The sequence below is a fragment of the Pan paniscus genome, chromosome 11, assembly GCF_029289425.2.
Source record: "Pan paniscus chromosome 11, NHGRI_mPanPan1-v2.0_pri, whole genome shotgun sequence".
In the NCBI taxonomy this organism is placed as follows: domain Eukaryota; kingdom Metazoa; phylum Chordata; class Mammalia; order Primates; family Hominidae; genus Pan; species Pan paniscus.
Genome location: NC_073260.2, coordinates 25,318,699 through 25,607,056, shown reverse-complemented (window position 1 = coordinate 25,607,056; position 288,358 = coordinate 25,318,699). Strand labels below are relative to the sequence as shown.

Sequence of the window (288,358 nt, the reverse complement as noted above, 5' to 3'; positions counted from 1 at the left end):
GATAAAAATGCAACAGAGGAGAAAGTGACAGAGGAGCTTGATTTATCACAGTTTTGTGATTATGAAGAAAGAATTTCATCCTACAAACATCCCTTTTCTGGCCATTTACATTATCAATTTGGATTCTATGGCTTTTCAGAAGACGAGGAAATATGTAATGGGATGAAAATGTGAAATACTAGTATAATCATTTATCATTTTCATTGAAGAGAGGTATTGATTCTCTGGAATGCTCATGAACCTAGGGCTGCTTCCAGAATGTAATGATTGCTCCCCCTGGACATATCCCCTCTCTACTCAGCAGGGTCATCTCAAGCCCCAGATGCTCTTCTTGGCACTAATATGAGTGATCTCTGGGGACCAGAAAAGATCCCCCACCCCCCACCCAGAAGGAGCTCTCCCTCCTCCATCTCCAAATCTAACCAATGCTTCGAGGTCCCTTCTCAAGTAACAACCCCCCTTAAGCCAGCACCAATGGCTTTTGTTTCTGAACCTACTTCTGCACACAATGTAGAACCTCATGATGTCATACACTGCCATTTTCTCTCAGTGATCTGAACCTGCAACAGGAGGTATTGATTGATTGATTGATTGAGACAGGGTCTCGCTCTGTTGCCCAGGCTGGTGTGCAGTGGTGCAATCTCGGCTTACGGCAACCTCTGCCTCCCGGGTTCAAGCAATTCTCCTGCCTCAGCCTCCCGAGTAGCTGGGACTACAGGTGTACCACCACACCTGGCTAATTTTTTTTGTATTTTTAATAGAGACGGGGCTTCATCGTGTTGGCCAGGCTAATCTCGAACTCCTGACCTTATGTGATCCACCCACCTTGGCTTTCCAAAGTGCTGGGATTACAGGCATGAGCCACCGTGGCTGGCCCAAGAGGTCTGTATTTATTTACTGTTGCTGCTACAACAAATCACCACAAACTTTGTGGTGTAAAAGAATCCCCCCCTTTTTTTTTTAATCTCACAGCTCCTTGGGTCAGAATCTGGGGGCACGATACCCAGCTGGGCCTCTCTGTCTGAGGTCTTGTATGGTGTTAGCTGGGCTAAGTGTTTATCTGGAAGCTCTGGGGCAGGTTCTGCTTATAAGCCCATCCAGGTTGTTGGCAGAATTCAGTTCCTCTTGATTGTAGGACTAAGGCCTCTCTTCCCTTGCTGGCTATCAGCCAGGGCCCTGTCTTTTGCTGCCAGAGGCTGCGTGCATTCATTTTTGCTGTTTTCCACATGGTGCCCTCCAGCAATGGTGGGTCAAGTCTGTCTCATGCTTGTGATATCTCTTTTTCTGCTGCATCATTCGAACTCCAGCTGGAGAAAGTTCTCTGCTTTTAAGAGCTCACGCGGATCGACTGGGCTACCTGAACAATTCAGGATAATCTCACTATTTTAAGGTTTGCAACCTTAATTACATTCTCAAAATCCCTTTTGCCTTGTAGTCTAACATTATTACATAGCCCAGGGACTAGGGTGTGGACATCCGGGAGGGTAGAGTAAGGAGGTGATGGCGGGAATTCAGGGCTTCCTCACTGCTGGCTCTCCTGCGAGCTCTGGGATGGGCCCAGCGTTTCACCCATCTAGCTTCACCTTTCCTCATTTTGTGGAGCTCTCCCTGAGGTCTCTGGTTCCAGTCACAGTTTAGTAGGAAATTGGCTTCTGTGCAAGTAATGCCAGTTGTCTCTTCTTTTTGTATAGCACTTTGCAATTCCTAAAGCAAGGCAGGTGAGAAAACAACCTCAAAGCGGGCAAGCTACTTGGGGAATGACAGCATTGATAGGGCATGAGGTCGCCAGTGTGGGCGAGAAGTTGGTTGCAAGTCTTCAGACTGTCAGGCCATCGCTCTTTCCAAATCTGGAAAATTCTCTATGACCAGAAGCCAAGCAGCTAAGGAACATATTTTCCAGGTTTCTAAGAGAACCTCAAGAGGGAAGCTGGCAAGACAGAGGAAGACTGGCAGGCTATTGCTGGACCCCAGCTGCTGGGAATTTGCCCTGGCTGACCTCCCCCATAGTGCATGTCACATGGTCACTGGCACGACCTAAATGGAGAGACCATCTTGGGCAGAGCTTCCCTGCATTGTGCAAGCTGACACATGGCTCTGACTTGGCCATGGTTCATCTCAGGGTGGCAGTTTGTAAGAGAGGACAGAAAGTAGAGACCCCCAGAACAGTAGAGCTGGGAAGCAATTTAGAGATCATCTAGTCCCAACCCCTTCCCCTGATTTTCAACAAGGGAAACTGAGTCCCACAGGTGTGGAGAGATTGCCTAGGTAAGTCACGACTAAGACGCAGCCATTCTCCCTTCCAGAGCAGAGTCTAGTCTTCAACCCTTCCTATGTCTCGGCCCTTCCTATTCAGTCATCCTGTGAGCCTATGCTTACAAAGCACGGCATTATGGCTTGCATGCCTGTGTGTACACAAGTGTGCTTGTCTGTGTACACCCAGACACATACATGTGCCAGCAATCTTGGTAGAGTATAATGATTGAGAGCCTGGACTCTGGAGTCAACTATCTGGGTTCAAATCCCTATAATGCTAATCTTGGGCAAGTCACTTAACCTCTCTGTGCCTCAGTTTCCTCATTTATAAAAAATATAGTAGTACCTACTTCATAGTTTTGAACCTTTTCTAAATGACTATACGTAAAGGGCTTCAAACACTATCTGATAGAGTGCCAGTGCTAGGAAATCACTTGGTCCTGTTATCTCCAGAAAGCTCACTGTCATGCCTGCCTATTGTTCTCTTGGTTGGGAAATAATGTTCTAATAAAAATAATCCCATACAACAATACTCATAAACTGAAATGCCTAGAGGGGTTGGGTAGAAGTGAGCAGGGCGTAAGAAGAATTGTGTGACTCCCTCAACTCTTATTTGATTTTCCATTTTGAAAGAGAAACACAGGGAAATATTTCTCCACTCTAGGAAAAACAACAGTGCACACCCAGTGATAGATGGTGACTGTACCTTGGCCTCAGTGTTAGGACAATAGAGAGTGGTGGGGACTGTGGTACACGGGAGAGCCCAGGCCCTGTCTGAAGGTGTGGTTGCCACTCAGTTTAACTGGTGATTGCCATGTGAAAACTCAGATCTGGGGTTGTCAGCTCTCCTGATTTTCTCAAGAAAGGCCAGAAATCTGCATTTTAAAAATGTAAAATGTCCCAATTATTAAATGTTGGCTCAATTCTTTGAAAACATTGGCTGAGCCAAACAAAACATCTGTGGACCAGACTCAGCCACAGCTGCCAGTACTCAATTTCTGCCTGATATTTATGTACTGTAGTCATCATTTTTACTTAATCCAGTGGTGGCCATGTGAGTAACACTGAGTTCTTATCAACGCCCCCATCTAAGGATGAGATTAAAAAACCAGCTCAGAGGGTGGCAGCTCACTGCAGGTAACTGGTTAAAGAGAAAAATCTGAGATTATAAACTGGATTCTCCAAAGAAGGCTATACCCCTGTTTCTGAGATAGGTCCTTTGTTCCACTCTGGGCTTCAGTTTCCCCATTAGCAAAACAGGTTAAAAACACAGAAACACCTTGTGTACAACTTTGGGCTATTGTGAAGATTATGAAATTATGAATGGGAAGTACCTCACAAACTTGAAGTTTGATGTAGGCCCACGCGAAGGGCTCTTATCACCATGTAATCATAATAATAGTAAACAGTACATGCTTCTTTGAATCCTTTTCTGCCGAAGGAGAATTGGCACATTTTAGACTAGTTTTTAACTTATAGGCCAGGCAATAAACCCGAAGCATTGTTTGCAATAGCAAGAAATTGGAAATGACTTAAATACCCATTGATAAAGGAATGGATAAACAGAGTATGTAATCCTCAGTTGAAATATTATGTGACATTTAAAAAGAATTAACTGTGAGTGTGTAAAAATACAACATGATCTGGAAAGCAATACTGAATGACAAAATAAATTGGCAGAATAAGCATAGCATAATGACATTTAAGTAAATTTTTAAAACTCACCCCAAACTCTCTGCATTGTTCACGGATACCTACTTATATATTAAAGCATATAGATATGCATCCTGGCTAACACGGTGAAACCCCGTCTCCACTAAAAATATAAAACATTAGCCAAGCCTGGTGGCGGGCAACTGTAGTAGTCCCAGCTACTCGGGAGGCTGAGATGAGAATGGCGTGAACCCAGGAGGCGGAGCTTGCGGTGAGCGGAGATCACGCCACTGCACTCCAGCTTGGGCGACAAAGCGAGACTCCGTCTCAAAAAAAAAAAAAAAAAAAAAAGTATATAGATATGAGAGGGCGAAGATGCACCCTCAATTTATGATAAAGATTGCTTCTGGGTAGGAAGGGAGGGGGACAGGCTCAGGTGGAGTACAAAGAAGCTTCAACTTTATCTGCAATGTACAGTTTCTTTTTTAAAAAAATCTGAAGCAAATGCAACAAAATGTTAACATCTGTTAATTTTAGATAGTGAGTACATGGGTTTTAAAAAATTGTTTTCTATTTTTTTTTTGCTTTTTAAAAATAATTTAAAGGAAGGAAGAGAGGGAGGGAAGAGGGAGGGAGAGAGGAAAAGAGAGAGAGAAAGAAAAAGAAACAAAGAAAAAGAGGAAGGAAGGAAAAGAGAGAGAGAAAGAAAAAGAAACAAAGAAAAAAAGGAAGGAAGGAAAAGAGAGAGAGAAAGAAAAACAAAGAAAAAGAGGCAGGAAGAAAGAAAACCACAACACTCAAAGTCATATTTAGAGCTGGGTCCAAAACTTTGGTCGAATTTTAGAACACTTTGAGAATAAAAGAATAATGGACCACAAAGAATTACTGCTGTGACTGGGACCCCACTACTTGCATCCATACCCATTTCTGTGAAGACCTTCATCAGGTTGAATTATTAAGAATTCTCTTTGGCAGGGCGTGGTGGCTCACACCTGTAATCCCAGCCCTTTGGGAGGCCGAGGCAAGGGGATCACAAGGTCAGGAGTTCGAGACCAGCCTGGCCAGCATGGTGAAACCCCATCTCTACTAAAAAAACACAAAAAATTAGCTGAGCATGGTGGCGCATGCCTGTAGTCCCAACTACTCTGGAGGCTGAGGCAGAATTGGTTGAACCCAGCAGGTGGAGGTTGCAGTGAGCCAAGATCATGCCATTGCACTCCAGTCTGGGTTACAGAGTGAGACTCCATCTCAAAACAAAAGAAAACAAAACAAAAAAACTGTTCATTTCTGGGGGTCTGTACATGGTTAGGATCTTAGGCCAGTGGGTGGGTGGCTCTGATGATAAACATGGAGTGTTATTTCTCTAGTGGCTATTGGCTCAAGCAAGGGGAAGAAAGGAAACCCAACTTCACTCCCAAATAACCCTCTTGATACATTTATCACTAAGTGACTTAGACATACAGACAGCGTCCACTCTGAGGTTTGATAGGATTGCAGGCACCATTAAAGCTCTTGAAATTCACCCCAAGTTAGAAGAAAGGCAGCTCACAGTTCTTACATCAGCCAAGAAGAGTGTTTCCTGGCTTTGAGAATGAGCCTGGTTTTCTTGCTGGGCATGGCATTGGAGTCAAGAGTAACAATGAAGGTGGCATATGATGGGGTGGACTGTTTTTCCCAGGGTTTATGGAGTACCATCATTACTTAAGCTATCCCTTATTGCACACTTACTACCCTTATCGCAGCACTAGGCTCAGTGCCTTTCATGGTGGGACATCTGCTGTCTTTGGTTTCTTTGTTTCCCTCCTATTGAGGAATACTTCTCCTCTCCATGTGTTTCTGGTGGAGCCATTTATCATAGTACACAGCAAACCTCAGCCATTGGCCACATGACCCGAGCCTGGCCAATCACAGTTCCCCATCTTCCTGGCAACAAGAATGAATTAGTTCAAGAGGTGGGCAGGTGACCTTTGCAGAGGATAGAGGGAATTTATCTGGGATTGCCAAGCAGATGCTGAGATAAAGAAGCATTTTCTTGGCATTGCTAAGCTGGGGCTGCTGTGGCCATGTCCCCAACATGGGGAAGGCCTCTCTGCAGTAGGAGGGAAAGAAACCAGCATGCAGAAAGGCAGAGACAAGATAAATGCAGAGAAAGAGTCAGTATTTAGTGGCTCAGTATTTGGCCCTCAGTTCCAGATGTGAAGCCCTTGTCCCTGCAGTTATTCCTCAGTTTCAGTGGGCTACCTTATTATCCACCGAACCATAGGAACCAATTGATCCCTTGTTATCCCTTCAGCAAGTTGGGTTTCTGTTGCTTACAACCAAAAAATTCAGAAACTTAGAGAATGACCTCAGAATCTAAGATTCACTGAAATCTAACAGTGCAAGAGCAGGCCATATCAGTGCTGTTCACCATTGTATGTCTAGTGCTAGGAACAGACCCTGTTCCATAATCGTTTTTCAGGAAATACTTGTTAAATGAATAAATAGTACTTAAGTGTTACATCACAGAATTAGTGTACAACCCTGATAAGGAGGTGTTACTATCAGAAGTTCCCAATGCTCAAATAAGGGCTCAAGTTCACCCAGCTGGAAAGTGGCAGAGGTTAGTTTCTGACAAGATTCTTAAGCCTGATGCTGTATCACCTCCCAGTCTGACAGCTCCTTTCCAACTGCTCTCCTTAACTGTACTCATGTGGAGAACCAGGGTGATCGCAAAAGCACAGACCTAATTCAATCACCTCCTGCTTTAGTCCTTTACTAGTTGCTATTGGTCTGCTGCAGTCAGTTGCAGAGGCTGGATCGCATCGTGGGGGCATTCCCATATCGTTCACCTTTCCTACTGCCTCCTACTGCCTTGGCCTCACCCTTCAGCCAAGTCCAGCTTCCAGATGGCATTTTCTTGCCCAGTGATTTTTTTCCCCAAAAGTCTAGGAATCTGTTCCAAGTTTCTGGAAGTTATTGGATCCTTAGTTTTAAATCTTTTTCATATGCAAGCAGTTTATTCTCATTAACAGAAATCCTATCTTCTGCTTGTTTAACTCTGTCAGTTAAATCCGTTAAGTTTATTTGTGTTTGCCCAGTGGTAATTTTTATTGAGGGAACATCTGAAACCATCTGCAGGGAGGAAGTTGAAGAAGCTCTTGGAGTGCCCCAGCTCTGTTACTGATTTTCCTGACATCTTTACCACCCAGAACGGCTCCTTCCATCCACGGGAGGCTGACCACAGGGTTGCTCATCTCTGAGTCCTTTTGAGTTTTGAATTTGGAATAATAGGAACGGCCTTAACTTTTGAGATTTCATAATGTGTGCTTTTTTTGTTGCAAGGGGTTTCAGAGAGAGAGAGAGCCCTAAAGAGCTAGGATAAATGATTTCCAGTGCAACATTACTAGGGAGCACAGGCAGAAGGGACAGAGTCCCTGTTTCCTGCTTTCAGATGAAGGGAAAGGATGCATAATTCATCCTTCTGGGAGTAATCAGTCCGTCCTCTGAGTTCGTATTGCATTTTGTATCTTTACCAGACCCCTGGCACTTCCTCCCTCAGGTCACGTTCATCTGCCTTATTCCCCTACTGGACTCTGAAAGCCTTGAGTGAAGACTTTGTATCATTCATTGTGATACTGTATCATTCATTGTGATGTGTATCATTCATTGTAATATTGGACGCCCTCGTTTATCCAATAGAGTGTTTTGAGTATAGAAACTCTTTTTAGTGTTTGGTGAATGGTGAATGAATGAATGAGTGGGTGAATTCATGAATACCATTCCCCGAATATAGCCACTGACTTCCCAGAATGGGTACTGTCATGGCATAACTGAGACAACCACATGTGAATAGCCCTGGGGTTCCAGGGAAATGATTATTGTTGCATTATCATTGCTTCTGTTTTATAAGACTTTTAAACATTTATTTGCTTAACTTCATTTTCTTTAAGGAAAAAAAAAAGATACTCACCTAGCTAATCAAAGTCTTGCGGCTGGGCGCAGTGGCTCACGCCTGTAATCCCAGCACTTCGGGAGGCCAAGGTGGGTGGATCACCCAAGGTCAGGAGTTCGAGACCAGCCTGGCCAACAGGGTGACGCCCCTTCTCTACTAAAAATACAAAAAAATTAGCTGGGTGTAGTGGTGTGTGCCTGTAATCCCAGGTACGTGGGAGGCTGAGGCAGGAGAATCACTTGAATCCAGGAGGTAGAGGTTGCAGTGAGCCGAGATCGCGCCACTGCACTCCAGCCTGGGTGACAGCAAGACTCCGTCTCAAAAAAAAAAAAAAAAAAAAAGTTTCTTGCATTGGTTCTTTCAGTATAAATAGCAATTTCCAAATGATGTAGAACAAAGATAACCACGATCACAAAACCAGGCATCTCAAAAAGACAAACTTTATATTTCAGGGCAAAAAAAAAAAAAAAAAAAAACTCAAACAAAACTTTGCCTGTCAACTCCCCTGATTCCCATCCAGACTTTTTAGAATCTCATTTTGACTTAAAAGAAGTTTTTAATAGATTGAGCTTTCAACTGTGAAGTAGGATATCAAGATAGGTGGTAATCTGTCCATTCCTGGAGGTAGGCAAGTAGAAGTTGGATGACTACCAAAGAGGAAAATAGAACAGGAAGTAATGACTAGAATACAGTGAAAAGTCCAGCAACATGATCTAGGAACAGAGAAATGACAAATTCAACTCCACAACTGGTAAATAGAATGAGTAGTGGAAAATAGCAGAAGATTTAGGCTTAGACAGTCCTGAGACTGAATCTTGGCTCTAGTATTGGATAGCTGTGTGACTTTGAGGAAGTTACGTAACTTCTTTGATTACATGAGATATACATCATAAAGAATGTAGCACAGTGCCTGACAGAGAGTATGTTAAACCATGTTAGCCTCTTTTATTTGTGCTTATAAGAGGAGGAAGAGTATGGTAGATTGCAAAATTGACCCCAAATTCCTCCCATCCCTAAAATCATATGCATTTGCAACATGACATGAACTCGCCTCTCATCTAGAGGTAGAGTCTCTCCCCTGGGGGCTTTGGGTGCAGTCATTTGAATTGGTCACTGAGGCCTTGGCAAATGTGGCACAAGCAGAGGCTTAGAAAGGACGCTTGGGAACCCTGAAACTGACCATGTGAGCGAGTCTGATCTAGCCTCCTCGATATGGGGAGAGCCAAATGACAGATTCTCCCACTCACTCTAGGCAATATGTGAGTGAGGCCATCCCAGACCTCTCAGCCCCCAGCTGACCCACTACCTGACTGTAGAACTACCTGGTTGACCCAGAGACTCTGGAACAATAACAAAATAATTCTTGTTTTCAGTCACTGGTTTTGGGGTGGTTTGTTATGCAGCAAAAGCTAACTATTACAAGTAGAGTCAAAAAAGTATCTAATTAGAAATAATTGAGATCAACGAGTAAATGGAATTTGCTTTTCAGAAACTCATTGGTTAGGTGACTTTGCCATAATGTAGATATATCTCTTGAAACAAGGGCCATCTGTGTGAGTAGAAATGTCTGAAACATAGTTGAATTGTCTGTCAGGCTTTTAGCCAATTTAATCTACAGAAATGCATGTTATGTCCAGAACAATGAATTTTAATGCTTAGGCTGCTAAATGCAAAAAGAAATGTAAGCCATATTTACACAAGTGCTGTGTTCCCTGAAGATCCTGCAGGTCCTCCTGGAGCGGAGGCTGGCTGGGGACATCACTGGTGTTCTTTCTCTAGGAAAGGTGACTGTGATCCCTGGGAAAAGCAAAGAAATATTCAAGCCTTATTTAGAGCCCACTTTAATATTACCTAAAAAGCACGATTCACAGGCTTTGATGTCTTGGCTGAGTAGAAATAACACTTCCCTCATCAAAAAAGTTGTTTGATCCTTGAATTCTGTTTTTTTTTCTTTTTAGATATTAACTCAGAGTATTTCAGTCTCCCCTGGGTATGAAGTGATGAAAGGGGGCAGTTGATTTAGGGAATAAAGTTATTTAACTTCATTATTTTTGCAGCCCTAAAAGGGGGGGACTGTCCCTTTTCTGTTGGCAATTGCAGGGAATTGCCTGCCACCATCCCCACACAGCCCCTGGACAGTTGTCACATGATCTCACACATGGTAACAGTTCTTCTGTCCTCCAGGACCCTGAGTATTCACATGATGACCAGAGTGATCTTTTAAAATGCTGAACCATGTAATTCCCCTGCTCCAAAATCTGCAATAGCTCCCTATTGCCTAGGCCACAGAGACCCATCTCCTTTCCCTGTTGTCTTTGTTTCTTGCTACAGCAAAATCCCGCAATCTGGGTGGCTTAAACAACAGATAATTCAAGGTCTCACATTCTGGAGTCTGAAACCAGGGTGTCAGCAGAGCTGGATCCAGCTCTGAGGCTGGGAGGATCAATTCTCCATCTCTCTTCTAGTCCTTAGGCATTCCTTGGCTTATAGATGGCAGTCTCCCTATGTTGTCACTTCAGCTTTGTCTATCTCTGTGTCCTTCTCATCAGGACTCAGTCATATCGGATTAGGGCCTGCCCTAATAACCGCATGTTTTTTTTTTTGTTTTTAAGAGACTGGGTCTCACTCTGCAATGGCACGATCATAGCTCACTGCAGCCTTGAACTCCTGGGCTCAAGTGATCCTCCCGCCTCAGTCTCCCAACTAGCTGGGACTACAAGTGTGTATCACAATGCTCAGCTAATTTTAAAAATTTTTTGTAAAGTCAAGGTCTTGCTAAGTTGCCCAGGCTGAAGTACAGTGGCCCGATCATAGCTCACTCGAACTCTGAGGCTCAAGCAATCTTCCTGCCTCAGCCTCCCTGCTAATTTTTTTTTTAATTTATTTTTTGTAAAGATGAAGTCTCCCTATGTTGCCCAGGCTGGTCTCAAATTCCTGGGCTCAAGCAGTCCTCCCACCTCAGCCTCCCAAAGCATGAGATTACAGGCATGAGCCACCACAGCCAGTCTAATGTTATTTTAACTTGATAATCTTCAAAGACCCTATTTCCAAATAAGGTCACATTCACAGGTACTGGGGGTGGGGCACAGAACTTCAACATCTTTTGCGGAGGACACAGTTGTGCCCATAGCAACAGTGTCTTAAGGCCCTTCGTAGGCTGAGCCCGCACTCTCCACCCTGGAACAATCCCTGTGCCTTCACAATTCTGGCTCCAACATCATCAGGCATCGTTATTTATGTTGGAGTTCAAATTTCTCTTCTGCAACCTATTAGGTCACTTAACCACTTTGTGCCTCAATTTCTTCATCTTTAAAATGGGAATAAAAATAATACCCACCCCAGGGCAATTGTTTGGAGGGTTAAACGAATTTATGCAAACAAAGCCCTCTGAATAGTATCTGGCTCAAAATTGTTCAGTGAAGATTCGTTACTATTATTTTTATGTTTTTTGAAGTTCTCCTTCTTTTCTTCCCCTCCAATGAGGCTCACTCTTTTGCTGTCCCCAGATAGGAGGCTGGGGCATCCCAAGGTCACACCGCAAGTCCACAGCATTAAACCCCAGACCTCTTCCCTGAATCCAGCACTGGTTCCACTGCCCTCCACCACCCGCCCTGCCCCAGGCCTCCCCTGAACATTCCACACGCTGCCCACACTCTTTTTCTTTGGCTCCTTTCTGCATTCCCAAATGGTTCCAAGGTTGAGCCATGAAAACCTTCCTGTACTTAAAAACCTAGCTTCCAATCTGAGCTAAATGTGCCCTAAGTGTTAGCAGCCGTCGTTCTGTTACGTGTTAATTTGTCACTGGGGATACGGAAGGGATGGGAAAAGCGTGGAGCACTAGAAAATGGTTTGCCTCGGTCTTCATCAGCATCCTAATTATTCCACACCTTTTAAATAGAGGAAGTATTAGCATTCCTAAACTGCGTAGGGGTCTGATTGAAATAATGTCTCCTGAATTACTTTTCCATAAACTGAAAAAATAAATAAATAACAGGGAAGCGCCCCAGACACAGCCTCCTCCCGGGCTTGTGCCTGGCTGGGTCTTAGGGGAGGTGCATGAGAGGAGAGTGGCCGGGCTGTGGCTGCATTTGACCCACTGAGGTCAGGAGATGTTATCTGTTCTCTCCGTTCCTACTCCTCCCATCCTTCCACATTATGCTCTTTCCTCTGGGCCCAGCTCATGTGAACCCTCCTCCTTCAGGAAGCCTTCCTTGACAGCATCCCTTCCTGGTTTCCACCAGTCTTGGCTTTTGGTTCTCTTGAGTGAAACTCCTGTTGCTCTATGCAGGTGGCCCTTCCAACTTGGGTGCTAATAGCTCAAGGACAAAGCCTCTTTGGAACTTTGTCTTGTCCTCTGTGTCACCGCCGGCACAAGCCCTGGCCCCCAGGAAGGTCCTGCTATACAGCTATTTACCTATGTTGGCCAAACGGTAGACAGCCTGAAGTCTCAGTGTGTCACAGCCCCTCCTACTCTCTTCCATTCCCGCCACCTCTCCAGATGACTACTCCAGAGGACTCAGCTAGCATCGGTGAAATGGAGAGTGGAGCTTCAGATACAAGGAACATTTTCCCAATAGCCGGTGGTCTCATCACAGAATGAGCTGCCTTATAAGATACAAGGTTCACCGCCCCTAGGAGCTTCAGAGCAGCAGATGGGAGGCCCTCTGTGTCTCCAACGTCCCATGGCTCCAGGTCCCGTGACACTAGAGTTCCATTCTGTATTTCATGTCATTCTTTGCAAAGGAAACACCAGTCCCTTTTATTCGCTCCCAGGCCATGCATTAAGAAGGAAATCTGTAGCCACTTTGTTAAAGTTGGTACAAACAGAACATCTCACATTTCAGAGCTGTCACTCCACTGAGAGTCATTCACATAAACAACGAGGTCCTCGTGGGTTTGATGGCAACACAAACACCACTTGTGACTCAATTAAGGAAGCAGTAATTAAAAAGGGGGAACAGCATGCAGTCTCTCCAATCGTATTTTCCCACTGAGGCCTGGGCCGCTGACGGGCAGAATCTAGGGGACTTATGGGGGATCTTTGCTGGGGCCTGTGCCCCTGCTCTGGCCAGAGCTTGCCCAGGGTGAAGTGGGGAGAGAGAGAAGACATGGACACATGGGCCTTGACCTCAGCTAGTGACCCATCTCTCACACCAGCAAGCGGTGTAAGTTAATAAAATTTTTTTTTCTAAATTAACCAAGTGCACCTAAGGAGAAAAACATTAACCCCAGAGATTAGTCACAGTGTCTTGGTTCTCAAATAACCACAGCCAATATCTTATTTTTACTATGTTCCAGGCATTAAGTCATAACAACCCCATGACACAGCTACCATTATTAGCTCTATTTTTCCAGATGAGGAAACTGAGGCACAAGCACGAGGTCTTTCAGCTAAGAAGAGGCAGAGCCGGGATTTAAACACTGACAGACTGGCTCTAAAGCCCACCCTTAAGCACCATAATTAATTTGCCTCTTACTTTCTGAAATGCTCTTTCCTGGCCCTGGCCCTCCTAATAGTCAGCTTTACCATTTTTTAAACACTCACTGTGTTCCAGAAACTGTGCTGTGTACTTCCTGTGGAGGATCTCATCTTATGAAGTATGTTCTGTAATTATCTCCATTTTACAGGTGGGGAAACTGAGGCTTTTGGAGATTAAGTGCCATTCCTCACCTAGCTAAGTGACAGGGCCTGGAATCAAATCCAAATATTCCATCCTGAATTTCTTACTCCCACCTGTGAGTATTGGAAAGCCAAATAGTGGACTAACAGGTATTTTCCATTTGTTTGTTGGTAGGATATCGGTGTGGGAAGAGAGGACACAGTAAGATGCTCCTGTCCTTGAGGGTTGCTATAGACTGATTTATGTTCCCCCACCCCCCACCAAATTCATACTTTGAAGCCCTAATCCCCAATGTGACTGAATTTAGAAATAGGAATTTTAGGAGGTAATTAAGGTCATAAGGGTAGGGCTCTAATGCAGTAGGATTAGTGGCCCTATAAGAAGAGAGAGAGAGAGAGATCTTCATCTCTCTCTTTCTGTCTCCATGTACACCCACCAAAGAAAGACCATGTGAGCACGCAGCCAGAAGGTAGACATGTGCAAGCTAGAAAGAAAGCCCTCATCAGAACCATTCTGGTACCCTGATCTTGATCTTGAACTTCCAGCCTCCAGAAATGTAAGAAAACACATTTCTGTTGTTTAGCAACCCAGTCTATGGTATGCTGTTATGGCAGCGGAGCTGACTAATCCAGGGGTATTTTTGAAGCATTAAGGCCAATGTATGGTGGCAAGCAAGGAATATGGCTGAGCCATCATCCATTCTATGGTTGGATAGATGGATGCATGAATGGGTGGATGGATGGGTGGATGGATTGATTGGATGGATGAGAGATGGCTGGTTGTTTGAGTGGGTGGATGGATAGGTAGATGAGTAGATGGGTAAACAGATAAATAGATGAATAGGGAGATGGATGGATAGATGAATAGATGGATGATGGATGATTGGTTGAGTGAGTGGATGGATGGACAGGTAGATGGGCAGACGGATGAACAGATAAACAGATGGACAGATGAATGGGTGGATAGATGTGGATGGATGGATGGATGGACGGAAAGACAGATGGAAAGCTGGGTATACTTGTTATTCACCCAGAGTTAGGGGCAATGCCCCTGGATCAACACTGCTCTGGGGACTATTCCAAATCCATCTTGGTAGCTTTTACCACCATTGCCTCTCAATTTTCATGGATGACTGAGAGCATGGAGAAGAGTCCTCATGGGTGTCAAAGAATCTGGATGTTTCTCCATGAGCTGTTGCTCAGATTGCATGATCAGTGGATTAACATCAGTCCCATCCCCACCAGGCAGCTCTGACTAACACAAATACGCAGAACAGCCGCATCCTGAAATTACTCCAATGTATGCTTTCAATTCTACAAATCACATCCCCCGAGTTCAGAGCAGGATGTTGTTTGGGAAGATTAACAGCTGTGGGAATCATGCTGGGGGTTCTGGATCCAGGCTTACCTGAGGGCTTGGCAAATATTCTGTACACCTATTGTGCACTGGTTCTGAGAGGGGTACTGGGGACAGAGGTGAACAGGACCCCATATCACACTGGAGGAGTGCTAAGTCTGGGAGTGATTTATGAAGCCTCCTCCCTCAATCCTCAGAGGCTCAGTAGGCTCATAAATGTCCCTGTTGACCCTCACCTCCCACCCCCACCTCACCTAAGCAAACTGCAGGAAGACAATTCCCTCCTTGCACAGGGAACAGAGCACCAAACAAAGGGGAAGGGAAGGCAGTGTCCAGGAGGACAGCAGACTTCAAAACAAAGAATGCTCAAGGGCCATGTCCAAAGGGCTGAGTAAGAGGAAGAGAAGGAGCAACACTGGATCAGGAAGCTAGAGTAACTTTTAGTTTCTGGGGAGGAGTAGTGTGGGGCAAGGTATTGGTTGGGTAGAGACAAGAAGCTTAAACAGAAGGCAGGGCCCAAAGAGGCAAGCAGGCAGAGGGAGTGAGCCACTCTTCAGAGCACCAGAGACGTGGGGCAGGCAGGGAGGACCATTGAGACAGAGAGTGGTAACCACGGCGATTTGCTGATCACCATGCACCCGGCCACTGTGGCACGCCACACATGTAAGATCAAGTCCAAAAATGCTGGTAAATCGTTTAGCCCAGTGCCAGGCCCAGGGAAAGAACAATCCTATGAAATGGGCTGTATCTTTCCTCTTTTTTCATTTAAAATAATATATTAAAGGTCAGAGAACTAGAGTTTCAAGCCCTTGGTCCTGCCACAAATGGGCCAGAGCCACAATTCCTGCCTAGGTCTGTATGATCCAAGGGCTGTGCCCTTCACCCCTAGTTTTGCTACCTTCCAATTAGAGCTCTGAAACTGACAACATCCACCAGCCTCTCTGGGTCGACATCAATTTCCTTGTCTGAAAAATGGGTTGTCTAGGGATTCAGGGTTGAAGGAATCAGTGTGACGAAGAAGTATTTGTCAAGTGGGGTGCATTATGCAAGTTTGTGGGGTGTGGCTGCTAGTTAGAGGCAGCGAAGGGAGGAAACAAGGGCAGGAAACATTGGTATAGCTCTTAGTATATGCCAGGCACTGCTCTGAGTACTGTTCATGATATGAACCCATTCAATCCTCACCTCATCCCTAAGAGTGGGGGAACTATGATCATCTTCATTTTACAGGGAACCAGAGGCACAGGGCATTAGGTAACCTTCCCAGTGTCCCACGCCTGCACCCGCAGAACCAGCTCCCACACTTGGCCATCTGCCTCAAGGCCCAAGCTCTTCCCCACTCCAGGCTGCATGGCACAGCAGAAACGCAGGCCTGGTGCCAGATAGGCGGTGAGAAGCCTGGCTCGGCCTAATAGTTCTGTGCCTTTTGCAACTCACTGAAACTCTCTGGGACTATTTATCTCTAAAATGGAGATTTAAATGCAAGCACCCAGCTCACTGGGCCTATCAGGAGGATTTGGGGACGTGATGTAGGCAAAACACTCAGCTCCATGCCTGGCACATGTAAGGGCTAAATGAATGGCAGCAGCTATGATGGTGAGGAGGAGGAGGAAAAAAAAGGAGAAGGAAGAGGAGGAAGAAAAGGAGGAGGTGGAGTAAAAGGAAGAGGGAGAAGAAAAGGAAGCAGAGAAAGAAGAGAAAGAGGAGGAGGGGAACGTGGACACCCACTGCCTACTCAGACTTGTTATTTCTGGCCTCTCCCTTGGCTTAGATGAGCCAATCTGCCATGGCAGCCAAAGGCAAGAAGGGCCCAGTCACCCACAGTTCCCATGCAGGGGGCTTCTCTCCCGCATTTCCCCCTGACAGCCCCTTCCTTGATCCCAACAGCTTCCAAAGCCCCAAGTATAAGAAGCCCCATAAACAAATCCATTGAAGGCAAGGTCACCCTTTGGGCCTGTAAATCAATAGGCTTTCCATGGCCATTTGCAGAATCAAAGGCATAGTCAGCTCCAGATAATACATCATGCTAGAGAGGCCAGGGGGCGGGAGCTGTCATCTCCACTCCACGAGCAGGAAAATCTATGTCTTCTCCTGGGCCCTGGTGCTAGTGTCACTGAGGGCTGCCCACTTGGTCTCTTGCATGAGCCAGGGTGGGGCAAGTGGCTATAGCTGCTGTAAGCGTGTGTGTGTAGAGAAGAAAGATTTGTTGTGTCGGGTTTTTTGTTTGTTTGTTTGTGTTTTTTTTCCTAAGAGGCCATCAGCATTCTGGCAGCGTCCTGAGAAATTCATCAAATTATTTAACCTTTGCTGGAATAAATAATACATGTGCTTTCTCAGGATTTATTCTGATTAAGCCGTTCTGGAGTGGTGCCAGGCCTGAGCCCGCCCCAGGAAAGGCAGGAAAGAGGCTGGTGGCACAGGATGGGAAATCAGAGGCCAGCTGAGGGCTGGATGGGAGGGGGCCGATGAGGCTGGAGGGCCCTTGTGGTGGAGATGGACCCCTGTGAGCCCCTCCAGGTTGGTGGGTCGTTGAGGAAGAAGATGAGCTCCATCAGCCTCTGTCTCTCCACCTGTAGGCTTTCTGCCTTCCTCTGGACATAAAAAGGGAGGTACAGTGGAGAGAGGGCTGAATTGGGGTTTGAAAATGTGGCTTAGAACTGCGAAGCGACCACCCGCATGTCCAGGAGTCTGAGAACCAAGCGGACCTGGGTTTGAATCCCTGCTCCACTCTGCCATCTGCTTCCATATGCACTTGCCCAGAGGGTGCTTGGGAAGCACAGGATCTGCCCACGGTGAGTGCTCACCTTGATACTAGGTTGCTAGTATTGAGGTGATACTAGGTTTCAAGTGCTCACCTCGATACTAGGTTGCTAGTATCGAGATGCTCCTAGGTGATACTAGGTTTCGAGTGTTCACCTCCATACTACATTGGAACATATTAAACTGATAGGTGACCAGCTTTAACCTACAAAAGGACCATTTCATATGACTCAACCTATGCAGGCATTGAGTGATGATAATTAGAAGCACTAACATCGAGAGCTTTCTAGATGCTCTAATCTATATGCTTCCAACAAATAACCTTCTTTAAACTTCAGTCCTACAAGGTCTATACCATTATTTTCATCCTCATTTTATAGGTAGGGAAACTGAGGCCCAGAGAGGTCAGGAGCCTGCTGAAGGTCATCTAATTGACAGAGGGCTGAGCTGGGATATGAACACAGTCTAGCCTAAGAACTTCTGTCAATGATATACCATGATGTCACTTCTGCTTCACCTTCCCTGGGAGGACATTGTCACTGGAAAAGGCTAGAAAAGGCTCTAGATTTCCAGAGTGGATGGCCTACGTGGAGGGTAAATGATATACAAAGGAGATAAACTGCAAAATCTGAGCCCATCAGTGACATGAAATTTGCAAGAACTTGATTTCAGTGAGAATCTAGATAATTTACAGAGACTTCAAAAGTGGGGAATCAGAGTGTCTGGAACTTTTGCATAGGCAGAGGTGTTGGAGGCTCCCAGAAATGTTCTAGAGAGATCTAGAAGCCAGCCACAGCAATCACATCTCTAGAAAAGGCTCTGGATTTTAGGAAAAGATGCCTCTTTGGCTTGCTGAGCACCAGATATGGAAGCCTGCAAGTCTTAGAGGTCAGTACACAGGACCTAGGACACAGCTGGTCTAAACGCAGAGGTGAGAGGTGGGGCCCAGGAAGCCGGCCTCACTTTCCTTCCTGGGGCCTCAGTTTCCTCTGCTGCTGAGTTGGTGGGTGGCCTCTCTCCACAGTCCCTCTGAGCTGTACCATCCTGTAATCACCATCCTGCAATCTCCATGCATCTGCACAGCCAAGGAGAGCAGGCAGGGGCTCTGGGGCAAGTCAGCTTGGATCCTAATCCGCTCCACCACTGAGCAGCTGTGTGACCTTGGGCAGGTGACCTGACTCCTCGGCACTCATTTCTTTATCTGCCCCAACAGGGGAGCAGTAATTCCTACCTCTAGGCTAGTAGGTTTGGTTAAACAAGAGGATTCTGTAGAGTGCCTAGCTACGAGAGGGGATGACAGAAGTAGCAGCTGCCGTCTGGATGGCCAGGTAGGCCTGGGCAAGGACAGGGGGAAGAGAGGAGAACAGGAACACCAGAACCCCGGGGAGTGTCCCAGGAGAGGAGACAATGGGGTGCTGGCTAGGACCCCAACTCCCTCCTTCCCCAGGGATTCAAATTTCAAAGCTTCACAGGACAGAAAACCACAGCATTCCTACAAGTGCCAGTGGGCTCTGGGCCCTTGCTCAGGAGCAGAAACCTGGGTTTGGAAAAGATTCTCAATTGCCCAGCGATAACCCCAAATAATCTTTCTTGAAACCACGTATCATTTTCCTCTTAAAGAAACGCAATCTCTAATTAGAGTTTCCTCTGAACGTTTTCTCTTTGAAAAAAATTAAAAATGTATAAACCCTCCTGTATCGTGTATGTATATTTCATTGCTGCATAATTGGGATCTTTGTCAGTAACTGGGGTAGCAAGCGACAGCCTTTTAATCGGCTACAGATGCTAATGTAGAGAGAGACATTTTCCTCCTCTTTGCTCAACTGTTCCAGCCAGAGACTAGAGTCCTCCCTAATAAGTATTTATGTCAAAATCTTTTTTGGGGAGTGGGGGGAGAGAGAGCAGCTGTAGCATAGTTGAAAGACGTGGCTCTGATTACAGTCGCCAGCCAAAGGGGGGGGATCACTTTTAGAGTGAAACAGTGTTAATCAAGTTAATCACAAAACCCGTGCTATAATTGCTTCTGCTCTCAGACAAAATTTTACTTTTATCTAAATTACTAAAGTGAGGAGAGAGCAATCCACTCTAATTTAGCTTTTGAGCTAAGGAGAAAGCGTGTGTGGAAGGCTGGAGAGGTTTTTAAACATCAGGAGAACTCATGCCATGGAATTCAGCTCTCCTCCTCCTTCCCTCCCTCCCTCACTACCTCCTCCCACCCTCCCTTCCTTCCTTCGAGACAGCTTAGTCCAATGGTTGAAAGCTTGGACTCCTGGGTCTGCCACTTAAGGCTGCGTTAACAAGTTCCTTGGTCTCTCAGTGTCCTCAGTTTCTTCATCAGTGAAATGGGGATGATCTGCCTCAAGATTGTGAGGCAGATTAAACAAATTGACGAGGATGACGTACTTGGCGTGTGCTTGGCGTGTGCATGTGCAACACATGCATACACACCCCAATACTCAAGAAGTGTTAGTTGGTATTGTTAGCCCTCCATTTTTCCTTCCTCTCTTCCTTCCTTTGCCTCTCTGCCTCCTCTCCTTCCTCCAACCCCTCTCCCTTTCCCTTCTTTCCCTCCTCTCCTCTCTCTCCTCCTCCTCTCTCTTCCCCTCCTCCTTCTCCTTCTCTCTCCCCTCCTGTCTTCTGACTCCTACCTCCTGTTACTAAGCACTCACTCTGTATGAGGCATCACCTGTCTTCAGAGACTCACAGTCTGGTTCTCAATCAGTTCAAATACAAGCAGGGAATGAGTAAGGCCTCAGGATAACACAAAAAGAGCTATGGGCTTGGACCAGAGAGGACCCCTTCTTCCAGAGGCGACATCCAGAAGGGCTGCATGGAAAATGTGGTTTTGTAGCTGGGCGTTGAATGACACAGCTACAGTGACATAACATAGAGTTATGAGGGTGGGGGGAACTGGGACCAGATAGAAGGACCAGCATGAGCAAAGGTCTGGAGCGGGGAGCAGACAGTTTAGGGATGCTGTGGCAGTGCTGGGTGCCATTGGCTGGGACTCAGTCCTGATGACAGGCCCAAGCTATCATTCCTGCCCTATGCAGCCCTCAAGTCTCATCCAAGTCAGCTCTGAACATGGGCAGAAGAGAAGTCTTACTTTCCTCAACCTCCAGGAGACCCCGGGTTGGATCTCGCAATGGCCACTCGTTGTGTATGGACACAATCGTGTCATCATCGGCTGTCATACCCCACCTCCCCTCCTCCAGCCTCACTTTCTCCTGCAGCAGAGCCTCTTGAGGTCTTCCAAATTCATGCTTAGTCCAACGAGGAGCGGATGCCATCCAACTTGCCTGGAAACACAGATTAGAGAAAACACACACAGTCAATTTAACTGGCAATTAAACAGGCTCCCCTATGTAATTAGCGTCAAGACAACTCACAATTACTACAGGGCGTACATTCGCAGCCGACGCTCCACATTTATATAGAGCGACAATTACTGGGCGCTAATATCTTAACAGGAAGAGAGGAAATTTGTGAAACCATTTCAAGGAGGCAGCCCATCTTGTCCCTTTGCACTGTAAATAACTCCTTTGTAAATGCAACTGTAAAATTAAAGAGGGAAGGCTTGAAATGATGCAGATGAGAAATATTTACTCTGTTGAAAGTAAGTGATTGCTATTTTGAGATGACTGATTTCAGGAGACTAACTAGTTGTGCCATATTAGTAATAACAAACACACATGCTGAAGGCTTCCCTTGTGCCAGGCCCATTATGGACTTTCTTGCATCTGGGTTTCACGATGACTGTCTCACAGAGATGGGGAACTGAGGTCAGGGAGGTGAAGAAGCTTCCCAAGGTCACACAGCTCACAAGGCAGGCAGCAGGATATAAACCCAGGTCTGACCCCAAAACCGTCGTGCAAAATCCACCTTGCACATTGCTTCTGTCTGTGCCACCTGAAAGAGCTCTCACGTCCACTCCCAAAGACTAGCAAATGGGGGAGGCAAAGGCTCAGAGAGGAAGGGGTTTGCCCCAGGTCGTGCAGCAAGTTCATGGCAGAGTGTGGCCAGGATCCCAGGTTGCTCATCATTGGCCCTCTCCTCTGTGCCCTAGAGTATGTACAGAAAATGATGCCTGTGGAAAGCTACCAATGAAGGTCCCTTCTGGTAAGACCATCTGCCCTAGATCTGCCTTGTAGGTCTGAGGTCCTTGTTCCCAGGAAGAGAGAGGCCTGGGGTGGCTTCAGGGTCAATAGATGCCACACAACATAAACAAGCAAGAGAACATGTGAAACCAGCAAACATTGCACTGGTCACACAGTGAACATTTTCCTTTCTCTCCCCTTCTTTTAACCTTTAGAAATGCCCGCTGCAAGGAATAGCAATCATCCCGTAAATTAGGAACCCAGCAATTAGGAATACTTGGCCAGATATAATGTACAAGCTTAGCTCATCAAAGGACTTTAGCAGTAAAATCTACCCACCCCAAAGCCTATGTCAAGTTGGTGAATATATCAGTTAGCTACTGCTGTGTAACAAACCTCCTAAAAACTCAGGAGCTTAAAAACAACGATGTATTATCCCTTCCCCATCTACTGGTCAGCTGGGGCTTAATCTGGGCTGAGCTTTGCTGGGTGCCCCTTCTTCTTGCTGCAGGTCTGTGACTCAGCAGACAGCTCTGCTCCACGTGTCTCTCAGTCTTCTTGGACCAGCAGGTTGGCTGGGGCACAGTCCTTTCATGGATCTGGTAGAGGCTTAAGAGTGTAAGCAAGGCCGGGCACCGTGGCTCGCCTGAAATCACAGCACTCTGGGAGGCTGTGGTGGGCAGATCACTGGAGGTTATGAGTTCAAGACTGGCCCAGCCAACATGGTGAAACCCCGTCTCTACTAAAAATACAAAAACTAGCCAGGTGTGGTGGTGTACCCCTGTAATCCCAGCTACTTGGGAGGCTGAGGCAGGAGAATCACTTGAACCTGGGCAGCAGAGGTTGTAGTGAGCTGAGATCACGCCACTGCACTTCAGCCTGGGCAATGGAGCGAGACTCTGTCTCAAAAAAAAAAAAAGTATAAGCAGAAACATGCAAAAAAGGCCTGGGCTTGGGTCTGTCACTTCTGTCCACATGCCATTTGCCAAGTCACATGGCCAAGCCCAAGTCATATGGCAAGTGTGTGTATGCAGGGAGGGTTAAGAATTGGGAGACAAGGGCATTCAATTTACCGCAGTGGAATAAAACAGCAATGAAGTCATTTTCTTGTTTGAAAAAATCAGTATTTGATGGAGAAGGAGCTAGCAGCTGGGAAGATATGACTTAAAGTTTTAATGTATTACTCTGTAAAATGCAGATAATCACAAATAGCTCACAGGGCTGTTGTGAGATTTAAATGAAATAATCCATCTAATTTACCCAGCACCAACCATGCCTGACAAGTCACAGGCACTCAATGACCACCCATCCCTAAGGCGACCGACTTGTGCCAGTTTACCCAGGACTGTCCATCCTGGGAACCCCCTCAGTCCCAGGCAAACCAAGACAGTTGGTCACCCTAACTATCCTCATCACTAAAATAATACATGTGAGCTAATCTTTATTTGCCAGGCATACTGCCACGTATGTGGGGAAGATTCTCTCATTTACCCCTTACAACCACCGTACTCAGCAAGGGGCCACAATTTTGATGCTACTGCCTACAGAACTCAGGGAGCACCAGAGAACATGGAGGTCAAAGATAGAGTTTTTCATGGATTCTTCCCTCAAGGGGCTGACAATCTAGGAAGAAAGAAACAGATGAATAGTAACAAGCATCACACAAGGGAGAAAGTGATTCTGGCAAATCCATCTTCCTCAAGGATAGTAAGGCGGGGATTTTAAAAAATTAACATTCACGTTCCTTTATAACGCCTTTTTTTTTTTTTTTTTTTTTTTGAGACAGGGTCTCACTCTGTCACCCAAGCTGGAGTGCAGTGGCATGATCGCGGCTCATTGCAGCCTCAACCTCCTGGGCTCAAGTGATCCGCCCACTTCAGCCTCCCAAGTAGCTGGGAGCACAGACGTGCACCACCATGGGCCCAGCCTGTAGCTACTTGCCTTGATAGCCAAGGTTGAGTTTGGCTGTGGAAATTTAGGGTAAATTATATCTGACAATGATTTCCTTGACAAAATGAATTTGACTTAGTTCTCCCATTGGGGAGTCTTGTTCTAAATCTATTTGTTTACAAATTGGAAAACCTTTAAGTCACCTGAGGGCTGGTGGAGGCTGTTCAGCCCCTTTGCTCCCGGCAGCCCCGGGGATGAAGAGGAATCTGTTCTTGGGGTGCTCTGGGTGATGTCAGCATTCCCCCACTTGCTAAGAAAGGAATACGAAATCAAACTTATCAGTCCCACTCATCACCTCTCTCCTTGTGGCTGGGCCCTTCACTTTTACGTTTTCATTGTTTTAAAAAGTCATAGACAAAGCATTATATTACCAGGAACACAACACACGCATGCAGCGTTACCCGGTGAAGCCAATTTTGTACTCAGCCCTGATGTGTTCTGGAAGGGCCAAGCCCACAAAGGGCATTGAGGCACCTTGGGTGGACTGTGGTTTCTGAGAAGATCCAAAGGTGAACTTGGGCACTTCATGCCTCATGACCTTCAGCTGCGGAAACCAGAGGGCTCATCTGGCCAGCTTTCTACTCACCTTCCCTTCATTTCAGTTCGCTAGTGAGTGTTCACTTTCTGGTCTTACTGGCCCAACTCAGGCTCATTCTCAGAGCCTGCGAGTTCATTCGTCATTCACCCAGGTTTCATGGAGGGCTTTTGGGACCAGGAGGCCTACACTCAGCTGCACGGATAAACAGGTCAGTGTTGGAGACACACAGCCCGACACGTGTATAAACAGCGAGGCAATGTCAGCCTTGAGAGGTCCGAAGAGCGGGCTGCAAAATGTGTGATGAGGGCAGGAAGGAAGGGGGCAGGGACTCAAGGGAGGCTTCTCAGAGGCGGCAGTATTGGGGCTGAGCCCAGCACATCTGCAGTCCCTCCTCCGTGAAAAGAAAATTAGGTTTTCAATCCCTGGCCTGCTTCTTATGGTCGGGGGCTTTAAGCAAGTCGTCTAAGCTTTCTGGACTCAGTTTCTACATCTGCAGAATGGAGAATGATGATTGTACCTAACTCGTGAAGGCGTCGTGAGAATTAAATAAGACAACGTGTATCATGCACTCAGAACATGCAGTCGTTTATTTAACAAGTACTTACTAAACACTGATTTGATGCCAGGCAGTGTTCTGGGCAACGCAGAACACAGAGGCAGACCCAGGCCCCACAATGACTTCACAGGACCCGGAACATGGGTATGGGACGATTAAAGGGGAGTTGTCATCATTATCATCACACCTGCCTTAACCCAATGGGTCAAAACAGGGCCCAGAAGCAACACCACGCAGGTAGCCCCAGATCCCCAAACTCCCTCTGCCCTCAACTAGGAGGCACTGAATTAAAACTTTAACCAACACGTGCATAACAGTAGCGAGGCAATATCAGCCTTGAGAGGTCTCATCTTCAAAACAAGAATGAGGGAATTAAGCTTTCTGAAAGCAGGAAGTTAGCCCAGCTTTTAGACAGCAAAAAGCAAATGTCAGGCTCCAGTTTGGAGAGAAGTCTTGGGACTGGAGGACCCTATCATTCACCCCAGTTTCCACCTTCACGGTAAATATGTCGCCACCAACCTTGTAATGTTGGTAGTGATGGCCACTGGCAGCTGAATGTTCACAGCGTACCAGGTGCTTACCTGGTCTGGCTTTAGCCCTCTACAACCTGTGAAGTGCCCCCAGGGAGGTACTTTATATCAAGGCTCTCAAACGTTGGCAGGCATCAGACTCACCAGGAAGGTTTGGGAAACACCCCTAAGGTGTTTCAGTAGATCTGAGGTGGGGTCTGAGAATCTGCATTTCCAACAAGTTCCCAGGCAATACTGATGTTGCTGGTTCAGGGACCACTGGCTTAGAACTTTAACCCCATTTTACAGGTGAGGAAACTGAGGCTCCGCGAGGTAAAGTGACTAGTGCATTCACACAGCTAGAAAGGAGCAGGGCCTGTGGTGTGATCGACTGACCTGGTTTGCTTGGGATGGAGGGATTTCTGGGGACATGGGACTTTCAGTGCTAAAACCAGGACAGTCCCAGATAAACCAGGGCAGTTGGTCACCCTATTTTCAACCCAGGCCTGAGTGACTCCATTGCCGTGTCTAGAGGCACTTCAGAGTTTACAAAGGGCCTTTATATCCATTAATACTGTTGCTATTATTATTCATAGCCACTATTTATTAAAAGTGAATTATATATTCTAAGTGCTTTACATCCAAGATCACTCTGCATTCTCATAACACCCCTAAGAACTAGGAGTTACGTTTTCCATGTTGCAGTGGTAAACTGGGGCATAGAACAGGGTGATTTTTCCAGGTCACATGGCTACTAAGTGGCAGAGATGAGATTGAATGCTAGGCTCTGCCTTGTCTCTGCACGGGGCCTCCCAGTAGAAAGGTGAGCCTGAGGGACTGGGTGTAGAATGGAGTGTGATGGTTCCCAGCCTTGGTTCTAGAACCAGAGTGTTCAAATCCCAGCTCTGATGCTTGCTGGTGGTACAATCGTGGGTAAGTCACTCCAGAGGTTCAGTGTCCCCTACTTTAAAATGGAGATCATAATAACAGTGGCCTTGTTATTGTTGGAGTGAACGTGTACTATGGGCCAGAGTATCGTTGAAGGGTTAAGTGGGTTAATGCCAGAGTGAGTGCACAGAACAGGGCTTAGCACTGAAGGCTCAATAAGTGTCTCCAGTCTGCCAGCCCACCCTGCAGACTTGGGACTTGCCAGCCTCCACAATTGATTAAAATCTCTCTTTCTCTCTGTCTCTGTCTATATGTGCTGTATCTTTATCTATCTATTTATCTATCTATCTATCTATTTTTCTATCTATCTAGTCTGTCTATCATCTATCATCTATCTAATCTATCATCTATCCACCTATCTAGTCTGTCTGTCTAATCTATCCTCTATCTATTTATCATCTATCTAGTCTGTCTGTCTAATCTATCTATCTAGTCGTCTGTCTAATCTAACATCTACCTATCTAGTCTGTCTAATCTATCGTCTATCTACCTAGTCATCTGTCTAATCTATCATCAATCTATCATCTATCTATTATCTATCTAGTCTGTCTGTTATCTGTTATTGTCTGTTATAGATTATTATCATAATCTATCATCAATCTATCATCTAATTTATCATCTATCCACCTATCTAGTCTGTCTAATCTATCATCTCTCTATTTATCATCTATCTATCTAGTCTGTCTGTCTAATTTATCTGTTATCTATCTAGTCATCTGTCTAATCTACCATCAATCTATCATCTATCTAATCTATCATCTATCTAGTCTGTCTGTCTAATCTTATCTATCTCTCTATCTATCTATCTTTCATCTCTCTCTCTCTCTCTCTCCTGTTGGTTCAGTTTCTCTAGAGAGCCCTGACTGATACACCCACCACCTCTCAGCAGCTCCCAGTCCTTATCTGAAAGATGAGGATGACTGCAGGATAGACCCCTATCCTGGTTTCTTCCAAAAACCTGTGGATGTATGTGAAACTTGGGCCAGAATTAGAAAGCCAAAGTCAGTCTGGGACATCCTTGGGTTTCAGGAGCTCCATGAACTGTCTGAAATTTTATGTAACACTCTCATTTATTCATTCAAGAAATCATTATTGCTTGTCTCCTTGGGACCAGGCATTGTGCCAGATGCTGGGGATGCAGAGGGGAATGATTCAGAATGGGATGGTCAAGAAACAAGACAATCAGCAAGTGGCAACCAACAAATAGACAGTGACCCCTCGTGCCAAGCGTGGGTGGGAAGAGGACGGGAGCCAACAGGAAGGCCCTCAGCTCTAGACAGACTTCTGAGCTGGGGCCTGACAAAGGAGGGGGCACCAGCCAGCCCAGGAGGGAATGGGGCGGTGTGGAGGGAACAGCAGCATGTGCAAGGGCACTGCGTCAGGAAGGAGTTCAGAGAGACAGAGAAAAGACAGTCCAGGGTGGTGGGAAGGGAAGTGTGAGGCAGGGAGGAGACCGGAGAGCTAGGCTGGACTTGATCACAGGACTTGGGATTTTATCCCCAGGCCAATGGGAGCCATTGAAGGGTTTTGAGCAGGGGTGACGTGGTCCATTTGAGAGTTGCTCTTTGACTCCAGTGTGCCTGGATGTCCCTGGTGGGGGAGCGGGGTCGATGGAGAATGGTTCCTGGGTGCCTGCCTTCCTTTCAGCCAACTCTCCCAGGTATTCTGGGGTGGGAGAGACAGGTATCCCCTAGTGGACGAAGGAGGTGCCGCTGGAGAGTGTTCAGGTAGGTTGAGAGTTTTGGGGAAACTGGGGCCCCCAGTTCCTCCCCTGCTTCCCACCGCATCCCATTGTCGTTTGACCGGGCTCAGGAATTCAATTGTGGCATCAGGTGAGGCATAGTGAATGATTGTAATGAAAGGTTTGTCAATGTTTCCACTGGAAAGGCAATTTTCCCACATCGTCTGTTTTGTATTTTTTTCCCCCTCTTTCTTTCCTGGGTATAAAGGAGCCTGGTCAGGACTACTGATTGTGCATGCGAGACAGGTCTTGAGGTCGTTATGCGAGTGTTAATGTTCCGTTACAATATACAGTAATGAATTGGGACTTTCGGAGTAATAGCAGTCTGTGCTATTGGCAAAAATGAGTGTATTCATCTTAATTTTTAACATCTATTGCCTTGGAGAAGCTTTTATAATTAAATGTTTGGTTGCACCAGCAAATAAGAGGAAGGAAGTTTCCTTCCATGGAAAGGAAAAGCCTTCCTATATTCATCCAGCGACAATTGTGGCCCTGAAAACACAGGCAGTTACTATTGCTTTACCCACAGATGTAGTGAGAGTCAGATTTCAGTCCATTACAAAGAGGAACAGAGGCGTTTTAGGATGATTACAATAATCTGGCAATAGACCAAACTCCTTTTTGAGGTAGTGAGTTCCCCATTGCTGGTGGCATTCAAGCGTAGCCTATGAACTGATAAGCTGTAGAGGAGATTCTTGCGTTAGAGAAGGGTTTTGTTTTTGTTTTGTTTTGTTTTGTTTTGTTTTTTGAGATAGAATCTTGCTCTGTTGCCCAGGCTGGAGTACAGTGGCACGATCTCGGCTGACTGCAATCTCTGCCTTCCGGGTTCAAGCGATTCTCATTCCTGATATATCCTCCCAAGTAGCTGAGACCACAGGCATGCACCACCACGTCTGGCTAAGTTTTTGTCTTTTAGTAGAGATGGGGTTTTGTTATGGTGATTAGGCTGGTCTTGAACTCCTGGCCTCAAGTGATCCGCCTGCCTCTGCCTCTCAAAGTGTGGGAATTACAGGTGCGAGCCATGACGCTCGGCCTCGAGAAGGGTTTCTTATTGTCAGGGTTTGGGGTTTGGTGGATGAGACCCACAGAAACATCTTTTAGCATGAGCTGCAAGGAAGGTTCTATAGGGAATTTTTCACCAATTTACAGGACTTTAGTGGCACCTGCCTGGTGACAATAATGTGCTCCTCTTAGGTGACTCATTCATTCTGTTCTTTTCCAGTTGTTAATTCCTGCAGGCCTGGCAATATGATGTTTTCTGAGTCATTGTATATATTTCAGGGTAATAAAGCTAAATCTTCTTTAACCTAATTCTAAACTTCAGGCTTGTTGCTCTTCTGATCGGCCTTCTCAAGCTCCGTGAGGTTTGGCAGCAATTTTCCTGTGTTTCAAAGAAGAGCCTCCAGAGACAGGGCAAAGGGGCATGGACCAGAGAGTTAAGAAGGACTCAGTGCAGGATGTTCCCTCTTCGTTTACTGCACAGGGACCTCAGCTCTGGAGTGGCATCTCCACCTCCTTCTCTATGTCAGCAGCCAACTTCGAGCCAATGTTGGATTGTTTTAGAACTACTGCAGGGATTTCTGGAATTCTTCATGCAAACTTCAGGACTATCAGTCACTCCCTGGCTGCATGAATGAACTGCAGAAAAAAGCAGGTTTCAGTTTTTAGAAAAGCCCCAAGCTAGGCCAGGCATGGTGGCTCACGTCTGTAATCCCAGCACTTTGGGAGGCAGAGGCAGAGGATCACTTGAGCCCAGGAGTTCAAGACCAGCCTGGGCAACATAGGGAGACCCCATCTCTATTTTTTTTAAGTGATCTAGACATAATGGCCTGCACCTATAATCCCAGCTACTCAGGAGGCTAAGGTAGGAAGATGGCTTGAGCTGGGGAGGTCAAGGCTGCAGTGAGCTGTGATTGTCCCACCAAACTCGAGCTTGGCTGACAGAGCAAGATCCTGTCTCATTTGAAAAAGAAAAAAAGAAAAGCAAAGCCCCGTGCTGACCTTTGTGCAAGGGGTCCCAGTGCCATCCTAGGCTTAGAGGGCCTTCATCCAACATATGCCCACAGAGGGCCACAGCTGGGAGAGCCCAAGCTGGTGAACAAGGAAGATGCAGGCCCTGTCCTTGTGGTGAGTCTATTTGCTTCCCTATCTTTCTCCTGCTAGAGTGTGGCTTCTCTCTTCCACTCTTCATGCCCTATGCTGCCCAGCTCAGTGCCTGGCACTCAGAAGCATCAGTGAAATGTTTGTGAAATGAATGAATGAATGAATGACAACCACTCCCCTTTGCCTCCTGAAATCAGCGAAAACAGAGCCTTTAATCCCTTTCTTCTCTTCTCCCTCCCTCGTTTAAGAGCATCTAGCTGGGCATGGTGGCTCACGCCTGTAATCCCAGCACTTTGGGAGGCCGAGGTGGGTGGATCACGAGGTCAGGAGTTCAAGACCAGCCTGACCAACATGGTGAAACCCCTTCTCTTCTAAAAATACAAAACTTAGGTGGGTGTGGTGGTGCACACCTGTAGTCCCAGCTACTCAGGAGGCTGAGGCAGAAGAATCGCTTGAGCCTGGGAGGCAGAGCCTGCAGCAAGCCGAGATCGTGCCACTGCTCTCTAGCCTGGGCTACAGAGCAAGACTCTGTCTCAGACAAAAAAAAAAAAAAAAAAGCATCTAATTGCACTGAACCATAATTATCTGGTGTGCTTGCCACACTTTCCAGCTGATAAGGCCCTTTTTTCATCATCTCATCTGACCTGTCCATTGCAAGGTTTAGGAAACACAGAGTCTCTGGAGCAGTAGGTAATAGAGAGAGGACCCCAATTCTGGTCTTTCAATCCCCAGACAGAGCCACTGGCAACTATGCATTTCCAAGTCCTGCCACTTCTAAGACCCTGTCCTCAGAAAACAGCAGCTACAGAGGGGCCCACTCCTCACTTCCGTCTCACACAGACCACCCACGCTTTGGCCCCTGCCTTCCCCTTCTGATGTCCTCGTAACTGCCCCAAGACTTGTTCTGTAAGGGGCTTTTCCTTGGCAGGCAATTACCTGAGTTCATATGGTTAATTGAAATATTCCTTTTCCTACAGTTTTAATTCATCCAGCGTAGTTTCAGGAGCCACAGATAATAAGACCTAATTTATAATTAGGGCTTATCAAGAATCAGCTAATTTCTAGACCCCTGATTCCCAAGGAGGGAGTGTAGAGGGGGGCCTCTCTTCCCTTTCCAGGGAGTTGCTACCCACAAAGCTCAAAGAGGCACCAGGGAGGAAAGAGAACTAATTGGTAGCTAGCCCTCCATTTTGGACAATTTATTAATTGGATTATGGGAAGTCTCAGGCCCCAGGCAAATCCCAAAGAGGCACTGCTGCCTCCCCTGGTTTACTATGAGAATATTAGACACAAAGACATGAGACCTGGGTTCCACGCAATCTTTCAGGAGCTAGGGATCTTTAAATAAGTCACTGAACACTGCCTTGCCTCAGTTTCCCCAACTATACAATGACCAGGATCATCCCTGCCCTGCTGGGCTCTCAGAGATCTCCTGGGAATTACACAGATGACTGGGCAAGTACATTTCAGGAGCTGTCATGATTATTTTAGGGCCTGTGTGCCTGGAATGGGCCCAAAACACAGCCAGAAAAAGGTGTCCCAACCCAGGAAACAAGGTCTCAGAGAGAGACTGAGACTGGCCAAGACCCATAGGCAGTAAGAGTTAGGGGTCCGCCTTTGACCTCAGTTGGCCTTGTGCCCAGTTTCCTGATCTTTCCTTACATCTGCAGATCTTTGGGGTCTTAGACCCAGTCTCCCTGTTGCTTACCTGCTGCAAGCTTCACTTATGCCCTGAAGCCTCTCAAACATCCACCCAGCCAGTGTGAGTACAAGAAAGGGGTCATGCAGGGACTGTGGAGTGAGGACAACTTTGGAATCACATAGGCCTGATTTCAAACTCATACTCTGCCCTTTACTAGCTGTATACATCAGGATTCTTTGGATTTCATGGGACAGAAACCCAGTTCTAATAACCTTAAGCTAAAAAGAAATATTAGCTAATGTATCCGGAAACTCTAGAGTTACTAGCTTTAGGTAGGGCTGGATTCAGGTGCTCAATGATGGTGACAGACCCCTCTTTCTCGCTTCAGCTCTTATTGTGATTTTTTCTATGTTTACTTCATTCTTTTTTTTTTTTTTGAGATGGAGTCTCACTCTGTTGCCCAGGCTGGAGTGCAGTGGTGCCGTCTTGGCTCACTGCAACCTCCACCTCCCATGTTCAAGTGATTCTTCTGCCTCAGCCTCCCATGTAGCTGGGATTACAGGCGCCCACCAACACACCCAGCTAATTTTTTGTACTTTTAGTAGAGATGGGGTTTCACCATGTTGGCCAGGCTGGTATCAAACTCCTGACCTCAGGTGACCTGCCCACCTTGGCCTCCCAAAGTGCTGGGATTACAGGCGTGAGCCACCGCGCCCAGCCGACTTCTTTCTATAGCAGGATTTCACCAGTGGTGGGAAAAGATGGTGGTACCTCATCCCTGGGGTGAGGGAGAGGAGGTGGAATAAGCTCACTACATAGACTGAGCAGGATTCCCTTGCAGCTGAAAAGAGTGGTTCTGCAAAGAAAGGGAGATTGGCAGGACAAAAAGCCAGGTCATCCCAAGCTAATCATGCACCCTGTGTGATCCTCTGTCTTCCTATCTTTACAATAGGATCGAAAACCATGTTGCAGAATAAAAGAGTAATATATCAAAGTCTATTGTATTTCCATACACTAGCAATAAACAATCTGAGAACAAATTAAGAAAAACAATTCAATGTATAATAGCTTCAAAAGGAATAAAATACTTAGAAATAAATTTAACAAAAGAAGTGCAACACTTGCACACAAAAGCTACAAAACATTGTTGAAACAAATTAAAGACCTAAATAAATATAAAGACAACCTGTGTTCATGGAAGATTTCACATTGTTAAGAAGGCAGGACTCATCAGATTGCTCTACATATTCAGTGCCATCCATGCAAAATTCCAAGTTATTTTCTTCAGAAATGGATAAGCTGATCCTAAAATTCACATGGAAGTACAAGGGACCAAGAATAGCCAAAACAATCTTGAAAAACAAAATTGGAGAACTCACACTTTCTGATTTCAAAACTTTCTCAAAACTACAGTGATCAAGACAGTGTGATACTGGCCTAGGATAGACATAGGGTCAATGGCACTGAATTGAGAGTACAGAACTAAACCCAAATATCTATGGTCAACTGATTTTCAACAAGGATGCTGAGACAATTAAATAGGGAAAGAATAGTTTTTTGAATATATGGCACTGCAACAATTGGCCATCCACATGTGAAAGAAGGAAGTTGGACCCTTACCTCACAAATTAGTTAAAAAATAACTGAAAAAGGATCGTAGATCTTCTAGTGAAAACTATAAAACTCTTAAAAGGGGCTGGGTGCAGTGGCTCATGCTTGTAGTCCCAGCAATTTGGGAGGCCAAGGCGGGTGGATCACGAGGTCAGGAGATGGAGATCATCCTGGCCAACACGGTGAAACCCTGTCTCTACTAAAAATACAAAAAAAAATTAGCTGGGTGTGGTGGTGCACACCTGTAGTCCCAGCTACTCGGGAGGCAGAGGCAGGAGAATCACTTGAACCCAGAAGGCGGAGGTTGGACTAGGCAATGGGTTTCTTAGATATGGCACCAAAACATAAGTGACCAAAAAGTGGGTAAATTGAACTTCATCAAACATTAAAAACATTTAGTTTTTTGAAACTTCTAATTTTTACTTAAAAGGGCACTATCAAGAAAGTAATAAAGAGAATGGGAGAAAATATTTACAAATCATATATCTGATAAGAGACTTTTATACAGAATATATAAAGAAATATTACAATTCAATCAAAAAACAAATAATTAAAAATTGGATTTGTAATCAAATATCAAAAGATTTAAATGTGCATTTCTCCATGGAAGATACACAAATGACTGATAAGTACGTGAAAATACATCCATCATTAATCACTCAAGAAATGCAAATCAAAACCACAAGGAGATAGCACTTCATGTCCACTAGGGTGGCCATAGTCCAGAAGATGGTCATTAACAGGCATTGGCAAAGATGTGAAGAAATTTGAAGCTTCATTGGTTGCCGGTAGGTACAATGTTGCAGTCACTTTGGAAAACGGTATCACAGTTCTTCAAAAGGCTATGCATAGAGTTACTATATAACACAGCAATTCCACTCCCCATTTCAAAAGAATTTAAACCATATGTGTACACAAAAACATCTCCATAAATGTTCATAACAGCACTGTTCCTAATAGACAAAAAAAAAAACAAAAAACGGAAAACCTCAAATGTCCATCGACTGATCATTGGATAAAGCAAGACGTATTTTATCCACATGATTGAATACTATTCAGCCATAAAATGCAATAAAGTACTGATCACATGCCACGACACGGATACACCTTGAAAACATCATGTTATATGAAAGAAACCAGTCACAAAAGGCCACATATTATACGATTCCATTTATATGCAATGTCTAGATTTGAAATCTCTATATAGACAGAAAGTGGATTAGCGGTAGCCAGGGGTTGGAGGAATGGGGAATTGGGAGTGACTGTTCAGGTATGTAAAGTTTCTTCATGGGTGATGAAAATATCCTGAAATTAGATAATGGTATGATTGCACAACTTGGTGAATATACAGGCCAGGCACTGCGGCTCGTGTCTGCAGTCCCAATTCTTTGGGAGGGCAAGGCAGGAGGATGACTTGAGGCCAGGAGTTCAAGACCAGCATGGGCAACATAGCAAGACTCCATCTCTACAAAAAAATACAAAAAAAAAAAAAAAAGCCGGGTGTGGTGGCACATACCTATAGTCCTAGCTACTCAGGAGGCTGAGGCAGGAGGATCACTTGACCCCAGGAGTTTGAGGTTACAGTGAGCTATGATTGTGCCACCGCACTCCAGCCTGGGTGACAGAGCAACACCCGTCTCTAAAAAAAAAAACAAAAACAAAACTTAGTGAATATGAGACAGGAATGGCACCAGATAGTCACAGGAGTGAAAACCCAGACAACAGCTAAAACAGGAACTAGGCAAAGAAACCACAGGATAACAGAAAACCCAAAATAAAGGAGAGAAAATGGGCATAACTCTTCTGGGCAAACCCAAATAAGGGAGAAATGGAGAGGAAAACGGGGTTCCTGACATTCCCTTGTTTTCTAGAATACCTAATAATTATTCCATCCTCTAATTAAAGAAACACCCATAAAATTAAAAACCCCAACGCCATTGCTCATGACTTGTTCTCACACGTCCACCCGCACTTCTCTCTTAAGTGTGTACTTTCCCTTTGCAATAAAAGCTTCTTGCCTTTCGATTCATTCTGACTTATCCCTAAATTTTTTCTCGACACTAGCGGAGGCTGGGGTCTCACTGGCATTCAGGGACCCTCCTGAGCCCTCCGGAAACAAATATACTAAAACCACTGACTTGTACACTTTAAAAAGGTGAATTGATGGTATGTGCATTATATCTCAATAAGGCTCTTATTTTTTATTTATTTATTTTTTTTTGAGAAGGAGTTTTGCTCTTGTTGCCCAGGCTGGAGTGCAATGGCGCAATCTCGGCTCACTGCAACCTCCGCCTCCTGGGTTCAAGTGATTCTTCTGCCTCAGCCTCCCGAGTAGCTGGGATTACAGGCATGCGCCACCACGCCCGGTTGATTATTTTTAGTAGAAGTGGGGTTTCTCCATGTTGGTCAGGCTGGTCTCGAACTCCCAACCTCAGGTGATCCGCCTGCCTCAGCCTCCCAAAGTGCTGGGATTACAGGCGTGAGCCACTGCGCCTGGCAAGGCTCTTATTTTTTAAAGTAGTGTCAAACACCTACCACACAGAGTCATTGTGGGGCTGATGTGAATTACTTCATCTAAAGCCCCTGGCACAGTTTGAGGCACACAGTAAGTACTGAGTAAGTCTTAGTTTTCTTTCCTTTCCAAATAAATACTCCCTAACTCCCCTGCCTCTCCTCCACCATCACCAACCCTTTTTCAGCAATTCCACCCTGGTTTCTAAGGCAGAACTTTGAGGCATTCCATAAAGAAGGCTGTGCTGCACTTGGCTACCCACAGAGCAGCCAGGGTCATTCTTAAGATGGCTAGTCTGGTCTTCCTAATATTAATAAGATATTCATTTCCCTAAGAATGCATCAACCTCTGTAGCCATCCTGGAAACATGGGAGGGGGTGATGCAGCTCTATTAATCCAAGCAGGCCTCACATCCACTTTGATTCAAAGGCTTCATTCTGATCAGTTTCCACAAAAGGGATGGTTTATTAGTCAGTGATGACAGGTGACGTGAACTCAGGTACTGAGTGTTTGGCTAAGGATGACAACGAGGCTATTTTAAGTCATTGAAGTTCAAGGGTATCTGCCTCAGCGCCTTTGTTTAAATTGATTTGTAGTCCTGATCGCTTGACCTTGCTGCATAAAATAGTTTCTAAGGGGAAAAATATAAGAGCGCAATTCTAACCAAGGGAACAGATGTGTCCCAGCTTGCCCACCCTGCCTCACACCAGCCAAACCTACCCACCCCGCTGACCTTGAATGTGGGTGCGGATGGTGACATGGTCATCCTGCAGCAGGAACAGGAGCAGAGAATGGCCCAGCAGAATGCTCCAGCCATCTGAGTGGGGAAGGCCCAGAAAAGGGGAGGATTGCCCAAGGTTGGGAAATGAATCAGTGACAAAATTAGGATTTTAATCCAGGTCGGTGCAACTCAGACTTCTCCTCTCAATTCCTATTTAAAAAAAGTTTAATATTTATTAAGTGCTTACCACGTTCCAGGCACTCTCTAATGCTTTATGTATATTAGCCCATTTAATTTATACAACAGCCAACAAGAAACAATTATGGATGTTTTTGTTTTACAGATGAAGAAACAGAGAATCCCCATTTTATAGGCAGCTTATTGGGATGTCCAACCGTTTGGCTTTCCTGGGCCACACTGGAAGAAGAATTGTCTTGGGCCACAGATAAAATACACTAACCCTAACGATAACTGATGAGCTGAAAAAAAATCACAAAAATATCTCATAATGTTTTAAGAAAGTTTATGAATTTGTGTTGGGCTGCATTCAGAGCCGTCCTGGGCCATGTGCAGCCTGTGGGCCGGGGGTTGGACAAGCTTGGCTTAAGTAATTTGCCCAAGGTCACAGGGTGAGTAAGATGGCAGAGATGGAATATGAACCCCTTGGAGTAGGACACTACAACCAGCCTCTCAGCCACCACCCATTCCATCGCTACTTGTTTATTGCTTGTGAAAGAAAACAGGTCTAAGCAAGGGTCTTGCCAGATCTAAGCAAGACAGTTTGGCTGTCTACATGGACCAAGTTAGCCTGGTTATTGTCACATCCCCCAAGCAGTTCATAATGGTCATATAATATTTACTTATTTTTTTTTAGATGGAGTTTCACTCTTTTTGCCCAGGCTGGAGTGCAGTGGCATGATCTTGGCTCACTGCAACCTCCACCTCCTGAGTAGTTGTGATTACAGGGATGTGCCACCACACTCAGCTAATTTTGTATTTTTAGTAGAGATGGGATTTCACTATGTTGGTCAGGCTGGTCTCGAACTCCTGACTTCAGGTGATCCGCCGGCCTCAGCCTCCCAAAGTGCTGGGATTACAGGCTTGAGCCACTGCTCCTAGCCACATCATTTCTTGAAATCAGTCCTCTACCTAGGTCTTCTGGAGTGCCCGAAGTAGCACTGATTAACCAGTAAGAAACGTGCTGCACCTGACAGTATTTCTTGGTGACATCCAAACAAGCTACCCCACCCCACTTCCCTCTGACCAGTCTAAGATGTGCATCTCCAATCCACTCTTTCAGCCTTTAGCCTGCTGGAGGTAAAGCCTGCGGCTAAATCCAGCCTGCTGGGGATTGTTACTTGTAATGGGCAGAAGGAGCACTGGATTGGGAACCTGGGCATCCATGTGAAAATCCTGTGTGTCCTTGAGTGAGTGGCTTAACCTCTCTGGCCCTCAATTTTCTCATATGTAAGCTGGATTTAAGAATACTTGCTTTTCTCTCACGGTTGTTCTGAGGATTAAGAGAACTTGCCTGTCATGGGTGGATTTTGAACCATGGAAAAGACCATGCATTTAGGAGATACTCCGAAAACAGAGCCCTCTTCCAAGTGACGAGGTGTAATGAGAGAGAGTGACCAGTAGGTGGCAGTGCTTCAAAGCAGCCTGTGGGATCCCAGAAGGAACTTCCTATTAACCCTTCCTCATTAGGCGGATAGAACCTTAGCCCCCAACCCCCAGCACACCCCGGTAAAGGTCATCGTGAAGCTCAGATTGCAGAAGTGCCACTTCCAAGGTTCCACGACGACACAGTGGCAGAGGCAGGATCAGACTCAGGTTGGGGTGGTCTCTGCTTGTCTCCCTTCATTCAACCCCTATTTATTAGGTTCCTAGGCGGCGCAGAGACTCACGTTAGACCTTCCCTGTGAAGGGGGAAGGTCTGCTCCAGCCTGGGGGGTTTACAGGCCATTGGACCTCCACACCTAGAGTCCCCCATTGCTTCCTGGCCCTCACTCACGGGGATGAACACTCACACAAAACTCAACCAAAGCTGGACACCTGCCAGGGGGAGGTAATGGGCAGCAGATGGACTAGCGACCAGGAGATCTGGTTCTAACCCGTTTCACCTCTAGCTTGCTCTGTGACGTTGGCCAAGGCCCTCATTAGTAGGTCATGAAATCAATTTAGTGGATGTTGAATTGGGGAGAAAAGGAATTTAAAAAATACTAGCATATCTCTCTGTATCTGCCACAGTACAGGTAAACATTTTTTTAAATTCTGCTTTTATGCACACACACACACCCTGATATAAAAGGCATTTCACCTTGTGCACCACAGTCTCATAGTTCTGGGAACAACGTGTGAGAGACTCAAATTCTTCATCCTGAGATCCAACGTCTCCTCTCCCCCATCTTCACATCTACAAGCCGATCCCAAGCTGCCCAGGAATCCCTATCTGGGTATATTCCTACAGTTCGCTGCTTCAGCAGTGGGAAAGTTCTCATAAGCTGATGATGCACAAGATACCATCTTATCCTCAGTGCAGTCACGCAAGGTAGATATTCCCCCATCTACAGATGAGAAAACTGAGTCTTAGAGAGGTCCCACAGCCAGCATGTGCTAGAGGCAGGACTTGCCTCTCAGGGCCAGCCTCACCCTGGGAGGTTGCTGACTCCACTGACTCCTGCTGCCTTGAACACGCAGGGCCCAGAGGCCACTTCTCCTAGGAAAAGCAACAACCGCTTACCGGTGCTTCCATTTCTCTTATTCCAAGTCACTTTTATTTTCTCTCTCTCTTTCAAGTTTGATTGAATTTACACTTAATGAATCCAACTTTATCATTTAGGGGATGTTGGAGCAGTAAGACTTGGCAAGGCATGAGTGATGATGCAATAAGTTCTGCTGGGAGCCCGGAGCCATCCTGCTCCCTCCCTTGAGTGATGGCTGCGTGACTCAGGCCCTAAGGAAGCCACCAGACTCCCCGAAAGGAGCAAGACTAGGTGGAGATGGGGTCATGTTACTTAGGCCAAGGACTTAGAACAGGCCTTTTAGATTCGGATGGGTGGACAGGGGTGGGAAACGGAGGGTCAGCGAGATGGGAGAAGTAGAAGCCAAGGCTGCCGGTGAGCTTCTTGCTCTACGGCCTTGGGTAAAAAGTGACTTTACCTCTCTGATCCTCAGTTCCTCCATCTGTAAAATGGGGCAATGGCCCAAAGATGTTGTTTTGTAAATTGTAGAAGGAGGCTCATGCTCTTATCAGAATTTCAAAGATGGAAGATTGACAGCAAAATAAGCTGCCTGGAAGTCCATGTCATTTCCCTTTACTGGCTGAGTGATGATAAAGGACAGTTCCTCTATCCGAGCCCCGCACACGTGTAAGGCTGGTGCAAGTGCCTCTGGGCAGGACGGAGGGTAACATCTTTGATGAGGAAATAAAATGAAAAAATAAAAATTAAAGTGAGATTTTACTTTGGTTAATAAAAACAAGGCATGCACAGAAAAGAAGTGGCTGGGTGAATGTGCCCAAAATGTTCACATTCAGGGGCAGAATTTATTTTCCTCCTGATTTTTATCTGGATTTTCTAAACTTTTTTTTTTAAAGATGAAAACACATAGACGGGTGAATGAGCTATAAATGTAGCATTTAATGATGAAGTGGATATTTATGTAACCACCCTCATTGCCGTTCCTTAGAAGCCTCTCACTTGATCTTAGCCAAAAGGCCAAGAAGCGATCCTTAGAAGCCTCTCACCAAAACCTTTTCCACTCCCTGGAAGGCAGCTTTTTCCTATCATCTCTTTTTATTTTTCATGGTTTTACTACCTAAGTAGGCATCCCTAAAGAATAGTTTGAGTTTGCCTATTTTTGAAATGTATGTAAATGAAATCGTACTGGATGTATTTTGTGGGGTTGTGTATGTATCTTTAAAGTTAACATTACAATTTTAAAATGCATTTTTGTTGCATGTGACTATAGTTGGTGCATTTTTTTTTTGAGATAGAGTCTTGCTCTGTTGCCCAGGCTGGAGTACATGGCATGATCTCGGTTCACTGCAACCTCCACCTTCTGGGTTCAAGTGATTCTCCTGCCTCAGCCTCCTTTAGTAGCTGGGACTACAGGCATACGCCACCACACCTAATTTTTGTATTTTTAGTAGAGATGGGGTTTCACCATATTGACCAGGCTGGTGTTGAACTCCTGACCTCAGGTGATCTGCCCACCTCAGCCTCCCAAGGTGGTGGGATTACAGGTGTGAGCCACCTCGCCTGGCCAGTTGGTGCATTTTTTGATGGTGTGTAGTAATACATTCTATGTCTATACCACAATGTATCTACCTGTTCTACTGTTGGTGGACATCTGGTTGTTTATGTGTAGTTTCTAATTTTTCTACAATGAACACATTATTACAGCTAAAGTGCCTGGCACATAGTAGGTGTTCAATTAAAATTTTTGAATAAATCCATGAAGAGCAAGAAACTTTGTTTGTTTTGTTTTGTTTTTAATTAAAAGTTTCAGTGGTACTAGAAAGGTTGAGACTGTGGACAAAGATAGCTCAAAGGGAGAATTTTCCAGATTTTCTGATTTTCCCTGGAGCTCAGAAGAGACACATTGGGTTAAAGCAGAAGATTGGTGGATGCCATCTCCATTACCTAAAAAAGCCTCAAGCATATTTGGGTGTCCCATTTAAAATAAGAGTAAAATAATATTGAAAATGAAGAAAAATTCCCACAGTCATAGTGTTACAGTGTGATTAGAGGAAATTAGCATTTACAGAAAGCATTGTAGCAAAGTAGGCAAAGCAATTAACTGGAGTCAGGGGAGCTAAGCTGAACTCCCAGCTCTTCCATAAACTGGCAGTGTGGCCTTGAGACAGTCGTCCTAACATCTCAGAGCCTCAGTTTCCTCCTCTGTTGGATGGGGACTGATTCCTCAAGGAGCTGATCAAGTGAGATGATGTAAGTGACAGAGTTTTGTAAAGGTCTATACAAATACCAGGGTTTCATATGAAACCATGGAGATGGAAAGCCAACCTTTTAGAAGGTCCATTTCCTGATACATAATTTTCTTACTGCAAGTGAAGCACTCTGCCTTAGACAAAGGAGATACAGAAACGTGGAGATCATTTTGTCTATAAAATGGGGAGACAAGACCAATCTGAAATAAAAGTGACTACTTTTGATTATTAGAAACCTGACTTAATTGAAGAGGTTGGGGGAAGGGGTGGGAAGTGGAGTGGCCCAGGTCACTGCCTGCTGCCCTGTTAGCTCCATAAGGGAAGGGACTTTGTCTGTGCAAGGCACATAGCAGGCACTCCATTTTGAAAGAAAGAATGAAAATAACAACGGTGTTTTCAAAATCAGATTTAGGAAGAACCCTACCACCCACCCACCCGCCTTTCTTTCTTTCTTTTTTTTTTTTTGAGATGGAGTCTCGCTCTGTTGCCCAGGCTGGAGCACAGTGGCACGATCTCGGCTCACTGCAACCTCTGCCTCTTGGGCTCGAGTGATTCTTCTGCCTCAGCCTCCTGAGTAGCTGGAATTACAGGTGCGCGCCACCATGCCTGGCTAACTTTTTGTATTTTTAGTAGAGACAACGTTTCACCATGTTGGCCAGGCTGGTCTCAAACTCCTGACCTCAGGTGGTCCGCCCGCCTCGGCCTCCTAAAGTGCTGGGATTACAGGTGTGAGCCACTGTGCCTGGCCGCCCCCACCTTCCTTTTGCATCGTAGATCTCTTTGAAAAGTTAACAAAGTCTTTGAATCTTCCTGAAACCTCACAGAGGTCCAGGAAGGCCTGGTTACAACCATGCATGAGAGCAGAGTTCCTAACCTTTTTTGTGCTATTGACCTCTGTGACAGTCTGCAGATGCCCATATACCCCTTCTCAGAATAATGTTTTTAAATGGAAAGAATACATATATATTTAAGTGCATATGTATTTTTGATGGAAATATTTTACATTGAAATGTAGTTTTCAATATTATTAAAACTATGTAAAATCGTAATTGATGTTTCCTAATAGTGAATTAAACAAGCTCATCAGGCGCAGTGGCTTATTCCTGTAATCCCAGCACTTTGAGAGCCTGAGGCAGGAGGATCATTTGAGCCCAGGAGGTCGAGGCTGCAGTAAGCTGTGTTCGCGCAACTGCGCTCCAGCCTGGCTGACACACCAAGACCCTGTCTCAAAAAAAATAAATAAAAATATAAGTAAATAAACAAGCTCTAGCAGTAGATCTAATGGCTAACATAATTTTGAAATAACGATGAACTTAAATGGTATTTTGAAATATCTGTAACAACAGAATTGTGATAGGAAAGCACTAGCGATTTTTATTGGTGCACGCCACAGCATTGCTAATGTGACTGTTTTGTTGCCTACATTCAAAGTGAAAGAAAATGCTAAATTTCAGTTAGGAGATTAGTGAAAATTAAGAAAAATAAAGATGTCATTTTTGCCCGCGTCCAAGTTTGCAGACCCCCTAAATTCTAACTGTACAACTCAAGTTAAGAGTCCCTGCAGGTTTTCGAAACTGTTCACTAATAATGAATTGGCCCATAATACAGCCACTGTGTCTTTTGGGTAGATATTTCTCCTTTATAAATGCATGAACACAAAGACTCAATCACCTGTGGAACCTGAGGTGATGGAAGGGACAGAAGACAAGGAAGGGCTAGGGACAGGGAGGGTCTTGTGGCATAAAAGAATTCCTACAAGTGAGCACATTGGGTCAGATATTCCCCAGTGATCCCTCTGACACTACACCCTTCTTCAAGTCCACACCACATTAATACATTGGACCAAGGGACAATGGATCCAAAACATGGCATTTTAAGACTGTAAGAAGCAACTGAGCTAGTTTACAGAGGTAAATTCTGCTCTTGGTGCTTTTAAAATTAAAAATGAAAAACAAAAAAATCCCAATGAACTAAACTTACTGCTTTAGATCTTGAAGGATAGTTTTCCCTACCCTCCCCTGACCACACACACAAACCCCAAGGAAGATAGTAGCCAGGAAAGAAAGATAATAACAGGAATAAACAAATTAAGAAACACAAAAACAGTGGAATCAATAAATAAAACCAAGCGCTGCTTCTTTGAAAGAGCTAATAAAAGAGACTAACCTCTGGCAAATACAAACAAGAAAAGAGACCCAAATGAAATCAGGAATGAGAGCATGATTATCACAACAAATCAAAAAGATTAAGAAATATTGAGAGGAACATCAAACATGATTCTATGGCAAATTTTTTGGAAATTATCAAACAGATGATAGCCTACAAAAATATAAAATAATACAACCGATACAAGAAATGTAGATTAGATCAGCAAGCAAGGAAGAATCTGAAAGAGTGAGAAATTTATTAAAGAACAACCCTCTCCACCCCTAAAAAGCACATTTTTTTACCCACCCTAGAGTCTCTGGAGAAATCTTTCCAAATTTTACAGAACACTACATTTTCATGTTACATAAATGTTACATAAATTATTCTTTAACATAGGAAAAGAATGGTGGGAAAAAAATCTGCTAATTCATTTTGCAAGGCAAATACGGTCCTGATTTTAAGCCCTGATACAGAATTTTTTTTAAAGGGAACAGGATCCAATATCATTTAAGAACACAGTCCCAGAAAATAGTGTTCAGCAGCACACTCAGAGACTAAAACACCATGACCACAAAGGGTTTCTATGGCAAGGCAAGGCAAGTTCAGCACAAGGGTATCTATTAATATAACACATAAGATCAATAGATTAAATAATATGAACCATATGATCATCTTAGTGGATGCCAAAAAATGCATTTCAATAGATGTCAAAATATTTTTAAAAATAGGAAGAGAATGACACTTCCTTAACGTAATAAGGATCTATTTAAAACCAAGCCAGCATCCTTTTTAATGGAAAAACATTAGAGATTTTCCCATTAGAAAAGAGAACAAAACAAGAAAGCTCTGTATCACCATTATTATTTAATATTATATTGATGATTCTGGCTGATGTAATAAGACACGAAAAAGAAACCATAGGAATAATTATTATAAAGGTAGCAAGAAAGCTTCAGATGATACAAAGCTCCAGAAGATCAAAGCGATGATATGATCATAGACTTTAAAAATCTGATGTTCTCATGTAAACTAATATTAGCAATAATATAAAGGTTCAATAGTTTCATAACTGGCTTTATATCATGGGTACATGATAAATATTTTAAAAATCAATAACTTTCCTAAATAAATGCAATAAAAGACAAGAAATAAATTAAAAATGAGATCCAATTCACAATCAAATATAATGAAATACTAAGACATAAACGTGACATACAGAAAAATTCAAAATTCTCCTGGAAAGCATAATAGAAAACTTGAATAATGGAAAAACATGTTTCTCAATGTGTCTAAATATTATAATTTTATAATTCAATACAAAAGGATTTCTTAAAGATTTTGAAAAAGTGCATTTAAAAATAATTTGGAAAAAACAGTCAAAATAGCAAAGAAGCTGGGGGTGGTGGTTCGTGCGTATAATCCCAGCACTTTGGGAGGCTGAGGCGGGCAGATTGCTCGAGCCCAGGAGTTTGAGACCAGACTGGGCAATATAGTGAGACCTCGTCTCTACAAAAAATACAAAAATTAACCCAGTTTGTTGGTGTGCACCTGTAGTCCCATATACTTGGGAGGCTGAGGTGGGAGGATCACCTGAACCTGGGAGCTTGAGGCTGCAATGAGCCGTGATCATGCCACTGTAGTCCAGCCTGACAGAGCAAGACCCTGTCTCAAATGACAACAACAACAACAAAACACCGCAACAAAAACTGATAGGGGTTTCTAAGGCACAAAAACAAATTTTTAAAATAGTGAAGGATAGTCTTTAAAAAAGCAATGATAATAGAAATACTTAAATAAGTCATTAAAGAACAGTACTGCAATGGTATGATACTAGAGCCAAATGAGAACTAGATGAAACCAAAAGTCCAGAAACAGACTTGGTGACATAAGAGAGCTTCATATATAAAAAGAGTGTCACAAAATGATAGGGAAAGGAAATACCTTGTAATAAAGGAGTTGGGGAAGTTGAACAGTAGATAAGCAGGGAGATTAATTTAGGTCTACATCTAAAAATAAGCTTCAGATTTAGAAAGGACTGATTGAAAAACATATTACAGACAACCCAGTGGAAGTGAAATGCTATAGTGTTAACTCATCTGAGAAATAATAATAGGCTCAGGATAGAGGAAATGGAAGAAATTACAAAAAGAAAAATGGACAAATTAAGCTATGTTAAAATGTTAAATGCATGCATACACAAATATAGAAAGCAAAAGAAAAATAATACAGTAGGGGAAAGATTTGTATTGAATAGGCGGCTCTTAACTATTTTTTTAACTTGACCTTTTTGGGAATCTAAAGAAAGTTAAGAACTCTTTCACATTTACCTACAGACATATATACAGGAACATACACACACATATATGTACATACACACAACATACATTCACATTGGCACAGACAGACATATACATAGACACAGACACATAAACGACGCATATGCTTTTGTAGGACTGTTGAGTACCCTATGCCTCTCCTGGGACCCAAGGTTAAGAATACTTCATCTTGAAAGAATAGCTTACATTAAATAACTTAAGAACATCCCAAGGCCAAACAAATAAATGAGCAAAAGACGTGACCAAACAATTCACTGGAAAGGAACAGAAACAGTCAACACAAAGACAATCAATAGGCATAAAATATGTTCCAATTTTTGTTTAACAAATTATCAAATTGGTATGAAACTGATTTTTAAAAGCAAACTAATGCTGATGAGGTTTCAGGAAAATTGCCATATTGCTGGTCCTTTTGAAAAGTAACTTAAAATACCTGACAGGAGCCCCGAAACATCAATACTTTTCGACCTAATTGTCCTTTTTCTGGGAATTCATTCTTATGAAATGAATTTGAGGAGCAAAGCTCCTTGCTAGACCTTCATCACGCTGTTTATGAATTGTGTTCATGTAAAAGCAGAACCCTCTAAATATTGAAAGAAAGGGCAGGGGGACAGCTAAACAATTTTGGGAGTCAACGTAATGGAATGCTATGCTGGCACTAAAATGAAAATCATGAAAATAAGAAAATGATAATATGGTTAGTAGAAAAAGTAAAACAAAATTGTGTAGTTAATACTATAACAATGGTGGTGAATGGTGCATTTTTCTTAAAGTTTTCGTTAATGCTTATGTAAGAAGTTATATTTTATGCTAAGCATGAAGAGGACATTGTACTGTAATAGAGTCTGAGAAACGGAGGGATCATAGCTTATGGGGCTGCAACTCAAAGCCAGGACTCCTGACTTAATCTAATTGTAAGCATGAGCTATTTGAGACAAGGCCCTGGAAACTCCTGTGATGAACTCTGAGTTTCCTTCCCTCCCCTCCTCTCTTTTTTCTTTCCTTCCTTTCTTTATTTCTTTCTGTTTGTTTTTTCTCTTTTTGGAGGAATGGGTGGTTCTTACACTTTGTGGTCATGATTTGTGCCTACCAATCCCTTCAAACTCACAAAGGATTCCAGTGCTGGAATACAAAGATATTTTAAAGTGATGTGATACAGATGAGCTCAGACTGAGGGAGATAAAATCCTTATACCATGCAATGCAACCCTCCTCTAGAATGCAAACTCCATATATGTCTTCTTCTGCCACTGAATCACTAGCATCCAGAATAGTATTTGACATATATTCACGGCTCAATCAATATCAGATGGATGGATGGGAGGAGAAATGAATAAGGCAAAGGAAGACCCAGTTAAGAAGGAGAAAGAAGCAAGCCTGAAAACGCTAAAACTTTGAGAAGATCATGGCTATGGAGGTTCACAGGGTGATCAAGAGAGGACAAATCAAAATTTTATTTTATTTTATTTTATTTTATTTTCTGAGGTGGAGTCTCAGTCTGTTACACAGGGTGGAGTGCAGTGGCGTGATCTTGGCTCACTGCAACCTCCCTCTCCCGGGTTCGAGAGATTCTCCTGCCTCAGCCTCCTGAGTAACTAGGACTATAGGCACACGCCACCATGCCCAGGCTAATTTTTGTATTTTTAGTAGAGACAGGGTTTCACCATGTTGGCCAGGCTGGTCTCAAGCTCCTGACCTCAGGTGATGCGCCACCCTCGGCCTCCCAAAGTGCTGGGATTACAGGCATGAGCCACCGTGCCCACCGATTTTAGGAATTGCTACAGGTGTACACTCAGAGCACTTGGCTGCAGCACCTGCCCATTTTTCCCTGAGATGCCCTAAGAGATGGTGCACTAAGTTGGGATGGGTAGTCAGACTGGTTAGAGAAGAGTAGTGTCCCCAGCTAACCCAACTAACAAGAGCAAAATATGCTTCATTGAATGCTGAATGTCCCTGCTCTGTAGGGCCCTTTGGTGGAGAAGACATTTTTAAATTCCCATTGGCATCTGGAACTTGGAATTCATCCAGACACTTAAGATCAGGTGCTGGCATTGGAGGTGAGCCAAAAAGCAATGAACCAGCCTGGGCAACATGGTGAAACTCCTCCTCTACAAAAAATAGAAAAATTAGCAGGGCATGGTGACTTGTGCCTGTAGTCCCAGCTACTTGGGAGGCTGAGATGGGAGGATGGCTTGACACCAGGAGGCAGAAGTTGCAGTGAGCCAAGATTACACCACTGCACTCCAGGCTGGGCAACAGAATGAGACCCTGTCTGAAAAAAAAAAAACCACAACAGTGAGAGGTGAGCTAATCTCAAATCTAAGAATTACCTGGAGAACTGTGTCTGCCCACACCTACACATAGAGAGGGTGAAAAGACACATTCCGCAAAGAACTGAGCTTCCCTGACAAATGGCTGCGACCTATACCACACAGTAAATTGAATGCTCTGAATAGCCGACCAAACCTTCAGAAACATAAGACTTCTCTTTTTCTCTATGTTTGATTTGAATATATCTGAACTTGCACCTTCTCTAATAGACTTCATCTGCAAATCCAGCTCTGCCTCCAAAGAATAAGTAGAAGAACAGTCACCAGAGAAAATTTTACCAGTACAAAAGAAGGAGCAAAATCAGATATAGGATCCAAAAAAAAGTTTCCCCCCGAAACAGACCTATGCCAGAAACAGAAGGAAAAAAATTTAATATCAAATTTATATTTTCTATGAGATTAAAGAACATATTGCATTTCTGAAAAGATAATTATGTGTGATAAGGCAATTTTACTTTAAGATGGAAAGCATAATTACAGAATTTTAAAATGCAGTAGGGGCAGTGGGGAGCATATTAAACATTGAAGAACACTGAATAAATAATTTAAATAGTCTGTTCAAAAAAAAATCTTCCAGAATTCAGAAAGAAGCATAGTGAGATGAAATAAGATGAGCAAAAACATCACAGTAAATCTGAAAGTAGAAATAACAGTCTGAGGAAAAAACACCCACGAAGAGCAGGTAAAATTAATTTTAAAAAGTCACATCTAGACACGTCCTGATGAAAATTTCAAATGCCAAACATAGATGGGAGTCAAAGATTAATAGGATTTTGATTTTAAAAATAGGGTCAACCAAAGTAACTTCTAAAAAAGAAGGAAGAAAGTGGAATACATGAACAATATAAACAAAAATTGGGAAATTAAATAAGAAACAACATAAAATAAATGACAGAATTAAGAAGAAAGATGTTAGTGATCATAATAAATATAAACAGATCAAACATCTCTATAAAAAGACAAAGACTACCATACTGAGTCTAAAAGCAAACTCTACTTGAACAAAAAATGATAATATTTAAAATAAATGGACAAAAACATATAAGGTAACTGTTAGTTTGGCAAAAAGGAATATAAGGATATTATTAATATAAAAATTAGATTCAAGCCAAAAGTTTTAATGGAAAAATGAGGCTAAATTATTTCGATAAAAATAAAATCCTCATTTATGATTAGTCATTAACTTTGGGCACTAAATGACATTACAATACACAAAGCAACAAAACATTAGAGCCTTAACAAACACTGCTTTATCCACTCTTTCACTACTGACCATAGTGGAATAACTGAAATAAGAGGGATCTCTTATCATAAACATCTAGAAAACTGGATAGTGTATATGAAGCAACTGTCTTCAGGCAAGTCTGACATCTAATAAAAAAATTACTGTCTTCAGGCAAGTCTGACATCAAATAAAAAAATTAATCAGCCTTATAAAGAAGCAGAAAAATACAGCCTATAATGAGAAAACTCAATCAATTGAAGCTGACCCAGAAGTGATACCCTTGAGTAGACAAGAACATTAAAACCCTACTGTAACTGTGTTTTGTATGTTCAAGAAAATAGAAGAAGGTTGAGGAAGTGAAGACATGATAGATATAAAAAAAGATCCAAATCAACTTTCTAAATATGAAAATTACAATATGTGAAATAAAATATACAATGGTTGGAATTAACAGCAGATTCGACATTGTATGTGAAGTTGAAGACAGAATAGAAACTATCCAAAATGAAATACAAAGAGAAAAGAGATTGAAAATAATGAATAGAGCATCAGTGAGCTGTGAGAAGACTTCAAGCAAATCAATCCAAGTGTAACTGAAGTCTTTGAAAGTATTAGAGAATAGAAAATATATTTGAAAAAATAATAGCATAAAGTTTTCCAAACTAAGTGAAATCTATAAACCCACAGTTCTAAAAGAGTTAACAAACTCCAAACACAAGAAACAATAACAAAAGATAAGAAAAAGAACTACACCAAGATCACCATAGAATTGGTTAAAAATAGTGATACAGAGAAATTCTCTAAAGCATCTAGAAAAGACAGACATATTATTTACAGAGAAACAAAGGTGAGGATGGCATAGGAATTCTTGTTAGAAACAATCCATGCTGAAAGAATTGTAGCAAAATCTTTAAAGTACTAAAAGAAAAGGACTCCATAAATTTTATATCCAATGCCAATATCTTTCAGAAACAAAGACAAAATACTTCTTCTGACACACAGAGCTGAACAAGTTCACCTGCAGATCATGGCACAAAAAATGTTAAAGGAAGTCTTAAAAACAAAGAGAAAATGATGTTAGATGAAAATGTGAATCCACAAAAGGAATAAAGATCAAGAGAAAATGATGTTAGATGAAAATGTGAATCCACAAAACGAATAAAGATCCCCAGAAAAGGCACCCACCTGGGTAAATAAACTAAATAAATAAATGCCTTACTATTTAAATGTCTTCAAAAGATAATTGACTATTTGAAGAAAAATAATGAAATGGGGTTATAACATATGTAGAAATAAAATGTATGATAAAAATTAGCCCAAAGTTTGGAGATGGAAAAATGGAAGTATACAGTATATAGAGTAGTGAAGTGTTAAATTATCACTTGATGGCAGACTATGATAAATTAAAGATGTATACTCTAAGCCCTAAAGTAATCACTTAAGTAGGAGATATATAACTAATAATCCCATAAAAGAGATCAAATCGAATTGTTTAAAAACATAGTTAATCCAAATGAAGGTAGAAGTAGACAGAAAAGGTAAAAAAAGAACAGATAGAACCAAAAGAAGACATATAAAAAACTAATAGATTTAAACCTAACCATATCAACAACATTAAATGTAAATTGTCTAAACTCCCCAATTAAAAGTAAGAGATTATCAAATTGTATTTTTTAAAAACAGTCAACTATATGCTTTTTAAAGTCACCCACACTAAATATAAAGACACAAATACTTTTAAAGTATCAAAAACAATAAATCATGCTAATGTTAATCAAAATAAAGCTAGAATGTATGTTTAAAGTCAGACAAAATAGATTTTAGATGATACTGATGAAGTCTCACATGGAAATGAGGGATAGGCTATTGGACAATGGAGAAAAGGGCCCTATCCAGTATGGGTGGGCATAATCCAATCTGTTGAGGGCCTAAACAGAAGAAAAAGATGGAAGAAGGTTAAATTTACTCTCTGGCTGACGGAATGAGCTGGAATATCAATTTTCTCCTGACCTTGGCACCATGGTTTTCAGAGCTCAGGCCAGGCTGGAATCTGTACCATTCACTCTCTGGTTTTCAGGCTTTCAGCTACACCATTGGTTTTCCTGGGTCTGCAACTTACAGAGAGCAGATTATAAGAATTATCAGCCTGCATAATAATGTACACCAATATCTTATAATACATTTCTTTATATATTTTATTGTATCTATTTCTCTGAAGAACTCTAACACCAATATTGGTACTGAAAACTGGGATGCTGCTGTACTAAATATCTAAAAATGTGAAAAATGTGAAAGGATTAAACTGGGAAACAGGTAGAGGGTGGAAGCATTTTGAGGTGCATCCTTAAAAAACCGACATTGCCATGAAGGGACTTTTGAAGGCAATTCTGCTGAGGGCTCAAAAAGAAAAGAGAAGAGCTGTAGATAAATCTTCTGTGGTTTATAGAGAATACGTGAATAATCACATATAGAATTGGTATAAATATGATTGTTGAGGGAAATTCTATGAGATCTCAGGTGGAAATAAGAAATACGTTATTGAACAATGGAGAAAAGGTAATCCTTGTTAAAATCCAGTGTTTTGTGGAAGGTAGAAATTGTAAGTGATGACACCAGATATTTAGCTAAGAAAATTTCTAAGCAAAGTGTTGGAGTGGTATGGTGCCTCCTGACTGCTAACAGTAAAATGCAAGAAGAGAGAAATAAGTTGAAGATAGAATTGTTAAGCAGAAAAGATCCAGAACTTAAGATTTGGGAAATTCTCAGTCTATCCATATTGCAAAAAATGAGAAACCATGTTTGGAAGAGAACATCAATAAATGGGCCAGCCAATCATTTAATAAGGAGATTAGTGTGGATGCAGACCATAGACCTTATCAGCCATCTCAACAGATGCCAAAAATAGAAATGGGACTGTACCAGTAAAAACACTGCCAGCAGGAACTAAAGGAAATGGAGAAAATGGAATGGAATGAAGGAAGGCTGTGAATATATGTGAATATCCTTCAAAAAAAGGGAAGAAGGACTCCAAATGCAATTGAGAGATCATCAACAGGGCAGATGGCCTCCAACAGAAGCCATGCGGGTAGGACTGCCCAGCAGCTCAGGGGGCATGATCCCCACACAGCAGAACCATGACATACATGGGGCCACCACAGAGAGACATACATGGGCAATGCCCTGCTGAGCTGTGGGGGTGACATTGCCACCACAGTGGGTGAGGAAGACAAATTATCAAGCCAAATAAGACTATTCTTGAAGTTTAAGATCTCATGGAGTTTGCCTTGATAGGTTTTGGGCTTGCTTGGGACTTGTCACCCATTTTTTCTGTACTAATTTTCCCTTTTAGATTGGAAATGTTTATCGTATGCCTGTTCCACCATCATATTTTGGAAGCATATCATTTGTTTTCACAGTTTCACAGCTGGGGAATTTTGTTTCAGGATGAATCATACCTTGAATCTCACCCATATCTAGCTTAGATGATATTTAGATGAGAATTTAGACTTACTGCTGAAAAAATGTTGAGACTTTTGGAGTTGTTAGATTGAAATGAATGCATTTTGCATACAAGAAGGACATGAATTTTGAGGAGCTAGGGGCAGAATGTTGTGGACTGAATGTTCATGTCCTCCCAAAACTCATATATTGAAATCCTAACTCCAACTGTTATGGTATTAGGAAGTGAAACTTTAGGGGGTGATTGGGTCATAAGGGTGGAACCTTCATGAATGGGATTAGTGCCCTTATAAGAACCATAAAGGAGTTTTCTTTTCTCTCTCCACTCTCTGATACTTGAGGATATAATGAGAAGATGGCCATCTGTATACCAGCAAGAGGGCCTTCACCAAGAACCTGACCATGCAGGCACCTTGATCTCTGACTTCCAGTCTACAGAACTTTAAGAAATAAAATTTGTTGTCTAAACCACTGTATTAGTCTGTTCTCATGCTGCTAATAAAGGCATACCCGAGTCTAGATAATTATAAAGGAAAGAGGTTTAATTGACTCACAGTTCTACATGGCTGAGGAGGCCTTGCAATCATGGCAGAAGGCAAGGAGGAGCCAGTCACATCTTACGTGGTGGCAGGGAAAATAGAGAATTTGTGCAGGAGAACTCCCCTTTATAAAACCATCAGATCTTGTGAGACATATTCATTATCACAAGAACAGCATGGGAAAGTCTCATCCTCGTTATTCAATTACCTCCCACTGTGTCCCTCCCACAACATGTGGGAATTATGGGAGCTACAATTCAAGATGAGATTTGGGTGGGGACATAGCAAAACTATATCAACCACCCAGTCTACAGTAATTTGTTATAGCAACTCAAGTTAAGACAAGAAGCAAGCAAAAAAGGTACCAGCAAAAGCCTGCTTTATTTAGCCAAAGGACCAGAAAGAGGGAGGCCTAGGAGGCCAGAAACCTATTAGAAACTGACTGCTTTACTGCATCCAAACACCACAGGAATAATCTATGGCTTCACTTCAACACAGTCTAGAGCAGGACAAGTGGAGAGCATAGACTTCCATCTTCATCAGCCTGTAGTAAGACTCCAAATCCTTCCACCAGGGTGGTGTCAGAGAATGCTGAGATGTGACTTTCTCTACTAAGTTGTAAAGAGGCACCCTCCACAGCATCAAAGGAGACTATATGGGAACCAGGACTTCCACCCGTCCCTGGTAGTAAATGAGATGTCCTCTTATACTAGGGTGGTGTCAGAGAAACCTGACTGAAAAATGAGGACTTTCACCACTACTCAGCAATACCAAGTGCCACTTCATATAGTGTGAAGGGAGGCCACATGGGGAGGAGTAACAAGGCACCCCTAACCCTCCAAGATAGGAAGTTATCAGTGGAGGCCTGATGGAAAGTCAGAATGCCCAAACAGATCAACAATAATGAGGAGATTTTCACCTTGAGTGTCAACAGAGGCTGAGTGGAAAATTTGACTTACTGCCACCACCTGGCAATATCCAGGCAGAGTCAGAGTAAGCCAGGTAAAATGGAAAGTTTAAGTAACATCCAGAGTCTCATAATATAATACCCAAAATGTCCAGGTTTTAGTTTGAAAAATCACTCATTATACCAAATCCAGGAAGATCTCAAGCTGAATGAAAAATCATGATCAATAGATGCCTACACTGAGATGGCAGAGCTGCTAGAATTATCCGACAAATATTTCAAAGCAGCCATCATAATAATGCTTCAGTGAGCAATTACAGACATGTATAAAATAAATTAAAAAAACAGAAAGTTTCAGCAAAGAAATATAAGAGATAAAGAAGAATCAAATGGGAATGTTAAAAATAAGAAATACAATAACCAGAATAAAGGACTCAATGGGTGGGCTCAAGAGCAGGATAAAGAAGACAGAGGAAAGAGTCAGTGAACCAGAAGGTGCAACAATAGAACTTATCTGACCTGAACAAAGAGAGAAAATAGACTGAAAAAAGCAAATGAACATCTCAAGGAGCTGTGTGTGGGACTTTAACGAAAGGTCTAATGTTTTGTCATCAGAGTCCCAGAAAGAGAAGGGAAAGGGGACAGAGCAGAAAAAAGTAGTTTTTAAAATGGCTAAAAAAACCTCTCAAGTTTGACGAAATATATAAGTTTACAGATTCAAGAAGATTTACTGAACCACAAGCGGGACAATCCCCAAAAATTTATACCAAGAGACATCATAGTCAAATTTCTGAAAATTAAAAGAAAACAAAACAACAAATCTTGAAAGCTGTGACAGAGAAATGATACCTTACCTAGGGGAAAAAACAATTAGAATGGCAGAGGATTTCTCATTAGAAACTATGGAAACCAGAGGAAGTGATACAACATTTTTCAAGTGCTCAAAGAAAAGAAATGTCAACTCAGAATCCTACATCCTTCAGAAATGAAGCGTAAATCAAGACGTTCTGAAATGAAGAAAAAACTAAAAGAATTTGTTGCCAGCAAACCTACCCTCAAAAGAATCTCTGAAGGAAGATCTACAAAGAGAATGGAAACAATCTTGGAATATCAGGAAGGAATAAAGAACACAGTAAGCAAAAATATGGATAAGTACAATAGACTTTCCTTCTGTTGAATATTCTAATTTTGTTTGAAGGTTGAAGTAAAATTGGAATACTGTCTGATATCCTTTGAAATGTATGTAGAGGCAACATGTAAGACAATGATATTATAAACAGGGGAAGGTAAAGGGACATAGAGGGAAGTAGGTTTTGAATTGGTAAAATAAGAACACCAGTATAGTGTGATAAGGTTTATATATATATTTATACAGACACACATACATATACACACATATGTAAAATATAAATATATAAACTATATATATAAATTTTTATATATGTATTATATATAAAAATAATATATATAGAAATATATAACTTTATATATAGAAATAATATCTATAAATAACATATAAAGATATATAACATATGTATATATTTCTATATATTATATAAAATATATAACATATATAATATAATATATAAAATAAACATATAATAAATATTTATATATAATTTCATGTGGTGTGTCTATGTATTAAACTGTACATATACATATCTGTGTATATATGTATACACATATAAAAATTTATTTTTTTAGTATTACCTAGGTATCTATAGATTATATATATATAACATATATATGTGTGTTTATATATGTATAGGTAGAGATATCTACTAATACTTAGAACATCCACTAAAAGCTATGTGGAGATATACAGTATAGATAACACCATAGATAAGTCAAAATGGAATTCTAAAGAATGTTCAAGTAACCCACAGAAGGTAGAAAGTAGAAAACAGAGAAATAAAAACAGAGAACAACAGAAAACAAAAAATAAAATGGGAGACAATCCCTAAAATATCAATAATGACATTAAATTTAATGTAATTAAATGTAAATGGTCTAAATACACCAATTAACATACAGATATTGGCAAAGAAGGTTAAAAGACATAACCCAACTACAATAAACCTATTTCAAATACAATGATACAGATAGGTTGAAAGTAAAAGGATATAAAAAGATACATCATGCACACATTAATCAAAGGAGACCAGGAATGGCTATATTATCAGACAAAGTGGACCTTAAAGAAATAAAAATTATATAAACATTTAAAACTTTTTAAATTAAAAATTTTAAAACCCTAAAGAAGACTTAGCAATCCTTAAGGTATATGTGCAAAAAGACAGAGTTGCAAAATATGAAGCAAAAACTGAATTTAAAGGAAATTTAAAGAATTTAAAGGAAAAATCCACAATTATAGTTGGAGACTTCAATACATCTCTTTCAACAGCTGATAGAACAACTAGATAGAAAATCAGCAAGAGCATAGAAGAACTCAACACCAGCACCAATCAACAGGATCTAATCAACATTTATAGAACACTCCATTCAACAGGCAATGAATACAGATGCTTTTCAAGTGCCCAGAGAACATATACCAAGAGAGACCACATTTTGGGTCATAAAAGAAACATTAACAGATTTTAAAGGATTGGAATGGTAAAGAGTGTTCTCCAACCACATGAAATTAAACTAGAAATCAATTATAGAAAAAGAGCAGAAAAATCTCCAAACACTTGGAAAATAAACAATACTTAACAACTTCTAAATAATCCATGAGTCAGACAGGAAGTCTCAAGCGGAGTTAAAAATATGTTGATGAGAATGAAAGTAAAAATATGACATATCAAAATCTCTGGAACACAACTAGAGAAATGTGGACAGGGAACTTTGTAAGCCTAAATGCATACATTAGAAAACAGGAGAAGAGTTGTGTGTAATGGTGCATGCCTATAGTCCTAGCTACTCAAGAGGTTGGAATGAGAGAGTCACTTTCACCCAGGAGCTCAAGACCAGCCTGGGTGACAGGAAGAACTGTCTCTAAAAATAAAAAGGAAAAGAAAAGAAGGAAAGTTTCAAATCAATAATCTAAGCTCCCACCTTAAGAGCCTAGATAAAGAAAAGCAAGGCTGAGCGGGGTGGCTTACACCTGTAATCCCAGCACTTCGGGAGGCCGAGGCAGGCAGATCACAAGGTCAGGAGTTTGAGACCAGCCAGGCCAATAAGGTGAAACCCCATCTCTACTAAAAACACAAAAATTAACTGGGTGTGGTGATGCACATAGTCCCAGCTAGTCAGGAGGCTGAGGCAGGAGAATAACTTGAACCTGGGAGGCAGAGGTTGCAGTGAGCCGGGATCGTACCACTGCACTCCAGCCTGGGTGACAGAGTGAGACTCTGTCCCCCACCCCTCCCCCCCAAAAAAAGTAAAAATAAACCCAAAACAAGAGGAGAATGGTAATAATACATATAAAAACAAATCAATGAAATTTTAAAACAAAAAACAATAGAGAAAATAAATGAAACAACTCATTCTTTCAAAATATCAGTAAAGTTGACAAGCCTCTAGTAATACTAATAAAGTAAAAATAGAAGGCACATTTATTCATATCAGTAATAAAATGGGGAATCACTACGGATCCTGCAACATCAAAAGGACAATAGGGAAGTACTACAAACAATTACATATGTGTAAGTTTGAAAACTTAGATGAAATTGACTCAATTTCTTGAAAAATGCCAACTACCACAACTCACCCAATATTAAATAGATAACATTAATATCTTATAATTTATTAGAAATTAAATTTTTAATTTGAAAACTCCCCCAAAAGAAATCCCCAAGACCAAATAATTTCACTCAAAAATTCTACCAAACATTTAAAGAAGAATTAACTCCAATGCAACACAACCTCTTCCAGAGATTCTAGGAAGTCTTCAAATGTGTTTTATGAAAGTAGTATTACTCTTCTACCAAAGCTAGAAAAAGCCAGTACAAACAAGAAAACTACAGACCAATATCCCTCATCGATATAGATATAAAATTTCTTAAAATACATTAGGACATAGAATTTAGCAATGAATTAAAAGGATTATACACTATGACCAAGTGGTATTTATTTCAGGGATGCAAAGCTGATTCAATAATTAACAATCAATCAATATAATCCACCATATTAAAAGGTAAAAGAAAAAAAGACATAATTTTTTGAGTGAGGCAGAAAAATCACTTGACAAAATTCCACACTAATTTATGACAAAACTTTCAGAAAAATAGAAATAAAGGGAAACTTCCTCAGCTTGATAAAGCACATTTACAAAAACCTACTGCTAACATTATACTTAATGGTGAAAGACTGAATGATTTTTCCCTAAGACTGGGAAAAAACAATGACATCTGCTTCATTGCTCTTATTCAACTTAGTGTAAGAAGGTCTAGCCAGTGCAATAAGACAAGAAAACAAAATAGAAGGGATACAGAGCATAAAGCAAGAAATAAAACTGTCCCTAGTTGCAAATGTCATAATTGTTTATGTATAAAAGTCATAATTGTTTATGTATAAATGTCATAATTATTTATGTATAAAATACTAAGTAATCTAAAAAAAAATCCTGAAACTGGTGAGTTCAGCAACATCACAGGATATGATACACTTTGAAAATCAATTGTACTTCAATACAATAACACATGGACACCAAAATTTAAGATGCAGTACCACTTACAACTGTTCAAAACAAATAATATACTTAGGTATAAAGCTAACAGTACATACACATATACATATACGTGTGCTGAAAACTAAAAATGCTGATGAAATAAATCAAAAAAGATCCAAACAAGTGGAGAGACATAACATGCATATATTTTAGGAGACTCAAAAGAGTAAAGATATAAATTCCCCCAAAATTAATATAAAGGTTTAATGAACTTTCTATCAAAATCCCTAAAAGATTTTTCTGTAGATATAGATAAGATTTTTAAAAAATTATATGAAAAGGCCAAGAAACTAGAATAATTAAAACAATTTTGAAAAAGAAGAATAAACGGGAAGGAATCAGTCAGATTTCAAAACCAATGTGGGTAACAAGATGTATATCAGATAAGGAAGTTGTATCAAGAGTAAACAACAAACTCTCAAAACTCAGTTATAAAAAGGAAAACAACCTAATTTTTTAAATGACGCAAATTGAAACATAATTTCACAAAAAAGATTTATAAAATAAAAATAAGAAGGCACCATCAGCCTGGGAAATGTATATTAAAAGCATAATGCGATGCCATTATACATTCACCTTGATGGCGAAAATTTAAACCACTCACATCAGTAATGAAGGGGACAACTGAAACGCCTGTGTTGTTGGTGACAATGTAAAATGTACAGCCACTGTGAAAAAAATTTTGACAGTTTCTTATAAAGTTGAACATAGGCTGCTATGGTTTGAATGTCCCCTCCAAAAGTCATGTTGATTTTTTTTTTTTTTTTTTTTTTTGAGACAGAGTCTCACTCTGTCACTCAGGCTGGAGTGCATTGGTGCAATCTCGGCTCACTGCAACCTCTACCTTCCCAGGTTCAAGTGATTCTTGTTCCTCAGCCTCCTGAGTAGCTGGGATTACAAGTCCACGTCACCATGCCTGGCTAACTTTTGTATTTTTAGTACAGATGGGGTTTCACCATGTTGGCCAGGCTGGTCTCAAACTCCTGACATGAAGTGATCCACCTGCCTCAGCCTCCCAAAGTGCTGGGATTACAGGCATGAGCCACCACGCTGGGCCCCAAAACTCATGTTGAAATTTAATTGCCATTTTGAGGGTAAGAGTTGATTAGGCCATGAGTGCTCTGACCTCATGAATAGCTTAATGTAATTATCACAGGAGTGCATTCATCATTGCCAGAGTGGGTTGTTATAAAGGGAAATTTTACCTTCTCTGTCTCACACTCTCACCCTCACTTGCCCTTCCTTCTGCCTTCTGCCATGGGATCATACAGCATGAAAGCCCTCACCAGATGCTGCCACCATGCTCTTGGACTCCCCAGTCTCCAGAACTGTGAACCAAATAAACTTCTATTGCTTATGAACAACCCAGTCTCACATATCCTGCTGTAGCAGCAAAAATGGACTAAGACATACACTTATGACACAACCCATAGAAATGAAACCATACATCACACAAAGACTGTACACAAATATTTATATCAGCTTTAATCATAGTAGCCTGAACTGGAAAAATTCAGACATTCATCAACTGATGAGTGGATACACAAATTGTAGTATACCACAATAATGAAGCACAATTTAGCAACAAAGAGGAATGAACTAGTGATATTAGTAGCTACATGGATCAATCCCAAAATATTGTGTCAAACAAAGAAGCCAGGCACTAAAGAGTACAATCTGTATGATTTATTTTATATGAAATTCTAAAAAGGCAAATATAATTTATAGTGACAGGAAACAGGAAAGTTGCTGCTCAGTCTGATGTTGGGAGGAGTTGGCTTGTAAAGGGCACAGTGAACTTTTTGGTGTGATGGAAATCTTCCCTATTTTGATTGGGTCACACTAATTGAAATGTACACTTAAAATTGGTACATTTTAATGTATGTAATGTATATATAAATTAATTTTTGTTTAAATCAATAAAGTTGGCTTAAAGAATGTTCAGTCTTTGATAGATCAAATAAGAAAATAGAAGAACTGAATAATATAGTTACAATATATGAGAGAGAGAAACAAGATAGTCTATGAATATATTATTCTCAAATTTTCATAGGACATTTTAAAAATTAATGATTTCATAAGTTACATGGAAAAGATGAATCCTAAAAAGGAAGATTTCATTGACACATTCTTATAGTACAATGCAGTAAAATAAGGACTGTGTTGCAAAATAATAAATAAAAATCACTTGGAAAATTAAAAATGCCCTCATAAATAAGCTTAAGTCAAAAACAAAATCATACTGCAACTACAGGCTAGAAAATAATTATGATAACACTGTGTAACAAGACTTATGAGACTCCAAAGTAATGCTCAGAGGATAATTCATAATTTTAATGTTGTTTATTATGAAACAAAGAAGAATCAAAATAAAGGAACTAAGCATTTATTTCAAAAAGTAAAAAAAATAAAATGAACTTAGCTAAAGGAGGAAAGAATAAGATTAAAATCAGTACTTTGGAAAAAATGAAAGCAAGAGAATTAATGAATTCTATATACAAATTCTTTCTTTTTCTTTTCTTTCTTTCTTTTTTTTTTTTTTTTTAAAGACAGGGTCTCGCTTTGTTGCCCAGGCTGGAGTGCAGTGGCACAATCTTGGCACACTGCAACTTCTGCCTCCTGGACTCAAGTGATCCTCCCACCTCAGCCTCCTAGTAGCTGAGACTACAGGTGCAAGCCACTATGCCTGGCTAAGTTTTCTGTGTTTTGTAGAGATGGGGTTTCACCATGTTGCCTAGGCTGGTCTCGAATTCCTGAGCTCAAACAATCTGCCCACCGCAGCCTCCCAAATTCTGGGATTACTAGATATGATTAAAAAAAAATTCATGAGAAAACAAAGTTCTGGTAAAAGTAATCAATTAAAAAAAGAAGAAAGGAAAGGTAGATTAACATTTTTGAGTGATGTTAGGGAAAATGGCCAAGCAAAGACTTCCAAAAATTATCTTCTTCATGAAAACTTTTTCAGAACCTGGAAATAAATTAAAGCCTTGTAGCAATGTGGGGAGCATTTACCCAGCAAACTGGCTGAATGTTGTTAAGAATATTGAGCTTTGTGGTGCTTTAATTGCTTCAGTCCAATATCCCATTCTTCAATGCTACAGTAGCCTTGAAAACAAGCAGCCTACATATGTGGTGAAAACTAGCATACTGATAATTACCAGAGGGAGAATACAGCTGTAGATGCTTCAAAGCCTCATTCTCACTGACCTTTCATTATTTAACCTGTCTGGTGAGTCCCTAGAAGACCTCATGTTCAAGGGTATATTTATTTGACCTGATGGAGTGGCTGGTCCAATGCAAAAAGCCCAGAGCTGTTTGTCAAAAACAATGACAGGCAATTGTTTAATTTCTTGGTTTCCCGAGGTGTAGATTTCTGTTGAAACAAGCAATAGACAAAACAAAACAAAACAAAACTTAATAAGAGAAGCTGAGGAATGAGATGTTCATAGGGGCTTTGAAAGGCTCCAATATTACATTAAAACTTCAACTGCCTTTCATTTTTGCAGAAATTGACAAGCTGATACTACAATTCACATGAAAATGCAAAAGACTAAGAATATCTAAAACAACTTTGAAAAGAGAAATGAAGTTTAGGGACTCATGATTCCCAACTTCAGAACTTAGACTTCAAAGCTACAATGATCATGACAGTGTGGTAGTGGCATAAGGATATATATATATCATATATATATATATGATATAGAATTGAGAGTCCAGAAGTAAACCCATACATCTATGGTCAATTGATTTCTAACAAGAGAGCCAAGAAAGTTCAATGGGCAAAGAATACTCTTTTCAACAAATGGCACAGGAATAATTAGCTCTCCACATGCAAAAAATGAAGTTGAATCCCTATCTCACACTGTGTACAAAAATTAACTCAAAATGGATCAAAGACAAAATATAAAGGCTAAACCTACAAAACTCTTGGAAGAAAATATTAGTGTAAATCCTTGTGATTTTCAATTAAGCATTAGCTTCTTAGATATAACACCTAACATTCAAGCAAGCAAAGGAAAACTAGATAATTTGGACTTCACCAAAATTTAACATTTTTGTGCTTCAAAGGACACTATCGAGAAATTGAAAAGACAGCTCACAGAGTGGGAGAAAATATTTGCAAATAACATTTATGTGATAATCATATATCTGATATGTGACTTGTATCCAGAACTCTTACAACTCAACAATAAAAAGACAACCCAATTTAAAATAACTCCATAGGCAATGAATATAAATAGGAATTCTCCAAATAAGATATAAAAATTGTGAATAAGCACTTGAGAAGATGCCCAACATTATTAGTCTTTAGGGAAATGCAAATAAAAACTATGAGATACACTTCACACCCACTATAGGATAGCCATAATTAGAAAGATAGACAATAAACAGTGTTAGCAAGAATGTGGAGGAATTAGAACCTTCATACTTTGCTGGAAGGAATGTACAATGGTTCAGCCACTTTGGAAAACAGTTTGGCAGTCCCTCAAAACAGTAAACATAGTGTTACAATATGATCCAGCAGTATTACCTTTAGCTATATTTTCAAGAAAATTCAGTGTGTTTACACAAAAAAAAATTGTACATGAATGTTTAGTATTATTCAAAATAGCCAAAAAGTGGGAACAACCAAAATGTCCAGTAAGGGTAAATAGATAGAAAAAAAATGTAACATATCTGTGCAATGGAATATTATTCAATCACAAAAAGGAATTAAATACTGATACATGCTACAACATGGATGAATATTGAAAATGTTATGCTGAGTGAGAGAAGCCATACACAAAAGGCCACATATTGTATGATTTCATTTATATGAAATTCCAGAATAGACAAATCCACAGATACAGAAATATTAGTGCTTGCCAGGGGCTGCAGGGAGGGGGAACGGGGAATAGTAGCTTAATGAGCCAGATTTCTTTTAGGAGTGATGAAAACATTCTAGAATTAGATAATGGTGATGATTGTAAAACTTGTGAATATATCAACAGCCAATGAAATTTGCCATCTTACCACTTTAAAATGGTACATTTTATGGCATGTGAATTATATCCCAACAAAAGTTACATTGTTCAGAATGATAAAGCAGATTTAACCTGAGATTTAGAGAAAAAAATGTTATTCGTAAGTGCATATTACACAAATATTACAAAAATACTGTGCAGAAATATTGGACATTTTAATGAACTAGATTATTTTATAAGAATCTATCTCCCTAAAATTAACTAAAAAAAGAAACAGAAGCTGGGAGGAAAAACGCATGCAATAGACTACAAAAATAAATAAATAAATAATAGATGAGAAAAAAAAGAAATTGAAAATCTGCATAAACTAAAAACCTGAGCTGGATTTGAGATGATTGTCAAAGAATGGTATCAAAGACATCAAGTCCATGTTATTTCATTGGTGACTCTTTCAAATCCAAGTCTGATAATATTTATAGACATACATAGAAAACTAATAATTATTCTTTGGATTATGGATATAAAATTTATTTTAAAAAATTAAAGGATGATTGAATCCAGCTGTACATTAAAAAAATACATCACTATCAAATAGGGCTTATTATAAGAATAGAAGATCAATTCAATATTAAAATTCACTATTATAAATCATATTATAAATCATATTAATAGGTCAAAATGGAAAACCATATAAAACTCTTTAAACCAGAGGTAACACTTATGCAATTTGATTATTTATTTTATTTTATTTTTTAGAGACAGAGTAACATTGTGTTGACCAGGCTGGAGTGCAGTGGCATGATTATAGCTCACTGCAGCCTTCTAGGCTCAAGCAATCCTCCCACCTCACCCTCCAGAGTAGCTGGGACCACAGGCGCATGCCACTATGCTTGGCTATTTTTTTTTAATGTTTTGTAGAGACAGAGTATAGCTATGTTGCCCAGCTGGTATTGAACTCCTGGCCTCCAGTGATCCTCCTGCCTCGGCCTCCCAAAGCGCTGGGACTAAAGGTGTGAGCCAATGCTCCCAGCCTTAATATTTTTAATTACTTAAAATCAAATGTCAGTATTATGCTTAATGGCAAAGAAATAAAAACATAATTAAAATCAGGGAGAAGACAACAAGGCCCCCAACCATCAGCGTTATTTAACTTCATCATGTAAGTGCCTGCCAATGCAATTAGGTGATAAACTTTAATAAAAGCATGAGTGATATTTAAAATATTTAACAAGAAGTTTAGTAATATAAATGAATACATACATTAAAAATATTAAAATTCAGTCCCTTTTACTCTTTAAGGAAAAAAAGCTCTATAAATCTATATCAATATGTGATAAAATCACTTGCCCATTAATAGAGGTTGTATAAAATTGTTCATCGAATCATTCTCATAATTTCCAAATCATTTGTTGATTTTTAGAAATTGCTAGTGCAATTTTTTTCAATACTGCTATCACTAATTAAATGATGCTCCTCTCTGAGCTATAACCTAACACACAAACCACATCAAATTCTTCCAAAAATTTATCATTAATTGGTGGTCAGTGGATGACTTGGTAAACCTGCGTCTTTTTTTTCCAACTTTTAAGTTAAACGGAACATGTGCAGGATGTGCAGGTTTGTTACATAGGTAAATGTGTGCCATGGTGGTTTGCTACACAGATAATTCTGTCACCTAGGTATTAAGCCCAGCATCCATTAGCTATTCTTCCTGATGCTCACCCTCTTCCCATCCCCCACACTCCAACAGGCCCCAATGTGTGTTGTTCCCTCCCAATGCGTCCATGTGTTCTCTTTGTTCATCTCCCACTTATGAGTGAGAACATGAGGTGTTTGTTTTTCTGTTCCTGAGTTAGTTTGCTGAGGATAATGACTTCCACCTCCATCCATGTCCCTGCAAAGGACATGATCTCATTTCTTTTTATGGCTGCATAGTATTCCATGGTGTATATGTACCACATTTTCTTTATCTAGTCTATCATTGATGGGCAACCATCTCACACCAGTCAGAATGGCTATTATTTAAAAGTCAAAAAATAACAGATTCTGGTGACATTGTGGAGAAAAAGGAATGCTTTTACTCGGTTGGTGGGAGTGTAAATTAGTTCAACCATTGTGGAAGACAGTGTGGCGATTCCTCAAAGACCTTGAGGCAGAAATACCATTTGACCCAGTAATCCCATTCCTGGGTATATACCCAAAGGAATAGAAATTATTATATTGTAAAGATACATGCACGCGTATGTTCATTATATCACACATCTTTTAAGGTCAACAATGTTGTTCATAGTGCTGACTCATCTCTCAGCTTCTGCTGAACTTACAACAATTAATCTAAAATTTTTATAGCCTTTAAAATACTCAGATTTTATGTTTTTGAATCTCTATTACCAAATAAACCACAAAATTGTTTGCTATAATATTGTTTTTAATTACAAAAATTATTTATCAATTTTAATTTACTTCTGATCCATTTGGAGTGCCAAAGCAATTGTAATTACAAATTTAAAAACACAATTTAGCAAGGAATAATAAAGAAAACAAAAACATATTCTTTTACTTTTGCCTTTAAACAACAAATACATTTCTGATAACTTGTCAAATATTTTCTCTTTGAATTGATTCTTTAACTTATTTAAAAGGGTATATTATGTTTTTTCTTTCTATAAAGTCTCCCTTTTCCTTTAGCTTTCTATGTTCAAACATTTTCAATTTTTAATGCATTAACCTGCTACAATTAAAACTTTTTATTAAATTGAAGATATTGATATTTTATTTTCTAAATTGACATCAACTGAAATCTTTTTTAAATAGGTACTTCTTCTACATGTTTGCTCCTATTACTCTAATTTTGTTAAACTGATAAACTTGATATAATTTTCAAAGTACTTTTGTAATTATAGCATTATAGGCTGCCCATCATGGCCCAAGTATTCTAAGTTTCTTACTTTCAATTCCCAAATCTTCAGATATGTTATTAAACATTTCCTGATGCATGATTATAAATAAAAACTTCATTAAAACACTTATAATTACTTACTTGCTGTATGTATTTACTGCATCATTCAGGGATAATTGAATTCAGTGAATTGGACAGTACCAAATTAAAACATTTAGACATTTTCCTAAAATTTTGGCTAAAACTGTAGACTTTCTCCCTAGCTTTTCACAGGCATTGCTTATACAAAAATCTAATAAAGTTTGTGTGGAAATATTTCTTATTGAAACCATTTTTCTCATGTGTCAACAATAAATTTTGATGATAATTACTTCAGATGTTGTTTTTTTCCTGCTTCATGAGATCAACAAAAGCCATTAAATTATCTTCAAAGTCTTCAATTTCACATTTTAAGTAAATTATTAAAACTATTTTAAATGAAACAGTTGAAGCTTCCTCAATAATTGAAATTTTACTTCCTTGATTTATACATTTTCCAAAAAGTTGTTTTCTCATATTAGTAGATAAATGTTTTTGCAACAAGCAAGTTCATAATTTAGATTGCCATGATAAGCCCATATTGATATTGTTCTTTTTTTGAAGTTCTCTTAAATATTTTATGTCTGAGAATGCTCAATTATTTTTAAACATACAGATCGTATTTCCTAGATGTTTTTCATTTGCTTTATTGATATTCTCATAAATTATTTTAGAAGTTTTTGTTTTTATATGAAACTGATTTATGTTTTTATAGTTTTATCATTGATGAGATAAGTTTTTCTTTATTTATGCCATGAGTTTTAACAGAACATAATTGTCATTCCAGCAAAATGTGGAAGTATAACACTTTTAACTTTTAATTATAAAAGTTTTGAGCAGTCTTTGATCATCTGAATAACACACACTAGTGATACAAAGCCACTTGTATTATTTTTACTAAAATAATCCAGTTGTTTTTCATTCCACTTATATATATTATTTGTTTTATTTTGCACCATCTCTTACCCAGTATCAAAAGATGTGCCAGGTTCTGGTTTCTGCACACTATCAGAAGCTATTCCCAGCATTGTTCATTATTAATATCATTTGTTCTTTGTTCTTCCACAGTCAGAAGATTCATGTTTATAATATTTAAAAAGAACATTAAGAAACTTATCCATACTCTGCTGTATCTTCAATCTGGGTTTCATTTTTAATATTTTATTATAAAGTCTTGAATTTATAAACATCAAAACACTGCACAATTACTATTTAAACAAAGAATGATAGCACACTAACAATAAAACCAAAGTAAAAACTAAGCTATTAAGAAGCAGGAGCAATTACCTGATTTGGGCATAATAATAAATTGTGGATTCCCCTAAAGCAGTCTTTCTTGAACTTTTTGGTCTCAGAATACTTTTACAGTGTTAAAAATTACTTAGGACACCCACAGAGCTTTTGTTTATGTGGGTTGTATCAATACTTACCATATTAGAAATAAAGACATAACTTTAAAATTTTTGTATTTATTCAGTTAAAAATAACAACAATAAACTTATTGGATGTTAACATAAATAACATTTTAATGAAAATAATTATATCTGCCAAATCAAAAAAAGAGTGAGAAAAGTTTTGTAGTTTTGCAAATCTCTTTAATGTGTGGCTTAATAGAAGTCAGCTGGATTCTCAGATCTGGGTTAAATCTGTTGTGATATCACACATCTCTGCAGCCTCTGGAAAACTCCGCTTACACTCATGAAAGAATGACAGTGAAAAAGGCAAATAAGTCTTAGTATTATTTTAAAAATAGTTTCGTCGTCACAGACTCCTGAAAGAGTCTAAGATATCCCCAGGGGTCATCAACCTACATGTTGAGAACCATTTCCCTAAATATCTTGCATTTCCTAAAGCATATCCTATGAGGCCACACTGCCTTCTATGAAATGGACCAAACTGGTGAAGAATGCTGCAGAAAATTGTTCTGATGTCACTATGATGGAAGGCCCATTTATCAGCAGTTGTTGTCATGTGCTACAGCCATTAGCTTGAATGACAAATTTATATTAGAATATTTATTACGTATTAGTTCGTTCTCACATTACAATAAAGAACTACCTGAGACTGGGTAGTTTATAGAGAAAAGAGGTTTAATTGGCTCACAGTTCCACAGGCTGTACAGGAAGCATGGTTGGGGGAGGCCTCAGGAAACTTACAATCATGGCAGAAGGCCAAGGAAGAAGGAGGCACGTCTTACACAGCCAGAGCAGGAAGAAGAGAGAGTGAAGGGGGTGGTGCTACACACTTTTAAACAACCAGATCTCGTGAGAACTCACTCTCTATTACAAGAATAGCAAGGGTGGAAATCTGCCCCCATGATCAAATCACCTCCGACCAAGTCCCTCCTCCAACATTGAGGATTACAATTCGACATGAGATTTGGGTAGGGACACAAATCCAAACCCTGTCATATTATTAACAGATTTTGCTGTACCTAGCTGTTACTAGTATACTATCAACTAATGCTAAAGTATTTTAAAATTTAAAGACTGGTAAGACATACTGGTAAATAGCTCAGAATGCCAGCCCTGCTGAGAGGTATATATTTAAAAGGGAGAGTTACAATTGTCATTCTTCGTAGCTGATGTATTGACCTATGAAAGCCAAGAAGATCAAAGGAAAAAATATTCAAAGCATTAAGTAAGAATTTGTAGTGCAAAAATATCAACAATGTATGTGTATATGAATATCTATATGTAGATCTACATCTATAACTAGCTTTTCTATATAGCAAGGATAATTTCAACTTAATAAAAATATGCATAACATTGTGAAGAACAGAACTTAACTGGGGGACATAAAAGAAGATACATTATTATCCTAAATGGAAGGATTCAATATTGGAACTCTCCTCAAATTAATCTGTATGTTAACACTATCTCTATCAAAATCTTGCTATTTTTATACTTGATACAATTATTTTAAAGGTATTTATATAGGTATTAAATTTTATTTTAAAAATGCAAGAATAGAAAAAAGCTGGAAAAAAATAAGGTGGGGTGTATTGGATCTGCTTTACTAAATGTTAATATGTGCTAAAAGTTTGCAATATGAAAATAATATAGTTCTAAGACAAGAATAAATGAAGACACTAACAAAACAGAATAGAAAGTCCTCAAAAGACCCAAGGCGTACAGCAGTTCAGTATATTATAAGGACAGCATCTCAAAATCAAAGGAAAAAGAACAACTGTTCAATAAATGATGGTACAACTGGCTAGCCATTTTTAAAAAAAGAAAGTTGGATGCCTAACTCACATCATACACCAAAGTAAATCCCAGTAACATGAAAGACATAAACATCAGTGAGACATTTAGAGCAATTAGACAAAAATATAGAGGAATATTTACATAATCTCAAAATAGAAAGGGCTCTTTTAACCATTATAAAATAGTTGTATAAAAATAATGAGTAAAGTAAAAAATAAACTAATCTATGAGAAAAATTTGAACATTCCAATAGAAAAGTGGACAGGAGCATACTTATGAATAAACACAGGCAGCCAGTAAGCATAAGAAAAGATGCTTAACTCAGCTATAATTAGAGAATGAACATAAAAGCAAGATATCAGTTTTCACTCATCATGTTGATCACAAGTACAAAAAACCATGCCGTCTATTGGCTAGAGTATGGAGAAAGAAAGGTTTCAATTAGAGCAGTCGCTTGAGGTGGGAGTGGAGTAACAACTTGGAAGTACTTAGTCAAGTTCTTAAAATGTTCATAATCTTTAATGCAGTAATTCCATATTTAAGAAAATATTCAGGAATGTTTATAATAATGAATGTTCAAGATACTTTTTACAATATTACCTATCGATAAAAAATCAAAAATGACATAAATGGTCAAAATATGGGTTTGGTATATTCATATAAGAAGAGGTATACTATGTTCTTATATATCACATAGCATATATACTATATAATAAAGTTATGGTATAATCATATGAAATAAACTGTCACAAAATGTTATATTTTACTTGGAGAAGAGTTCATGATACAATTTGATTCATAAAAGCATCATTTCACGCAGCACATAAACTTTGATTTCATTGTTTTTAAAAGCTTATTACTCATACATCTGTATTATATGTAAGCGTAGAAAGTATTTGTCAAGCTTTATACTAAAATACCAACACTCATCAGCTTTAATAGTAAGCTTAAAGATGATTTTACTTTTTGCTCTTTTTGCTGATCTGTATTTTTTTAAAACTTAGACATGAATGACTTCTACAATAATATATATATTTTAAATATTGCTTAGGTTGCCACCCATTAAGTATGGTCCTTAATATTTCAAAGGAGTGTGCTGTTGGCTTCATACAAAGGGGAAGAGGAGAATTGGGCTCAGAAGGACTGGCTCAGTCTCCTGGAGACTGATGTTGTTGGCTCATATAAATGGTAAAAATGTACAGTGAGAGAAGATTGCCAACCCGCCTGGGTGTCTGGAGAGGTGGAGTCCACGAGCATCCACCATGGGCTGGAAGGAAAGCTATCTCAGGTGCCCCACAAGCATCCACCTCGGGCTGGAAGGAAAGCTATCTGAGGTGCCCTAGACTCCCAGACAGTCAGGGAGTGTTCTGTGGGTTGAGTTGCCCCATCTCATGGGCCTGTGGCTCTGGTCCTCTCTGCCAGGGGATCAGACACTGGTCCCTGCTGAGTGTGGGCTCCACATGTCCCAGTCACCTTTCTAATTCTGGCTTTATTGATTTCTGGGATGAACAACCACCATTCTCCTTTATGTCCAATGGTGTTACCAAGAAGGGTAAATATGACCGTGCTCAGCTCACAGCTCCCATCTTCTGCCTCACCAAGCCCCTTGTTCAGCCAAGTGAGATAGCACCCCACATTATTATCTACTGACAGGCCTGTTTCTGTCATCAGACTTTGCTTCCACTAGCTCAAGAACACACCTGGTTTGTATCTGAGGCTCTAGCATTTGGCCAGATGCAGTAAACCTGTTGCTAATCCTCGGAAATTTGAGATGAAATTTCATTTTGCCTGCTGTTCCCCAATACCATTCACACATTCAAACAAGCGGTCATTGAAGAACATCTGTGCCTAATACATACCTGCTTTTCTGCCTAAACAGCACCCACCAGCAACTGACAAACATCTGTCAGTGACTAGTGAGAAGTCCAGAGTGGCAGGGTATTGGCCTAAGCTGAGAAAGAGCTGGATTCCTTCCTCCCTCTCCTTCCGCATGGTCCCCTCACAAGGAAGGGTAAGCCCAGGATTTGGACAAAGTATTCCAAGAGCACAAAATTTGGGGATCAAACGATGGCTCGGTCACTTGGAAGCTGTGTCATCTTCAGCAACTGACTTCACCTCTCTGATCCTGTTTCTTTGATTGTAAACTTGAGACTAATAAGTGTACACCTTATGAAACACTTTTGATTATTACATGAAATAATGTATGTAAAGCGCATAGCCTCAGGCTCAATAAGTGGAGCTTAGTTGTTGCTGTTATTATTCTGGTGATGATGATATGTATTAGATGAGTTAACTGGTGAGACTGAAGGACCTTGCCTTGTGTGTTAGGCTGTTCTTGTGTTGCCATAAAAAAACTTCTGAGGCTGGGTCATTTATAAAGAAATGAGGTTTAATTGACTTATGGTTCTGCAAGCTTCAAGGAAGCATGGTGGGGGAATCCGCTTGGCTTCTGGTGAGGCCTCAAGAAGCTTACAATCACGGTGAAAGGTGAAGGGGAGCAAGAGAGAGAGAGAGTGGGAGAGAAGTGCCGCACACTTTTACATAACTAAATCTCATAAGAACACACTCACTATTGTGAGGACAGTACCAAGCCATGAGGGATCCACCTGCATTACCCAAACACCTCCCACCAGGCCCCATCTCCAATACTGGGGATTACAATTCAACAAGATATTTGGAGGGGACATTCAAACTACATCACCTGGACCTCACCACTGTTTGCCATGCCCTTAGACTTGGGTCATGGTGAGACTGGAGAACTCCCATATGACAGATGAGGCTACTGAGGCCCAGAGGAGATGTGACTTGCTCAAGGTCACCAAGTAAGCCTGTCATCATGACCATCAAGACCCAAGTCTTCTTTCCAGGCAAATGCCTTCCATCAAGGCACATGTTCCCTCTGAGGAAGAATTGGGCCTTTAAAAAAGAAATTTAGCCTCCAGGAGGAAAGAGATTTCTCCATTTTCTTGCCTTGACATGAGTTTCCCTGGCACAATTGTCTTTGCCTCATTGGTGGGTGGTGAAGGTGGGCTGGTGTTTTCTGATGCATGTTTTACATTTGCTAATTCCATCTCAGCCACCACACACTGGTCTACCCTGAAGAGGCTTACTGAGAAGAACTGGCAGAGCCAAGCTTCCCTTCTCTTCAGGGAAAAGATGCCTCTGGTTGGAAGTCTGCCATCACCCTTGTGTGGCTTGCGGATCCAGAGCACAGCACACTGGGGTATTAAAATGCCAGTGCCTGCTCCTAACAAAACTGCCTCACCAGCTGGCCAGGATCAGCATGTTTCTCATTCTCTGAGGTTGCCAGCTCAGTGTTTTCCTGCCCTGTGGAATGGTGTTTCTGCAAAACACTCTGGGATAGAGGGTACCATGGTCAGAAAAGTTTGGGAAGTTGTGCGAGCCACATTTCCCTCTTGGAAATGCTCCTTGCAAATTAGCATAATATAACCTCTGAAAAGTAGAAAGGGATTGTCATCTCACGTCTTGCAAATTTATGTAATCACAGAATATAACTTTTTAAAAAGGCAAAATAGTTATTATCACATGGTTGGTTCCCTCACTTCTCTCTGGTCTCTAATGAAGTGTCATCCCCTCAGAGAGGAACTACCTGGTCCCTTTGGCCAAAACAGGACCTTGCGTCTCTTTGGGTCTTCACCCTGCTTTTTGTTTCCTTATGGCACTTGACATGTGGCACAATGTTTGTTTTTATGCTTATTTATCTGTTTATCATTTATCTCCCTCTCAGAATGTAAGCTCCATGATGGAAAATTTTCTTTTTCACTGCTATACTTCCAGTTTTGGATACACAGTAAGTGCTAAATAGACGCTGTTGAACAAATGAATATTCCTGCAAAAGAATTTAGCATCCTGGAACTCAGTTTTCATGGATGTCACAAAAATGGTGGTCTTGAATAATTCCTTTGTCTCAGAAATAAATTTCTAAGCCAATTGGTGTAACTTTAACTGGGTTGCACAAATTAACATCAGCTCTGTGAAATTAGAAATTAATACAGAAGTGCAGACAACTCTCTAAAATAGCTCATGTTTCCATTGGAAGTAACATCTAGATATCCCTGTCTTTCTCCTCTCATTTAACCAGCCCTTACTCTGTGTCAGATATCATGCTAATCATTGGACATATATTTTTCTCAATGAATCCTCACAATGACCTTGTGAGAAAGAGATTATTGTGTTCATTTTGTAGGTGAGGAAGAAGATTCAAAGGATTTAAGCAAATTCCTCAGAAAGAGAATGGGTTTATGGATCCATTTTGGGAGAATTGCCATGATGACAATACTGAGTTTTCCAATCCATGAACATAGGATGTCTTTTCGTTTATTTAGATCTTCTTTAATTTCTGCTAGCAGTGTTCTGTAGTTGTTAGTATACATGTCTAGCACTTCATTTGTTAAATGTAATATAGTTTATTGTTTATTTTATTTTATTGTGAATGAAATGTTTCTTTGTTTTAAATAGAGACAGGAGCTCCCTATGCTGTGCAGGCTGGTCTCAAGCTCCTGGGCTCAAATCATCCTAGCACCTCAGCCTTTCAAGTAGCTGATACTACAGGTGCACACCACTGCACTGGGCTGGAATGTTTTTTATTATCTTGTTACTTTATTGTGAATGGAATAATTTAACTGAGTAGCGTGTTGTTAACATAAGGAAATACAATTCATTTTTGTCTATTCTTCTTGCATTTTCACTGCTAGCAGTTTTTCTGTGGATTCCTTCAGGGATTTTGTACATAAGGGTTCATGTCATCTCTGAATAAAGGCAATTTTACTGTTTCCTTTCCAATTTGTGTGACTTTGTTTGTTTTGTTTGTTTGCCTTATTGTATTGGTGAAAACTTTCATACAATGGTGAATAGAAATGATGAAAGCAGATATCCTTCCCTTGTTCTTGATCTTAACAGTAAAGCATTCAGTCTTTCACCATTAAGAATGATGGTAGCTATGGCTATTTTATAGATGCCACTCTTTTCCTAATTTGTTGGGATTTTATCAACAATACTAGTTGTTGGATTTTGTCTTGTTTTTTTTCCGAGTCTACTGAGATGATTATGTGGGTTTTTTCTTTTTATATTATTAATATGATGTATTACATTAACTGCTTTTCATATGCTGAACCAACCTTGCATTCTTGTGACAAAACTCATATGGTCATGATGTATGATCCTTTGAATATGCTGCTGAATTCACTTTGCGAGTATTTTGTTGAGGGGTTTTGCATGTACATTCATAAGAGATAGTAGTCTGTAGTTTTCTTGTGATATTTTTGTCTGGTTTTGGTTTCAGGATAATATTGTTATTATAGAATGAGCTAGGAAGTGTTCTCTTCTGTATTTTTAAGAGTTTATGAAAAATTGATATTATTTCTTTAATATGTGATCAAATTCACCAGTGAAGTCATCTGGGTCTGATCTTCGTGGGAAAATTTTTCATTTAGTTACATTATGATTGACACAAAGTTTTCATAATATTCCTTTATAATCTTTTTTATTTATGTTAAGACTCTAATAATGGCTCCTCTTTCATTCTTGATTTTGGTAATCTGTGCCTTCTCTCTTTTGTTCTTGGTCAGTCTAGCTAAAGGTTGTCAATTTTGTTGATCTTTTCAAAGAACCAAATTTTGGTTTCATTTTCTCTATTTTTAATCTTTTAAAATGTTATATTTTATCTGATCTTTGTTATTTTCTTTTTTCCTGCTTGTTTGGTTTTTATTTACTCTTGTTAGTTTTGTAGGATCAAAGTTTAGGTTATTGATATAATCACAATGTGAGGCCTTATTAATGCACCCCTTATTCCCTTCAATTTCATACCTGTTATAGGCATTTAAAGCATTAAATTTCTCTCTAAGCACTTTTTTAGCTGCATCTCATAAATTTTGGTATATTATGCTTTCATTTTCAATAAGTTAAAGATATTTTCTAAGTGCCTTTGTGATTTCTTCTTTAACCAATTTGTTATTTAGAAATGTTTAGTTTCCTAAATTTTCCTCTATTGTTGATTTCTAATTTAATTATATTATGATAGAGAACATATTTTGTATAATTTCAATCCTCTTAACCTTATTGAGACTTGTTCTGTGGTCTGTCTTGAAAAACGTTTCATGTGTGTTCAAAAAGAATGTGAATTCTGCTGTTCTTGGGTGAGTGTTCTATAGATATTAAATACTTCAAGTTGGTTGATAATGCTGTGTAAATCCTACTGTTGTGAACACTCTCAAACCCAGGGCCACTTTAAGGATATACCTAATCCCATATTTCTGTCTCTAGACACAAATTATTGAAATTTCTGATTTCAGTCCATTAAATCCAGATGTGGCATGGACCTGCCACCCAAACGTTGGTTTGGGGATTGAGTCTGATGATGCCATAATATACTAAGAGAGCAGGAAAAGGTTTATTACTCACCAAATGAAGTTTTCTGGCGAGATCAGGAAAGGTTCTCACACTGGTCCCACTCCCCCTCCACTTCTCCCCACCAAAAAAACTGCTTAAGAGAGCAAGCAAAGGAGACTGAGCTGGGGTTTTATGGTGTGATTAAAAGATGGGGATGCAGTGAGGGTTCCCAAGTGTGTAGGCTGGAGCTTGCATGGTATGTACTCTCCAGTTATTGTTATTGAATTGTGTTTTTCTTTTCAATTCTTTAGTTTTTATTTCATGCATTTTGGGCCTGTGTTATAAGGTACACATATAAGTGCTATATTTTCCTTGTGTTTTTTCTCTTATATTATTATGAAATATCCCTCTTTGTCTGTATTACTATTTGTTGTTGTTGTTGTTAGATACAAGGTCTCACTGTTGGCCAAGCTGGAGTGCAGTGGCATGGTCATAGCTCACTGTAACCTCAAACTCCTGGGCCTGAGTGATCCTCCTGCCTCAGCCTCATGAGTAGCTAGGACTATGGGTACATGCCATGATGCCCAGCTTAGTTCTGGTCTCATAGTCTATTTTTGTGATGTTATTATGGCCACTCTAGCTCTCTTTTGGTCACTGCTTTCAGGGCATATATTTTTTCTTTTCTTTTCTTTCTTTTCTTTTTTTTTTTTTTTTTTAGGTGGAGTCTCACTCTGTTGCCCAGGCTGGAGTGCAGTGGTGTGATCTTGGCTCACTACAACCTACAACCTCCGTCTCCTGGGTTCAAGTGATTCTCCTGCCTTAGCCTCCCAAGTAGCTGGGATTATAGGCATGCACCACTATGCCCGGCTACTTTTTATATTTTTATAGAGATGGGGTTTCTCCATGTTGGCCATGCAGGTCTCAAACTCCTGAACTCAGGTGATCCACCCACCTCAGCCTCCCAAAGTGCTGGGATTACAGGCATGAGCCACTGTGCCTGGCCAGCATATCTGTTTTCTATCCTCTATATTTTAACTTATCTGTTTCTTTGAATCTAAGGTGTGTCTTTTATACAGAGCATGCAATTGAATTGTGCTTTTTTAAAAATAGAATCTGACCATCTCTTCCTTTTGATTGGGATAATTAGACCATTCACTTTTAATGTAATTGTTGATAGGTTGGATTTATATTTGTCATTTCATATTTTTTCTATATATCTCCTATCTTTTTATCCTGTTTTTTCTTTACTTTCTCATTTTGTATTAAATATTTTTGTATACCATTTAACACCTATTTATTTCTTAGTTATTTTCTTGTTGGTAGCTCTAGGATTATAATATGCATGTTAACTCACCACTATGTACTTCATAATACTAACTCCATTCTAGTAAAATACAGAAACTTTGCTTCTATGTAGCCCCATTCCTTCTTTTCCTCCTTTGTGCTGTTATGTATGTGTATGTATGTATATATATACACACATTCACGTACATACATACTTATATATGTATATGTATATACACATATAATGTATATACACATATAATGTATATATATGTGTACATATATATATTATATATACACACATATATATTATCAGGTTATAAACCTAATAATATAATGTTGATATTATTGTTTTATGAAATCTTTTATCTTTTTAAGAAGGTAAGAGAATGAAACAAAAATATATAGCGTGAGTGCCATATGGTGCTATATTTTCTTATAGCATTTACAGGTTATTATAAGACTCTCTTAAATTAACTTATGTATTTACTATTTCTGGTGGTTTTCATTTCTTCCTGTGGATTCAAATTACAACCTGGTGTCAATTCCTTTTGACCCAAAGGACTGTTTGTAGTATCTTGTAAAGCAGATCTTCTAGCCAAAAATTCTCTCGGCCTATTTATTATTTATCTAGGAATAGCTTTATTTAGCTTTCATTTATGAAGCACAGTTTTGCTTAATATAGAATACTTTAATAGTGTTTTTCTCATTTTTGTTTTGTTATGTTTTGTTTTGTTTTTTTGAGATGGAGTCTCGCTCCGTTGCCCAGGCTGGAGTGCAGTGGCATGATCTTGGCTCACTGCAACCTCTGCCTCCTGGGTTCAAGTCATTTTCCTGCCTCAGCCTCCTGAGTAGCTGGGATTACAGGCATGAGCCACCATGCCTGGCTAATTTTTGTATTTTTAGTGGAGACGGTTTCACCGTGTTGGTCAGGCTGGTGTCGAACTCCTGACCTTGTGATCCGCTGGCCTTGGCCTCCCATAGTGCTGGGATTATAGGTGTGAGCCACCATGCCCGGCCTTTTTTTCCCAGTATTTTTAATATGTCCTTTTGGTCTTCATTATTTTAGATGAAAATCAGGAATTAAAAGTATTGTACTTTCCTGTACAAAGTGAATCATTTTTCTTTCTGCTTTTAAGATTTTCTTTGTCTTTGAACACTTTGACTATGATATGTTTAGATGTGGATCTTTTTGTATTTATCCTACTTGAAGTTTGTTGTGCCTCTGTGCTATCTTAATTTTTTTTCTCGAAGTTGGAGTTTTCTACCATTATTTCTTTTTTATCATCTTTGCAGATTTATTTCTGTGCACATATACATATACAAATATTTTTACAAGAATAGGGTCATACCATGAATACCACATATAATGGTATCTCGATTGTCAATATAGGTGTGTATAATTAAGACTGTGTAGCCTTCCACTGTGGATGTACCAAAATGTATTTAATTCCCTGTCACTGGACACTTTTGTTTCACTAATATGAAGACACTGTGTAAGCAATGTCTCAACATCTCTGCACCTCTATTTTTGGCATAAGTATTTCCTTAGGATGACGTCCCAGAAATGGAATTGCAAGGTATAAAAGATTATTAACTTTTTTTAAGGCTCTAAGATGCCTTTACAGTGTATCTGTTACATCCTGCTTCCACACAAATTATTCTGTATAGCCAGTACCCAAGATGCAGCTCTCAGCCCAGGTGAAGACAGCCAGGAAGCCCCAGTCAATGCTCTTGCCCAGTCTGTCAGCCTTCAGGTAGTTTAGGAGCTGAGGCATAACCTGGAATTCAAACATTTTCTTGGCATCACAAAGGATATTCTCTGGAATATCCTTTTCTTGAGGAATATTTTCACTAGAATCCAGATGGGGGCAATATCTCTGCCATATCTGAGAATCTGTTCTGGTTCAAGGGCTATCTGAGTTTTGAACTTCTGAAAAATTTATTTTCCCTGGATTCATGTTTTGCCATGGAATCCAGTTCTTCTTCAAGTGCGTCACCCATGCTCCCTATAATCTCTGAGTAATCTTCCTTTTCCACAACCTCAGGTGTAATCTTCATCTTCTGTTTCTACTACAACTGCAAATTCTGGAAAAAGGAAGTCGTGGTCTGGAATTATATGGTCCAAATGATCTGGTTGTGTACAAGCCTGCTTATGTGCCAATCTCCGGTCTAGGGTCTTGATGCTCCTTGCTGCAGTAATACGCTTTGTGGCATCTGGAGCACGTTTTGGGTCCTAAACAGCCACAAACCCTGCAGAGATGAGCACCAGACTTAAGTTAGAGACACACTGATTGTCCTGTTTCTGGGAGAGGATTCTCAGTAGGTGGCCCATATGAGGAAAAATCATTTTCCCTGGGTAGCTGATTGGTAAAAACTCGCAGGCCGGCCCAGCACGGCGGCTCTCAGCAGCAGAAGAGGAAGATTCCGGGGTGGAAGGCGTCGGCGCGGCCGGGCAGCAGCGCGTACACCTGTAGCAGGAAGGAGAGCTGGCAGCCGCACAGCGCGCAGGCCAGGGTCCGGGGCCCGGCAGCCCGGCCGCGCCCGGCCACGCTCAGCCACGCCGGCCGCCCGCCCCTCTAACATTAGTTCTTCAAATTTTTTCTTCCTTTTTCTTCTCTCCTCTCATTCTGGGACTACCATTGTATGTGTGCTGATATACTTGATGTTGTCCCAAAAGTCTTTAAGGCTCTATTCATTTTTCTTCAATTTTTATCTTCAAGTTCACTGATTCATTCCTTTGCCATCTTGAATCTTCTGTTAAAGTCCTCTAGGTGAATTTCTCATTTCAGTTATTATATCTTCAACTCCAGAATTTCTCTTTGGTTCTTTTCAATAATTCCTGTCTGTTTATTGAGATTGTCTATTTGTTGATTCAATGTTTCCATACTTTCCTTTAATTTTTTAAATGTTATTTTTTTTAGCCCTTTGAACATATTTAAATAGCTGCTTTGATGTCTGTCTGATAAACCAAATGCCTAGAATCACTCAGAGGGAGTTTCTATCATTTCCCCTTTTGCTTTAGCATGAGTCATACTTTCTTTACATGTCTCATTTTTGTTGGTGGTGTTTTTGAAAACTGAGGATTCTAGTTATATATTGTAGCAACTCTGGATTCTGTATTTCCCCCCCGAAGGTTTGTTCTTTTTAAAATTTGTTCATTGTTTAGTAACCTACCTGAGTTAAATCTATCTCCCCAGTGATATGGAGCTGCTGATATCTCTGCCCAGATTTTTTTTTAATTCTTGTTTTCCTTTTTAAGACTGACTTCTTAAGGCTCATCCCTGTGTCTGTGTAGCCCACTAGTCAGCTAATGACAGGACAGAGGTTGTGCTGAAGTGCCTCAAGCAAGTAAGGATTCTGTCTTGTGCTGAAATCTGTGTGTGGGTAAGGGAATAGATTCAAAGTTTAAGCCACTGTTAAGTCGACTCCAGCATTTTCATTTCAGCTAGGCCCTTCCGGGTCTCCTGTGCACATGTGTCCAGCCTCAGGGTCAGCCAGGATTGTGTATATAGTTTGTACTCTCTTTGGTCTCAGCTGCTCATATGTGCACCCTCAGCCAGGAATATGCTTGCCTTAACCGTGACTGTAATCTCAGACAAGAAGAGCCATTGGCCCTCCCTCCTCACTTGATGCCAGGATAATCACTTTCACCAGTGCTGTGGGATATGGGTACCTATTGCTCCAAATTGAATAAGTGTAGCTGTCTGTCCTCATGGACCTGCCATATCCTGACAGAATCTCAGCACCAACTAAGCTGGGAAGAAGGTGGAAGTTAGGATCAGCCCCAGGTAAAGACACCACACTTCCACTGTTCTTACCCAAAGTTCAATAGTTTTTCAAACATAAATGCTTCTGGAATTGTTATGTGCCATTAGTTGATTTCAAGAGGAGTGAAAGGGTTGTTTTATCAATTTTGTCCAGCTTTATGGGTATTTCTTGGGGAAAATATTTGCTGGTCTACTTACTAGACCATAGCCAGAAGTTTGAAATTTCAGGCTATAATTTTATACCCAGGTTAACTAACCCTGGTCATGTGTTCTTACTATGCCATGTGGCCTCCCTTATGTTGCTTTAGCATCTGACAATTTACAAAGTTTTTTTTCACAAGTATTACCTAGTACCCGGGACAACTCCATAACATTTTTGTTTCTGTTTTTGTTTTTTCTAGTTTTAGAGCTGAAGCTATTGAAGTATAAGAGATACTGGAGATAAATATTTACAAAGAGAAAACTTGAGTTTGGAGAGAAGGACATTAACCAAGAATGTAAAACGAATCAACGACTGTGCCAGAATAGGAACCTAGGTCTTCCATTTCCCAGCTGAGGGTCTTTGTGCATCACCCACTTGCTTTCTTTTGGAAGAGGACTGGGGATAAAAATATTCCTCATCCCTCCTCCACCCCAACTCCATCATGACCTTACTGGTATGAGGAAAAAGCCCAAGTCAAAGGGCAATAGACCATTGGCACTCCCTGCCCCTAGAGGGTGCTACTCTTTCTATAACATGAACACAGGTTGCCTAGAAAGGTGATTTAAGTGTGAAAGCATTTTTGATTATGGCAATTGCATACATTCTTTCAATCGAATTCTAGCTGGATTAACCTGTCTTTAGTATATGGCTATTAATAATTTATATTATTATCTTTCATAATATAATTCTGTTTAAAGTGTCCATTAACATTGCTTTTTCTCAGGGACTTTCCCTCAACTCCTGGGTTTTAGTTGTAGTTTGTAGCAGCCTGTTGAAGCATTCATGAGTGAGGATTTAATCAGGCAATTTTTGCAAAAATGATCAGTTTTTCAATGAAAGGAGATGACAAAATATTATAGTATTAAAATAAGTAGATATCTGTGTATCGTAGTTACAAAATGAAAAATAAAAATCCTTCCAAACTGCTCTGAAATCCGTCCTGCTTCATAAATATGGGCTTTCTGATTCTTCTGGGGGGCAGATTTCTTTGTTTTGCTGCAAATTTTTTTGATGGGGAAACTTATTCTTTTTGTTTAAGTACAAATGTCAAGTTCAAAATGGAATGTGTGGTGGACATTCTCTGGTTGCCCCCAGACTCTCTGCCCTTCTCTGCCTTACTCTGTGCCCAAAGAGGTGACCTCTAAGGACTGTAACAATTAGCTCCCCTGCCCTTTGGCTTCTGGATGATTTGACCAATGAAGGTACCAGCAGGAAAAGAGCATAGGAGGAGAGAGAGGTCTGTGGATTTGCTCCCCTAGCTCTCTTGCTGCTAGCCGTGGTTTGGCAGTGCCCCGATGCCTCCCCTAAAGACACAGGTCCTGTTGGGGGCCTTCTCCTACAGCTACAGGTCTCATCAGGTCCAGGTAAGTGCTCTTTCCCTCTACCTGTTCTGGCCCAGGGATGGAAATGGCTTTGCACTGTTGCTAGTCCTTGGTGCTTGATCGGCCTCTGTTGCTTTGCCCTAGTCCTGCTCTCAGGTCTGTAAATAAACGCTTGATGAACTTGCATACCTTTCATCCTGTTTGAGTGCTGGGAACTGCTAGACTCAGCCTGATACAGCAAGCTAGCATTTGGAGAGAAAAAAAAAAAAAGAAGAGGGCCCATGAGGGTGTCCTGAGACCAGCTTCGGTCTTAGCTCAGGCACTATTTTGCCATATGACCTTGAGTAAGTCCTTTCTTCTCTCTGACTTTCAAATGGCTCATCTGTAAGAAGAGCAGCTGGGCCAGGCGCAGTGGCTCATGCCTATAATCCCGGCATTCTGAGAGGCTGAGGTGGGCAGATCACCTGAGCTCAGGAGTTTGAGACCAACCAGTTTGAGGTCAACATGGTGAAACCCCATCTCTACTAAAACTACAAAAATTAGCCGGGTGTGGAGACACACTTGTAGTCCCAGCTACTCGGGAGGCTGAGGCAGGAGAATCGCTTGAACCCAGGAGGTGGAGGTTGCTGTGAGCTGAGATCTTGCCACTGCACTCTAGCCTGGGTGACAGAGTGAGACTCCATCTAAAAAGAAAAAAAAGCAGTTGGACAAAACCAGAGGCCTTTGCACAGTTTTTTGCTCATGTGCCACCGAACGCATTCTGAAAAAATACACAATCAAATATTTTTAAAATTTTTCCTCATGGTTTTAAATAGTTGTAAAGGGTGTAACATCCTGTGTATTGTAAATATTAATGTTTAAAATTAAACTGCTAACATCACTCCTTTAAATATATCCAATGGAATTTAAATATCACAGTAATTTTATACCCACCATCATCCATTGAAAAATTGATGAACAAACTCTCCTTTAACAGTTAGAAATTTCACAATGTTCCTCTTCCTCTTTTAAATCATTATTTCCATTCTATTTCCCCCATAGAATTTTATAGGAATGTCATATATTTTTTTCTGCTGGTAAGTCTCATATGGATCATCATGTCATAGTATCTAAATCAAAAATATGTTTGTAGGCAAAATTTTCAGAATTTTGATATTTCCTGGGATAATAAGGCTTTAAGGGTTAAACATTTCTCTGAATTGAGATATCAACGCAATAAATTTTGGGATACAACTGATTAAAATTTAGATAATTGTTAAACAGAAAATGTAAAATTAATGGGAATTCATCTCTCACTGAGATGACTGGGGAAGGGTCTGGGGAGTCTTGATTAAAAGAACGTTTACTTTCCAACATTTGCCCTCAGCCCTCTGTTTGGTGCTCTCTCTCCCCCTACCCCCAACTCAGGTTTTTTTCCTCTCCAGGCAATGTCTCGTGGTAAGGTTTGGGATGGATAAGACATACACCTTTACTGTATCAAAGGGGAGAAGGGTAGCTGAGAAAGGGAAGGTGAGAAAGGAAATCCAGGTTCACATCTTCACATGGGAGTTCTCAGGCAGGTCAGTTTTTTTGTTTGTTTGTTTGTTTGTTTTTGTTTTGTGTGTGTGTGTGTGTGTATGTTTTGAGACAGAGTCTTGCTCTATCACTCAGGCTGAAGTGCAATGGCACAATCTTGGTTCACTGCAACCTCTGCCTCCTGGGTTCAAGCAATTCTCCTGCCTCAGCCTCCTGAGTAGCTGGGATTACAGGCATGTGGCACCATACCCTGCTATCTTTTTCCTTTTTTTTTTTTTCCTTTAAGTTCTGGGATAAATGTGCAGAACGTGGAGGTTTGTTACATAAGTATACCTGTGCGGTGGTGGTTTGCTGCACCTATTAACCCGTCATCCAGGTTTTAAGTCCCACATGCATTAGGTATTTGTCCTAATGCTACCCCTCCCCTATGCCCCCACCCCCTGACAGGTCCCATTGTGTGGTGTTCCCCTCCCTGTGTCCATGTGTTCTCATTGTTCAACTCCCACTTATGAGTGAGAACATGCGGTGTTTGGTTTTCTCTTCTTGTGTTACTTTGCTGAGAATGATGGCTTCCATCTTCATCCATGTCCCTGCAAAGGACATGAACTCATCGTTTTTTATGGCTGCGTAGTATTCCATGGCGTATATGTGCCACATTTTCTTTATCCAGTCTATCATTGATGGGTATTTGGGTTGGTTCCAAGTCCTTGCTATTGTAAATAGTGCTGCAATAAACATACGTGTGCATGTGTCTTTATAGTGGAATGATTTATAATCCTTTGGGTATATACCCAGTAATGGGATTGCTGGGTCAAATGGTATTTCTGGTTCTAGATCCTTGAGGAATCACCACACTGTCTTCCACAATGGTTGAATTAATTTACACTCCCACCAACAGTGTAAAAGCATTCTTATTTCTCCACAGCCTCTCTAGCATCTGTTGTTTCCCGACTTTTTAATAATTGCCATTCTAACTGGTGTGAGATCACAGCCAGCTAATTTTTGTATTTTTAGTAGAGACAGGGTTTCACAATGTTGGCCAGGCTGGTCTCTAACTCCTAAGTTCAGGTGCTCCACCTGCCTCGCCATCCCAAAGTGTGGGATTATAGGCATGAGCCACCACGCCTGGCCTAAGACAGGTAAGTTTTAGGAAATTGTACACATGGAAGCTGAGAATCTAGAAATGGAGTATCTTAAAACTGTGTGTGGCGACTCTACCTTGGAAATTGTAACCCCTGTGGATGAGCCCCCTAATCTTGAAGGCCACTGGGCGTGGTGATGTCTGAAGGGCACCCCCGAACGGATAGCTTCACAGAGTCATGTCTCAGAGGGCCAGTTCTGGAGTTAGACTGATGCCCTGAATGACTTGGGCAACTTCCTTCACAGAAACTTCGTGCCTCAGTTTCCAGTTCTGGAGTTAGACTGATGTGCTGTATGACTTGGGTAACTTCCTTCACTGAAGCTTCGTGCCTCAGTTTCCTGTTCTGGAGTTAGACTGATGTGCTGTATGACTTGGGTAACTTCCTTCACTGAAGCTTCGTGCCTCAGTTTCCTTATGTGTAAAATGGAGATATATACAGCTCTACCTTATAGGGGATTCTTTAGGAGTTAAGTGAGATATTGTTTATGAAGCACCCGGTATATGGCAAATGCTCAAAACAGATTCAAAGGATTCAAAAGATTCCTCCCAACTCTAACACACTCTGGGAAGGGGCCCAGGGATCCCTGAATCACCTGTTCCTCCATCGAAGTCGTATTTTAAGGCAATGAGCTGCCATTAGAAACATCTTTGTGTCCCTGTAACGAAAAGCAGAGTACTCCAGAATCTTTGGCTCCTTTTTGTTAATTTGGTGTTTTGTTTTTGGTTTTGGTAAATTTTACTGTCTACTGAGGCTTTTCTGATTTTTCAACATTTATCCACAGGTCTTGACATTTACCATCTCAGGGAGGTTGATATTTCCAGTGATTCATGCGGTAGATGCAATGGCTCATGGATCTCTAAGTCTGGAGACCAGCTTGGCTGTCTTAACAGGGCTCCCCCATTTCTCAGAGAAAGAATTATAACCAGGCTATATGTGCAGGCTGTGTGAGCCCAGAAAATGACAGTTACTGCTTTCCAGGAATGGGAATAAACAGATATTCACTGTACTCTCCTGGAAAAACTGAGGTTGCCTAGGGGTCAATTTTGAATCAGGCAATCCAATATTTGAGCTTTTTGCCAGAGAAACAAAATGAGACATTGATATGCTAAGAAGTTGCTAACTGAGTCAGTTTTGCTGGCGGCCTGCTCTGATGTAACTTCTGTGCTAACGTTATTGCTTAGACACCAGGCCCACACAATGGCTACCCTGCTGACTGCCACTTTGCCACCAGAATGTGGGGCCTCCCTCGCACATCAGCAGGCTGAGTTCTGAATTCTCAGTTTCATTTCCTACTGATACAGCAGAATGCTGCTGTTTTCCTTTTATAAAGAAACCATTGGTTTATATTGCCCCTTATTTGGGTTTGTTCATTACCATCTCTCAGAGCACAGTTTTAATTTATAGAATCTTGGCAGCTTTATCTAAATGATTTCTTATTTTGAAATTTAATTTTATTCTGATATTTTTGCGAAGAATGAAAATCGGTGATGAGTGTGGTAGATTGAATGTATTCATGGTCCCAGTTCTGTATCTCTTCCTGTATTCATGCCTGATACCATGTCATTGTGCGTATTCTACCAATTTGACTCAGGGTCAGCTATGGGACTTGTCTTTACCAATGGGATGCTAGCAAATGTGATTTAAACAGAGACTTGAAAAGTGTCTGCACAATTGAGCTTGTCTGCTTTTGTTCCTCTGCCATTACCAAGTGCAGGTGCCTGTGCTAGCCTGCTGGAGGATGAGAGACATGTGGACCACAATCAAGTGGCCCTACTTGTCCCGGTCAAACTAGATTAGCTAAGAACCAGCTAAGCCCAGATATGTAAGCAAGCCCTGCTAAGACAGAAAGAACCTTTCAACAGATCTGTGGACTCGTGAACCAAATTCTTGCTCATTATTTGAAGCCACTGAGTTTTGGGGTTGTTTGTTATATAGCATTGTTGTGATAACAGATAGTGGCTTAGAATACACAGTCGCAGACCTGCCCTTCCAGAGCAGAATCCAAGGGAACACAGCCTATGCGCAAGACCTCCCAGGGACTCTGGAAACAGTGATAAACAGAGAAGGAGGGAACCTTACTAAGGAGACTCAAACACTTCCACCGTGTAGGTAGGGGATCCACATCAGTGAGATTCAGCAGAGTAACGTAAATAGAAGTACAGGCTCCAGAGTTGGGCTCCTGGGTCCAAAACCCAGATTCATTCATGAGCTTCATGTTCTTCAGCAAGTTACTTTACCTTTTTGTGTCTCCGTTTCCTCCCTTGTAAAACAGATAGATACGTCATAAGGTTGTTAGAAGGATTAGATTTAAAAATTTTTTTCAATTCATTTTTAATAACACATGTATATATATTTATGGTATACAGCATGATATTTTGAAATGATGTGGAGTGGCTAAATTGATCTATTTAACATATGCATTATCTCACATGCTTTTTTTGTGGTGAGAATACTTAAAATCTACTCTCTTGGTGATTTTCTTACCACATTTTCTTTATCTATTCATTTGTTGATGGACAGTTAGGTTGATTCCATATCCTGGTTATTATGGATAATGCAGCAGTGAACATGGAAGTGCAGATACCTCTTTGATATACTAATTTCATTTCTTTTGGATCTATGTCCAGTTGTGGGATTGCTAGATCATATGATAGTTCTATTATTAATTTTTTGATAAATCTCCATACTGTTTTCCATAATGGCTGTACTAATTTACATTCCCTCCAACAGTGTACCAGGGTTTCTTTTTCTCCACATTCTCACCAACACTTATCTTTCATTTTTGTTTTTATAGTAGCCATTCTAATAAATGTGAGGTGATATCTCATTCTGGTTTTAAGTTGCATTTCCCTGATGATTAGTGATGTCGAGTATTTTTTCATGGACCTGTTGCCCATTTGTGGGTCTTCTTTTGAGAAATGTCTAGGTCCTTTGCTCTTTTTTTTTTTCCTTTTTTTTTCTTTTGAGACAGAGTCTTGCTCTGGCGCCCAGGCTGGAGTGCAGTGGCGTGATCTCAGCTCATTGCAACCTCCACCTCCCGGGTTCAAGTGATTCTTCTGTCTCAGCCTGCCAAGTAGCTGGGACTACAGGCGCGTGCCACGACACCTGGCTAATTTTTTGTATTTTTAGTAGAGACGGGTTTTCACTGTGTTGGCCAGGATGGTCTCGATCTCCTGACCTCGTGATCTGCCTGCCTCAGCCTCCCGAAGTGCTGGGATTACAGGTGTGAGCCACTGTGCCCAGCCCCCTTGCTCATTTTTTAATAGGGTTATTTATTTTATAGCTATTGAGTTATTTGAGTTCCTTACATATCTGGGGTATTAACCCCTCATTGGATGTTTGGCTTGTAAATATTTTCTCCTATTTTGGGGGTTATCATCACTCTGATGATTGTTTCCTTTGCTGTGCAGGAACTTTTAGTTTGATGTCATCCCATTTGTCTATTTTTGCTTTTGTTGCCTATGCTTTTGGTTTCATATCCCCAAAAAATTATTATCCAGACCAATGTCATGGAATGTTTCTTGTTTTCTTCTAGTAGTCTTACAGTTTCAGGTCTACTTTTAAATGTTTAATCTATTCTGAGTTGATTTTTGCATATGGTGTGAGATAAGGGTCTCATGTCCTTATGTATGTGGATATCCATTTTCCCGACACCATTTGTTGAAGAGACTGTCCTTTCCCCATTGTGTGTTCTTGGCATCTTGGTCAAACATCAGTTGATCTTAATGCACTTGGAATGGCTCAGTGCAAGCCCTAGGTAAGTCTTTGTTAAATAAATAAATAAAGTGTGACCTCATTTCTATCCACAGGCTGATCAACACTGGGGGACGTCTGGATTACATTTGTCTTTTGGTAGGAAGGATATATTTGCATCATGGAGGGGCTGTTTCTCATTTCATGTAGTCAAACATTGACTTCTGAAGAACTGAATGCATAGTCAATAGCTTTCAAAAATCTGGGGAAAGACAACGTTTTCCTTTTGAAAACTCATGCTATTGTATCAATATCCTGGGCTCAGTTAATTCTTCTTAATATGTTTGGGGGCAGTGCTCAATGTGAGATTTCAGGAAAGGCAGGGGGAATAATGTTATCCATTCTTTAAGAGGCAGGGAAGGGTACACTACATTTCAGAAAGATATCCATTCCAAATTATTGAAATAAAAGTTTTGATGCTTAGAGAGGTAATCCTCAACTACTTGAAAAAACTCAGCTAAAAATATTTCTTTCTTTGAAGAATCTCCAAAGCCATGACTGTATTGCATTATTATTATTATTATTTTGAGACAGAGTCTCGCTCTGTTGCTAAGGCTGGAGGGCAGTGATCTCAGCTCACTGCAACCTCCATTTCCCGGGTTCATGTGATTCTCCTGCCTCAGCCTCCCAAGTAGCTGGGATTACAGGCACATGCCACCACACCCAGCTAATTTTTGTATTTTTGGTAGAGACGGGGTTTCACCATGTTGGCCAGACTGGTCTCCAACTCCTGACCTCAGGTGATCCACTCGCCTTGGCCTCCCAAAGTATTGGGATTATAGGCATCAGCCACCGCGCCAGACTCCATTATTTTTAAAAGTAACAGATACAAGTCAAAATCTCATTGTCCTGCTATGGTAGGGAAGGCACAAGGAGTGTGTGTGTGTACATGTGTGTGCAGAGAGGTCCTTTCTCCTGAATAAGAGTCTCTGCTGTCCCAGAGAGAAAAATGAGATTGTGCGATTTGAACAAGAGCTTAACCTCCATCCTCCTGCTGAGTTCTCTGACCACGCTTTTCTCCCTCCATCCCTCCCCTCCTTCTCCCCAGTAGACATAGGTCCTTAACCAGAGCCTTTTGGGAACAGGTAGAAGGTAGAGAGATTTGAATTGAGTAAAACTGGGAGAATGTAACCATCCCCATGTACCCAGATAATGGAAAGAGGAGTAGCCATTGTCTAGAACTCAATTAAATCCTTATAAGCAATACCATGAAATCTTTAATAGGAGCTCTAAATTGCTAAGAAATTTACTGTTGGTGGGCAACCACGGGCAAGACTACACCCTTGGCACAAGAGTTGACAAAAGGTCCATGGAAACTGCCTGGATGCTCTTGAGGAACATGAAGGACCTGAAGACCTAGCTGTGATGTTAGCTACTTCGGGGGTCACTTATGTCATGGATCATGAAAAGGTCATATTTAATGTACAGTTTTAAATTGAGACGGCACTTTGGGAGGCCGAGGTGAGCAGATCATCTGAGGTCAGGAGTTCGAGACCAGCCTGGCCAACATGGTGAAACCCTGTCTGTACTAAAAATACAAAAAAAAAAAAAAAAAAAAAATTACCTGGGCCTGGTGGCGGGTGCCTGTAATCCCAGCTATTCGGGAGACTGAGGCAGGAGAATCACTTGAACCTGGGAGGCAGAGGTTGCAGTGAGTGGAGACTGCGCCATTGCACTCCAGCCTGGGCAACAAGAGTGAAACTCCATCTCATACAAAACAACAAAAAAAGAGACTCTCTGGTTCATTCTTTATAGCTGTCTTAAAAACTACCCCAAAATATAGTGGCTTTAAATAATAACCATTTTATTATGCTTCTGAATTCTTGGCCAGGAATTTGGAGAGGGTGTGGAGGAGCTGACTTGTCTCTGCTCCACAATGTTTGGGACCAGGGGACTTAATGGCTGGGAGGTGAGTCAAAAACTGAGGACTAGAATGATCTGGAATATCTTCACTCACTGAGTGCCTGAGCAGGGAGGACTCAAAGACTAAGACTGTGAATTAGTTCTCTAATTAGTAGCAAATTATCACACACGATGATTTAGAACAATACACATTTATTATCCCACAATTTGGATGGGGAGGACTCTGCTCATGAGGTTGCAATCAAGGGCTAGTGTTTCATTGCAGGCTCAACAGGAGAAGGATATGCTTCTAAGCTCACTTACATAGTTGTGGGCAGGATTCAGTTCCTTTTGGGTTGCTGGACTGAGGGTTAAGGTTCCTGGTTGCCTGTTGGGCAGAGGCTGTCCTCAGTTCCTTGACATGTGGAACTCCCATGCACGGCCACTTGTTTCATCAAAAGTGGCAAGACAGAGTCCACTAGGCAGATGGGAGGTATAATCTCATGTAACATAGTCACAAAAGGGACATCCCCTCACCTTAACAGTATTCCACTGATTAGAAGCAAGTTACGGTCTCACCCTCACTAAGAGGAGAGGATTATGCAAGGGTGAATACCAGGAGATGAGGATAAGGGGAGGGGGGCATCTTAGAGTCCTTCTGCCACAGATGCCCATCAGAGTGGCTACACGTGGCCTCTCAACATGGCTTAGCTTCCTCACAACATGGCAGCCTCAGGGAAGTTGGATTCTTATAGAACAGCTCAGGGATCCAAGTATGAGCAATCTAATGAAAAAAGTGGAAGCAACATTGTCTTTTCCGAGACTTCCACAGTCTAGGAAGTTAATCCTTATCACTTCCACAGTGGTCTATGGGTTGAAGCAGTTGCAGGTCCATCCAAATTCAAGTGGAGGAGAATTAGATTGCAGCCCTTGAGGAAGAAAGACGAGGTTACATTGTAGGAGCACGTGGAATGGCTGATGTTGTCCCAGCTATCTTTGTTCTCTGCCAGTCAACTTTATGTGGACAATAAAAGGATGACACAATAAAAGGAAGTATGACCTGCTAAGGATGACTATATAAATGATTACTCAAACAATGACATTATGGATAGTGAAAGGGGTGCTATTAGTAAATACGCTGAGACAATAGGCATAAACCAGAACTGGCCAGGGCAAACCAGGATGCCTGGTTAGCCTAGACCTGCCAATATTCTATCTGTTCCCACAGGCTGTGTGGAAGTAGTGTCACTTTATCAGGTGGACTTAGCTTGGGAATCCCAAGTGTTATCCAGCAGGGATAAGCACAGTGGTTCTTCACAACAGTGGGGCTAAGAGCACTGTGGAGAAGCCCATTATGAGAAGGAACATGCAGTCAGGAAGGTGACTGAGGAAGAATGCAAGACAAATACTTTTTCAGTTACAAGCAACAGAGTCTTTCCTTAAATTATTTTAACAGAAGCAAAACAAAACAAAGCAAGCAGAAAGAATATGGATTGACTCACATAACTAAAAAGTTCAAAGGAACTACAGCTTCAGGTCTGGCTGGATCTAGGGGTTCTAACCATGTCATTGGGACTGTGTCTTCCCATAGCTGGGTCTGCTTTCCTCTGTTTCAGCTGAATTCAGGCAAGCTCTTTCCACATGGCACCCTTTGGCTCCCCTAAACTTAAACTATATCCTCACAGTCATCTCAAAGGAAAAGAAAACTTTCCATTCAAACTCTTAAATCTGGATCTCATTGGCTTGGCCTGTCATATGACCATCTTGCCAAGTCAATGGCATATATGAATGGCCAGGCCTGGGTCATTTGCTGATGGCACTCAGGGGTAGAGCAAGTCCACCCAGAACACATAGACTGAGCTTGAGAGAAGGCTTTTTCTCTAAGAAAAATTGAGACACTGTCACCAGAACAGGGGGAATGGAGAACAGATGCCCTCTATAGCCCTCTTTCCCAATAAACTAAAAAAGAGGGTTAACCTTCAAGGAGGAAGAGAGAAATCCACCTTTAGATAATAATTGCCCAGATGCTAGACCTGGCCAATTCTGGCATTTACTTCTCATGCCAGCACTAGGAAGTCAGTAAAATTAGTTGTCTCATCACCCTTTGACAGGTGCAGAAAATGCAGCATATTGGCAGAGGAAGAGGGTAGATGTATCAGTTATCTATTGCCACAATAACGCTGTGTAACAAACCACCTCCAAAACTCAGTTACAAAAAACAATAAGCATTTACTTAGCTCTTGAGTCTGTGGGTTGGAGATTTAATCTGGATAGTTCCTCTAGTCTCCTTTGAGCTCTGTCACTCTCTGGGGGTAGCTGGCTCTTGGCGGGGGGGTCACACATGTGGTGATCAGCTAGAATAACTCCGTTTCACTTTTCTCTCCTATTCTTCCAGAAGACTAGCTTGGGTATACAGTTGTCCCTGGGTATTCATGAAGAATTGGTTCCAGGACCTCCACAGAAAACAAAATCTACAGATGCTCAAGGCCCTTATATAAAATGTTGTCATATTTTCCTATAACCTATGCACATCCTCCTGTAAATTTTAAATCGTTTCCAGATTACTTACAATACCTAACACAATGTAATGCTATGTAAATAGTTGTTATTCTGTATTGTTTAGGGAATAATGACAAGAAAAAAATCTGTACGTGCCCAGTACAGATGCAACCATCATAGGCCTAACTATATTTTCAATCCATGGTTGGTTGAATCTACAAATGTGGAACCCATGGATACGAGGGCCAACTGTATTCTCACGGTGAAGGCATAAGTGCACGAGCAAGTGCAAATTCAGTTGCACAAGCACTTTTATTTTTATTTGGTTATTTTTTTGAGATGGAGTCTCATGCTGTCACCCAGGCTGGAGTGCAGTGGTGTGATCACAGCTCACTGCAGCCTCAAGCTCTCGGGCTAAAGTCATCTTTCCACCTCAGCCTCCTGAGTAGCTGGGACCACAGGTGTGCACCCCTATGCCTGGCTAATTTTTAATTTTTTTGTAGAGACAGGGTCTCACCCTGTTGCCCAGGCTGGTCTTGAACTCCTGGCCTCAAGCAATCCTCTTGCCTTGGTCTCTCAAAGTGTTGAGATTACAAGTGTGAGCCACTGTGCTTGACCTGCACAAGCACTTTTAAAGTCTCTTCTTATGTGAAATTTGCTAACATCCCACTGTCCAAAGTCACATGGCCAAACTGGGATTCAAGGAACGGGAAATAGAGTCTATGTTTTTAGTGAGAACTGCAAAGTCACATGACAAAAAGGGCTAGATTCCAGGAGGTGTGCAGAATTGGTGCCTTTAATGCAGTCAATTTCCCACAAAACAAAGAGGGTAGGGTAACTTCTTATGACTCTTTAAGGTTGCTAAAGATAGATGTATGGATTTTGTTTCTCAACAGAGTTAGCATGAAATTCAGAAAGGATCAATCATCATTCTACCTCTATTAAAGCAGCTTTTAAAAACAGTCTTTCTTTAGCCACTGTAGAAAATGTTATGGTGATTCCTCAAAAAATTAGAAATAGAATGACCGTAAGATCCAACAACTCAACTTCTGAGTATCTACCCAAAAGAATTGAAAGCAGAGAACTGAACAGATACTTATACATGAATATTCATAGCAACATTATTCACAATAGGTAAAAGGTAGAAGCAACCCAAGTATCCATCAATGGATGAATGGATAAATGACATGTGGTATAGCCATACAATGAAATATTATTCAGCCTTAAAAAGGAATGAAAGTCTGCCGGGCGCAGTGGCTCACGCCTGTAATCCCAGCACTTTGGGAGGCCGAGGCAGGTGGATCACGAGGTCAGGAGATCGAGACCATTCTGGCTAAAACGGTGAAACCCCGTCTCTACTAAAAATAAAAAACATTAGGTGGGCGTGGTGGCAGGCGCCTGTAGTCCCAGCTACACGGGAGGCTGAGGCAGAAGAATGGCATGAACCCGGGAGGCGGAGCTTGCAGTGAGCCGAGATCGTGCCACTGCACTCCAGCCTGGGTGACAGAGTGAGACTCCGTCTCGAAAAAAAAGGGAATGAAATTCTGATACACGCTACAAAATGAATGAATCTTTAAGATTCATTGTGCTAGTGAAATGAGCCAGATACAAAAGGACAAATATGGTGTGGTTCCCCTTATATGAGAGTGCTTAGAATAGTCAAATTCATAGAGTGATAGAAAGTAGTACAGTGGTTGCCAGGGGCAGGTAGGAGGAATGGGAAGTTAGTGTTTAATAGGTGTAGCATTTCCGTTTGGGATGATGAAAAATTATGAAGATGAATAGTGGTGATGGTTACACAACAATGTGAATGCACTTCATATCACTGAACTGTACACTTACAATGTTTAAAATGGTGACTTTTATGTATATATACTCTTGCACAATTTTTTTTTTTTTATTTCGAGACAGAGTTCCGCTCTTGTTGCCCAAGCTGGAGTGCAGTGGCACGATCTCGGCTCACTGCAACCTCTGCCTCCCGGGTTCTCCTGCCTCAGCCTCCCTAGTAGCTGGGATGACAGGCGCCTGCCACCACACCCAGCTACTTTTTTGTATTTTTAGTAGAGACGGGGTTTCACCACATTGGCCAGGCGGGTCTCGAACTGCTGACCTCAGGTGATCTGCCCACCTCAACCTCCCAAAGTGCTGGGATTACAGGTGTGAGCCACCGTGCCCGGTCTCACAATTTTCTTTAAAGTTCCTTCTCTTGATGTTGCTATTCAAAGTTTTGGTTGCGCCAACAATCAATCAACTAATATTGTTTTGCTGCCTTACCTAATAATCGTAGAGAGCTGTGCTGGCCAGAAAGAAATCATTTGCTTAGTCCCTTTCTTCAATGACCTCACAGTTAAGTTGGGAAAATGGAATGTTAAAACAGAATAGCAAGGCCCAAAGAGTTTAAGAACCAATAATACAAGGCAAGGTGGTAACCACACCAAGTGACGGGCCAGTGACTACCACAGAACCTGAGAGGCAGGGAGCTTTTAAAACTTCAAATATCCAGATTCCTCCTGGATCAAAATCTTGAGATTGAAGAGAAGCTGGAAAACTTGTACTTTTCAAAAGCTCCCAGGAAATTCAGATGCCTAGCCAGGGTTAGAGAATCCCTCTAAACTATACACAACAAAATTAATTTTACGGGGGGAAAAGCCTGTTTGAAGAATTACAGCTTACTGGGAACACTGGAAATTGCAAAACTTAAAATAACTTTTACCTGGTAGAAATAAGCAACAGAAAATAAAACACAAAGACTAACACTGCGTCCAGTAAATAGTGACTAAACATGGATGGAAGACCCTACATCTGCATGACAAAATTGAGATCATAAAATTTGCCTAGGAAAATTGGACCTCATGGGAATAACAGCTACAAAAGAACATATTCATGTTATGAAGAAAGATAATCAGCAAATTTTGATGTTGACAAGCCACTGATCAATGAATCAAATTTTTTTCCGTTGAATATACAATGAAAAGATTCCATTCCAATGAAAATAGTTTCAGTGTAGGCTTCTAGCTTTTACAAACATATTAAATATTTCACTTTTGTTAACTTGTTATTTTGAAATAATTTCAAAATTATAGAACAGTTGCAAGAATAGGACAAAGACCTTTTGCATACCCTTTGTTCAAATTTGCCAATTCATATTCAGTCACATATAATTGCTTTATCTTATATATATAATATATGTATGCATACAGACATATACATATGTGTATATATTTTTTGAGAGTTGCAGATAATCATGTGCCTTTCCATCAAAAGTGTGTACTTTCTAAGAGTGAGAAGATGATTTTACACAACCAGAAAATGATGATCAATCCAGAAATTTAAAATGAATACATACTATTCTCTAATATACAACTATATTCAAATTTCACCAATTGTCCCCAAAATGTCCTTTATAGTAATTTTTTTCCCACTCTGATCCAGGAGCCAAAAAAAAAATGGTTCAAGATCACTTTTTGCATTTAGTTGTCATACTTATCTCTTTAGTCTCCTTTAATTTGAAACGTTCCTTGGTCTTTCTTTGTCTTTCACAACATTGACATTTTTGCAGAATACAGGCCAGTTGTTCTGTAGAATGTCCCTTGATCTGGATTTGTCTGATGTTTCCTCATGATTAGATTTGGGTTATGCATTTTTGGCAGGAATTCTGTGTAAGCACTGTTGGTTGTCGGTGCATCCCATCAAGAGTCACATGCTGGCAGTTTGTCCAATTACTGGTGAAAGAAACATTCCATTTTACTTTTCTATGCCTCACTCCCCTCATCTGCTAATGGAGATAACTGAGGGACATAGTTGGATGGCTTCATGGCTGAGCTGTCATTCGAGACATGCCCCGCCCACTGGATAGTTTTGCAGATGGAAGCCGTTGAGATCAACATCATCATTAATATCATCATCTCGACTCTCTAGGATACCTACTGTGTGCTGGCATTCATTGCTTTTTCTAACCCTCATGTAAAACATGCACGTCTGTGTTATTATCCCCATTTAACAGTTAAGGAAACTGGGGCTCAGAGACAGTGGTGTGATGTGCTCAGGATCACATGGCTGGAAAGGGACTGAGCTGGGATTGGAACCCAGTTGGGTCTGAGTCCAGACAGAGTCTGAGCCCTGTACTATGACACATTGTAATTGCATTCACAAGTGTGTTTCTCAGCAGAAAGGATGGATTATTAAAGCCTCCTTTGGGAGCACCAGATGGTGAAGGAGGAAACGAGGTGGACAAGCTCTTGCCATCTTTATTCCTTTTCTTTTTTTCTCATGGCCTGGGCCCATCTCCATTCTGAGATCGAGCTGAATTAAAATCAGGACTACTGCCATAGTGGGGGGCACTGCCAACTGGATTTGGGGAAGCTGCCTTCAAAGCTGACTTTGCTCCCTTCTCGGCTGTCTAGCCCTGCTCAAATGAGGTGACTCCACCCTCATCCCATCCCGGAGCCTGAGTTTCCTTATACATGTTGAAGTCGATACGGGCTGGAAATGGTAATCATAATTGCCATGCATTGGGTGCATAACATGAATTAAGTCTTTAAATAACTCTGTGGTGTTAGGTACCTTATTTTGCCCAATTTTACAGATGAGAAAAACTGAGGTTTTTATAGTGGCTAATGTTACAATCTGCACAGGTCTAAGTGCAGAGACTAGATGAGATCTTTACTAGGATGCCAGGCTTTCTCTAGGCTTCATGGGCTGGCAGGCTCCATGGAACAGGTTTATGAAACATAAGGAGCATTTATTGTTGACTCCTGGGACAGGCTACATAGATTTTTGCCTCAATGCTGATTCCTTATCTGGGCGATCAGTTTGATCTCTTTCTTTCTTTCTTTTTCTTTTTCTTTTTTTTTTTTGGAGACAGAGTCTCGCTCTGTCGCCAGGCTGGAGTGCAGTGGCACGATCTCGGCTCACTGCAACCTCCGCCTCCCGGGTTCAAGCAATTCTCCTGCCTCACCCTCCCGAGTAGCTGGGACTACAGGCGAGCGCCACCATGCGCAGCTAATTTTTGTACTTTTAGTAGAGATGGGGTTTCACCATGTTGGCCAGAATGGTCTCGATCTCTTGACCTCGTGATCCGCCCGCCTCGGCCTCCCAAAGTGCTGGGATTACAGGCTTGAGCCACCCCACCCAGACTGATCTCTTTCTTTCTATTTGCCAGTATCTTGTCCTGGATCTTCTTTCTCTCCGTTTTCACTCCTGGACTCACCTCCCTGGGGGACTGCCAAGGCCTAAGGTACCTGCTTCTCTGGAGACTTCACCATGACCTGCAAGTTCCCTCCTTGAGGAAGTACGTTGCTGCTGGTTGATCCCAGCTCCTTCCCAACTTCTCCCTGTGCAGGGATGGGGAGGTAGAGGAATGGAAGAAAAGAAGAAAATTCCAGAGCAAAAGTTGGAATTTTGTACCAGATCAAGACACTTGAGCCTTAAAATGGGGGTGACTGTCCTTTCTCTGCCCACTTTGGAGAAATAGTCAATCAAACGAGAAAATGCTGCCAACTTGTTTGATAAATTGCTAAGGCATTTTCTAAGACCAGATCGTGTGATTTATCCCCCCCTTTGTGTAGAGACTTGAAAGCCCAAGTCACCCTGGCTGGGCTGTTACAAGAGAGCATTTCCCTTGTTTTTCAGGCTTAAGGAAAAGTAACTCAGCTTGAGGAAGAAAACACCATTTCGTGAAGTCTTAGCCTTCATTCTTTTCCATGCCCTTTTGAGCCGACTGTTTCTCTATAAAGGCAACTTCTCCACCAAGACCTACCCAGCAGATCTTAGCCAAGCCCCCAGGTTCTGTTTGGGACCCAAAGGCTTCTTCTGAGGCAACTCCCACCACCTGCTTGTGACACAAGTTTGACATCTGCCCATCACCTACTAGAAAAAGCCTCAGCATCTTAACTTCCTGGGTTTTCCAAATGTTGCCAGACTCTAGCACAAAGAAATGCAACTTTGGTGTATCTCCACATCACGTCCTCAGTCTCAGCGAACCCTCACAGTCCTCCAAGAGGAACATTGGAAGGTTCTGCTCAGCCCCCCACGTCCCTTCTCTCAAGGCTGGGTCTCAAGAGGCTCTATGTGTTTTGTGACCCTGCCATCTTTGGCCATAGAGGATCAGCTCCTGGTGGCACCTAAGCCAAGCTTGACTCACTCCATTCTCTATTCTGAATTTGGATTGAGCGCAGAGACTCCAGTCAGTACTTGCTGCACTGAGAGGATGGTATGCTAACCATTTTGACTTCGTGTCCAGGGAAGCAGAGACGACCCCCAACCTGGAGAGAGCGTGGGAAGGAGGGAGAAGTTAGGACTGAGATGTCAAGAGATCTGTGGCCCAGAGTGATGGAGAGAGAAAGCCCAGGTCCTGAAACTTTTCTAGTTCCTGGCTCTGAATCCCCTTGAGGCTTTGTTTCATTTCCTGCCCTTGGATACCATGATCCACCTTCTAATTTTCCTTTTTTTGTCTGTTTAGCGTGATTTCTTTTCTATTGGTTACAACTGAAAGCGTACTGATAAGACTGGTAGGTTTTAGAATCCCCATTTTTCAAAGACAGACACTAAAGCTCAGAGATGAAGCCCTGAGGCCAGGATCACCCGGGTAGTGAGGGCACCGGAAATTCCACCTGCCGACGTGTGTGCTTTCTCTACACGAGACACTTTCTTTTTTTTTTTTGAGACAGAGTCTCGCTCTGTCGCCCAGGCTGGAGTGTAGTGGCGCGATCTCGGCTCACTGCTAGCTCCGCCTCCCGGGTTCACGCCATTCTCCTGCCTCATCCTCCCAAGTAGCTGGGACTACAGGCACCCGGCTAATTTTTTTATATTTTTAGTAGAGACGGGGTTTCACCGTGTTAGCCAGGATGGTCTTGATCTCCTGACCTCACTACACAAGACACTTTCTAAGGACTTCACACATTACATCATTTAATCCTCAGGGCACCCCATGAGGTAGATAAAACTGTTAGCATCATTTTATTTATTTTACTTTATTTTATTTCTTTTTATTTTATTTTATTTTTTTTGAGATGGAGTCTCGCTCTGTCGCCCAGGCTGGAGCACAGTGGCTTGATCTTGGCTCACCGCAACCTCCGCCTCCCGGGTTCAAGCGATTCTCTTGCCTCAGCCTCCTGAGTAGCTGGGACTACAGGCGTGTGCCACCACACCTGGCTAATTTTTGTATTTTTAGCAGAAATGGGGTTTCACCGTGTTAGCCAGGATGGTATCAATCTCCGGACCTTGTGATCCACCCGCCCTGGCCTCCCAAAGTGCTGGGGTTACAGGCGTGAGCCACCGAGCCTGGCCTATCATTTTAAAGATGAAGAAGTGGGGGCAAGAAGTTGAGCCATCTGCTGGAGACCACACCGCAGGGGAAGAGGACCAGAGCCAGTGAACCTGGGAACTGACGCCAGAGGCTGGGCTCTTAAAATGATGTAGTAATGCTAGTCCTGGAGGCAGTGGGCTAGGCATGGAAGGAGTAAAAAGTTTCCAGAATTTGATAAACTCAGGCACGCCGAGTTGAACCACAGACCCTCAGAAGATGGGAGAGCCTGTGGGGGTCCCTCCCGGACCACGCTTCCACCGATGTGAGCATCTGTTCTTCCACACCCCTGACCAACAGTCATTTTTCCAACGCTGTATCACAGAGCCTGCTCCATCATAGAGCAGGTCTGGTCTTGTCCCCTGGGCGATCACAAAATATGTTGGCTCCTCCACCCACACACCCTCCCCCTTGAAGCTCTGCCCAGAGCTCGCCTGGTGTTTGTAGGGGTCCTCCCCTTCTCGTGGCTTCCCCACACTGGTCACAGTGTCATTGCTCTCGAAAGTGAGGGGGCTAAGATATGACCACAGTGCACCTGATGGGACCATAGCCACCTCATACAGTACCTAGCCACTTTCTTGGGCAGGTCCTCAGGACACTCCGAAAGTTCCACAAGGTGAGTATGCCCTCAGTTAATTCCTGAATGGAGACAAACCACAGCTCTGGGTGATTGCATAGTTTCTGCTGTGGTTTGGGAAATATGTGGGTTCATTTATAAGGTGGATTTTGTCAGGAAGACTTCAAGCTCAGCCATTGTCCCCTGAGGATACCCTTCATGGCCCATCTGATACAGAATGAAGAAAGGAAGCACTCTTCAAGGCCGAGACCCCTGGGGAGGAGATGCCTCTATGGTCGAGATGTGCTGATAGAAGGCCCAGCTCCTGGGACCCATGGGTGGCGAAGAAACAGAAAGGGCTTGCAGTGATTCCAGAAAAAGAAGGCTGAGAAGGACCATGAGCTTTTATAGGCCAGAGGTGCCTGAAGACAGGCTGTGGATTATTTCAGGTTGGTGGTCACTGATGCTCTTGAGTGAAAGCCACAGATTTTCTCCCCCAAAATGCACATACAGACATACATTTGGTTAAGGAGTAGTTCTTGGTTCCCCAAACCAATGCAAAGTCCCCATTTAAGAATCCCTGCTCTAGAGAGAAACTTCCATCTAATTAAGACCCTCCTGGAATCTTCGCTGACCCACGCCCGGGCTGGGTAGGACCCTTCCTTGAGCTGCACTGAGCACCTCACTGTTGGCACTGTACTGCAAAGGTTTTAAGAAGGTGGCCCTTAAACCAGCAACATCAGCATCACCTGGAAACGCATTAGAAATGCACACTCTTGGTGCCTAACCTAGACCAAATGAATTCAAAACTCTGGGGTGGGCTCAGCAATCTGAACAGGCTCTCCTGCTGATTCCAAGGATCACTTGCATTTGAGAAGAGCTGCTGCAAATAGTTCTCCTCTTCATGGTGTGTGTCTGTCCTACTAGATACAAGGCACCTGGCACATAGTAAGCGCTCAAATGAATAATTATCGTATCAAGTTTTCCCGACTCCCAGGGCAGGAGTTTTTCCTTGGTACCATACAGCTTTCAGCTGTGGTGACTGAGACCCCATGTCATTTTGGATCTAGTTTCTACTCTAAGGCCTAAGATCAGGCTTGGCTCCACTAGGCAGAGGAGGGGACCCGGCCTTGAGGCAGGTGCCCAGAAACCTTCACACAAGGATCGAGCCAGACAGACATCAAATCTGGGAGCATCTCTCCAGGTAACAAGGCCCCAACCACCTGGTGGATGAGGGGCAGGTGGACTAGGGGCTGCCTGCCCAGCACATATGCTCAGGGCTCACAGGACCTAACTCTGCCATGCTCTGCAAGCTGCCCCTACTCACCTTGGTGCCTGCTGCACACCAGCCTGGGCAGAGGCTGCCAAACCTCTGGCAGGGACATACTTACCAGGTTGGTGGGGAGAAAAATGGCCACTTTCAATTTCAATTTTTAAGGAATCTCCAACTTTTAGGGGTCTGGGGGGAAGTGGTTAGAAGACTCCTCTTTTTTTTTTGTTTTTGAGACGGAGTCCCACTCTGTCACCCAGGCTGGAGTGCAATGGCGTGGTCTCGGCTCACTGCAACCTCCGCCTCCCAGGTTCAAGCAATTCTCCTGCCTCAGCCTCCTGAGTACCTGGGACTACTGGCTGGTGTGTGCCACCACACCTGGCTAATTTTTGTATATTTAGTGGAGAAGGGGTTCACTATGTTGGCCAGGCTGGTCTCCAATTCCTGACCTCGTGATCTACCCGCCTTGGCCTCCCAAAAGGATTATTTGCGTGAGCCACCACTCCCGGCCAGAAGATTCCTTTTAACGTCTTGTGTTATGAGTGTTTGTTAAGGGGGGCAAGAGTTGTGTTTCTTAATTTCATGTCTCCCATATAGGGCTAAACTCCCAGTTTAACTTATTAGGGAAAGGAGGTGTCTTCTACACAGTGCCTCCATTTCCTAAAATTTTAAAAATAACTTTTTTGAGGATTGTAGGGAAAACATTTCTGTAACCCTTCCTGTCTCATATTGCTCCAGTTCTTTAAACATTACAAAAAAGAACATTTGATTTTTGAAGGTGGGGGCAGAGAAGATACCTGTTTACTCTTAATTTCCAATGCTTTTATTTTTGAAAAGTACCCTTGCAGTTTTCTTTTGGGGAGGGGCAAAGAAGGATTTCTGTTCACCTTGCATCTCATAGAAGAGCAATTCTTAACATTTTTATTCCAAAAATCAACCAGTTGTGGGAGATGTAGGATGGATCCAGTAATCCCTCCTTGTCTCTATAATAGGGCAGGTCCTTCATACTTACAATTTTTTAAAAATCGGATTTTTTAGGAGAATAGGGAAGAGAATAGAAAAAAAAATCCATTTTAAACTTTCCCAAGTCACAAGGAGGCAGTTGCTCAAGTTAAAAAACAACAACAACAACAACAATAACAACAACAAAAAAAACTGGCTATTTTGGGGTGTTGGAAAGAAATATCCTGGTTCACGTTTTATTTCACATGCAAGTTTCTCAAATTTTCCTTCTCTAAATCAACCTAACTGGGGGATATGGGGGTGGGGGGCGCTAATATCCCTTAACCTTTAACCCCTCTTGTCTTACTGTAGGACCAGTTTTTCAAACTTTTATTTAGAAATACATATATATATTTTAATTTGGCAAGGATAGGCAGAAACAGCCGCTTCACTGGCATTTCACATAAAAGCGGCTCCTCAAGTATTTATTTTAAAAATCAGTCTGGCTGGGGGGCTAGAGTCCCCTTAACCACTCTTGTCGGACATGGGGCCAGTCCTTCAAACTTTTATTTTACTACATTAGTTTTTTTGGGAGGAGTGGCAGGGCAATAGAATATTCCCAATAAGCCTTCCAGTCTTCCAGCAAGCCAGCTCTTGAAAACTTTTATTTCAGAAATCAATCTGGTTTTTTTTTGGCGGGGGGGTACAGCGGGGTACAGAGTTCCCATTAACCTCTTGCGTTCCGCCGAGAGCCGGCTCCCTGAACTTTTTTTCCAGCGTGAAAATGACATTTCCGAGGGGCTGGGGGACTGGGGGAGGGCAGAAGGGAGCCGGGGAGCGGGCGCGGGGGGCGCGGGGAGGGCAGGGCGCGGCGCGGGAAAGTTTGGGGGGGCGGGTGCGCCGCGGCACGGGGGCTGGCGGACGGCAGGGCGGGCGCGCCCCTGGACCGGCCGGCTTTGTGTGCCGCGCGGAGGCCGGCAGCGCGGAGGCCGAGGCCGAGGCCCCGAGCTCGCGGGCCGCACGGCGAGGCCGGCCCGGGGGCGGGCAGGGCGGCGGGGGGCGGCGGCGGCCCCGCGAGGGGCGGCTCGGCGGCAGCGGCTGCCGCGGCGCGGCCGGTGCGGGCCGGGGGTGGGGGCGAGGGCCGGCGCCCCCCCCGCGCGCCCCCAGCGCCCCCGCCCCCCCGGCCTGAGCGGGGCGGGCGGAGGAGGGAGCGGCGGCGGCGGCGGCGGCGGCGGCATTGTGCGCGCACCAGCAGCCCGGCCCGGGAGGAGCAGGACGCGCCGGGGCCGCCTCCTCCCGCACGGACCCATGAACCAGCCGGGCGGCGCGGCGGCTCCGCAGGTACGACGGGGGGCCGGGGGCATGCACCGCGCGGGGGACCCCGGGGGGCCGGGGCCCGGGGCGCTGCGCCACTTCATTGCAAGATTTGCAAAATGCAAAGTGCCTGGGCACGTTTGCGGGCTTTTTGTGGGCGCAATCGGGAGGGTCGGGGTCCGGAGAGCACCCCCCCGGGCGCTGCGGGGTGCGAGGAGGGTGGGGGTGACGAGGGGGTCTTTTGGGGCCCCCACCCAGCGCCCCCTCCGGCCCCGGGCTCGGACCGGAGCCCAGAAAACAAAGCGGCGAGAGAACAGAGCAGCCATTTCAGTTTGGACAATTCACATTTTGCAAAAATGCAACCCCTTCCAGCTCTGCCCCCTCCCCCCCAAATTTGCAATTTTCCCCTGACCCTCTCTGCGCTCGGGGTCCCCGATGACCCCCCGGGAGGTCTTTCCCCCCAGGTCCCCCATTTTTGCAACAATCTTTTTTTTTTTAGGCCATATTTTCCTTTCTCAATTTTTTTTTTTCTAATTTTTCTTCAAACGGTAGTTTTTTCCCATTAAAACGACGCCACCTAGAGGATACTATTTTGTAAATAAAAAAGAAATTAAAATTGAAAAGAAATATTTTTTATTTCTTATTTTTTCAAAAGTTTGCACTACCAGGCAGTGGAGGGGTAAGAGATTCTTTTTTTTTCTTTTTTCGGGTGAAAATTTTCACTTTGATCTTTCCAGAAGCATGGAGACAATTTTTATTTCTGAAGCCAAATCCAGATAATATGTAAATGAAAATTAAGCTGGAATTTGAATGAATTCAGTTCTTGGAGGGGAGAAAGCAAAAAGCCTCCTAAAAGCAAAGTCAGTTTGGGTACCCAACTCATTTTAGTTTGAGAAAAAAACTAATTGGAATAAAGAAAGGAGGGAAATTGTTGAGTTTAGGGAAAACTGAGAGAATTGGCTTTATGAAGCAATTAGAAATTGTACTTCATTGTAATTTGGAACTTGTTTAGCTCAGCGGGCAAAAAAAGACTAATTTCTCTATATGGCAATATTTAAAGTTTTTCTATTTCCACGAACGAAGGATTTAAAAGAGAAAATAGAACCTAAAATGTTGGCTTTGGACACACCCAAAAATTGTAGTTTTTTTTTTTTAATTTTGCATTTACATTTTACTGCATTTAAATCCTAAGATTCTAAAGAAAACAGAAACTAGAAAAGTTACAGTGAAATCCTTTCTTTCTTTTTTTCTGTATTTGTTGGGTTTTGTGTGTGTGTGTGTTTTTTTTGTTTTGATGGAATAATTAAGACTGTTTTCTGATTTTGTTTCCTGAAAGGTCTAGGCATTTCTTTTTTGTTGTTGTTTTATCCAGAAAATGTCAGGAACCTTTTTTGAGCAATATTAAGTGGAAAAAATGTAAATTCATACATTATACAAATTGAGTAGCCCACAGATTTGTAGGAGAGACCGCCATTAAAATAAGATATGCATAATTAACATTATTATGAAAAAACTAACAGTGGATTCACAGAAGCTCATTTTTTATGACATGCAACTGAATCAATTGATGAAGACAAGGATTGAGGAATCCTTGGTAAGGAAGAAAATTTTCCCTTTTCTGTCTTGTTCACCCTTCCAATTTGAAAAATTTATTACTTAAAAAAAATTTAGATTGGTTTCAGGCCTCTTTGATTGTGATGTGGGGTTGGTAGTTTATCAATATTTGTTATTTTTCAAAAACCGGATTACTTTCAAAGGGGGAAAAATCCATTAGCCTTGATCATTTTGGGGGGTTTGTGACCAAAAAAAAAAAAAAAATGCACAAATTTTACTGACTTAACAAGAAAAAGATAAAAGAGGGATGGGCAAAAAGGAGATGAAAATTCTGATTCTTATCCATCTTCCTTGGTAGAACACTTACTTTGCTGAAGAAATGTGATAAAACACCAACTCAGCTGGTTTTAGCAGCAATAAAATAAAGGAAAAATAATCAAAATACAAACAAAAGCCAAACCCAAGGTTTGCCTTTGGAATATGAAAGCATATATGCAAACAATATTTCATGTGGAGGTTTTGGCCTTAAAATGAATCACATGAAGGTGAAACAAAAAAGAAAAAAAATTTGAGAAGGCAAATAAATATTGACCGAATTGAAATTTGACAGATGAAAATAAAGTACCCACCCAAAGATGAAGCGTTTTGTGATAAATTAGTATCTAATTGAACTTGCTGGGGATTTTGAGCCTATCCCCCAAAAGTTACAATTTTTCTGTCCAAAAACAGCATATTGTTAGGAATTGCAGGGCGGGATCTTGGAGGGACCTTGGATTGGAAATTGATGGTAGGTCACCTGGGGCAAGAAAGGAAACCCTTTGCTCCTTTTGCCAGCCACTAGCTGGTCTTGGGAAAACTGGTGGCCCCAGTCCATAGATTCCCAACCCTGTTTTGTGGAAATTTGGATGTTTAAGTGGAATAAGTCAAATATATTATCTCTGTGAAATATATTTGACAATGGCAGAGGTTTGACATTTCCCATCATCGCCATTGCATTTGGGAGATTTTATTTTTTTAGTAACGAAATCCTTCAGGGCTGACTGGTCACATTCTGACATATTTGGAATGAGCTTTTTTTTTTTTAAGTAGCATAATTAAAAAATTTTTTTTCTGTTGAATTATTTAGGCCGATGAGTAGGACGGTCAAGGAATTTATAATTTCCAAGGGGCTTTGGAGGCCTCATGAGGCAGAAGGCCTGAGTTTAGCAGTGATGAAGGAGAGATGGGCTGGGGAGGGGTGGAGGGGGGTAGGGGCATCTGAGAAAAAGTCAGGGTTGTAGATAACAGGTTATTTCTGGTGCAAGGAATAAAAATATTGCAGCACGTCCCTTTGTGTGGCCTGGATCTCCTGACACACAATTCAGCTTCCTTCATTCCATTCTGCTGAAATTTTGTTCTGTTGTCTATGGCTAGAAGTTGAAAATCATTTCTGGTTTTGTAGACCTGTTTTGTTTTTTTTTCTGTTTTTTTTTTTTTTTTTAATTGGTTATTCTGATCATGTTTGTTGTAAAGGAAGTAGAGGTGCATGATGGTTCTATTGGGGGCGGGGCCAGTTTTCTTTTGTTTCTATTGGTGTCTCTCTCTGGATTGAGATCTGACCTTGGCCTTGGCTCTCTCACCTCCTATTTTAGGTGGATGTGTGACCAGAAATGGATATGTGAGCTAATTTTTATTAGCTCCTGTCTGTTCACCACATTCTCGTAGATTATTGGGCAAAATATCTGGCAAATTGGACTTGAGGGGTGGTAATTTGATGATGGGCTGAATTATTTTGGCGAAAGATCGTTTATATTCAGTTTCACAGTGGAGACTCTTATTACTTAATGTTTTGCTTTTCTGCCTAAGGAGGTGTTTTTTTTTTTTTTTTAATTTTTTCTAACGAGGTTTGAAATGTAAAGGGCCTGCTTTATAGCTTGACTTTGGAGCAAGCTAGGAAAAGAGGTTTGCTTATACTTCCAGCTCTGCACAGAGGTGAACTTGAACAAGGGTTCTTGCTTTTGCAGAACGAAAGCAACAAAGATGGCTGGTCAGTATAAGGCTGACCTCTCCCTCGTCCTAGAAAATAAACAGCCAATGGCTTGTTTCACTTGAGAAACTGGGTTTTAAAACTCCTCCAGTGTCAGATACAATATTTTTCTCACTTTTGACTCAGCTCTTGGCATGCTGCTTCCTCTGACCTCAGAATCCTTACGTCTTCTCCTTGGTGGGTGATAAGAACTTCCTTGCCATATATGACTGATGTATATAAGCCGACTTCTCATGGTCATGAGGAAATTTTGAATTTTTTCCATGTTCTTGTGATGTTTTGGGTCAGTTGTACCTTCTTTCTGGTGATGTAAAATGAAGTGGCTCTTTTCAGGAGCCCTAGCCCCCACAAGGTCTTGCTGTGTGACCTTGGACAAATCACTTTTTCCTTCAGAGCCTCAATTTTTGCATTTATAAAATGAACACTTGGGATCAGATCAAGGATAATAATAAATAGGTTTCATTTCTGATTGTAACTCCAAGGAATTGGTTATGGCTGCCTGGATCACTGTGTTGAGAAGGATTCTGAGGCCATATCCCGACTCCCATATTCTAGAGAGAGGGGTGCAGTGGCCAAACAGCATTGTAAATCAGAGTGGAGAGTGTACCTCTTAGTTACCATTCCCAGGCAAGACCTTGAATCATGGGCCATTAGTGGCCTGTGAAGTCAATTTAGTGAATCACAATCAGAATTTTTTAAAAACAAGAATAGACTAGAATATAGGGGAACAAAAAATAGCAGAGGCATACCACAGGGTACAGGTGAGTATCCTCTCATGAAACTTGTATTTATATTTGTGGATGTATGTGTGTGATTTGAAATAGATTTCCTCCTGTGGGTCACGGCCGAAAGAGTTTGAAAGGTACTGGACTAGCTGAACCGCCATGATGTGCTGCAGGTATACTGCACTTTATTGCTTATACTTTATTTTTGCATTTATTATCTCAATTAACTTTTAGGTGAACCCTGTGGGTTAGGTGTCCTGTGCCACATATTTTGAGCCCTGGTTGAGCCCACTTCAAGGGCCACATATGAAGAAAGCTCAGCCACATGGGCAGCCCAGGCACATACCCCAGCTTGTTGGCCTCGGATGAGTCTGGAAGGACATATGGAAAGGCAGATACAAGTTTGAAGGCAGCGTCTTTGCAAGGTCTTCTTGCTGGAGAGGAGATCTAAAGTGTGTGGAGTCCTTGTCTTTTGTTCCCCACTTTTAGTTTAAATTGCCAGAGAAATTTTTCTGGAGTTAGAGAGTCTGTGTTTGTGCTATATTTAATTTAATCAGACAAAAACACAGTCTGTATTTTTGTGTGTGTGCACTTCCTTAAAAATCCCAGAATTTCTGTCTTAGTCTCCTCATCTTTTAAATGTGTCAGGTCAGCGCTAATAGAAATATAATTCAAGCCCCCGTTGCGAGCCACATATATAATTTTTAATTTTCTCACAGTGTATTAAGGAAAGTAAAAGAAACGGGTGCCATTGATTTTAACATATTTAACTCAGTATATCCACAATACTATCCTTTCATCAAGCCATCCATATGAAAATTATTAATGTGACAAGTTACAGTCTTTTGCGGGGGTGCTATTGAGTCTTTGAAATCTAATGTATTTTACTCCTACAGTACATCTCAATTCTGACCAGCCACTTTTCACCTGTTCAGCAGCCACATGTGGCTGGTGGCTACTATATTGGACAGCTCAGGATTGGACCAGTTGTCGTCATCACTGGCTGGCCCCAGAAGGGTAGCAACACCTTTCAGACCTCTTGGTTTTGTTGGTGAGACTTCCTATCAGAATCTCACATGCTCTGAGGCATTTCAGCCTGTAGTGATGATGAGTTCCATCCATATAGCTCTCCTGGCTAGAGTAGCCCACATTTCCCTTTTATTTGTCCCAAAGCAGTCTTCTGCCAGGGTTAGGCCACTGTGCTGTAGTTAAAAATGACAAATGATGGCTAGTAACTCCGGGATGATGTGTTGCAGCCTGTGAGCTGTTGAAGTCAAGGAGTGTGAGTCCGGGAGGCTGTTGCTTTTTGAAGTGCATTTTAAATGAAGTGTTGCCAGAGAGAAGGATGAAGTTGCAAAAAGGCAGCAGGTGGCCAGGACCAGGGCTGGGTCTGAGGAGAGGAAGGAGATCAGAGGTAAAAGATGGCCTGGCAATGAAATCTATTTCTGAGCCAAAAACATGGCATCAGCAGGAAATCCCCCCAGGCCAGGCCTTAGGTCAGATGCATAGAGATTTTCCGAATCCACCCCAATTGGGAAAATGGAAAGCTGGGTTTGAGGTCTGCCAGACCAGAGTTTGAAATCCAGCCTCATGGTGTGGTTAGCTTTGTGTGACTTCGGGAAAGTCACTCTGGTTCTGGAACCACAGCTTCTACATCTGGGAAAAGAGGGTTAATGATCCCAGCCTTGCAGGGTTGTTTTAGGATTAAATGAAGGGGTCACATGTGGAGACTCTCAGCCGGTCTGAGGGCCTGAGTAGGTGGTCGACACATGTGAATTGACTCAACCCAGTGGCCAGGGATTCTCCATTTGGGGAGATTAAGTCCCACTGACAACACTTGGGGTAGTCCTGGAAACCTGGTGGCTTATCGTTAGCAGGCAGTTAGGCGACAAGTGAAAATGTACACTCTTGGCTGTTGCTTTAAAACAGCCTGCCATCCATGAGACTTTCTTGTTAAAGCATTCTGGATGCTTTCATTCCGGGGCTGCTCTAGCTCCTTGGAATGTTTCTGGATTTGTTTCTGAGCCTGTGGCAAGGCTTTAAAAGGGATACATCTCAATCACGGGTGGACCTGTATGTCTTTGAGCTTCGGCTCATGCTGGGGCCCCTGCCTCTGGTGCCCCTTCCCTCATTCATATCTGCTTCGTGAGAAACCAGACCCTCCTCGAGATCAGCTGCACTTCTTCTGTAGAGCCCCCTCAACAAATTTCCCCAGATGGGCTTCCTCTCCCTCTGCCCCCATGGTACCTCCCAAACACTGTGGACCCACAGGTCAGAGTTGGTTGTTTGCATTTCTGCTTCTCCAGCCAACTTGTAACATCTGTGAGGGTAGAGATCACCGGTTATTCATTTTAGGGTCTGGCGCAGAGCAGCAGCTCCATAAATATTTGATGACTTCATTTGATTTTTGGAAATAGCTCAGATCAGTGGGCTTTGGGTCTAGTGAAGAGTGGATGACCAATTTGGGCTTGGCCATTTGGTCAAAGCCAATGTTTTATTAGGGAGCCCGAGGCACATTTTCTTATAGCTGGCTCTGAAGCCATGGCTCCCCTGGAATAATAAGTCCAACAGGGATCCTTAGTTGGGGAAATGCTCCTTTGCATGTCTTGGGGGATTTTTAAAAAGTTTGATGACTTTCACCCCTGCCCTCCTCACTCCTTTTGTATAAAGTATTTCTTTAAAGTGGATGGGGGGCCACCAGATGCCTGATTTGCAGGTATGGTGAATGGGGCACAGCAGTGCCCTGTATTTATGCCTGGTCTTCTTAGCCAGGTGTCCTGGAACTGAACACCAGGGGCCTGTTTGCAGAATATCCAGGCACACGGGCTCCTTCAACTTGAGGCACCTAAATGTGTGATGTGACCCCATTTTTGGTTGAATTTTGGTTTGCAGATGTCAAAGATTCAAGGAAAATTTATGGGAGAAAACAGAACCTTCTGTTTCTTGGCTTAGTTTTTTTCAGCACGTTTTATAAAATGCTGTCATTTTTAACACTTTGTGGCCAATTTCAGCAAGCAAGCATAGAATCCTAAGTTAAGGTAGACATCGATCCTCAGTGTTCATATTCCCACGTTTCCATATTTCTGAAATCAGGATGCCCCTTACAGTAGATTTGTTCTTCTAGTGAACTTTTTCTCCCTCTTATTTCTTCTCCAAAAGCTGTTATAAAATCGATGGTGCATCTATCAGTTGAAAGCATCTTGGGATTGAGTGTTGTTGTCCTCCTGGTGGGGAGGACTATGACCTGTGGGGGCTCCATGCTCTGTTTACCTCACTTTTCTCTGGGCTTGCCCCCCCCCCCCCCCCCCGTACAGTGAAGGCAGGACTTCACCTTGGGAAGAAACATCTGGAACTCTGACTTAGTCCTACTTTCCTGCCATGTCTGTGTGTAGGTTTTGTAATTTTGCTGTGGCCTCTCTAAAAGGGGCAAGTAGCCCGTGGGAGGGAGGTGAAGTCCTGTAAATGGGGGGGGGGGTGGTGTCTCTTCAGTACAGCCACATGCATGAGCTGGCCCGACCACAGCGGAGCACCAGTTTGACATTTCCAAGGGTTGAATGAGCAGAGCATAGTCGGAGAGCCAAGGCACGGCTCCCCTCTCTGCTCCACCAGTTAATCATTTTGTGGTGTTTGCCAAAGTACTTCATTTCCTTGCACCGTATTTTCCTTACCTGTAAAGGTGAGATGATAATATATTAATGATAATGATTGAAGATGATGATGCATAGGGTTCTTGTGAAAGTTGTGAGAGATGTAAGAAAAAAGTTTTGTAAAGGGCAAAGTTCTTTTCACTTGCAGCATGTTATTTGTGCATCATCTAGTCCAAGGATGGTAAATAAGTAGCATACATGCTGCCATTCCCCATCCTCTAGCCTGTGGCAGACATCACTAATTCACCATGGTAGTCCTTTCCATTGAGTCTGGCCAGCGGCCTCAGAGTCCTTAGTATTATATAATGCTACCCATCAGTTGGGCTTAGATGGGACATGAAGCCAGTTTGTCCTTCCTTATCGACACACACACACACCCCCCATGGGACATGAAGCCAGTTTTTCCTTCCTTATCGAGACACAAACACACACACACACACAGAGAGAGAGAGAGAGAGAGAAACTGAGGCCTTGGGAAGAAGGTGGAGTGACTTACCCAAGACCTCAGTGAACAAGCGGAAGTGGGACTAAAAGCCTCAGATTTCTTCACTCCTCAACCAGTGCTTTTCCTGCCCTGTGTGTATACACTGTATCAAAAGGAATTAAAATTAATTTGGTCTTGAGAAATAGCGAGAGAATCCTGACTCCTCCCTTCCCTGTTATAATTAGATACCCTTGGGGTTGTCATCAAAGCAGGGCTGGATGACCTGCTTCTCTGCCTGATCCTGGAGTGATCAGGTTTCAAAGGGGAGACGCCTGTGGCTAGGCAGCTGGATTGGATGGTGTCTCTCAGCAGTGTAAGTGACGTGGCAGTGGGGCAAGGCAGGCCCTGGGGTTCCTGGATGATGACCTGGGTTTGGGACAGGTTTGCTGCTTACACACTTTCAAGTCCACAGACAAGTTCTTTAGTCCTTCCGTATCTTAATTTCTGCATCTGAGAAATGGGCTGGTAATGATTCTTCACAGGAATGACATAAGATAACAAGTTTGAAAATGCTTTGTAAACTCTTGACATACATGTTACTTTTTAAATACACGTTACTTTTTATAACTAGTACGAATTATTAGTGCTATGCTGGGTAAGTTGTGTAAACTGAGTCACAGACTAAGGGCCACAAGATGAGTGGGTCCCTTCTCTTGTATGTTATTTTATCTTTTTGCCAGCCCAGGGTTCAGAAAGTTTGGAGTTTGTGAGTCTTTCACAGATTCTTTCCTGTTTGCATCTGTCCCCAGCCTCATCCTGTTTCAATCATGTATGTGGCCTGCCTAGCCCTGGAAGGCCTTGGGGTCTGGGACCCCGACACAGCCTCTACTTGTTCATCTGTTTAGTGGGAGGACAGGCCATCCTTAAACCCTTCCAGGCTTTTTGAAAGCATCGTATGTGTTAATGGACTAGAAAGTGCTTCATGAACAGCAAAGAACTGGAGAAACATGTTGGCGACAACTCCTTTCTTAAAAAGGAAAGGAGGAAGGCTGAGGTGAGGATGGTATTGAGTCGACAAAAAAGTGATATAAATATTTTGGCTGACAAAGCAGAATGAGGCTTTCTATATAAGCTAAAGCGAGTAAATGGAGTCAGGTGATGCTTGGCCCCCCAGTCTGCTATAGAAAACACAGGGAAAAACATTGCTTTCTAGTGAAGTGAGCCCTTTGTCAGGGGTGGATCTTTGATTACCAGGGGTCAGCCCTGTTCCTGGCTGAGGACCCAGGGAGGAATGAAACCTGGTGTCTCCCCCAGGGGTGGAAATGGCTCCTGCAAAGTGGAGGAGGCCTGAGTATCTCTTGGCAAGTCCCTGGCTCGCAGTTTGCTGGTAGCACTCAAAGTCAAAAGTGCTTTTGGCTTGCTTACTGGATGTGTTACTGTCCAAGACAGCATATCTGAGGAGCTAGCCATTCTTACCTCTCAGCTTTGAGCCTGTGCCATACAAATTCCTGCCTGTCCCAACATTTTTGTGGAAAATTGGGGGACTAAGGGTGGGAATTTTTGTCAGGTGAAAGTTTGCAGAGAATTTGTGTTTTGTTTTATTTTGGACTCAGAATTTTTGCAAGCGAAGAAGATGTAGTCGGGGAACTTAGAATACTCAAAAAGAATAAAAGAATAGACGAAGACATTTTTGGATGTTGGGGAATTTTTTTTTTCCTTAATTTCATCAACTGGGAAAAATAACTATAAAAATTTAATTGTGTTTATGTGGGTGTTTCTTAAAATGTATGCTGGAAAAGCAGAAAGTGAAACTGATCTGAAATAAAACTGAAACTAGTCTGAAATGAGACCTCAGGGAAGAGAAACTTCCCTGGGGTGCTACTAGCCTTCCTTGGAATTTGTTGTGAGGCCTGCCTTTGTTTTGTCAGAGGGGTCTAGAGCTATAAGGGTAACAGATAGCATCTAAGCCTGTGCCATCCAGTACGTATTGGTATCCACTAGCTGCACGTAGCTAGGAGTAGTTGAAATGTGGGTAGTTAATCCATACAAGATTTCAAAGACTTAGTAGAAAAAAAAGACTATAAAAGTAATAATTTGAAAATACTACAGGTTGAAATGATATTTTACATATTAGATTAAATAAGATATATTATTAATACTAATTTCATTGGTTTCTTTTTACTTTCTACTTTTTTTTTTTTTTTTTTAACAATGTGGCTACTAGGGAAATTTGAAATTCCCTCCATGGCTCATATTATATTTCTATTGGACAGTGCTGATCTAAGCCAACCTGCTCCTTTTATAGTAGAGGAAGTGGAACCCCGGAGAGGGCAAGTGGCTTGCTCAGGGTCACACAACACCGTCATCAGATACCTAGACAGACTGTAGGACTCAGAACCTGGCATGGGATGGTGATGTAGTGGTGTAGGCATTAGTGTAAGTAGGTGGTTGAAATGGAGGAGGTAATGGGAGTTTATAAGACAGAGAAAGAGAGAGAGATTAGTAATTCAGGGAAAAAATTATATTGTTTCCCACTCTGCTTATCCCTCCCCTAAACATTAGTTGAACACTTTGAAAGAAAGCAAATCCAACAAGATGAGCAAAAACAAATCTAAAAGATAATCCCTGACAATTTCTCTGCCTACCAAAAGATTCCAGATTCGTTTTTGAGTTTGAACTGGGGTATTTTTGGATCAGGTTGCAGTTCTGGGCTTGTTTGGGCATAGAGACCCAGGTCACATTGGGGGCTGTGGACTTTGGGTCCTGCGGGGACTGGAAGCCATTCTTTTGCTAAGTCGTGTCTGCTTCCTGTAATGATTTGGGAAGGAAGGCTGCTGGAAGACCCAGAGGGCATCCTTTTATAGTGGGCAGAGCTGGCAGGGTTGGGGGGGGGTCATCTCCCTTGACTTCCAGCCTGGATCAGAGACCTGGAGGTGGGTGAGCGGCCCAGGCGGGTAGCAGCAGTCTGTAGTTTTCCAATTCAGTACTCCTGCTCTTCATGTTTTGAAAGGAGTTTGAGCCATGTGTTGGAAATTCACCTTTATAACATTTTATTTTTTTAATTAGGAACTTTTCAAGGACTGAAGTTTAGCATTCTTATTTATCTCACATTATTTTTGCACAATGGAATTTATCTGCCTTGAAATACAATCATTGCACATTTGCTGAGTGCTTATTATATGACTGGCCTTGGACTAAGCATTCAATATCTATTATCTCATTTAAAACAGTCACCTTGTAAAGTAGGGTTTTTTTTTTTTTTAAATATGAGAGAGTGGAAATTCAGAGGTGAAAGGAATTGCCCAAGGCTACACAGCTGGTAAGTGGCAGCTGGATTCAAATTTAGGTGGCCACCATATTCTAAGCTCACAACACCACTTTGAGGTGTTGAATCTTACCATTCCCGTTGTACAGCTGAGGAAAGCACAGTAACTGGCCCAGGATGTGGAGTCGATGGATGGGCTGGGACTTGAGACACGGCTACCCATTTGTCTGTGGTGGATTGTTCTGAGCCATGGCGTCTGGGGAAGCTGCTCTCCCCATTTCGTGGGGCCTGGGTCTGGGACTCCCTGGCTTTCAGCCCCCAGCTCCCCATGAGCCTCAGCGGACCAGCGGGTTTTGTGTTCCATGCTCACAAAGCCTTTAATACCACGTTTGAAAACAGTTGCAGAAGGTTTGCTGTAATTAATTACATTTGACATACTTGGAATCGGGGCCTCCCGGATTCAGAATGCAAATTTATGCCCAGACAGATGTAAGGTATGCTTGGAGCCAAGAGCTCTGGCATGTCCCAGTCAGGGCCTGCAGCATCGCTCGCTGCCCTGATGGGAAGTAACAGGCCGTGAGAGGTGGAGTCAGGATTCAACCCCAGGGATACCTGGAGCCCACAGGCTGTTGGAGGAGAAATAGCCCTGGTCGCTCTCCAGTCTTGGGTACATTCTTTGCTCTCTTTGGACCTCAGTTTTCCCTACTGTACAATAAGGGCTTGGACTAGGTTGTCTCAGAAAGCATGTGCTGTTAGTTTGGGCAGGAGGGCAGTTAATCAGAGAATCAGAGGGCAATTGGAAGTATAAACAGCTGAGGTAAGAGAGGCTTGGAATAGCCAGGTAAGCAGGAGGCCTTTGGAACAGACAAGAGAGATTTATAAGGTAAGGTCTGATTTAAGTGCAGGATAGTGCTGATTGCCAGGGTTCCACATGCAGAAATCCTCCAATCAGCGCCAATTCATCTTCCCACCCACATACACTCACGTCACTGTCTGTATTAGACGGTTATTGCTGTGCAACAAATCACCCCAAAATTCAGTGGCTTAACGCAACAATGATCATTTATTGTCTCATGGTTTCTGTGGGCTAGGAATTTGGCAGTGGCTCAGTTGGTCAGTTCTGGCTCAGGGTCTTTCTGTGGTTGTGGTCATATGGTGGCTGAGGCAGAGTTATCTTAAAAGGGTTCTCCATGCTCATATTTGGTGCCAGGATTCTGAAGACTTGAACAGCTGAGCTCCTTGGCCCTGTCTCCCCGCTACCATCTCTCTCTCTCTCTCTCTCTCTCTCTTTCTTTCTCTCCCTCCCTCTCCATGTGTGGTCTCTCCAGCATAGAGGCTTCATATATGGCTAGACTTCTTACGTGGCGTCTTGAGGCTGCAAAGATGCATGTGCCAAGATAGATAGCACTAAGCAGCTGCAGCCTCACCTGTTATGACTTAGCCTCCAAAGTCATGCAGCATCACTTCACCACATTGTATTGATGGAGGCAGTTACAAAGGTGTGCGCCATTCAGAGGGCAGGACATCAACTCCATCTGTCTATGGAGGCGTGTCAGCTTTACATTGAGCATGTAGGATGGGATATATCTTGATATGGCCATCTTTGGAAAACAAGGGCCACCATACCATCAGTGTGCCCATCAATCTGTCTGACTAGCTATCTACCTTTCCATGCATCTCTCTCTACCCACTCACCCATTCCATCTTTCCACCCTTCAGACGTCTGTCCTTCTGTGTGACTGTCTGTTCTTCTGTCTATCCCAATCACCTAACACATTTTGAGGACCTGTGTGCCAGGCACAGCTATGTGCATTCAATAATGAGCTCGGAGGGAGAATGAGACTAATGTTGATTGAGAACCTAGTGAATGTTAGTCCCTTGATCTTCAAAACAACTCCATGACTTAGAATTATCATCTTTATTTTCCTGGGAAGAAACCAAGACACAAGCTAAATAACTTGCCCAGGGTCATTCAGCCAACTAATGTCAGGGCCAGGACTTGAACTCCAGGACTTCCTGACTACCCTGTCTCTGCATAGGATACAGGCTCTCTTTTGGTTTCTGAGTGTGAAATGTCTACTAAGAGTTAGTTCTCCACTTCTATTTTTTTCCCAAGCGAAAATAGTTTTTCTTCCCTGACTATAAAAATAACATGTTCATTACAAAAACATTCAAGCAGTACAAAAAAATGAAGATTATTCTTTTTAAAAAATCACCTGAAATGCCGAGATAACCACTCTTCACATTTTGATGAGCATTATTCAAGCCATCTCTACATATTTAAGTACATATGATTTTACGCAAATGGTATTATATTCCATGCTGTTCTGAGGCCTGATGTCTTTTTCTTTTTAAATTCATAGATATATTTTTCATCATCAGCAAATGTAGATAGGTCTTCATTATTATTTTACTGACTACATTGTGTTTCCACTGTATGCATGGCCCAAAATTCAGTGTGCGATTAGATTTTGGTTATTTCTAATTTGTCATTGTTATAACCTACTCTGTGAGAAACATCTTTTTCGTACAGCTTCTCACTTGTATGATCATCTCCTTAACATCACTGTTTGGAAAGCTGACTGCAGGACCATGGTGGATTTTTATTCTACATGTAGACAGAACTTGCCAAGTGTCTCCCAGCCAGGTGGTATCCGTTTACATTTCTATTAGGAGATTGTGAGTGCCCATTTTACACATCCTGGCCATCACCTTGTGCTTATATTTTATATCTTTGATGGCCTGATGGGCAAACTAATGGGGTTGAATATCTGTTGGTATATTTTTATATTTTAGTTGGTATGTTTTACTTGCATTGTATTTTGGTTGATATGTTTTACTTGCATTTCTTTTATGAATTGCCTGTTCAACCTTTTTGCCCATTTTTCTCTTGCAGTGTTTATCTTTTCCTTTACATTTTTAAAGAAAAGCTCTTTGGATTTTGGAGATATTGACTTTGTTATTTAGATTCCATTTTTTTCCCCAGACTTTTTAAAACTTAGTTGATGTTATTTAGTGGAAGTGGTGGTTAAATGCAATGTTTACTTTTTAAAAATATTTATATTTGTGTGTTTTGGATTCTTCGTGTGTATGTGTATATGTGTGCCACATTTAAAAAGACTTCTCCATATTAAGAATTTATAGTGAAAAGGCAACCTACAGAATGGCAGAAAATATTTGCAAATCATATGTATTTGGTAAGGGGTTGATATCCAGAATATATAAAGAAATCCTATAAATCAACAACAACAAAAAATAACTCCATTAAAAAATGGGCGAAGAAGTTGAATAGACATTTCTCCGAAGAAATATACAGATGACCAGTAAGCATATGAAGAGATGCCCAACATCATTCATCAGTTCAAAACCACAGTGAGATATCACCTCATACCCATTAGTATGGCTGTTATTTTTAAAAAAAAGTGTTGGTGAGGATGTGGAGAAATTGGAACTCTTGTGTGCTGTTGGTGCAGCTGCTATGGAAAACAGTAGGGTGTTTCTTCAGAATATTAAACATAGAATTACCATATGATCCAGCAATTCCATTTCTGGGTATATATCTAAAAATTCAAAGCAAGGTCTCAAAGAGATGTTTTTCCACCCATGTTTATTGCAGCATTATTTGCAATACGCAAAGGTGGAAGCAACTGAAATGTCCATCTACAGATGAATGGATAAACAAAATATGATATATTCAGCCTTCATTTTTAAGGCTGAAGAATATTCTGTTATTAACACTACTGGATTGTACATTTAAAAATGGTTAAGATGGTAAGAGAAACAAGTTAAACATTTACATAACCTAACAAATCAACAATATATGATAGAATATTCAGCCTTAAAAATGGAGGAAATCCTGTCATTCTTCAACATGGATGAAACTTGAGGACATTCTGCTTGGTGAAATAAGGTGGTCACAAAAAGACACATGCTGTGTGATCCCACTCATAAGAGAAACTGAAGTCAAACGCAGAAATGGAAAGTGAAATGGTAGTTGCCAGCAGCTGGTGCAAGGACAATGGGCAGATGTTAAATGGGTGAGAGTTTCAGTTTTGTAAAATGAAAAAGTTGTAGAGATCTGTTGCACAACAGTGTGAACATGGTTGTCCCTTAATATCTGTGGGGGATTGGTTCCACGCCCCGCCCCCTCATATAAAAATCCATGGATGCCCAAGTCCCTGCCATCAAATGGTGTATTTGCATAGAACTACGAACATCCTCCTCTATATTTCAGATTATCTCTAGATTATGTATAGTACCTAATACAATGTAAATGCTGTGTGAGTACTGTATATTTAGGGAATATGACAAGGAAAAAGTCTGTACATGTTCTGTACGGATGCAGCAGTTCATTTTAATCCAAGGTTGGTTGAATCCATGGATGTGGAACCCATGAAGACAGAGGGCTGCCTGTATACTTAACACTGCTGGATTGTACATTTCAAAATGGTTCAGATGGTCAAAGAAAAAAGTTAAACACTTCCATAACCTAACACATCAACAGTTTATCTTGTAGGAACATGCAAGAAATATTTATGTCTTTACACCATGCAATATATGCATAAGTGGTCACAGTAGAATTGGGTTTATAAATAATATGAAATAACTGGAAACAAGCAGAAAAGCATTTACAGAAATTATACATTTCTTCTATTTTTTTATATAGGTTTTGTTATACTTAAATGGTTTATCTATTTGGAATATATTTGGTTTAAAGGAGGGACATAGGGATCAGGCTCTATTTTTTCCCAAATGGTGAGCTCCTTGCTATAACACCAATAATTGAATGATCCATCTTTTCCTGCCTGATTTGAAATGCTGTCTTTATCTTACGTTAAACTTCCATGTACTTAGGACTGTTTCTGGACTGTCTGTTGTGTTCTCTTGATGTACAGATGTACAGGTATCACACTGTTTTAATCACTTTAAAGTAAACGTTAACATTAAAATCATGTCTTAAGAGCAGACTTACGAAATAGCAGATAAATTACTGCACTGCCTGCTGTGCTCACTAAGTTGGGCCACTTTCTGGTGGACTCCTTCACTGGGCAGACTTGCCTTGTTAGCCAGACCGGCATCAATGCCATTATAGATAAGGAAACTGAGGTTGAGTGAGGTTAAGAAACTTGCTGTAGGAAGTAGCAGAGCAGAGATTGGAGCCTGAGTCTGTCCAACCCCAAAGCCTATGGAGTCCTGTTCAAAACATGCTGTGGACATGCCAGTATCTTTCCCTAGGGACTATATAAGTACCTTATTGAATCAGATGGAATATGATAGTTGTGGCTTATCTGAAATGTTTCCCTGGCTGCAGTTAGTTGCATGCTAATATTTGTTTTAATAAGTTAATTTTTAAACAATCTAGTGATATTATAGAGAAATCAGAAAATAAAAAGATCATCCTAAATAAATGTCAACCCTCTTACATTTACCATTAAAATTTGGACACCTTTCCCTCTGGTTATTTTGTAAGCATATTTTTATTATTTAAGTCATAAAGTATTAAGAATTTTGTTCCTGCCTTTTCCTTCCCCTATCTTCTCTGTTAAGCTGCTTTGTCTTCCTAATGACAAAGCCATTTTTCAAGACTACATAATATTCACAGATGAGAATGAAAATAATTTATTTAACTCATACTCTATTGTTGAACATTTAGGTTGGTTCTGATTTTCCACTTATAAAATTATACTGTAATGAACATCTTCTATAAATAAAAATATTTTGATATTTTAAAACCATCTCCTTTTGATACAGTCCCAACGAGAGATTATTGGGTTAAGGGTACATATTAGTTTAACACATTTCCATATTTCCACCTGCCCATTTTCTGGCATTTATTGATACTAGGCTTTGGGAAGTTTTGTTCATTTGGAAAATAAATTTAGTATATTCTTTAAAAAGGCTTTGCTGACTTATCATTATGAAAGGAGTTTGTGTTCAATGAGGAAAACTAGACTATGTATGCAAAAAGAGTCATAATTCCACAGTGCTCCAAGATGATTTTGTCAATTTCATATCTATCCTTGCATTATTTTTTATACAAATAGTAATTTTTCAGTAAATTATTTTTAAATCTCACATTTTATTAGTCAGAATTCTCTAATAACCAGTTTTTCTGCATTTATGCTGATAGTTTGTATTTGGAGGATGATTCTTCATCTTTCAAAATCTTAAACACCTTTTCAATTTATCCATCCACCTGACTAACCATTACATATTTGTGCCAACTATGGGCAGTGACCCTTAATAGGTGCCAAGGTGCTGAATCAATATGAATTTTGTTCACAGCCTTCTAGAATGTGCTGTAGAAAGTTCAGCGCTCTCAGACTGATTGTCAAGGGTGGTGGAGGGAAAGATGAATCTTGGTAAAGGGAATCCAAGGCAACTTCTTGAGGGAAGTGGCATTTGCACTTAGCTTTGTATTTGTAATTGTAAATGTCTTGAATTTATAAAATGACTTGGATAGGACAATATTATGTTTTTTCCACCCGGTAACATGGTCTGTGTCTTTATTCATTCATGCTCCTTTATATGACTCAAGTTTTGGAGTTTTCCAAATAAGTTTTGAGCACTTATTTTTAAGTTTATTCCTAGATATTTGATATTTTTGACTGCAGTTGTGACTGAGATCATTGCCCTCGTTGAATATTTTGCCTAATTAATGTGGGTACATAGAAAAACTATTGATTTTTATGTGATTGTTATGTTAGTGGATAACTTATTGTATTACCTTCTTAGTTCCAACAGTTTCTTGTGGTTTCTAGGTAGGCAATAATATCATATGCAAATAATATTTATTTCCCTTCATCTTTTACAATATTGTACTTTTTTCTCTTATATTATGCATTGACTAGACCTCCTGGAACAATTTGAATAATAACAGGGATAACAAGTATTCTTGTATTATCTTATTTCTTTTTTTAGTGAGAAGGATTCTAGCGTTTTGTAATCAAGTATGATATTTTATTTTGGTTTCAGAAATGTATATTTTTTATCACTAAGTAAGCATCCTTCTGAGTTGCTAAGAGTTTTTTATTTTTAAAATTTGTGAAGATGGAGGTGAGTGATATGATAGAGGAGTGATTTTCAATTTTCTGTATTTGAATTTTTCTTTTGCAATGGAGTGTGAATCATTCCCCTCCCCCACTATAAAGCTATTTAGTAATAAGAGGGGGTAAGAGGATGATGAATTTTTAACAAATGCCTTTTTATTATGTACCCAGATGGCCATATGGTTTTTTCCCTTTGATCTGCCGATGTGATGAATTATATTAATAGATTTTCTAATATTAAACTATCCTGGAAGGAACCCATTTTGTTTATGGTGTTTTTATTCTTTTAATGCATCCTGGGTCCAATTTGCAGTGTTTTGTGTCTATATCCATTAGTGAGATTGCCCTGCAGTTTTATTTTTAGTGTGCTGTTTTTGTCATTTTTTAAGGGAGTTATGCTAGTATAGGGGTTATAAATTAGAAAGCTTTCCAGTGATCTGAAACATGGAGGATAAATACATTTAAGATTATGTACTTATTGGTAGTGGTCGCTGAGATTGCTGTGTTGAGAAGGATTCTGAGGCCTTGTCATGTGTAAACAATTTAGTGTTTTGTAAGAGTGTAGGAAATGAGGGTTTAAGTGTGCATGCCAGATGTTTATTTGTAGTCCCTGCTTGGAATGATTTATATTGCACGGGAATTATCTTTTCAGAGTTTAAAATAACTTGCCATTAAACTCTGTCTTGTCAGGTTTTTGGAGATAATTATTTTCTACTGTAATCCTTTCTTCAATAACATTTTGGCTTTTGCTCTTTTCATGCCCGTTTTGACCATTTATATTTTCTGAGAAATGTATTCATTTCATCAAGAATTTGAACTGTATTTGCATAGAACAGAATATAATGTTATTTTAAGAATGTCCTCTGTATGGTTCTATTTCCTAAACTGATTTTTTTTGTAGTTGTATTATTTTTTTCTTTATTCCTTGGTTGAATGACTAGTATTCAGGGAGTATTTTGTTGATTTCTATTGTTTTATTCTTTCCCCCTTAAATTTTTAAAGTTACTTGTCAATTCTAGCTACTTCCAAGTTATTATACTTTTATGGTAAGTAAGCCCACCGTTCTGCTTTCTTTAGATTTTTAAAAATTCTTGAGTGAAAGCTTGGCTCTTTATTTTTCTGTTTAGTAATAAAAGTGCTGGGTTAATCAATGAATTTTCCTCTGAGTACATCTTTGGTCACATCTGTAAGTGACCAAAGTCACTCACTGTGAAGTGTCGTTATTATTTTCTCCTCTAAATATTCTACAGTTGTAGTTTTGATGTTCTCTGTAGCCTAACGATTATTTAAAAGTATAATTTACATTTCTGTGTTACTCCTTTTTCAATAAGTGTTTATTTTTATTCATTTTTAGTTTATTCTGTTATGAGAAACATTGCCAATAATAGTTTTAGCTTTTTGTAATTTATTGAAATTTTTGGATTCCTTTTAAATATTAATTGGTGGAAATGTTTCATCTGCTTGCGAAAGAAGTAATTTCTGTTTTTAGGGTTTATTTTTTGCTTGTATTCACACATTACATAAGCCACTTTTATATATCTTTGACTTTATTAATTGTATTTTTCAGATTCCCCATAGGGCCTTAGATATATTATTAAGTTTTTCTAATTATTTCAAGAAATTGAGAGCCTGTTAATGTCTTCTAATATTATAATATTTCTTTTGATTTTACCATTTGCTTTATATGTTTTACTTTATGTATTTTATTACTAGGTCATTTAACAGAAGTATACCTGCCTGCTACATTTTTTTATGGGTTGTACCCTTAATCTGTAAAAATAGGCCCTCCTTGACCTGTTTTATGCTTTCTACTTTCAATTCTGGATTTTCTAATTTTTATAGTTCATTTCCTGCTTTTACCTTTAATTCTAGAGATTTTTATGAAAGCACTTCCTGCTTTCTATTGTTGGAATTTACCTTGTATAGATTTACATATTTATTTTACTTTTGCTTGTTCTATGTACTTAAAAAATAGCTACTATGTATTTCTGTTGGATATCATGCTTTTTTATACTTAAAAACTCAGAGTCTTGAGATCTGTGTTTTTTAATATGGAACTTACCCCTGTCTATATTTATTATCATAACTGATGTGTTTTGTTTCCTCTAATTACAGTTTTTCCCCCTATGTACTAGTACAACTAAGAAGATGTTTTTGATTCCTTCATATATGAATGGCAGTTTGGGTAAATATAACATTTTTGGGTTATGCATTTTATCCTTCAGTACTCAAGAGATGTTCTGTAGTCTTATGTTATTAATATTTTAGAAGATAATTTCGAGGATACACGATATTTTGCTTTTGTGCTTAATTCTGTTCCCATCCCCAGCCTTCCTGAATGCCTGTATCACTCTTTTTTCACCCTTGAAATTTGAGGCTTATTCCAGGCTCTATGTTTTAATGCCTTTTAATTAGTTGCTGGGAACATGGCATGTACTTTCAGTCTACAGATGTCTTTCTTAATAATAGGAAATGTTTTGTTCCATATTTCCCATTGGTCTCATCTTTTTAAAATGGTAGTTATCTCTATATATCCATATACCCCTATTGTTTGCCTTCCGTAATTATCTTTACTTTTGGTTATTTTAATCTCTTTAAATTTTTTTTAGTTTTATACGTGTCTCCCCAGCTTTTCCTTTGCATCACTTACTCGGTTTTCTGCACTGACAGTTCCATCCTTTACTGCTTTGGATACTGGATTTCGTTTTTTGTTTTGTTTTGTTTTGTTTTGTTTTCTTTTGAGACGGAGTCTTGCCTTGTTGCCCAGGCTGGCTGGAGTGTGGTGGCACGATCTCGGCTCACTGCAACCTCTGCCTCCCGGGTTCAAGCAATTCTCCTGATTAGCCTCCCGAGTAGCTGGGATTACAGGTGCCCACCACCATGCCCAGCTAATTTTTGGATTTTTAGTAAAGACAGGATTTTTCCATGTTGGGCAGGCTGGTCTTGAACTCCTGACCTCAGATGATCCACCCGCCTCGGCCTCCCAAAGTGCTGGCATTACAGGCGTGAGCCACTGTGCCTGGCCTCTTAACTGGTTTAATGGTGTTATTTGATTCCTTGCACTTTTCATTCCTAGAGCTTCTCTTTCTGTTTCACTCTGTTCTTGTCTTTAATTTTACTGAGCACACAAAGGAGTGTGTCTTAGATGTCTTTCTGTTTTCCAGAGTAACACTGTGCTCTGTACGTTTCTTCTCTCAATCTTGAGCATGATGCTTAACTCTATTTTTGTCACTCCATTTTGTTTCCTTCGCCCTCCCCCTGTTTGCCTCATTTATTCATTCAAAATAAGGGAAGTCTCGTGTTTGGCATGTTTGGCTTGGCCTGATCTATATCCTAAAATGATGTCAGTAGCTGCTTCCTCAGATTTTTCGTTTTTTTTTTTTTTAAGAGATGGGGTCTTGCCTTGTCACCCAGCCTGGATCATATCTCCCTGCAGCCTTGAACTCCTGGGCACAAGCAATCCTCCTGCCTCAGCCTCCTGAGGAGCTGGGACTACAGGTGCGCACCACCATGCCCAGCTAATTTTTAAATTTTTTGTAGAGACAGGGTCTTGCTATGTTGCCCAGGCTGGTCTCAAACTCCTGGCCTCAAGCAATCCTTCTGCCTCAGCCTCTGGAATAGCTGGGACTGCTTCCTCAAACCTTGAGCGGGAAGAGGAGGGCTAGATGTTACACATTTATAGATCAGCGATGCAGCAGCCCGGGGTTAATGAGGTGAGGCTGAGACTGTAGTTACCTCAATATGTGGTTCTTTCCTTTGGCTTGGTGAAGCCGCGCTGGGAAGTGCCCAGTGGTTTATGCTCAGATTCTTTCCTGGTAGGATTGCGGGGTGAGTTTGAAAGCCCTAGCTGGAAGTAGCTTAGCTTCTCTTGGCATTCCCTGTAGGTCCTGTCACCTTGGTTTTCCTCTTACCAGCCTGCCTCAGAGTCTCCAGGAGGGTGGCTGTGAGATGGTCCCTCATGATGTCCCGTGATTTGTCCCCACATCTGTAACATCTAGCGGAAATTCCTCAGTAGGTGGCTTGTGCATGACTCCTTTTCTAGATTTTAAGACCTTTTTTCCCTAGTTTTTTTTTTTTTGTAAAGTACACATATTAAATTTACCATCTTAACCATTTTAAAGTACAGTTCAGTAATATGAAGTACATTCACATTGTTGGGCTGCCAATCTCCAGAACTCTTCTCATTATTCCAGACTGAAACTCTATGCCCATTAAACAGCCACTCCCCATTTCCCCTTCCCCCAGCCCCTGGTAGCCTCCATTCCACTTTCTGTCTGTGTGACTTAGATCAGGGGTCCCCAGCCTCCAGGCTGCAGACCAGTACAGGTCCGTGGCCTGTATGGCAGGGAACTGGGCTGTATAGCAGGAGGTAAGCCAGCATTACCTGAGCTCCGCCTCCTGGCAGATCAGCAACACCGTTAGATTCTCATAGGAGCGCGAACCCTATTGTGAATTGTGCACACGAGGGATCTTGGTTGCGCTCCTTAGGAGAATCTAATGCCTGGTGATCTGAGGTGGGACAGTTCCATCCTGAAACCATCACTCCCCCCACCTCTGTCCGTGGAAAAACTGTCTTCTAAGTAACTGGTCCCTGGTACCAAAAGGTTGGGGACCGCTGACTTAGATGACTCTAGGTACCTCATAGAAGTGGACTTACACAGCATTTGTGTTTTTGTGGCTGGCTCGTTTCACTCAGCATAATGTCCTCAAGGTGCATCTGTGTTGTAGCACATGGCAGGTTCCCTCTTTGTTAAGGGTTGAATAATACTGTCATATGTACATACCACATTTTGTTTATTCATTTGTCTATTGATGGATATATCAGTTGCTTCCACCTTTTGGCTGTTATGAATGATGTTGCGATGAACATGGGTGGACAAACAGCTCTTTGAGACTCCGCATTCAGTTTTTTTTGGTATGTACCTACAAATGGAATTGCTGGATCATATGGTAATTCTGCATTTAATTTTTTGACAAACTGACATTTCTATTTTTATTTTTTTATTTTTTGAGACCGAGTCTTGCTGTGTTGCCCAGGTTGGAGTGCAGTGGTGTTATCTCGGCTCACTGCAACCTCTGCCTCCCAGGTTCAAGTGATTCTCGTGCCTCAGCTTGCTGAGTAGCTGGCTGGAACTACAGGTGTGCACCAGCACACCTGGCTAATTTTTGTATTTTTGGTAGAGATGGGGTTTTAACACGTTGGCCAGGCTGCTCTCGAACTCCTGACTTCAAGTGATCTGCCCACCTCGGCCTCCCAAAGTGCTGGGATTACAGGCGTGAGCCACCATGCCTGGCCGACAAACTGCCACTTTTAAATGCAATTAACCCTAACAGTTTTTTGCACAGTAGTTAACCTCATCACTACTTTGGGTGGGCTGTACAGGGATTCTTTCCTTCATCTTACAGATGAGTAAACAGGCACAGAGAGGAAGGGGAAAAGTGACTTCTTTGAGGTGAGGCAGCAACCCAAGAGAACCTGGCAGAGCTGAGGCCAGAACCCGAGCTCCTGTCTCCTAGCACCGTGCTCTCCCGCGAACCCGAGCTCCTGTCTCCTAGCACCGTCCTCTCCCGCAAACTCGAGTTCCCGTCTCCTAGCACCGTCCTCTTCCGCGAACCCGAGCTCCTGTCTCCTAGCACCGTCCTCTCCCGCAAACTCGAGTTCCCGTCTCCTAGCACCGTCCTCTCCCGCAAACCCGACCTCCTGTCTCCTGGCACCGTCCTCTCGCGCTAACCCGAGCTCCTGTCTCCTGGCACCGTCCTCTCCCGCAAATCCGAGCTCCTGTCTCCTGGCACCGTCGTCTCCCGCGAACCCGAGCTCCTGTCTCCTAGCACCGTCCTCTCCCGCAAACCCGAGTTCCTGTCTCCTAGCACCGTCCTCTCCCGCAAACCCGAGCTCCTGTCTCCTAGCACTGTCCTCTCCCGCTGCTGCGAGAGAGCGTTTGTTGCACTTGAGGGTCTAAACTTTGTCTCCAGTTCTCCTCAGGGCAGAATCTCTCCTTTTCCTCAAGTTCTTCTGCCTCGTTGGGCCTCAGCGTCTCCAACATTTAAAACGGGCATCTCCTTGCCCCGTCTCCTGTCTAGGCAGCTGTTGCTCTCGCCCTTCTCTGTGCGGACTTGGCCAGCCCGGTGCTTTGCCAGACACTTGCAGGGAACTGCTCTTGCGGCTGAGCTAGCATCTGCTTCCCCATCTGGTCTCAACTTTTTTCTTAATTACCCACTGAATTGGCTCTAACAAAATGCTGACAACTTGAATGAGACATTAGCTGATACATCAGCGCCCGTGCCAGGGCCTCATGGGCTTTTCCGGGACATGCTAAACCCGGGCCCAGCAAAAGACCTTGTTCCCTGGCCAGAGTCCCCATTCTAGCTGAGTGGAAGCTCCAGCCAGGGGACGGGGTTATCACGGGGTCTCGTAGCTCATAAACGCCACTGCTTCGTGGCTGAACTAAGGCTTACAGCTTCTTAAGTGGCCTGGTGGCTGGGTCCCAAACCTGCAAGCAAGTTTTGTTCTCTCTCCTGCTGCCTCCTTGGTCCCTAATCCTCTGAGTCTTTTATTCCAAACTCCTGTTCTCCGGACTATTTCTGTTTTGTTTTGTTTTTCCTCTGCGTGTCTAACTGGTCTTGAAGCTGGGATACTAAGTGTGTCGCAGTGGGGGGGACATCGCGCTGAGCATCTGTGGCCTTGAGGTGCCTCTTCATGCCTTTTTGGGCCTGTTTTTGCATCTGCATAAAGGGGTCTAATGCAGTGCAATACAGACTCTCTTTCTGACTTTCTGTGATTCTGAGAAGAAATGGCAATGCTTCCATTTTCTCAGCTAAGTAGGGTAAGAACAATCAGAAGCTGCCTACGTGAGGGTGAAGAGTGCAGACACCGGAGTTCGCCAGCCTGGATTCAAGTCTTGCCTCTGCTTCTTCCTCCCTGTGTGGCTCTGAGCAGTTTGCTAAACCTCTCTGTTTCGTCTTTGTAAATTGCAGGGTCAGGGGCTGGTTCAGAGAACCCCATGTGGAGTTAGTTATGAAGATTAAATGAATTAATACATGTAAACACTCAGCACATAGTAAGAACTCAGATGCTACCTGTTTTCTTTCCCTCCCTTTTAAAAGTCATGTGCCACAAGTTAATTTTGCTCAGTTTAGGGTGTGTGGCTATCTTTGCTTGTGTAGGGTCCTTTCTAGCTTTGTTTAGTTTTTATCCCCATTTTCTCCAACTTCTCTGCTCCTCCCCTACCTCCAAGCCGCTTATTCTAATGTATTTAACATGCATCTTTTTGTTTACGTGTTTTTAGAGACATGCACTATTGTTTTGTGTGCATGCTTTAAAAATTTACATAAATAATACAGTGTTTGAATCTCATTCTGTTTCTCACTTTTGTGCCTCTGCTCTGTTTTTGAGATCTGTCCACATTACTTCCAGCTGCTTGGTGCAGCCACCACATTTTACCTATTCACCTCCGAGCATTTTAATCAACACCCAGTATCCCATTGTAAGGAACTACCATAGTTTATATAACCAGCCCCCTTTCTGATGGGTGTTTTGGTGTTCCTAGTTTTCTGGCTATTATAACCGGAGAACCAGTGCTGCTTGTGGTGTAGGGCTGCTGGTGATGAATTCCTTAGCTTGTGTACTTCTCATTTGCCTTAACTGTCCCCCCTCACCCCAAATAAAACTGCAATGAACATCCTTGTACATGTTTCCACATGGACCCCTGGGAGGCCTTTTTTATGATGTGTACCCAGGTGTGGAATTTAGGATAGAATGAAATAGAGAATATTTGAAAGAAGCAAAAGGAATGGAGGCTGGTCTTGAACTCCTGACCTGAACTGAGTAAGTCATAAAATCACTTTGCCAATAAAGAATTTGACTGCCTGTTGGGCTTGCCTTGAATCCCATCTAAGGACCTCTTTTGGTTTTTCAATTTTTAACTTGAAATGCATGAGCGAATACATGTTCTTTGAAAACAATACAGATGACACAGAAATAAGTGGAATGAAGAATAAGAATGGAAAGGACCCCTTGACATTACTTTCCATCCTCCTAAGCCCCATTTCCAGTGTGTAAGTCCTGGTGACAGTGGAGTATATCACCCTAGGTCTTTTTCTTATACATTTACAGATACAACTGTGAGCCATTCATACTGTTTTACAGCTTAGCTTTTCTCACTTAATAGGGTGTTTGCAAGGTCATTCTATGTTAGCCCCAATAAATCTGCCTCTGTTTTTTTTTTTAATCAACACTCAGTATTTCATTGTAAGCATCTATCATAGTTTATGTAACTAGTCTTCTGGTGGGTATTTTGATATTCCCAGTTTTCTGGCTGTTATAACCGGAGAACCAGTGCTTCTTATGTAGGTCTGCTGCTGATGAATTCCTTTTGGTTTTGTACGTCTTTATTTTGCTTTTGTTTTTGAAAGATATTTTTGCTAGCTATAGAATTTGAGGTTGACAGGGTTTTTTGTTTGTTTCTTTCTTTCTTTCAGTACTTTAAAGATGTTGCTTCACTGTTTCCTGGCTTGTTTCTGATGGAAAGTTGGCTGTTATTCTTTGTTCCTCTGTGTGTAATGTCTTCAAAATTTTTTTCTTACTACTTTTAGGATTTTCTCCTTATCTCTCATTTTAAGCAGTTTGATTAATGATGTGTCTGTTTCTTCTGCTTGGGATTTATTGAGCTTCTGGGTTCACACCAAACTAGAAAACTTTCGGCCATTATTTCTTCAAATATCTTTCTCTTCTCCCCTTCTTCACCCCTCCTTTTTTTTTTTTTTCCAAGGATTCCAATTGCATGTATATTAAGCCTTTTGAATCTGTCCCATAGCTCACTGATGCCCTATTTTTTCCATCTTTTATTTTTCTGTTTCATTGTTCTAATTATTGCTCTGTCTTCAAGTTCATCAATCTTTTCTTCTTTAATATCTAACCTATTCTTTTTTTTTCTAACCTATTCTTAATACTACCCAGTGTATTTTTTTAATCCCAGGCATTGTATTTTTCATCTCTAAAAGTTTGGTTTGGGTCTTTTTATATCTCCTGTGTCCCTATAAGGTGATTATGTTTTTTTTCCTCTACCTTCCTGGACATATGGAGTATATTTATGATGGCTGTTTCAACATCCATAAAGTCTATCATATGTCATTTTTGTATCTCTTCCTATTAATTTTTCTGCTGCTTTCATGCCTAGCAATTTTTGATTCTGAATTTTGATTCTGAATTTTACATTGCTGATCGTTTTGGTGCTGGCGGTTTTGGGGTTTAAGTATTTTTGTGCTGTGTTTTGCTCTGTTATTGGTGAAGTCTTAGCTGTATTTGTTTCCTTTGACTGCTCTAACAAATTATCACACACTTAGTTGCCTAAAATAACACAAATTTATTGTCTTGTAATTCTGGAGATCAGAAATCTGAAATGGGCCTCACTGGATTAAAATCAAGGTGTCAGCCGAGGTTCTAGAAGCCCTAGGGGAGAATCTGTTTCCCTTTCCAACCTTTAGAGGCTATCTACACTCTTTGGCCCACGGCTTCTTCATCTTCAAAGCTAGCAACATTGGGCAGAGTTCTTCTCACGTTGCCCATCTCTCTGGCTGTCTCTCTTCTGCCTCCCTCTTCCACTTAGAAGGACCCTTGCCTTGAGCCCACTCCAACCATCCAGCATAATCTCTCTATCTCAAAGTCATCTGATTAGCAAGCTTAATTGCATCTGCTTGTAGCCTAACACATTCACAGTTCTGGGGATTAGGACGCACATGTCTTTGTTGGGTACAGGGAGGGCATTATTCTATTATTCTGCCTATCACAGTCATTAAATTACTTGGAAACTGTTTGATTTTTTTTTTCCAAGACTGCCTCGCTCTGTCACCCAGGCTGGAGTGCAGTGGCATAGTCTTGGCTTACCGTAACCTCTGCCTCCTGGTTCAAGTGATTCTTGTGCCTCAGCCTCCTATTGGAGGCACACGCCCTCACACCTGGCTAATTTTTAATTTTTAGTAGAGATGGGGTTTCACCATGTTAGCCAGGCTGGTCTTGAACCCCTGACTCAAGTGATCTGCCTTTGCCTCCCAAAGTGCCTGTTTGATCGTTGAGGCTTGCTATTCAGCCTTGTTCAGCAAGACCAGAGCAACCTTCAGAATAGAGCAGGGTTTGGCAAACTACAGGCCAAATATGGGGCAAATCAGGCTTGCCATCTGTTTTTGTAAATAAAATTTTATTGGAACACAGATATGCTCATTTTTGTGTACTGTCCGTGGCTGCTTCCATTCCACAACAATCCATGAAACCTAAAATATTTATTTTGCGACCCTTTATAGAAAAGCCTGTAGACCAGGAGTCTATAGTCAAAGTGAAATTTCTCCACTTTGGCTATTGGGAGTGTGAACTGTTCATAGCCCTGGATGAGCTCTGAGAATGGTTCTGCTTGGTTCTTTCTCCAGCCTCAGGTGCTTTCCTTATACACATGCGCTGATCAGCACTTGGGTGAAGCCGTTGAAGAATTGCAGCTTCTCTTCTTTGCAGGATTCTCTTCTCTGCAGGATTCTCTTCTCTGATTCCCTCCCTTGCATGTTTCACCTTCCTTGCTCTTCCCAAATTCTAAACTCTTACCTCCTCAACTTCAGGAGACCTCTGAGCTCTGCTTGGTTTTCCCCTCCCTGCCCTGCAGCTTGATCATTCTCCAGGCAGCAAGATGGGACAATCGTAGGACCCACCTTGTTTGCTTCCCTCTCTTAGGGTGTTTTGCCCAGTGTTGCCTGTTATCCAGTGTCTAAAAATCATTGTTTGATATATTTCGATCAGTTTCTTAGTTGTTTAAGGTGGGTGGTGAATCTGGTCCTTCTTACTCCGTCATGACTAGAAGCCACCAGTGCTTCTTGTATCAATATTATTTTGCATTGATGAGAGTAGTTTTGGAAGATAGCATACCAGAAGAGGCATTGTGGGGTCATAGACTCTGTGCATTTCGAAGATACTACCAAATTGGCCCTTGTCAAGGCTGCGCTGTTTTATATTTCTGAGAGTCTCATTCTCTTAGCAGGGGTTGTGGGGACAGATGATGAATATGAAACTGCTTTGAGCTCCATAAAGTGCTGGGAAGATGCCAGAGGTTATGGCTCTGAAGAAAGGGCTTCTCCTGGCTGTTCCTCCTTTGGCTTAGGGTTTCTGATGGGCATTTCACTCTTCCATGCTATAGTCGGGTTGTAGGGTCGTTTTAGTCACTGCCATCATGTAGGACTGTTATTTCCTTAGCAAGTGGGGGTGGCTGGGGAGGAGGCTTCCTTTAGACTGCTGCTTTCTTTCCTGACATCTACTGAACCTACAAATGCCACATAATGTTCCAAGTGCTCCGTGGAGTCATTGTGATGTAATTTAATTCTGCACCACAAGCTAGAGAGTTTGAGATTAAATGGAAACTGAGAGAGGTGGTGTGGTTTGCTTAAGGTTAAGCAGCTAATTCCTAGCAAAGTGAGGATTCTTTCTGCCTTTAAACCAAACCTGCCAGTTTATACAACAAACCATCCATTATAGTCAGGACGCCTTAGGTTTTAAGTGACAGAAACTCATCTCAAACTTGCTTAATCCAAAAGGGGACGTGTATTGGCATGCCTACTGAAAAGTCCAGGGGTTAGCCAATTTTAGGCATGGCTGGCCCACATATGCGGATGATGTCATCGGAAATGTGCTGTTCTCCATCTCTCAGCTCTTGTTTCCTTGTGGTGACTTCTTCAGGCAGGCCCTCTCCAAGTGGTGGCAGAAATGGCTGTAGCAGCACCATGCTTATTTTTCACCCCCAGTGGAGTAGTCCTGGAGGAAAGAGAGCATCTCTTTTCCAAGGGCTTTAACGGAAGTCCCAAGGAAGGCTCTCATTGGCCCAATGAGGGCCATAGGCTCATCCCTAAGCCGATCACAGTGCGAGGATGGTGTGTTGTTATTATTGGATGGCCCTGGGTTATTTGATTCTCTTGTTGGAGTTGGGGGCTGGGGATAGCCCATTGACACCACTTAGGTTGTGGGGACCTGAAGGGATGAGATAGTTCTGTACTGTAAGATGGGATGCTGAGGAGGCAGAAACAAAACTATCCACTGTATCCCCTTTGGCCTCTAGAGCAAGCTCAACTACTCTGGCCCTTGCACCTCCAATTGTTCATGATGTTCACAGGTCTGCTTGGCCCCTGCCCTGGTGAGTGTTTTCCTCGCCTGGCTTGACAGTGGCATTCTGCCCTCCCACTTGCTGGCCGTTCACTGTTCTCTTGCCACCCCGGGCAGGGACTTTCCCAGGCGATGAGGCTTCCTGGATCTTGTTCCCTTTTGCTGAATCCTTATCCAATAATCAGAACCAAGAAACCCAGGCCCAGCAGGCTGAGGACACCTCCACACCACCTCTTTCATCATGAGTAGGCAAGCGCTTTCCAGAGGGTTGTCCAGGACCCCCCCGCATGAGAGGCCCCTGGGGCCACCTGTAGACTGGTGTTTCTGCATCGCTGGGAGGTACAGTTGAATGTCTAACCAACTCCCCAGGCGATGCTTCCACACGGAAGGTTGAGAGCCACAGTTAGATGACTGTCCTCAAATGAGCTGGGGTTTTCTTTCAAGGACTCTCTTTCCTTCCGATGGGGTTGTTTGATTTATCCTGATTTGAGGATTCCCCTCCTTCCCATGAGAGCTGCCCCCTTCAGAATCATGGCGGTGTCACTGTGGGAGCTTGAGTCTGCAGTGTGGGATCCCTTTCTCAAGAGGTCAGCATGATTATTTTCCATCTAGTGCTTTGTGGGTCTCAAGACTTAAATTGGGAGGAATGTTAAAAACAAGGATGATGCACAGTGTGCCTGCATTTCCACGAAACAGTGACACCCAGAGCCTCAGCAGGATGGGTCCTGAGAACCGGGAGGCTCGGGCAGTCAAAAGAATCTTCATGTCTTGAGCCTTTGGCTTGGGAAAGTTCAGTGACTGATGTAACAGCACATTTCACTTGTTCGTAAATTAAGACCCTAACATTTATAGAGAAAAACATCATCTTTACCCACTATGAGATTTCAAAAGCCTTTTTAGCTAAAGAACTCTTTCATAAATGCAATCTCACACAGGTGCTCAGGATGTTAAATATGTAGATAAAAGCAGTTTAAAAAAATGGAGGAGGGAGGACCATATCATGACTTTTGTGGGCCTTAGGCACTTTTGTCTTCGTGGGCTTCTTCCTCCATACAAAAATATTAAAAATTATTTTGTATGACTGCATTGGTGTAGACTTGAATATATTAATATTCTATGTTATACATTTTTTTTGACCTGAAAGTTCATCTTTTAAGTTCTGATTTTAAAAGGAATGAAAGCATTTTTGTGGGTCTCTAAAAGTTTCTCGGGCCCTGGGTGCTGTGTCTGATGGGGAAGTCAGCCCCGAGGCAGCAGGTTCCTATCTGCTTGGCCCCTCTCTGGTTGGCCCCTCAGACAGCTGGAGGAACCCAGTTTGAAGACCGCTGTGCAGAGTTATCTCTTGCCCCTTCTCAGGCTCTGCTTCTGCCTCACTGGGGAGTGAGGATCACAGAATCACGAGATACCATAATAAGGATGGAATGTCAAGGCCATTCATACCCCAGCCACCCTCACCCTCCAAGAAACAGGTCTTGCCCTTCAATCTCTGAAGTGCCATTCTTGCTAAGTGATCATCTTTCCTGCCTCTGCTTGGGCCCCTTCTGGGGACGGTGATTTCATGACTCTGTTTTAGTCCTCCTTTTTAGTCTCCTATGGGGCTTCAGTAAGTTCCTGGGTCAGTCGCCATTTATACCCCAAAGCCGGTGAATCCCTTAGTGGCCAAGTCATTGCTGAGCTGGGATAGGAGCCAGGAGTCTGGGGTTCGAGGCGCAGCTCTGTCCCTCGGCTGCTGTGGGACCTGAGCAAGGACACACTCTCTCTCTCTGAGCTTGAGGTGCCTCATTTGGAAAAGGAATGGGTTGGAGGGAATGGTCCTGTCGCCTGTTGCAGTTGTATGCAGTGATGCTAATGGCCTGTTGCAGTTGTATGCAGTGATGCTAATGGAAGATCGAGGCATGTCCCGGCCTGATACCTGCAGCTCAGGTCATTCTGGGACTTGTGGCTCTTGCTTGGTGGTTGGGGGCTAGAGGCCTTGTGTGTCCCTGTCCCCCTGGGTCTGGGTGGAGTATTGTGACTGGGACTTTGACCACAGATGTGGATAAGGAAGGGGAAAAATCAGGTGGCTTCAGACCATGGCTGCGCTCTGTATGTGCTATGAGGCTGCAGATGGACTTTTCCTGAGATTTGTTTAGGGAAACTTGGGTATCTCAGGGCTCAGTGGGCAGCTGTCCAGAAACCTTGGGGTGTCATGTGATGCCCACTGAGGTTGGGGGAGAGGGGAATGAGGGTGGTGACTTGCTTTCCTCCCTGGGACTTGCTAGCCCAAGCTTGAAGGTGCCACCGTCTCAGGGCCTGGGCTTGCTTAGGGATGGGTGGTGGCTCCACAGGGTGGAAATGTTCATTCCTTTCTCCCGAGTCCAGCGCCTCCTGGCCTCTGGTGCTTGCATGCGGATGCTCCCATGCTGTATCCCGCTCCCCGATACTCACAGCCTAGCCTTTTTTGTTTTTTTTTTTGAGACGGAGTCTCGCTCTGTCACCCAGGCTGGAGTGCGATGGCGCGATCTCAGCTCACTGCAACCTCTGCCTCCTGGGTTCAAGTGATTCTTCTGCCTCAGCCTCCCGAGTAGCTGGGATTATAGGCGTGTGTTACTATGCTCGGCTAATTTTTGTATTTTTAATAGAGATGGGATTTCACCATGTTGGTCAGGCTGATCTCAAACTCCTGACCTCAGGATCTGCCCGCCTTGGCCTCCTGAAGTGCTGGGATTACAGGCATGAGCCAGTGCGGCCAGCCTAGCCTATTTTTATGAACTCACCACTCCCCGCCTGGCTGCCCCTTATCCCTGCTATACTAAATGGCTCTCCTAGATACACCTTGATTTTCCACCTCCCCACTTTGCTCATGCTGTCTCTCCTGCTGAGGCAGTTGGTGCCATGGCCTCCCAGACCACAGAAAGAGAGTAGGGTGCAGGATGAGTCTCCATTTCTGGCCTCTAAGTAGGGGAGCCTCCTGACCAGCCAGCTTCTAATTCCAGGTCTGTGTTTGTTCACCTGGTTCCTGCTCTTCACTCTGTAATTATTGATTCCTGCCGAGTCCACTTAGCTCGAGCCAGCTGGGGTGGACCTGCAGCCCAGCATCAGCTTCCGGGGCTTAGAAGTTCCTGGAAACAGTGACTTATTATTGGCCTAATAACGAGCGTGTTCCTGCCAGCCAGGTGTGTGCGGCTGCTGTGAAGGACGTCTTCATGGGCATGCATTTATTTTCCTTTCACTTGGATCTGGCTCCTCAGGGTTGTTTCCTCTTCCACCATTACATTTTTACTTCAGTAATTTGTCCAATTATCTACCAGGGACAATATCACTTTCCTAAAGTGGTTCATCTGAAAGCCCTTTTCTCCATCCTCTCTCCTGTCCTTCCTTCACACCTGTGCTCAGGGCCCGTCTTCCCGTCCCAGCTGACAAGAGGCTCAGAGCCCAGCCTAGCCCATATCTGAATGAATTCCAAGTTAGCATGGAACTTTCTGCTTTTTCTTTTTTTTTTTTTTTTTGAGATGGAGTCTTGCTCTGTCGACTAGGCTGGAGTGCAGTGGCACGATCTCAGCTCATTGCAGCCTCTGCCTCCCAGGTCCAAGTGATTCTCCTGCCTCAGCCCCCTGAGTAGCTGGGATTACAGGTGCCTGCCACCATGCCTGGCTAATTTTTTTTGTATATTTAGTAGAGATGGAGGTTCACCATGTTGGCCAGGCTGGTCTTGAATTCCTGACCTCAAGTGATCCGCCCGCCTTGGCCTTCCAAAGTGCTGGGATCACAGGAGTGAGCCACCGCGCCCGGCCTGAAACTTTCTGCTTTCTAAGCACTGTCTTAAAACACAATTAAACCAAGTTTGTTTTTCTTTGTTATAACAAATAGCAAGTGCTCTTTATAGAAAAAGAAAACACAGAAAAGTATGAGGAAGAAAGAAAATCACCTAGAGATCCCTACTCAGATGTTGACACTTTTGACATTTTGAGCTTGTTTCCAAGTATTGTTTTTGTTGTGTTTTTTTGAGACGGAGTTTCACTCTAGTCACCCAGGCTAGAGTACAATGGTGCAATCTCGGCTCACTGCAACCTCTGCCTCCCAGGTTCAAACGATTCTCCTGTCTTAGCCTCCCGAGTAGCTGGGATTACAGGCACCTGCCATGATGCCCAGCTGATTTTTGTATTTTTAGTAGAGACGGGGTTTCACCGTGTTATCTAGGATGGTCTCGAGCTCCTGACCTCAGGTGATCCGCCCGCCTTGGCCTCCCAACGTGCTGGGATTATAGACGTGAGCCACCGTGCCTGGCCGGTATTGTTTTTTTTTTACTAATAGGTGGGATGGATACAAGTTCTCTCCTGATTTTTTTAAAAAAGCTCAACATTATAAGATTCCTGTTTCCCAGTGTTATTGCAAGACTTGAGGGTTTTGACTGCGGGTATTCCATGAGGTGACTGTACCCTCGACAGCCCAACAGTGGCCTGTTTTGGGGGATGTTTTGCTATTTACAGGTTTTCCTTATTGTAAATATTGCTGAAAAGAATATCTTGTAAGTGAATTCATTTTCATGTTTTAGATTGTTTCTCAGACTTTTCAATCTAGGAGTCTTGGTGATCACCCAGACCACTTCTTTAGTGTTAGCTTGTCCTAGAACGCGAAGGAGGGCCTGAAACACAGATTGCTGGGCCCCACCCCCAGAGATTCTGATTCAGCAGGTGTGGGCGGGGCCTGAGAGTCTTCATTTCTAATAAGCTCTCAGCTGGTGCTGATACTGCCACCGACCACACTTTGTGTGGCAGGAACCAGCCTCTGCTTCAAGGGAAGTTGAGGCTAAGGAGATTGGAGGAATGGTGAGGAGCGGCCATTTCCCAGCCAGACCAGTGAGTGGCTTCCATGCTGGGGCACTGACCCCACTCTTGCTGCCCCTGTCCCCTGAGAACATACAGGAGAAGGCAGCATTCATCTACACAAAGGGATCTCCTCCATTTAAGTTTGATTAGGATGGGATTAGGATGGGATTTCAGCAACTCAGGCCTGGCAGATGCAGGCAGCAGATGTGTGCTTAGTGCTGGGATATGGATGGGGCCAGGGTAAGAGCCAGTTTAGGAAAGAAACTGTCAGAGACTATGGTGAATCATTTTAAATGTGAGTGAGTGACAGTCTTTCTAGGATGCAAGGGGTTAAGCAGGCAGCAGGCACAGCCTCCCCGGAGCCAAAGGGGGAACTCAGGAGTAAGTCGGGACTGCCTAATTAATTCAATTAAACTATTTTATAAGCTCTGCTGGTGTCAGTAAATTGTTAAAGTCTATTAAAAAATCAGTGGAACGTGATGAGGGTTGGGGATGCCACATCACCTTCCTAGAGTTCCTCCCCTCGTCTTCCTACCCTGTCGTGGGATGCACCAAAGGAGGGATGGGAAGATGTCATAGGCCCTGTCTGGTGCTGCCACTGACCTCTGTGGGTGCCGAGACAGATCCCACCCCCCTTGGCCTCATTTTCCCCATCTGTACAGTTAAGTGATGGACCAGCGCTTTAACATCCCTTTAGCAACAGTTACGAGGATTTTCTCATCTCTTCTGGCCTGGGCTGTTTTGTACCAGGGAACCTTGGGCCTTCAAGAAAACCCTCCAAGGTCAGAGGCGGCTGTTACTCCAGACATTCTGCTTGGTCTCTGCTCTTCCTTCACAGCAAGTTCATCTGGACAGTTTCCAGGGGCAGCTGTCAGGGCAAGTGATCTATAAGGGAGGTTCAAACTCTGGAAACGGGAGAATGAGCAGAGTGAATTTCACCAGGAACCGCTGCCACATGTAAGAGCTGCTTTCTCTAACGCCTGTGCTGAGTGAAGGGAAGCTGCCCCTAGAATCTCACTCAGTGCCCACCTGCCCACACGCAGGGAGGTGGTATTCCCCCCTTTTACAGATGAGGATACTGAGGCTCACAGGGTTGAAGCGATCTCAGTGTTAACTGGTAAGTGGTAGAGTTGAGATTTGAATTCAGGATTGCTGTCCCTCAAAGTCTGTGCAGTTGACCGCCTTCTTCTGCAGATAGATTTAACATAAAGCTACATCCCCCTGACAAACCCTGCAATGTGCAGCATTGGAGTCACGGGAAAGAAAACGCTAGCAATGTTCTTTAGCCAGTGTCCAGTTGTGAGGAACCTGCAGGAGGGGGCGACAGCCCTACCCTTGGAGGTATGAAAGCAGTTGCTGGCTGACCACTAAGGCAGGCCTCTTAGAGCCAAGATCCTGCAGCTCTGGGCCCAGCTGTTGCTTCATACTTTTCAGCAGTTTATGCCAGGCTTGGGAACTTGGCAGATATCACTCCTTGGTTCTTGAACACTGCAGTCAGTGTCTATCTTTGGTCAGATCTTGTTTGGCTAAACCAGTAGGGGCAGGCAGCAGTGGTCTTGAGGGAGGGAGGGTGGGTGCTGTGGAAAGACTGTCGTCTTGGGTTTGAGGGTAGACTTAATGAGCTGTGGACCTTTGGCAAGTCCCTTTCTCTCCTAATCTTAGAAGTTGAGGCTTGTTGCCCTTACTTCTGAAATGTGGCTCAGGCTGTATGCTCCACGGGGACATGGGAGAGGAAGGTGGAGGTGAATTGAGGGCTAGATAAACCTGTGAATGGAACACACTGTGTCTTAGAAATTCACATTGGCCATTGGGTCTTTAAAGGCTCTGAAAAGTCCTGCAGCAAAGAAAATAGATGAATTTTGTTTATTCAGCCTCCCCCAACCTGGACCACCCTTTCCCCCTCTAAGCACACTTTTTATTTAACATGCTGCTGGCTAATATAAGGAGACATAAACACTGAGTTATTACCCTAGGAGAGAGCTGCTTTTTAAGGCGGTTGCCTCCCCGGTTCTTTCTGTGATGAGAACACCCTTTCTGTAAATGGGATAAATTGGCCCTTAGCAAGGTAGTGTCTAAGTCTTCTAAGTCGGGTTTCCTTAAACCAAAGTCCGTGTTTGTTCCAGGATCCCAGAGGCCTGCCAAATTCCAAGAGCCTCTTTTGGTTCCCTCTGGCAGCCAGGCCTTCAAGACGCAGGATATAGGCACCTTGGGGCTCTCCTCACGTGCGCCTGTCTGTAGAGCCATTAATCTCAGAGCCACTAAGCACTGAAGCAGAAGAACCCATTGGGTGGGACTTTAAAGTTGCCTCAGTGTATGCAACAAAATCCCAATCATTCGGAGTTGCCGGTTTATGATTTTGTAAACTGCAGTTGACCTTTTCAAAAGATTTGCTGGGGAAAATGCTAGTGTAAACAAGATCTTCAGGGGAAGAGCTCTAAGGTGTGTAAGGAATCATTCTATTTTTAAGCCTTTTGAATGCTCCCATTGGAATATAAACACTATGCTAATTATAAAAACACCTTTTCTGTTCCAAACGGGTGTAACAAGATAGAGAGGGCTGGGTAGGGGAAGGGAGGAGTGTTTAAACAGAGGTTGAACCAGAGATCAAACACCATCTGGCCACAATAGTTGCTCATCTTTAAAAATTCTGATGTCCCACCTGTTTTGACAACTTGGATGTAACAGTCAGTAGGAGTGAGCTTGACTGGCCCCCTCATCTTCCCAGCACTGGCCTCCAACCTGACTGGCTCATGAAACTTACCTGCATAGCCCCTGATCCTTTGAAATTTGCACCCCTGTCTAAGAACAGTTTTCTCTAATATTTTAAGGGCACAGTTAGCATAAAATTGCTCATTTTCTCTCCGTTTAACTATAGAGGGAAAATCTTCTACCTTACTTAGCAAAACTTTCAAAGATAAACAGTTTTAGCAGCAACTGACCATTATTGAGCACCTACTATGCATCAGGCTTTGTGCAAGGCGCTGGAGTTTGGCCTCCATGTAGCTTGCTGCCTGCTATAGTCGGCATCACTGAGTGCATCTGAGGTTGCTTTCTAGCCACCAGCCAGGTGTCACTCAAAGCTTCTGCCCTGCCTGTCGTATGGTGGACCTCAGCAGAAGATTCTGAAATAGTGGAAGTGGTTCTTGCCATTGACATCCGCTACTGTCAAAGATGAGATGAAGGACTAGATGAGCCCCTGAGAAGTCAGGCCGTTGGTTCCCTTTGAGCTTTGTGGATGCCAAGGTGAAGGGGTGGAGGAACTGGGGGGAGACTGGTGGCTTGAGGAGGGTCAGGGACACCAGCTGGAGGAGGTGTGCAGGCTTGTGGGTAGTTAATGCTGAGATTGGTAAAGGGGAAAGATAAAGCCATCAGAGGCTCTAAGGAAAAGGTAGAAAGATTCTAATTAGCCAAGGCTTTGTATGCAAATGGCATTTCAAGATGCTTAAAAATACCTTTTGAGGGAAGCTGAAAATATTAGGTGGTCTACTTGAGCAGGGAGTATTTGGGGAGTGGTGGGACATAAAAGGTGTGTGTGGGGTTTCTGGGGGAAGGAGGAAAGGAGGGAGGGATAGAGAGAGGTAGATGGATGGACAGATAGACAGACAGACAGATACTAGCTATTCTTGTGGACGACCCTGTAAACCAGGTAGAGAATTTTGCTAACCAAGGAAATGAATAATCCCCATGAGGGCACAACCTGTGTTTGCTTTATTCATTACTATGTCCTCTGTTCCCAGCAAGGGCTAGACATAGTAGATGCTTATTAAATATTCGTTGAGTGAATGAATAATGATAATTATAGTATTTATCACATTTATCTTTATGGCAGCAGCTATATAAGGAGATAGTATTATCTCTTTGTGCTGACAAAGGTGGGCCATTCTGAGACATGCGCGTGTGTCCGTGTGTGTCTGTGTGACTGTGTGTGTGTATTGCAGTGTTGGAGAGAAGGGCAGGAACACCCGAAAGCTTTTTTTGCAACAGCTCTGTGAAATATTGATCAATTTGATTCCATTGTATGACCTAGGGACAATTTTACTAGCAGAAAATATGACCGTGTTATATGGCTGCAATAAAAAATCACAGCCATGAGCTCAGGCCCAGAAAATGAAACAAGCTGATGATGTAGCCTGGACCGGTGGATTCCGCGTCTTTCCGCTAGAGTTCATTTGCTGTTTGTGCCTTCGTGGTCCTGATGATAAGGTTACAGGTCTCAGCCAAAAACTTAAGAAAAGCCTAAAACTGATTTTAGTTTGACCCCTCATAAGCTTCTCTTGCAGTTAGGAAATGCCCACTGTTGTTCTGTTGTAGAGGTAAGTGTACCAGTCTAGGTTGGGAGCTGTCCCGTGGAAAGGGAAGGGCACTGAACGTTTTGAAGCAGAGACATGATTGATCAATGAGTATCGTGGCACTTAACCGTGGAGAGTAAGAATCATGCAGGTGGCGGTTACCCTGGTGTGAGCGTGCCTAGAAGATGAGAACTGATGAGCTTTTGGTCCCTCTCAGAATGAGAACATGTCACCCACCTAACTGTGATTCTCGTGTTGCAAGGTGTGTATCCTTCACCCAACATGGTCCCTTAACACATCTTCGTCTGGTGCTCAATCAGAAAAACATTGCTCTGTCCCAATTCTGGAGGACAAACTGGATATTGGGCTTCTAGAAAACTGGGAAGACAGTCTCCAGCAATGGTACCTTCTTAAGAGATTGTTCAAATGAAATTTAAACTTTATTTACTGGCTTGAGGACTGAATCTTTCCTAAGATGCTACTCTGCCATGCCTTTGGGCGGCTAATCTGGCATCTTGTTCAGAAGGAACAGGGGCATGGAGAGGGTGGAATGGGGTGGCCAGCTCCCACCAAGGCAGGAATGGAGCTGAGATATTGCCACAGTTCAGTCTGACTTTGTTTTTTCTCTGTCACACCAGACATTGCAGCCTCAGGGCCTTTGCACTTGCTGTTTCCTTGCCCAGAATGCTCTTTTCTAGTTATTTTCTGGGCTCGTCCCTCTGGATATATCCTTCTTTGCTTAGCAAGCCTTCTCTCTATCCTTTTTTTTTTTTTTTTTTTTGTGAGATAGGGGTCTGGCTTTGTCACCCAGGCTGCAGTGCAGTGGCTAAATCTCCACTCATTGTACTCACTACCTCCCGGGCTCAACTGATCCTCCTACCTCAGCCTCCCATGTAGGGAGGGACTACAGGCGTGTGCCACCACACTCGTCTATTTTTTTTTTTTTTTAATCTTTTGTAGAGGCGGGATTTTGCCATGTTGGCCAGGCTGGTCTTGAACTCCTAGGCTCAAGCAATCCACCTGTCCCGACCTCCTAAAGTGCTGGGGTTATAGGCGTGAGCCACCGTGTCTGGCAAGCCTTCTCTTAAGTACTGTTTAAAATTATACCATCTCCCCATTCCATCCTCCTTTTTGGCTTCATTTTTCTTCATAGTACTGGTAATCATCTAATGGTTATTTTACTGTTTAAAAAACAATTTGAATATACTTCCTCTCTATCTTCCCACCTCTCTTTCCCAATAAGGTAAGTTTTGTGAGGGAAGGGCTTAACACATTTTTAAAAAAACTTTGATTTCGAAAGATTTCAGACTCATAAAAACCTCTAGAAATACTAAGAGTTTCCATACACTTTCACCTAGCTTCCTCAAATGTTAACTTCTATGCCCATAGTATAATGCTCAGATTATACTATGAAATTAATATTTACACAAGAAATTGGATTAATATAATACTGTTAACTAACCTGTAGACCTATTCACATTTCACCAATGGCCCCATTAATGGTCTTTTTTCTGGCCTAGGAGCCGATCCGGGATCCCACATTGCACTTAGTTGTCTTACCTCTTTAGTCTTCAGCAGTCAGGGGCAGATCCTTGGTTAGTCTTTGAATTCTGTGCCCTTGAGTCCTTTAAAGAGTCCCCACCGGTTGTTTTATAGAATGCTCCTCCTGGATTTGTGAGACATTTGTAGGATGACAGAGGGTATGCATTTCCGGCAAGAATACCCCAGAAGTGATGCTGTTTTCTTCTCACTGCATGACATCGGGGACATAGGGTATTGATGACTTACTACTGGTGATGTTAGCGTTGAACACTTACTTAAGGTGGTGTCTGCCAGGTTCCTTCTCTGTAAAGTTACTCTTTTATTCTTTGCATTAATAAGTGTTTTGTGTGGCGATATTTTGAGACTATGCAAGTATCTCATTTTTCATCATGCTTTTCTATCCACTCATTTTAGCATCTATTGTTGCTTCTTGCCTACAACAGTGATAACTGTGGTGTTTGCCAAATAGTGATTTCCTATTTCCATCATTTCTTCTATATTTGTTAATTGGAATTGTACTGTAGAAAGATCTCTCCTTTCTCCTCCATTTATTTATTTATTTACCTGCTTATTTAGATCAATTTAGACTGCTGGATGTCTATTTTATGGGTTATAATCAATTACCATCATTATTTTTTTTCTGATGCTCAAGTCATTCCAGATTTGGCCAGTGGCAGCCCCTTCACGCAAGCTCCTCTGTCCTTTGAACAAGTCCCTGTCATTCTTTGAGCATTTCTTACTTTCTGAGTCTTCAGGATGTACCAGGCTCATCTTGCACCCCGGCCCTGGAATCAGCCCTTACCCCATGGCACAGAGCAAAGGTTTTTGTCTGTATCACTCACTGTTGTATTCTTAGTGCCCACGGTGTCTGGCACGTTGTGGAGTCACAGTAAATAAATTTGGTGTGAATGAACGAATGAAAACTGGAAAGGAAGACTCAGTGGCCACCTTCCAGAGGCCATAATTCATATCCTCACTAGCCTCCCCTAGTTAGTCTGAATTAGCAGTTTAGGAGGGGAGGGGCTTTCCCTCATCTCCTCACGTTTTGTCCCTTTCAGCTTGTTTTCAGTTTTATCCAGTCTGAAAAGGATCCCAGGGCATCCCCGATCTCGTAGAGCAGAAAGAGCCAAGAGTGTGAGCAGCCAAGGGGAGCAGGCTGGCAGGAAAGTGAGACAGGGCTGGCAGAGCCTGGACCTGCTTGTGGCTAATGACTTGGTTGAACAGCAGCCGCGGCAGGGAGAGATGCTCTGGTGGCTGATGGCAGAGGTCCTGGGACCCCCACTGGTGTGTCTGTAGCTGGGGGCTGCCGAGAGCCTCTTGCAGTCTCCCGAGATGCACAGGCCTCGCTTGAATATTTAATGAATTTTTCTTTATAAAAGATTAAAACTCAGCCACATTGGCTTTGAGAAAGCCTGTGATAATCAGATTTTTATTTATGAGTTGAATTGTATGTGTGTGTGCATCCCTGAGGAGGAAAACTGGCTGGCGGGCTTGCCATCCGTGCTGGCAGGCTGTTATGCCAGGAGCGAACTTGGCGAGTGGTAGCCTTTTCATAGTCAGGAGAGGCCTGGCAGGCCCCTGGGCCGGCTGCTGCTGGTGTCCTCCAACGGCGGGGCCAGCCCTCTCCGTGAGGAGGTGGAACTGTCCCCATGCCGCCTCGATTCCACGGTTCGGATTTGCAGAGCAGACAGACTCCTGTGTTCTTGCTGATTCTACACAGTGGTCCTGGGAAGTGGACCAGGCAAGGAGGGTTGCCTCTAGTTTGCAGATGGAGAAACTGAGGTCCAAAAAAGGGAAGTGACTGGCTCTTCGTAGTCTAAGGAGTCTGGAAGTCATGAACATTGTAAAAGTATCACAGTCGACTGCAGAGCTGATGCACAGCCTTTGCGTCACCCCAGGCTCACCTTCTTATGCCATCCTCGTGGGTGGGGATGCTGAAGGCTGCAGCCAGGGTCTGGTCCAGCCTGGGCTACACAGGGGCCTGACACCTGGTTGGACCTTTGAACCTGGGGAGCACCAGGGCCCTGGCCCGAATGTCAGGGCCTCTATAGCTCCTGGGTCCAGAGTGGGGAATCACTGTTGGAAGAGATCCCAGGTATCCCAAGTTCATTCTCCCTTGGGCCTTTGTACTCCCAAGTTCCTGACAGGCCTCATTCAGCCAGTTGCCATGGCGATGCAGAAGTCACCTGCTTGATCTCTGACACTTTTGTTTCAAGTGAGGCTATTGGTGTGGAGCCCTTTAGGGGCTAGGAGACCCCTTAATGGTGATTTATGGTGGGGAGGAGCCTGTGGGGTGCAGTCCATGTAGTGTGCTATAGTGCTTGGGAGAAGGTACTGTAACACAGAAGTAGATCTTGATTTTTTACTTATTTTCGGAGTCACAATTTTTTTTTTTTTTTTGAGATAGTTTCACTCTGTTGCCCAGACTGGAGTTCAGTGGTGTGATCTCGGTTCATTGGAACCTCCACCTTCTAGGTTCAAGCGATTCTCCTGCCTCGGCCTCCCACGTAGCTGGGATTACAGGCGCCCGCCACCATGCCTGGCTAATTTTTTTATTTTTAGTAGAGACAGGGTTTCACCATGTTGGCCAGATTGGTCTCGAACTCCTGACCTCAGCTGATCTGCCTGCCTTGGCCTCCCAAAGTGTTGAGATTACAGGCATGAGCCACTGTGCGAGGCCAAGAGTCGCAATTTTTAATGAGTTTACATCATAAGGTGGTGGTAAGGATTAAATGAAAGAATGGATATGAAGTGGCAAGCACAGTACCTAGCACATGGGAAGAGCCACATCAATGACAGTTTGTGATAGTATCAATAGGATTTAGCATTGGAGATTTGTGCAGTTTGCCATGTGGCTAGTTGTAGTTTTGCTAAGCCATACATTTGTGTCCCACCTAGCTGAGGGTGACAGTGCTACCTGGGTAGCCCATTTCACAAGTGGAAGTCAGTTGTGTGGTGTGTTTCTCTTGCTAGCATGCACACTCCATCAGGTTAGGGGCAATGGCTGACCTATTGGTGGCTCCAGCTCAGCATGTGTCTCTTAGAACCTGACACAGATCAGATGTTGAATACCTTTGCTATTTTAAAAAGTTACTTGAGCATATGTATTCATTTATCTTGCAGCTTTGGCATCCATTAGACCAAGGCTGGAATCCTGGGTCCTGTGTCTCCCACCTAATACCTGGGTGTTCCTAGGCAAATTATCTCGCCTTTCTGGTCCGTTTCCCCATCTGTAAAATCAGGCCAGTGTTATGCACCTAGATTCTGCTCTGGACTTCAGAGAGAATGAGTGCAAAGCACACAGGCAAGCCTGTCCCAGGGTAGCATTTGTTGGGGACTGCCTGTATGATGTCTGGTTTCACTGAGTGGAAGGGTTTTCATGAGGTCAGAGATTCAGAGTTGATTTAGCCATCCACATGTTAGGTTGAGGGTGTTCTCTCTTTAGCCAGTCCCTTGAAAGGCTTCTTCATGGTTATGGCCCAGCAGAGAATCCAGTCTGGTTTTCCAGAGTCTCAAAACACCCACATCTGAAGGAGAAACCCCAGAGGCAAACAGAGTTAGGAGTCACTGAGCTTGGAACTGACCAGCTGGGAATGTGCTGTGGTCTTCCTTGAGAAGACGGGGAAACAGAACATGATCTGGAAAGAAGGAAGAAGGAACAGCTTCTGTTCTTCTCAGGGGAAATGGGACTTTCTGAACTTCATCATTCTGAAGTGTCCCACAGATCAAATCCTTTTTTTGACTACTCCTTACATAAAATATTTTTATGACAAAGCTTTCTACAAAGCAAAAGATGCCTTCTATAAAGTGAATCATCACTTCGGATGCTTCCTTTGTATAAACCTGGCCTTTCTTATGTTGTAGGGAGGGTTTTTTTTTCCTGTTATTTGTATTATCCAAAGCAATACATGTTCGCTGTTGAACAGTTAGGAAGTTCCGATGAGCAAAAAGGAATAAAAAAATCAAAATCACCCATAACTTTCCCATGCAGAGATAATCACTTTGGATGTTGATTTTTGATGTATCGATACTTTGATGTATGTACTGAAAACACATATGACATGTACATAACTTAAAAGCTTGTTCATTCAAGAAGTATTTATTGAACTCCTACTCTGTGCGTGATCCTGGGGATAAACCAGGGAACAAAAAATAAACACAATTTCTCCAGGGGACAATTTATGCAGATAAAAGGAAGAGAAGAAATTGGAACAGAAATGGGACTGAGGAAAGGCCTGAAACTGATAGTGAAAGTCGTCATGGGCTCTGAGGGTTTTGATCTCACTGTGGAGTGGTTAGGTATGAAATGGAGGGCTGGACGGGGCAGAGGGAAGATAAGTTGGCAGCTGCCCAGAGGGCCAATACCTTCTATCCAAAGAAAGTGGTTGTGGTTGGTGTCATAAGTTATGTACACTGGCAGACAAGGGCAGGCCGGAGAGGGTTTTGTTTTGGTTTGTTTTTTTTTTTTTTTTTGCATGCGGATGCCCAGTTCCAGCAACATTTGTTGAAAAGAGTATCCTTACTCCTTTGAATTACCTTTGTGCCTTTGTCAAATATCAGTTGACTATATTAGTTTGGGTATATTTTTGGGCTTTCTATTCTGCTTATTCTGTCTGTTCTGTTTATTCTGATCTACTTGTTTATTCTTTCACCAACACTACACTGTCTTGTTTACTGTACCTTTATAGTAAGTCTTGAAGCTGGGTAGTGTCAATCCTCCAACTTTATTGTTGTTCTTTGGAATTGTATTGGCTATTCTGGGTCTTTTGCCTTTCAGTATATACACTTTAGAATCAGTTTGTTGATATGCACAGAACAACTTCTGGACTTGTGATTGGGATTGTATCAAATCTTTAGATAAAGTTGGAAAGAATTGAAATCTTAACAATACGGAGTCTTCCCTCCATGAACATGGAATATCTCTTTATTTATTTAGATCTTCTTTGATTTTTTTCATCAGAGTTTTGTAGTTTTCCGTGGATATCCTGTACATGTTTTGTTAAGTATTTATACCTACGTTTTTATTTTTTTGGCACTAATAAAAATGGCATTGTGTTTTTAATTTCAGATCCCAGTTCTTCATTGCTGGGATATGTGAAAGCAATTGACTCTAGTATCCTGCAAGCTTCCTATAATCACTTATTAGTTCCAGTTTTTAAAATGGATTATTTGGGATTTTCTATATGGACAATCATATTATCTGTGAATAAAGAAATTTTGTTTTGTTTTGTTTTGTTTTTACAATCTGTATACCTTTTATTTCCTTTTCTTGTCTTACTGCATTAGCTACGACTTCCACTATGACATTGAATAGGAATTATGAGAGAGGACATCTTTGCCTTGTTCCCGATCTTAGGGGGAAGACATTTAGTTTCTCTCCGTTAAGTATGATGTTAGCTGTAGGTTTTTTGTAGATGTTCTTGATCAAGTTGAGGAAGTTACCCTCTTTTCCTAGCTTGCTAAGAGTTTTTATTATGAATGAGTGTCAAATCTTGTTAAATGCACATCTATGATATGATCCTGTGACTATTCTTTTTTAGCCTGTTGATGTGATGGGTTACACTATTGATTTTCAAGTGGTAAACCAGTCTTGAACTCTAAGAATAAATCCCATTTGGTCAGGGCATACACTTTTTAAAACATTTTTAGGTTCAATTTTGTACTATTTTGTTGATCATTTATCCACCTTTGTTCAGAAGAGACATTGGTCTGTAGTTTTCCTTTTTTGTAATGTCTTTATCTGGTTTTGGTACAGATTGAGTATCCCTTATCTGAAATGCCTGGGACCTGAAGTATTTTGGATTTCAGACTTCTTTTCAGATTTTGGAATATTTGCATTATATTTACTGATTGGGCACCCTTAATCCAAAAATCCAAAATTTGAAATGCTTCAGTGAGCATTTCCTTTGAGTATCATCTTGGCAGTCAACAAGTTTCAGATTTTGGAGCACTTTGGATTTAAGATGTTTGGATTAGGGATGCTAAACTTGCATTAGAGTAATGTTAGTGTCATAGAATGAGTTAGGAAGTTTTCTCTCTGCTTCTACTTCATGGAAGAGATTGTAGAGAATTGGTATCATTTTGTCCTTAAGGGTTTGGTACAATTCACCACTTGGACTTAGGGCTTTCTTTTTTGAAAGTTTATTAATTATGGATTCAGTTTCCTTTCTATTAATAGATACAGGCATTTTTAGATGATATGTTTCTCCTTATCTGAGTTTTGGTAGCCTGTGTCTTTCAAGGAATTGGTCCATTTTATCTAAATTACCAAATTTGTGGGCAAGGAGTTGTATATAACATTCCTTTGATCATCCTTTTAATGTCCATGAGATCAGTAGTGATGACCCCGTTCGATTTCTGATGTTAGTAATTTGTGTCTTCTTCTTCTTCTTTTTTTTGGTCTTGGTTAGCCTGGCTAGAGGCTTATCAATTTTATTGATCTTTTCAAATAATGAGCCATTAGTTTCATTAATTTTCTCTACTCATTTCCTGTTTTAAATTTCATTGATTTCTGCTCTAATTTTTATGATTTCTTCTGCTTGCCTTTGGTTTATATTGTTCTTCTTTCTCTAGTTTTCTAAGGTAGATGCTCAGATTATTGATTTGATATCTTTCTTTTTACTAATATATGCATTCAGTGCTATAAAATTTCCTCTAGTCACTGCACTTGCTGCTTCCCATAAATGTTGATAATTGTATTTTCATTTTCACTTAGTTCATAATAGTTTTTAATTTCTCTTGAGATTTCTGCATTGACCTGTGTGTTATTTAGAAGTGTGTTATTTAGTCTCCAAATATTTTGGAATTTTCTGGCAGTCTTTCTCTTATTGATTTCTGGTTTAATTCCATTGTGATCTTAGAGCAGATTTTGTGTGGTTTCTGTTCTTTTAATCTCGTTAGGGTGCTCTTTTGGGCCAAAAATGTGACTATCTTGGTGAATGTTCTGTGTGTCCTTGAGAAGAATGTGTATTGTGGTGTTGTTGGATGCAATACCCTATGATAATGTCAATTAGATCCAGTTGATTGATGATGTTGTTTAATTTAACTAGATACTGATTTTCTGCTTGCTGGATCTGTCAGTTGTTGCTAGAGGATACTGATGGTGGATTTGTCTATTTCTCCTTGCAGTTCTGTTTTTGCTTCACATATTTTGTTTCTGTGTTAGGTACATACACATTAAAGATTCTTATGTCTTCTTGGAGAATTGACCCCTTTATCATTATGTAATGCCCCTCTTTATCCCTGATAATTTTCCTTGCTCTGACTTCTGCTTTGTCTGAAATTAATATAGCTACTCTAGGTTTTTTTAATTAGTCTTAGTATGGTATATCTTTCTCCAAACCTTTACTTTTAATCCAAATATATCTGCATTTTTATATTTAAAGTGAGTTTCTTATAGACAGCATGTAGTTAGTTGGGTCTTTTTTTTTTTTTCAATCCTTTCTGATGATCTCTGTCTTTTTATTGGCATTTAGACCATTCACATTTAAAGTGATTGATATGGTATATTAATATTACCACATTTATAATTGTTTTCTATTTGTTGCCCTTGTTCTTTGTTTCTTCTTTTGTCTTCCATTCTTTTTCTCCCTTCTCTGCAGCATTTTATATGATTCTATTTTCTTCCCTTTCAACTTATCAATTATTTTTTAAAAATAGTGATTTTCCTTAGAGTGTGCAGTATACATGTACAGTTAATCTGAGTCCACTTTCAAGTAACACTTTGACGCTTCATGGTTAGTGCCAGATATCTTATAACAGAGTAGTCTCAATTCTTCCCTCCCTTCCCTTGTAACATTGCTGTCATTCATTTCATTTATCCACATGGTATAATCATCCAGTATCCTGTTGGTGTTACTATTTTGAACAAACTGTTATCTGTTAGGTAAGAATGAGAAAAATAAAAGATTTTATTTTACTCTTATTTATTCCTTCTTTAACACTGTCCTTCTCTTTCTGTGTGTTTGAGTTTCTGACCCAAATTACTTACCTTCTCTCTGAAGAACTTTTAAAAATATTTCCTGCAAGGCAGATCTTCTGGCAACAAATTCCCTCAAATTTTGTTTTTTGTTATTTCTCCTTCATGTTGGTAGGATAATTTCACTGGATCAGATTTCTAGGTTGGTGTTGTTTTTTTTTTTTTCTTTTAGGACTTTCAGTATTTCACCTATCTTCTTGCTTGCATGGTTTCTGGAGAGAAATCCAATGTAATTCTTATCCTTATTCTTCTTATAAGTAAGGTTTTTTGGACCCCTTTTGCAAAAATATTTCAATATTTTCTTTTTGTCTTTTATTTTCTGCAATTTGAGTATGATACGCTGGGATACAGTGTTTTTGGTTTTTGTTCTGCTTGGTGCTCTCTGAGCTTCCTGGATCTGTGGTTTTGTGTCTGTCATTAATTTTGGAAAATTCTCAGCCATTGCGACTTCAAATATTTCTTCTGTTTTTTCTTTCTTTTCTTTCTGGTATTACCATTACATTTATGCTATACCTTTTGTAGTTATCTCACAGTTTTTGGGTATTTGGCTCTATTTTTTACACTCTTTTTTCTCTGTTTTTTCTATTTATGAAATTTCGTTTTTAGCAATTTCTTTTGATTCTCTCTTAGTTTCCATCTCTCTGCTTATATTATCAGCAGTTCTTGCATGTTGTCCACCTTTTCCATTAGAGCACTTTGTGTATTTTTTACTGGTATTTTAAATTCCCAAATCTGCACTGTAGCTCATGCCTGTAATCCCAGCATTTTGGAAGGCCAAGATGGGTAGATCGCTTGAGCTCAAGAGTTCAAGACCAGCCTGTGCAACATGGTGAAACCCTGTCTTTACAAAAAATACAAAAATTAGCTGAGTATGGTGGCATGTGCCTATAGTCTCAGCTACTCAGGAGGCTGAGGTGGGAGGATCACTTGAGCCTGGGAGGCAGATGTTACAATGAGCTGAGATCACACCACTGCACTCCAGCCTGGGCAACAGAATGAGACCCTGTCTCAAAAATAAATAAATAAAAAGTAAATAAATTCCCAAGTCTATGTCATATCCGAGTCTGGTTCTGATGCCTGTTGTAGCTGTTCAGTTTTTTGCCTTTTAACATGCCTTATAATTTTTTGTTGAAAGCTGGACATGTTGTATCTAGTAGTAGGTACAGAGGTAATCAGCATTTTAGTGTGAGGTTTAAAGCCTTGCATGATGTATTAGGTAAAAGGAACTGAGGTAAATAGGCCTTTAGTGTGAGGTTTTATGTTTATCAGGCTAGGAATTAGGCTGTGTTTACAATTTATTGTAGCTGTCGGTGTCAGAGGCTAAAATTTCCTCTCTGGTCCTTGTTTTTGTCTCACCTGTTGTCTTTGGGTTTCTTTAGAGATTCCTTAAATAGTGACCAATCCTTGTAGTTCTTTCAGCTGTGATCCCATTAGCATACAGGAGTCCTGTTGATGTGGTGCTAAGGACTGGGCGAGGGGTAGTGTTCTAGAATCCTCTCATTGGTTCTCAGTCTTTTAGTGGGCCTGTGCCCCTGTGTTGTGACCTTTACATGTGCTTGTGAAATTTTTCTTTAACCCCTTAGGTGAGACAGGAAGGCTAGAGGAGTCTGGAGTTGGATATTTTCCTTTCCCTTGTGTTGAAAACTAGAGGGGGTGGAGAAGGACATTTCCCTTCCCCCATATCAATCAGACCCTGGTAAAACCCACTTTGGTTAGACCCTAGTAAATAGTTTCCCTTGAGGGCAGGCTTTTGTTGAATAGAACAGTATGTTCTGCAGGTATTTCAAAATGTTACTTTGTCCCTACCCCACCATGAGGAGATTTTTCTTCCATCTTAACTCTGAGAAGCTGGTGAAGCTCATGGAAGTTTTCATCTTTCAAGCGAGTTCATCAGCTTGTCTTAAGTTGCAATTCTCTTTATTTGCTGTCTCTCCACTTTTAGGGGCAGTGGTTTGCTCTGTGACCTCAGTTCTCTGATGGATCTAAAAAGTTGTTTAGTTTCAGTTTGTTAAGGTTTTTTTCTTGTTACGAGGCATGGAGTGACAGCCTCCAAGCTCTTTACATGTTGGAATGGAAACCAGAAGTTTGTATCATCTCTTTTTGAAAATCTCTTTGTACTTCAGTTTGGATAGTTCCTATTGAACTCTTCCAATGCAGTGATTTTTGTTTTTTATCAGCCATATCCAGCTACTGATGAGCTCATTAAAGGCATTCTCCATTTCTGTTGCTGTGTATCTGATTTCTTGTGTTTTTGTTTCATTCTTTCCTATAGTTTCCATCTCTTTGCTTATGTTAACCATCTGTTTTTGGATGTTGTCTAATTTTTCCATTAGAACCCTAAACATATTAATTGTAGTTATTTACAATTGCTTATCTGACAGTTCCAAAGTCTGTGTCCTATCTAAGCCAGTTCTGATGTCTGCTGTCTCTCTTCAGGTTGTGTTTCTTTCCTTGCCTTTTAGGATACCATGTAAATTTTTGTTGAAAGCCAGACCTGACGTATCTATTAATAGAAACAGAGGTCATGAGGATATTAGTGTGAAGTTTTATGTTTATGTGGCTAGGAACTGTTCTGTGTTTAATGTTCGCTGTAGCTGGAGATGCCAGAAGCTTCAATTTCCTCTTTTCTTTGTTTTTTGTTTTCTCTCCCTTTTCCTGTTGTCTTTGGATTTCCCTAGAAACTCCTTCTTAAATAGAATCTGTGTCTTGCAGCTGTCTCATTTGTAATCCACTCTTATTATATTGGAGTCTTTTTGATGTGGTTAAGTATTAGGGAGAGGAAGTAGTCTATACTCTCATGATTCAATCTCAATTATTATTATTTTTTAAGTGGGCCTGCATCCCTGGGCTGTGATCTTCAGAAAAATTTCATAGCCTTTTCTTCTCCCTTTATGTGAGATAGGAAGGCTCGACAGGCTGGAGTTGTCCAGTTGTCCTTCCCTTAGGTCAGATAAGTCTGTGGTAAGGTAGATTCTTTCAAGGGCAGGCCTTTGCTCTGGAGAACAGCACACTCTATGCTATTTCAGAATAATCACTTTTCCCCTGGTGTATTTTAAATGGTTATTTTCCACCCCCAACTCCACATTCATCTCACTGAAGGACAATGGGATTATTGTCTAATCTCCACCATGAGAACCTGTTCAAGCTCCTGGAGTTAAAATCTATGAAAATGTGATGACTCCCCTAAGACTGGACCCCAGATTTTAACTCTCAAGCTAGTGCATACTCAGCTTCTAGCAGCTAAGTCAGTTACTGTTTAAATGTTCCTACCAGTTACCAGCCCCAGCCACTGCAGCTCCTGGTAAGCTGTATTTCTCTGCAGTTGACTGTCTCTGCAGATTTCAGGGTGGTTTGCTCTGTGGCCTCAATCCTCTGATATATCTAAGAAAACTTGTTGATTTTCAGTTTTTGCAGCTTTTTTCTTGTTGTAAGGATGGGAGTGATGACTTCCAAGCTCTGTACATATCAGGGCTGAAATTGAAAGTCCTCACCTGGTAGGTGTTGATGTTCTCCTATTTCAAAACTCTGCTGGAGGCTGTGGCACCCTTAAATTAGCTGGGAGACAGGGATACAGTAAGGGCTGTGGTTTGCTTAGTATCCCTGCCTCTTGTCAGGGACAAATGTTGGGTGGACCAAGCTGGGCTGGGAATCCTGAATTCAGGTCTGAAATGTGCTCTCTGGGCCTCAGTTTTCCCAGCTTTATAGTGGGGATAAGGCCAAAGCTCTTCCAGTACTCTATGCTTTAGTGACAATAACATAACCTTTAGTTCACGTGTTACCCGAGATAAGGAAATGGTTTTGGAATGAGTTGGTGTTTCATGGCAGTACTTCCCGATGCCAGCTTTGTCTTTATTGTTGCTTTAAATAACAAAATGGCTTTCTAATAAGAAGAGTGGAAATAGCAGTCATCACATGACATTGTATGAATAACCAGTAACTCAGAGCTTGTTTATCTTGGCTTTTTCCCCCATGATGAATGTGTTTTTAAAAGCATTTCCTCTGATAACAGGCTTGGCCTATAGGGCTTTCACGTGTTCTGGGAGGAGCGGAGTGGTCCTAGGGTGTGATAAACCAATGGCCCTCATTCATTCCTCCTTGTTTGCAAAGGAGACCTAGTGTTACACATTGTCTGTAGGTTCTGAAGCCAAAACATGGGGAAATTGCCTTGCTTCTGGAATTTCCCCCAGGTTTTTTGGGGAAACTGAAATGTATGTCAAGGTTACCTTTTACTCATTTTCTTAGATGTTACTTAAGTCATTAGGGGCAGGAAAAGCGTTGCACATGTTTTGTTTGCTCATAAAACTTTCATGTTGGGTTTATACATTTAAAACTAGTTACTTTAAATCATAGTCCCAGTTCTACTACTTGAATTCCCTTAAAAATGTTTAGTTGTAGATATGCATTGAGCTTCATGATGGGAAACTTCATAGGTTCAGGGGGCTCCTATTTTTTTTTAAACTTGTTCAAAAAAAGCAGGCTTGTCCTTGAATGGATAAGAAATTATTGCCATTTTAGGCAAACAAACTCAGAGGTGTAATTTCTATTTTTAAGGCTGTTTCCCAGCATGTGGCCTGGTGCCCCGTGAAGATGAAGTGCTCGTTAATGTTTGTTGAATGAAGTAGTGAGTGCGGTAACGTACTCACATTTCTGTCCTTTAAAGTTTGACAAGAAGGTGCCTAGAAGCGAAGGAGGCTCTGATTCCTTGCCTTCCTCGCTCAGCAGTGATCTTTCTTTTGAATCAATGGCATTGCTGCTGGGGGCAACAGTGGTAGCTGTTGGTGCCTCTGGTGTTGGTATTGAACTGTCACTTTTCTGGGCTCAGGACTGTGATGATCCAACAGGATCAGTTTTTCACATAAAACTATTTCTCTTTTCTGGATTTTAGCCTTATTCGGGGGCAGCAAAGGAAGTAAAGGCCAATAAGCACCTGACAATATTTTTACATTAAATTGTGTGATAATTACTCCCCCTTCATTAGAATACTGGGGGAAATAATGAAATTTACTTGGAGTTTTACTTTTTTAGGATAGAATTCAGGGAGAATAGTTAGATATAGAAGAAATAGGAAAGACTGGACACAGGAATACACCATTCACTGTTTTTCTGGATGGTATGGTGAGTAAGGTCAGAGAGATGCTGTGGAGTGGGCAGAAGTGGGGAGTGAATGATGACCTGATTGCCAAGGCGCCACCTTCTGTCACTAACTCAGTGATAAGCATGGAACACCTGCTGTGTACTCAGCACAGAGGCATGAGGTGGTCCCTGCCCTGAGCACACTCGTGTCGGGGAGATGGCAGTTTAGGAGCGTGGGGCAGGAGTGTTGAAGATTGAGTAGGAGGTCTTCAGATGAATAGGACAGGAGCCTTTGAGGCAGAAGGGACAGCATGTGCCCCAGGCTCAAAGTCAGGGAGTGGAGGGCACAGAGATTTGAAGTTGTGTTGGATACCAGGGGCGTGTTGAGAGATGAGGCTTGTGACTCCAGATGGGCAGGTTTAATGCTTGGCTGGGTTGGAATTTCATCTTGGGAGTGATGAAGTGTCAGGGGAAGGTTTAGGTGTGGGAAGGACCAGATCAGGCTCACGTTTTAGATTTGGGCTGATACAGTAGCCACAAGCCACATGGGGCTGTTGAGCCCTTGAAACTTGGCTAGTCCAAATCGAGATGTGCTGTAAGTGTAAAATACATACCACATTCCGAAGACTTAGTATGAAAGATTGTAAAACATCGCTAATAATTATTTCAGTATTGATAGGTTGAAATAACATTTTGATACATTGGTTTAAAAAAATACAATACTAAAATTAATTTCACTGTTTCTTTTTACTTTTTTAAATGTGTCTACTAGAAGATTTAACATTGCATATGTGGCTCATATTTTATTCCTGTTGGACAATGCTGTTCTCTACTCCTTGGGCTGAGGGAAGGCTGTATAGTGTAGTGATTGATTCATTCATTTGTGAATTCATTTATTCAACATGTATTTATGGATCGTCTACTGTGGGCTGGGGCCTGTTGTGGGCATTGGGAATATAGCAGTGAATAAGATAAGACTCCTGCCCTGACAACTAAATGATGAATGGAATTCAGATACTGTTAAGTGCCGCGAAGAAAAAGGAAACGGATTTGGGATAGACAGGGGCAGGTAATGGAGTGGAGGGCTATTTGAGTTTGGGAGTCAGGAAAGACCTCTCTGATAAACAGAGGCGTGCATGAAATGAGGAAGCAAACCTTGCCATTGGTGGGGAACAGCATTCTAGGTGAGGGAACAGTGAGTGCAAAGGTTGGAATGAGCAGTAGAAAGGCCACAGTGGCTAGATGGAGATGAGGGGGTGCGGCTGGTTAGGCAGGGGTAGCCAGGTCATGGAGGGTCATGGAGGCCACTGGGAAGGGGTTGGAGGATTTTATAAGGTTTTGAGCAGAGGTGTTGACAGGATCCAATTTACATTTTAAGAGGATCCCCTGGCTGCTATGAGGGAAAGAATGGAAATGAGAAGACTGGTTGGGAAACTTAGAGGGAGCCCAGGTGAAATGTGATGCTGGTTTGGAAGAGAGGACAGTAGAGAGGTGGTGGAGAGAGAGTGAGGAGAGGCTACGTTGAATGAATGTCGATGTCAGACCAGCAGGACTTCCTGGCTTCCTTGGATGTGGAGCATGAAGGAATTGAGGCTAACCCCAGTCTAGGTATTGGCCTGAGCGCTGGGTGATTGGGAGCACCATTGCTAGATGGGGTGAGACTCTGAGGACCAGGTATAGGGGGAATGGGGTGGAGGTGTGGAATGGGAGCCATTAGGTGAATTTTAAGATGCCTTTGAGGTGCCCCAGTGCTGATGTTATGTAAGCTGTTGGATGTAAGTCTGGAGTGCAGGCGAGCAGTGGTCAGGGCTGAATATTAAATTGCTGGATCATCCGCATATAGATGGCATTTAATAGTGAGACTTGACAGCTCACCTAGGGAATAAGCCTCAGACTCGGGGAGAGGAGGAGGAACCGGCCAATGGACCAAGGAGCAACCAGCGAGGTGGGAAGATGCCAGAGGGGTCTTCAAAGCCAGGAAGAAAGGAGAGATCAAGCATGTCAGCTAAGATGAGATCTGAGGAACGTCCACTGGGTTTGGCAACACTGGGCACTGGTGACTTTGGGGAGATGACTTCAGTGGAGTCCTGTTGAGGCAGAGCTGGCTAATTTGAGAGGAATGGAATCAACAGAATGGGAACTGAGGTAGAGCCAGTCAGCGTAGGTGCATTTTGAGTTTGCTCTAAAGAGGAACAGAGTTAGGGGCATGTTCCCTAGTGCTGACATCACAGTCTGTTGCTATGCTGTGGAAAGCCTCCGGTCGGGACGGGAAAACTGATGTTGCAGGAGAGCAGGGAAATTGCCAGCTCAGTGACCTCGGGTCCAAGCCAAGAGAAAGAAGTACAATTCCACTGGGGCAGCACGCAGGAAGAGTGACTTTAGAGTGCGTTAGATCTGGTGGTGGGGAGATGAGTAGTTTTCTCCTGATTGCTTCTGTTTTCTCAGGGAAAGTAGCTGTTAGTGGAGAGCAGGTTGTTTGAGGTTTGAGGAGAGAGGCGAAAGTCTCAAATGCCCATCTAGGATTGAGGAGGGAAATTGTTGGGCTGTACTAAGGGCCCACTGGAGGTTTGTGGTCACACATTTAAAGTCAGACAATCCACATGGTTTTGTGTGTTCTTCCAGTGTGGGGTAGGCAAGGAGTTGACTTGGGGTTTTGCCAGAGAATAAAAGGAGAGAGAGGTCTAAAGATGGAAAGATTAGGCAAAGGGGCAATCATTGTGATGGGCTTGGTCTTGGCTGGGGAGGGATAGCAGTGGGGGAGGGGCATGGCAGGGCAAGGGTGACAGGGTGGTGGATTGCAGCTCCTGTAGGGGCCAGGATTGGTGGAAGGGTCTGGGAGTCAGGAGACAGGATGCTTGAAATTGAGATCATGGCATGGTGGTGTCATTGCTAAGGACAAGGTCTAGGGTGTTACCTGGGAGCAGAGGTTGAGCTGGTGGGCTGGGGACAGGGGAGAGAAAGGGGACTGAAAGAAAGGAGATCCAAGAACTGATTGATCAGAGTCAGATGAGTTGTTAGTATAGCCAAAATTGAAGACAGAAGTAATGGCGGCAGGAAAGTCAGTGAGCCAGGGGCCCAACTCACGGGCACACGGTGTCTAGATGATGCCACTAGGCTGGTGGGAGGGGTTGTCTGGTGGAGGGTGTGCTGGGCTTGATGGACTTAGACTTCAGGCTGCTGCTGTTTGGAAGGAAGTTAGAGGGTCCATGCTGTAGAGATGGCAAGGAGCGGTGAGGGGGATACTCACCCTCTGGGGTGCCCCAGGCCCAGCCTCAGGTCTGCCACCCACTGGTTGATCTTGGGCAGGTGACTCTTCCTCATCTGCAGAGTGTAGATGACAATTACACGAACCTCCTCTGTGGATTGTGAGGAGTAAATGGACAAAACACATGGAACGCGCTGAAGCCCATGTTCGGTTTATGGAAAGCACCACAGACTGGTCGCTCTTTTCACCAAAGCACATCTGTCCTTACATGGGGAAGATTCATTTCTAGAGAGAGATTTGCAAATGTGTTCCCCAAAATGGGATTGTTGGAGTGAGAATATAGCCTCCCAAGGGCACTTTGAGAGAAATGTACCCGGTTGGTTATGAGCATTCTGGCCTGTTGGTTAAGCATTGGTCTTTAGGCACATCGTGAAGAAACAGCTAATGATACAAACTGGATTAAATTAATTCCGGAACTCTGTGTGACTCGAGGCAGACGTGTGGAGTCAGGGAAGGCCTTGGGCATGAGGATGTGCCTGGCCGTGGCCCGAGCATGGAGAGGCTGGGGACCACCAGAGTATCCTATTTGTACAGCCTTTATGCTTTCTAAGCTCATTTGCTACAGCAACTCCATGAAGGAGCCGTGCAGGATGAGGAGGAGTGTGGGGCTCAGCACAGTTAGGTCATGCCCAGGGTCCCTCACAAGCCCGGCTGTCCCCAGGTGCAAGCCCAAGGGGCATAAGACCCAGGGCCTGATTTAATGCAGGGCCACAAGGCTGGTCAGGGGTGAGAGGGACCTCAGTGGCCTGGCTGAAGCCCCTGGGCTGGCATGGGGCTGCCGACGAGGGTCCCCTAACCTGGCAGGAAGCTGCTTTATGGCCCAGGCCCTAGGAAGGAGAGGCTCACCATGCCATTTAGAGTGGCCCCCTCCTGATGACCTCTCTGGGTAGTGCCCCTGTGGGAGCAGATGGACATTGCCCCCCACTTTACATCATGGCCAGCTGCAGCGGGTTCACTAAGAGGAGCATCTCACCAAGGTGAAAAGTGTCATTGCAGGAGGTAAAGCCGCAGCTGCCAGCCCAGGGGCTGGTCCTAGAGAGGGCACAGCTGATGCCCTCTGAGCTTCCATAAAGGCACATTGGGATGAGAGCTATTTGCAGTGATGGAAGCACCACCTGCACCCCACCTGGCCCTGGAAACACCATGTGCTGTGCTCAGAGCGTGTCCTTGTTGCGGGTCGTGTCACTCCACAGAATGAGCACTGCCCAGGGCTGGAATTGGCAACTTTGAATTTGTTCCTCCTGCTGGCTGACCTCTGACTAAACAGTCCTCTTGGGGACTCTGTGAAGCCTCCTTACCTCTACTCTTCTCCTTCGGGCCCAATGAGTCTTAATTGGCTCCATCTTTAGGTGTGATGATGGATACTGTCTGGACTGCAAACTCTTTGAGGGTGGGTGAAGTCTCTCCCTGCAACCTGCCCTGTGCTGTGTACTTAGGACCTGCTCGGCGAAAGTTTTGAGTGGATCACATGCCTGCTTACTTGCTCCTAAGGCGGATTTGGGGCCTAGGGCAGGAGATCAGGCCCGTTCCTCCCAGCATCTTTAGTGTGATAATGCGCTTATCCCAGTGGGGAGCGTGGGTCATCTGAGATCACAGGCTGGGATTCTTTTTTTTCTCTATTGAGATAGGGTCTCACTCTGTCATCCAGGCTGGAGTGCAGTGGTGCAGTCGTAGCTCACTGCATCCTCGAAATCCTGGGCTCATGTGATCCTCCTGCTTCAGCCTCCCAAGTCACTGGGATTATAGGCTCGAGCCTCCATGTCCTGTGCCACAGGCTGGGATTCCTTGTCCTTCTCCAGGGGAAGCCAAAGGCAGTGCAGCTTGGTGGTCAGAGACCAGGCTCCAGAGGCAGACAGACCTGGGTCCAAAACCCAGTGCTGCCTGACCAGTTATGTTACCATGGGCCACTCACTCCCAGAATCTGAGCCTGTTACCTCAGTTCAAAACTAGGAACAAAAAAGCTACTCCCTGATGGTGGTATAAGGATTAAATAAAATAAGTAAAGTGCCCACTATCGTGCTAGTAAAAACAGGTAATTTATTTAGTGAGTAGTACATATTTGTTGAAAGAATGAATGGGAATCTTCTAGAATTTTCTAGAATATGTCTGCTCCCAGATTATTTGCTTCAGTTTGTTGTTCAGGAGTTGCACAGGAGTGGGGACCTTCTGCCATGAGCAGCATAGGCTGGGAATTGGTGCAGAATTTGGAGACTGGAAGGTGCCTTGGGCCTGTGACCAAAGGTCCCCTCTGAAGCTCGTCTGTGTACTACAGTAAGAATAGTACCATCACTGGGTTATAAGAATCAGCTGAGATAACATGTAAAGTGCTTGGAATAGAACCCGGCAATAATACCAGAACCTGGTATTATTTTCTTGGTCATTGTTTTACTTTCTGTTTTTTGAAGATGCTTTTAAATACCTCTTCATTCCAACATTATTTTTAAAAATCTGCTCTATTTATTATTTTTTAGCATTTTTTCTTGTTTAGCTATTTAATCCATCTGGGATTTCTTTTTGTGTGTTTTTTCCAAGTGTCTCACTCTTATCTATTTGTTGATAAACTCTTTGTTTTTTTACCATATCTGATTTTCTTTATAAAACTTGAATGGAGGGAGTTGAAACTTCCTTCCCCAACCTCATTCCCCTCGCTCACCAGAGGTAACAACAATCTAATCTAATTTGGTGTTTATAATTCTCAGATCTGTTTTATAATAATGCTATATATGGATGAAACCATAACTATCCCAAGAGATCTTAGAATTTACATTTTCCTTTTGAAAAACTTATTTCGACATAATTTCAGGAAGTTTTAAGAATAAGAATACCCACCTTCCCTTCACCCACATTCCTCAAATGTTAACTGTTCCCACACTTACTTTTTCGTGTCTTTCTCTCTCTCTTCCTCTTTCCCCCACCCCACTGTCTTTATAAAATTCTTTTTCTAAACCATTTGAGACAGAAGTGAAGGCATGATACTCCTTTACCCCTGAATACTTCAGAAATGTTTCCTACAAACAAGGACATTTACGTATATAACCACAATCTTTATCAGGAAATTAACACTGACAGAATACTCTTAGCAAATCTACAGACCTTACTCATATTTCACTGTATATTCCTATGTTTTTTATAGGAAAAGAAAACCCTGGATTCTGAGTGAAATTGTTTTCCTGTCTCTTTCGTCTTTTCCAATTTAGGAGAGCTCCTCGGTCTTTGTCTTTCCTGACCTTGACATTTCTTATGAGTACAGGCCAGTTATTTTGTACACTGTCCCTCAATTTGGGTCTCTCTGATGTTTCCTTACAATTATATTCAGGTTAAGCACTTTGTGCAGTAATGCCCAGAAGTGATGTTGTGGCTTTCTCAGTGCATCATATGAGGAAACAGTATTACTTATTGAATAGTCTATTCCTTTTCCCACTGATTTGAAATGACACAATCACAGTTTTCTAAATTCTCATATATACATGGATCTGCCATTGGGCTTTTTAGTCTTTTAAATTGATCAGTTTTACCTAATTATGTGCCTTTTTTTTGTTGTTTTTATTACTTTGCCTTCCTAGTGTGATGGCATATGTTAGTCTTTTAAAAAGTGTTTCAGATTTGTACCAGGGGGCTCTAAAAAGCTGTTCTTCTACATGAGCTTTATATCAACTCCACAAGGTCTCTCAGAAGTCCTATCGGGATTTTGACTGGAATCACATTGAATTTATAGATTAATTTTGAGAGAACTGACATATTTATGATATTATATCTTCCCATGCAGGAATGTGTCTCTTTAGGTCTTTGATGTTTTTAGGAAAGCTTCAGGCCCCCTGTTTTTTTTTTTTTTTTTTTTTTTTTTTTTTTTTTTTTTTTTGAGACAGGGTCTTGCTCTGTTGCCCAGGCTGGAGTGCAGTGCCATGATCATAGCTCACTGCAGCCTCAATCAAACTCCTGGTCTCCAGTGATTCTCCTGCCTCAGCCTCCCAAGTAGCTGGGGCTACAGGCACACATCACCACACCTGGCTAATTAAAAAAAAAAAAAAAGTTTTGTAAGGACAGAGTCTTACTATGTTGCCTGGTTTTGTCTTGAACTCCTGGCTTCAAGTGATTCTCCCTTGTTGGCTGCCTCAAAGCATTGGGATTATAGGCGTGAGCCACCACACCCAACCCATGCATATTTCTTAATAGGTTTGCTTATTAGTGTTTTGTAGTGTTATTTGTAGGATGTGATTCCTCCTCCCATTATATTTTCTTTTTTTTTTTTTTTTTGAGACAGAGTCTAGCTCTATCGTCCAGGCTAGAGTGCAGTGGCGCAGTCTTGGCTCACTGCAACCTCTGCCTTCTGGGTTCAAGCTATTCTTCTGCCTCAGCCTCCCAAGTAACTGGAATTACAGGCATGTACCACCATGCCCGGCTAATGTTTTGTATTTTTAGTAGAGACGGGGTTTCATCATGTTGGCCAGGCTGGTCTTGAACTCCTGACCTCAAGTGATTCACCCACCTCAGCCTCCCGAAGTGCTGGGATTACAGGTGTGAGCCACCACATCCGTCCCGTCCCATTATATTTTCTGATTGATTATTGTTGATATGTAGGAAAGCTGTTGACTTGCGAATATTTATCCTGTATCTGGTTACTTTGCCAAATTCCCTTTTGTTTTAATAATTTTCCAGTTGATTCTCTTGGATTTTTTTTTCAGGCAATTGTATCTGCCATTAATGGCATGTTGGTTTGTTCCCTCCCAATATTTATGCTTCTTGTTTCTTGTCTTCAACTTGGCTAGCATCACCAGAATAAATTTAAATAATATGGTAGTGATATTGGGCATTCTTGGTTATTCCTGACTTTAATTAGAGTAGTTCTGGTATCATATTGTTAAATATTTGAGGGAGGTTTTTGAGAGATACCCCTTATGGAGATGTAAAGAAATTCCTAATTATATTGATCAGTGGTTTTTTTGTTTGTTGTTTGTTTGTTGTTGTTGTTGTTTTTGCCTCATACTATCTCAGAAGACTTAGGATGATGTCTTTTGGAGTTGCATTACCTTTGTAATTTAGTGCCATGTTTTATTTGCTAACATTTATATAGGAATTTTGGATCTATATTTATGTAAGATTTACCCATACTTTTCTCTTTTAAATTATCTTTCCCAGTTCTAATGTGAGAATTATGTTGGCTTTGTAACAAGAATTGGAATGGTCTCCTCCTCACCCCTCACGATTTAGAAAACATAGATATAATTCGCTTATTGAAAATTTGACACAGTAAAATTATTTAAATATTCCCAGTATTTTAATAATTCAAATTTCTTCCTCTAATTATTGGCCTATTTGTTTTCTATTTCCTCTTGAGTCAATTTTGGGTAATTTTTATTATTTACAAAATGGTCTATTTCATGTATAATTGAAGATATATTAATATAAAGTCTTCCTTCCTTTCTTCTTCCCTCTTTCCCTCCTTCCCTCCCTCTGATTCCGTAGTCATAGCCACTTTTTCATTTTTTAATATTTCAAGTTTATTTTTTAGTTTCTTAGGCAGACACATGGTAGGAGGTGGGATTAGCCATTTTATCAGTAATTTCCAAGAACATGCTCTTATGTTTAATATCAAGTGTTTCGTTTTCTATTTCTTTAACTTCTGTTTATTTTTATTCATTTTCTGCTTTCTTTTGGCTTATTTTGATTTTATTCTTCTTAGTTCATTTCTTTTTTGAGTGCTTTGGAAATATCCCATGGGTTTTGCTATATAGTGCTCTCATTGTTCATTTTTAAATAGTCTGCACTTTTTAATTTCTCAAAAAAAAAATACTCCTCCAAATAACCTTTAGGTTACATTTCCAAGTGGTTAAACTTTTTGTGGCTTTTGTTTAGTTTTATTGCTTTGTGGTCAGGGAATATGGCCTGTATAATTTCTTATTTTAAAAAGGTTATTGAGGTTTTTTTTGTGGCCTGTCACATGATCAGTTTGTAATTGTTCCATGGATTTTTGAAAAGATGTGTATTGTTTTATAAGTACATATAAAAATACATCAAACTGGTTAATTGTGTTTTTCAAGTCCCTTATTACTGTGTGTTTTTTATCTTCATGTTCTGTCCATTTCTGGAAAGTATGCTTAAGTCTCCTATTGTAACTGATTTTTTTCTTCCTGTTTCTCCTTTTATTTTCAAGTTTTTGTTTTCTGTATTTTATGGGTACGTAAAAGTTCATGACTGTATATCTTTTTGTTTAATTTTATGTCAGTTAAAATTTTGGGGGGGGGTTCTTGATAATTATTTTGTTTGCCTTGGAGTTTGTTACCACGTCTGCTTTTTATTGACATATGCCTGGTGTAGTTTTGTCCATTATTTTTGTAAAAAAACTTTTTGTTTTAAAATAATGTAAGACTCACAAGTAGTTGCAAGTACAATGCAGAGAGTTCCCACCCTTCATCCAGCTTTCCTCATTGATAACATCTGGCATCTCTGTAATCCCCTTTATTTTAGCCTTTCTGACTCTTTTTGTTTTAGCTCCTGGCCTACCTGTGCCCCCCAATTTGTGATATTCTGCCTTTTAACAGGAGAATTTATATATCATTCATATTTATTGTGATTCTCGTTTAAGTGTCAGTTTCTTTCTGCCACGTAATTTTGGTTTTGGTTTTCCATGATTTTTTTTCCTAGCCTATCATTGAACTGCCGAAGTTTTCTTTATTCCCCTCTTTTCTTTATTTATCTTCTTTTTCTTCCTCTCCTTTCTGCTTGTCCCTTCCCCAATTCCTTGCACTTATTGATTTGGAAGTCATAATTGTATTTCTCATTTCTGACATTTAAGTTTTTAACAAACTTATTTAAACTTGGGCAAGAATAAATCTCTAATTTTCCCCAAGGAATCCTCCCCCACCACAAATATTTGACCTCCAAGGGCATTTACATTTTCCTCATTCTCCTTCCATAGTTTGTTTTTAGTAAATATGACATGGAATTTTATTTCCAACTTAAAACTTTTTTTTCTGCATTGTTTTTGGGGGTTATGTAAGAGCTTCCTTGGGATTCACAGCTCTTATTTCCAGTTACTGTTTAGACTTAATCTGTTTTGTTGGGTTACTTTCTCTTTCTTTAAAAATTCTGTCTGATGTCTTCTTTCTTGGATTTATTTTCCTTAATGTTTTTCAGAAAATGTGCCCAGGTGACCTGAATGTCTCTGCATATCTGAAGAGGCCATTATTTTTTTCTCACATTTGAGTGATGAGTTGGTTTGCATTTGAATTCTAGGTCCAGAGTCCCCTTTCTCAGCATCTTGTAGCTGCTGCAGTCTTGTCTTCTGCCTCTTGATCTTGCAGATGAGAAGTCTAATACTAGACTGAGTCTTACTTCTCTAGGGGATTTTTTTCGTCTATGAAAGCATTTAGGATTTCCTCTTTGTTTTTGGAGTTGGGAAACTTTTATCAGGATGTGTCTAGATGTCTTGTTTTATTCTTCTTTAGTACTTGCACCTTTTGTAATGAAAATTTCAGCCTTTTGTGCTGTTCTTTTCTCTGCCATGCAGAGCTGAGTGAATATTGGGTCTTCAGGATAGAGAGACCATGAGACGCTGGCAGCCAGATTGCCTAGGATGCCAGGTGCAGCTGGATAGCTGGTCAACCCTCTCCAGACTCACTTTCCTCCTCTGGAAAAGGCAGGTGAACAGCTCCTACCACATAGCGCTGTTGGGAGATGAAATAGGACACAACGGACAAAACATTTAGGACAATGTCTGGTATGGAGGAAGTGGTCAGTACGGGAACTGTTTTTTCTGTAATTCCTCGTGGGTATCAGAGATGGAGGAAGAAGTGGGCTTTTGAGCAGGACTTTGAAGGTGGACAAGGTAAGACCTTCTCTGAACCTCAATCTCCCCACTGAAAATGATGGAGCTTGATAGGTTTTTAGGTAATAGTTCTCCTTTTTTTTTTTTTTAATTTCACACAGAGGAGTGGCTTCATGGGATATAATTTCTCACTCCTGAATCTCAAGTCTTCCTTCCTCTTCCCTCTCTTCTTTTTTTCCATGGTGTTTGGTCTTTCTGGTGAGTGTGACTTTGTTGAAGGTAGGATGCAGGAGTTGAAAGAAGCTTTTACTTTGCCATAGAGAAAGAGCGGCCTACCTGAGTCTGTTTTGATATGGTAAATGAAAATGTAGATGTCTTTGAGCTTGATCTATATCTGGCATGCCCTCCAGTCTTCTCTGTATCCATAGCCACTCTACTGGGCTGTAAGCTCACCTGTGTTTCCCCAGGCACTGCATGCAGTAGGTGCTCAAGAAGTGATTTTGGAGCAGACGATGAATCAGTGCTTCATTTTTCCTACATGGAGAAATGATTGTATCTCACTTCACTGGGCAGGTCTCCCTTGCATTTGCTGTTTTATAAAAGATTTTATTTGTGGTTGAATGACAGTCAGTTCTTTCAGGAAAACGAGAAAAACTGGTTTAGAACCATTGTGAAATTCCATTTTAATAGCAACAAGACCAGGCTCTGGCAAGTTCAAAAAGGGCAATCAAGAAATGCTTGTTTGCTCAACAGAAAGAGCTATTTAGGTGGTTACATGGTTCAGAGTCACCCCCAAACTCCATATAATTTTCAACTTCTAATGACTTTTTTAGCCTCTAAGGTAACTGGCGAAAGTGTAATTTATTTAGAGGAGTGTTTTGGGTTGGTTTCATCAAGTTGAGGATCGTCCCAGGTGCATCTGGAAACATCACCAGGAAGAGAAGAAACTCCACTGGGAAGGAGATAGGGTGGGGGTGTGATTTCCAACAACTCTTCACTCCTCCTGGCATGGTTTACAGAGCAAATGTTTTTGAGCATCTTTTTTCTGTCTGGCACTGGTAAGACAAGCAGGATGCCATCCTTGCTCTCCAGTGGCTCAGAGCAGGCATGGGAATGGATCATTGTGATAGCCTGTGTTAAGTGCGAACTCTGCTCCTAGCTTAAGCGAGCCAGAGGGTCAGGAAAGCTTGCGGCTGGGAGAAGATTGTTGGGTGAGGAGAGGCTCAAGGGGGAGAGAGGGAAGAGAAGGGAGAGTGCTGGGCAGCAGTGACTGCGTGTACAGAAGCCTGGAGCCACGTGTGATGCACTTGGCAGCTCTATATCCTGAGCTCTGTTAGGGAGTGTCTGGGCAGGGTGCAGACCCACGTGCAGTGGGGCTGGGGAGCTCCTGTATCCCATCTCAGGAGAGCAGTTGCCACTCAGCTACAACCGATTGTTGCCATGGCAGAACACAGGCCCAGTGTGGCCAGATCTTCTGATTTTTTTTTTTTTTTAAGAAAAGCTGTAAATCTGAAGTTTTATGTAAAACCTCCCAAAATTTCAAATCATGACCACTAATTGATAAAAAAGGTCTTATAAAACCCAAAAGTCCCACTCCGGGCCATTGGTTTATGAAACCTGTTTAGGGACTAGAGAGAAGCAGAGGGGATGAGGGGGACTGAGGTCCCCTGCCCTGGCCTCGGCTGTGCCCTGTGTAGCCTTCCCTGTGCCGGTGGTCAGGACAGTGGAGGGCTTGGACTTCAGTGTTGAAACAGAGTGCAGGTGACTTTGGAGAACTTTGCTCTTCCCCTAACCTTGCTTTGCTGTGATTCAGAGAGTAAGAGTCAAGTGAGGCTTAGGTTTTCAGGTTTCCTCGTGTTAATGCCTTTTCCTTCCTTACTAAATCTGGATGGGGAACGTGATGGGTGATAGTTGAGGCTGGATTGCCTCTTACAACTATTAGGCTCCCTTTGCCCCTGCTCACACCTCGCCCTGCACGGTTTGATCCAATGTGGAATTTCTCCTCTTTCTACCTTCTTTTTCTGCTTTATTGAAGATCGGGGAGAGGGCCAGATAAATACACTCTTGGGCCTAAACGAGCCCTTGATGTGGGCTTTTCTGCCACACTAGTCAATGAATGCTCATCTTCCCCCTAGAGTAGATGAAAATAAATCTTTTGTTTAAAATTCTTTCTATTTTTTTTGAGACAGAGTCTTGCTCTGTTACCTGGGCTGGAGTGCAGTGGCATGGTCTTGGCTCACTGCAAACTCCGCCTCCCAGGTCAAGCGATTCTTGTGCCTCAGCCTCCCGAGTAGCTGGGATTACAGTTGTGTACCACCACACCCAGCTAAATTTTTTGTATTTTTCATTGAGACGGGATTTTGCCATGTTGGCCAGGCTGGTCTTGAACTCCTGGCCTCTAGTGATCTGCCCACCTTGTCTCTCAATGTGCTGGGATTACAGGCATGAGCCACCGTGCCCGGCCATACTTAAAATTCTTAAATACATAACACAGAGCTATCTAATAGAAATGTCACGCAAGCCGCATGTGTAACTTGAAATTTTCTGATATCCATGTTAAAAAAGGAAAAAGACACAGGTGAAATTAATTTTCATAGCATATTTGATTGAGCCCGTTGTATCCAAAATGTTATCAATTCAACATGTAATTATAATAAAAATTCTTATTAAGGTATTACACATTTTTGATTTTTTACAAAGTCTTTGAAATCAGTGTGTGTTTTCCTCGTGACAGCCCATCTCAGTTTGGATTAGCCACATTTCAAAAGCTCAGTAGCCACAGGGGGCTAGTGGCAACCATGTTGGACAGTGTGGCTGTAACAGATGCACATAAAAAAGTGACATTCCGCAGATATGAAGCAGTGTGCAGGCCACCTGTGAACCTGTTAATGAGAATGACTCATTTGATTGTGTCGTGATCAGCTCTCCATTCTCCTCAGGGTGAATCTACCAGCCCGGTTCCCTTTCCAGCCCCATCCCCTCTCTCCCTACCTCACTCTGTCCTGCCAGGCTGGCCTTCTGTTCCTTCCTCCCACGTGCCCAACACCTTCCAGCCTCTGAGCCCTCACACATGCTGTTCCCATTGCGTGGATTATGCCCCCTTCCCTCATCTCCTCTCTTTGCTTGGTTTAAGCCAAACCATGTTTTCAGGTTAAATACCAGTTTTTCAGGAAGGCATTTCCTTACGTCCTTGCTTCCAACTCCAGACTAGATTGTTGCCCCGTGGGATGCTGTCATGGGGGAAAGAGAGGAGTGTGTTCCTTCTCCGCATGTACACAATGATAGTTATCTATTTATTGGTGAGATCTTGGCTTTACGTTTCTCTACTGCATTAGGTGTTGCATGTCAAGAGTACAGGGGCCATGACTGCTTTGTTCACTCGTTTTGTCCATGGCAGCCTGTATAGTGGCTGCAGAAAATAGATGATCAATAAGTATGGGATGAATGACACAGGGCTGAGATTCAGTCTTGTAGAGTAATCCGGGCCCATGGGACCTCCAGAGGATCCAGACCCCTAACAGTGGGGCTAGGGCGTCAGCCCCTGTGGCCAGTCCTGGGTCTCCTGCTTTGTCGTTGGCAGAGTCAGCCTCTCCCTGTCCCTGTCTTGACTGGCTTTTGGTTGCCTGTAAATTATATTTTTGGTGGCTGTTAATAAAAATATAGGGCTGGGGGGAGAAAAAAAGACTTTTCCTAATAGAATTTTATTAAATGGCACTAGTTTAAAAATGTCTCGTAAAAAGTTAATTAATTTGGGATTTGGGGATGAAAGGCGTGATATAAATGTCAGTTATTATTATTACAATTTCAGCCTCACGCTTATGCTCTTGATCCAGTCCCTGATCTGGAGTCTCTGCTACTCCCAGGGACTGGCGGCTTTGCTGAAATGCTGGAGGCAAATTTGAGCTTTGAGGCTCCATCGGGGACAAAGAGGACCTCGCCAAGTTAGGCTGTCCTGCCTTTTCTTCTAGAATAATGCAAGGCCTTGAGAGCCAGCACCACTGTCAGGGCCAAGAGCTGTTCAGAGCAGGATGGTCTTGGCGCTCTGCGGAGCCCCCTGGGCCAAAGCAGCCAGGAATATCAAGGCCACAGGCTTAGCCCCCTCACGGAAACCTGGGGTGTTAAAGCTTTTGGGGCTCCAAGAAATTACGGCCCCATTCTCATTTTACAGAGAGGGAAACTGAGTTTAAAGAGGGGCAGTGGCTTGCCTAGCCCAAGGTCACATAGCAAGTTAATTAAATTTATGGAGAAAAAGGCAGTGAATGCAATTAGCGAAGTGGGGGAAGTCTTTAAAAAAAAAAAAGATTCAGGCAATTTATTGGTGACAAGTCTAGAAACTATTTTCCAAGGAAATGGGGAGTCCTGGGACTTCTCTTGAGTTCACAGAGGCAGGCAGCCCTTCACTCCTTCAAGACATCCCACCTTTATCCCCCGATGGCAGACACTGCACCTAGAGGAAGGGACTCGGCCCTGACCCAGCGTGTAATTACCAGTGCGAGGTGGGGGGCAAGCTGCGATGTTAATCAGCATCACTGCTGAAGAGTGAGTGTCTGCGTGCGTCTCTTGCCTCCTCTCTGAGAGGGGCTGTGAAAGTACCCCTCGCAGGATGTAGACGGGAGTGTGTGTGTTTATGTGCTGGAAATGGCAGCAGGCAAGTTGGGGATCTCATGTTCTTGGACTCATCTGTCCTTGCAGAGCTGCAAGGGAGCCTAGTGGCTGGTTATTCCCAGGACCCTTCCTGATGCCATCTCCGCTACAGAATTCCTGACAGGTGTTTGCTTGTTTCCAACTGGGCTCACCCACATGTTCCCTGCAGCCCATTCCATTTGAGGTGGTTCTGGGAAAGCCTGCCTCCTCCTGACTGTCTTTGGTTCTTAAATCTGTGTTCTGTTTTGGGGACGACACAGACAGCATCTCCCCTGTCCCCTTCTGAGTGGAGGCCTGTTGTTATCCAGCAGCACCATTGACAGAAGTCATGAGCTTGCGGAGCCTGCTGCAGAGGAGGGGCTCAGGGAAGGTTTGCAGAATGAAGCAATTTGGTGCTCTCAACAAAGAATCTGTCCTGGGGCTCTTTAGTGAATCCTTCTACACTGGTTGGCTGGGATCGTCCAGGGGATTTTGGAATCAGAGCTGGATTTGAACCTGGGCTCCTTCACCTGAGCAAGATGTTTAATCTCAGTAATTCTCAGTTTCCTCCTCTGGACAATCGAGATAAGAATACTTACTCCACAGCATTACCATGAAGAGGCATGCATGTAGAGTGTTTAGTACACTGCTGAGCACATGTGATGGTGGGAATAATTATAATGCACTCGTGACATATGACACCAGCCAGGTCCTCCTGCTAACATGTTCCTTGAGGTGTCCGTCTTATTACTGAAGTCCCCAAAGTCCTGCACAGGGCCTGACACACAGACCCCTACCGGAACCTTCCAGCTCCTACAGCCATGTGCCTCTGATTCTTAATGACTGTTGAACTGAACTGAGCTGAATTGAGAGTTCTGGCCTGCGTTTTACAAGCTCAGAGTCAGGCCTTCGGGAGACCCCTTGGGATGAGGCTGTCTGTATTTCCCCGAGGCCAGACCAGCCCTGGTGTGGAGGCTTCCGAGCTGGTTCGAGGTCTCCCCCAGCCTTTTAGAATGTGAAAGCAGCCAATAAGAGTCTCAACTAGAAAAACAAGTGCCACAGCTCTATTGTTATGTTTTATTGGAAATAAAATTTTTATTCTCTTTCTTCCCCCCCTTCTCCGTGCAAGAAAACCACAGCTGCCTCAGACTTTGAAGTCCTTTTAAGTTGCAGGCCTAGAAGAATGGGAGGGAGAGGGGAGGTCCAGGCCATCCCTTTGGTCGCCATGTTGCCACTCTTGACAAAGAGCAGCAGAATGGCAGCTTGTTTTTTCCTCAGTCAATGGCAGAGCTGGGTAGATTGCATGGAAGAGATGCTGTTGGCCTCTCCAGGAACAGAGCAGCCTCCCCCGCCCTCATCTTTATTGGATTTCAATGAGTCTTTCTGCTCTGGGTCACACATGCAGTGCGACCTCATAAATGGAGCGGTGGAATTTTCACTCCCTTTGTACTGAGGGCCTCAAGCATACTCCATCGCCATTGTCAACCCTGGATGGGTAAAACGCAGAAAACCGGGCAGAACTGATTCCTCCCAGGCAGCCCTGAGACCTGGAATATGACAGTTCTAAGTTTCTAGGCACTCGCTAGTCAGAAGGCGGAATAGGGCAGGAAAGCAGAGATGACATTTCCCACCTCGTGCCCCTGAGTCTTCTCTGGAAATCCAGATCCTCACACTTTTCTGTGGAACGTATCAGGGCCTTCAAGAGAATGGGCAAGGCTTTGGGCCTCACAGCTTCGCAGTTGTTGCATCAGAGGAAGCCTGTAGCCATGGGAGTTAGAAGGCTCTAGAAAGATTCTGGAGGCCCTCTAAAGCTGAGATGTTTTTAATCAAAAGTTAGTGGATTAAAAGGCCATGTGTTATTTAACCGGATGCGCCTGGTAGCTGCCAGTTAAGTGCCTGTTTTGTGCCACTTGTCCATCCACATATTTTTGAGGGCCCAAAATGTGCCAGCCATTGTGCGAGGAGCCAGCCATGTTGGGGAAGCAGTGGGAGTCCCTGATGTTGAAGCAGTGGGAGTCCCTGATGTTGTGGTGGTGGCTACAGAAGGCAGCGCTGGTAATAACAGGAAGAAAGCAGTGACCCCCACCCCACAGATGAGATGTGTACCCAGGGTCAGATCTGTTGATGGCATTATTTCTGCACTTACCAGCTTGGTGGGGAAGGTTCCTGCTTTGCTGCATTTTGAAACTGGGAGTTTGCTATGAGATCATCTGTTCTCCCGCTTCTTCCCAAAAGGGGGAACTCAAGGACGGTGGGCAGTTGATCTCTGCCTATTTACTCAGCCTGTAAGTTTCAGAGATGAAGCTTGAATGCATGCCTTCCCGGTCATCAGTCCAGATCTTGTAATTAGATGAAATGGGTGACGGAAGAGTGAGGCTGGTGCACCATGGGATGGCTGTAATTGCCCGTGACATCACCTTGCGTCTGACTTCTGCATTGGAGCTTCACATCTTCCACATGGAGGTGGCTGCTGGCTATTACAAATTGCTGCATGCATTTGAAAAGATATAATTAGAGAAGGAGCATTTCCATTGCAGTCCCACATCAAGGGCTGGGTGTTCACAGTGCAAGTCCTGTAATTCAAGGGGTCGGTGGCAGAGATGGTCCTCTGATGTGAAGCGTTCCTTTGTCCCCCACCATCCCTCCAGACCCCTGTCCTCTGTGTGGTCCGAGACAGGAGTTGTTTTTACAGTCCCTCGGAGGCGTATGGTTCTTCCTTACGGCTGGTTCCTCTGCATCCCTACCACTGGGTCATCCAACTTAAATGCCTCTGTTGTCAAGGTGCTCACTACCTCAGTCAGACTCTTTCCCTGGAGGAGAATGTTCCTCTTCATCCTGAGCTCAGAGCTGCCTCCTTCTGATTTCTATCCCCAGGGGTTGTATGCTCCCCGCTCCTCTCTCTCCTCCTGGACTGAAGGGCAGGTCTCTGGCCCTACATGGTCCACCTCTGTCAGCCGCCACCACACTGGCTCCGCCTGGGAAAATCCTGCCCGCCGATGTGTAAGTGTGTCACTGCCAATAATAGTGTGAAGCCTCCAAATCTGAGGGCCTTTCTAGGATCGTTTCCTGATTAATTAGGTCAGCATCTCCAAAATCAATTTCCAGCGAAGTCGCGCCGCCTGGTAGCGCCGTTCCCTGCCCAGCCAGGCTAGGGAGTTGGCACGGGAGGCAATTCCCTGGCCTCTGGTGCAGTTCAGGTCTTGTCTCTACCTCATCTCTTCTGTGATTATCCTGACTTTTTATTTTATCTGCCCCCCTCAAATCTTCCATTAAACCCCCGTAGATCCTGCTTCAAACAGGCAATTAAACTAACAACGTAATTATATCCCTCAATGCTAATTGTAACTGGTTTAGGGGAAAAACAAAGAGAAAAAGGCTTCAAAATCTCCGGAAACTAAAAGCAGCGGTTATGGTTTCCAGGTATTTTTCTTCCCTGTATGTTTCTTTGAGAGCCCTGGTTGCTGGCAGGCTGGCATCTCTGTAGCTTGCCCAATGCCATAAGGACCACCGTATCTGTTCCCCTCTTCTGAGCATGTGCTAGTTGACACCCCCACCTCTGTCCTTCTCTGGGTTCCTGGCTCTGCTGGCTGTGTCTCTCATTGTCTCTCCCTGTCTCAACCACTTTCACCCTATTAGATGTGGTCGGCTTGCCGGTGTTGGAAGAAGTAGCATTTCTTCTGGCTCTTGCTAGCACTCCATTGTCGCCAGTAACCATGGGTTGATGATCCATGTGAGTCTGTCTTGGGGAGATTGGAAGCCAGGCAAGCTGGACCTGGTCTTGGGGTTTGAGCCCAGCCAGGGTTATGTGACGAGGCTGCCACAGGGAGACGTCTTGCGCCACCTGCCTATACTCAGCATTTTCCGAGTCTGTTTTTTGGGCAAGGCCTGCACTCTGTGAATAAGCCTTGGTCTCTGCCTCCAGGCTGTCCTCAGCCTGGGGAAAGAGGCTTTCAAATCATTGAATGGTGGGACCACTGGGAAGAGTAGACATCAGAGGGGCTCCAACCTGGCCTCAGGTGGCAGAGTGAGATGGGAAGTGGAGTAGGGCAGTGTGGGGACATTCGAGAGGTTCCCTGGTGGAAGGGATGTCTAGGATGAGAGTTAAAAGATGGGGAGGAGAGTTGGCCAGGCAGTGAGTGTGGAAGCAGGTCCAGGAACCCTGGTGTGGCCGGACTGTCTACTGTGAGGGTGGCCTTGGTGGGAGCTGAGGCTGGAGAAGAGCAGGGACTATGTCTCTGAGGAGGAGGAGGGGGAGGGGAAAGGAGGAAGGGAGAGCGGGGACAGGATCAGACTTGTGTCTTACAAAGACCAAACAAGCTGCAAGTGGAAATTGTTGAATGGGAGGGGGCTTGAATGGAGGCTAGAAGGCCTGTTGGAGGGCTTTTGAAAAAACCTAGGTGGTTTTTCATGAATAACAACTTGCTGTGATGGGGCTGGACTAGCTGTGTGGCTTTGGGGTGGTCGCTTAACCTCTCTGTGCCTCCCTTTCCTCATCAGATTAAAGGGAGGGTATTTATATTTACCTTGCTGTGTTTTAGGGGACATATCAGAAATAGGCAAAGGTTCTAGTTCAGTGTTTGACATAGAATAGGCATCCAAACAATATTTGTGAATAGGGAGCTTTTACCAGGATGGCTTGGAGACTTTTTCATATATATATATATATGTATATGTATATATATATATATATACACACACACACACACACACACACATACATACATACATACTCCTCTCCCATTAACTCTAGTATTTCCAGAGGATGAGAACTCAGGCAGTTGTATGTTGAGGGGCCTCTTGAGTACATAGTGGCTTTTCAGTTAATCATGACTTTTCCCATCTTGGAGTCGTGTCCCAAACCTTGACCTCATGGCTAAGGAGAACAAGTGTGGTTCTGTGCCATTTTCCTTTTCTTAGAAACTGGGTTTCCCAGTTTGATGACTGAATGTGCTGACACCGTTTCCCTTTGGGCAGATGGGACTCAAGTTGCCACCGCAAAGCCTGGGGTGGAGACTTGGTCATCATTCAGACATTGATGAGCTTGGAGCTCCGCTTTCTTTCAGTGACTGCCTTGAGGCTTTCGTGGCACTCCATATGGGCCATTTGGTGCCAGGTATTCCGGCCCTGGGTTTGCCATCAGTTATGTGGACGGGGCGTTTCATTAAAATTTCCATTAACTGTTTTTTCTTTTTTTAAGCCAGTGAGCAATTTATAGATTCATTAACTTTTTACTACACTTGTGAAGCCAGGAAGAGGGGAATAAAGGAAATGAAATATTTGGTCCGCAGAGTTTCACTAAAAGATGGTGGCCCTTAAATATGGAGGAGAAAAGCTGGATAATTAAGGCTGATTTGAAGAAGCATTTAGGAAGGGCTGGGATCTTCCAGAAGGATCCAGAACTGGAATATCCTGGCAAGGAATACCACCTTTTACCACCCCTTCCCTGCACACTGAGTAGCTGATCTGTCCTTTTGCTCAAAATGATTGATTTTTTTCCCCACTGGGTGTCTGTCCACCTCCTGATGACAGCCTCTCATGGGAAGCATACCGCCTCAGGACTAACTCTGACTGTGACTCTGAATGTATTTCCTTGTTTGGGGGTGCAGTCTGACTCCTCGTAGTCCTCTCATTGCATTCCCTTTTGGGGGAGTTAGGGATGGCATGATGGTTGAGTGATGGGCCTTGGGGCCAGATAAGCTTGGGTTCAAATCCAGGCCCTGCTGCTAACTAGCTGTGTGATTTTGGATAAATGTCTTCACCTCTCTGAAACTTATTTTTTTAATCTATAAAATCATGGTAGTTTTAGGAACTCTGAGAAGTCTCAGGAAAGTGACAGTAGTATGTTCTACCACACACTAAGTTGTGAGGACAAAATGGTTTACTAAGGATGCCTGACCCACATTCACATTCCAGACTTGCCATGCAGTTGGACTGCTCACCTACAAACATTCTCAATTGAATTCCATTCCCTAAAACAGCAAGGCACATCTCAGGACATCAGTTTCCCCTGTTGGAAAGTAGATGAATAATCTCTAGTTAATGAGGATGTTGGATGAGATCAGACACATTTAATGAGCCTTTTAGAGTTGCTGGCACATAACAGTATCTTAATACATACTAGCAGTCATATATCTATTGTGGTTGCAACTACATGCAATATAAAAACTCTGCTCCCAGGGTCTACTGTATTAAAAAGGCAATAGGCTTAAAGATGACTTTCCCCAGGAGCCTCTTAGAAAGAGAAAATCTCAGTACGTGAACGTACTTCGAGGTCATCCTGTTCGGCTCCCAGGTGGAGCTTGGATGCCCTAAGTGTTGAACTTCCCATTGAAGGGGTGTGTACCCAGGCCTATCCTCGGGAGAGATGGTAAAGGCAGGTCTTTGTAGAGTCACAGTCTTCTTCAATCAAGAGTAGCATGGAACCCTAGGAAATCACCTCATCCTAATACCTGCCTCTATAGATGTACAGCATGAGTATTTGAAAGTATAATGAATTTTTCCTCAAAAGTGGTAATAATGGAAAGCGAAGCAGGAAAGAGGAAAGTATCATTCAATTTTGAGCCATCCAGGCCAAGTGCTTTTAGGGATATTGTATACGTGCATGTGGTATTTGTTAGTGTAAACTTTATGTAAAGTTATATATAGAGAGTTTGATTCTGTTCTTGTCACTTCAGTCAGTTAACCTCTGCTTCTTCCTCTCTGTAACGGAAATCATGACTCCTACCTTGTGAAGAATTAAATGAAGTAATGGATATAAAAAAATCACTAAACAAATGTATGTGGGGGATTGATAGAATATGTTATTCCTGCCTCACTCCAGACTCAGGCTTCCGGGAACTTGAGTCATCTTCCCCTTTAAGGATGCTGTGTAGACACACTCTCTGTGCTGGGCTGTCTGGTGGGCACTGGGGAATCCAGAGGCACAGCCCCTGCCTGGGAAAGATGGATGGTCCAGCTGTGAAGACAGGTCATAAAAAGATGACTGAGTATAGCAGCCAGTTGATCAATATCTTTTGAATGGTCCAGGCAATAAGTGCTTTAAGAAAACAGGGGAGGGAGATTGCCCCTGTGGCCTGGAGGAGGTGGGAATGGAACCCAAAAGGAAGGGGAAGGGCCCTTCCTTTCTTTGCAGAATGTAGTTAAATGAAGCCTTTAGCAACAACTAGGACAAAGAGGTTCTGGGGGCTGAGTCTGTGTGGGGTAGGAATGCATTTGCCTTTTATGATACTGTTCAGCAAACAGCAAAGATGTCCTGCGTGCCTCTGGAGTGTCCTTGAATGTGGAAAGTTCTAGGGCTCTAGGAGTGGGTTTCCCCTAGCCCAGCTGGTGTCATACTGTGGTCCCCAGAGCCTCTGATCGTCATCCCTATAGGTCTGGTCAAGGGATGCTTCTAGAGTGTCCACTGGGTGCTTGGGTCTTCTGGGCAGGGGGTTGAGGAGAGCATTACCCTTCCACATGATGAGTTTTCCATACTTTTCTCAGCAACACTGGAGTTACAATATGCTAGAAGGATACCCAAGCAACCTACATGTTGGGGGACTGGGCTGTGTGGCCAGGCATCCATTTCCCAGACTTCCAGAGTTCTTTAAACTCCAAGCTGTGATTCCACTGGATAGTGCAGAGGATGGTGCAGTTCAAGACAAGGCAGTTCTTGCTGATGAGGAGGCTGGAGTCCAAATGGGGGGCTGGACTCAGGTGGACTCTTCGGTTAGCTCTGCAGGGCAGTGTCTTCAGGTGGATCCTGCACTTCTGGAGTTTCCTATCTGAACTGATCTGTTGGTTTGACCTCAGTTCCATGCCTTCCTTTTCCTTGCTGTGCTCTGTATTGCAAGGGATTGCATTTCCTAGGTGCTCTTGCTCTCTGGCCTTCAAAAGTTTAACCAGTAGGATGCTCATCAGGAAGACTGGAAGGTGAAAAGGGAGGGAGAAGCCTGGGGTACTTCTTCTCACCCATTCTCTGCCTCTGGTGGTGTTTTCTGTTTAGCTCTAGCCCTTCCCTGTATGGTCCACTCCCAGTGGGCAGCCTTTTCCATAATTTTACTTCTTGCTGGACCAGCCCCAGTTTCTGATAACACCATTTCATCCCTTTTATCTCTCCAGGGCTATGGGTGGTAGCAGCAGCTCCCCCATATGCTGATATCCCTGGTTTTCTCTCTGTCTCCTGTTTGCCTTCTCTATTCACTCATCACCTGTATTCTCAAATCCTTATATTAAATTGCCTCCATTTAAAGGGCCTAGAGTGACTTCTCTTTTTTTTTTTTCTTTTGTCTATCCTAGACCCTGAAGGCTATTCCCAAATCAGACCCCTTAGAGAGTTTGACTGGCTGTTGCCACCCTGACTCACCCCGTGGAAGTCACTGTAAGCTCATGACTGCCCTAATGAATTCAAGGTACCAGATTTCCACGCCCCACCCCCCCACCACAAAGAAAACAGAATTGTAGAATAATTTCAAAATAGTCTGGTTGTCTAGATTTCTCAGCAGGCACCCATTGGGATGTGCAGAATTACAATCTTTCATTTCTTCATGGGCCTCTCATTTTGTAGGAATATGAGTGATTCCTTCCTTTCCAGCTGTGAGAGGAACTATTTTGCATCTACTATTTTGATTTTGAAAAAAATTCATGCAGTTGTTCTCCCCCTCCCCCTATTTTCCTGGGCTGTTGATCTTGTGATATATTTATAGAGATTGTGGTTGGCTGACCAGGAGTTATTTTGCAATAGGAATTTGTAAGATTTCTACTTTGAGCATGTGTTCCAGACTTTTCTCTCTTAAAAAAAAAAAAAAGTCTTACTTAGAACATCTACTTTGCCCTTCTGTAATTATTTCTCTTTCACAGCAAAAGTAAGCCCTGCACTTTACACATATTTTTTTCTATGTATATTTCTTTTGTCTCTGGTCTTCTTTCTTCTTTGATGTCTCTTTTTACTACATATTTTAAAAGCCCTCAGCTTCTTTCTTCTATGTGGGAATAGGTTTGCAAATGAAAATGTGACCGGAAGAAGGGTGCTTTGGGGGTCAGGAGGCCTCAGTTTCTCTGTCTGTAAAAGAGGAGCATCCCAGCACTTTGGGAGGCCGAAGCGGGTGGATCACCTGAGGTCAGTAATTCGAGACCAACCTGACCAACATGGTGAAACCCCATCTCTACTAAATACAAAAAAATAGCTGGGAGTGGTGTCTCACGCCTGTAATCCCAGCTACTCGGGAGGCTGAGGCAGGAGAATCGCTTAAACCCGGGAGGCAGAGGTTGCAGTGAGCCAAAATTCTGCCACTGCACACCAGCCTGGGCAACAAGAGTTAAACTCTGTCTCAAAAAAAAAGAAAAAAAAAAAAGAAGAGCATTGGACTAGATTAGAGGGGGCAAGCATGCTTCCATCCCCAACTTTACCATACTCACTGCAGACATTAGTAATCAATCACAGCACTCTTTCTAACCGAGCTCTGCTGTGACCTCAGAATCTTTCTCAACACATGGTCCCAGGCAGCCACTACTAAATGGTTAGAACAGGCCATTCTTAAACTAGATGAAATGATTCCTTGGACCCCATTCACCACTCTGGCTCTCTGACTATTGGAACTACAATTCCTTTATGTTTTAAACCAGTTGACTGACTTTTATGAAGCCTCATCTTGACGTAACACATCCGTAGGCCTAGGTACTATGGAGCTGTCACAGAGAAGCTGAAAACAGCAAGCCACCCTCACAGAACCTACAGTTTGGTGGAGAGCAAGGCTGCCGAGTGGCGATGTTCTTAGGTGTGCTCAGGCACCTTCTTGGTGCTCTAGGATGTTGTCCTGTGGTCAGGGAAGGCTTCCTAGAGGTGGTTAGAGTAGACTGTCGTCTAGGCAGTGAGACAGCCTTAGCAAGTTTCAGAATTAAGAGAGTCCTCAAAATTCTCTAGTTTATAGCTAGAGAACAGAGGCCCAGAGGAAAAAGGGACTTGCCCAAATTTTAATAAGTGGTAGTAATTATAGCTAAAGTTAACTACTAATAAATCATTTTATAAAAAGTAATGATTTATATAGGTAGTACTTATATACTGCTTAGTAAGTGTCAGACGCAGTTCTGAGAGTTTTATGTATTATGAACTGATTTGGTCCTCAGTCACCTTGTGAGGTCAGTACTGTTATTATCTGCATTTGACAGATGAGGAAACTGAGTCACAAAGGTTAAATGACTTACCCAGTGACACATAGTGTATAAGTGGTGGAGCCAGGGCTCGAACCCAACCCATCTGCCTGTAGATACTATGCTGGGAACTACTGTGCCAAATAAATCCCGCCGGCCGGAGTGATCAGAATGTGTTTGGCTTTTTAAAAAATACATTAATTTTACTTACCACCATCAATGTAATCTTAATGACATCATCCAGATCTGTGGCTCATGTAGTGTTGTTAGCACTGGCTGAGAATATTACAGACTCTCTATCACTTCATCCACCCAACAGCCGTGGGATGGGGGGACTTTTATCTCTATTTTACATCAGAGGAAACTAAGGCTGAGAGACAGGATGTGTCGAGCTACTAAGTGGCCCAGGCAGAATTTGAACTCAGGCCTGACTGACTCCAGATGTCAGAGCTGGAATGTTTCTGAGAGGCCATCAGTCCAGCAACCTCATTGAACAGATGGGTAGTCTGAGGGCCAGAGACTGCCTCTCGAGCAAGTCAGAGGAGGGCCTGGTGCTAACAGGGGTCTCCTAGAGTATAAAGTTCCTCCTCCCTGGTGAGGCCGTCCAGACATGCCAGACATGCCAGCATTACCCTGGCCATATCAAAGGAGGCTGAAGCCTTCAGTTCACTAGGAGAGATTTGAGGACAGCCTCTTCCCCTACTGCCATACATAGAAATACCTAAGGGGGTGACTTAAAGCCTTGTCCCTGAATTCTGGGTTCACCTAATTTGGAGTTTGCAACCCTTTGTATTTGTAATAGGTTTTTCTCTCCATGAAGCAAAAAAAGTTTCCTTTTTTTTTTTTTTTACCCCCAACCCCCACTTCCTGCTGATCTGAAGTGAATATTTATCACATATTTAATGAGTAATCTGAGTCTCAGCTTGGTGAGGCTGTACCAGGACATGGTTTATGGCTGATCTGGTTTTAACTCGCTCCAGGCGGTTTTCCCTAGAGTTTTCTGTAAAATCATAAACCTGGAGAGAGAATTTTTGTGGAATTCAGTCACATGACTCACTCTTTTGTAAATTGAGAGATTAACTGTGACTGGAAAGAACTGAGATTCATTTCTTTTTTAAAAAAGAAAACAAGCAGAGCAGCATTTATGCACCCAGAGGAGCGTGTCCATGCTGAAAGACAAGGGGGCAAGTCACTCTCTCCAAGGTCACCCCACCAGCCTTGGAGGCAGGATTGCATAGGATTTGAAAATGTGGATTTGGACTCGGAGTATCTGGGTTGGAGTCCTGGCTGAGTCTTTCCCAGCTGGTCCCTGGACCCAGCATGCCTCTAAGTCCTCCCCTGCACATGGGGACTGGTGACATCCCCACCTCTTATGGTAGTTGAGAACATTAAGTGAAATGATGCATGCTGTACCCTGAGCCAGGGCTGGCACACGGGAGGTGCCCAGTGGATGCTGGCCACTTGTAGATTGCTAGGATTACCTTCATTTGAAGCCCTTTATGCTGAGTTGATGATACTAGCTGGCACTACATAGATGGAAAGACCCTGTTCCAAGCACAACTAGCTCATTTAATCCTCACAATGGCTCTGTGAGGTGGGCAGTGGGATCTCCCCATTTTACAGATAAAGGAACGAAGGCACTGAGAGATCATGATGCATCCAGCGTCCCATTCACACGTTTGTGCCCAGGCTGATTCCCATAAACACTACCCTGTTGTTGCTGCTGGCTTCTTTCTTCCTGGTGTACTGCTGGAGCCTGGGGGCATTTTGCTTGCTGGTCCCTGGGAGGGAGACCAGGCTTCGCCTTGCCTTAGCTCAGACCTCAGCCAACCCTCCCTGGACTTTGACATCTACCCCCAACTGGTCTTGGTGTCTGTCATCGCCCTAGCCAGCAGCCCATCGGAGGACAGAATTCTGACCATGTTACTGCCCTGCCTGGAGCCCCTGATGGCAGGTGAAGCATATATGGGAGCTCCCTGCTATCCCTGAGAAACTCTTTTGTAAATGTGAAATTTCTTCAACATAAAAAGTGTTTTAGGCTGGGCGCGGTGGCTCATGCCTGTAAATCCCAGCACTTTGGGAGGCCGAGGCAGGCAGATCACCTGAGATCGGGAGTTCGAGACCAGCCTGACCAACATGGTGAAACCTCGTCTCTACTAAAAATACAAAATTAGCTGGGCGTCGTGGCGCATGCCTGTAATCCAAGCTACTCAGGAGGCTGAGGCAGGAATTGCCTGAACCTGGGAGGTGGAGGTTGCGGTGAGCCGAGATTGCGCCATTGCACTCCAGCCTGGGCAACAAGAGTGAAACTCTGTCTCAAAAAAAAAAAAAAGTGTTTTAAAAAATAAAAACAACACCTCACTGGGCCGGATCTAGGAAAAACCTCACTCTTTTTGAAACAACATTTAGAACACTTTCTGATCCTGCCCAGCTGGGGGAATAGAATGAACACACATTAATCCACCAGAAACTGTTACAGTACGTGTTGGACTCGTGCAGACTGAGGGCTCCAGCCGTGGTGGCATCTGGTACCCTGGGATGGAAACCAAACTGTGCCTTGGGTGGTGAGTCCCACATAGCCCTGCAGGGGAGGCTGCTGCCTCCACCTCTCTGCGGATTTCCCCCTTTTCCTTTATTTTTTTATTTTTATTTATTTTGAGATGAAATTTTGCTCTTGTTGCCCAAGTTGGAGTTCAGTGACACGATCTCAGCTCACTGCAACCTCCGCCTCCCGAGTTCAAGCGATTCTCCTGCCTCAGCTTCCTGAGTAGCTGGGATTACAGGAGTCCACCACCATGCCTGGCTAATTTTTTGTATTTTTAGTAGAGACAGCGTTTCGCCATGTTGGCCAGGCTGGTCTCGACCTCCTGACCTCAGGTGATCCACCCGCCTTGGCCTCCCAAAGTGCTGGGATTACAGGCATGAGCCACCACGCCCGGCCCCCTTCTCCTTTAAACGTCGTGACTCAGGCCTCAGGTTTGGAGGTGAATTCTTCTATTCTTCCATCCCTCCCAGGGGCCCAGGTCTGTGCATGAAGGAAACGAGGCCCTCTGCACATAATCTAAGACTGGCAGGAGTTTCTCAACAGCTGCTGCAGTTTATTTAAACAACAACAGCAATGAAAATCTGTGTTCCCAGAGCAACTAATATGTGCCGGCATCTTGCTGGGTGTTTTCCTCACATTATCTCAGTTGATCTGTGCTGCTCCCAGTAGCTCTCAGTCCTGCAGCTTTCTCTCCTCCACCACCTTCCCCAAACCGCCATCATCTCTTCCCTGGAAGGGGACAGTGGACTCTCTGTGCTGGCTACCACCTCCAGTCTGCATACTGCAGCTCGCAGTTGCTTTTGGGGTGCATATGCCTTCCAAGTCTGTCCATAAGCCTCCAGCTCCCTTAGCCTGACTTACAGGACTTACTCATTCGTGACTGTTGACAGTGATGTCAAAGACAACGATGATGATGATGAAGACTGTATTAGGGTCTGGATCCAATCTGCATGGCTGCCTATCAGAGAGAGAAGAATCCACCTGTACCTGGAAACTCACAAGAAGCAGACAAGACCCACACTGGTTCCATTCCAGGCATGCATAATTTATGTTTTAACATTGGACCTCAGAGAGCCAGGGCTTGAGAAAGACATAAAAGGTATCATAACTGAGAGGCGTAAAGAAAGTAGTCATTTTCCCTGGCTTTCCCTTGTAGTTGGAAACTTGGCCAGTCAATCACAATGTCTCTGGGGCCTCCTGCGGAGAAGATGCCTAGACCTGGTTTGGGGATGGTCTTCACATTTCTGTTCCATGGAGCATTGTGGCCACTCTGCAGCAAATGAAAAGGGGAAAGATCAAACCATTGTTCCTTCTCCTTCAGAGCTGTAAGCTACCAAGTCCAGAGGGAGGCGTGGGCTCTGGCCTGAGGGTCTAGTCAGGAACTCGTGTGTGAGCCTGTGCATGTTGGGTGGGTTGGGCCCTTCCTTCATTGGTGAAGCCTCCAGAGAAGGCTACAACCCAGCGAAGTTCACGGGCCTGGGTTTCCCAGCTGGGCAAGGTGGTGCCCTTTTCCTCACTGCCCTGCACGAGGTGCATGTCGCTCCCTGCCATCCAGCCTGTGTTAGCTTTACCTGCATCTACAGTTTTATTCCCCCTGTCGAGTGTGAGCTCTGTGCTCCCTATTCCAGTATCCCTCTTCATAGAAGCTCTTCCTGACCCTGAAGTCTGTTGGATCCTCTTGTCAAAGATGCTGACAGAACCCAGACTTTTCCCTTCAGAGCATGTATCTCAGGTGGTAATTATAAACTGATTGATTGAAGCCATTAAGTCATCAATGCCTGTCCCCTTCACTGTTCTTGTTGCTGTTGTGTCCCCAGTAATTATTTTAGTTCCCAGCCCGTAGTAGGCATTTACATCATAATACATAGTGGTATTTGGGCGAATGAATAAGGAACCAGGTCTGATTCATCTTCGTATCCTCCACCGGCCAAGGCCTTGCCCAGAATCACACATCTAATAGGAACTTCATAAATATTTATGGAAAAATGGCACGAACTCATGTGAGTTCCAGCTCTTTCAGGCCAGGGTCTTCTCTAGCAGCCTCTTGCCAGTCCTCAAGCCTGGAACCTAGGGCAGTCAGTGGCTTTGAGTTACCGTGTTCAGTTGGGAAGAAAACACAAAATTAAAAACCAAGTACAATGTGTTAGACACATACCACTGAATATGATCTAAGAGGCAAGGTCTAATTAGAGAATTTATCATATATTTGGTTTCCCAGGAACAGAATCCTCTTTGTAACTTGCAAAGCTCTTTATAACTTTTTCATCATTGGCCCTGGCACTTTTAAATGGCGTTTTTTAGGGACACCTGGTGAATAAATGCTGGAGCTACCTGTGCCTGAGTTGGAGCTCTGTAGCTAGACAGAAAAACAGTTCATCCATATGGTTTGGGGCTAAGTTTTATTCATTGGTTCCATAGGGGAAGGGCCAAATATATAGAGGAAATGGCTGTGGACTTGCGGTGAGAAGATGTGTGAACCTTGGCCAAGCCATTGGCGGTGGTGTGACCTTGGATAAGTCACTTAGCCCCTCCAGCTGCTTGGTTAATTCTTGGTCAAAGAGGAATATTTAAACCGCAGTGTTTTCCCTGCAGGGTTACCGGGAGGATCTCATTCAGCGTAACTATCTGTAAAGTACTGTGCTGATGGTTAGTATTCTCATGTGTGGGAGAGATGCAACTCCATTTTTCTTGGTGCTAAGGCCCATGATTTTTGGAATCTTCCTTGACTCTTTCTTTATCTCATACCCCACATCTAATTTACCAGCACCAACCAGTATATTCAGAACTCAACCTTTCCTCACCCTCTTCAGTCCCTGCCACCATCATCTTTTCCCTGGACTGCACCGTAGCCCTGCCAGCCTTCTGTTTCCCCCCTGGCCTCATGGTCTCCTTTCAACACAGCAGTCAGAGTGATCTTTCTAAAATGTAAGTCAAAGTATGTCACTTTGCCAAAACCTTCTAGTGGCTTTCCAGAGTAGAAGCCAAGGCTCTTCCGTGGCCTGCAAGGCTCTGCATGAGCTGACCTCCCATGATCTCTCCTCCTCTTGTCCTTATGTACTTTGCCTCAGGTATCCTGGCATTCTTGCTGTTTGCCAAGCACACCAGGCATGCTCCTGTCCTGGGGTCATTTGCACTGGCATCCACTTTGCCCCAGACACCACATGGCCAACTCTCACCCTCTTACAGTGTTCACTCAATGATGCCTACCCAACCACCCTACTTAAAATTGCAGCCTGTGGCTCCTCCCTTGTCCCCAGCATTCCTGACCACCCTATCCTTCCCTGTTCATGACTCCCCTGCCTCCCCCACACACCATAGAACTGATTACTTTCAAGCATGCTATATGTTTTACTTATTTATTATGCCTAATGTTAGCGTCTCCCCCCACTTGAATGTAATTGCCACAAGGGTATGGATATATCCCAACTGCCTAAAATGATGTCTGGCATGTAGAAGGAGCTTGATAAATGTTTGTTGGATGAATGAGTGAATTTTCCTTATTTGAGTCTTGTGCCTCAGTGGAGGAGACAGAAAGTTACATGTTAAGTTTTGGGGATTCACTGGCTTTTGGAAAGGAAATAGATATATAAATAAAGTTTGAGTTGTTTCAGACCAACTGTCCTCTAAATATTAGGGGACATAGAATCATCCTCTGGGCAGGTCCTGGGTTGGTGGGTGCTTCTTGCAAGCGCAGTGCCCCCTGCAGGCCTCCAGGTTAAATGCACTTGGTTGCACCCACTGCCGAGGTCACATATCTTCCTGCAAGGTTAATTGTACCAGCTGGTCGTTTAAAACAATGTTGATGTTTGTACTAACATATAAAAATATATGAAATATGTATTATGGTGTCATATGTGTTTGGTAGTTTGAATGTAATATTCAAATGTATTGGTAAGAATTAGTAAGCTACAAGACTTCAAAGGGCATTTGAGCATGCAGAGAAACTCCCATTTCTCTCTGGGTTCATGTTCATGCTTCCCTTCCATAAGGGTGCAGAGAAGCCTGAAAAATACTGACCACTGGGCATTCAAAATTGTCCCCTAGTGGATTTGAGGTCTTCCACCCAGAGCCCAGCAGAGTACTTGCCACATAGTAGGTTTCCAAGAACTATCTGCTGAGTGAATAAAGGAATGATTAATTATTTGAGGTCAATTGATATATATCATTCAAGCATGATTGCCAATGCACCATTCATCTAAGCAACCTCATTGTCAGTATTTTTTTGAGAAACAATCATAATTAACAGATTCAACTATATTTGCCGAGTATTCCTGTGCCAGGCCCTGAGCTGGGTGCTGGTGACATGGTCATGTGTGGGATGTGGCCTTTGGAGGAGGGGCAGCACACACCCTGGGGGGTGACAGACGCTTCAGGAACTGCAGCCCCAGTCCCAGTCCCGTAGAGTTGGTTGATGTCTGCGTATCAGCAGTGTTGGGAAAACAATGAACAGGGACAAATTAAATCTAGCTGGGGGAGGAGGGAGCCATTCAATTCTCTAGAGACCAAGTAATTTTTGAGTTGCGGTGGGGGAGGAAAAGGCAAAATCCTAATTATAGCACTGTGAAAATGTGCTGCGCCAGGTCCATCTTGAGCTTGGCTAGCTGAGGCGCCATCTTGGAAATGCCCCCTCCAAGATGGCGGCCCCCTTCTAACCTCACAGAGCTAGGGGGACTGTGAGGCCCCCACATTTGTGGCAGCACCTCAGCCTCCCCGAGCCTCAGGCTCGGTTCTCTTATCGAAGAAAGGCATTTCATTCTTCGAGATCAGGCAGCCAGGACCTAAGGAGCTGTTTTTCCTCCATTGTGCAAGCATGACAAATCATTAATTTTTGATTGATTTGCTTAGAATTATGGGCGCCCCAGCATTCTTTCCGCCGCTGAACAGCTGTATAACAAATGAATATATCAGTGTGCACAAAAGATTGGAGATCTAAGAGAAGCAATTACATTGGCCACCCTCCCCCACCCTCACCCCTTCCCGGGCAATGAAGGGAGGAAATTTTTACCAGAAATTCCTCAAGTGGCTTAAAAAAAAAATGCCATTTTATAATTGAATTAAATCTTTATCTCTTCATCTTTTGCAGCAGGTTTTTCCAAACACACAGCGGTTCCCCACGTGCTTGGGTTCTATCCATCCAGGAGGAATCTTTAATAATGAAATTTCAACTTGTGAGAATTAAAACCAAAATGAAAAAAAGGAAAAAAAGAAAAGAGCAAATTCTACCCCTCCTTTCTGCTTTTTTTTTTTTTTTTTTTTGGTTGCTGCTATTCCTTTAAGATTTTGGAACCGTACCAGTGCACTAAATGTGACCTCCATAACTTTTAAATTAAGAATTTATGCTGGCTTGAAATTTATGAAATATTTCAGCATGAAAGAAAGCCTTTTTCCCTCAGGAAAATTGAGCAATAAATCACAGCACTGTGGATTTACTGCCCTAGAGCCAGCGAGAGATAGGATTTTTTTTTTTTTTTGCTTCATTCTGAAAAAAAAAAAAAAATGTAATCATATAAGACAGCTTAGCTGCTATCCTCCCACTCTCTAGAATTTTTAATTTCAGCTGTTTCTGCTTGGATTTATTTCCAATATTCCTGCTCGGCTTTTCAATTTCCTCAGTTATTAAATTTTAATTCAGTGCATTAGCATTTAAATTAAAAAAGGGTTTATTTTATCGAAATCGTTGGCCAGCCCCCATCCTGGAGCACACGAATTGCCTGTTTCTGCCATTTGCACAAAATGTGAAATGCAGCTAATGTCTTACAACTTACATTTGCACAAATTTAGAAATAAAATTTCTGGGTTTGGAATAATATTTTCTTTCCAAGAAAACCCTTAATAAGAGAATGGAAAAGAACAACTTCACATTCATTTGGGAGGGAAGAGGAGGGTCGAATGAAACCAAAAATAGCCTTGCCCAGGTCCTGAGGGGAAACTGGTGAATAAGGAATGGGTGGGGCTGGGAAGAGGGGACAGGCACCCTTATTCGGGGCTGGAGGGCTTAGATACACCTTCACCCCAGCTTCACGAGAGTGAGAAGGAGGATCTCACTGGGGTCCTCCTTATTTTATTTGTCATAGAGGAGTCTGGTTTTAAGGTTGGGTCAACTCCACATGGAGTGGGGGAGACAACCTGATTTAACCTCCTTCCCCGCCCCCATTTTTTACCTATGGAGAATCTCAGGTGCAGAGAAAGGAACGAGCTTGTCTGAGGTTCAAAATGAGACTCAGAGCCAGGGAAACAAGCTACATCCTTAAGGAGCACACAGTCCAGTGGCGGAAGATGGTGGAACAACAGCAGCTGCAGTGGGAGTTTCCATTACCTGAGTAATGACTACGTATACCAGGGCTGCGCTTAGTACTTTAGTGACATTACTGTCATTCTGGCTGCACCGTTGGAGAAGGCCTTCGGGCTGTGTGGTCTGGTGGCCACTCGAGATGCCGACTTACAGCTTGGGATTCGGGGAAGGCCTTGAGGCAGAAGACCCATGGTCCACCCCAGGCTGGCTCTGCGACTCGTTCGTCTTATACATATCATTCTGTTTTTCTGTGCCTCAGTTTCCTAGACCCAATAAATAGTGGCCTCTATAACTATAGGGTTGTCAGTGATTATTTTCATTATTATAGCCAAGCACTCACTAAGTACTTTTACATGCTATTACATGTTTTACCTTATTTAAGCTATCTCAAGTCCCAAGCCAGTCCCGTGAAGTAGGTCCTGTGATGAGCATCTTGCCATTTTGCAGAGGAAGAAATCGAGGCCTTGGAAATACATGTGACTTGCTGAAGATCACAGAGCTAGAAAACGGCAAAACCAGGACTTGAACTCCGATGTTCTAACTCTAAACTCTGTTCTCTTAAGCTTCGGTTCAAATTGAGACTCAGGTCAGTTTGCACAGGGTACAGATGAGTTTGCTGTTTAGGTTGAATCATATGAAACTGCTGGTATTAGAACATTTTGGCCTCAGCACATGGCAATGTCAGAGGTTCAGCTTAATCCACTTGGAAGGAATGGCTGTGATGTATTTGTAAGGACAGACCACACCGGCCTGGCGTGTATGGAACTCCACCCTGGGAGTTGGTGTTCCCAACACAGTGGACTTTGGCTCTGTCGTCATGGTGTAGCTGGACTTGGCCAGGCCCACACGCTGTGATTGCCAGGTGCTGTGATACTGACACATGTGTCTTGGACATCTCCCACTGAATCCATTGTCCATCCATATTCCAATGAAGCAACTCTCATCTGCTACCATCTGAACATCCCACACCCTGCCCAGGTAGAACTCTCCTCTAGTTGCCCCAGTTTCCCAGCAGCACCACCTGAGTCTCTGCAAAAGTATTTGACAATTCTTTGAATATTTTTAGCACTTTCTCTTTGTTTTATAAAAATGGGTGGAAAACAGAAATGCGTGCAGCTACCAGTAACACGAAGCTGAAGTATCATTCACTCAATAAAAGAGAAACAAAGGTGGAGATTATTAGGCATGCTGAAAACAGAGACTCTTATCCCACACTCTGTCACGTGTTTGCTGCACTTGAGCTGGTCAACTCTGTGTGAAATTGTGAAGGAAAAGGACAAAAATGACAACTTTAAAAGTGTGTGTGACAAGCTAAAAATACACGCACAGAATTAAGTCTGAAAGGCGAGAGATCCATTTGGGAGTTAACCATTTTTTTAAGATCTCTGGGGCAGAATTTCCACCCGTACCACTTCTGCTGCTTATGATACAAACATTCAAACAACTTCAGCCTGTTTGCTTTGCATATAAGTTTTGAGGAATGCAAGATGTTGGAAAGAGGCTGTAATTGATCTGTTCTTTTGCTCCCAGTGAAATGATATGCAAACCATTTTCTGCTTTCTTGTTTCTTCTGTTGAAATAATACATGGGCAGCTCATTAATTTCTTCCTCCCCGACCTCACATTTCTCCCTCCCTATTCGTCCTTAACCTTTCCCTTTCCCTTGTGTGGGAAACAGGAGCTGTTTGATGTCACCCCATTTCCCAACTGGCTCTCCTGAATGTCGGTGGGAAGTAAAATGCTCCAGAACTGAGGATGTTGGACTTTGGAGTGACCCAGACCTGAGCTTATAGCTGTGGGACTTTTGATAAATACATTCTTTGACCTGTGTTCTTGCCTGTAAAGTGGGGATATTATGGGGTGGAGGGGGGAGGACCTATGGTGAGGATTAAATGAGAGAAGGCATTAATGTCCACATCCTAGCGCCTAATGGGAAGTTCTCCCTGGGGAGCAAGTGTGGATGCCCAGTGGGACCAGACAGGGGCTGGGTGATTATAAGGCAAGAGTGGAGGATGGAGGCTGTGGAGAACCACGTATGTCAGCTCTAGCTGCCTGTCACCATGTAGGACTGGGTATCATGGGGTTATCCAGTTTAATAAGAGAAGGTGGAGATCTCGCCTTTTTTCAGTGCAATTCTTTTATTTTTATATATTGCCAATTTGTTTGAATCGAAGTCCGCCATCTGATTTTGCCAGTTTGCAACTTCTCGTAAGCACTCATCAAAAGGTGTTTTATTTCAGGTCCTCAGTCCTTCATCCACAATCCTGAAATTCAGAAAAACTCAAAAAGTTTTTATAACTGATGAGGCAGCAGAACTTGACCTGAAGGGAGAAAAGGCTAGTGACGGTCCTCGTTGTTGTTTTGTTGATGTTTATCCTATGTAGGGTTACCTATGCATATGTTTTACGATAGAAATATCAATGTGTTTGATTAGCGGGGGCTCTGCCAGGGTTGTTTCAAAATATAAGACGTAGGGCGGTACATTACCTTTCTAAAATTGGAAAAATTCTGAATTTGGAAACACATATGCACCTGAATTTCAGACCTGTATTATCCTATGATTCTTATTAGAAGTGTTTTGACAAAGCTCGGGAATGTATCTTCAGCTGGCGGTGGTGGAGGATCTAGGTATTGTTCCCAGGTTTGCAACCTCCGTCAGCCTCTGCATTGAGGTCCCCCTGAGCACTGGTCTAGGAGTCAGGACCCCTGGAGTTTGTTTTCATGAGACTTCAGGTAGCTCCCTCTGTGCCCAAGGCCCCAGTCTCTGCATCTGAACCAGAATTGTATGATTTCTGAAAATTTCATTTGATCAGCTTTATGTCCCCCTCCCCCCACACCCAAATAAAAGAGATTAAGAACTGGCACTCTCTTGCCTTCTGCTCATAGGGTTGGGAGAAAGAATATTTTAACATAATAGGATTTTTTCCCTCTGGTTGGTAGGAATAAATCTACAGCTACTGTTTTATTGGAAATCCCAGCTGAAAATAAAAATGGTGCAATTCAATCTCAGATTTAGCTGGTTACTTACTTTTCACTGAGTCCCCAGGGCAGTGCAGTTGCTGAGTTTGTGTTGGCAGTGGGTGCTCAGTGGGATTTAAAGGGCCAAGCAAATGGGGTTGCAGGGAGGTGTTCTGACTCCCTCTTACCACTGGGCACAAGTTTGTCCAGCCTGGAGGAGCGGGACAGGGGCTTGTGGCCAGCTCACCCCACAGTCTGAAGGCTGGTATTCAGTGGGAGCTTGACGGGGTGGCAGCAGGTCAAATCTGCATCTTCTGCCTTGGCTGATGTAGGTGTTTTGGGTTTCTTTTGCAGGCTGACGGAGCCAGTGCAGCCGGAAGGAAAAGCACTGCGAGCAGGTACACTCCCTCTCCCGCCCCCAGCTTGTCCACCCATCGACTCAGGTCTTCATGACTAACAGTTACCACTCTCTGGTCCTCATCTTCCCCCTGGAAGGATGGGTGGTCCAGGCCAGCCCTCCTTGGCAAGAAGTATCCAGACTTCCCCAAAGAATGTGAGGTCATAGAAAGCATTTTCCATGTGGCTACCTGTGACCAGAATCCAAGGATGGTTCATTCCTGAACTAGCCATTGGCCACTCAAGTTGAGAACTTAGGAGTGAAGCATAAGACTAGGCAGAAAGACCTGGGCTGGAATTCCATCTGGGCTGCTGCATGGCTAACTCCTGGGGCAGCCAGTCCCATCCTTGTCCAGAATCCATTGGCCTATGTGCTAGTGTCATGTGCTCCTCTCTCTTTACCAGTCATGCCAAAGCAGGGGATAGGATACTCTGATTAGCCAGGGTGAAGAGGGGGTGGCCTTTCCTCACCCTCAAGGATGGCAGGAGAGGGGAGAGGGGTGGTCCCCAATGGAGAACTGGACTGTTTTTACCAAAGAAGGGAGAGCTATCAGACAGGCCCAAGCTGTGGACATCATGACAGGTGTCACAGGTAGGTACTTGGTAATGTTAACACCCATGCTGCCGCTGCTGTTGCTGCTGTTATGTTGGGTAGAGCAAGGCTGGAACGGCCACATGACCTATATTTGGGGCTTTGGAGGCAGAAAGAAGGTAAGGGACAGACAAGAGAGATGGCTCCCCTGAACGCATACATAAAATCTAGAATCGATCCTAGGGTTACCTGTTAGAGCTGAGGGTCAGATTGTGAATGCCAAGCAGAAGAATTTGCCTGTTAGCCTGTGGAACACTAGTTCTTTAAAATGTTAATGGCTTTTTTTTTGTGTGAGGAAAAAAAGGTTCTTTCTGTGGCCCAGTAAGTTCAGAGGACAGTGGGTTAAACAAAATTAAAAAGGTTTATTTGCTGTGAGACTTTCCAGATCTTTTAATATGCTAATGTGTGTGCTTGAGAAGAGAGAGCCAGAGAGAGAGAGAGAGAGAGAATCATGTTTCTCAAACTTCCTAACCATGGGACCTCTTTTTTTTTGACGTTCATTGCATTGAGCAAGTGTTCCTTGGAACGTGCTTTGAGAAACCATGGAAAGATATTGACATTCTCTGAGCAGGAGAGTAATGTGTTCGGCTTGGTGTTTCAGGAATACCACCCTGGCAGCCATTTGTTGGGTGGATTGGAGGCTAGTAGAATAGAGGCCATTATACCAGGCCGGAGGTCTCTGTAACCCAGAGACCTGTATTGTATGGCAAATATTTTACGCTTTGCAGGCTGTATGATCTTTGTGGCAGTTTCTCAACTCTGCCAGTATAATGCTGAAGTAGCCATGGCGATACCTAAATATGCCCATAAATGGCCATAGTTTGTCAACCCCTAGTCTAAACTGACCCCTACCTGAGAGCTTCTGCAACTGCTGTTCCCCGTGTCTGGAATGTTCTTTCTCTGATCTTCCCATGATGAATGCTCTTTCATCTTTCAGATCTGGAGTCAGTTCTACCCTCAGGGAAGCTTTCCCTGACCCTCCGTATCAAGGTACCTGCACCCCAGTATGTGGTGTGTGGCCTTCATAGCCTGTTTATGCTCTTTAATTATTTCATTTTCATTATTCGTTATTTCATTCCCTTCCCTGTGTTCCTTTTTTTCTGTCTCTCTGAGAATGCCAGCTCCATTGGCAGAGAACATGTCTGTCTTGTTCACGGCTGTGGGCCTGGCCCCTAGCAGGCTCTCAGTACATGTTTATGGGGTGGGCACACTAGATGAGATGGAAGAAGATGTGCGAGTGATGTGGAGACAAGGAGTGTGGAGAGGAGCAGGTAGAGCTCAGAGATGGTGCACTTAGGCCTGTGGTCATTGGGGGTGACCCAAGTAGCCAGCAGCTGCCCAGCGTTTTGTGTTTCTCTCCTGGGTCCCTAGGAGTGGAATTTGTGTAAGAACAATGTGTGAGGTTGTGGCCTGCGGGGCAGTAGCAGTTGTCAGACTGGTGCCTGGAAGTGTTTCTTGGATCAGGAAATCAGGACTGAAAGGGGCATTGAGTTTGTCTAGACCACCCTGTCATTGTGCAATGGGGAGATCGAGGCCTTTGGGAGGAAGGGCCCTGCTTAGGGGCGTATAATGAGTCAGTGGCTGTGTTGGGCCTTGAACCTGCCAAAGCTGGTGCTTTCTCCACTCCTCAGTGCTATGCCCAAGTGAGGGTCTAGCCAGCCTCTCCCACTTTCCTCCCACTTTCACTAAGCACCTGCTCTGGTAGGCCCAGTGCTGTATGCTGTGAACTCAGACTGGTTAGGTGCTAATTTATTCACCCAGCCAGACATTCGAGTGTCTCCTGCATGGCAGGCACTGTTCGACATACTTCGTGAATGAAGAGACAAAGCACCACCCACCCCTTGTCAGTCCTGTGGGAATGTGGTCTGCCCTCACTCTCTAATGCATGAATCTCTCCTACACGAGCATCTCTGCCTGGTGATTGTAGCCAGAGAAGAACAGGCAGGTTTTCCCACGGTGACTGCCTGAATCTCTGAATTGAGTATTATCCCCCTAAGGCTGTAGTTGGTGGAAGAATGCTGAGATTGATTGGAGATGCCTGCCCAGTCAGAGGAGGGGTAGGGTGGCACGTGAGACATTGATTTGTTCTCCCTGCTAGCCTAGGCTCTCCATCACACATACTCAGTGACTGAGCCCCTGTGTTACTACCATGGCACCGGAATATGCATCAGGAAGGGCCACCCAAACCTGGGGTTGTGTGTGGCTTAAGGTGTAAAAACAGACTTTCTAATAGTAATGACTACCATTTGGTCAACATTTCTTTGTCAGGCTCTGAGCCAAGTGATTTATGTGTATTAATTTATTAATTTTTCTTTTCTTGGAGACAGGGTCTCATTCTGTTGCTCAGGCTGGAGTGCAGTGGTGCAATCTCTGCTCACTGCATCCTCTACCTCTTGGGCTCAAGCAATCCTTCCATCTCAGCCTCCCAAGTAGCTGGGACTACAGGCATGCAGCACTACCCCTGGCTAATTTTTGCATTTTTTTGTAGAGCTGGGGTTTCACTGTGTTGCCCAGGCTGATCTCAAACTCCTGAGTTCTAGTGATGCACCCATCTTGGCCTCCCAAAGTGCTGGGATTACAGATAGGAGCCACCATGCCCAGCCTTTATTTATTAATTTAATGTAATCTTTTTAACAACTTCATGAGAGAGATACTCTTATTATTCCCACTTTACAGATGAGGAAGCTGAGGCACAGAGAGGTTTACTGGCCCAAGACTGCCTAGGTGGAGGTAGGCAGTAGAGCCAGGAAGTCTACCTGAGTCTGACTTCTGTGATGCACTTACTCACCACGCCCTCCTGCTTCTTGGTGGGAAGGGATCAGTTAACACGTATTACAGGAGCCTGTTTGGGACCAGGGACTGTGCTGTAGGCTGGAGGCCTATCAAGAAGGTGGGACTCTGGAGGAGCTCACAGGCAAGTTTATAGATTTTGTGAGGAAAACTAATCCTTTGAAAGACCAACACACTATTACTTATATAGTGACTTGATGTTCAGTCTGAGAAGTGAATTATATGTTAAACGTCAAGAGAATGTTGTCGGGCCCGGTGCGGTGGCTCACCCCTGTAACCCCAGCACTTTGGGAGTCCGAGGCGGGCGGATCACTTGAGGTCAGGAGTTTGAGACCAGCCTGGCCAACATGGCGAAACCCTGTCTCAACTTAAAAAATACAAAAATTAGCCAGGTATGGTGGCACACACCTGTAATCCCAGCTACTCAGGAGGCTGAGGCAGGAGAATCACTTGAACCCAGGAGGTGGAGGTTGCAGGGTTGCAGTGAGCCAAGATCATGCCACTGCACTCCAGCCTGGACAACAGAGTAAGACTCTGTCTCAAAAAAAAAGAGAGAACATTGTCAGTGTGGTGGCCTTAGCTGACACCACTGGTGATTTGACCACGGCCAGGTGGGATTTAGATGGGTAGACACTTTGTAGAGCATTAGAGCTCATTTAATCTCTGCTTCAGATGGAGAAATGAAGGGCCTGAGGTTCCCCAAAGTCAGAATTAGGTTAGACGGCTCTGAGCAGAATGACCTTGAAGGACCCCCAGCCCTCCAACGTGGGCTTCTACCCCCAGGTATGCTATGGCACACTCTGCTACTACGCCAGGGTCCGCTTTCATCCCAGCGCCTTCCTCTTGGCCTGGAACACATAATGTTATTTCTCCAGAGGGCCTCTGGCTAAACCCCAAAATCAACAGCATGGGCTGCTACGGAATTAGTGTTAAATTGAGGGGGACAAGGAGAGGTGGTGTTTCTGATCTTAAGAAACAATCGAATGTGGTTTGGTTTACTTCCCTGTAACCCAAACTGGGTCGATTTTACAAGACCAGTGATCCCAGCACTTGAGGTTAATGTCAATCTGGTCTGCAGGTTACAAATCATGTAGCACAACTCCAGCCAAACCCCACTTATTCTAAGGGTCAGGGAGGCTGTGGGGCCTTAACTTTGGAAAATTCTGAAGGAAATGCAGTTTTTGTAATCAAGTAAATATAGTTACAGACTTGGTGTAATAAAGAATTGTATGTAAATATATCTATTTTTCTTTTGTCAGCTGAGGATTTTCAGAGCTGGAAGGACTGTAGAAAATCTAGTCCAGCCCTTTCATTTTAGAGATAAGGAAATCTGGGGTAGAAGAGGTTAAAGGGCTCATTATTTTGTTATAGGTTGCCCCACAAGTGAACAGGATCTTGTAGACAAGGAGTTTGGGGAGGAGAATAAGAAAAGATCAAATCTCATCCATGCATTCCACAAATATTTACTGAGTGCCTACTAAGTGCTTGGCACTGACCTGGGTGCTGGAGGCACAGCAGTGAATGAAACAGACAGAAATCCCTGCCCTTGTAGAGCTGATGTTGTAGTGGGAGTAGAGCAGCTGTAATAAATACATAAAATATATGCTTGTTAGATAGTAACAAGTGTTGTGGGGGGAAAAGCAGAAGAGATTGGGAGAGCCGGAGACAGTGTTGCCTCTCTAATTTGAGCATTCAGGGAAGGTGAGTCATGAAGAAGGATCTGAAAGAGTTGTGGGGGCCGAAGCAGGCAGTCATTTGGGAGAAGTGCATTCTAGGCAGAGAGAACAACAGGTGCAAAGGCCCTGGAGCTGGAGTAGCAACAAGGAGACTGGTGTGGCCACGGAGGCCCTTGGAGACCGTTGTCAGGACTTTGGCCATTCCTCTGCGTGAGATCAGGAGCCACTGGGGAGTTTGAACAGAGAAGTGGCATAATATGATTTGGTTTTAAAAGGATCATTCTGGCTGCCAGGAGGATAAGATGTGATGATAGGTGTTGCCAAGGGTTCAGGACAGACAGGACCTTACACAGTAGGCTTAGAGCTGAGTTTCTTAAGGGCTATTTTTTTTTTCAGGCCTGAGGACTTTAGTTCAGCAAAGGATTATGTGTAGCCTGCATCCAAAAATGCACAGCCTCCTGTGTGTTTCTTGGATGGCCCCAGAGTGGAGCAGCTGTATTCCTGTGGTCCCCATTCTCCGTGCCCCCCTGCACCCCCTGCCTGGTCTGTCAGGCATCTTCCTCACCACCTCTCCAGCCCTGCTAAGGGCCAAGCAGCCTAGTGCAGAATGGAAGAGCCCAGACTGCCTGGATTCAGATTCTGGCACTGCCCATTGCCTGATTGTGTGACCTTGGGCTCCTTACCTAGCTTTCTTGCATTTTGGCTTCCTCATCTGTAAACTGGGGATTATATTAGTACCTCCTTCATAGTGTTGTCAATGACGATTAGGTTTAATAATATATATACCCTTAGCACAATGCCTAGTTCAAAGCAGGTGCTCAGTAAACATTTATTTTTATTACTACCATGGTGGATTCTGGTTCCTAGGAGGAGATAACATGGGGTGGCAATTGATTCCTTGTAGAGCCTGGACATTGGAGAGAGGGCTGGAGGGAGGGATGACGGTGATGGAGCTCTTATTTGTTGAAGGCCTACCATGATCCAAATATGTGTCTTGTGTCTTATTTGATCTTCCCAGCAGCCCTTTCAGATAGTGATTGGCATCCCTCATGTTCAGAGGGAATTGAGGAATAGACTTATCTGGAGTCACCCAGATGGTAAAATGGCTTTCAGTGTAGCTAAGTCTTGTTCTTTAATTAAGCCAAGATTTTTCATGGGTGGACCATTTCATCTGATAACCACATGTGTGTGGCTGCATAATTATTTATATCTTCTTGTTTACCATTTTGGTTTTCAGCAGCAAAATAAAAGTAGCCCTAAACAACGCAATTTCCTTTGCACAAAATTTCACAGCAATACAGATTGAGTATTCCTAATCCAGAAATCCAAAATGCTCCAAAATCCAAAACTTTTTGAGCACCAACATGATGCTCAAAGGAAATGCTTATTGGAGCATTTCAGATTTCTGGGTTTTGGATTAGGGATGTTGAACTGGCAAATGTAGTGGAAATATTCCAAAAACTGAAAAAAATAAATAAAAAATCCAGATACTTCTGGCCCTGAGTGTTTCAGATGAGGAGTATTCAACCTGTAGCCAGCCCAGTGCTAGTCAATGAACAGTATGGTATTAGCAGAGTGAATTATTTGAGAACGGGGTATGTTTTGGGAGGTATCTTCATCTTGACTCTAGATTTATGTTCCTGTTACTGGAGTTCAGATTTCATTTCTAGAAATGTATTTCCAGAAATATTCTCACCCTACCAAAATTCGGGCAAAGTTTGTCCACAAAAAAATCCTAAATTGCAGGTTGAATGGGGGCCCATGTACTTACTCCAAAGGGGCCGGTTGCTTTTTTGGTGGGCAGAGTTCACTCTGCTTAATTAGTTACCATTTACCATTCAACCTAGGCTCTGTAAATAAGACAGATTCTTGAAAATTCATATACAGTCTTAGGTTTGCCCTCTGGAGACAGCCACAGAAATGCAAACCACAATTCACGTCCATCAAGATCCGTGAGTTGTTTGTGCCAAAGGGCACTTGAACTTGGGGTGGTCCAGCAAAGGGAATTGGTGGGGGTCTCTAGGGAACTCAGTCCTCCCAATCAGCACATGCCCCCCACATATGCTCCTTGAGCAAAGTAAGAAAGTTCCTCTTGTGAACCTGTGGCTGTTAGTTCAGAGTGTTCAGAATCTTGCCTTGTCCTGAAGCACAATATTGAGAGTGCGAAGTAGGAGGACCTGACCTAGTTGCTTCTTGAGGCCTTTAATAACAGAGGCCCTTGATCTGAGAAGGCAACCCAGGAAATTTCCACAACCTCACCATCTGTCTGGCTCTGCTGACGAAAGAGAACATGCTCACCCTTGGCTGGAGCACCTTCCAGACTCCATGTGGAGTGTGACAGTTAACAGTGTCAGGACACCTCAAACCCACCTTCTTGATCACTCCTGCCTGGCTGTCCTGCAGTGGACTTGGCTGCAGTGTGGGTCTCCCATCTCTCCTCCTCACTGCTGCATGGAGGGTGACCTTGTCCCCCACTCCTTTTGTTTTCATAGGGGCTAAAAATTCCTCCTCTACTTCCATTTATGAGTACTCCACTAACGGCCTGTGAGCTCATCTTTTTCATGGTTAACCTAGCTTTTCACATTTTGTCTGGTGTATTTAGTAGGGGCGGGAGAAAAGAACAAATTAATATGCATTGAGTTCCTATTAGGTGTATGGCACTTTACATCCATCCATCCTTTAATCTTCCAGAGTATCCTTAGTGTGGACAGGGTATGGCTCCTAGCAACGATCCCTGCATCTGCTTTGTCATCCCCAAGCACCTTGTAAGGACTGGATCATGTAGTTAAAAGAGTCCTGTGTGTGTGTCCAAGGGCAGCGTGCCTCCAGGCAGTGAGCAAACCAGGGCTGAGTTCTCACTCTGGGGTGTTGGGGCAAGAGCTGGTTGGTTGTCATGCCCCTAGTGCTAGAGACTGCAGGGTGGAGGGGAGGAGGGCAGTTGTAATGCCAGGACGGGGACAGCACCATGGAGAGATAGCAAAGCTATGTCAGCAGCTGGGCAGCACTGGGCATCAGCTGGCGACGTGGGCAGGAAGGTGGAGGGGTCACAGTTCTGCTGGGGTGCTTCCTTATCCTTTCATTCCTAGGAGAAGATGGCCAGAGGAGTTGGACCTCAGAGAATTAGAGAAAGGAGTAGTTGCTAAGTCATAGCCTTGGCATGAAGTAATGGTGAACAGAGGGAGTGTGTTTATCCTTTGTTTAGACGTCCAGTGTGAGGGCTTAGGGATGGCCTCGCTCTTTAGTGGTTGAGCTCCCTGACTTCTGGGGTCTGCATAGGACCTCATGTGTGCAGGATGGTCTTTGCAGGGTGGTAGGTCTCCGCAGGACAGTGAGCATGGGCCCCTCATTGGCCTCTACTCCCTACCTGTCTGTTGGGGATATTCTATCCGGGAGACAGAGAGGTGGCCCCTCAGAGAACAGTGTACATTGCTAATTGGTCAGAATTGCACCATTGCCAGACCCATTGGTAAACGAAGGTAGCGTGTCTGTTTAAAATGCCATTAACACTGCTTCTCCTTAACATCCTGGGCAACCTTCCACATGCCACAGCACCCTCAAAAGAAGTTCCCAGCTTTAACTGTTGAACCCCACCCTGCTAAATTTTGGAGTTTGTGACTTGACAAGATTGCCCAAGACTCTTGCTTTCCCCCAGTCTAGGTTTAACTTAACCAGGAAATTTACTGTTAATATTTAAATCATATACCATCTTTGTGAACTCCAATATTACCTAACGTTGTGGCTGACTGACACCGTACAATGAGGAAAATTAAGTGCCTAAGAATTATCTCCAACTAATGATATATTTATGCATTGTAGGTTACTTTGAATTTCTAGACTGTTAAGAGTTGTTTAATAGGTTAATAGTTTTAATCTATTAATCTAATCTTTTCTACTTGACTATTTATTAAAATATATCAGTGATACATGACAGAAATGGAAGTACAGATCATTTTGAGGGTTATTAAGGAACAGGTGATGATGTGAGGATTTGAAACTTAGGCGGAATAGTAAGTACCAGGCATGGGCCTCGCTCCTGGCATTTGCGGACACTGTGGTTCTGCTCCATGTTCTCTCTCTCAGCTCTCCCAGGCTAGTGATGAAGCTATGACCTTTTTCCCACGATGGCTTCTCTCCTTGTCACTAAAAGCTAGAGACTCTTTATGTCTGAAGGACATGTTTGAGCACAGCAGCATTTGAAAACACATCAGGGAGAGAGAGAGGCAGGTGGCAAGCGCAGAGCCCAGGCGCCTTTCTCTGTGGAAGAGGTGGGACCCTTCATTCCTTTCCTTTATTTCATGTTGGTGTGACTTTTAGCATCTAAAATGTGCCCAGTTCTGTCTGTATGCTCAGGAAACAGCAAAAAACAAGGGAGTATATTCCCCGTGTCTTGGGACTTCTGGCATTTAGTCATGTATGTGTTCATTCATTCAACAGGTGTTTTTATTATTTTCTCTTGAGAAGAGAAAACAAAAATTATCCAAATGGTTAAAAGCCTAGACTTTGGAGTCAGACAGACGTGGTGGAATTTTGATTCTGTCACTAGGAAGTAGGGAGACTGTGAAAAGTCACTCTGTTTCTCCAGTCCTTGGTTTTCTTATCTAGAAACCAAAAAATCCCGTATCAGGCATTGCACAGAAGGATGAGATGGTGTAGGTGTGGGCCCGGAGCACCGCCCCAGCATGTCATAAGCACTCAGTACACCACAGCTGCCCTTGGCATCACTCTCTGTGTTATTTGTGCCATTTGCATCATGACTGTCCTCACCAGCATCACCTCCACCCTGCATGCTGGTGTGTTTTGTCTGGTCATTTTCTGTTTGTGTCATTGAGCAGACCTTAGCTGACACCTGCCAGAGGACCAAGCACAAGGATACAAAAAGCAGTGGGTAGAGCCCTGGTCTCTGGAAATCTTCCAGAACCATATGGAATTAGTTAGAGGGCCGATTTGGAGTTCTAACAGGGCAGGAGCCTGTTAGAAGCAGAGAGGAGTGTTTCCAGAACCGCTGGTGGGAGAATGAAGGCTCCTGAACTGTTAGTGGGAGCAGCCACCCTGTCGCCTCAGGGCCTGAGTGTATGCTGATTGGTGGTCATGATGGCGACCCTGCACCCTCAAGAGAGAATGTCAGGGTATTACCAGGCTGCTGTATCTTGGCATTTCAGAAAGTGGGAAGAGTGTGTTACATTTTAGAAAATTTTCATCAGTTCATCAGAAAGGATAAAGATATAACTTTGACACTCAAGAAATAAGCTTCACTTATTCAGAAAATTGTCTTCTGTGAAACATCCCTAACCTATGTTATAATAAAGGCCAGATGAATGAGTCATTCTTCAGTTCTGAATATTCAGTGAAGCAGGAAAACCATCGACAGTTACAGTGATGTTGATGGATTGATCACAGAAAAGTCTTGCCTGGATCAGAGGCTACAGGTGCCTCCAGCGCCATGCTGACATTGACCTTTCCTGGGCTTGGTCCTTGGTTCACTTGGTAAACAGCCTCTTGGTGACCATCACCCATGTGCCAGCCACTGCTCTGAGTATCATGAACCAAGGAGACAAAATCTTGTCTTCTAGCTCATGTTCTAGCTGAGGAAACAGACAGTAAAGTGGACAGAGAGGTAACAGAGTACACCGAGTGGGTAAATACTGGGGAACCATAAATGAGTTTCAGCCAAGGAGTGACATGACCTTGGCTGCTCTGTCCAATGTGGATTCCAGGGCAGTATATAGGGGAAAGGGAGATTGGCTGTGAGATGTTTACAAGACAGGAGAAAGGGGGGGGTGGCTTGAACTGAAGTGGTGGTTGTGGTATGGTAAGGAATGGTTGGATTCTGGACATACTTTGAAGGTGGATCTGGCTGGATTTGCTGGTATATTCATAGTCGGGAGTGACAGAACAGGAAGAGTCAAGGATAGTTCTAGAGTCTGGGCAGCAGGAGCTGGAAGGTTGGAATTACTGTTAGCTGAAGTGGAGATGATGGCGGTTATTTGATTGTGTTGTCTTAGATGGCAGGTTTTAGCCGGAAGAGTGCTGGGCTAGGAGGCAGAATTGTTTTCCTATCTTGGGAGAAGAGATGTAGCAGCAGGGTTTTGGACTTGTTAAATACGAGGTGCCTGTTAGGTATCCAGATGGAGGTTTCAAGCAGTTGGGGGTTTATGCAGGTCTGGAGTTCGGTGGGGGGCCAGTCCAAGCTGGAGATACAATTTGGGATTCAACACCATGTAGTTAATATTTAGAACTAATGAGTCTACCTGTATAGTCCCAGCTACTTGGAAGGCTGAGGTGGGAAGACCGCTTGAGCCCAGGAGTTCAAGACCAGCCTGGGCAACATAGAAAGACTCTCTTTAAAAAATGAAAATTAAAAAAGATAAATAAGAAATAAAAGTACAAGTCTCCATGAGATCACTTAGGAAATGAGTGTGGATAAAAATACAATAGGTTCTAGAACTGATCCTTGGGGCATATCAAGTTGTAAGAGCTGGAGTGATGAAGAGGATTCAGCACAAGAGATAAGAATGTCCAGAAGGCCGGAGATCCACCAGGGGAGCACAGAGCAAAGTGAGCAACCAGCTGGATGGAGGAGAGGCAGGCCATGTTAGAGGCTGCTGCTAGAGGCAGAGTCCGACGGGGACTGAGAAGGGACCACTGGATTGAATAGAGTGGCAGCCACTGGAGACCTTGAAAAGAGAAGCTGTGGTGGAGTAGTGGAGGCAACAGCCCATTGGACTTAACAGGTATTACCAAGGAGCCGGCCTGCCAATATCAGCAAATAGATAAGAATCACTTGCACTCATATAGTCAGTGGGTGGGAAGTGGGTAGAGTTGGAGGACTTGGTCAGTGGGCAGAGTCCTGTCTGGATGTGTGTTAATGCATTTAACATCCCATGCATGCATGCATTCATGGAGAGTGTATTTAAGCTCAGCTGGAGAGCAGTTCACCTTCATTCCTAAGGAGTGGAGTTTTATTCTAGGGGGAGTTAACCAAGTCATTATTTACACACTGTAATTAGAGGCTTTTTTCTCCACCCTTAACATTGTTAAAGGTGGGTGAGGTGTGAGAGTAAATGGCACCCTTTGGAGGAAGAGCAGGGGTCCTCAGGCTGAGTCTTGGGACATAGATGTACGCCTTGCTCCCCCTCTGTGTAAGGAGACACACATGTCTTGCTGGGTAAAGGTCTGGCCTGTGTAAGGGCCTTAGATGTCTCTGATCCCTGCTCACTCATTGTGCACATTGGAAAACTGAGTCTTGGGGTAGGCAGCCAGCCCAGGGAATCAACAGCAGAAATAGGACTGAAGGCCAGGGTGCTGAGCATTGCTCACGTCTACTATGACTTGGTAGAACTCTTAAGCATCAGCATTATTGGCAGAATGATGTGGAAACTGTGCCCAGAAACAAAGCCGCCATACTCCCAGGCACCTAGCATCAGGGCGGACTCTCCTCTGACATGCCTGAAATGGCATCTCTTTGGGCCTCAGATCTACCGGTAAGTTACTTGGTTGCATTGTCTTAGGCTGCAAGCTTTAGTGACAACAGTACCAGAACAGGAGCCAAAAAGTTTTCAGACTAAGCTCATCACTAAAAATTGTGTGACCTTGGCCATGCCTTTCCTTCACCTGTGTGCACTGAGTTCTTTCTGTGAGGCAGGCATTGTGCTAGGGCTGGGGATATAGACATGAATAAAACAGACCCGGGCCCCGTTCTGTGCCTTGGTTTCCCCATCTGGCCACAGGGCTCTTGTCAATGCCAAGCATGATGAGGTGGGCCTGAGCTCTTTGAAGAACTGTCAGGTGAGACCCAGAGAGAGAGAGAGAGACATTTGTTTGTTTCTGAAACCTCCCCGGGCAGAGTCTGCAGGCACGTTGGCCTGGCCAGACACAGTAGCAGGATTGAGCAGGAACAAAGCAGAAGAAAACCAAAGGTAGTGGAAGATAGTAATTTACAAACTTCACTGCTTTGGAGCTGTTTCTTCAAATTTCATGTTACACCATGTATTGGTTGCCTATGGCTGCTTTTGCTCCTGTTGCTTCACTACAATAGAAGTTTATACACTCCTTGGGGTCAGAAGTCTGAAATGAAGGTGTTGGAAGAGTCAGATTCCCTCTGAAAGCCCCAGGGGAAATCTGATCTTTGTCACTGCCTGCTTCTGGTGGCCAACGGCATTCCTCGACTTGTGGCCACATCATTGCAGCTCTACCTCTCGGGGCGCATTGCCTTCTCTCCTCTGTAACTTCTCTTCTGTCTGTCTTAAATCTCCCTTTGTCTTATGAGGACACTTACTGCATTTAGGGGCTACTCAGATAATCCAAGGATGAGCCTAATCTCAAGATCCTTCACTTAATTACATCTGCAAAGACCCTTTTTCCAAATAAGGTCATATGCACAGAATCAGGAGATTAGGATGTGGACGTATCTTTTAGGGGGCTACCGCTCACCCCACCACAGAGAGAAAGAGGCCTAAATCTGTATACATCAGGCAAAAAGCAAAGCTGTGTGTATTGAAGATGGGGAGTTTTAGAGCCTTGCTCAACACTACCATCCCCATTCCAGCCTCATGGGTGCATATAAGAGCCATTGCTATGGAACCCCTAGACCTTCAAGGAACATACTTTGAGAATCATTGCCTTAGAGAAAGGCCAGCTGTCTTAGGGAACTTCTTGGGCAGGGATCCCCTTGGTCTGGCTTCTCTCCTGGTCAGCTTGCACAATTAATAACCAGTGACCACAGATAGCAGGTACTTACTGAAAAATATCCTTTTAATGCTTGACTTTGGATTTTATGTTGAAGTGTGACTCGGGTTAAATATAAAATTCATAGCATATCTTGAGCAACTATTTTGTAGTTATCTATATATAAATCTATTTTACAGCGACACAAATAGAATAGATTATGGAGTGTCAGCATGTAGATAGATTCTGAGTGCTTTTTCACTAATATACCTAATGATTCGTGCTGAGAATATCCAAGGGCTCCACTGTACATTTAAATGGATATAATTAAAATAATGAGCTCTATTTTAAAAAATGATATATGAAAAAAAAATTTTAAAGAAGTTAGAAGGAGCTGCGCCACTAACTCAAAGTGATATAAGTACTTCGGTGATTCCATTGTTATTAGGACACCTAATTAAATGCAAAGCATTTGAGAAAAGCAACATTTGGGTTTGTAAATCTAAAGCCTAGAAGTCGGGGGCAGGGGGAAGAGAAGGAAGTTGCCCATGCCTTTGTCGCGGCAAGGACTCGGGGGCATCACGTTTAAGGGAGTGGATGGTTATGTGCTGTTGTGCCTGTGGGTGATAGAGGGCGGCTCACTGGTCCCCATCTTCTGTGAACTCAGTCAGGAATCTGGCTGGTCACGCAGCTGCAGCTGTATTTGCCAGTGTGAACTCTGATTTGTTTGGGGTGGGAGATGTGGGTACAAGAACTAGGGAGAGGCTGCCTTTTCATGGGAAAAAGACATTCCCCTGTGCCTGACTCTCAGCTCCAGGTGTTAAGGGCACTCCAGGTGACCTGAGACTCTGGTGGTTCAGTGGAAAGAACAAAGGATGGGGAGTCTGGAGATGCGAGTTCTAGTTTTGACTCTGCTACACGTCCTGTGCCTTTGGATAGGGCCTCTCCTGTGATGCATTCATGCCTGGCCCTGTTGCAAATGGGTGACCATCCATTCTAGAAACCCATCTCAAGGATATACTCTGCTGTTCCAGTGGGCCTCAGGGAGTCTTAGGAGGCATATGTCCCAGTGCCTGCTTACTAGAAGGCAGGTATCCTTTTGGTCATTCAGCAAATATCATATTTATGGAGCACCTAATATAGGCCTACTGGATGCTGGGTATAAGAGGCGCACAACACTCCCGAGGGCCCCACCTACTCTTAGGACAAGTGCAGTTTGGTGAGCCAGTGTACAAAGCATTTTCAGGTAACAGGGCTGCAAAGGAAATAAAACAAGGCAATGAACTAGAAGCTACACTGGAATTTCGGGAAGGGGACGAGAGAGTCAAGATGAGTTCATTAGGACACAATGGGAGGATGGCTGTCAGAGTCACCTGTGCAAGGAAGACGTGGCATTCAGAGAGGGAGTCTGACTCTGCCTCAAGCAAGCCAGGAAGGCTTCCCAGAGGTGAGGATGTCATCATGAACCAATGTCGTCATCATCATGGCAGCTGCCATTCATGGAAATCCACTCTGTGCCCACCCCCGCAGCTAGCAAGAGTCATGGTCCTTCTTTAACAGAGAAGGAAACAGAGGCTCAGAGAAGGGAGTCTCTTGCCCAGGGCTGCAGGGTGTGGGGGTGGGCAGATGAGAGTTCCCCAGCCTGCCTGGCTCCTACAGCTCCTCCCTTCCCCTACCAGGATGCCATGATGGTGGTGAGGACTTGAGAGCAGGAAGGGACACTGTATCTTTTCAGGTGGCATGGTCAGGTGCTCTTGAGGCCTCGGGCTGAGTTTCAGAACACTGGCTGTGAAGAAAGCCGGGGTAAGGGAGTTCTGGGCCGGGGGCCCCATCTGTTTCCTCTCCTTCCATCTCTTTGCCCACTGAGCCTCAGGGCCCTGACCATTAGCACCCATGAGGTCTTAGCTAGGAAATGGGAATGTCAGCTGCTTTCTTTACCCCCCGGCTTGAATGTGAATACGCATCATTCACTATCAGCTTCATCAGCATGACCACCTCTGCAGCACTAGACAAAGTCCTTACTCCCTCACCGCCTGTATCCCATTACTGAACAGTGGTAGAGCTGGCATTCAAACCCTCCTTGGTCTAACTCCACAGCCCATGCGCTAAACGCCTATGCCACATAAACTTGAATCCTCTGCACTTGCCCCTCCCCTGCCCGCCATAAAAAAGACAAAGGTAGGTAACAATGAAACATCTCCACTGGTAGCTTACTGTTCTAGGTCCTATGTAGACATTACTTTGTTTTGCCTCACAGCACTGTGGGGTAGGTACCGTGTTTGTCCCCATTGTATGGATGTGAAGACTGAGGCTTGGAGGAGTCAAGTCACTTATGTAGGAACCTGCAACTGGCAGTTTTGAGATTTGACCCTAGGATGATCCAACTTCCAAGTCTGGTGCTTGGCCCATTTCACTCCCGCCAGGCCATCAGCCAGTCTGCTCCAGTGCTTCTCGTGACGGGGAGCTTACCACCTCCAGGGGATCCCCTTTTCTTATCGGCCAGCAGCAGGAATCACCTCCCTCTCTAAAGCCACAGCTGTCCTCTTGTGACTTGCTGGACCTGCCAGTTCTAGTTATGTCTTAGGCCTCACATATGTCTTGAGACTTCTTTGCCCTGTGGTGTCCTGCAGCTAGGCGGGCCCATGCTCCCCTCTGGGGGGCCAGGGGGACTCATGCTCATGATATTATCCCCCACAAAGGTGGCAGCAGCCCGGAAAGCCAGGGAACCTACTGTCCTCCTGCTCACCCATGAGCATCTTGGTTTTGGCTCTGTCCTGGATGCTGAAGGTCAAAGGTGGGTGATGTGGGGCAGCCTTGGCTGTGGGTGAGGAGGCTTCCCTCTGCGAGTTTGTCTCCCAGTCCAGGCTGCCTGCATCAGGTCCCCGTCCCACCTCGTACCACCCACATGACTTTGGGTACGTTATTTCACCTCTCAGTGCCACAGTTCCTAGACTGTAAAGTGGAGCTAATACCAAGATTTCGTTCCTAGAGTCATTGCTAAGGATGAAAGGAATTAGTATGTTAGAACACTGCCGGGCACATAGGAGGCTCTGTTTAAGTGTTTCTTAAGTAAATTAAGGAAATGAATTCTGAGGCGATTGAATCATGCAGTTTTACACTTTCTTACCGTGGAGAAGGGCAAAAGCTCAGACAGTGTCTGGTGGCCCTGATGGGACAGACACATGAGGAGGAGGCGCCCCTGGGTGCCAAAGAAGCTCTAACAGTGTGTCATTATTAACAATGGTCGTGGTGACCGTGTCTTGAGAGCAGTTCCAGGCCAGGCGCTGTGCTGAGTACTTTCCACGTGTTCGTTTATTAAAATCTGCATGACAACCCCGTTAACTCCATTTTGCAGACGGCGAAACCAAGGCTCAGAGGTTAGGTGGCTGGCTTGAGGCCCACAGCGAGGAAGTGGTTGGCGTGATAGCCCTTGCTCCTGACTGGTTTTCCCAGCATGCCCTTGCACTCGTGTTCCGTCCATCTGAGTCCTGGCCTCCTGTATGAGTCATCTTGGGCTGCTGTTAACAGAATGCTGTGGGATGCCATGCCTAATGCCATAGGCTTAATTAAACAACAGAAATGTATTTTCTCACAGTTCTGGAGGCTGGAGGTTGTGATTAGGTTGCCAGCACGGTTGGGTTCTGGTGAGGGCTGCCTCCTGGCTGTAGAGGGTCGCCCTGTCACTGTGTCCTCACGTGGGGGAGAGAGCAATCTCTTTCCCTTCTTACAAAGCCACCAATCCCCTCATGAAGGCCCCTCCAGTGTGACCTCATTTAACCACACTTAACCTCCCAAAGACCCTTTCTTCAGATCCAGTCACACTGGGGGTTAGGGCTTCACCATCTGAATTGGGGGCACATAGTTCAGTCCATAGCACCTCCCCATGGCCTTCCTCTGTCCTCTCCTCATTAGCTGGGGGCTCCCCTCTCTATCTTTGCTCAGTTTCCCAACCTTTCTCCACCTTGGATGAAAGCTGAAGCTGGGAAGGACAGCAGATGTGATTAAACCCATGCTCCTGTGATAAACAGGGCTGTTGAAACCCAAAGAAGAGAAAAGTCTTGCCCAAGGCCACACAGCAAGCCCATTGTAGATCGAGGACTGGAGCCTGGGTCCCTGAGTCCCAGTCCAGTGGCCCTGCTGTGCTGCAGTTGGAATGCTGGCATTCTCTGTTTTGAGTCTGGGCCTTGAAATTCACAGACCATGCTCTCCTCTGGCACAGTGGAGAGGCTAGCATGGCCAGGGCAATGTCTCTGGGCCTGGAACATGACTCGATTTCCCAGTATGTGCACGCTTCAGCTTCCCCACCTCACAGACAGCAGTCATGGGGATGCTTCCCGTGTCAGAAGGATGTGGGGCCCTTAGGATGATAACATGGACAGCTGTGTTGAAAGGAGGATGCTTCAGGAGTGGATGGCAGGGACCTGGCTTCCTGCCTTGGCCTGTCCCCGATTTTATATCTGGCCTGAGCAAGTCACAGCTCTGCTTTAGTCCTTAGTGTCCCCCTCATGAAGGACGTTGAGTGACCCACGCCCTGCCCTCTTCAGAACTGACATCATTACCTCGAGGATGTTTTCCGATGTTTAAAGAGCCCCCTCCATGCCACAGTGTTGGCTCCATGACATCTCAACCTAGTGAGTCTTTTTGAATTGGAGTTTCCCGTTTGTAAAGCAGGAGCGGAGAAGAGCCTGGACAAGATCCCAAGCCTTCTTGCCTAGGAACGAAGGGAACAGCACTGGATATTGCGTACATCAAAGCACTGAAACCCTTACCGCCCAAAGCGTAGTTTGAGGTCCAGCAGCCCTGGCCCCACCTGAGAGAGCTTGTCAGAAATGCAGAATCTCTGAGTGAGGCATGGTGGCATGGTGCCTGGAGTCCCAACCACTCGGGAGGCCGAGGTGGGAGGGTCGCTTGAGCCCAGGAGTTTGTTTGTGTTCTGCCTGCGCAACATAGTGAGACCCATCTCTAAAAAGGAAAAGAAATGCAGAATCTCGGGCCCTACCCCAGAACAGCTGAGCCAGAATCTGCATTTTTTTCAAGATCCCCAGCTGATCTGTATGCACCCTGAGGTCTAAGTACTGATTTCAGCCAGCTGGAGGTGCCCTTTTAGGTCACTTGTAACTCCAATTATGATAAGTGCAAACAAATGTGGCAAGTGAGGCAACTGGGCACATCTAGACCTCTTGAGACCTCAGCTTCCCCAACTGTAAAATGGGTGGAGTTGGAGGCTTTCTTGCTCAATGGTTTTCAAACTGCGTTCCTTGAAGCCTCAGGGTTCCCTGGAGGAGCCTCAGAGGTAGCCATGGGGGTTGTGTTGGAGGCTAAGGGGGCCGGGGGCCCTAGCATTCACTATGCACACAGCCTGGCATGTCCCTGTGGTGCCATGGGCTGGTGGGCTCCTGTGTCGATCTGGAGGAAGAAGGTATTGAATGGAGTTTCTTCTTTCCCAGGGAGCGCTTGAAGCGCAGCCAGAAGAGCACCAAGGTGGAGGGCCCAGAGCCAGTGCCAGCCGAGGCCTCGCTGAGTGCCGAGCAAGGAACGATGACGGAGGTGAAGGTGAAGACGGAGCTGCCCGATGACTACATCCAGGAGGTGATCTGGCAGGGCGAGGCCAAGGAGGAGAAGAAGGCGGTCAGCAAGGATGGGACCAGCGACGTGCCTGCCGAGATCTGCGTGGTGATTGGCGGCGTCCGCAACCAGCAGACCCTTGGTGAGTGCCCAGCGTCTGTGGTCAGGGTGGAGACCAGGGTGGGAACATGGAGTCAGAGTCCTGGGGAAAAGCGGCCTGGCACCTCTGCCACCTTCCTGGCTGAGAGAACCTTTGCTGGCTTCCCTCTGCATTCAGGGAGAGATCTCAGCTTCTTAGACTTGCCTTTGCTTGTGCAGTTTCCGGCTGGAGAGCGCTTCTGTTTCTGCTGGGCAGCAGAACCCTATCCATCCATCAATACCCTGTTTAAGTCAAATGCCTGGAACCTTCCGGGGGCCCAGTGAATCCCTTTGTCTGTCTCAGGGCTCCCATACCCCTGGAGGGTCTCCCACAGCCCTTACTGCTCGGTGTCCTAAATGCCTCTCTGCTTTTCTCCCTCCTGGAGGGAGGGAGATCCCAGTGCCGGTGCTGCTCAGAGCAGTACCCCATCAGGATTGGATCAGTGACAGATGGCACTTCCCCTGCCTCTTCTGGCCTGGGCCAGGCCCAGAGGAGCTCTGTGGAAACTCACATATTAGCAACAATTTCTCTCCCTCCGGTCTCCAGCATGCGCCAGGGATACCCCTCAGGGGCCCCCTGCGCTGCTGCCAGGTTCACAGACTCAAATGCCCATGAGGCCCAACAAATATGTTTATTTAGCATAAATAGAGATGAGCCAACAGGACAGGTGGTGGGGACCGTGTCCAGTTAGAGAAGGCACGCCGCGTGTGTGGAGGGCGGCTGCTGCTCAGCTGCTGCGCTGACGGTTGCTGGGTGGGGATACGGCTCGGTGTTGCCACATCTCTGGACAAATCACACGCCAGAAATGAACATTTTGATGGGAATTCTTTTGGCTTTAAATGTTGGCAACCAATTGACCTTTTGAAATCTGCCAAACAAAACATGTCTGTGGGTCAGAGTCCCTGTGGGCACAAGTTTGCAACCCCTGGTCTGTGACATAAAGTCCTCATTCCTGGCGTGGAGGCCTTGCCTGGTCTGGCTCCAGATTTCTGCTTCCCTCCACTCCCTACTCCATGTTTCCAAGGCTCAGTGTGTTCTTAGAAGTGCTGCTGCTGTCCCAGCCTCTGCTGCCTTCCTGGTCCAGCTCTGGCTCACCTCCTACTGACTTCCAAGCACCTCCATCTTCCTGGCGCACATCCTGTATGCGGCACCACGGCCTTGTTTCTGCAAGTTTAGACTCAAGTCCTGGTGTTTTTTCTTCCCAGTTGTTGAGAATCATCCTTAAACTCCCTTTGCCAGCTGTTCCCTGCTGGTTGTGGCCATCTCAGCCCCACCTGGGTCATGGCAGCATCCTGCTAACAGCCATGCTTTTGCAGCTTGCCTGCCCTCTGCCCTGGCTGCCAGGAGGCCTTGGCCAAAACAGAACACCGACCATGTTGCTCCCCTGCTTATACCCTGGGACTCCCTACTGTCTCTAGAGTCGAGGCCAGAGCATTAAGAGCCTCCATAACCTGAACCTTCTAGCCCCATTTCTTGCTTCTGGTCTTCCCAGACCTTTCACTCCAGTGTAGTCTGCTCTTCGTGTACTTTGTGTATGCTGTTGCCTCTCCCAGGAATGCCTTCCCCCATTTCCACTTGCCCAAATCCAACCTATCCTTCAAGGCCAACTCCAGTGCCACCTCCTCCCAGAAGACTTCCTTGATCTCTTCTGGTGAGAGTGGGCTGTTTCTACCCTGCTCCTCAGTTGGTGCACTTTCTACTTTCTTTTTAGATTAGAGGGGCCCTGTCTGTGCCTGCCTCTTCCATGAAAGTGGAAACCCCTAGAGATTGGGGCTCCAGGGCCTGCCTGATTTATGTCTCCATGTTCCCTGCTTCCACTCTGTAATACCAAACAAAGTATTGGTTTCTGGGAGTGGTGATGTTGACACTGGTGCTGCAGCTGTCAAGGTGGGGCCAGGTTATGCTGCAGTAACAAAAGATCCTGAAAGGTACAAGATATCTTAGTAGCTCAAAACCACAGCAGTTTATTTCTTGTTCACACTACACGTCCATTGTGGGTCAAGAGGGAGCTCTGCTCCCCTCTGGTCCCAGACTAAAAGCTGTCATGTAGAATGCTGCCAGCCAAGTGACAGAGGGAAAGCATGCTGTGGAGAGACTTACGCTGGCAATTAACTGCTGCAGCCAGAGAGAGAGGTGTTAATTCCACTCACAGTCATTGGTCGGAACTAGTCACATGGCCCCACCCAACCTCAAAGAGGCTGGGAAATGCCGTCCTCCCATGTGACAGAATACGGGTGAACCAGGAATGTTTGGGGAGGCGCAGGAGTGACTTAGGCCAGTGTGGAATGAGACAGTGAGTCCGTTCAGGGGCCTGCGCTGACGTTCCTCCATCAGTATTCACTCCCTGAGGCCAGGGACTGTGTTAATCACTGGTGGATTTGTTAGTTAATGGAGAAGACCTGCCCTTGCTCTCTTTGGTATCTGTGTGTGTTAAGACTCATTAGACCCAGTAGCTGTTTCTGCCCTTCACCAGGAGATGCCCGGGAAAGGATGGTTGAATCTGAATCCTGGGATAGAGCCAGCGGTCTGGATTCAGTGGGGAAAGCCTTGGGCAGCTAGGCCAGGGAAATGCTGGGAATCTTCCTTAGGCCAGCTGCCTGCACAGTGAGAGCCCCAGGACCCGTGAGCCTCATGCCAGCCACCGATGCTGATTCCAGCTGAGCTGCTGCTCAGCAGCAGGGTCCTTGGCCTCGCTGTACCTTAGTGTCCTCCTGTGTTAAATGAGGCATGGTCCCCGTCCCGGCCACCTCATGAGCGTGGCCATCCAAGGCGGCAGTGGAAGGAAACAGTGTTGCCTGAGGAGAATGAGCTGGGATCCTTGGACTGGGAGTGAATCCAGGCTCCATGACTTAACTGGTGTGCTACCTCAGGCCCTGTCTGTCTCAGTTCTTACAATTACGAAATCATCAGGCTATCTGAATATTCAATGACATAATGTATGTGAAGGGCCCAACATTGTGCTTAGTAAACAAGTAGCTAGTATTCTCAGTACTACTAATATTAACAGTATAAAATGCCTCTTCAAGAGGAAAGGATAGTCATTGTTTCTGCTTTTTCCCATCTAAGAAGTAAGCCATTTTGATATATTGAAACGATGGGATGGGAAAGAAAGTCGGTGCAGGATAAGGTATTAGAAGACAGGGATTCCAAGTGGGCTTCAGTTTTCTCCCCTGGGAACTGGACTGGGAAACCTGTCTGGACCTTGGTGTTCCTTCTAGTACTGCTTCCCTCCAATTCAGGGACTTTGAGGATCTTGTAATCTGCTTTGGGCAGACCCCTGTGAAAAAGATGTAGAAGCCCCAGTGACAAGGGACGTGTGGAGCTGCCATGGTGTAGTCCTACAGAAGCAGGGCCAGAGTGCTCCCTGCTGTCACAGCAGCTCATCTTGCATGCTGGAAGTCAGGCTTTTCTGCCTAGGCATGGGGGTTTTCTTCCAAGGGTCAGGCTCAGAGGAAGCTGGCTTGGCCTCATCACCAGGAAAGAAAGGCATTTAAAAACAAAATCAGTGTTAGAGTTGAACCTTTTGAACTCCTCTCATCTCAAGATGGCAAGTAGATTTTGTGGGTTAAGTCCAAGCGTTGCTACTGGCTGTAAGGAGTTCTCTGTTGAGGATTCTAAAGGGTGGCATGATTGATTGTTGATGTCTGCCCTGGATGTAGAAGTGGGCAGTGGAGCTATGCATGCGTCAATTTGGTACCCATGACCTCCTTATTTTATAGAGGGGCAGACAAGGCCTGAGGAAAGGATGAGAGTTGCCCAGGGTCACCCAGCAAGTTGGTGACATTTTCTTTCGTGTTATGAAGGGCCTACCACAACACCTACCTCCCACCTGCTTCTGAAAGTGTATGAAGGAGGGAAAGCTCTCCCAGGGACCTGGCTGGGGTGGGATGCTGGTTAGAGCTTGCTTTTAAGTGAGCTCCTGCTGCAGTGTGCATTCGTTGTCCTGGTCACCGGGCATGGGGGAGTTAACGTGTTCCTGGGGCACTTGGTGGGGAGTGCTGGGTGCTGTGGTGCCGAGGGCCTCCTGAGTACTTCGCTAACCCAGCCTCGCTCCGGGCTCAGAGACGGGCTCTGTTGCTGAGTAGAAGAGTGTTCCTGTTCAGTCACCCAGTGCTGCGCCATGAGGGAGCCTCCCCGAGTCCACACTGGCCCTTTAATAGCCATCAGACAAACAATGTTCCCAGTGACACAAACATCATCCAAGGCACTTCCCGTGGGGGAGCCCGGGTCATGGACACACAGATGGCATTTGGCAGCTTCTCCTGTTGGAGTCAGGAGGGGCATCAGTGCCCAGGAGGCTGGCTGCCAAGTTCGCAATGGTTGCTGCTGCTTCCCTGCTGCCCAGAGAATTCCCTGTGCTGAGAAGGGTGTGTCTCACTCCGAGAAAGAAAGTCACTGCCATTGGAGCTGGTGCAGGGTTTGGGGGCAAGACCAAGAGCTTCCTTTTATAGTAAGAAGAGCAGAGATGATAGATACTAAACTTAATAACTTTGTTGGATAAAAGCAGAAATGAAAGAAAGGAAGTTAACAGACGCCTGCACCCACCTGACAGGCTGCAGGAACAGCTGTGTACAGCAGCCCCAAGAAGGAAGGGCAGACCACACTTGAGGTTTCAGGGGCTCCTCTAGGAGGAGGAGTAAACACAAGGCACTACCATTGCTCCTGCCGTGCCAAGGGCCTCCTGAGTACTTCGCTCACCCAGCCTCGCTCCGGGTTCATGGCAGTCCCATGTTCATGGCAGACACTGCGAATTGATTACTGTACATTGTCCAATGATGCACCTCAGAATCCTTCTCAACACAGTATGCCAAGAGGTCTCTGCCAGTCAGCTAGAATTGAAAAATTAGAAGTGGAAACCTACTTGCCATTCTTCTTGATGAAGATAAGGCAAGTTGGGTTTACAACAGTGAGAGCATCCAGCCCTTAGACTATTTCCTGGCTCTGAGAGATAAGGATGCCCGCATCCCATTATGGTGGTCCAGGTGTACTGTTAAGCAGTGGGTACTCATTCCTGTGCTGTGAAACCACTGGTCCTTAATCCTGAGGTGTTTACTAATGAGGGAGTCCAGGGAGAGCAGTAGGGGCCCAGAGACCCGAGACTTAACTGAGTTTCCTCAGTAGCAGTGCAGGAGACCGTGGAGGGAATGAGTGGCCCAGACTTGACCCCTCTTCAGATGAGGGACAGGGACCAACTGGGTTATTCCCCGATAGCGGAGACCTGAAGAGGGGGATGATGGAATCTAAATATTCACAACTTACAGCATTTTGCAAGGTGCGCATGGAGCAGACACATTCCAGGGTGTCCTAGCCAATACGGAGAAGTCTCCAGGAGGGGATTTCAACTCAGTAAAAGGAAGGACTTCGTGTGATCATGGGAACTGTTCGGTAACTGGACATAAGCCTGTGAGGGAGTGAGTTCCCCGTCCTGACATAGGTGATCAGGGAGGGTCACTGGACAAAGTGCAGGAGCGGGAGTCAAGGATGAGATAGATGGGAGACTGGATTCTGCAAGGATGTTTCTAGGCAGCAAGCTTTCAGGACCGAGGTCCAGAGGTGTTCTCACACACATAGGGCAGCCCAGAGAGCCAGGAAAAGAGGAGGAAGGAGCTCCAACCAGGAGGCAGCAGCCAGGCTATGGCGCTGGAAGGAGCAGCAGAAGAGCTTGACAGTCATTCAGACACAGCCACGTGGGTTTCAGCCTGTGACAGACCCAGGCAGCGTAGGTGCCAGGTCCTGCTTCATCGTGCCAGCTGATAGTTAGTTTCCTGTTTCAATAGGTTGTTGGCAGGGCCTCACACAAGAGCCTGCCAGAACCAACACTCAGCTCTTTGCTGCAGCCACTCGGAAAGGAGGAGTTCTGGCCACCCTCCCAGGCGCGTCCTGTCTCTGCTACTGACGCTTCCTCTTGGGGTCTGAAGGGTTAGAGGGTCCCTGTTAGAAAGGGCCCTTGGGCTGTAAGTCAAGAGCCCAGGGTTTACCCTACTGTGGGGACTTGAATAAGCCCCTTAACTTCTCTAAGCCACCGTGTCTTGAATGGTCAGTAGGTAGAATAAAAGTCTGCCCCTCTTTCCAGTAGAATTGTTGGGGGCAGAGTGACGTAATAGGTATGGAAGTGTTTTTAACAGGGGACAAAAAACGTAAAACCAGTACCACTGCTATTAGCTGAAACCTCAGGACATTGATGCCTCTGGGGTTACCTCTAGAGTGACAGGAACCTAAAAGGCCAAGGTTTTCAAACATTTGTTTTTGCTCAATACCTCCTGAAAGAATTTTGAAAACTGTATATTCTTTTTCACATGTTTGAGTTGACGTCTAACATTTTTATCCAAAGTTTAAATCATTGCAAAGGATATAATTTCCAGGATATTGTGTAAAAAAAAAAAAAGGTGGCATTTTGGAAATAAAACTGTGAACCAATTTTCAAAATGTATCCAAGGGAATCCAAACACTACCACTATTTGATATCCACCATCATCACTTCAAAAACATATGAACAAGCCTATCTTTAACAGTCAGAAATTTTACATCTTTCCTTTTTCTCCTTGAGCTCATATTTCCAGTCCACTGCCCCCACAGGGTTTTATCCTAATGTAAAATATATTTTTTATGCTTGAAAGTCTTTTATTGATCACTGTTTCACACTCATCACCATAACAAGATGTACATAAATTGAAATTGAAATTTCTAAAAAAAAAAAAAAATTTCCTGGGATCATAAAGCTCTACATTCTCCAACATTTTTTTTTCCAGATTGAGTTGTTATTAGCATACAATTCATCAAAAACAAATTTAGGTAAATAGTAAATGTAAAAGTAAAAGATTATTGAAAATGCATCTCTTAATGAAATGGATAGGGCTTCATTTCTTTCTCAATTGGCTCATGTATCTCTGAATTAATATTTCTTATTGCTAGAAGGAGACAAGATTCGACATTAATTTAATTCCTATCTTTTGGTTTTTGTAGGTCTAAGTGCTTAGAAAGCTCAGTCACATATGTAAGTAGCTGGCAGTGGATAGAGTTTTGTTTTAGCAGTGTCACTCAATTCTTTGAATTCCTTCCAAGTTGTATGCCAGAAATCACACGGGGGTCTATCATCAGATGATATTTTTAATGGTCTCTTCACTGACAACTCCATTATATCCTCCTCTAATTTTGTTGAGAGCAGAGAGTTGGAAGTCACCCGATTCAAAAAAGGAATTGTTCCTGGTCATTAGATCCACTCACTTTCTGAGCCCGACGCCAGTATTGTAGGGTCACCTCTTTGCTTGGAGCCCCAGGGTTTTCATCTCTTGGGGCAGGCACCGTGGTAGGATTAGGGGTGGGTGAAAGGATCGTCTTTTGTTTGTAACGTGGCACAAGGGTGAAGGTGAGAGTGGGAAGAACCAGCGAGTGGGGCCTCCCACCTGCCAGATTCTCTGGCACATTGATTTTAGGAAAGAACACATTTAGAAGCTGATGATTCTCTTAAGGCTGCGTGGACCTACTTACCCCTTGGGCAGCCACCACACACCCCCAGGAGATTTGTGCTTCACTCAGAAGACCCTGCTCCAGAGGACATTTGGTTTGAGGCCAAGCCCCAGAGCCTCAGGAAACCCACTTGTCCATGACTTCCCTGTTCAGATCCCCTGTCATTCGGCAAGCCCTGGACCCAGCTCCTGTTGCATGTTTGAACAGAGAGGGCTGGACACACTCCTGAACATTTGTTCTCTGAACAGTGGCTCCTGAGACGCTCTGAGCTAAATATGGGACTGTCCATTGTAAGGAACCAGCCTTCTGTCCCTACCCTTGCGTTTTTCTTCTCTCATTCACCAGCTTTGGATTTCTATCTTGTCACATTTTGTGTATTGTGAAAGGTGCCTGAGCTTCTCTAGACCTGGCTGGGTGCAAAGGGTTGCTACCCCACATTCTTTCTCAGAAGCCTGCATCCTCTCCTAGGCATCTTCCCAGCGTCCCCCTCTGTGACCTCAGGAACTAGACCCCCTGTCCTCGCCTGGTCTGTCTGATGCTCTGGGAGGGAGCTAAGCCAGGTGTTTAGGGAAAGTGCCCAGTGGGAGCTGTGAACTCGGATTAGTTGGGATGGCGACTGTTGCATCACTTGTGATAGCAGGAATGGGAAGAGGAAAAGTCCGCTCCTGCCTCCTGTGTGCTGGCGAGCCCTGCCAGCCATCCCTGGTAGCAGTCCCAGGGCTCTCAATAGGGGACTCAGGGGAGTCCTGTGGCAGCACCAGACATAGTGGGGGGCTCTGCTGCCCTGTAGCATTTAAGGAAAGTGCCATGACTGAAAGGAACACACAGCTTGCCTGGCATCCAGCAGGTGACCTGGGGTGGTGGCAGTAGCATGGCTCTGGATCCCCAAGGCCTACTTTGAGCCCAGTTCCTTGCCAGCCACTAGCCAAGCTGATGCTCATCCTTGCGATGGATGTTGAGTTGCCAGCCTCATGAGGACTTCTGGGAAGATGGTGGACGGAAATGAGACCTGGTAAAGGTTCTCTCTCTCTCTCTCTTTTTTTCTTCTTCTTCTTCCTCTTCTTTCTTCTTCTTCTTTTTTCTTCTTTCTTTCTTTTTTTTGAGATAGGGTCTTACTCTGTTGCCCAGGCTGGAGTGCAGTGGCATAATCACAGCTCACTGCAGCCTCGACCTCCAGGGCTCAAGTGTTCCTCTCACCTCAGCCTCCCAAGTAGCTGGGACTACAGGTGTGCTCCACCATGCCCAGCTAATTTTTGTGTTTTCTGTAGAGATGGGGGTCTTGCTGTGTTGCCCAGGCTGGTCTTGAACTCATGAACTCAAGTGATCTGCCTACCTTGGCCTCCCAAAATGCTGAGATTCACCGCGCACAGCCCACAAGCACCATTTCTTCCTGGTGCTTTCCAAGAAGCTAGTTGTGTGGCTTGGGAGCAAATCAAATCTGACCGACCTCTGGCGCTATTCCTTGCCCCTCTGGTCCTCACTTTCCTCATCTGAAAAATGGGGATAATAATCACCTTTACCTGCTGGAATTGTGAGGATGAACTGAGCTGGTGTGAGAAGCCCCTGAGCCAGGACCCCAAGCCCACTAACTGGCTGCATGAACTGGGCGAAATGCTGCACACAGCTGCCCTAGCCTCTGCTTCCTTACCCATGCAGTGGGGCAGAGGTCAGTCTGCATGGAAACATTGCAGATGAAGTGAGCCCAGACAGGTGGTGATGGTGATAGCCATGGTTCATAGAGGAAGAAAGTGGCTGGGATGAACAGAAAAGGGAGCGTGCTGGGCAGGGAGTCAGGCGTCGGGGCTGAGGACTGTCTGAGCTGAGTCCCCAAGAAGGCTCTCCTTGCGCCACTGCATCAGTCTGGGTCTGTGGTGGCCACAGGCCAGGGGGATGCATGGACACTGCACCCGTGGGGCACATCTCCTTGGAGGGTGATTTTGCTGGGGGGTTTTGGGTAGAAATTGTGTGTTCTAACCATATGATGAATCAGAATATAGAGAAAACACAAAACTGAATTCAGGGAGCTGTTGACCCATGGCTGCTGTATTCTGCCATGTGCCAGCCTCCCTGGGGAACATGTGGATGCCCCTTGGCCAGCACAAGGTTTTTAACGAAGAGGTAGGCAGTGTGATCTTGTCCACGCTTCTCAAAGTGCAGCCAACTTCGCCCCTTCCCTAACCTTCCAGGCATTCTCCAACTTTAAGGGCTCTTTCTGATTTCTTACGTAATTCAGATGGAAAAGCGCCCGAAGGCAGCCCCCACGGTGGATCTGTGCGAAGCCGGTATTCAGGGACCTGGATTTTTGACCAAGCATTGAGATATGCATCTGGTACGTGATGGCCAAGGGGTAGTGCCTGATCCGGGGCCAGTATGGGTGGGGGCACAGCTGGACACAGCCATCAGTTACAGACCTGAGTAAGCAGGCCCCTGCTAGCATCTCAGGGTCAAGAGGGGCCACCTTCTTCATCCCCTGTCCTGGCTACATGTGAGCAAATCTGACTGGGACCCTGGAAGTACTGGACTACTGGAGGGACGATAGAGCATGTGGAAATCTGGACGCCTAGAATGTCCAGAGCATTTTGGCAGCACTTGCTATGGGCCGCAACTCTGAAACAGGCCAAGGGGACAAAAGGGTTCCAAGCCAAATGTGTTTGGGAGACCCTGGGTTAAACAGTAGCTGACCTCTCTCCCTGCAGGACTTCGCAGGGCCTGCGGCTGCTCCTGTGCAGTGGCCTCCCCAGGACAGGCCACGCCACGAGGTCTCCCTCATGCACTCTTGGCCATGGTCCTCTTTTTGCTGGGGTGCATTCAGGAAGTTGGGTTCCAAAGAATAAACTTCGGAAAATGCTGCTAGTAACAGCAGCTGACCTGTATCGTGTGCCTGCTGTGGACCAGGCCCTGTGCTAAGGAGCTACCATGTTATCCCTCACAACCCGTCCCCCTGAGGGGTGTACAGTGTTACAGGGAGGAAACCTGAGGTGTGGGTGGTTCCATGACTTGTGCAGGGCTCCCTCTGCTGGGATGTGGTGAGCCAGGGTTTGCACCCAGGTTTGCTGGCATCACTGCACTGAGGGCTGCCCCTCTAGTGAACTCTCCTCATGCCCCACCTCTCACCTCTCTGGCCCCATCACAAAGGGGAACCTGAAGCCCAGAGTCGGGCTGAGCAAGGCGCAGGTGGGGGCCCTGGGCTTTAGGCTGTGCGAGGGGCAGGCGGGGCCCTGGGTTTTAGGCTGATCGAGGGGCAGGCGGGGCCCTGGGTTTTAGGCTTAGCTAGGGGCAGGCGGGGCCCTGGGTTTTAGGCTGAGCGAGGGGCAGGCGGGGCCCTGGGCTTTAGGCTGAGCGAGGGGCAGGCGGGGCCCTGGGCTTTAGGCTGAGCGAGGTGCAGGCGGGGCCGTGGGTTTTACGCTGCATGAGGGGCAGGCTCAGGGTCCCTCCTACCAGCACACAGTGCTCAGTTCAGAGACTCCGTGTGCCAGACAGGCTGCCTCACTCTGCATTGGGGGTCAGGAGCCAGCCGAGGAGAGGCTGAGGAGCCATCATGCCCCCCATGACTCCTTCTGTGGGGTGACACCTGCAGGCAAGGCTGCATGTGCCCTCAGCTCTCCCACAGCTTGGGGTGAACTCCATACTGCCTGCCAGTCAGGCCTTGACTTGGCTGTAAACAGTATCTACTCCACTGACTTGGGCCCCCCACTGCAGTTGGGCCAGGGTCCTGCCTCTGTGCCCCCAGGCCCTGCACTTGCTGCCCTAACGCCATCATCCTGCGTTGTCCCTGTGCCAGCTGGCCTGTCTGCTTCCTATTAGATGGAGGACAGGGAGTACACCTTGCTCATTGCTGGGGCCTCAGTGCCTGGCACATGGCAGGCACTCGTAAATTCTTCACTGGTTGAAGGGGAATTGGCAGAAACTGCTGAAGAGTGGGTGGAGGCAGCAGGAAGAGAGTTGGAGGCATTATTACTCAGTGACAGATGAGTACAACAGCAAGACACCATGGATTTATGGAGCCCTCGCTGTGTGCCAATCACAGGGCTAAATACAAAGAAATATGCAATCTCATCTTTGTCCTCCACGTGATTGTATTTTTCCCTGTGTGACAAGGGTAATACACATACAAACCACTAAATAACAGACTCCTAAATCCCACGCTGGTGTTAGGATGACAGCGGCCCTTGGAGTGACCCACAGTAGTACCAGTGGCACCGGCTCCTGTTCCTCAGTACCTGTGGTGTGCCAGCCGACTCACGCGATGAACCTCGTTGATACGGACCTCAGTCATGAATTGTAGGAATCAGAGTCTGGTTTTGCAGGTGGGGAAACAGAGGCTCGGACAAGTGAAAGGTTGTGTCCGAGATCAAAAAAAGGATGTGTCCGAGATCAAACAGATAAGACAAACTTGTCCAGCCCACGGCCCATGACTGCATGTGGACCAGGATGGCTTTGAATGCGGCCCAACACAAAGTCATAAATTTTCTTAAAACATTGTAAGTCTTTTTGTGATTTTTTTTTTTTTTTTAGCTCATTAGCCATCGTTAGTGTTAGTGTATTTTATGTGTGGCCCAAGACAATTCTTCTTCCAGTGTGACCCAGGGAAACCAAAAGGTTGGACCCCCCTGAGCTAAGGGATAGCAGAGCTGAACTAGGCTTCAGACTCCATATCCAGTGCTCTTCCAGCTTCACTTCATGCCTCAGGTACACACTCAGGAAACGGGCCTCTGCTTCCAGGCAAGACAAAGGGAGTAGGAGTTAATGATCTTCACCTGCACGGAGGGGCTGGTCTTGTGCTGGGAACACTCTTCATGCAAACTCAGTCTTCACACCAACACACTTGAGTCATCCGCATTTTTCCCAGGAGGAAATTGAGGCCCAGCCAGTAAATGACAGAGTTAAGACTCTTATCCCAGGTCTGCCTCTCCCATCCCCAGATGCTGGGCACCAGAATTCCCTGGGGACCTTGGAATAGGCTGGTCTCCACCCCAGCCACTCTAGATCGCTAAGTCTGGAGTGGGCCGGGGCCTCTGCATTTGTCCACGCTCCCTGGCTATTCTGTTAGGAAGAGCAAGGCCTGGGCCCAGGTGGCATCAGGCCTTCACGAGGGCTGATTTAGGTGGGGAGCAGGCAGGGTTTCTGCCCCTGGGGTCCCCGCCAGGCTGGATCTGAGGGGCTCTTCTTGGCTTCCTACCATGGGCCTTTGCTCTGACCTCTACATGGGCAGGCTCAACTTTTAACCTCTCTGCAGTGCTCACTAGGAGCTTGGCCATTTCAGTCTCCCTGCTCCTGGGAGAAGGGCCTGGCAAGGGGCTGGGGGGGCCAGGCATTTACACCATGCCGGTCTCTGTGTGTCTGAGGGAACAAGACAACTCCTCAGCAGGTGTGGGGGGCGGTCCTCTCCTTGCTGAGCCTGTCTAGAGTAGGGCTGGGCACTTCCTACAGGGAGTATATGGCCACCCCTACGAGGTAGGTGCATGTGGTCCCCTTCTGCAGATCGGCAGACTGAGGCTTCATGCATCTAAGGAAATGACCAAGGTCATGCTGCTGGTAAGTGACAGAACAGGGACAGGGACCCAGGTGTGTCTGATTCAGTCTGTCTGTCTTAATCTCTGTCCCATTCCGGCAAGGAAAAGGGGTTGCTAGAAATTATTGTAATGCATTGAAGTAATGATTTCCTTATGTGGATGCAATTTATTCCTTTCAGAGCACTTTTACATTCATTTCCTTTTTCCCCTCAAGGTGTAGGGCTGAGAATTAGCTGAAGAAGTTACCTTCTCCATCTTACAGATTTGGAAACTGAGGCCCAGAGATGGGGGGGTGCCTTGCCCAAGGTCACCCAGAGAGTGGAGGGCAAACCTGGATCTAGACCCAGGCTTCGTGACTTCTAGCTCGGTGCTGCCTCCTTGCCAGGGACCATCTCTGCCCCGGGACAGAGAGTTAGCCACACTTGTAGGCATCGCCTGTGGGTCCTGGGACCTTGTGGTCACAGAGGTTGGGTGACCAGTCCTTTCCTCTTCTGTTTTCCAGGGTCTTATGAATGCGGAATCTGTGGCAAGAAGTACAAGTATTACAACTGCTTCCAGACCCACGTGCGGGCGCACCGAGGTGAGAGGAGTGTCCCTGGGGCAGAGCCCAGGGGCCGCACCTCCCACTGTCTGCCTGTTTCCCACTTGGGCCCCTCGTGGGTGACCCCAGAGGCCCTGACAGCTCCAGCCTTTCCCATTCTCCTCCCACTTTCATCAGTAGGACAGGGTGCCAGGCAGGAGAAGGGAGGCCTCCTGATGCGGGACAGCTCGGGTGTGGGAGGGGGACTCCGCAGGACACACCAGACCTGCGCCCAAGGGCACCCCCTGCTCCCCACTGGCCTCACGCCTCCCAGGACATCTCATCACTGCTCAGTGTCAGCGGCCCCCACAGGGCACTTGCTGGGGTCAGTGTGTGTGTTCCTCATGACAAGCTTGGGAGTTGCAGGCAGGAGGGATGGCGTCTGTTCCTCCCGGAGCCTGGCAGACAGGGAGGAGAGGCTGGCATCAGGGGCCCGGTGCGGGACTGTGAGCTCTTCCCCTGTGGCTTCCATGTTCTCTTTTGCACTTGGCACTGGCCCTATCATTGGCCCAGTAGCCCCACCCGCATCCCTCCCTCTCTCTCTTTGCAGACACTGAAGCCACCTCAGGGGAGGGAGCCTCCCAAAGCAGTGAGTACTTTTTCCTCCTCGTGGGCTGCTGAGGGGCGAGGGCTTGGGGTGGGATGAAGAGGAGCTGCTTGTTCCCTCCCCCAGAACTGCTCCAGGTGGCCTCTGAGAGACACAGTGCTGGGGTCCAAGCTTGGGGGCCAGACCATCCTTACAAAACCGCAATGCGGTACCTCAGAGCAGCCCTTCCCAAAGCGTGCTCCATGGCAGGCTCATTCTGGGAAGGTTAGTGTGTGTTCTGTCCATGACGACTTCTCTGGCCAAGTAACTGTGGGAGACCTTGAGTTTCACTAAGGTGAGCAGGTTTCTTGTGGACATTTCCAGCCCTTCATTGACAGACACAGCCATGCGTCTCCCATGGGTGCCTTGGATATGTGGGTCCTTGTTTTCTTTTGACTCTGACTCACGACTCTGGGGCTCCGTAGTTGACTTTTGGGAAATGCTGCTTTGGAGAGTTTTCTCCTGAGCCCCCACAGCCAGGGGCACTAATTGCTTATTGGTGATTTGCCCTGAGGTGCCATATCCCAGCACCTGGGGCGGCACAGGGCCTTGACATCTGTGACAGCACTGCTGCTCACAGGCTCTGCTTGCCATCCCTCCAGTTCTAGGCCCCAAGCGCCTGGTAAGTGAGCAGCCAAGCTGGTGTAGACTAGGATGGAATCTCCCCACCCAATAATCTGAAGCTTCAGAAGTCACAGTTCCACGTGTAGGTATGTCACCAACAGAAACGGGTGCATATCTGCTGAAAGATGCAAACTAGAATGTCCTTAGCACACCATTCCTGACAAACTAGAAGCCCCCAAATGCCCAGAGCTCATTGAATGGAGAAGTAAGTCTAGTGACACAAAAGACTACTGTAAAGTAGTGAGAACGAACAATTTATAGCTACACACAGCAACATGGATGACTCACAAACAATGGTGAGCAAAAGAGGCCAGGCGTAAACAGAGTTCAGCCTCTAAGATTCTGCATAGAGAAAGGGCAAAAGCAGCTAAAACTAATTATTGCCGGTAGAAGTCAGAAGAGCGGTTCCCCTGGGGAAGGGGCTTCAGGGTTCTGTTTCTTGAGCTGGGTGCTGGTTATATGGGTGGTTTCAGTTTGTGGAAGTTGAACAAGCTGTGCACTTAGGATTTGTACACTGTTCTACACCAGGGGTTAGCAACATTTTTCTGTAGAGGGCCAGATGGTAAGTATTTTAGACTTTATAGCCCAGACGTCTCCGTCGCAAGTATTCAGCCCTGCCCTTGTAGTGGGAACATGCCAGGAACAGAGATAATATGTAAATGAATTCCTTACCAAAACAGATGGTGGGCAGGATTTGGCCCACAGACTGTTGCGTGCCAATCCCCGTTCTATGGGTTTGTTACACCACACCATCATAAAAAAAGATTCTTAACATAATAAATAAACATTACCACCCCCTGCCCAACAAAACCCCAAACCAGAGCAGTTTGAAGAGATGGCGATGGCTGAAAAAGGATTGTAACTGGCCTGGGTCCCAGTAGCATTTCTTCTAAGACACTTTCTCATCCACTCCATTTGGATTCTTATGCCAAAGGAGAGGCCGGCATGTTCCAGAGAGAAATCTGAGGCCCAGGTCAGCTAGACACCTGCCACAGGACCCCAGCTGGGAGGAGGTGGGAGCCGGGCCCTCCCCCTCCAGCCCCGCCTTTCCTGCCCCAGCCCCAGCCCCAGCCCCAGCCCCAGCCCCAGCCTCAGCCTGGTCCTTGGCTCCCATCTCCTTCAATAGTTCCATTCTTTTCCGGCTCCCATGGACTGACTGCGGTCAGCCACACATTTAAAGAACTTCCCTATTTATCTTTCCTTCCTCAGCTATTCTGGGCCCCTGGCCTCTCCAGCAGCCCCTCAATGATCTGTTGTGTTCCGTCTGGCTTCCGTTGTCCGCAGGCTTGCTTGTTGCTGACGGCTCTGTAGCAGGGGTATTTTTAGTCCTTCCGTCACTTTTCCCTTCCTCCCTGTGGAGTTTCCTCCCTGCGGCCATTGCGCGCTATTTTATTCTCAGTCCTGCAGCCCTGCCCTGACCCAGACTGGCAGCACCTGCTTAGAACACCTGGCCTCCACTTACAGAAGCCTGGCCATGGAGTCATGGAGCCAAAAGGGCCCAACTGAGAAGACTGAGTCCAGCCCACCCATTTTGCAGATGAGGACACTAAGTCCCAGAGACAGGGAGTCATACAGGTTGTGAGTAGTGGAGGCAGGCCTAGAAATGAAATGAGGTCTCACACATTCTATGAACAGTTCTAGGACTTTTCATTTATTTATTAGGAAAATAGTACAGTCATACATAGAAGCAGACAGACATATTCACTCATTCATCTGTCCACTAAGGAATAAAAGATTAGCCCCTCATGCTACTGTCACATTGATATTTGTGACAGTATTAGCAAATTACATTTGGCAAGTATTTATTGGATGTCCCTTGTGTTCCTTTATTCTTTATTATAACTCTAGGAAATGAAGAACCTCTCATTCCCATTTTACAGATGAGGAAACCGAGGTGCAGAGGCTAGGCAGCATGTCTGAGGTCTGCCGCACTTATAACTGGTAGAGTTGGGTTTGATTAGGCAGCATGAATCCAGAGCCTGCCTCCCTGAACGGATTCACAGTGGCATCTAAGAGACACTGAGCTCTCGCGTCTGAAAATGCAGCGGTTCTGAAAACGTGCTTTCACTGACAAAAAAATGATTCTGCTCTCCTTTTTGGGGATAACCCTCTTGGCCTAATCATTTCCTGACTGAGGAAGACCTGGGAACGGGCTCCCCATCCATGTCAAAGAGATGTCACGGTGTCAGAGCAGGGTGGGGGTATTCTCAGCAGCAGAAACCTGGGGGCTCACGTTTTATTGGAGGTAACAGATGTGGCCCTGAAGTGAGGAGTCAGGCCCAGCTGGCCAGGGAGGCTGGGTAGAGACAAGCAAGTGGGCAGGTGGCGGCAGATGGTGGGTAGCAGTGGTCAGCTTAGGAGAGGAATGTCAAGGCAGAGCCCAGTCTGGAACCGGACCCCAGGTGGCCTTGACTTCTCTGTCTCTGTTCCTGGGCAGGTGTCCTGCACAGAAGGCAGGGTTGCAAAAGAGACACTGGGGACCATGGTCTGGACGGGACCTGATGGGGAAGTTGTCTAAGTTGATTGCTGGCCACATGAAAGGATTAAAGCCTGGGCCAGGCACAGAATCCTAGAACCACCATCCTGGGAGAGGCCCCAGGAATCAGCTCATCTACATCCCTTTCCCAGCTCCCCAAATTATGGGGGAAAACAAGGAAGCAGGACCAGCCTCTCCTGCCCCACACCCTGCCACCTCTTTCTTGGATGATTCTGGTATCCAGCATCCTCAGAATGTCTCCAAGGAACCTGTGGCTCCTTGCTCAGGGACCAGTTTGTGTCTGGGGCTCTGGCACCTGCTAAGGCATTTTCAGAGAATACGAAGAGGTGAAGCTGGTGGTGGGAGGGAGAGGTGGCTAATGCCATTTGTGTCCCTAAGTTCAGAAGGTGGGGCCAGAAACCTTCCCACGGAATTACCTGGCAGCGTAACCTTGTGGTAGAGGATTGCATCAGATCCTGTATTTGGGTTCTGAGGGACAGGAGGGGGACCAGGAGAGAGGTACCCCAACCCAGTACTGATTTGCAGCTTATTCAGACAGAGAAGGGCCACATGCCCTGACTCAGCCTTAGCTTGGAGTTAGTGAATGTTTGAATCCTAGCTCTCCCTTCCCCTCCCCACACCGGGCAGCCTTGAGCATATCACCAAGCCTCCCTGTGCCTGGGGTGATGGGATTGATAGGCCCTCCCTACATCAGCCCAAGGAACACACACATGAGGTTCATGCCAGTGCAAACGTTAGAGTGTGCCATTGTGGAGGGGGTAATGTCCTGTGTCCAGCCTCAGCCTCAGATGTTGGGTAGACCCAGGGGATCATCCAAACTCCAACCTCATGTTAGTTACCTATTGCTGTGTAACAGATGTCCCTAAAACTTAATGACTGGAAGCAACAAGCATTGATTATCCCTCATTTTCTAGGGTCAAGAATTTGGATATGGCTTTGCTGGGTCCTTTGGCGCTGGGTGTTTCCCTGGCTGCAGGCATGGACTTGGCCAGGGCTGTGGTCTCATCTCAAGGCTCAACTGGGGAAAGAACTGTTTTTAAACTCACTCATGTGGTTGCTAGCAGGTTTAACAACCCTGCTAGGGTTCTGTCCTTCCCACACTCTTAGACTGAAAGCCTCACTGGCTGTTCACCAGAGGCCACCCTCAGCTCCTGGTCACCTGTGTCTCTCATGGGGCAGCTCACAACCCAGCAGCCAGCAGGTGTGACCTGGAGAGAGAAGGTATGCTTGAGACAGAAGTCCCAGTTTTTTGTAAGCTACCCTCAGAAGTGATATTCTGTCACTTTTACTGCATTCTGTTCATTAGAAGTCAGTTACCAGGTCTAGTCCAGACTCACAGGGAAGGGGTGATGTAGGGCATGAGCATCAAGAGGCAAGGAGCCCTGGGTGCTGTCCCCAAGGCTGCTCATCACCGGCCCTCCCGGCTGTGCCCTTGGGGCAAATCCCTTCTGATCCTCAGTTTCCTCATGTGTAAAATGAGAGACTGCTTCCTCCCTCTGCTGCAAGAATGGAGGAGAAGGAGGGGAAGAGCCTGGCCTGCTGCCCTGCTTGTTGTAGCATCTGGGCATGGGCGCTGCAGTGACTGTTATTCTCACAGAGCTTCCGCGAAGGGTGTCCCAGACCATTTAGGAACCAGGCCCTGAGGAACTGAGCTCACCTAGGGCAGGTTTGGGGGTTGGTTTTGGAGTCACTTCTGGCCTCCCAGTCACCTTGTGTGTTCTGGATCTCCAAAGAGGACCCTGACACCCCAGCCTACATCCTATGGACCCAGGAGGCAATACAAGGCTGGCTTGGGGTGGAGGGTGGGGCCAGCCCTGAGGCAGGAGCTTCACCCTCCTGCACATCGGGGAGGAGAAGCTGGATGTTCCAGGGGGTAGGCGATGCCATGCCCTTCCATAGTCCAGAAGACTTGGGCAGTGCCAAGGTACGGACTGCCTCAGGAACTGATTCTCCATGGGGTCATTCAGCTGGAGCCAGACTGGGCTAGTTTCATCTTTGGTTTCTGAGATGATCTGGCCAGAAAAACCCCACCCCACAAGACTGAAGCCCTGGTAACCAGGTGTGTGTTTTCATCCCATGCAGACAATTTCAGGTACACATGTGATATCTGCGGGAAGAAGTACAAATACTACAGCTGTTTCCAAGAGCACCGAGACCTGCATGCAGTGGATGGTGAGTCAGGCCCCTCACTCCCTGGAGTCATGCCAAGAGGCGCCCTTCCTTGGAGACACCAGCCCCCAGCCCTCCCCGCCTCCCTCCTCCCTCTTACCCAGAAAAAGGCCAGGCAGTAGCTGGAACCATGAGGGGAATGACCAGCCCTGGAGGATTCTGGGGGTGGGAACGTCACCATCATACTCCATATACACTTCTATTTAGGTTAACCCAAGTGAAATTGCCATTTTTATAGGTCAAAATCAGTAGAATATTGGAATTTCGTATCGAGTCATTTTGTAGTTTCATATTGAGCATTTGCATGTTCTGATTAAATTAAACCGGTTTTAAAAAACGAATGATGGCCTTTTAGCATCTTAGATTATACAATTAGAAATTAGAACAATACATTTAGCCAACACATATTTGAGTCTCAAAAATCCTAGGAAGAGGGTCTTAGACCTTGGAAGGGCCTTAGGGGTTCCCCGTCTAGCCCCACACCTTCAGCCCATCTTGAGCTGTGACAACCAGGCCCACCACCTGTTACCACTGGCCCATCTTTTTTCTCACCTCGTCTTTCTCTCTCCTCCCAATCTCTTCCTCTTTTCTCCTGCCCTGGCCCCTTGAACCCATGATGGCAATCAGAAACAGATCCAGGCAAACTGTCTGCCTGCACCATGGATGGGTGCCCATCCTAGTGAGGACGAGGGATTGAGGCCCAGGCTGTGTCCTGGTTGGGATGTATCCTCGTGTTGTCCTGGTTTTGGGGGGCTTCCACAGTGGCCACGGCAGCCCTCCTGGGCCCCAAGGCAAACCCATGGGGATAGGGGCTGGGAGCAGTGGCAGAGGCAGCTCTGGGCAGGGACTAACAGGGCTCCTGTTTGTTTCTTTCCTTCTGCGGCTGCCGCCTCCCTCCCGGGCGCAGTGTTTAGTGTGGAAGGGGCCCCTGAGAACCGGGCAGGTAAGTCCTTGGTGTCTACTCGTCACCTCCCCTGTCCCTGGCTGGGCTCCTGAGACCTGGGGGACCAGGGTGCTAAGGGCCGTATGTTCTCCCACAGACCCCTTCGACCAAGGTGTGGCCACGGACGAGGTGAAGGAGGAGCCCCCGGAGCCATTCCAGAAAATCGGGCCAAGTATGCGGGATTCCCTCTGGGGCCAAGGGCTGGGTGGGGGCTGGCCAAGGGAGGCAGGGCTCAGTCTCACTGCTAGGGCAGGGGTAGCAGTGGGTGGCATCACTTAACTGCAGCAATGGTGCCCAACCTGTCAGTTGGGCCAGTCAGTGTTAGGACTGGAGCTTTCGAGGAGCAGCAGGGCTGCACAGGGTCAAGGTCAGGACAGTGAAGGCAGCCAGGCTGGGGCTGAGTCCTGGCGCTACTGCTTACAGGCTTGGTGTCCTCATGGTCTGTTAGCCATCCTGAACCTCAGCCTCCCCACCTGTGGAGTGAGGATGACATTTCCCCACAGGTTTGTTGGGGGATTAAATGAGATCCTGGATGTGAACCACTTGTTAGCACAGTGCCTGGTACATAGTAGGTGCTCGGAAAATAACACGTCGTAGTCACGTGTTATCATATCAGTGAATGAGCTGTCCAGGGCAGCCACAGGCAGACTCTCTGTCTCTGTCCCAGGACACCCCTTGAGGGCAAGAGCCACACACGTCTGGCCTGTTTTTGATAAACTTGTATTGAGTGTTGTGGGCACACAGCTGAGAACAGGACACATGTGGTCCTGCCCTTGGGTAATTCAGATGGGGCTTGGGGGTAGGGACAGCAGATCATTGAACAGATAGTTCCAACATAGCTTGCAGGGAGCTGTGGGAGGCCCGAGGGAATGCTGGAAGCTTTCAGATGGGGACGAGGGTAGGGGATGAGCCCCAGCATCCCATGCCAAGGCTGGAGAGCCCTGCTGGTCCCGAAAATCGATGATGGCTTCAGGTCTTACAGAGCCTTGAATGCCAGCAGGCAGCATCCTCAGGCGAATGAGCCAGAGAGTTTTTACTAAGTGGAGAAGGGACTTGATCCAATTTGCATTTTAGGAAGCCCCATTTTGCTGCTGGGAGGAAGATAGATTGGGAGGGGCTGGGTGGCCAGCCTAGGGCAGTTGCCGTGGGACCACAAGTGAGTGAGACTTGTCCTTTCCAGCTGTTCAGGAATTGCCATACCTGCTATTTATCTCTCTGTTTTCTGTACCTCACTTACTACCCAGCAAGAAGAGACCTTTATGGTCTCTGCTTCCTTCCAATAAGGATCTAAGGCAGCTTGTAAAAATATACACAAAAACAGAACAAGCAGATGAGGATATCTGAGTGAAGGAAAATCAGAGGAGCTGAAACACTAAGTTGGATATGTTCCTCAGGGCAGAGCTCCATCCCAGCTCTTGGAAGGGGTTGGGTGGGTTCCCTCCCCCTCCCCCAAATGCTTTTTCTTCCTCATCCCTTGTCTGTGGTCATGGGATGATTCTTTGCTTTCTTCTTAACTCTTCTGAAAGCATTCAGGAAACTGAAGATGAGATAATGTCTGTAAAGTGGTCAGCACAGTGCTTGTCACATGCATAGTAAACACTCGATAAGCAGGAGCATAAAAATCATCTTAAAGATGAAGAATATGGCCGGGCACGGTGGCTCACGCCTGTAATCCCAGCACTTTGGGAGGCCAAGATGGGCGGATCACCTGAGGTCAGGAGTTCAAGACCAGCCTGGCCAATATGGCGAAACCCCGTCACTACTAAAATTAGCCAGGTGTGGTGACGCACACCTATAGCCCCAGCTACTTGGGATGCTGAGGCAGGAGAATCACTTGAACCTGGGAGGTGGAGGTTGCATTGAGCTGAGATTGTGCCACTGCACTCCAGCCTGGGTGACAAGAGTGAGACTCTGTCTCAAAAAAAAAAAAAAAAAAAAAAAGATAAAGAATATGATGAAACCCTCAGTGCTCAAATAGGAGAAGTTAGACGCTACAGGGGAAACACAGATGTGAATCAGGCATATTTGCAGCATTCAAAGAATTCAGGCTGGGCGTGGTGGCTCTCGCCTGTAATCCTAGCACTTTGGGAGGCCGAGACGGGTGGATCACAAGGTCAGGAGATTGAGACCATCCTGGCCAACATGGTGAAACCCCATCTCCACTAAAATACAAAAATTAGCCGGGCGTGGTGACATGTGCCTGTAGCCCCAGCTACTTGGGAGGCTGAGGCAAGAGAATCGCTTGAACCCAGGAGGTAGAGCTTGCAGTGAGCCGAGATTGCACCACTGCACTCCAGCCTGGTGACAGAGCAAGACTCCATCTCAAAAAAGAATTCCAAAGAATTCATAGTTTGGTGACTATGACAGACATTCATAGGCAGATATAGGACAGGAACAGAGGATCTGTGACCTCCCCGTTGAGTATCTATCTAGGATCTGGCAGTGGTCCCAGTGTACTGCTGCTCTTCCAACCGTGTCATTTTCCTTAGGAAGATGGGCTTTGAAATCAGACAGGCTTAGGTTTGAATGCTGTTGTCACCAGCTTACTAGCTCCCTACCCCTTGTGAGTATCCCATAAGTTGCGGACAAGCGCATCTCTGAATTTTCCAGTGCTGTTGGAGCACACACACACAAAATGTCTCGCCAAGCACCTGGCTCATATCCAAGGTGTAGGGAGACCTGTTACTGAGAAAGAGTCAAGGGCAAGAGTTTTAGAGCCAACCAAAATAGGACTCCCAGCTCGACACTTAATAGCTGCATAATGTCCTACCAGTTTTCTAATCTGTCTAATCCATAGTTTCTCTACCTCTAAATGGGCTGATGACAATAAAACTCACCTTTCAGGATTGTCATGGGGCTTAGATGAGATTATATTTGTAAAAGAATTAGCATAGTCCTTACACATGCATGCAAAGCATTAAATAAGTGGTACCTTTAATTACCCAGGAAGATGCAGAACAAGATGAAGTGTGTTCTCTGTATCTGTAACTAAGTCTGACAGACAGCCAACGCAAGGACCTGGGAGGAATTAATCAAATTATTAGGAGTGTAGAATTGCACTGAGAATATCAGACTGGGTCTGGCTGCCAGCGTGCTCCCAGCTGGACTGAATGGAGCTGAGATTGCTGGTGTGGTGTGAGACCATCCCTTGCTGCCACTCAGGAGCTGCCTTGTGAGACAAAAATGTTGCCTCTTCGGCTCCTGCTACGTATAAGCAGGCCAATGCCACAGAACGCGAAAAACGATTAGCCAGTAGAGGCAAATGTGTTCTGAAGGGACTGATTGCCCAAGTAAAGCTCTGTAGTCAGAGGAAGAAGAAACACCCTGGCAGGAGTGAGTGCTGGCAAGTACACCTTTCACATCAGCATCAGCTGAGCACATTAGAGAATTAGGTACTTAGGTTGGAAGAAGCCCAGGCAATGACAGAGCGGAGAATCCTGCTAGAAAAGAGAGAGTTGGTCCAAGAAGCCTTGTGGGTTAACTTGCTCTTCATCTGCATATCCAAGAATTACTTCCATGATAATGGGCAGAGGGAGAATCAAGGAAAACTCATTTGTGTGGTCTGTTGAAACAGAGTAAGTCTGGAGTCATGTATGGGTTACTTGATTTTTATGCCTGAATAAGGAAGAGTCACTTGAATAGTTAAAAAAAAAAATGAGAGAACTATGTAAATTCCACATAACAAGAAAAAGAGAATTTAAGAGACTCAGAGAAGAGCACACCTCTGAAAATGATCTACCACAAAATCTAGAAGACCATTCTGTTTGACAACCTCCATCTCATGTAAGAAAATATGACCTTACACATCCACTTAGGCTGCCACAACAAAATATTACAGACTGGGTGGTCTGAACAATTTATCTCTTACAGTTCTGGAAGCTGGAAAGCCTGAGATCAAGGTGCCAGCATGGCAGGTTTCTGTTGAGGGCTCTCTTCCTGGCTTGCAGATGGTCACCATATGTCTGGACATGATGGTGAAAGAGAGAGAGAGCGAGCTTTCTGGCCTCTCTTCTAATAAGGGCACTAATCCCGTGGTGGGGACCCTACCCTTATGACCTCATCTAACCCTGCTTACCTCCCAAAGGCACCATCTCCACATGCTATCACATTAGGAGTTAGAGTTTCAACGTATGAATTTGAGAATGGGGACACAGTTCAGTCCATAGCATGACCCCTGTGAAAAGGGAGCTGGAAGTTGTATGGTGAAAAAGCAACAGAATAAGAAAGCAAAGAGAGAGGAGTGAGACAAGGAAGGATTTCAGGGAAGCAGAAAACTTAAGAACAGAATTAAAACCTACATTCTATGTATGAAAGAGCCGAGTTTATCTGCAAAATTGGAATTAGTGATGTGAAGGATGAACTTGAACAGATGAAGATAATGAGAGGAAAATATGATAAATGGGGAGAACAGGGAGCTGGTTTCAGATAATTAATATTATAGTACCAGTGGCCAGAAACAGTGCTCCCAAGATCTAATAGAAGAAAAATTTGCTTAGCTAAAGGAAGACCTGTATATGCAGATTTAATATCTGCATAATCATCATGTGTCAGATAGATTTGATATAAAGAGACCTGTACCTACATAGATCTCAGTGACTTTTTAAAACTATAGGAAAAAAAAAAAACCTATATAAGCATTCAGGCATAAAAAAGTAGGTTACCTATACATGAATTCAAGGTGGACTTGCCTCAGACTTCTCTGCAATACTAAATCTTAGAAGATAATGGATAAGTGTTGAAGGGAAAAAGTTGTAATCTAAGAATTTTATATCTAGACAAATTGTGGTTTGTGTGTAAAGAGAAAAGCAAGGACTTAAAAACATATTTTTTTTCTGTGTACCCATCTTCACAAAATTATTTGAAGATACACTCTGATGAACTAAGTTGTAGAGTACATGTAAAGACTCAATTGTGAGAAATTCATAGTATAAGAGGAACTGTGAGTAGTAAAACAAGATAAACTAGAAGTTAGTTTAAAATGTTCCAAATCTGATTGTAAAATTGCAGAAGGCAGATTATTCTAAAATATTAAAAATGAGGGTTTTATTTATTTTTTATTTTTTATTTTTTTTGAGATGGAGTCTCACTCTGTCGCCCAGGCTGGAGTGCAGTGGTGCAATCTCGGCTCACTGCAAGCTCCGCCTCCTGGGTTCACACCATTCTCCTGCCTCAGCCTCCCAAGTAGCTGGGACTACAGGCGCCCGCCACCACGCCTGGCTAATTTTTTTATATTTTTAGTAGAGACGGGGTTTCACTGTGTTAGCCAGGATGGTCTTGATCTCCTGACCTTGTGATCCACCTGCCTCGGCCTCCCAAAGTGCTGGGATTACAGGCGTGAGCCACCACACCCAGCCAGGGTTTTATTTTTTTAAAAGGAAGGAGGAATTGGGGAGGGCTACAGTAAAGTAGGTTAAGCCTTCCTATTCATAGTGTGGCTCCAGACCAGCAGATCAGCATTCCTGGAAGCTTATTAGAAATGTATATTCTTAGGCCCTACTCCAGACCTACAGGATGAGAATTTCTCCAGCAAGCTATGTTGTAACAGTCTTTCCAGATGATTCTTTGACGTGCTAAAGTTTGAGAAACACTGGTTTAAACTATCTTTCTCCATGGTGATAGACAGAAAAATGTCATTTCCCACTTGACTATTAACAATTAGAGAAATATATCTTATATACTAATTGTCTAAAACAATAGAGAAAATTGGAAAATAATGGAATATCAGAGAATAATGGAAAAATATAGAGTTCATATATCAAACAAGTGGGAATTAAGGCAGCAATCAGAAAAGGTGGAGCATGAAGAAGCCTTGTAAAACCAAATCAATTATAGCAATAAAAGCAAATGGCATAATCTTCTTTATTAGAAGGCAAAGCTTGTCAGGTTGATTTAAAATAATCCGGTTATTAATGGTTTATTAGAGACATTAGAGACAAGGTTAATTCCTTATCTTTACTCTGCACTTGAGCTTCTCTTTCCTACTTCCAGAACTAGATTAAATTCCCTATCATGGGTTTTTATAGCACTGCATATGTCTCCTTGAGAGCACTTACTGTGGATGGAGTTTTAAATTTGTCTGAGTGTTTCTTTGATTTTTTGATCTCCTTTTGTTAGACTGTAAATTCCTTGAAGGCAAGAACTTTGCCTGTTTTTGCTTAGCATTTTGTGCCAGCACTTAGGACAGTACCTGTTTAATGAATGACAGTACGAGAAAATATAGGGACATGTCTTTAGGTACATGTAAACAAATAGATCAGGGTCTGACAAATTATCAAATTATTTATGCCAGACAAACTAATAAAACAGAATAATTAAATGTTACAGCAAGCTTTCCCACACATCAGAATTTTCTGGAGGGCTTGTTAAAACATGGATTGCAGGACACAACACCTAGAATTTTTTTTTTCAGTAGGTCTTAGGTGAGTCCTAAGAATTTGCATTTCTAACAGGTTCCCAGGTGATACTGATGTTGCTGGTCCAGGGACCGCACTTTGAGAAGCACTGTGTTGGAAAATAGTTTTATGTTACTAAATACAGTTCACAGTGAAGATTTTGATCCCATGAGCCTTTAGGTATCAAACAACATTGTTTCCAAATATACAAAATAAATTTAGAAATACAGTGAAGTGGAAAGATTTATCACAATATTTAGTCTTTGACAAAGCAAGTAGACAAACAGGGTTGTATAGAATTTAAATAATATGTTTAATACAGTTGATCTAATAACTGAATCCTACTGAGAGCAAGTAACTTACTATTTCCAATGTTTATGAATCAGTTACAAAAATTATTTAACTACTAAAAATTCTATAGCAGGAGAGAAAAACCATAAACAGACTAATAAACCAATTAAGAAAAAATTAATTGTAACACGTATAACAAAATGTTGATATCCTTAATCTACAAAGAGTTTAGCCATTTCATAAACGTCAATATGCCTGTAGAAATGCTGGCTGTAAACACAAAAGGAAAGTCACAAAAGAAAAACAATAGTTAATTAAACATGAAAAATAATCAATTTCCTTAGAAATCAAAGAAATGGAAAGTAAAATCAGTGTAATATAGTTCTTCTCATCAGATAGGCAGAATGTAAGAAGATGATAATACTTAATGCTGGCTGTAGTGTGTATAAACAGTCATTTTCATACCTTTCTGGTTGGGATGATGGTGCTATGATTATCAAAGGCCTTAAAAATACATACCCTTTCCCTCTCTTGAATTTTTCCCCAGGAAATAATGTGCAAAGATTATATGGAATAGCCTTTATTTTGTGATAATGTGTAAAATTAATGGGTGAATGTGCAAAAATTTCTATAAAAACATGAGTCACAGCATTTTTTTTAATAAGGAAAAAATTTTGAAACAATCTCAATGTCCCTTGGTGTAGGGGACTGGCTCAGCAAATTCCAAAGTCCAGTGGGAACCATGCAGCCAATAGATGCAGTAGAGATCAATATTTATTGATTGGGCAAGATGTCCACAAAGTAATGTCGATTGAATACACCAGATTACAAAGAGGATATTGATCAGGACTGGCTAATTCAGGGCTCACAGGAGCCAGACAGGTGTTATCAGTGAGAGAAGCACACCCCAGATGAGACAGAATGAAGAGTGGGGACCAGGGCACCCTCCCCCAAGGGGGTAGATGCTGCTCTTTGTTTGGGGGTTACAGATGATTGAAATTTCTCTTTAGTTTTTATTTTGTATTCGTATTTATCAGTATTTTATAATTTTCCCCCAGTGAACAATATTACATCAGACATTTTTAAGAAGAAAGAAGTTAGGCAGTGCCAAAAGAGAGGTAAAGATAAAGTCGGGTGGGACTTGAGAGGAAGAAGTGACCCCTGCTGCTAGTGGGTGGGGGGTGCTTGGGGGCAGGGAAGGTCCTGGAGATGAGGGGACCCCGGGTGTGGCCACTGCAGAGGGCAGGGCTTGCAAAGGGGCTGACGAAGAGGTTGGTGTTGGAGGTCAGCACACTTCTTGAGCACCGGGGCTGGGGTGGAGCGATGTGCCAGGTACTGTTCTAAGCACTTGCCATCTAAATTTAATCCTCACAGCAATCCTACAAGGTGGTCCTATTATGACCTCCGTTTTATAGATAGGAAAACTGAGGCACAGCGAGGTTAAGAGACTTGCCCGAGGTTACCCAGCTCGAAATGTCTGAGCTGGGATTTGAATAGGGGTCTCCTAACTCCAGAGTCAGAAGTGATTCTAGTTGATGGTCCCAGAATGGGGAGGAGTTTTTTGGGGGGTGGGAGCACGCTGATGCTTCTTGGTAGAGGCCAGTTGCACATTCTTACACCTTCGTTTCCTTCCGGGACAGAAACTGGCAATTACACCTGTGAATTCTGCGGCAAACAGTACAAGTACTACACTCCCTACCAGGAGCATGTGGCCTTACACGCCCCCATCAGTGAGTACCTCCTCCCAGTAGGGATGGGGGTTGGGAGACCCGGGACAGGGTGGGCCAGCCGTTGGCCAGGCCTCTGGAATTTGGCCAGGAAATGGTGAACGCAAGGTGAACTCAGTTCTGGGTCAGTCTTTAGGTATTATGTCTGACCCAGGGCCACCTGTCTACAGTGGCCGGCATAGCTGAGAAGTCCCCCTCTTAAGCCAGAGCAGAGTCCGAGCCCTCCCTTAGTGGACTCAGAGTCCTGTGCCCACGTGATTGGGGTGAGGAGGGTGGACATCACTTGTCCAAGTCCTGCTGTGGCCCTCCTCTAGGTACCGCTACATCACAAGGTTTATGAATCTCCACCCCCAAAGCCAGTTCCCCATGATGCAGCTTCAGTCTGAACAGATGCACGAAGGAGCCCAGGCTAGGGGCATGGTTAACTGGACAGGAAAGTTCCCTCTTGGCCCTCCTTGATGGTGGGAAGCTAAGGAGGTGGCAGGAACCCTGAGCTGGGAGTCAAGCCCTGGCTGTTAATCCCAGCTGAGTCCCAGGCCTGCTTGTGACCTGGGGCAGGCTGCGTCCTGACCCTGGACCACCATCTCCCACTCTGACTGGGAAAGAAAAGGGCTCTAAGGGCCCTTCCCACAGTGACATCCTCACCTTCCATCCTCCTGGTGCCCGTGAGCCTACCTTACTGATTTCCCAGCTCCTTTTCTGGATATTAGAGGGGTCTCCATCCTCAGATCCCCGAGTATATGAGGTAGGGGGCCCATCAGCCTCCCTCTCTTTCATGTGCAGGTGCAGAAACCAAAGTCTGACAGGGGTGGGGCTTGTGCAGTCTCAGGGCAGTAGGGCTGGATGTTTAGCAGCGTTTTTGGAAGTGTTGCTGGTTTTGTTTCTCACAGCAGAGCTGTGGGGATCCCTGTCCCCATTCTGTGGATGGGAAGACTTTGGTCCAAACAGAGAGGGAGGGTTTACAGAAGGTCACTGGGGGCTGAAGCCCCTTATAGTCTGGGAAGGCCCAGGTCCCTCCTAGAGCCCTGCTGTTGGGATACCAAGGGTATTGGATAGGGAGGGAGAAGTATTCAGAGCCTGGAGGGTGGTGTAGGTAGCTTCCCCAGGAATTCCTCCCCTCTGGGCAGAGTGGCAGGGGCTGAGGGGTCTTCCCGTGGGTGAGAACTCCAGTCCCGAGGTCAAGCACTGGGCTGAGATTCTCATCCCTGCTTGCCCCTCACTGCTCTGTGACCTTGTGCCAGTTTCTTTCCTTCTCTGGGCTCGTTTCCCATCTGTGAAAGCTGTTTAAGGTCTTTTCAGCCCAGGATCTGGATTATAGACATCTCTGACATGAGGTACCTGCTATGGCCCCACTAGAAGAAACCATTCCACTTCCCAGCCTGGGCTATATAGGTCATTCAGTACCCGCCATAGAGCCAGATCTTGTGTGGAGAGAGAGGATGCAGGATTCCACTGGGTAGGCACCGACTGTCCAGTTGACCCACTTGTGGTGCTGATGCCCAGGCAGCAGGGCTGTGGTCAGGCTTGAACACCATGGCCTGCGCCCCTCTGGAGATCCAGCTTTCTATAAGCAGGTACAGGGCAGCCATGTCTGTGTTCTCCAGTGAAGCAGCAACTGCCCTGCTCCCTGGTGCCCAGGCTGGATGCTACCCAGAATGCACTTTCAGTGAGGTGTTAGCTACAAGGCCAGACTATAACCTTGAGTTCAGCCTTTGGAGACTATCTTCAGTGCTTCCTGGGACAAGTTGAGTAAGGCCATGGAGTTAGTAAGATGGGGAGCTTGGCTTTGAATTCCGGCAGGCAGGCTCCAGGCCCACACTCAACCATGAAGCTATCCTACATCCCATGTCAGATGGTAAAGCAGAAAGGGGTGTGTCTCTTCCACCCTAAGTTTTTCCCTGACAGCCTGGTGCATCTCTCCTGAAGGGCTGTCTACTTTTCTTTCTGTGTTCCTCACTTTCTTTTGCTTTCTATTATGAACTCTCTTTCTTTCTTCCTGTATCTGCTTGTTGAATTAATCTCTCTGTTACCTACTGAAGTCTGGGGACTCAGGGATCATCTGTGTTTAAAATACAGCATGAGAGATTTAGCCTAGATTCAAGAGAGAATTATTTATCCAAGGCTGTCTAAGAGATAGCTCCTGCAGTGGCCTCTGGTTCTAGAGATTTGTGTGCCAATGGACTCCTTGTGGAGGCAGGGGCTGGACTTGAGGGCTTCATCAGGTGGTATCCATGGCTGGGACTTGAGACTCTGGGTCTGATGAGTGTCCATAAGGACATAGGCTGACTGTGGAAGAATTTCTTAGAATTAGTGTCATAGAATCTATATTCTTTTATGTCTGACTTCTTTTGCTCAGCAGAATGTTTTTAAGATTCATATTTTATCATATTCTCATATGTATCCGTTGTTCATTCTTTTTTACTTCTGAGCAATGTTCTATTGTATGAAAATACCGTTTGTTAGCCATTTACCTGTTAATTTGGGTTGTTTCCAGCTTTAGGCTATTATAAATAAAGCTGCTATGAAAATGCTTATATGAGGATTTTGTGGGCATATGTGTTCATTTCTTTGGATAAATACCAAGGAGTAGAATGACTGGGTCATGGGGAATAGTATGTTTAACTTTTTAGTAAGTGACAAACCATTTTCCAAAATGACCATAGCATCTTTCACTCCTGCCAGCTGTGCCTCTGAGTTCCACTTGCTCCATGTTCTTGCCAACATTCGATGGCATTGGTCTGCTTAATTCAGCTATTCTAGTGAGGGGATAGTGGAATCTCACTGTGGTGTTAATTTGTATTTTCCTGATTACTAATGACGTTGAACATCTTTATATTTACTTATTGGCCTCTTACATATTTTACTTTGGAAATTGTCTCTTTAGGTCTTCTGCCCATTTATTTGGTTGGGCTGTTTGTCTTTTTTATTATTAAGTTATAGGAGTTCTTTCTATATTCCAGTAGGCCTGGGTTCTTTGCCAGATATATGTACTGTGGATTTTTCTCCTAGTCTCTGGCATGCCAGTTGATTTTCATACAGCATCATTTGATGAACAGTTGTCTTTCATTTTGATGAAGTCCAGTTTATCATTTTTTTCTGTAGTTAGTGCTTTTTGGGTTCTACCTCAAGGATATCCTTGCCTACCTCAAAATGGTAAAGATACCCTCTTTTATTGTCTTTTAGAAGCCTTATAATTTTAGCTTTTTCATTTATGTCTGTGATATATTTCAAGTTAACTTTTCAAATGATGTGAGGTATGAGTTGAGACTCATTTTATTCCATACAGATACCTGGTTGTTACAACACCATGTGTTGAAAAGATTATCTTTTCCTATTGCATTGCACTGGTACTTTTGTGGAAAGTTATTTGAATGTATAAGTATTTTTCTCTTCCGTTGGCCTGTTTGTTTATCTTTATGCCTATTCCACATGATTTTACTTAAAGCTTTCTAGTAAGTCTCAAATCAGCTACTCTTAGTTTTTCAGCGTTGTTATTTTTTAAGACTATTTGGCTATTCTAGGAACTTTATTCTTCCATATTCATGTTAGAGTCTTCTCTAATTTCTACCAAAAAAATGCAACTTGGAGTTTGTTTGGGATTCTATTGAATCTGTAGATCGATTTGGGGAGAATCATCTTTACAATAATATTGGGTCTCCCAATCCATGAACATGGTATATTTCCCCAAGTATTTAGGGCTTGTTTAGTTTCTGTCAGGAGCAGTTTGTACTTTTCAGAGAAGTCTTGCACATATTTCATTCCATATCTCCAAGTATTTTATGGTTTGTGACACTACCGTGACTTTTAAATTTAATTTTCCAGTTGTCTGTTGCTATTGCCTATAAAAAAATCAATCTTTGTGTATTGAATTTGTATGTTGCAAATTTGCTAAATTTACTTATTAGTTCTAATAGATTTTTTTAGATTTCTTAGGATTTTCTTTTGCATATTGATGTCATCCACAAATAAAGACAGCTTTATTTCTTTCCTTCCAATCTGTATTCTTTTTATTTTTTTTCTTCCTCACTATTCTGGTTAGGTCCCTCCAGTACGATGTTGAATAGAAGAAATTAGTGAATATTTTTTGCCATGTTCCCAATCATAGAGTTCAGTTTTCTATTGTTAAGCATTGTGTTAGCTAAAGTAGGTTTTTATAGATGCCCTTTATCAGTTGAATAAGTTACCTCTTATTTATAGTTTATTAAAAGTTTTTCTTATAAATTGATGTTGCATGTTTTTTTCCTCCATCTTTTGAGGTGATTCTGTGGATTCTTATATTCTCTTTTGTTAGTACTGGTGAATTACATAGACTTAAAAAAAATTCACCATTCCTATACTTTATTAGAACACATTAAGAATATCAGAAAGTCAAACTGTAAAATGAACTGAAGAAAGTTACAACCTGGGGATGATTATTCTTTGCCAGATAAAATGACTTCCTTCTTTGAAGCTTCTGTTTTTTCTTAATAGGATATATTTAAGTGGTATAACTTGATTATTTCATATGTGTACATTGTGGAATAGCCCCACAATCAAGTTCTTGCTTAGGCATCTAAATTACTTAACGATCCAAGGTTAGTTTATAGAGTAATTTGTTTTTAAGAACATGTTTTCCTCGCACTTCTATCTAAAATTCTTCAGGATTTTACTTGCTTTTGATATCACTCCCAAAACTGTCTCCTCAAGGGCAGGGAACTACAGTCCTAGGATTAGCAGAATGCCTGTATTTAATCAGTGGTGTGTTAATGAAGGTCATAATTAAGAAAATGAATATTTCTGGTGAAGTTTTTAAATATTGATTGAAGTATATTGTCATATAATAAAGTGCCTGTTATTTAAAGTGTACAGTTTGATAAGTTTTGACCTATGCATGCACCCATGAAACGGTCACCACAATCTAATTAACATACCCATCACCCCCAACAGTTTTCTCATGCCCTTTTGTAATTTGCTTACCACTTCCCCATCCCGAGGCAAACACTAATCTGCTTCCTATTACTGTAAATTAGTTTGCGTTTCCTAGAATTTTACATATATGGAATCTTACAGTATGTAAGTATATATTTTTGAAGGGAGAGGTCTGGCTTCTTTCACTCTGCATAATTATTTTGAGATTCATCTATGCTTACATGTATCAGTAGTTCATTCTCTTTTAACTGATGATGAGTAGTATTCCATTTCCAGATATACATGCCACAATTACTGTGTTCACTTATGGGTGGATATTTAGAGTATTTCTGGCTAGAGTTCTGGAGCTAATACAAATAAAGCAGTTATGAACATTTGTGTACAAGCCTTTGTAAGGACAAATGCTTTTATTTCTCTTGGGTAATTACCTAAGAATGGAATGACTGGATCATATGGTAGATGGTTGTTTAACTTTTAACAACAGCCATGTTGTTTTCCAAAGTAGTTGTGCCATTTTACATTGCAACCAGCAGTACAATTTTCTTTTCTTGTAATGTTCTTGTCTCGTTGGGTATCAGAGTAATGCAGGCCTCATAGAATTGGGAAGAGTACTCCCTCCTCTTCAATTTTCTGAAGAGTTTATATAGAATTGGTATTATTTTATGTAAGTATTCTATACAATTCAACAGTTAAGCTTTTGAGCCTGAAGTTTTCTTTGTAGGAAGGATTATTTAGAAATAGATTCCATTTCCAAATATTTGGGAATTATCCAGATTTTTTGTTGTTACTGACTTCTAACTTAATTCCATTGTGGTCAGAGAACATATTCTGTATTTTCCAATCTTCAGAATTTCTTGAGATAAGTTTAATGACCTACCTTATGGTCTCTTCTGCTGTGTGTTTCATGTCCACTTGACCAAAAAAAAAAAAGCATCTCGTATTGTCAATTAGGCCAAGTTGGTTGATAATGCTGTTCAAATCTCTATACTCTTTCCCACTTTTTTTTTTAATTAGTTTGTCTTACCAAGTTCTGAGAGAGAAGCATCAAAATTCTCAACTCTAATGGTGGATTTGTCTGTTTCCCCTTTTAGGTTTGTCAGTCTTCAATTTATGTAATTTGAACCTTTGTTATTAGGTACACACAGTTAGCATCATTATGCCTTGATGAATTGACCCTTTATAAAGTCGTGCAATGCCATTCTATATCTCTGGTAATGCCTGTTGTCCCGAAATTTCCTTTGTCTGTTAATGTAAGCCATGACAGCTTTCTTAGGATTAGTATTTGCATAGTATATCTCTTTTCATCATTTTATTTTAATCTACCTTTATCCTTGTATTTGAAGTATGTATATATAGTTGGTTCTTATGCCTTTCTTTATCCAGTCTGGTAATCCCTGCCTTTTAATTGAAATGTTTAATTCATTTACATTTAATATACTATATTAATATGGTTAGATTTAAGTTTACTATCTTGCATTTTTTCTATTTGTCCCATTTGTTCTTGTTCATCTTTTTCTTATTTTCATGCCTTCTTTAGTATTAATCAAGTACTTTTTAAAAATGCCTCTTCGCTTTCTAGCCATAATTCTTTTTCTTTAGTGGTTTCTCTATGATTTATAATATACATATTTAATATGTTACCGTCCACCACAAATTTATATCATAACACATTACATATAATATGAAAGCTTTACAATGGCATACTTCCCATTTACTGCCCTCCTGTTCTTGTGCTATTTTTATCATACATTTATGCCTATGTGTGTTATAAACCCAACAATTACTCTTTTAGCTTTAAACAGTAATTTGTTAAAGTAACTGAGAAATTAGAAAATGCCTTTTATATCTACTTATTTTCCATTTTCTTTGCTTTTCTTTCCTTTGTATACATCTGAATTCCATCTATTATCATTTTCTTTAATTCTTGAAGAACTTCCTTTAACATTTCTTATATTGTAGGTCTATTGGTGAAAGATTCTCTAAGCTGAAGATGTTTTTATTTCACATCTTTTTTGAAGGATTTTTTTTCTGGATATAGAATTCTAGGCTGATAAATTTTTTTATGTTTAAAAATGTCATTCTTTTGTCTTCTGGCTTAAGTTGTTTCTGATGAAAAGTCAGAGATCATTCTGATTGTTATTCATCTATATTTAGTGTATCTTTTTTCTCTGGATGCTTTTAAGTATTTCTTGGGTTAATAGTTTTTAGCAATTTCATTATTTGTGTTTATCCTGTTTGAGATTCATTGAGCTTCTTGGATCATGAGTGTACATTTTTCATCAAATTTGGAAAATTCTCAGCCAGTATTTCTTCAAATATTTTTCTTTCCTAATCTCTCTTTTCTCTCTTGTTGAGACTTTAATTACATAGATATTTGATAATCAATAATGTTTACAGATAACTGAAGCTCTGTTCATTTTTTCAGCCTTGTTTTCCCTCTGTGCTTCAGTTTGAATAGATTCTATTGCCCTGTCTTCAAGTTCACTGATCTTCTCTTCTGTGGTGTCTAATCTGCTTTATTAGAAAAATCCATTAAGTGAACTTTTTATTTCAGCTATCATATTTTTCATCTAAGTTTCATTTGGTTTCTTTTTATAATTTTTATTTCTCTTCATTATTTTTCATCTTCCTTGTCATTTCTGTATGTTTCTGTTAACTGGTTTTTCTCTTGATTACTGGTCACATTTTCCTGTGTTGCCTGGAAAATAATTGTTTCTTCCGTGCTGCATCCTGGGAATGCTGTGTTGTTGACTTGATTTTGTCTTCCTTTGAAAAGGGTTTTGTTCTGGCAGGTAGTTAATTACTTCCAAATCAACTCAATACTTCAAAAGCTGGTTTTTAAGCTGTGTTAGGACAGGTCTAGAATAGTTCTTATTCTGGGGTTAGAACAGCTCTTCTAAGGCATGGCCTTTCTGGCCGTTTCTTAGCTGAATGCCTGAAGTATTGAGCAAGGTCTCGCCTCTCTGGCTGGGGGGAACTCCAAAATATCTCCTACTCTTGTGTGACTTTTGAATCTTCACTCACTTCACAGCCCCCCCACCCCCATCCCCCATTAGCTGTTTTTTGCTAGGCTTTGCAGAGATTCATCTGCACAAATATAGTTTGGTATTCAGCCAGATTTCAAGGGGGCCCATATGCACATTTCTGGAGTTCTTTTTGTTGCACAATTCTCTCTTCTTTGTTAATTTGCCGTGCAAATTCTAGCCACCTCAAAAGCCCTGAACTCAGATCACTGTCTCCTTTGTTCACTGAGATGTTTGGGCTCCACCTCTCTCTGCCCTGGTCCAGAGGGGTTCCCCAAGCAGAGAGCTAGAGTGACCATGGGGCTCACATCATGTTTTCTCTCCTGAATCACAGTTCTGCACTACCTTTGTCCAGCTTTATAGTTGAATATGGCAGGAGGCTAGTCTTGTATCAGTTACTCCATCATGGCCAGAAGTGTGAGTTCTCCAGTTCTCTTTCTAAGATGAAGATTCACGAGGAGGGGTTCCCAGGTTGACTCCTCTTGCATCCCATCTCCCATTCTTCTCCACCTCCAGCCCTTGAGCACATGATTCCATTTGCCTCCAACGCAGTTTCATCCTCCTCTACCTCGTGGAAGTTTCGGGGAAACCCCCTGGCCTCTCCACTCCCTTGATTGTGTGGTTGCTTTTCTTGAATCCTTGCATTCTCTAAATTTCTTTGCTCCATGCATTCTCTAAATTTTTTTGGTCCAGTTAAATTTTCAGCTTTCTGGAAAGGAGACCACAGTGCTCTGTTATTTTTTAGATATCTCTTGTGTGTAGATACTGCATGTGTGTTTCCCACAGGGGAAGTCAGCCAGTCTGTCTGAGACTCTTTCATGCTTTCTCAGGAAGAGCTCAGGTAGGAATTCCAGCATGACAGTGTTCCCTGTGAGGTCAACAGAGGGAGCACACTGTTAAGTAGAATGAGTCAGGAGCCTGGGACATTGATCCTGGCCCAGCCCAACCCACCCTGTGACCCAGAATTGATAGCCATACCTCTCTGAGCTTGAGTAGCCCCATCTGCCTTATACCCTTGGGACCACTGGGAGGATAACATGTCAGATAGCTTCATGGTACCATTATGTGCCCTCATTGGGATCCCATCTTTGATGTGCTCTTCTTCAGCAGTTCTGACTTTAAATTTCCTGGCCGCTCACGCATTGATACACGGATTCCACAATGTCTCTTGAGCACTGTGTTTCAGGGAACGTGCCAAACACTCTGTGCATGGCGGGCAAGGCTGGCAGAGTTCCTGCTCTCTTGGAGCATACACGCTAATGGGGAGAGAGCCATTGTTCAAAGGTCATACTGTGTGTCATTACTGATGGTGATCAGTCCTTGAAAGGGAAGGCAAGAGGGGACTGACAAATAAATGGTCCCAGATGGGGAGTTTTGGGGGAGGCAGACTCCCTAAGGAAGAGATTTTTAAGTATAGTGTGTAGGACCAACAGTCAAAAGTTTGAGGGAAGAATGTTCGAGGCAGAGGGAATAGCATGCACAAAGGCTATGAGCTTGAAAGAGAAAGGATATTGTAGGATATGAGAAGGCAAGGAGCTCAATGGCCTGTGAGGAAGCTGGAGAGGGGAGCGGTCCCAAGCAGGGTGGTCAGAGCACACAGGTGATGCCCTCAGGCCTATGATACCATGTGCTTTATGCGTGTTCCTGAGCTCCCTGCCACAGGGAAAGAGGGGGCTGTCTGCCTCAGAATGCCAGGATCTTTACAGCAGGAATTGTAGACTCTGTAATGGGCTGATCCAACGGGGCTCCTAGAGTCATTCTGCAAGGATGGAGCTTGAAGCCTCAGAGGGAAAGCAGCTTGATCAGGCTGTTGCTCAGAAACTCTGTTCCTGTGTGGGTCACTGCCATGGAGAGCAGAGGAGTGCACGGCCTTGTGCCAAAGGCCTCCTTGCACAGCCGGCAGACTTGAGCCCTGTCTCATCTCAGCACTAACTTTGTGTGTTGCCATCAACAAACTTATTATGTCTGTGGCCAGAATAAGCCTTTGGGCCTTGGGTTTTTTTAATCTCTGAAAAATACCAGTAATAGATACTTACATTTGAAGAGCAGTTTATCATTCAGGATGCTTCTGAGACTTTCTTGGATTCCCATAAAGTCCCCGTGAGACTGGTTATGCGGAGAGGGTCATCCCAGTGTTGGTGGAGTCGAGGCGGGAAAACAAAGGCCGAGAGAGGGGAGGTATAGTCTCCAAGATTGTGGAGGCCGAGGGTTACAGAGCTGGGCTTCAGAGGTGGATTTGCCTCACTCCAGACTCAAGGCTGGTTCCATTACAGTGAATTACCAGCTGTGGTCCCCAAACTCTGCCTCACACAGGAAGCCAGCAGTGATATTAGAAATGGACTCCGGGTGCCTATTGCAACACTGAATGTGTCGGTTCATTCTGTGGCTTAAAAAAAAAAAAAAAAATTGGAAATTATGAGACAAGCAATCCCCTGGTGGGACTCAGGGGCCTCTGAGGCCCCTCGGCTCAGAAAGAGAGACAGAGAGCAGGAGAGAAGGTATACAAGTGTCCTTTGCCACCCAAGACTTCTCAGTTCCTGATTCAGGAAGGGAGAGTCCCAAGAGTGGCAGCTCAGGTCGCAAGGGACACAAGTGTTTTCCACAGACTGAGGCCTTGGGATTTGTTTCTGGGGCTGGGGTGGGCAGATGAGGGCTTGTTTAAGTGGGGCATGACTAAAGAACTCCCTGCTCCCGGCATCTGGCCACCACTGTAGGCGAGGAGTGGGTGACCCTCCACGGGGGAGAATGGGCAGCCCCAGTCCTCACAGCTCACCCCATGCACCAGCGTGGTAAATGAAGGACCATAGAGTGGCTTTTTCTTTTTGCCACTCAGTTCCTCTGTGACCTTGGACAAGGCCCTGCATCCTGCTTCTTTGGGCTGAGCTTCGCCTTCTGTGCCAGGAATGAGCAGAGGTGGCGGGCCAGGGGGCCCTTTCATTTAGGCTCTGCAAACAGTGCCCAGGACGGACGCTGTCTTAGGAGCAGGGAGATAATGGGGCCTGCCTCCACCTGCCTGGGCCAGGGGAGCAACAGCCAGGTCCTTCGCTAGGCAGGTCAGGGCTGTGGCCAGGCACTGAGTCAAGACAGTACCCTCTGGTGTTACTAATTCTCAGGGGTTCTGTGAGCCTCTGGTCAGTACCAAAGGGCCCCCGCTTCCTCTTGCTGCCTAGCCCCCTTCCTGCCCTCAGGGAGAGTTGTGGATTTTGCATGATCTCTGAATCTCATTCATGAGAAAGAGGCCAGGTTGAAGTGTGGAAGTGCGGCCAGGTTCAGGGGTTGGCCACCACTGCTAAGGGTTCAGGGGAGGGTGAAGGAGGCCGACTGATGCTCTCCCAAGACCACCAGAGGTGGAAACTGCTTGAGAGTCAGCCCCCGGTTCTCAGTGACTCCAGCTTCTACGGAATTTTCAGGTGAGGGAGGCAGGGGGCCTGGGTAATGGTGATGCAGGGTTCCCCAGACAGCATCCAGGAACTGCTACACTTATTTCAATTAAAGCGTCAGGTGTCCCATGAGAGCAACAGTTCCCAGTCAGTGCCCACAAGGCACCACAGAGCCCCTTGCCCTAAAACCTTGGAGGGACTATCAGGCCCCTCTGCCTCCCCCCAGCCCCGGCGTGTCCCTGCCTGTCTGCTTCCTATTGTAACTTCCAAGCCAGCCTTCCTTTAAAGGAAAAGGAGCTTAGAAACCAACATTCCAGAAGATGCACTTGGGCCTGGGTTAAGTAATTCAGATGCCCTAAGAGCCAGTCAGTCCAGAGACTGGGCTGGTCAAGGGTTATGGGTGACCTACACAGTGGGCTGGTTGGTGGCCTCCAGATAACTAAGCGTGAGCTGACAGAAGGTTCCAGACTCCTGGACTTTCTCTGGCTCTGAGTTAAGTGAGAATCCTTGTTCTCTGTGGCACAAGAAGAGGTTGGACAGAGACAGTCCCAACCCTGGAATGTGGGGCTGGTGGCCCGAGAGGCCACTCACTCTGCCGGCTGGGAGGGCCCTCGGGGACTGAGAGCGTGACCCTCTCAGGTACTGCCCCCGGGTGGGAGCCACCGGATGATCCAGACACGGGCTCTGAGTGTTCACATCCAGAGGTCTCCCCATCTCCACGCTTCGTGGCAGCGAAGACCCAGACGAACCAGTCGGGGAAAAAAGCTCCGGCCTCCGTGGTCCGATGCGCCACCCTCTTACACCGCACCCCTCCAGCCACCCAAACCCAGACGTTCCGCACTCCAAATTCGGGATCTCCGGCGAGCAAGGCAACCGCAGGTACCAACGGCCTATGTGACCCCCACACTTTCTCCCCCACTGCCCTTCTCACCACCTGCCACAGCTGTGCCTGGGGTTGTTGTTGCCTTGCAAGAGCAAGAGTGGCAGTCCCGTAGTGATCTGGGACAAATCTGAGTCCCAGCTCTGCCTCTGGCTGGCTCTGTGACCATGACAAGCCACCTCACATTTCTGAGCCAAGTCTTCTCACCTTAAATCAGAGGGTTGTACAAGGAGGTTTGCAAACTTTTTTTTTTAAGTAGTAGAATATTTTTTCCCAAATCATGGCCTGAGGGGCCTGTTTTGACATTCTTCACAAGGTTTAAAAAATTTTTTAGTTAATTGCCAGCTTCTGAACATCAAATTTTATGTAAAACTTTTGATTTCTACCTGACATTGAAAAGTCAGACCTGGCAGTCCTGGACCCACTTTCCTACAGGGCAACGATTGGCTGCCTCCTTGAGTAGAGTGTGTGCTCTCCACTTTTCCACATCCTCACCACGCCTTACTGCCTCCCCAACACAATGGCCATGTGGCAGGTGTCACTTCTCATTGTGATCACACTGTTGTCTGTCTTACATCCAACCCAGTTCATCTGTTTCTGTTGCCTGCCTGGACCCTGTTGGCATGAGTTTGCATCTCCCACCTTTCAGAAAACTTAATTTTTAAAAAAAGTCATTTCAACAAGGATCTGCTCTGAACAAAGCAGGATAAGCCGGATGGTTGACCTAGATCTCTGGTCTCTTGCCCTCCCCCTCTGTAGCACTACCCGTGAAACTCCTCCATGAGATACAGGCCCAGCAGGAAATCAGTGGATGCCACCATTTCCTCAGTTCACACTGCAAAGGACTCTGGCTCCAGAGGGGTAAACAGACAATAAAAAGTTCCGAGCAGTTATTTCCTCCAGAAAAACTGGCCAGACACACTGTGTGCTGAGGACCAGAAGTCAGGAATTCTTAGATTCACATTTGGATGGAACCAGCCCTGGGCCACCTGCCTGGACTTGTGGGTTGTAGGGCAGAGTGATGATGTGGTGCCTCTGGGATCGTGGGCCCTTCAGTTGTCCTCATGAGACCAAAGCCATTTCTTAAATAAATAGATGATCAGGGTGAGAATTCAGGTAAAGGATCCACTTGGTTCATTCGGTGACCGACAACCCAGCCGAGTGATTAAGCCGTGCTTTCCTTTACTCCTCAGTTCAGGAGGCTAATTTTGGGCGAGGGCGTGATTCTTTGAAGATATGTTTATTGTGCTTAGATCTCCCAAAAGGAGAGTAGTCAGTCAGCCTTGAAGGTCATGGTTTTTCAGGTACCGTGTTGAGAAAAGCCAGTAGCCGTTGTGTTTTTCAACAGTAGCATAAATTAGTTAGAAGCAAATTGGTCATCACGGTCTCATTGGTGATAGATATTGGCTCCACTAAATCATGGAATCATGGCTTTCAAATCTTGCTTTCTCTCTTGCACTTTGTGGCTGGGAGTTTTTATGCCTGCGGTTTCTGCAGAGGGCGGCCGACAGGGTGTGGTACGTGGCCGGTCTCCAGCTTCAGTGTCTCTGAGTAGGCATTCAGCAAGCTATGGGACAGGCCTCAGGCTGCCTTCATGTGCCTTGGAAGACTTGTGGATAGGGGTCACCTCTGGATTCACCAGCTGAGCAGGTCAGAGGGCATCCGGTTGGGAGCAGGAGCCTGCATGGGAGATAAGATAGTATGTGGTTGAGGAAGAAACTGTCAGTCACCTCCTGGTCCTGGAATAAGTGGCCCTTCATGTGTGTATGGGCACGTCCCTGTATGGGATTTCACCTCTGGTGCCGCATGTTGATTTTTCGGCCAGGGGTACTTGTGGCAAGGAAAGCTATTCAAAATGTGCATTATCAGCTGAGCAGTGTAAGAGTTTGCAGCCTCAATTGTGGTAAGTTTACCAGCGTGCTGGTCAGAAGTCCTCCATAGATGAGTACCAGTCACCCAACGTACGCAAGGATGAAGATGGAGTAGGCAGTCACTTCTCTACCCAAGGCCTTTTTCAAAAGGAAGCACCTCCCCCTAAAGTGAAGTCTGATTCTGCCGTCTTGGAGGGTTAGGAGTACATCCAACCCCAGTAACTTGACGATCTCCCTCTTTCCTTTGTTTTTTCACCTGTGAAATGGGAATGACAGTGCAGCCCTCACAGGGCTTTTGGGAGAATTAGAGGGAACTTGGATGTAAAGTATCTGGTCCAGTGCCTGGTACATAGGAGGTGCCAGCGAATGAGAGCCCCCCCCCACCCCTTTCCCTAGACCAAGAACAGAGGGGCCTTCTGTGCCAATTTGTAGATGCTCCCTGGGACTCTCAGCCCAGGCATTTCACAGACACATTTTGAAGGGAGGGTTGTCCTTGTAATGTTAGCTGCAGCCTCTGCAGGAAGGAGCCTGTGTCAGGAGACGTTGTTACAGTGGGATAACAGGGGTCAGGGGGAGGTGGGACTTGGGCAGGGTCTGCAGGCACTGCCTCTGGCTTCCTTTCCCATTGTCCCCATGACCATCCGCAACCCTGGCACCCACAAACTAAGCACTTGCTCTTCCGGAGCAGGGTGGACCAGGTGAGAGTGGCATTTCCCAAAGTGCATTCTCAAGATCACCAATTTTGTGAGATATTTCAGAATCTAATGTTTTAAAAATGGGGTTCTATGGGAACCCCTCTTATGTTTGGGGAAGGCTAGGTTAAGTAAATCTAAATGGGTCTGTTTGCGAGCAGACTTTGCGGAGCCTTTGATATCTTTGGGCAAATTGTTTCTCCTTAAGAAATGCACTGGGTCAGCTGCACATCCCAAATTGACTGGTTCCCTGAGGTCTTTATCTCTGGGATCGTCTGGCATCCCCCTCATGCCTAGAGCACCTTGGAAAAGCTGGGCTGTCTTCCAACTCGGATCATCTGTTTCAATACCTTCTGCAGGTGGGGGATAAATTCATGGTTTTCCACCTGGTTGGACCCTATCTCTGCATTGCAGGGTTTCTAGAGAGCACTTGGGAGAGGGTGGGCCCCTCAGGTAGATGGCAGCCTGTAAGCAGAGACACCCCAGTAGTCACTCAGGGGGAACCCATCCCTTCCACTGGGGGAACACTGACCAGACTTTGCCTGGGTTTGGCCTCTGGGGGTGTGGGGCTACCCCCGCTCTCCGTGTCACGCCATCTATTGCAGGATACCCTCCCTGTCACCAGGGACCACCTAGCTGATGGAGCTGGAATCACCAGAAAACATGCTGTCATCATCTATGCACTTTGGTGGGGCCCGTGGCAGCAGAATCTGACAGGGAGTGGTGGGCGGTAGATCCAATGATTTGCTGTCACGGTTGTGGCTCTCCAGGAGCCAAAGATGGGAGACTCAGGCCCATTTGCCATCTGCTCTCCAGCTGGATTTCATCTTTGTGTTTTTGGGCATGTCACTCCCCCAGCCCCTGTGCCTGGGCCTCCTGGGCACTGCCAGGAGGGTCTCTTGGGGCCCTGCCAAGGGACTAGGCCACTCAGAGGGTCCTGGGGAGGTCTGGCTTGAGGTCCCGGAGCCCTCACGAGAGCTAGTTGGCCCAGCAGAGTCCTTGGCCTTCACCCAGCCTACCCCTCCCTTGAGACCTAGTGCTGACCAATCACCATTATTTTCTTTCTCTCTCCTGTCCCCCACCCAGCAGAAAGCGCTTTCAGTCGGAGAGTAGAAGGCAAAGCACAAAACCACTTTGAAGAGACGAACAGCAGTTCGCAGAACTCCAGCGGTGAGTGTGCCCCTTGACAGCCATCCTGTGCGGCAGCTGCCAGCTTCGCCCGCTCCCCCCTGGCAGCCGCGGCAGCATCCTGTGGGCTGGGGTCTTTGTGGTGCATTATGGATCTTGTTGGGAGGAGGCTGGGAGCAGGGAATTAGAGGGAGACCACAGAGGCAGGAGGGGCCTTTTCTTCCAGGGACATTCCTCTGAGCCTTGGGCATCAGTGGACAATGCCTCCTCTCTGTCTCCCCCATGGAGAGAGCAACACCCCTCCCCATAGCCTGCGGCATCAACTCAGCTGACCCCAGATGATTGGGCCTGAGAGAGCCACTGCTATGTTTTTAGGGTAGATGTCTCAGCCAGTTTCTTTACAGGAGAAGCAAAGGAAGTGCAGTTGAGAGAGCTCTAAGAGGCCGGGCACCGTGGCTCACACCTGTAATCCCAGCACTTTGGGAGGCCAAGGTGGGTGGGTCACTTGAGGTCAGGAGTTCGAGACCAACCTGGCCAACATGGTGAAATCCCATCTCTACTAAAAATACAATAGCTGTAATCCCAGTTACTCAGGAGGCTGAGGCAGGAGAATCACTTGAACCCAGGAGGCAGAGGTTGGAATGAGCCAAGATTGCACCACTGCACTCCAGCCTGGGTGACAGAGCGAGACTCTGTCTCAAAAAGAGAGAGAGAGAGAGAGCTGTGAGAGCCAGAGGCCCCAAGTTCTGGTCTCATTTTGGCCCTGGAGCCACTGGAACGAAGATTCCCTTCCAGCCCCTACCTGCTCAAGTGGGTTTAAACTGAGGCTCCAGGTGATCTCTGGCGCCCCCTGACGCCTGCCTCTTGCAGGACCGCGGCAGAGCCCTAGAATGTCCAGAGCAGCAGCCAAGGGGCCTCTCCCATCAGACCCGGGGTCAGCCTGGGGGGTGCCTGGCTGGTCACCAGCAGCCTCTGTCCGAGCAGGGCACAGCAAGCTGTTCTGTACCCTGAGAGGCAGGGCAGGAGGGGAGAGGAATTCTCACATTGTGATTACGTTAGGGGAAGGCACCCACTCACTTTCTTGCATGGTTGAAGTTTAATTCACTACATATTAGGTGTCAGCCTGTGCCAGGCACTGGGCTGGGCACTGCCTGGGTGTGGACAGGTGACGAACACATCACAACCATCGGGGACCCTCTGAGACAGCCAGGAGCCCAGACTTGAGTGTGGAGGCATCTGCCTAGTAACAGGAGCTCCACTTCGGGCTCTTACTCACATGTGAACCCCAGCTCCACCACTTACTAGCTGGTGACTTAGGCTAGTCTCTGAATTCCTCCTCTGCTGTAAAGTGGCTTGATGAACACACACAGCCCCGTGGTGGTTGTGAACATTCAGTGAGTCCCTGGCACAGATTACATACTCAGGTGTTAGGGTTTTTTGGTGGTGATAGTTGGTCATTTTTATTTTTTAAGTAAACCAAGTGATTTGATGACTGCTCTGCGGAAGGGAATGAGGTTTTGAACAACGTAATCCACCCAACCTCTCCAAGAGGTGGGCCTGAAAGGGATGGAGTGACTTGCCCAAGGCCACACAGGAATAAGTAGTAGCGCCGGGGTGGAACCGAGGTCTCCAGGTGTGCCCTGTGCTCCCAGCCAAGCCATGCTGCACCCCCATGCGTCCCCTGCCCCCAGAGCTAATATTCACAATCGGGAACGATAGTGCAAGCACTGCTGCTGCTGCTGCTGTTGGCAGCCGCCATTGATTGAGCGCTTACTGTGTGCCTGGCATGTGTTCAGAGCTTTATATGTCTTATCTGTCTTCCTCCTTTCCACAGCCCCATGGGGGTCAATGTTATTGTTATCCCCACTTTTTGGAGTGGGAAACTGAGGCTCAGGAGAGGTGGATTGCTGCCCTAGGTCCCCCAGATTATAAGTGGTGGAGCCAGGATTCCCCATCTAGACCATCTGGCCCCGCTGTGCTGCCTGCTGCGTTTGAGGCTTGCCAACCTCTGGCAGTGCCAGGAAGTGAGGGAGAGATGCCAGCCAGCAGGAGCCCTCCAAAGCACAGCCGCTCTTGGTGGCTGCTCTGGTGTTTGGTACCAAACATCCCCACCCTGGTGCCAGAACCTAGAAGTAGCTGCCAGCTCCCTGTCCTGAAGTGAGCTGCCATGCAAGGATGTCTTCTCACCAGTACTCATGTGTCCTCACTCTTTCAGAGTGAAGGGTGTCCCAGAGGGATGGCAGTGACTTGTCTTGCCCTGCCTGGTGGCCCCAGCACCCACAGTAAACCTTGATCCTCTGAAAGGCATGGCCTCTGTGTCAAGCCTCCCTGCAACCCCACCCCAGATTGTGAGCCTTCCTCTCGGATGCCCCCCACTCCTCTGAAAGCCCCATCTAGCTCACTGGTTATTAAGAATAAAAATTATGACTATCAGCACAGAACAGCAGAACTAGAAGAGATGGCTAAACTGTTTCTCTTTTGCAGAAACTGCAAGTCCCCTGATTTCCAACCCTTTCCCTCTCCTACAGAGTAAGTGATGGTCTCGTTGGGGGGCTGGAGAGGGCAAGGCAGGGCAGGGAAGGAACTCAGCCAGCCACGTGCTCCTGGAGCCTCCAGGCTGTGTGAGATGGACCTTGGGCTGCCCTCCCGGGCAGACCCGGCAGCTGGTGGAGGCAGGCCGAGGTCCAGCCCTGGGCGGGTGGAGCAGTTTGGACGGGGTGGGGCAGAGCCCTGACCAGCAGCAGCCTTGGCTCTGCTGCCCCAGCCCTGGCAGGAGCTCAGGCCTTCCCATTCACAGTCATCGGGCAGCCTCAGGACACCTCTTCCGAGCCCCATCGCAGCCCTCTTTTTCTTCTTTTCCTTGCTCTTCTTCCCACCCCTCTTTCTTTTTCCTCTTCCTTCTCTCCTTCTCCCTCTTCCTTCTCTCCTTCTCCCTCTTCTCTGCCAGGCACTGACGTGAGTGCTAAGAGTAGAGAGCTGAGTGATCCAGGCCCCTGCGCCCCTTGTGCCTGTTTCTATGCCTGCCCTCCCTCACGCCTCCCTCCCTCTCCTCCTCCCTTTCCCCATCAGATCCCCACTTCCTCCTGCTTCTCTGTGGCTTTTTCCACTTCTTACCCTTTTCCTTCTTGCTTTCCTTATGTCTGTTACCTTGGTTTTTGTTCATTCATACATTCATTCATTTGTTCACTTGGCAAATAGTGACCTCATGTGGTTCCATAGAGAGAGCTGGGGCTGTGACACCCTGAGACTCAGTCTCTGCCCCAAGAGGGCCGTTGGTCTGTTGATGTTGATGTTGTCCTCCCTACCCCCATCTCAAGTGCGCCGAACAGTGGCTGGCACGCAGTAAGCACTCAATAAATAGCTGCTCAATTGAGCTAATGGTCTCTCTCTGCATGGCTTCCTCTCTCCATCATTCCTTCACCCAGCTTCTCCCTCATGGGTCTAGTGACAGGGGAGGCAGGCAGGCCGGGCCCAGAGCCCTGAGCACAGAGACCCGGTGTGTGTTTGGGTTCCCACTTGCGAAGCTGCCTGCAGCCCAGCAGAAGGGGTCTGCGTCGGTCCCACCCCTAACGTGGCTGCCGCATTTCTCCCTCCAGAACCCTACACCTGCGGCGCCTGTGGGATCCAGTTCCAGTTCTACAACAACCTGTTGGAGCACATGCAATCCCACGCAGGTAAGTAGGATACGGCTTCTCTCCCCCTCTCCTTCCTCAGTTCCTGCAAATTGAAGAGATGGTTAGGGCCTGACCTGAGGCCCCTGGAGAAGGCCGCTCTTTCCTGGAAAATGGTCACAGGACATGGAACCTCCTTGCAGGGAGCCCCAGTCAGTCAGTTATTAACACAGGCTGGTCTGTGCTCTGCAGGTGGGGGCGGTGGGGAGGCAGCACAGGCTCTGTGGGAACACGGAGAGGTGGGACAGAGTTGAAGAGACTTCCTGGAGGTGGTGGCCTCTTGGCTGGTCCTAAAGGCCAAGTAGGAGCTAGCCTGGAAGTGAAATGTGCAGGTGGAAATGGAACGTGGTTTGAGATCAAGGTGAGCAGAGGCAGAAGGTGGGGATGGAGAGACATGCAGCCCAAGGCAAGCTGGGCTAAGGCCCGCCTCAGAGCAGAGTCTCATTCACTAACACCCTACGTCCCAGAATGCAGTTGCGCCCAAACCTGAGGACACATCAGAATTACCAGGAGGGCTTGCTTGAGCACAGATTTCTAGGCTCCATTGTGAATTTCTGATTCTGTAGGTCTGCAGAGGTGGGGACTAGGATTTGCATTTCTGGTAAGTCTTAAGACAGTGCTGATGCTACTGGTTCAGGGACTGCCCTTTGAGAACCACTGCTCTAGAGCTACAGGTGCAGTCATCTGCTCTCTAGGCAGCCTTTTCGTTACATTTCACCACAGCATAACACAAGTCTCAGGGAGACAGTATGTGCTGGAATAAGTAAATAATTCCAAATTCTCAGTGGTTAAACATACAGACCATTTACTTCTCACCCACATTATAGCCCAATGCACGTGATCTAGTTGGGTGGCTTCCACATGGTGATTCAGGGATCAAGGCTCTTTTTTCTATTGGCTCCGTCCTCCTCTAGATCTTCAGCATCCTCTCTCTTTGTGGATGGGGAGAGAGACTATGGGGCAGGCACACTTCTTTACCATTTCAGACCACAAGTGACACCTGTAAATGCTCAAATTCCAGTGTGGAGAATTAGCCACATGACCAGCCTGAATCCATGGGTGGAAGCGTGTCCAGAGCCACTGTCCCGGGACAGTTGGCCACTCTGCAAAGGGAAACGTGAGTCTGGTGAGGCAGTTAGCTGTCCCTCCACCCCTTTCCCCAAAGGAATTCTCTAGAGGCATTAGAAATAATGGGTGAGAAGTGCCTGACATAATGGTGCTCAGTAATTGGTAGCTGCTGTTATTTCACCTGTTATTGTTATTGTACAAATCTTTGACATCATCTCCCAGGTCTGGCCTGACTGGCATAGAGTATTACAGGACTAGAATCTCTTTTAGGCTAAGTACTGTTCTGTTAGTGTAGTCTCTATCATTCATTCATCCATCCAGCATATATTAATTGGGTATCTGCTGTATATTAGGCATGAAATCAGATGATCTTTTTGGGGAGCCTATTATTTGTTTCTAATGAACTTAAAATCAGGACAGAGCTCTGGAGTGGCAGCCAAGGCACATGCCTCGGAGACCTGCTCTAACTGGTGTGTCTGGGTGCTGTGTGACCTCCTGCAGGAAGCTGTGTCTCCATCTCTAAAGCAAGGGCCTGAAAATCCCCTTCCCCACACCATGCTTCCCACCCCCTGCTTTCCTTTGCCGTCAGCTGTGCCTCACCAGGGAAGGCCTTGAATGCCAGCTCAAGGTGTTTAGACCCCATGGGCAAGCAGGATCCCCGGGCTAGGGACAGCAGTTGGCAGTCTGCTTGGGAACCACTGCCTGAACATATCGCTTGGTCCTGAGACTCCCACAGCACAGCCTTCTGCACTCCTCCTCTGAATCCTCGGCACTCTGCCTGCGCCCTGCCAGCTTCTGGAAGCTGAGCTGTGATTAGGGAAGAGCCTGGGTGCCAGTGCTTTCCCATCCCTGGAGGCCATTAAAATGCAAATCAGGTCTGAGCCTTGAGGTGGCCCCACCTCTTCCAAGCATCTTGACTTGTTTTCGGAGTGGAGCCGTGGACTGCTTTGTTCTGGTTCAGCGCAGCCAGAGAGTGCCTGGCCGGCCATCCAGCGCAAAGCCTGGCTGAATCCCAGCCACACTGAATCGGGATTAAAGGCTTGGCTCCATAGAGAGAAATTAAGCATCATGAGCTGCGCAGTTCACAGCGCCGCCGATAAGGAGGATCAGCCTTGAATAACACCAATCTCATTATGGGGCTGCTGAATGGCACAGGGTAATTCCCGCTAATAAACTTCCTTTCTGTGCTGTAGGAAAACCTGGCGTGCCTTGGTGACGTTGGAGAAGCATGCTTTGGCAGTAATAATACCAAAGATAGCTAAAATTTTGTGAGTGCTTTCTATGCGTCACTTGTGGTACTGAGAGCTTTACACAGGTTATTTCATCAGATCTTCCTGATTAGGTAGTTGACGTTTTCATCCGCATTATGCAGATGATGAAACCGAGGCTCAGAGAACATAATCACTGGCCCAAAGTTGCAGAGCTCCTTAAAAAAAGCATCCAATAGCATTTGAGCTTTTACGTGGCGCCAGGCTTTGTTCTAAGACTTTTACATATATTCACTCATTTAATTCTCAGAACAACCCTCAGAGTTAAGTGCCCATAACAGTTCCACTTCATAGCTAACGAAACGGAGGCACAAACTGGTTAAGTAACTTGTCCAAGGCTATGCAGTCACTGTGGCAGGCTATAGATAGGATTCCAGTTCTCGCAATGAACTCCAGAGCCCATGCTCTCAACATCCACCCTGTGCAGCCTCAGGTAGACCCTGATGGAAGGTTAGCAGAGATGGAAGCCCTCTCAGAGGTCATCTCTTTCAGCCTCCGCGTTAAAGTACAGCCAGGAGGACCACAGCTAAGAGGGATTGGGAGACTTTCCAGACAGCAAGCAAGCTGGCAGCTCATGGGTTTAGGATTTTGGAGGTGACCACACCTGGTTTCTTTCTTTCTTTCTTGTTTTTTTTTTTTTTTTTTTCTCCCTTTGAGACAGAGTCTCGCTCTGTCACCCAGGCTGGAGTGCAGTGGCACGATCTCAGCTGTATACCTGCAACTTCCACCTTCTGGGCTCAAGCGATTCTTGTGCCTCAGCCTCCCTAGTAGCTAGGATTACAGGCATACACCACCACGCTCAGCTAAGTTTTGTACTTTTAGTAGAGACAGGGTTTCACCACGTTGGCCAGGCTGGCCTTGAACTCCTGGCCTCAAATGTTCCACCCACCTCAGCCCCCCAAAGTGCTGGGATTACAGGCGTGAGCTACCATGCCTAGCACCACACCTGGTTTCTAACCCCTTTGAGCCACTTCACCTCCCTGGACCTCAGTTTTTCTGTCTGTGAAGTGGGTTTATTGGTATTCTCAGCAGGGCTGGGTTGAGGGTTCCAGAGATGACGGATGTAGAGTATCAAGGGCCATGGCACATTCTAAGACCCAACAACAGCAGATGCCTCTTTTTCCATCCCTGTCAGAAATGCCTGCTTTCTCCTGCCTGCAGTGGTCTCTCTCTGGGAAGCAACCTTTATTCCAGCTTTGCATCCAGCCCTTTACAAATGTACATGTGGGGGAGCGGGGAGGACACACAGGATAGCCACACTGAGGAAACCTTATTTGCATCTCAAGCTATAAATCAAGCCTTTCACAGAGCTTTTAACTCATTTGTATTGGGAGTGGTACCTGTGGCATATGGAGAAGAAAAAGTCTTAACCAGTATTATACATTGTTATTTAATACAAGTTGAAGAATATCAATTCTAAGTCCTATGGAAGGGCAGAGAATAAGAATCATTCCTGCAGCTTACCCTGCCCTAGCACTTTGGATGGAAGAGAGAAAACTGAGACCCAGAGAGTTGAAGTAGCCAATTCAGTGTCACACCATCGCAGAACTGGGTTCAAATCCAGGGTTTTCACATCTCTGTACTGTAGTAGAGAAAGTAAGAAAGGCTACTTGTTTTCTTTTTTTTTTTTTATTGTACTTTAAGTTCTAGGGTACACGTGCACAACGTGCAGGTTTGTTACATATGTATACATGTGCCAGGTTGGTGTACTGCACCCATTAACTCGTCATTTACATTAGGTATATCTCCTAATGCTATCCTTCCCCCACCCCACAACCGGCCCTGGTGTGTGATGTTCCCCTTCCTGTGTCCAAGTGTTCTCATTGTTCAGTTCCCACCTATGAGTGAGAACATGCAGTGTTTGGTTTTTTGTCTTTGTGATAGTTTGCTGAGAATGATGGTTTCCAGCTTCATCCATGTCCCTACAAAGGACATGAACTCATCCTTTTTTATGGCTGCATAGTATTCCATGGTGTATATGTGCCACATTTTCTTAATCCAGTCTATCATTGATGGACATTTGGGTTGGTTCCAAGTCTTTGCTATTGTGAATAGTGCCGCAATAAACATACGTGTGCATGTGTCTTTATAGCAGCATGATTTATAATCCTTTGGGTATATACCCAGTAATGGGATGGCTGGGTCAAATGGTGTTTCTAGTTCTAGATCCTTGAGGAATCGCCACACTGTCTTCCACAATGGTTGAACTAGTTACAGTCCCACCAACAGTGTAAAAGTGTTCCTATTTCTCCACATCCTCTCCAGCACCTGTTGTTTCCTGACTTTTTAATGATAGCCATTCTAACTGGTATGAGATGGTATCTCATTGTAGTTTTGATTTGCATTTCTCTGATGGCCAGTGATGATGAGCATTTTTTCATGTGTCTGTTGGTTGCATAAATGTCTTCTTTTGAGAAGTGTCTGTTCATATCCTTCACCCCCTTTTTGATGGGGTTGTTTTTTTTCATGTAAGTTTGTTTGAGTTCTTTGTAGATTCTGGATATTAGCCCTTCATCAGATGAGTAGATTGCAAAAATTTTCTCCCATTCTGTAGGTTGCCTATTCACTCTGATGGTAGTTTCTTTTGCTGTGCAGAAGCTCTTTAGTTTAATTAGATCCCATTTGTCAATTTTGGCTTTTGTTGCCATTGCTTTTGGTGTTTTAGATATGAAGTCCTTGCCCATGCCTATGTCCTGAATGGTATTGCCTAGGTTTCCTTCTAGGGTTTTTATAGTTTCAGGTCTAACATTTAAGTCTTTAACCCATCTTGAATTAATTTTTGTTTACGGTGTAAGGAAGGGATCCAGTTTCAGCTTTCTACATATGGCTAGCCAGTTTTCCCAGCACCATTTATTAAATAGGGAATCCTTTCCCCATTTCTTGTTTTTGTCAGGTTTGTCAAAGATCGGATGGTTGTAGATGTGTGGTATTATTTCTGAGGGCTGTGTTCTGTTCCATTGGTCTATATCTCTGTTTTGGTACCAGTACCATGCTGTTTTGGTTACTGTAGCCTTGTAGTATAGTTTGAAGTCAGGCAGTGTGAGGCCTCCAGCTTTGTTCTTTTGCCTTAGGATTGTCTTGGCGATACCGGCTCTTTTTTGGTTCTATATAAACTTTAAAGTAGTTTTTTCCAATTCTGTGAAGAAAGTCATCGGTAGCTTGATGGGGATGGCATTGAATCTATAAATTACTTTAGGCAGTATGGCCATTTTCACAATATTGATTCTTCCTATCCATGAGCATGGAATGTTCTTCCATTTGTTTGTATCCTCTTTTATTTCCTTGAGCAGTGGTTTGTAGTTCTCCTTGAAGAGGTCCTTCACATCCCTTGTAAGTTGGATTCCTAGAAATACCAAGGCTATTTGTTTTCATTGGAAATTGTGTTTCCCCTTTGTGAATGTAAAGTCTGTCTATGAAAATAAATGCATTCTCTGCATTGGGAAAATGCAGAGAGGTTAGAAAGTAAAGACTCGACCATAATTTCACTATTCAAAGCTAATCCCTGTTACCAACTTAATAGGTTTCTTTACAGTTTATTTTAAAATCCGATTTACAGAGATATAATTTACTAGACAAATAAAATTTACCAATTTGAAGAGTACAGTTTGATTGGTTTGGACAAATGTGTGCTGTTGTTTAACTACCATCACAATAAAAATACATAACAGTGGCTGGGCATGGTGGCTCATGCCTGTAATCCCAACACTTTGGGAAGCTAAGGAGGGAGGATTGCTTGAGGCCAGGAATTTGAGACCAGTCCCTGGACAGGGACAACATAGCATGACCCTGTGTCTAAAAAAATAAAATTAAAATTAAAAAAATTTAGAGCAGGTGCAGTGGTTCACACCTGTAATCCCAACACTTTGGGAAGCTGAGGCAGGAGGATTGTTTGAGGCCAGGAGTTTGAGACCAGCCCTGGTCACCATAGCAATACTCTGTCTCTACAAAAAAATTAAAAATAAGCCATGCATGGTAGCACGCCCCTGTAGTCCCAGCTGCTTAGGAGGCTCAGGTGGAGGATCACTTGAGCCTGGGAGGTTGAGGCTGCAGTGAGCTATGATGGTGCCACTGCACTCCAGCCTGGGCGACAGAGCAAGACCCTGTCTCTAAAATATAAAAATAATATTACCATCAACCCAGAAAGTTCCTTCATGCCCCTTTGCAGTCATTCCCTTTCTCCTACCCTAGTCACTGGCAGCTAACACCTGCTTTCTTTCATTGTAGTTTTGCCTTTAGTGGATTTTATTATATATGGAGTTCTACGGTATTTAGCCTCTTGTGTCTAACTTCTTTCACTTAACATACTTTTGAGGTTTGTCCATGTTCTGTGTTATCAATAATTCCTTTATTTTGCTGAGTTGTATTTCATTATCTAGATATATCACAATTTGTTTATCCATTCACCAACTGATGGTCATTTAGATCTCCAGTTCGGGGCTATTATGAATAACGCTGCTATGAACATTCATGTACAAGTCATGTATATGTGTAGACACATGTTTTTAACTCTTTTGGGTATATACCTGGAAGTGGAGATTCTGAGCTGTAAGGTAATTCTGTTTAATCCTGTGAGGAATTGCCAGATTGTTTCCTAAAGTGGCTGCACCATTTTTACATTTCTACCAACAGTGTATGAGGATTCTAATTTCTCCATATCCCTGTCTACACCTTTTATCATCTTCCTTCTTGATAATAGCCATCCTAGTGCATGTGAAATGGCATTTCATTGTGGTTTTGATTTACATTTTTCTGACAGCTAATAATGTTGAGCATCTGTTCGTGTGCTCATTGACCACATTGGCAAAGGATCTGAATAGACATTTCTCCAAAGAAAGATATACCTAGTAATGGGATTGCTGGATCAAATGGTAGATCTACTTTTAGGTCTTTAAGGAACCTCCACGCTGTTTTCCATAGTGGTTGTGCTAGTTTACATTCCCACCAGCAGTGTAAAAGTATTCCCTTTCCACCACATCCATGCCAACATCTATTATTTTTTGATTTTTAAATTATGGCCATTCTTGCAGGAGTAAGGTGGTATGGCACTGTGGCTTTGATTTGCATTTCCCTGATCATTAGTGATGTTGAGCATTTTTTCATATGTTTGTTGGTCATTTGTATATCTTCTTTTGAGATTTGTCTATTCATGTCCTTAGGCCACTTTTTGATGGGATTGTTTATTTTGTTCTTGCTGATTTGTTTGAGTTCTTCATAGATTCTGAATATTAGTCCTTTGTCAGATGCATAGTTTGCAAAGATTTTATCCCACTCTATGGGTTATCTGTTTACTCTGCTGATTATTTCTTTTGCTGTGCAGAAGCTTTTGTGTTTAAGTCCCATCTATCTCTTTGTTTTTGGTGCATTTGCTTTGGTGTTCTTGGTCATGAGTTCTTTGCCTAAGCTAATGTCTAGAAGTGTTTTTCTGGTGTTATCTTCTAGAATTTTTATGGTTTCAGGCCTTAGATTTAAGTCTTTGATCCATCTTGAGTTGATTTTTTGTGTAAGGTGAGAGATGAGGATCCAGTTTTATTCTTCCACATGTGGCTAGCCAATTATCCCGCACCATTTGTTGAATAGGGTGTCCTTTCCCCACTTTATGTTTTTGTTTGCTTTGTTGAAGATCAGTTGGCTGTATTTGGCTTTATTTCTGGATTCTCTAGTCTGTTCTATTGGTCTATGTGCCTATTTTTATGCCAGTACTATGCTATTTTGGTGAATATAGCCTTGTAGTATAGTTCGAAGTCCGGTAATGTGTTGCCCCCAGATTTGTTCTTTTTTCTTAGCTTTGCTTTGGCTATGCAAGCTCTTTTTTGGTACCATATAAATTTTAGGATTTTTTTTCTAGTTCTGTGAAGAATAATGATGTTGTTTTGATGGGAATCGCATTGAATTTGTAGATGCTGTTGGCAGTATCGTCATTTTCACAATATTGATTTTACCCATTCATGAGCACGGGATGTGTTTCCATTTGTTTGTGTCATCTATGATTTCTTTCAGCAGTGTTTTGTAGTTTTCCCTGTAGAGGTCTTTCACCTCCTTGATTAAGCATATTCCTAAGTTGTTTTTGTTTTTTGTTTTTTGTTTTTTTGTTTTTTGGTGGGGCAGTTTTTTGGCAGCTTTTGTAAAAGGGGTTGAATTCTTGATTTAGTTCGCAGCTTGATCACTGTTGATGTATAGCAGTGCTACTGATTTGTGTACATTGATTTTGTATCCTGAAACTTTACTGAATTCATTAATCAGTTCTAGGAGCTTTTTGGACAAGTCTTTAGGGTTTTCTAGGTATATAATCATATCATCAGTGAACAGCCTTTGCCCATTTTTAATTGTTTTTTTTGGATCCTTTTATTATTGAGTTGTGAGAGTTCTTTATATACTCTAGATACAAGATCCCTATAGATAGATTATTTGCAAATATCTTTCCCATTCTGTCGGTTGTCTTTTTACTTTCTTGATGTCCTTCGAAGTATAAAAGTTTTTAATTTTGAAGTCCATTCATCTATTTTTTTTCTGTGCTTTTGGTGTCATATCCAGGCAGTGGTGTCAGGAAACTACTGCCTAACCCAAGTTCACAAAGACTTAATCAGTTCATATGTTTCCTTATAAAACTCTAAGAATTTTATACTTTTAGCTCTTATGTTTAGGTCTGTATTCCATTTTGAGTTTATTTTTATATGTGTGTGAGGCGGGAGTCCAATTTCATTCTTTTACATGTGGGTATCTAGTTGTCCCAGCACCATTTGTTGAAAAGACTATTATTTTCCCCCATTGAATTGTCCTGATAACCTTGTCAAAACTCAGTTGACCATAAATGTAGGTGCTTATTTCTATATTTCCAGTTGTATTCCATTGATCTATATGTCCGTCCTGTGCCAGTATTATACTGTCTTAATTAGTATAGCTTTGTAGTAGTTTGGAAATCAGGAAGTATATTCCTCCAACTTTGTCCTTTTTCTAAATTGTTTTGGCTATTCTGTATCTCTTGCATTTCCATATGAATTTCAGGATCAGCTTGTCAGTTTTTGCAGAAAAACAACAACAATATGGATTTTGATAAGGATTGTGTTTAATCTAGACGAGTTGGGACATTCCATGTTCATGGACTGAAAGACTTAATATTTTAACAGTAAGTCTTCCAGTCCATGAACATGGAATATCTTTTCATTTACTTAGGTCTTATTTGAGTTCTTTCAACAGTGTTTTTAGTTTTCAGTGTTTAATTCTTACACTTTAAAATTTAATCGTAAGTAATTATTTTCAAAGCTATTATAAATGGAATTGTTTTCTTAACTTTTGGAATGTTTATCACTAGTATGGAAAAATGCCATTTTGTTTTATATATTGATCTTGTATCCTGCACCCTTGCTGAATTTATTACTTCTAATTGTTTTGTATGTATGTGGATTCCATAAGATTTTCTATATACATAATCATGTCATCTGCAGTTAGAGATCATTTTACTTCTTCCATTCCAATCTGGATGTTTTTCTTTTTTTACCTAATTGTCCTAGCTAGAACTTCTAATACAGTCATGCACCACATGATGTACATGATGGACTGCATATATGACAGTGGTCCCATAAAACTATAATATCCTATCTTTACTATACCTTTTTTATGTTCAGATACACAAATATTTACCATTGTGGTACAGTTGCCTGAACTACTCAGTACAGTAACACACTGTACAGGTTTGTAGCCTAGAAGCAGTAGGCTATACCGTATAGCCTAGGTGTATAATAGGATATACCATCTAGGTTTGTGTAAGTACACTTTATGATGTTTGCACAATGACAAAATCTCCTGACAACACATTTCTCAGAATATATGTCCAACATGACTCTACATGTTGAATAGAAAAAATGAGAGTGAGAGTGAACGTTCTTACCTTGTTCCTGATCTTAGGGAGAAAGCTTTCAGTGTTTCATCATTAAGCATGATGTTAGCTGTGGGGGTTCTGGTAGATGCTCTTTATTAGGTTGGAAAACTTCCCTTCGATTCCTAGTTTATTGAGTGTTTTTATCATGAAAAAGGTGTTAGATTTTGTCAAATGCTTTTTCCGCATCTATTGAGATGACCATGTGATTTTTGTCCTTTACTCCATTAGCATGGTGTATTACATTTATTTGTGTATGTTTAATCAACTATATTCCTGGAGTAAATCCCACTTGGTCATGGTATGGAATCCTTTATCTGTGTTGCTGGATTATTACATCACAGGATCACAATTAGGCAGCCAGGTTCATAGCAGAACAGTAATACTGAAAACAGCAGAGCCAGAAACCTAGGACTTGGGAGTGTGGTTAAGCAAGCTGTGGTATATCGTATATGATAGAAGTGCATGTGGCCATGGGTAGTGACAAGAATGTGACTCAGACCATTTCCTATTTAGAAATGATCCCATAAACATGTCAAGGAGTAACCATGCATCCAGGAGAATAGGCATATACCAATTACTTATAACTGGATACAACTGCATATGTGCAATTAACAAAAAACTAGAGAAGTATGTGGAGGACACATCCAGGAACTGGGAACCTGGGATTATGTCCAGCCCTGCTGCTGTTTTCTCTGTGATCTTGGGCAAATCTTTTCTTATATCTGAGCTTCAGTTTCCATGTCTTACAGTGAGGGGTTTGATAATTTGGTACTTTGTGTCACACATGGCTTTGGTTTTGTTTTGTTCATTTCATAAAATTTCTAGTAAATATACTTAAAAAATGCAAACTTTGTGGAAGTGAGAGAGTATGAGGAGTTTTTGGCCACTTGTGGGATGTAGCTGGTACTCCCTTCCCTCCATATCAGCTAGAACTCTGTGGTTGTGTGCAGGGAGTAGGTGTGGGGTTCCCAGCCAGGCTTGGGATCCCTTGCTTCCCATTTCCAGAGAGTTTGCTCCATACCACACACTGTGCTCAGCTCTTCCTGGATTCGCTCTTGTTAGTCTTACCAGCAATAGTGTAATGTCCATATGATTACCTTAGGTTTTCCAAATGATGAAAATGAGGCTTTGCAAGCATAGATAGTTGTCTAAGGAGGAGCCAGGATTTTAACCCAGGCCTGAGTCCCAGTGGCCACATTCTGCTGTTACCCACCACACGCTAGTTCTCATCTCGTTCCTCAACAGGCCTCTTACCCTTCCAGGTAACACACTGTCCCCTTTGTGCCCACAGCTGACAATGAAAACAACATTGCCTCTAACCAGTCCCGATCACCACCTGCTGTTGTAGAAGAGAAGTGGAAACCTCAGGCCCAGAGGAACAGTGCCAATAACAGTAGGTCTCCCCAAGCAGGGCTGGACCTGAGGGTCCCCTTATGCTCCAGTTGTTCCTCTCTGCCCCCCATTCCCACCATTTGTGCTTCCTGTGATGTTGTAAGATGATGCATGATAGTTTCCAAAGCACTTTTACACCTAAGACCTTATTTGCAGGAGTTCTTAACTCAGGGGATGGGCAGAAGGAGGCCCAGGGAGAGGAGGTGACTTTTTTTGTGGTCAGAAAGCACCAATTTGTGGCAGAATCAGAACTAGAACCCACCTCTCCACAATTTCTGCTGGTTGCTCTTTCCTGACATGATGATCCCATGTATCTTATTTCCTGAAGATTCCCATATTAGAGGAGATTCCTATATTGAGGAAGAAATTAGACTAGTTGGCTTCAAAGATCTAGGGGAATGACATAGACCGCAATTATGTTGCATACATACCACTACATTCTATTCCCATGCTCATGGCAGGCCTTACTAATCAATCATAGAACTTTATCCCTGTGAGACCGTCATATATTAAAGGCAGCCAGCACCACCCATGTGTGTGCAAGAGGAAATATATTTGCCATTCCCAATACTAGATGTTTAGAGTGTTAGGCTACTGCCACTCCAAGCAGCCTTGAATGCCAGAATTAATCCCATCTATCTTTGTGTCCTCTGCCAGCCACTACCAGTGGTTTAACACCCAACAGCATGATCCCCGAAAAGGAGCGGCAGAACATCGCAGAGCGGCTGTTGAGGGTCATGTGTGCCGACCTGGGTGCACTGAGCGTGGTCAGCGGGAAGGAGTTCCTGAAGTTGGCCCAGACCTTAGTAGACAGTGGTGCCCGCTATGGGGCCTTCTCGGTCACTGAAATCCTGGGCAACTTCAACACGCTGGCGCTGAAGCACCTGCCACGCATGTACAACCAGGTGAAGGTGAAAGTGACCTGTGCCTTGGGCAGCAATGCCTGCCTAGGCATCGGTGTCACCTGCCACTCCCAGAGTGTTGGCCCTGACTCCTGCTACATCCTCACAGCCTACCAGGCCGAGGGCAACCACATCAAGAGCTATGTGCTTGGTGTGAAGGGTGCGGACATTCGCGACAGCGGCGACCTTGTGCACCACTGGGTGCAGAACGTGCTGTCGGAGTTTGTGATGTCGGAGATCAGGACAGTGTACGTGACGGATTGCCGGGTGAGCACGTCCGCCTTCTCCAAGGCCGGCATGTGCCTTCGCTGCTCAGCCTGTGCCTTGAACTCGGTGGTGCAGAGCGTGCTGAGCAAGCGGACACTGCAGGCCCGCAGCATGCACGAGGTCATCGAGCTGCTCAACGTGTGCGAGGACCTGGCGGGCTCCACGGGCCTGGCCAAGGAGACCTTCGGGTCGCTGGAGGAGACGTCTCCACCGCCCTGCTGGAACTCGGTGACGGACTCACTGTTGCTGGTGCATGAGCGCTATGAGCAGATCTGCGAGTTCTACAGCCGGGCCAAGAAGATGAACCTCATCCAGAGCCTCAACAAGCACCTGCTCAGCAATCTGGCGGCCATCCTGACGCCGGTGAAGCAGGCAGTCATTGAGCTGAGCAACGAGAGCCAGCCCACCCTGCAGCTGGTGCTGCCCACCTATGTCAGGCTGGAGAAGCTGTTCACGGCCAAGGCCAACGACGCAGGCACTGTCAGCAAGCTCTGCCACCTCTTCCTGGAGGCGCTCAAGGAGAACTTCAAGGTGCACCCGGCCCACAAGGTGGCCATGATCCTGGACCCGCAGCAGAAGCTGCGGCCTGTGCCACCCTACCAGCACGAGGAGATCATCGGCAAGGTCTGCGAGCTCATCAACGAGGTGAAGGAGTCCTGGGCCGAGGAGGCCGACTTCGAGCCCGCTGCCAAGAAGCCCCGCTCTGCTGCTGGCGAGAACCCCGCAGCTCAGGAAGATGATCGGCTGGGCAAAAATGAAGTGTACGATTACCTGCAGGAGCCCCTCTTCCAGGCTACCCCTGATCTCTTCCAGTACTGGTCGTGCGTTACCCAAAAGCACACAAAACTCGCCAAGCTCGCCTTCTGGCTCCTGGCGGTTCCGGCCGTGGGCGCTAGAAGCGGGTGTGTAAATATGTGTGAACAAGCGCTTCTAATCAAACGGAGGCGGCTGCTCAGTCCAGAAGATATGAATAAACTCATGTTTCTGAAATCCAACATGCTTTAAGACTTGACTTCGGGGGAAAAAAAAAAGAAAAAGAGAAGATAACATTAGAAAAAAACCACATAACACTGTCACAAAGAAAAGGAATTTAAGTTCTAAACACTGTGGACCTCATTATAAATGCCCCCTGGAAACTTAAGTGCTTTTTTTTATATGTGTGTGTGTGCGTGTATGTACACAGCCACATGTGTGTGCACGTGTCTGAACACATGTGCTGTGGTTGTGGGGGTGTGGGGGGTCTCTGTGCTCATCTCCATGGCCAGAGAAACTTTGCACAGACACGCACACACACACACACGACCCTGGTGCATGTACACACGCCTGTGCTTGGACGGGTGTGCATTGAACTGGGCGTGTCAGGAAAGCTGAGCGATTGGGAAAGAGGGAGATGTTTCACCTCCTTTTCTCAGTAAGGGGGCTTTAGAAGACTCCGCTTTCAGGTGTGCAGATTGGCAGAAAGCTGATGTTGTGAAATGTTCAGGCAGCTGAGATCTGAAGTGACTTGACGCTCTCTGTCCTTCACCCCGGTCCTCCTTTTCCCTCCTTGACCCTCTTCCAGCCCTCCTACCCTCCTGATCCCATTGTGCACCCCCACACACACACTCGGCTGCTCTGCTGTGGACTCTCCACACTGCATCAGATGGACGGTTTCTGCACTGGACTTTGTTTCTTGTTCACCTTCAGGGCATTGAGCTGCTGCCTTTGAGATACCCCTTGGGTGTCCCGGGGCAGCCGCCTTAGAAACACTCCTATCTATCTCCCCAAATCAGGAAAGGAGACTTAAAGTATAAAGCTGACATTTTGCTTTTTAATATAAGAGAGGAGAAAAAGACATTTTTCAGAGAAGTATAGATACTGTCTCCACTCCCTAATAATTTCTCTCCCTAACATTTTAGCAATTTTTACCTTGTTTGGGGGTTCATTTTGTTTCTTCAGATTTGATTTAGACTCTGCTAGGAGGCACTGAATGTCTATAACTTATGTTTTGGAGTTTTGTTTTTTTACTTGCCCCTTTTGTTCCTCAAGTCACACTGTAAACTAGCTCATCTCTGTGGTGTACTCAGTATCCTACAGTCTTTCTTGGCCTTCCCTGTACAGTTCAGTTTTCACATATTCGAACGGCCAAGACCAGGTTCTTGGCTGTGCTATTTGGAGACCAGGCGTTGGGGAGGATTCACGGGTTCCACAGCTGCGGGGTTTGGTGGCCGTAGGGGAAGCAGTGGTTTGGGAGTTCTGAATGTAAGCGCCAGAGCTGCCCTCCTGGTCCACTGTGCGTGGTACCCAGTGTGCATCACACTACTCACCCCCTCCCCAACCCTGGCAGTCCACAGCGACTCCGAAGTCAGCCCATAGTCACATCCACCACACCTCAGACCTGCCACAGCCTCTCCTCACTTCCCAGGACCCTGAGGCTTCCAGGAGCTCTGCTGCCCACAGCCCTCGGGGTCCTCACTCACACCTCCGACTTCCAGGACGGCAGTGAGCATGGTGCCTTGTGGCCCCAACAGTTGATGTTCCGAGGGTGGGGTGGTGTTCGGCCATGTTCGACTCGATGCTGTGAAAGATGTCTTCAGGCTTTTCTCTCCTGTTCCCCCAGCTGTGAGCAAATTAGGTTCTACACACACAGTTCAGATGCCAAGGGTGACACCCCATTCCCTTCACAAGAGGTGGTTCTGTCACAAATCAGCACTCCACCCCCACCACACCTCTCAGTGAATGAAGTGCTGGTGGTCTCACTCCCCTGGCGACCCTTAGCCGTGGGATGGGGTGGTTACACTAAGGCTTCAAGCTGAGAATGGCCATCATGGCGGGAGGCTGTTTGCAAAGGCACCTTCTGTCATCCTGGGGTTGGCTAAGTCAACTCCACCCCTTCCCAATAATAAAGCATTACTCAACTGTGAGATACCTCGACTACAAAAAGCACTGTACCACAGCCCTCTCCCCCTGGGTCCATGACAGGAGCAGGGAGTAAAGTTGATTGCAAACCTCATGAAGGCTTAGGATCATGGACCTGGAACATAGTGTTTGGGGGCCAAGCCTGCACACTTTGCCTCATGAGAACTCACCCAGCTCTCCCCTTGAAACTTGGACACACTGAAATGGATCAAAGTGGGCCATTTCCACATTTGCTCCAGCAAACTGTGGTCTCAGGAACTACCATGCCATTTCCTCTCCTGGAGAAGTTCTAGGTATTACCTCCACAACATTTCCAACTGGGGGACTGAGCCCACTTATCAGAGAAGAGCCGCCATCCACACTGGAGCAGGAACAGGGAGAAATCCAGACGGGAACCTCATGTCACTTCCTAGGGAATATGGGAAGAAACATCAGCAGACTTTCTGATGTCAGTTGGGCCTTTGGAGGCGTTCTGGAAGGTGGCCTCAGCATCACTGATGATTGACAGATGCCTACAGCAAAAGGTCCCTCTAGCGTTGCTTGACTGCTGGGGAAGGGACAGTGACTGGCACTTTGACCCACACAAGGATAGGAGCTGCCTACTTTGTGTGGTAGGTGAGAGCAGAGCCTGGGAGCCCATCCTCCCTCTACTTGGAGCAAAGTTGTGCTGGTGATGCCCCATTATTGGGCCAGTTGATTAGAAAATAGGCATTTCACTTTCTTGGAAAGCCATCAGACTAAGCCCAGATGTGCATTTAGAGCACTCAGCATTCTCCTCTTTGAAGCATGGGATGTCTGTCCTCCAGGAAGAGATTTGATCTTAGGTTGTTACCTCCCTTTCACTTCTTTTCCACCTCAATTCAATACTTAGGGGTTGGCTTGCCTCTGCAGGTTTGATGTGAATGCCACTGGGTACTCAGAAAGCTGTCCTCTGGGGCTGCCTTGTCCAGTTAGATAACAAGATAGCAGATGATTGTTTCTTGCAACCTCTGGTTCCCTCCGGAAACTGGTGTCACCAACAGGAAAGGCTGTACCAAGGTGCCCTCTTCTCAGACAGGCTGTTCTCAGAGTGCAAATCCTGCTGCAACTAACAGCTTAATAAAACCCAAAGATCTCACAGGTCCAGCCACTGGCCCCTTTATCTCCAACAATATCCACCTCACCAAATTCTAGTTCAGCCAAAGGATTGAGACAGGCTCTTCCAGTTCATCTCCTGGTGTCCAGCCTGACCTTCACATCTGGAAGGATTTTGTCGTCTGCCTCCCAGTTCTGGGTCCACTGTAGGTCTTTCCATCACAAGCCTTTGGGGGATCTGGGACCAGGAATTTGGGCCGTTTCTACCATATTCTCAGCAGCCTAAGGTGGTGGCCTGCTGATGTGGAGACTACTCATCTTGAGCCATGTGGTCCCCATGACAGAAATGGCCTTTGTTTTGACATACATGGACCCAAAAGGGGAGGTGAAGAGAACACACCTCCACCTGGCAAGTTTTTCTCCCTCATCTGAGGTCAGTTTGCTTCACCAACAAAGCCCAAGCCAAGAACTGCAGCGTTGAGGGTTGTCCCTCGGAGTGGAATAGCCCAAGGAATCTCAGGTCCACCAAGAGCATTGGTACCATCCGGGCCACGGGTGGATGCCTTTGTTCTGGCACAGTTCTCCACTTCCCGATTCCTGGCTCAGCCAGCCAGGCCTCCCTCTAATGGCATTTAGTAACCAGGAAACAAAACACATGCCACCTGAGCAAAACTGCCTGCACTTCATCTCTGGAGGTTCGCCGCACAGAGGCCACCTGCCGCATCACCAGTGAGGAAGCTTTGCCACCATCCTGCTTGGCAGCTTCACACTTGACATCTGAGGATTGGTTTTTGGCTGGAAAAAGGGTACCAGGGTTTCCTGACAAGGACAGGAGAGCAGTGCAGTGACACAGATGAGAAGCTGTGAGTCTCCAGGATTCAAGGAAGCCACCAGGTGTGTAGGCTGGGAAGAGACATCTCTTTCAGTTTGACCCTTTATCTCCTGCACTTTTAAAGAAACACCAGAGAAAAAATCTACAAGGCGTGTTTCCACTGAAGCTGAACCTCTGCCTTTAGGAGTCCCCTATATTTGAGCAAGGCCACCTGCTTCCCCTGGACTTGAGCTGGACTCCTTGAAGAGTGGGCTTCTGGAGAGATGTTAGGAATATATCACATGCTCTCTGGGGGCCACAGGGTCATCGGGAAGGTTTGAAATGAAGATGGGATGTGGCTGGAGCAGGCTGTGAGATGGCTCCATTGGGGACACTCCCCTCATCTTGTCATCACCATGGATATGCTGGAAGAGGAGGTGTCCCAGTGAGCCGCCCGAAGTTCATAGCTTTGCCCTCGCCTTGGCAACAGCGGCAATGCCTCTATCTCTGGGATGCATCTTAAGGAGGGCTCCTAACAAGGCCGATGATTTAGACAGAACAAGAGACTAAGTAAGGTCCAGCTATCCCGTGGAGCCAGTAGTAGGTGGGAGCTCCTGTCCCCGCCAGCCCTGCTCCAGCCCCCGTGTCCAGCTGGGCCAGTGGAAGAACTGGGAAGGAGGAAGCCCCTCCCTTTCACTGTGGCTAATGTTTGCTAGGCCAGTTATGGTGAACCAATGATACAGTGTTTTCCCTCTTAACGTTCCCCTCCTGGTTTTGCCTTTTCAGGGTTTTCTGGGGGATTTTGTTGTAGTAGTTGCTTTTCTTCCTCTCTCATTTGGGTTTGAGGATTGTGGTCGGGGGAGCCCTGGCTTTCACCAAAGGAGCCCAGTGGTTTCTGTGGAAGAGGCGCCCACTCCCACTTTAATGAGGGTGAAGATTGTCAGGTCACTGTTTGACATATTCATGCCCCGCCCCTTCCCCCCCCCGCCCACCCACCACGGGTGTCGCTTTAAAAAGTCAATTCTTGTACAGAGAAGGATTTGCTAGGTTTGCATTTGGGTGTTAGCATCACGACCCACGAGGGCCCTGCCCAACCGTGCGTCCCATGGGGCACCTTGACTCTTCAAACCAAAATTCCTTAAAGGGGCACAGCCCAGCCTTGTCCGCAACCTCAGGGGCCTGGGATTCCTGTGGCGCTTCCTGAATTCCAGGTTGGCACAGATGATGAGGTCTGAGACCAGCCGGAAGGAGGGGCTCCTCCCATAACCCAGGTGCCAGCCGGTCTCCGCCTAGGACCTTCCCTCCTGCCCAGCCAGGGTGGGCGGCATCCTACACGGTGAAACGAGCTCGTGGACTGACCCGGGGCTGGACCTCGCCAGCCAAGAGAGAGCGAGGGCCGCACGGCGGGGCTGGCCCAGGCAGCTCGTCCAGGGCCATTCAGATCCCAAGCATCAGGAAATCATTTTGTACAACCACCCGAAGCAGAGATATTTTTTAAGAAGCGTAAATTATTTTCAGTTGTTTTCTGATCCTACCTTTTTCTTTTCCCCACAACTTCACGCCAGTGATTTGTTCACATCAGGTAAATCTTGAGAAAGCCTTGGTGCCCTCCTCCCCACCCCCCACTCAGTAACCACGTGCGTGCACCCTCGCATCCTTTCTCAGTAGTTAAGACGTTCTAGGCAATACCATAGACACATCTGACTGTGTCTCTCTCTTTGAGTGCAAGAAACTCAAGTCATCTTAAAAAAAAAAATACAAAAAAAATTTACAAAAAAAAAACACACAAAAAATATCTTTTTTAGGCCAGAGTTTTCTACAGGTATTAATGAATATTTTTCTTAATCCTTATAAGTTTTATGTGTTTAATATTTCTTAATACCGGTAGCATTAATTTATACTTTTGTAGCAACACAATATTTTTATAAACAGCCGGTGCTTGGCTCAAGTCTTCATGAGGGGTTTAGGCAGGGCCATCTTGGGGACCCTGTATACCATGTACTGTATTTAAAAAAAAAAAAGTTACCTAGTGTCACACTTGCTGTGTTAATTAACAAAAGATGTTGTGTGCGGTCTCCTGTATCGGTGTGGATCCAACAGCTCTCCAGGGAGTCACATTGCATGGGGGTTGAGTTGACGGTTCTTGTGATATGTAAACCCCCGAGACCAAACTTGAGGGTTTATTTAGGGTTTTCTGTTTGTCCTTTGGGTTTTTGTTTCACTTTGTTTTGGTGCCGTTTCTCCATTTACAGCCAAATCAGTTTCATGATGTTCAAAACATTTACTGATGTCAAATGGAGGAAAGGAACAGAAAAAAAGATTTTTACAAAGTAATAAAATTTAAAACTGAGCTGTTTAATGTTGCTGTTTTTACCTGTCTGTTCTTGTCCAAAAGTGGAACATTCCCAGGGAGAAGAGGAAGGTTCCACTCGGTTCTTTAAGTCGCCAAAAGCCCCAGCCCGGGATTCAGTACCTCCCCTGCCCCCCGAATTCTTGCAGCACTATTTCCCAGTTGGTTGATGCCAAGGCAAAAAGATACCTTTTAACGGTTAGAGAGGATCAGTTGCTTAAATGATTTCATGTCAGTGTTGTATTTATGGTTTTACAATAAAACAACCTTTAGGAAGATGCAGCGTATGGTGTTTTTTTTCTTGGGTTTGAGGATGGGCCATACTGTCCAGTTAGGAGCAGAGCACCTGCAGGGCCCAGGTGAGTGGAGATGGGCCAGAGACAGGGCACCTGGGGTGACAGCACACATCCATCCCAGCGGGACACTGTGTGATGCTGGCATCGTTGACTTAACTGTGGTGATGGTGGTATCAGTGACTTACCTGTGAGCTCGCAGCTCATCTCTTGCACCAGACCTGGCTCAGCCAGTGTTTGATAAATGAGGGAGGGACATGGTCGAGGAAGATGTGACCCTCCTGGGCTTGTGGAGCATTGTCCCATGGAGGAAGGGATGGATTTAGTCTCCATCCTCCAGGTCTAATGCCTCAGGCGTATGTGCAGGTTGGCCCTGCCCTGCGGTCATCGCGAGGCTCCTGTGCCCCTTTACCTAGCGGCTTTGGCCCCCTAAATGGTGTGTGTGTGTTATAACTGTTGTATGTATCGTCTGTGTGCTGGGGAAGAGTGTCCATGGCTTTTGCCAAATTCCTGATGGCATGAGGGACTCTGAACAAATTAGAAATCAGCGCCCTCCACCATGAGCTGCTAGAGGCCAGCCCTGGTGGGCTCACCAAGCCTGATGCCGTTCAGATGTGCAGACACCAATGCTCTTCTGGAATAGAAGCAAACCAAAGGCCAGTCAAGGGAGAAGAGAGACCAGCAGGCAAGCTGGGGCCTGAGCAGCAGGGGGTGACCACTCCTCCTAGCAGGCCCACTGTTAGAACAGCCCCTTAAGAGGTGAAGCCGCCATCCTGCCATCAAGGTGAGTGAGTGACAGACACCCCAGGCCCTGGCTTGACACCATCTTTACCAGGTGTGGGCAACTCTGCTTCAAAGTAGAGGATGTGTTACTTGATCACCTGGAAAAATTCCATCAAACCGCACGTGTAACAGCACGAAGAGCCCATTGGAGCATCAGCCCTGCCCTCAAAACCATCCTGCCTTAGGAGTTTCATGCTAAGAGAACTGTGTGGATGTTCTGAGCCGACGATTGAAGTTTAATAGAGGAGTTTCTGTGTAGCCTACAATGAAGTCAGGAGTCCTGCTGTGGCCGAAGGAATCCTCCTCCACACTCTTGAACACTGCAGTCAAATAAGGCCAGGGCATGGCCCGGGAGCCCTCACAGCTGAAGGAGCAGCCTCTGGATTGAAAAAAAATGCTTTCAAAAGGAGGGGGGGAAAGATGTTTCTTTATTAAGCAGCTGCAGCTACGTTTATTTTGTAATGGAAATAAATGAGTGTGCCCAGCACCTTTGAAAGAGAAATTTGAGGTGAGACTATTTAAGAATGGAGTGAATCGTCAAGGTAAGTGTGTCCACTGTGCGGAGAAAGATTCCTGGCACCTTCTGAGGTGAGCATTGTGAATTCCTCAGACTCGGGGTCACAGGGTGCTGCTCCCCCATCCCACCCCTGGGGTTTAAAAGCTAGGGTACATTGATTTTTAAATTTATTTTTAGTGAAAAGTTGTAGCAAGTGTCACAGAGTCAAATGCCCCTGGACCAGGCAGGTCGGTGAGCAGAGCTGGTTACACAAGGTGAGGCCCTTCCGGGGGGGGGGGGGGGTGCATCTCTGCTAAGCCCCAGCTCATCGTTGGCATCAGGATGCCAATTATTTTTAAGAGAACTGAGAAACCCAGATTTTTATGTGGAAACTCAGTTTTCAAGTGACGAATTCAGAGCTGTGAAAAAATACCTCGGCCAGGCGTGGTGGCTCATGTCTGTAATCCCAAGACTTTGTGAAGCCAAGGTGGGAGGATCGCTTAAGCTCAGGAGTTCAAGACCAGCCCAGGTAACATGGTGAAACCCCATCTCAACAACAAAAATACAAAAATTAGCCAGGCATGGTGGCACGCGCCTGTAGTCCCAGCTACTCAGGAGGCCGAGGTGGGAGGATCGCTTGAGCCCAGGAAGTCAAGGATTCAGTGAGCCAAGATCATGGCACTGCACTGCAGCCTGGGTGACAGAGCGAGACCTTGTCTCATAAAATTTAAAAAAATAACCTCGTGAGCAACGTGTCCTTCCACCAGCTGAAGCTGGCCTGTACACCTGCAGCTCACACCCTCCAATTTAAACATTTTATCTTTCAGTTCAAGTCACTTCAAAATATCACTCTTCAACATGGCCCCTTCAAACTGCCGTGGCTGGCTGGCCCTGGTATGGGAGGCACGTGTGGAAGGAACAGGATGTGGACACAGGATGGGAGGACCTTTGTTAGTCCCAGGCCGGAGGGCCTCTCACTTCTCCTGGACAATTGCCTGTCTCCCTGCACCTGACCCCACCTGCTTCTGCCCAGAAAGTTCAGGCCGTGACCACAGATGCTGTCCCTCAGGGCAGTCTTCTCTGTTGGAACCTGTAAGCCCCACACTTTGGATGTTGGGGGAGACAAAGGGAGGGTCTTGATATGTCTGACCCAGGGGACTGCAAAGCTTTCAATCCTCAAATCCTTGTCTCCAGGTTCATCCCCTCAACCAGAAGTATGGAATCCCTCCTTCCTGCCTGCCTGGTCCCTCAAGCCAATGAGCTAAGGGCACAAGGGGCGAACCCAGGACTGAACTAGCCACCGGCCCTTAGGATGCTGGTCACCCACAGAGAAGAGGAGGTAGGGCCCTGCCTG

The 288,358-nt window shown here is 44.2% G+C and overlaps 1 protein-coding gene and 1 pseudogene across 33 annotated transcripts; one reads left to right on the top strand and one right to left on the bottom strand.

The window, feature by feature from the left end:
- Positions 1-78,261: 78,261 nt before the first annotated feature.
- Positions 78,262-105,201, bottom strand: LOC117981609 (programmed cell death protein 2-like; annotated as a pseudogene).
- Positions 105,166-285,708, top strand: ZNF618 (zinc finger protein 618). 33 transcript variants are annotated; one of them, XM_057298656.2, is made up of 17 exons: positions 105,173-105,304; positions 197,717-197,760; positions 216,928-217,187; positions 226,885-226,980; positions 230,667-230,744; positions 231,295-231,333; positions 236,534-236,623; positions 237,528-237,563; positions 237,661-237,735; positions 245,305-245,364; positions 245,887-245,976; positions 257,924-258,163; positions 261,814-261,897; positions 264,340-264,384; positions 265,452-265,529; positions 277,030-277,131; positions 277,788-285,708. In XM_057298656.2, the coding sequence occupies exons 1-17, from the start codon at positions 105,272-105,274 to the stop codon at positions 279,302-279,304; spliced, it is 2,967 nt and encodes a 988-aa protein (XP_057154639.1). In that variant the 5' UTR covers positions 105,173-105,271; the 3' UTR covers positions 279,305-285,708. The 33 variants fall into 33 exon arrangements, with proteins under 33 accessions (XP_057154653.1, XP_054973709.1, XP_057154639.1 ...); XM_057298657.2 differs by having other exon boundaries at positions 105,186-105,304; positions 261,817-261,897; XM_055117726.2 differs by lacking the exon at positions 226,885-226,980 and having other exon boundaries at positions 261,817-261,897.
- Positions 285,709-288,358: the final 2,650 nt, after the last annotated feature.

What these genes read in the sequence shown, in the direction of transcription:
- ZNF618 (XM_057298656.2), top strand. Translation starts at nt 105,272, where the DNA reads ATGAACCAGCCGGGCGGCGCGGCGGCTCCGCAG. An exon ending in AGCATTGAGATATGCATCTG is followed by an intron (nt 226,981 to 230,666) that starts GTACGTGATGGC and finishes TCTGTTTTCCAG; the next exon opens with GGTCTTATGAATGCGGAATC. An exon ending in GGCGAGCAAGGCAACCGCAG is followed by an intron (nt 258,164 to 261,813) that starts GTACCAACGGCC and finishes TCCCCCACCCAG; the next exon opens with CAGAAAGCGCTTTCAGTCGG.